At 48.4% G+C, this 283,412-nt stretch overlaps 7 protein-coding genes, 1 long non-coding RNA gene and 1 other non-coding gene across 19 annotated transcripts; 5 read left to right on the top strand and 4 right to left on the bottom strand.

Annotated features, from left to right (window-relative positions):
• The first annotated feature begins 3,717 nt into the window (after positions 1-3,717).
• Positions 3,718-78,608, top strand: Spats2 (spermatogenesis associated serine rich 2). Of its 2 annotated transcripts, none has more exons than XM_052161347.1 (13): positions 3,718-3,870; positions 27,559-27,868; positions 36,604-36,683; positions 40,408-40,516; positions 41,329-41,378; positions 45,506-45,764; positions 47,671-47,850; positions 53,075-53,210; positions 64,596-64,654; positions 71,375-71,484; positions 74,456-74,558; positions 76,717-76,934; positions 77,496-78,608. In XM_052161347.1, exons 2-13 carry the CDS (start codon positions 27,844-27,846, stop codon positions 77,805-77,807), a joined length of 1,641 nt encoding a protein of 546 aa, XP_052017307.1. In that variant the 5' UTR covers positions 3,718-3,870; positions 27,559-27,843; the 3' UTR covers positions 77,808-78,608. The 2 variants fall into 2 exon arrangements, with proteins under 2 accessions (XP_052017307.1, XP_052017306.1); XM_052161346.1 differs by lacking the exon at positions 3,718-3,870 and adding an exon at positions 4,263-4,389.
• A 12,723-nt stretch (positions 78,609-91,331) lies between these two features.
• Positions 91,332-110,687, top strand: Kcnh3 (potassium voltage-gated channel subfamily H member 3). Its single transcript, XM_052160523.1, has 15 exons — positions 91,332-91,810; positions 93,080-93,313; positions 93,672-93,806; positions 94,553-94,686; positions 95,100-95,343; positions 95,710-95,867; positions 95,956-96,163; positions 100,874-101,167; positions 101,398-101,597; positions 102,002-102,251; positions 105,984-106,201; positions 107,525-107,856; positions 108,775-108,881; positions 109,618-109,694; positions 109,788-110,687. Exons 1-15 carry the CDS (start codon positions 91,735-91,737, stop codon positions 110,388-110,390), a joined length of 3,270 nt encoding a protein of 1,089 aa, XP_052016483.1. The 5' UTR covers positions 91,332-91,734; the 3' UTR covers positions 110,391-110,687.
• On the bottom strand, positions 110,684-120,496 carry Mcrs1 (microspherule protein 1). Of its 3 annotated transcripts, none has more exons than XM_052160524.1 (15): positions 120,415-120,496; positions 118,438-118,557; positions 117,841-117,979; positions 117,350-117,488; positions 116,709-116,867; positions 116,450-116,559; positions 115,289-115,397; positions 114,873-115,011; positions 112,830-112,905; positions 112,532-112,560; positions 112,323-112,415; positions 111,801-111,883; positions 111,558-111,645; positions 111,189-111,316; positions 110,684-111,087 (listed from the first exon to the last, which is right to left on the bottom strand). In XM_052160524.1, the coding sequence occupies exons 2-15, from the start codon at positions 118,445-118,447 to the stop codon at positions 111,001-111,003; spliced, it is 1,389 nt and encodes a 462-aa protein (XP_052016484.1). In that variant the 5' UTR covers positions 118,448-118,557; positions 120,415-120,496; the 3' UTR covers positions 110,684-111,000. The 3 variants fall into 3 exon arrangements, with proteins under 3 accessions (XP_052016484.1, XP_052016485.1, XP_052016486.1); XM_052160525.1 differs by having other exon boundaries at positions 115,298-115,397; XM_052160526.1 differs by lacking the exon at positions 118,438-118,557 and having other exon boundaries at positions 120,415-120,483.
• On the top strand, positions 120,470-126,441 carry LOC127667495 (uncharacterized). Of its 3 annotated transcripts, none has more exons than XR_007973885.1 (4): positions 120,470-120,554; positions 120,846-123,285; positions 124,082-124,514; positions 124,947-126,441. It is a non-coding gene; the product is annotated as an uncharacterized LOC127667495 (long non-coding RNA). The 3 variants fall into 3 exon arrangements; XR_007973884.1 differs by lacking the exon at positions 120,470-120,554 and having other exon boundaries at positions 120,567-121,137; positions 123,205-123,285; XR_007973883.1 differs by lacking the exon at positions 120,470-120,554 and having other exon boundaries at positions 120,568-123,285.
• On the bottom strand, positions 123,019-123,151 carry LOC127668316 (small nucleolar RNA SNORA70). The gene has a single exon (XR_007974084.1). It is a non-coding gene; the product is annotated as a small nucleolar RNA SNORA70 (small nucleolar RNA).
• Positions 126,442-139,136: 12,695 nt separating the features above from the next.
• Positions 139,137-156,165, bottom strand: Fam186b (family with sequence similarity 186 member B). Its single transcript, XM_052161382.1, is given in 9 exon segments — positions 139,137-139,226; positions 139,229-139,329; positions 141,952-142,137; positions 142,942-143,111; positions 147,538-147,730; positions 148,199-149,819; positions 153,284-153,466; positions 154,805-155,030; positions 156,070-156,165. Coding segments are annotated over 9 exon segments (2,826 nt in total). The 3' UTR covers positions 139,137-139,176.
• Positions 156,166-162,581: 6,416 nt separating this feature from the next.
• Prpf40b (pre-mRNA processing factor 40 homolog B) lies at positions 162,582-184,450 on the top strand. Of its 6 annotated transcripts, none has more exons than XM_052161776.1 (26): positions 162,582-162,768; positions 170,718-170,798; positions 171,473-171,616; positions 171,867-171,932; positions 172,586-172,613; positions 172,828-172,853; positions 172,956-173,066; positions 173,360-173,480; positions 173,568-173,592; positions 173,786-173,989; positions 174,195-174,321; positions 174,403-174,467; positions 175,083-175,247; positions 175,348-175,456; positions 175,747-175,897; positions 176,657-176,790; positions 177,191-177,305; positions 177,450-177,541; positions 181,958-182,074; positions 182,227-182,364; positions 182,575-182,670; positions 182,864-182,950; positions 183,123-183,300; positions 183,525-183,586; positions 183,678-183,815; positions 183,897-184,450. In XM_052161776.1, exons 1-26 carry the CDS (start codon positions 162,766-162,768, stop codon positions 183,987-183,989), a joined length of 2,676 nt encoding a protein of 891 aa, XP_052017736.1. In that variant the 5' UTR covers positions 162,582-162,765; the 3' UTR covers positions 183,990-184,450. The 6 variants fall into 6 exon arrangements, with proteins under 6 accessions (XP_052017736.1, XP_052017734.1, XP_052017735.1 ...); XM_052161774.1 differs by having other exon boundaries at positions 182,864-182,962; XM_052161775.1 differs by having other exon boundaries at positions 182,861-182,950.
• A 193-nt stretch (positions 184,451-184,643) lies between these two features.
• Positions 184,644-238,533, bottom strand: Fmnl3 (formin like 3). The gene is given in 27 exon segments (XM_052161772.1): positions 184,644-185,726; positions 185,729-185,764; positions 186,558-186,681; positions 187,056-187,148; positions 187,479-187,580; positions 187,769-187,929; positions 188,440-188,569; positions 188,659-188,739; positions 188,836-188,904; positions 189,031-189,265; positions 189,669-189,871; positions 190,080-190,204; positions 190,290-190,358; positions 190,714-190,996; positions 192,110-192,211; positions 192,610-192,759; positions 193,242-193,352; positions 193,452-193,526; positions 195,495-195,588; positions 196,140-196,216; positions 196,355-196,463; positions 197,474-197,626; positions 200,053-200,136; positions 202,957-203,033; positions 203,807-203,887; positions 205,861-205,944; positions 238,234-238,533. Coding segments are annotated over 27 exon segments (3,318 nt in total). The 5' UTR covers positions 238,360-238,533; the 3' UTR covers positions 184,644-185,442.
• A 20,711-nt stretch (positions 238,534-259,244) lies between these two features.
• On the top strand, positions 259,245-275,653 carry Tmbim6 (transmembrane BAX inhibitor motif containing 6). Its single transcript, XM_052160393.1, has 10 exons — positions 259,245-259,322; positions 267,819-267,904; positions 268,288-268,396; positions 270,264-270,384; positions 271,331-271,379; positions 271,476-271,573; positions 271,743-271,822; positions 272,325-272,425; positions 272,979-273,054; positions 274,090-275,653. The coding sequence occupies exons 2-10, from the start codon at positions 267,849-267,851 to the stop codon at positions 274,111-274,113; spliced, it is 714 nt and encodes a 237-aa protein (XP_052016353.1). The 5' UTR covers positions 259,245-259,322; positions 267,819-267,848; the 3' UTR covers positions 274,114-275,653.
• The last annotated feature ends 7,759 nt before the right edge of the window (positions 275,654-283,412 follow it).

The following is a 283,412-nucleotide window of genomic DNA, read 5'->3' as shown; positions in this document are numbered from 1 at the left end:
TACCTACTGAGCGATCTCCACAATCCCAGCAGGTTAGTTTTAAAGAATGCGGACTCTATGGCATCTAATGAACTTGTATTTGGTTTGTAGTAGCAACAGCTTCATGAGTTTCCTGAATGGCTTTAGATAGTGAAGTCAGTGGACAAGGAACAGAAGCCTTACTGATAACGGAGACAATATTCTGTTCCTACTCTATGAGTAGCAGTGGAAAGTGTAGACAAATCACTATTCTTTGTGTTCCTATATTTTTCTGTACCTCTCTAATTCAAGACATTGTGTCATTATACTTATTTAGCGGCACTATCTTCCTTTATAACTGGACACTCTTCTTAGGGGCAGTGCTGTATTTGTTTTCAGTGATGCCTAGAGGATGTCTGTTGGGGTCTCACATTGGTTCAGTGAGAGAAAAGAGAACAAGGATTTGAATGGTTTGCTTCTGTTTTATATTTGTATATAGTTTCATTAATCAGCTGATGTTCAATTTAGTGTCTTAAGTAGGCAGAAGACCTAGCCTCTCTCCCTCTCTCTCTCTCTCTCTCTCTCTCTCTGTGTGAGTGTGTGTGTGTAGGCCAAAAAACTATTTACTTATTTACTTATTCAAGACGGGATCTCACTGTGTAGCTTGGCAGGCCTGCAACTCTCTGCGTAGCTCAGGAAGTGGGCTCCAGGCCATGGAGATTTGCTTCTTCTTCTTCTTGAGTGCTGGCATTAAGGGCAGGGCTGCCACACCTGGCTTTTTTTTTTTTTTTCTTTTTGAGACAAAACCTGGCCTTGAATATGTAAATTAGGCTGGTGGGCTGGTAGGCCTGAGGGACTCTCCCAGCTCCATCCCCCAGTAATTCCCCCAGGCTGAGATTGCAAGTGTAAACTGGTACTCCTGGTTTGGGTTTTCTCAAATGGGCTGCAGGGATTAATCTTGGTCCGTGTGTGTGTGTGTGTGTGTGTGTGTGTGTGTGTCCACTGTAGCTGTCTTCAGACACATAAGAGGGCATTGGATCCCATTGCAGATGGTTGTGAGCCACCATGTGGTTGCTGGAAATTGAACTCAGGACTTCTTGAGGAGCTGTCAGTGTTCTTAACTGCTGAGCTGTCTCTCCAACCCTCAGAGTTTATTTTAAAATTTCTTTCTTTCTTTCCTTTTTTTGGGGGGGCGGAATTCAAGACAGGGTTTCTCTGTATAGTCCTGGCTGTCCTGGAACTCACTTTGTAGACCAGGCTGGCCTGGAACTAAGAAATCTGCCTGCCTCTGCCTCCCAAGTGTTGGGATTAAAGGCATGCACTACCACTGCCCGAAAATTTATTTATTTCGAGACAGGGTTCCTTTGTCTAGCCCTGGTTGTCCTGGAACTCGCTCTGTAGGCCAGCCTGGCCTAGAACTCACAGAGATCTGCCTGCCTCTGCCTCTTGAACACTGGGACTACTATCATGCCCAGGTAAATTTAATTTTTAAAATGATTTGTATGTGTCTGTGTATGTATACAGGAGTGAGGGTGCCACAGAGGCCAGGGTGTTGGGTGCCCCTAGAACTAAAGTTTTTTGTTTTGTTTTATTTGGTTTTTTTGAGACAGGGTTTCTCTGTATAGCCCTGGCTGTCCTGGAACTCTCTCTGTAGACCAGGCTGGCCTCGAACTCAGAAATCTGTCTGCCTCTGCCTGCCTCTGCCTCCCAGAGTGCTGGGATTACAGGAGTGCACTACCACTGCCTGGCCCCCAGGAGCTAAAGTTACAGGTGGTTATCAGCAACCTGGTGTGGGTGCTGGGAACTGAACTCAGGTTCTCTGGGAGAATAGTGCATTTGCATGTAATCGCTGCGTCATTTCTTCAGCCTGTGCTTCAGAGTTTGAGAGTCTTGTTTTATCTCAGGCTAGTTAGAGCTCACTAGACAATTTCAGGCTGGTTTGAAACTTGAGCCTCTTCTACTCTCAGCCTTTTGAGTATTGGAAGTGCAGATGTGCATCACCTGGCATTCCCCTACCCTGGGGCATCGAGCCTTCTCAGGACCAACGGCCTCTCCTCCCTTGGATGTCCAACAAGGCCATCCTCTGCTACATATGCAGCTGGAGCCATGGGTCCCTCCATGTGTTCTCTTTGGTTGGTGGTTTAGTCCTTGTGAGCTCTGGGAGTACTGGGTGGTTCATACTGTAGTTCCTTCTATGGGCCTACAAGCTCCTTCAGCTTTTTTTGTTTGTTTGTTGCGAGACAGGGTTTCCCTGTGTAGCCCTGGCTGTCCTGGAACTCACCCTGTAGACCAGGCTGGCCTCGAACTCAGAAATCTGCCTGCCTCTGCCTCCCAAGTGCTGGGATTAAAGGGGTGCGCCACCACCGTCCGGCTCCTTCAGCTCTTTGGGTCCTTTCGCTAGTGCTTCTTTTTAAAAATAGTGTTTTTCTCTGCATCCCAGGATGGGTTAGAACTCACAATCCTTCTGCTCCAGGATCCTGAGTGCTGCAGTTACAGTGTGTGCCTCTGTACACAGCCCAGTACTTCTTATATTCTTATAGAAAGAACAGTGCCCTAGGAAGAGCAGTTCAGAGCACTTGCTCTTGCAGAGGACCTGAGATTGATTCCCAGCACCCACACTGTGGCTTCAGAACTTCAGGTCTGGCTCTGTTATCCTCTTCTAACTTCTGCAGGCACAGGGCCCTTGTGTGGTATGCATACATGCAGGCAAGACACACGAGTTCAATCAATCAAAAAAAATTAAAATTGCATGAAAATGCGCTGAGCATGTTTAAGGTCTGGGGGTGAAGGGCTGCAGTGCCCATCCAGCATGGTATAAATAAGCCTTCAATTCCCTACTGAGCAGGAGGCTGAGGCAGGAGGAGCCAGAGTTGGAAGTCAGCAGAGAGCTACATAGCCCGATCTTGTCACAATAAACAAAAATAAAAAAACAGTGCAAAGCAAAAAGAACAAACATCCGATGAAGACATAGGACTTTGCAGACACACACTGTACCACAGTCAACGGTATCATCTCAGACTGGAGTGGTAAAAACCGTATAAATAAACTGCTCTGCCTGTAGCGTGCATCTAAAAGCACGCACTTGAGGTAGTTCTGCCTGTACAAAGCCCCTTGACTTGGCTTCAAAGGAAGTGAATGAGAAGACGAGTAGATGGTAATTAATATTTTCAGTGGTCGAAATCTCAGCCTCTACCAGGCGTTTCCAAACTTTTGATACTGTGGCATGATTGTCTTCCACAAAGTTCACTATTCAGATTTTAAAAATAATCGCCAAAACAGGTTTTCTCATGTAAGTTCCTTGGCTTGAATGTGGGTCAGACGTGCCCTTCCTAACCTCTCTCTCTCGACCAGACAACCCGTAAGGCACTAACTCAAAAGACACATCAATACTAGAGATGATCTGGCCCTGGATAGGCTGGAGCTTTCGAGTACTGATACGAAGATGGGTATTTAACAGGAAGATTCGACAACAGGCGTTCCTAATCACTGCCACGTAGAGGGATGCAGAAAGTGTGAGGTCGTTCGCCCGCACGTCCTCTCTCCTGAACCTCTCCCACCAGGCTGGGTGGCCCGGTGGCTCTGAAATAACCTTTAGCAGCAGAAGGTGGGTCCGGAAGCGGGTAAAGTTAAAGGGAGTGAGCGGCTGAATTGTTCCCGGCTAGAGAGGACGGACTTGCCTGCAGTCCAGGAGGAAAAAGCTCTAGGTTCCCATTGGGAATCTTCGGCCACCTCCGGAGAGTTTCGGCTCTTTCCGTCAGTTCCCGCTCGGCTCTTCACTTAGGGGCACGGCAGGCGCCCACTCCTAGTCCGGACGCTTTAGGTCGCCTTTCCCGCACGCGGACGCGAGTACACGCTCCGCTCATCTCGCCGTTCCTTCCCGTTTGGCCCCTGACCCGCTCCTTCAACCCTTCGGTAATTCCCCGTCTCCCGCAACTCAGGCGCGCGAACCCGGCGCGAAGGGACAGCGCCCGAGAAGAGCGGTAACCCGGCCGCGCGGCCCCTCGGCTCGGGTCTCCCGCGTGCGGCGCATCGGGGTCGCGCCGCCGCGAGCACGCGCCCTGCGCTCCGGCTGGCGGGGGCGCACGCGCGCGCGCGCACGCGCGGGCTCCGAGGCGGGGCGAGGGGGCGAGCAGCGCGAGTGCGGGCGGGCGAGGGTCGCTGTGGATCCGCGGGCACTTCGGCCGCAGCCGCGCCAGCGAGTCTCTGCCCGCCGCCCGGCGGACGAGGGAAGCGGGGAAGGCGGCGGTGGGGGCGGGGCGGCGTCGGGCCTTGGGCGAGCTGGGGGAGGAGCGCGGCAGCGACGGCGGCGGCTCCTGAGGACGAGGGCGAGGGGGAGGCGGAGGCTCTTCTTTCCTCATCCCAGACCCGGGAGCGTCCGGAACGCAGAGCCCGGAACTGGGGGACGCGGCGGCTGCAGGGAGCCCGGGCTAGGTGAGGCTGGGGGTGTTGGGTGAAGTGGGTGGCGGGGGCGAGAGGGGCCGGAGGTGGAGGGAGGGCTCGAGGAAGGGAAAAGAGGGAAGGGGCAGTTGTTGGGGGTTGGGGTACCGAGAGGAGGGGGACCGGGAGCCCTTTGGGACCCGCAGTGGTGAGAGGGCCGCGGGTTTCTGGGGTTAAAGGGACGAGCGAAGCACACGGGTCCGAGTTGGGGAGTTTCCAGAGGATAGGCCGGAGAAACAATGGAGCGAGGGGGACTCTGGCGAGAGCGTGTGTGCGGTCCTAGCTTTAAGAAACTACATGCGGGATGGAAAAGAATGAAAGAATGGGTCGTTTGAAATGTGAAGTACGGCGAGATGGGCATGTGTAAAGTCTTCTGCATGGTGTCAGCGGTGCTTAGGACGCAAGTGCCATCATGGGACTTAAAGGGTAGAGGACGATTTCGGGATTTGAGGGGAAAACGGACTAGAAAAGGCAAAGAGAGGCAAAGAAATAAGAGTTTGGTCTTGAATTAAAGCAGAGCCTAGGATAGGTGCCCCAGAGGGTCTTCGTCTCCTAATTCATCCAAGATGATTGGATTTTTTTTTTTTTTAGAGAGTGTTAATCTTGGCCCCTTGCTAAGGCATGCAAGCCAGTCTCCCAGTAATTTTGTTATTATTATTTATAGTTCATTTTGTTGTAAGGCAAAAACTGTAATATTTATTTCCGACCAGTTCACCAGACTACTTACTGTACAGAATTTCTCCGTATTTATTGAAGCAGGAGAGAGCACATTACCAGCAGTACTTTACCATGAGCGAGGTCAGCGATACTGCGGAGTTCAAGGTGTTTGGACAGAAAAGTAATGAATAACTGGGATTTAAAAAAAAATTAAGTTGTCTGTTCTTTGTTAGGATTTTCATTTCCCACTGAGAAATGTTCCAGCTGAAAAGTGTTCATAAGCCATCTAATTCTGGTTTTGTGCTTGGGGAAGAGGGTTGGGGTTTTTGTTTTTAGAAACTGTTCCGGGAAGCTGAGCCCTGATGATCAAGCTGCCTCAATAGTCTTGCATTTGAGTTAAGATGGTTTGGGAACACTGTGAAAAAGTATTGGACTTTTTAAAGGTTATGGACTTTGTATCCCACCCCCCTCAGACCCCTCCCCTTATGTGGGGGAGGGTCTTAGTCTTTATTTGTAACCTAGGCTGGCTCATGACCTATTGTGTTACCCCAGTTGGCCTTGAAGTGGGGAAGTTCTTTTGCCTCAGACTCCCAGCTGCTGGGATTACAGGTGTGAGCCGCTACCATGGACTTGTATTTTCTTGGTAACGTTGATTTCCAGGCCAAATTTGATACAGCACTGACTAGAAGATCACTGATTCTGAAGCTATAATTATCATTATGTATTCATAGATGTGTGTGTTAAGCTTTTCATTTGTGAGACCTGACGTTTTGCTGACTCATCTAAACTAAAATTTCTGGGCAGTCATTGGTTTATACTTTTCAGCTATGTTTCTGATAGCAGGCAGCATTAGGCTGCCTTATCAATATCATAAATATCCAAAAATCATGATCTAAAATATACCTTTGAAAATTCTTACTTATAGCCTGATGGTGTCGGTGCATGCATGCCTTTAATCCCAGCACTCGGGAGGCAGAAGCAGGCAGATCTCTGTGAGTTCGAGGCTAGCCTGGCTTACAGAGTGATTTCCAGGAGAGCTAGGGCCATGCAGAGAAATCCTATCTTGAAAAACAAAACAGTAAAAATAAATGAAAAAAAAATTTTTAAAATTTGTATTTTTTAAATGATGTGTGTATCAGCGTATTTGTGCATTCGAGTGCAGCACCCCCAGAGACCAGGAGAGGGGCAGGATTCCCTGGAACTGGAGATGAGTCAGTTTTGAGCCTCCTGAGGTGGATACTGGGAATCGAATTCTGATCCTCTGCAAGAGCAGTATAGTGCTTAACTCCATCTCACCTCTGACTTCATATCAAAGCCAGGAGAGAGTACAGTGTCACTGGTGAAGTGTGGCTCTTGACCTTTTAGTGGGCTAGGCAAGTACTAAGATTGCTTTTTTCATGTATAATCTCAGTTAATTAATCATCACATTTAATATAATTCTCTTTATAAATTTAGAGATTAAAAAAAAATCCAGGCAGCATGGCATACCTCTTTAATCCCAGCACTCGGGAGGTAGAGACAAGCAGATCTTTGAGTTTGAGGCCAGCCTGATTTACAGAGTGACTTTTCAGGATAGCCAGGGCTACATAGAGAAATCTTGTTTAGAAAAACTAAAAACAACCAAAAAAAAAAACCTGAAATAAATAAAATTAGAGATTAAATAATTTGCTACGGTCACAGAATGAGTGAGTAGGGGTGCAGGATCCAGACCTCTCTCTGTTTGCACAACTTCTTTAATTATTGAGTCCTCCCGCTCCCACCTCCTGTGGACCAGGATTATGGGGATTGCAGACACACAGCATGTCCCGTTCATGTGCATGGTACCTAGGGCTTCATGCACTCTGCCACCTGGCTGAGACACGTGACCCTCTTCTCTTGTGTTTCCCCCTTTTCTTTTGAGGCAGTCTCATTATAGCCCTGGCTGACTAGGAGCTCTGTTAGGCAAGGCTGGCCTCAAACTCTGCCGTCCTCTCTTATTCTGACACAGGTCTTAGAGGTTTCATCTATAGCTCAGGTTCTCCCACCTCATCCTCCCAACTGTTGGTGTTGCAGGAATGAACTGGCGTATCCACCTTTTCAAAACAGTGTGTCTGTGTCCATATCTGTGTGTGTACGCAGTGTGTATGCTGGAGCTGGAGTTACAGGCTGCCACAAGCTTCCTGATGTGGGAACCAAACTCCTCTGGAAGAACTAACTGCCAAGCCATACTGCTGTAAAGCAGTATGAACCGGTTGAAACTTGAGTCGCTATAACAACAGTATTTTTTCCTTCTTGTCTCCCCTCCCCTCCTCTGTCCTGAAGATGGTCTTGTAATATAGCCTAGTCTCTCCTTAGTCTTTTTGTCTTAGCCTTCCAGATGTTGCTGTTACAGGTATGTGCACGTCTGTCTTGACAACAAGCAGTGCTTTAGCTTGTATTGGTTTGTAGAGTAATTCCATCTGTAGAATCTTTGAAAAGTTTGCCACTCCTGTGGTTGTGAAGGCTTCTAGGGTTCTGGCAACAGTGCTAAAACATCTCACTGAGATTTGTCCTGTGAGCACACTTTTTCTCTTTAGTTGATGAGTGAGCAGCTCATGGCACTCATACTTAGAGGGCTCAAGGCAGCCAGTTGCAGAGCCAGGACCAATTAACTTGGGAAAACAATTGAAAACTGCTCAGTGCTCAAGGGCTCTCCAAGCACCTGTTGATCCCACAGTTGATACTGGTATTATATCTAAATATAGACAGGAAACCCAGAATGGATAGAACAGAGAAACAGCTGGGGCCTGAGGGAGGAGCTGTAGGTTACTGGCCAAAACACCAGCATGATCCTTAGAGGCTGCGGGCTACAGATGCTAGTGAACAACAGAAGGGGAGGGGAGGGCATTTTCTTTTGTTGAGGTTTTATGTGTTCCAGGTGCTGAACAGTCACTCAACATTGGCTTGGGAAGACATTTCTATGTACTATTTTTTTTTAATTGCTACCTGTAGTTTCCCACTGTAGAACCAGTGTATTAAAGCTGGATAGACAAAGACACCATTCTTTTGGAGGACGCTACTTCTCTCTTAGAAGTACAGCTGCTTAGATCAGTCTTGCTGCCTTCACAGGAGACTGGTAGGAAAGGCTGTCTCAGGGAAGGTAGAGCCCCCTCATCACTCGATCAAAAGACCTCCTGTAGAGTAGGACTCAGCTTCCTACTCTAGGAGGATGCTGGTCCACTCCACAGGAGCCTGACTCTGGGTAAATCTGGGCTCTAGACAGCAGCATGCCTGCTCAGTCACCTTACCATTTTTTTAAATACATTTTTGCCACAAAGGGTTAACTATTCTTTCTTTCTTTCTTTGTTTATGTGGTAAAATATAAATCCAGCTCAGTCAGGTCTATGCAGGGAAACTCTGTCTCAAACAAACAAACAAGCAAATAAACCATACAAACTTTTACTAATTTATTAAAACAGAATTGGATTAGAGGACATCTCGACCATTTTAAATGTACAGACCGCATTAGTAGATACTCTCATGGCTGAACACCATCATCTATCTGAACTTTTTTCTTCCAAAATGGAAACGGGCCACTGCGTACTAAACAGCAACTCCTCACTTTCTGTCTCTGCTGAGCCTCTGTCATTCGTGATTCTACTGTTTCCCTCCTGCCCCAGTGAATGGACGTATTTTGTGTATTCTGTAGATTAGGGGGTCCTGTATTTTTCTCTAACTGTCTCTGTCTCTTTGTCTCTGTCTCTGTCTGTCTTTCTGTGTGTGTGTACATGCTTGTGTGCAATGGGGGTTGAATTTAGGGCCATATACACTAAGCCATTGAATTCCTGGGTTCCAATAAGCCTCTTGCCTCATCCTCTGAGTAGCTGAGCCCAGGTGCTCACCAGAGCATCCTGTAACCCTGTTAATTTGTTTCTCCATCCTCAGCGGACATCTAGGTTCCTTGGTGCCTTTGGGCTATTATGAATAATACCTAGAGTCCTTCCAGTTCTCAGTGATATTGCTGCATCAGGCAGGTGTGGTGGCTTGGGCCTGCAATTGAAAACTCCAGGGACTGAATCATGAGGCCTGCCTCTAGTTCAAGGGCAGCCTGGGCTATCACTCCGGACCGTCTCACAAAATACAACTGTAACAGTGAAGACCTACTGCCTACTGTGTGACCCAGCAATGTGGTTTTCCTTTGAGATCAGGTTGTCATGTAGACCAGACAGGCCTCAGACTTATGTACGCCTTAGATGATTTTGCATTCCCTATCCTCCTGCCTCTACTATGCAAGTGCTGGGATGCAGTCATGTGCCACTATGCCTGGCTTGTTTGTTTTTGAGACAAGCTCTCTCTGTAGCCCAAAGTAAAATGGAATTTAATATGTAGTCCAGGTTGGCTTTGTGTTCCTTTGGTCTGTTCTTAAACAGGGTCTCCGTGGAGCCCTGGCTGGCCTGGAACTCAATATGTAGGTAGACCAGGCTGACCTCAAACTCAGGTCTGCCTGTCTGGGATTAAAGGGGTGTGTCCCCATGTCAGGCTTCTAGGTTGGCCTTGATTTCAAGATAGCCCTTTTACCTTTCCCCTCCAGATATGTTCCACATGCCTGGCTCTCCACATCTAATGTTTTGAGAAAGTTTAGCTACTTTAAAGTGGTAATTTTATTACCTGCTTGGCTGCAGGTCACACTCAACCTGTGTAAGGCACCACTTGCTCACTGTCTGTACTGCAGGAAGGACCTGCAACAGAAATGAGTGCAAAGGAAATGTTTTGGTCAGTTTTTCTAACGGAGAAGGAACCATTTGTCCCATATAGATCTCTTCATCCACATATGCAAGTATGAGTGCTGTCCTCAGAGTGTTGTAGCTATAAAAATGTCAGCAGCGTAGAACATCTTCAGTACACTTGCCTGGGTATGCCCTTTTCTTCACTTACAGAGGGTTTGCCTGTATCAATTGCTGGTTACTGTTGATCTTTTATATTTAGTTCATTCACTGAAAATGATCTAACTGCCAGACATACACTCGATTTTTATTGTTGTTGTTTGTTTAGTTTTTGTTTTTAGACAGGGTCTTACCGTTTAGGCTGGTCTGGTCTCAAATTCCCTATGTAATCAAGACCGGCCTGGAAACTTGAGCCAGTCTAGACAATCCTCTGCCTCAGTATTCTGAGATTACTGACGTATGCTGCCACACCTAGCTACTTCAAATATTTGTGATAGCTCACTGGAATGCTTGAAAAGAACAGAAAGTTAAGTTGAAGTCATTTGATTCCATTTCTTTCTTTTCACGGGTCTGAGTTGTCACATAATACCAGATATAAAGGTTGAAATAGCTATAGCAAACTGTCCCTGAGGTTGGTCTCCCCTCCCGTTTTACTTTTTCTAAGTGTTCCAAGGAGGTTCATTATGCATCCGTCTTGCCTGTCAGTACTGGGTCTCGGAGTGGCTGGATTCACACGCTGTGTGCCTGGAGCTCTGTGGACACTTAGTGAGGCCGCACTTAGCTGTGGAGGGGCTGTGACGCTCAGGTCAACTGCTGGGTAGCCGAGTTGATCCTCAGCCCTTACACATTTGAGCTTTAGAACCCTTTGTTCTGAGTTTGCTCAACAGTGAGGCTGCGCCAGAGGCCAGCAGTTACTGTCCGGTGTTGACCTGCAGCTCGGTGGCTAGTCGAGTGGGTTTTGAAGCTGTTCACATTCTGTGGAAGCCCCAAACCTTTACAGCATTCTCAGAGTGAAGATGTAGCTTAGCTTAGTAGCCAGTGTCCTGTGACGAATTTGTGGTTAGGTACAAGTAGATTAGAAGTGTTGGCATTTTCGCCAGTTGCAGGAGGCCTTTTTACTGACCCAGCCCCTAAGTTAACATTGGATTGTTGGTAATATGGGGTTTTAAAAAACATTATTCAACCAGAAGAATGACATGATTATTGACAGTGGAGTGTATATATGTGTGTGCATTCTTTAGTTAGGCTAAAGAGTGTTGGGACTGAGGAGGAGATTTAGGGTAAGACCACTATATAATGTAGTTAAGTGGTGTGTGTGTGTGTGTGTGTGTGTATGTGTATGAAAGAATATTTTAAGCTTGAAAACACTGCTGATATCAGTTCCTTTGGTGTGGGTAGTAGTAAAAACATGTGTTTGTAAAACCTGCCTTGTCTTCTATGTTGACTGCATGGTTCTATTCAGTAGTAATTGGCTTGCTGCTGTTTTAAGCCTACTCTTAACCCTAGAGCACTGTTTCTCCTTGAATTAGCCACTTGGTCTGTGATTATAGCTTGTCACTGTGGTTAGCACACAGCTGGTTCTTGCTGGCCTACTGTTAGTCAGACTCTAAGTACGCATTGGTGTGTGGCTCAGGAGGCTTTCCTGCTTGCTCTGTTTGGTTATACCTGTCTACTAAGGTGCTTTGTAAGCCCCTACACATTCTGAGCAAGCCCTCTATGGAAGGGTCTCAGTGAGAAGGGCTCTGTTATATTTATATTTTAATTAATTAAGTTTAATTTTGTAACAGGATCTCACTATTAGTCCTTGTTGGCGTGGAACTTGCTTATGAGGCTGTGAACTCACAGAGCTCCACTTGCTTCTGTAGGAGCTGAGTTGAGTCCAGGTCCCTTACAAGAGCAACAAGAACTCCTAACTGCCAAGCCAGCCCTCCAGCCCTGAACATTTCCTTTTCATTTCATGTGTATAGGTGTATATGTGTACCGTCGAATACACGAGTGTGCACTGCTCTTGAAGGACAGAAGAGGGTGTCGCCCCTGGAACTGGAGCTGCAGATGCTTGTGGGCCATCACGTGGGTGCTGGGGACCTAACCTGTGGGCTCCACATGGGTGCTGGGGACCTAACCCAGCTTCTCTGAAAGATCAGCACGTGCTCTTAGCTGCAGGGCCATCTCTACAGCCACTACAGTTTTGATTGGACACTGAAACTGCTAACATAGAATTCTTATATATTCTGTTGGCCACTGTGAAATAGCTAACGTATGTTATTAACCGTTTTTATCTTTAATTTCTTAACAACTGAAATGTTTTGTTTAGTTTTTTTGTTTTTTGTGTTTTGTTTTTTTTGAGACAGGATCTTCCCATAGCCCTGGCTCACTTTGTAGATCAGGCTAGCCTTGAGCTAACAAGGCTTGAGTTTTTCTCTTGTTTTATGTTTTGTCTGCATGCAGTCTGTACACACTGTGCATGTCTGGTGTCCTTGGATGCCAGAAGAGGATATTAGAACTCCTGGCATTAGAGTTAGAGAAGGTTGTGAGCTGCCTTGTGAGTGGTGGGAACTGAACCTGGGCCCTCTGCAAGAGCAGCCAGTGCGCTTTAACTTCTGAGTCTCAGGATTACAATCCTACCTGACTTTTAAAAATTAATAATTTTTGTAATTTTTTGTTTGTTTGCTTTTTGGATTTGTTTTTTTTTTTTTTTTTTTTTTTTTTTTTTTTTTTGAGACAGGGTTTCTCTGTGTAGCCCTGGCTGTCCTGGAACTCACTCTGTTGACCAGGCTGGCCTCCAACTCAGAAATCCTCCTGCCTCTGCCTCCCAGAGTGCTGGGATTAAAGGTGTGCGCCACCACCCCCTGGCAATTTTTGTAATTTTTGAAGGAAGTGTACAGCGGAATGGGTTTCACCATGGCATTCTCATACGGAAGTGTCATTATATGTCCCTTTTTCCTTCTCCTGAGACAAAACTTCCGTATGTAACGAAGACTGCATTCAAACTTCTGGTCCTCCTGCCTTTGCTGAAGGTAACCAACCAGTTTGAAACCCAAAATGAAGATCTATTGAATGATGTTATAACCAAGCCAGTACTACTGATGATACCGTTCACAATATTTCTCGCAGAATCGTACCTGGTTTTGTGGCTAAATCCTAGTTTTTAAAATATGGAGGGCACATTTTGTTTATCCCTTTTGACAGTTGGTCATTTCTACCTTTGGCTCTTATGACAAGTGCTGCTGTGCCCAGGCATGGTGGTTCATTTAATCCCAACATGCTGAGGGGGAGACAGACCGATTGATCTCTGTGAGTTCTCAGGCCTGCCCTGGCTAGTGAGAGGTGCCTTACGGTGGTGCTGTGAGCACTCACGGTTTGTGTCATCTGAGGGCCTGCTCTCAGTCCTTTTGGATCTGCTTTGGAATGGAACTGATGGGTTGAGTAGGACTTTTGTACTGAGGTTTGGGGGGTAACCATGCTGGTTCCCAGAGAGGCAGCACTTCACGTTGCGATGGCATACATGCAGGTCTGGATTTTTCCAGATCCTTCCTAGCTCTCTGTCTCTCCCAATATTTGCTTGTTACTATAGACATCTTAGGTGTGAAGTTGTTATGTGGGTTTGGGGGGGGGGGTTGTTTTATTTTTGAGACGGGGTCTCATGTAGCTCTGGCTGGGTTCAGTTATTTTAGTTTGGGATCCAGTTGGAGATGACTGAGTTTCTGATCCTCCTGACTCCAACCAAGTGCTGGGACTATAGATGTGTGCTACATCCAGTTTATGTCACATTTGGGATCGAACTCACAGCTGCATGTATGTTAGCCAAGGACTCTACTAAACTCTACTTCCAGCCCTAGTTATGTATATGAGTGTTTATGTGCCTCATGTGCAGCAGTCTGTGGAGAACAGAAGAGGGTACCATGTCCCGTAGAACAGGAATTACCCACAGTTATGGGTTGCGATGTGGGTGCTGGGAATTGAACCAGGGGCCTCTGGAAGAGCAGTAAGTACTCTTCAGCACTCAGACATCTAATTTTTCAGCCCATAGTTGAGTATTTTAACATGTGTTGCTTGCCTTTTTGTTATCCCCTCTAGAGGAATGACTTTGAAGTCTTTTGTCCATTTTTTAGAATTAATTAAATCCATCAATTAATTTTGAGACAGGGTCTCTATGTAACCAAGGCTGGCCTGGTGCTAACTTTAGACTCGTAATCCCCCTGTTTCAGATTCCCTATGACTGTTGAACCTCAGTGGCTAGGAACACTTACCTCTGTTAATGTATGCGGTTTGCACTCAATAAATAGTAGCTGATACCACAGTGATCATTATATCTGCTGTCTGACCTCCATTGCAGACAATCTTGCTTACTGTTTGCACCTTAGGAGATGAGGCTACAACCATCAGTAAAGTTTTAACTGACAGTGTTGGTATCTTGCTTTTAATTAATGCCCTGATTCCTCAGTGTCTAACTCATCCATAGTGCCATTGTTACCAGTCAGCTGTCTAGGGTCCTAATGATCTACCCAGCTAGGATTGTGGGTAGGCAAAGGAAAGCTCTTTCTGTGCTGACAGTCCTTGAGCCTCTATGTGCCAGTTTAGTGGCTGATCTGGTGAATCCAGAGATTCGTAGCTCTAAGCCCTGAAACTGGGGTCTTTTGCTCTAAGCTTTAGAAGACCCCACAATACAGTTTTAGGCTGGCTAGGTGAGGCGTGTTGCTTTGGGCTTTAACCACCATTGGGTGGCAGCTAATCACAAGCCTCAGCTTCCAGCAGCAGTGTGGGGCAGCCCACCTCAGCAAGGAGCAACAGATGGCTCTTGGATAAGCCTCAGGTGCCAATCCTTGGCCCTAAGTGACAGCCTTAGGGCCCTTGGGTCCAGGATATCACGATCCTCAGCTCCTGACAGTGGTCAGTGTTACAGTCCTCTCACCTAGGGTATCTGAACTCCTTGGCTCTTTAGCGTTGGCGTCTCATTGGAAGTCTTGCATTGACCGGGTCCTGTAGTTTCTCTCTTCCTTTGTCCCTTGATGTCCCCTCGGCCTGCGCTCATTTGTCACTGCTTCCGCCTCTGCCACTGTCACTGCCCTCAGCCTGCTGCCACTTGGGCTGCTCCTGCTGTCCTTTCTTCCTGTTCTGAGCTCACCTGCTCAGCTGGTGACAGAAGACAAAAGTAGGCTAGACAGGGCTGGGCGCTGCGGTGTCTTTTGTCCCAGAACTCAGGGTACTGGTGGAGGATGTTCAAGGCCAGCGTTGGCCACGTAATGAATGTAAGGCCAGCTTGAGCCGTGTGAGACCCAGTCTAAAAAAACTATTTTATTTTGTGTTTGGACAAGAAGGGTAGTAATGTAGACGTAGCTCAGAGGTAGAGCACTTGCCTAGTGTGTTTGAGGGTCTGGGTTCTCTCTCCGGTACTAACAACCAAAAAGGAGTAGTAAGACTCCACTTGAGTTTTTTTTCTCCCCTCCATGTTTATGTTTATAAAAACTGACAGAAAGAACCTGTACAAGAAATATATCAAATCAGGGGCTAGAGAGACGCTCAGCAGTTAAGCACAGGTTGGCTCCTAGCACCATGTGGAGTGGCTCAGTTGCCTGCAACTCCAGCTCCAGAGGATCTATGCCTTCTGGCCTCTGTGGGCGTCATACACACATGGTAGATACACAGACATGAATTCACATAACAAAAACAACAGAAAAGCCACGTTGGGGCTGGATTGATAGCTTTGGGATTAAAAGCATTGACTGTTCTTGACTCCATCTGTAATTCCAGTTCCAGGGGATCTACTGTCCTCTTCTGTTCTACAGGATCTTGCATGCATGTTGGGTATATGAACCCACAATCACATAAACATAAAGCATAATTAATTAATAAAAAACTGTTTAAAAAACCAAATTGCTTATCATTTTGATACAGTAATCTTTAGAGACATTATCAATTAGGAGTTCCTCTTCCTCTGCCGTAGCCACATCTTCCTCTACCTCTGCCTCCATCTCTCCTGTGATAGCCTCCCTTTTCATAGATTTCACCTTTGAGTCACCAGCCACAGGCAGAGTATTCAGAGGCAAGCTGTCTGGAAGAGTAAATTACCCAGGCGCCGTTACCTTGAGTCCTTGGTGATTCTTGCTCTACCGGTTCTGTCCCCGCTTGAAGGCATGTGTCCATGCTGACTGACATCTCTTCAGGTGATCATCCGGCAGCCTGTGTTCCATCTTTCAATTCAGTGGGTATAGGTTCATTAGCACTTCTTCCTGTTGATGCTGTCTCTATTTTCCAGCTTTTGGGTCAGTCCTCCTGCCTCAGCCTTTAGAGTGCTGTGATCATAGGTGTGTGTCATCAGCAGCGGAGAGAAGCCTTTCATAGGGCCAAATGTAACATAACAGTAGGGGGCAGCACAGGAAACTGGTGGAAAAAGTTACCTGTAGAGCCAGAAAAGGTATGTGGGGGCGGGGCAAGGGTGCTTGCATCTATTATGGTAGACCTTCATGTAGATGAAGAACTCTGTACCAGTCGAGATGCAGTCCCTCATTCCACCAGTCATGAGCTGTCACAAATGAAAAGCTGTGTTTGCACCAGTCCCAGGCCTTCTGCCTCTTTTCTAGTGGGTGAAAATAGCCGCAGGGTCATTTAGATCAACTGAGACCCGTGAGGCAAGCAGATGTCCAACACGAGCTGCTAGAAGCTCTTGTGGCTGAGACAGTGCCTGTTGAGGCAGCCAGCAGCTGTGGCTGCTCTGCAGATTCCTGAAGGCAGGCACTGGCGTAGAGCAGCCAGTCTCACTGCTTGGTCGCTTGTCCTTCACTGAAGTCTGGTGGGGACAAGGGATGGACCTCACAGCTATCAGTTACAGAGCCACTTGCAAAGGAAGAGTAAACATTAAAGGTGCTTTGAATAAATTGAACAGAAACAGTGAGCTTGCAGCACAAGGCTCTAAGTGTTTAACTCCCCGAGAATCTCAGGAGATCATCTAGTCATCATCGGATCTGGTGATAGCTGATGTTTAGACAGCTTTGCCTTCATTTCTTCCTGTTCTGAGACAGTTGCTTGTAAATGACACAGAATGCCTTTGGGAAGTAGTTGGAGAATCCCGCTCTTCCCTGAAGCTGGGGAAGGTGGGAGGGAGGCGAGCATGTCCCCGCTGAGCTGAGCTGGGCGGCCAGCCCCGGATTACCATCACCTTTATGCTGCCATAATGAGGCCTTCTGAGCTGGTCGGAGGAGACAGAAGACAGGAGATCAAAGTTAGCATTAACTTAGACTTTTACCCTGTGAGGAGGATCTTTTGTTTGTTTGTTCAGCAAGGTCTTACTGTGTAGTCCAGTGTAGCCTCAAACCTAATCCTCCTGCCTCAGCCTGCTGAGTCGTGAGATCAGGGGAGTGAGTGCATCACTGTGCCACCTTGACTCGATGACTATTTTCTGACAGGGCTGTGGGCAGACTGCTCATTTCGTTATGCTGCGATTTGGAGTGGGATACTTGTCTTAAGCACAGTGTACAGAAAACTGAACACAAATCTAAACCTGAATATTTTCCTGGAATAAGTGGTTTCCTGTGTATTCAGTGACTAGGGGTTATTCAGACGCTGTTTGATGCCCTCTCTCCCTATGATACCCAACTTTGTCCTGAGCTCTCTTGTCTGTCACCAAGTCTCTGTACCCATTTCTGTGACTTGTGTCTGCAATACTATTGGGTTGAATGAGTTTTATTTTTATCTATCTAGGTATTTGTATTTATTTATTTTATTACAGGTCGTATATTTCCTTGTAAAATTATCTATTTCTTTTATTTATTGTGTATCTATCTATATCTGTATCCATCTATCATGCATGTGAGGTCAACTTTCTTTTGTCTTTTTTTAAAAAAAGATTTATTTATTCTATATATGTGAGTACATTGTTGCTGTCTTCAGACACACCAGAAGAGGGCATCAGAACCCATTACAGATGGTTGTGAGCCACCATGTGGTTTCTGGGATTTGAACGTAGGACCTTTGGAAGATCAGTCAGTGCTCTTAACCACTGAGCCATCTCTCCAGCCCAGAGGTCACCTTTCGAGACTTGTGCCACTTTCTGCCTTGTGGGGTCCAGGGATGAAACTTAGGTTTTCAGGGCTTGGTAGCAAGTGCCATCCCCTTAAGCCATCTCACACCCAACCCCTGATTTTTGTTTTGTTCTTTTGAGGCAGCGTCTTGCTGGACAGCCTTGCGCTGGCTGGTCTGCTTCTTGCTCTGTGGCTCAGGCTGGGCTCAGGCTTGAGACACTGCTCCCACCTCCTTTCCCCAGAGCTGGGGTCCCGGGTGGCACCACCCCTGTAGCCCCATTTCTCTGCTGAGTACCTTCGACTTGTTATTTCTTTCAACATCTGCAATGAGATGCCCTTCTGTCTGTACTGCCAGAAAGTAGAGCCAGGACGGCTGAGACAGCTGAGAAAGCATAAAAGTGTGAATGAAGCCAGGCATGCCGGTGCAAGCCTGTAGTCCTAGTGTGTGCAGCAGGCTGAGGCAGTAACATTGTGAGTTCCAGGCCAGTGTAGACTCCATAGCGAGATCCTGAGTCCAGAAAAAGGAAGGAAACAAGATAAACCAGCAGTGACCACACCGTCCAGAACTGTACAGAGCAGGGTGACTGGTGTCTCAGCCGAGGCCTGGTGGAGCCAGAGAGGAAACCCTTTGGGGGAATAGGAACTGGTTTCCAGTTTGAATTTATACATCCTGCAGGCTACCGAAATCTCAAATGGAGATTTTACATCAAAAGTTGTTTCAGTGGGGCTGAAGAGGTGGCTCAGCAGTTAATGGCACTGACTGTTCTTCCAGAGAACAGTGGTTCAGATCACTTGTCCACTTGGGATAGCCCAGTCATAGCTCCAACTTCAGGGGATCCTGTCTTAGTTACTGTTCTACTATGTGTAGAGACACCATGGTCAAGGCAACTTGTAAAAGAAAGCATTTGACTGGGGCTTGCTTACAGTTTCAAGAGGGTCAGTCCATGTCTGTCATGGCAGGAAGCATGGCTGCAGCCAGGCAGCATTGGCACTGGAGCAGTAGCTGAGAGCTCACACCTGATCCACAGGCACAAGGAAGGGAGAGACTGGGCCTGGTGTGAGGTTTTGAAACCTCAGAGCCCACCACAAACACCACACCTCCTCCAACAGAGCCTCGCCTCCTAATCCTTCTGCAAATAGTTCTACCAACTAGGGGCCAACCATTTGAATCTATAAGCCGGGTCATTCTCATCCAAACCGCCACAGATCCAGTGCATGCCTCTGCCTTTTGTGGGCACTAGGAGCACTGCATGGACACATGACACGCGAGCCAACAAATCACCCATACACATGAAACAAAAAACAAAACGCACAACAAGCTGTGTCAAGGTTAGGAATGTAGATGCTTACACAGCTTTCTAAAGCCCGTGGATTTGACCCACAAGAGTGCGTAAATCTGGAGTTGGGCGCCCCTGTCTGGGCTTTCCAGGGTAGAGGCTGGTGCTGAGGTCATTCTCTGATGGGTATTGAGTTCAAGGCTCTTTTAGGATATATGAGAGCCTGTCTTTAAACAGAAAGTTGTTGAAGAGTCCAGTACCCGCCTGGGGGCGGCACTCGCCTCTAACCCCAGCACTCTGACTGCCACCCAGAGCAGGGAGGTGTCTGAGAGCTAGTACCCTCGTTCCTAAGCATGTAATACATTTGCGTATTGATTTTCCTGTTTACCTTTTCTTTTTCCAGATTGGTAGATGCCCAGGAACTTGGAATATATACATAACACAATAAAAACTGCCCAATGTGTCTGATTTCCAGATATGTTTAAATATTGAAAGGGGACTGGAAAGATGGCTTAGAAGCTAAGAGCATGCAACTGCTCTTCCAGAGGACTTGAGTTTGTTTCCCAGCAGTCAAGTCAGGCAGCTCGCAGCCACCGGGACTCCAGCCCCAGGGGTTCAATGTCCTCTCCTGGCCTCCGTGGCCATGCATACCACACACAAATAAGTAGGGCTGGAGATAGGGCTCAGGGCTAAGAGCACTGGTCCCTCACTGGTCTCAAGCTGGAGTTCTCTTTCTCTGAGCCCCTTGAGTATTAGCCTTTTAGGCCTGTGCCATCCGGATGTGTCTCTGTCTTTGGCATCTTATGCTGGATATTATTAGGAGCAGTTATAGATTTTTCTTAAGAGTTTTCTTTAATGTGTATGAATATTTTGTGTACATGTAAATCTATGTACCACGAGTGTGCCTGGTGCCTGAAGAGGCTGCACAAGGCTTCAGGTTCTCTGGAATTGGAGTTAGGGATGGTTGTGAACCTCTATGGGTGCTGGGAACTGAACCTGGAGCAACCAGTGCTCTTAACTGTTGGCCCTCTCTCCAACCCCAGGAGTGGTTTTCCTGAGCCAGGCTCAGTTGAACTCAATCCCTGTCACCTGAGTGCTGGTGTTGTAGGTGTGCACCACCATCCTGACTCATACCTGCCATTTAATTTTATCAAGAGTCTAATTTGCTGAGGCTAGTGCTGATCTTCAGGCCTCTGCCTTTGCCTCCAGGGTGTTAAGATTATTGGCGTGTGTCGCTATGTGCCCCTAGCTGCTTCTGATTTTTTTTTCTTCAGTACTGAAGATCAAACTCAGACTTCTCTGCATTCTGGATAAGAACTCTACCACCAAACCACATCCCAGCCTTTTCATTTTTATTTAAATTTATTTTATATGTAGTAAGTGTTTTGCCCACATGTATATGTGTATACCTTGTATGTGCCTGGATCTCTGGGACTGGAGTTGAAGTTGGTTGTGAGTCACTATGTGGGTGTGTGCTGAGATCCAGACCTGGGTGCCCTGCAAGCCCGTAGCTCTGCAGCCCCAGGCCTCATGTTTCTTTCCCCTTCCCTTTCCTTCCCTTTCCTTCCCTTTCCTTCCCTTCCCTTCCCTTTCCTTCCCTTCCCTTTCCTTCCCTTTCCACCCTTCCCTTTCCTTCCCTTCCCTTCCCTTCCCTTTCCTTCCCTTTCCTTCCCTTTCCTTCCCTTCCCTTTGCTTCCCTTCCCTTTCCTCCCCTTCCCTTTCCTTCCCTTCCCTTCCCTTCCCTTCCCTTCCCTTTCCTTCCCTTCCCTTCCCTTTCCTTCCCTTCCCTTTCCACCCTTCCCTTCCCTTTCCTTCCCTTTCCTTTTTCCACCCTTCCCTTCCCTTTCCTTCCCTTCCCTTTCCACCCTTCCCTTCCCTTTCCTTCCCTTTCCTTTTTCCACCCTTCCCTTCCCTTTCCTTCCCTTTCCTTCCCTTCCCTTTCCTTCCCTTCCCTTTCTTTCCCTTCCCTTCCCTTCCCTTCCCTTCCCTTCCCTTTCCTTCCCTTTCCTTCCCTTTCCTTCCCTTCCCTTTCCTTCCCTTTCCTTCCCTTCCCTTTCCTTCCCTTTCCTTCCCTTTCCTTCCCTTTCCTTCCCTTTCCACCCTTTCCACCCTTCCCTTCCCTTTCCTTCCCTTTCCTTCCCTTTCCTTCCCTTTCCTTCCCTTCCCTTTCCTTCCCTTCCCTTTCCTTCCCTTTCCTTCCCTTCCCTTTCCTTCCCTTTCCTTCCCTTCCCTTTCCTTCCCTTCCCTTCCCTTCCCTTTCCTTCCCTTCCCTTTCCTTTCCTTCCCTTCCCTTTCCTTCCCTTCCCTTTCCTTCCCTTCCCTTTCCTTCCCTTTCCTTCCCTTTCCTTTTCTTTCCTTCCCTTCCCTTCCCTTTCCTTCCCTTCCCTTCCCTTTCCTTCCCTTTCCTTCCCTTTCCTTCCCTTTCCTTCCCTTTCCTTCCCTTTCCTTCCCTTTCCTTCCCTTTCCTTCCTTTCCCTTCCCTTCCCTTCCCTTTCCTTCCCTTCCCTTCCCTTCCCTTTCCTTCCCTTCCCTTTCCTTCCCTTTCCTTCCCTTTCCTTCCCTTTCCTTCCCTTCCCTTTCCTTCCCTTTCCTTCCCTTTCCTTCCCTTTCCTTCCCTTTCCTTCCCTTTCCTTCCCTTCCCTTTCCTTCCCTTCCCTTTCCTTCCCTTCCTTTCCTTCCCTTTCCTTCCCTTCCTTTCCTTCCCTTTCCTTCCCTTCCCTTTCCTTCCCTTCCCTTTCCTTCCCTTCCCTTTCCTTCCCTTTCCTTCCCTTTCCTTCCCTTTCCTTCCCTTTCCACCCTTTCCTTCCCTTCCCTTCCCTTCCCTTTCCACCCTTCCCTTCCCTTCCCTTCCCTTCCCTTCCCTTCCCTTCCCTTCCCTTTCCTTTCCTTTCCTTCCCTTCCCTTTCCTTCCCTTCCCTTTCCTTCCCTTCCCTTTCTTTCCCTTCCCTTTCCTTCCCTTTCCTTCCCTTCCCTTTCCTTCCCTTCCCTTTCCTTCCCTTCCCTTTGCTTCCCTTCCCTTCCCTTCCTGTGTGTGTGTGTGTGTGTGAGAGAGAGAGAGACAGAGAGAGAGAAGGACTCACTGTAGTCCTCTAGGTACTCAGATTACATGTGTGTACCACCATGCTCAGTAGTTTCTGACAGGTCTGAAGTTAGTTTTATTAAAATATTAGAACTTTTGAACAAAGCAAAGGTGACTGGGTAGTTGTGGGGGCTCATTGTGAAAGCAGCGCTTCCCACAGGCTAGCATAGCTGTGCTGTCCTGTAGCAGTGCTGGATCCAAGCAGGCAGGAAGATTGTGAGTTCCAGGCAATCATGGACAAGACAAAACTAAACCAACCAATCTTTTTTTTTTTTTTTAAATCATGGACAAGACAAAACTAAACCAAACCAATCTTTTTTTTTTTTTTTTTTTTTTTTTTTTTTTTAAGTAGGACCTAAATATTTGCCCCATGAGCAAAAGAGATCCCATCTCCCTTTGGATTGGAAGACTTTTCTTTGCTATTAGTCCCAAAGCCCTGACAAATATTTAAATCAGCCATATTTTGTGGTCGTAGTGGTACATGCCTTTTATCTCAGCACTGAGGAGACAGAAGCAGGCCAGTCTCTGAGACCCAGCTCATCCAGTGGCGTAGTGGTGACCTGCCTCAAACAGTAACAACAAGAGAAAAACAAACAAAACCCCAAGTACATTGTGGGCTAAATAGATGGCTTGGGGCTTTTTGAAACGATTCTGCTGTGTGTCTCAGGCTGGCCTTGGGCGCCCAGCAGTCTTCTCAGCCTCCAGGCGCTGGCATTGCTGCATGCCCCAACCTTTCTTGCCTTTCTCTGAACTATTCAGTATAGTGATGCAAAATCTCTTTAAATGGTTCAGCACATGGAATAGTTTTGGGTAGGGGCTGGAGAGATGATAGCTTAGGAGCTAAGAGCATTTGCTGGGGCTGGAGAGATGGCTCAGCGGTTAAGAGCTCCGACTGCTCTTGTAGAGGTTCTGAGTTCAATTCCCAGCAACCACATGGTGGCTCACAACTATCTGAAAAGGGATCTGAGGCCCTCTTCTGGGGTGTCTGAAGAGAACCACAGTGTGGGCACATACATAGAATAAATAAATCTTTAAAAAAAAAAAAAAGAGCATTTGCTGCTCTGCTCTTGTAAGGACCTGGGTCTCTCACTTCTCTAGAACACCAGTTCCAGGGCACCTGGCTGCTCTCTTCTGGACTCTGTGTGCCCTGCATGCATTGTATACATGTAGTGTATTTTACATGCTTTTGAAACAGTCATGCACATAATAAAATAAAGAAATCTCAAAAATAGTTTCAAATATCTGTATTCTTCACTATGTAAAGAATCATCATAAAACAGGATTTATATTTTATTCTTTTAGATGCCTTACTAAATTATGATTATATTTTTCTTGGTCTTTGCTAAAACAAATATTTAACTGTCTAGGAAAAAGTGAAGAAAGGTTAATTAAACTGCTGCTAAATAATTTAGGGTGTTTTAGTGATTTAGCCAGATGAAAGCTAGCACTTTCAAAATGTCTGTTTGGAAGTCCTCACACAATGGGGAAAGCAATTACTTCTCTGTAGGTACGGTTGCCTTGCCCCCTCTCCTGCTTTCTCTTATACTATGCCTTTTCCATTCTCTTGCAGCCAGTTAGTTTTTGTCTGAAGTGGTTTTAATTTTTCTGCAGGAGTTGTGTTTAATTGTAATTGCAAACTATACATTAAGAGTTTAAAAGCCAGGCAGTAGTGGTGCATGCTTTTAATCCCAGCACTTGGGAGGCAAAGGCAGGCAGATTTCTGAGTTTGAGGCCAGCCTGGTTTACAGAGTGAGTTCCAGGATAGCCAGGCCTACACAGAGAAACCCTGTCTTGAAAAAACAAACAAACAAACAAAATTTAAAAAAAATTTATGTTTATGGATGTTTTCCCTGCATGTATGTCTGGTAACCACTTGCATGCTGGTGTCTGGAGGCTAGAAGAAGGAAGGCATTGGGTGCCCTGGACCGAGTGTGAGCCCATATGGGTGCTGAGAATTAAACCTGAGTCTTCTGCAAGAGCAGCAATGTTCTTGTCTTAGTCAGGGTGTTTATTGCTGTGAAGAGACACCATGACAAAGGTCACTTTTTTTGGGGGGGGGGTTGGATTTGTTTTTTTTCAAGACAGGGTTTCTCTGTATAGCCTTGGTTGTCCTAGAACTCACTCTGTAGACCAGGCTGTCCTTGAACTCAGAAATCTGCCTCCCAAGTGCTGGGATTAAAGGCGTGTGCCACCTCGGCCGGCCAAAAGTTACTCTTACTCTTATAAAGGAGAACATTTGATTGGGGCTTACAGGTACAGAGGTTCAGTCCATCAAGGTGGGAATCATGGCAGGCTCTTGGAAGAGGGGCTGAGAGTTCTACATCTTGTTCTGGAGGAAACAGGAAAAGCCTGGAGTAACACACTTCCTCCAACAAGGCCACACCTCCTAATAATACCACTTCCTGGACCAAGCATATTCAAACCACCACATTCCACTCCTTGGCCTCCATAGGCTTGTTTTAAATATACGAGTCTATGAAGATCATATCTCGTTATGGTGTAATGCAAAATACATTTAGTCCAACTTCAAAAGTCCCTATAGTTTATAACAGTCTCAACAGTGTTAAAAGTCCAAGATGTACTTTGCCATTCCAAAGTGTCATGGTGAGGAAGTACTGGACCAGAGCAAGACCAGAAGCCAGCTGGGCAGACTACAAACGTCATGTCTATGTCAAAGTGCTCTTCTGATCTCCACCTCCTCTCATCCTTGTTGACTGCTGTTGGCAGGCCTGGCATTCAGCAGCATCGAACTTCCTTCTCTTGGGCTGCTTACAGCTTCTTCCAGTGTCTGGGATCCACACGTGATCTTCTGGGCTCCTCCAGCGGGCTTGGGTCAGTTCTCTGGCTCTGTTGTCTGTAGCCCTCTAGGCTCCAGTTGACTCCTCTCCATTGCTGCTGCTGTTCTACACAGTCCTGGCTGTTCTGGAACTTGCTGTGTAGACCAGGCTGGCCTCAAGCTCACAGAGACCTGCCTGCAAGGACTAAAGGCATGAGTTACCGCACTTAGCTTGTTATTATTTTTAAATTAAAAAAAAAAAAGTTTGGCGTACTAAAAAGACACCAATATGTGAGTGTGTGCTAGCTTAGTGGCCAATTAATGATTGGTTAAGGATTGTATTTCTACCCCCTGCCTGCGTGTGTGTTGGGAGTATCTTCAAAACTGAGACTCTTTCAAAGCATAGTTTAACTTATTTGTCATGAGACCTTCTAATGACTTTTCTGCACCTATGTGCAGGCTGGGGGTCAACCAGAGACATTTAAGAAATTTTGACTTAGGGCTGGAGAGATGGCTCAGTGGTTAAGAGCACTGACCAATCTTCTGAAGGTCCAGAGTTCAAATCCCACCAACCACATGGCAGCTCACAACTATCCATAATGAGATCGGAAGCCCTTTTCTGGCACGTCTGAAGACAGCCACAGTGTACTTAGATATAATAATCAATAAATCTTCAGAAAAAAGAAGTTTTGACTGTGACACCTTTATCTTGAATCTGTGGAACACTTCAAGGTTCCCTAGTTTTATTTCCAGATTTCCCTTTTAAATTTCTGTCTAATATCCGTGTCTGTTATTTGTGTCAACTATGACAGTAACTTTAGGCTGAATCCTTGCTTGTTACCAAGGATACCATTTATTACAGACATTAGGTGAGAGGACTCATAGGCCTCTGTAACCTTTGACACTGAAGCATGGTTTTGTCATTTGTGTATGAAGGATGCAAAGCTCTTTTAAAGGATACATAGTTCCCACAGGCAAGGGTGGTTCATGTGTGCTTATTTTATATGATGCAGTAAAGAAGTTCACAGGAGTGTGGGTCAGTGGCTCAGTGGTTAAGAGCACCGAGTAATCTTCCAGAGGATCGAAGTTCAGTTCCCAGCACCCAAAAGAAGGCTATAATCCTCTAGACCCAGGAGGGCTGACACCCTCTTCTGGACTTGGTACTGTATGCTCATGGGGTACAGACATGCAGCTAATCAATCACCTCTACATATTGAATGAATGAATGAATGAATGAATGAATGAAGCAATAAATGAAGTTCTCAGGAGTTACTTCCAAGGTTTTCTCTTGTTAGCAGACATGTCATGTTGTGTAGTATATTTTGAGCATTCTTGACAGACACCAGGCTATCCGTTGTATTCTTTATTTTATTTTATGAATGGGTGTTTTGTCTGCATGCATATGCATATTCCCTGGAACTAGCCTTACAGGCAGTCGTGAGCCACCATGTAGGCACTAGGAATTGAACCTGGGTCCTCTAGAGGAGCATCCAGTGCTTCCAACTGCTGAGCCACCTCTTTAGTCCCTTGATTTTATTTTTTCATAGAGTTATTTCTGATGAATTTGAAGAAATAAAAATCGACCCCCCACCACCTCTCTTTGGAGATGGGGGGGTTTCTCTGTGTAGCCCTGGCTGTCCTGGAACTTGATCAGTAGACGAGGCTGGTGATCCATTTCAACAATCCATCTGTCTCTGTCTCCTGAGTGCTGGGATTAACAGTGTGCACCACCACTACCCAGTGTAAATATATCTGAAAATAAAAATGAAAATGCACTTTTAAAATATATTAAAATATAATTATATCATTTCTTCCCCCTGTCTAACCTCTTCCATGTTCTGTCCCCCCTCCTGTCTCAAAGTCATGGCCTCTTTTTCCTTAATTATTATTTTTACATGTATGTATGCAATAAATATATGCATGCCATGTGCGGAGTCCTTTGGGTGCTGCTTGTCTGTGTGTGTTTTTCAGGGCTGAGCCTTGGCATTGGATAGCTGTTTGGAGGCTCATCCCTGGGGAGACTGATTCTTCCTCCCAGTAGTTACTGCCTGGGTTTCCTCATCTAAGGATGAGGCCTGGAGGGAGTCCCCTCACCCATGGCCTGCCAGCTGGTGTTGTCATTGTCAAGCCTTGTTTGGACAGCTGTATTTATAGTTGAGTATCATGGTGCAGCTTCCTTGTCATATCTAGACAGTCTTCTGGTCCTGTGTCCTGCAGGGCCCCCTTCCCTCCCCCTCCCCCTCTGTGTCCTTCTCAGTGTTCCCTAGCCTTAAGTATGGGGGCTGTGTTTAGATGCATGGGCACGGGCCCCAGGTGAGCGGTTCTCGGCATGAATGGCAGGGGGGGGGGGGCACGGGTGAGCAGGTCTCTCCATTTTGGTCACTTGTGGTTTCCTGTAATAATCTCTGTCTGCCTCAGAAAGATGCTTTGGTTAGGGATCAGCTCCATACTTAAAGTGCTGTGCCGTGTAGGCAGGCTAAGGTGCCTGAGTCCCAAAGAGAACAGCAGGCCAAGAGAAGAAGCAAACTTTCAGCTAACATGATCAGGTTCTAAGACTAGGTCTGCTTCAGAGAATGGTGCTCGTCACTAACCGAGACTAGTTCCTTAGAAATTCAGATCCCATGAACGATATGTGTCACTGTAATAGTAAATGTGTTTGTGTTTTTCCTTCTAGAGTCTCCCCGGGGAACGACATGACTGTCTGCAATGATACATCCTGACAAGAAGTTGATACCAGAGAAGGAAAAGAAATTGACAGCTTGTGAACAGAATCTTAAACAACCAGGATTTTGTATTTATTACTTCTAACTATAGACTTCTGTTGCCACTTTTAAATTAGCAGAACTTCCAGAACTTGGACAAAGATAATTTCTTCTGGTTTTTGTTTGTTTGTTTTCTCTTTTTCCTTTTTCTTTTCCTTTTTTTTTCTTTTTTTTAATTTGATCGTGAGAAAACTGCAATGTCTAGGAAACAAAGCCAGAAAGGTAAGATCACGTGTGTGCATAAATTGTTAAAAGAATAACTGTTGCTGTCTGGGGATGTGTAGTTAGTGCTGGATGCTTGCCTAGCACACACAGGGCCCTGGGTTTTCGTCTCAAGCATTAAGTAAATAAGCAAGCCGTGGAGCAGGGACTGAAGCTCAGGGCCTGCGGCACTCGGGAGGTGCAATCCTCGGAGTGTGTGCTTCGAACACGTCCTCAGCGACTCTGCAAGTGTTGTATTGGTGTTAGTTCTGCATAGAAGTTGGGAATTGATCTCCTTAGAAACTGCTTTCCTATTCAAGACAGATCAACTGTAATAACTTTGTTAGAGGGCGAGGTATGAGCTGCCGCCGCCTTTTGTACAGTGGCTGTCTGTTAGCGTTAGTAGCATGCTGGGAACTGCTTCCTGCCGCATGCCTCCTATTCCCGGGGAAGGAAATGGTGTGAGGGAGGGCTCCCAGGCTCCCAGGCTCCCAGGCTTCCAGGCTCCTTGTCTTCTTTAGCCTTCCTTCCAGGCTTGCCTCCCTGGCAAGATGGAAGACACAGGCAGGAAGTATGAAGAGGGGTTACGCTGAGGGAAGCAGAACAGGCAGCACTGGGCCCTTCTCTAGGGCACTGGAGAGGCCACGGGAGCTGAGGCCACCCCACAGGGCCGCTGTGCACCCATCTCAGGAGTGGCCATAGGTGTCTTAACTTTCTTGTGGATTTTAATTTTCAGTATAAAGTTCTTTAATTCAAAACACAACTCCATGGATTGAAGTCTTCACATATTAAATATGCTTTTAATTTTGATTTGACAGTTCAAAAACCTCATAAGAAAATCATGTGGCAGAGCTACTCATAGTTTTGAAAGCTATATTTTCTTCATATAACAGATTTTCATAAAGAAAACTTACAGTGTAAGGAAGGGGTTAGATTACTAAAAAAGTTCAAGTGGAATGACTTAGAAACTGGAAAAGAAATTTTCCTTTTAGTCAACAACATGATTGATGTCGCTCCAGTTATGCCTGAAGAGTCAACCTTTTGTTCCTTCCTGCAAGTGAGAGCCACAGTGAGGAAAGGGAACGCAGCGCCGGGAGCCAGTGATTTAATCTGACAAGGGGCCTTCCTGTTTGTGTGTTAGCACGTAGGCTTGCTTGTGTGTGTGTGCGCGCATGTGTGTGTCTGTGTGTGCGTGTGCGTGCACACACACATATGCATGTGTCCATGGAGGACAGAATTGCCTGTCAGAGTCCCCTGGAGCTGGAGTTACAGGTACTTGTGAGCCTCTGTGCGGATGCCGGGAACCGAACCTGCTCTTCTGTAAGATTCATTTCTTTCATATTTCAGATTATAATATAACTACATTACTTCCCCCTCCTTTTCCCCCTCCGAACCCTCTTATCTACCCCTCCTTGCTCTCTTTCAAACTGATGACCTCTTTTTCAGTGTAAGTATTTGCTTTAGAGAGGCTACCAGAGCATCCTGCAGTGGTGTTATTCAGAGTGAGTTAGAACTCATACCAAGTGGCATTTTGTCATCCAAATTTCCCATCTCTGATTTGCTTCCTTTTCAAACATGATTCTCCGTGTGTGTGTGTGTGTGTGTGTGTGTGTGTGTGTGTGCGCGCGTGCGCGCGTGCTTTGCATACAATACTAAGGACAACCACAGGTTTGTTCCTCCTTTGTTCCCCCATGGTGTTTGAAGCAAGCCTCTCTGTAGCTAGTTAGGCTAGGCTGGCTGGCCACCAGGTTTGCATCAGTCAGCCTGCCTCTCATTCCCAGTACCAGGGTTATAGGCACACGCAAAGGCCAGCTTTGGTTTTGGACGTTAAACCGGGGCTCATTCTTGTATAGCAAGAGTGTTCTGTATGGGTGAGCTATGTCCTCAACCCCATGTTTTCCTTGTTTTTCTAAATGTTCTTTCTTTTTCTTAATACAGTAGTCCTTTTCTTCATTATTAAGTATTATTAATAGAAAAAATGATTATTACTGATACTAAAATTGGTGGTATCTTCAGTTTTGAAACTTGAGAATACTCTAGGCATTAGTTAACAGTTCTGTGCCCCACCCACTCTTTCTTTCTCTCTCTCTTTCCACAAGCTCTCTCTGCACAGCCCCGGCCTGCCTCTGCCTCTGCCTCCCCAGTGGGACTAGAGCAGCACGCTGCACCCCTTGGTGCCAGCAGCTTCTTCCTCGCTCTCACAGTAGAGCCCGAGCTCCTACAGGTTCCAGTGGTTCATGTGAAGAAACAGCTCCATTTATAATTTTATAACAGTTTTCTAAGCTGGTATGAAAATGGCATGTCTAAGGCTCATTGAGGAAAGAGCTAAGATCCGGCCTTGCTTGACACTGTATTTATTTCTGGCAAGTTGGTGACCCATCTTCTATGACCTGCCATGTAGGTCACGTCTCTACTTTGCCCCTCGTCCATTCATAGTTGTTCCATGCATCTCTCCCTCTCCTTTTCCCTCCTTCCTTGTCTTCTTCCCTCCCTCCTTCTCTTCCTCCTTCCTTCCCCTTCCCTTCTTTTTTCCTTTCTACCCAAACTTCCTTCCTTCCTTCCTTCCTTTCCTTACTTCTCTATCCTCCCTCTCACCTTTTTTTAAAAAAGATTTAGTTATTTATGTTATTTATGTGAGTACACTGTAGCTGTCTTCAGACACACCAGAAGAGGGCATCAGATCCCATTACAGATGGTTGTGAGCCACCATGTGGTTGCTGGGCATTGAACTCAGGACCTTTGGAAGAGCAGTCAGTGCTCTTAACCGCTGAGCCATCTCTTCAGCCCTTCAGTTTACTTTTTAAAGAAGTTTTATGTCTGTTTGCTTCTTTATCTTGTGTGTGCATCTGTGTAGGACATGCATGGCTTTGTGTGTGTGTCTTTGTGATGCAGCTTCCATGTGCGACTCCAAGGAAACCTTGGAGGAGTCCGTTTTCTCCTCCTACCATCTGAGTGAGTCCCAGGGATCCAGCTCAGATCACCAGACTCAACGGGGAGACCTTTGCCTGCTGACTCATTGTGTGGGCTCTTGAGTTTACTTTTTAATTCTCTACGTAGCCTTGTGTCCTGGAACTCTTTCTCTAGACCAGGCTGGCCTAGAACTCACAGAGATCACCTGTCTCTGCCTCCTGAGTGCTGGGATTAAAGGAGTACACCACCGTGCCTGGCCTACTTTTTAATTTTTAAAAGAGAATTGAATAAAAGAAGAAAGATGGCTAATGATAGTCTGATAATCACACAGTGATAATCTGATAATCACACTTGCAGGTTATCTGGGCTTCCAGACTTCCTTATCTCTAATTTTATCTGCATTTACCTGCATTTAATTGGGTTTTACCTTCTCTTTCCTTTCTTTGGCCAAGGTAAATGTAAATCATACTGTTCCTCATCTCACTTTCTGTCTGTGTAAGGAATATCTCTGAATTAGTTATAGTGAGAACCTACAGGAAGCTCATCTGCCAGGGCGACACTGTTGGAGTGACAGAGATCTGTGGAGTGGTATCATGTGAACAACAGCGGCCATGCCGCATGACACGGAGATCTGACTCCAGGCTGCACCAGACTCCGTGTTCCTCTGGACAGGGATAGTACAGTAACTGATGTCCTCATTTCTTCATCAGTGAAAAATTGAGCGAGCCCCGGGCTAGGAGTATTACTCAGTGGTAGATCTTTTGCCTAGCATGGAGGAAGCCTTGGGTTTGATGCCCAGCACTGCAAAGTATGAGGAGGGATTCTCAGATTATAATCCCGTTTTTCACCGTACTTTATCAAAGGAGTACTTTCTCATTTATGTGGTGGAAAATGGTGTAATCAGTCTAAATTAAAGATACAAATTTAGTGGCTCCCTGAGAATCTCCACACCTGTGTCGAATCTTTTGTACACTTAAGTTTGCTATAAGCAGTCTAGAGTGGAGGGTGGACAGGTGCTCTGATGAAGAGAAGTCTGTTAATAAGTCTCTTCAGTCCTTCATGGAGCCTTGTGACCTTTGCACTCCTCAGGGCAGGGTCTAAGCTGGTGGCAGTTTTAGTAGTCTCTGTTCCAGAAGTGGTGTCCTGGGAGTCTAGTGCATGGATGATGATGATGGTAATGATGATGATGATTGTTATTAGTTTGTTTATTTGTTTATTATTTACATATTTTGAGACAGGGTCTCACTTTGTAACCCTGGCTGGGCTGGGACTTACTGTATGGACCAAACTGGCCTTGAACTCACAGATCCATCTCCCTCTGCCTCCTGAGTGCTGGGGATAGACATGTGTGCCCCCTCGCCTAGGCAGTGCATGTTTTCAACTGTGCAGTGTACTAAGGTAATACTTAGTTGCTTACATATTAAGATAGTATATTTTTATTGATCTGTTTTCAGTTCTTTTGTGTATAGATCCAGGAGTCGGGTTACTGAATCATAGAGTAGTTCTGTTTAATCCTTAGTGGAGCCACCATTTGGTTTATAGTGACAGCAGCCACGCACCAAGCTTACCCTTGCCCCAGCTCTATGCCTGGGGTTGTTTTGTGGTGTTTCTTTTGGCTTTATGTCATCATTAGGCCTAAGACAACTTTGCCTGATTTCTTTCTTTTCCTTCTCTCTCCTCCCCTCCTCTTTTCTGCTCTTTTCTCTTTTGTTTCCCTTCCCTCTTTCTCTTCTTCCCCTCTTCTCTCCTCTCCCTCCCTCTTCCTTTCCTCCTGCCTCAGTCTTCCAGGTGCTGAGGTGATAAGCTAGACGCCATTTCCTGACCCTCAAAACAATAATTAAAACTTAGTGTTTATATGCGGAATGGGTGGGTGGGGAGGTGGTACACACCTTTATTTCCGGCACTTGGAGGCAGAGGCAGTCAGATCTCTGAGTTCGAGGCCGGCCTGGTCTACAGAGTGAGTTCCACGACAGCCAGTGCTACACAGAGAAACACTATCAAAAAAAAAAACAAACACAAAAAGCATCAAAAAATTTGGTAGTAGTAATTTAAGTGACATAATGTTTTCTTAATGGTCTTACATGTATGTTAACTGAAAGAACTATAAGAATGTTAAGCTGATTCCTAATAGTCTGAAATGAGTGAAAATAAGAAAGTGTAATCAGGCATGGATGGGTGGGTAGCTTTTACCAAAGAGGCTGGGATTGAAGTTAGAGCATTCTTCATCCTGTTGGGATCTTGCCTAAGAATAATTTAACACATTTTCATTCTTTAAAAATGTATCTCTGAAGACTTACAAGTGGTCTGAGTGCAGGGTGTAAGGGACTTTTGAATGTTGAGCAGTAAAGGGATGTTTACATCATTTCCTCCAAAGCCCAAGGCATAGCTCGGAGGAAGGAGTGAAGTAGTGTGGACTTCTGGCTGCACCTGCCTGCTACACTTTTGACCTCATGACAGCTGTGACAACTTCCACAAAATGTACCCAAGATTGAGCCTGCTGTGCTGTCGTGGAAGACGGAGGGGCCCATGGGCCACCCCTTCTGAGGATGTGTGTAGTTAACAGCTGATGAGGGAAGAAGATGCTTTCTTTAGCGGTGTAGTCACGGTTAGCTTCCCATGCTCCTTAGTGGTCTGTTATAAAAGGGGTGTTGGCCGAGAGACAGCTCAGGGTTAAGAGCAGGGGCGGCTCTTGATCATCAGGTGGGAGGTAGCTCAGTTACTGCTTACAGTGCACACAAGAGGACTGGAATCCATTTTGAGCACAGGCATGCCCAGCACTTGAGAGGTAGAGGCAGGGGCACCACACCTTCCAAACAACAGGCATGCTCTTACCACAGCTAAATGGAAAACGAATTCCAACTTTGGTTCTGTTTGGGGTGCAGATGCCTGTGTGTTTACATGGTTGTGGACCCAGAGTCCAGGCATCATTCCTCAGGAGCTACCCACTGTGGGTTTTGAGATAGGGTCTTTCAACTGGCCTGGAGCTCACTGACCAGGCTAAGCTGGTTGGCCAGCCAGCTCCAGGGATCTGCTTGTCTGCCTCCCCTAGGCTGGGATTACAAACACAAACATGTCTGACTTTTTGAAAATGAAATCTGGGATTGGAGAGCTGGCTCGGTGGTTAGGTTAACAGGATTGGCTGCTTTTTCAGAGGACCCAGGTTCAATTGCCAGCACTCACATGGCAGTTCTTAACCATTCATAACTCTAGTTGCAGGGGATCCAACATACTTTTCTGGCTTCCACGAGCATTGAGCTGTCTCCCTAGGCCTAACTCTTTAGGCCTTGGGGTATGGATGGATTCTGCATTTATGAGCCAAGACATGGTGGTGTACTAGGACCTTCAAAAAACAGACCCTGTATTTAAGCTACCCTGATGATGTCCCCTGCGTCTTTCCCTTCTGCTCCCTCCCCATTCCCTTCCTTCACTCACCCATCTAGTTCTGCGATTACAGACATGCACCACTGCACCCGGTTCACTTGATATACTTGGTTTTCGTTAATTGGCATGCTGGATAAACTCAAATAGTGTGGGATCTGAGTGCAGAACTGCCATTTGATTCCTCTATATTTTTGGTTGTTGGTGTGTCCTTAGGAGAACCATTAACAAGCTAGTAAGAATCCTTTTCTAAAATAGGCTATACATTGATATTTTGCTCTAAGTGTGTCCCCCATGTCCTAAGAGATAGGTGGTTTGCATCTCTAATACTAACTACACAATTGGTATTTTAGTGTCATCCTGCTGATCATTGATAGGTCTTTGGTGCGAGGGTGGGGGTTGGGGGGCAGTGCACTATAGCCTTCAGATTACATCACTTGGCTGATCTGCAGTGAGTCTGAGGAGGTTCTAGGTGCCGGTGCTTTGGCTATATGGGGTCTTCCTCTTTCTACACTCCGTCTCTTTCATTTGGTAAAGATAATTGAGAATAACCAAGTTATGTAGTCATCTGGAAGTCTGGAGCCTGCATACGCTGAGTTTGTGTAAGTGCCCATGATTTTTTTTGTATTAACATTTTATCTAATGGATTCACGGTTTATTGGCAATGGCAAACATGATTTCTCTTAAAAACAACACAAGCTCTAGTCATGCTCTCTTTCACACTTGCGCTCAGATCTTACCAGAACTTAGAACTTGATCTACTTTAGCAGCTTGAAGGTTTTTGGAATGAAGATAGAGTTTAAGCTCTTTAACTAAAATACATACATTTGTAGTAATAGCAAAAGAATTTGAAATATACTATCACATTTCAATGTTTTTTATACTCCCTTTGTCAGAATTTCCCCTATAACTTGCTTTGCTGAGATTCTAATTCCCAAACTACTCCCAAGTGGGTTTCAGGAATCAGTAATGCTGAAGCCATCTGGGAGGGGTCTTCGGCCGTAGTCTAGACTGTTGAGGCACAGCCCACATTTTGGCGTAAGAGTCCTAAGAAGGTAACCATGCACATCAGAATTCGAGAAGCACTTTGACCTCTTCTGGGCCTTGCCTCTCAGAGTGGAAGCATTCAGAGCTGAGGTGTGGTGATGGCTGTAGTGGAGTACCAGAGCTCTTCCTCTCAGGTGTGAGTCAGTAGCCAGCATCTCGCACTCAGATACGCATATGCACACACATTGCTGTGGTAATTCACTGATTACGTAGTCACCGTGTAATAAAAAACTTGAAAGAAAAGATTAACTTGTTGGAGGTTTTGTTTTGTTTACCTTGCTGATTGAATTTCATTTGCTGGATACAAACTTGGGCATAATACTGGTAATACAAACTTGAATATAGTGTTGGTAACAGAAACTTGGACATAGTGTTGGTAACACAAACGTGGATATAGTGTTGGTAACACAAACTTGGACATAGTGTTGGTAACACAAACTTGGACATAGTGTTGGTAACACAAACTTGGACATAGTGTTGGTAACACAAACTTGGACATAGTGTTGGTAACACAAACTTGGATATAGTGTTGGTAACACAAACTTGGGCATAGTGTTGGTAACACAAACTTGGATATAGTGTTGGTAACACAAACTTGGACATAGTGTTGGTAACACAAACTTGGACACATTGCTTAGTCATGCCTCCCATCTGGGAACATCAGTCATTGAATGCATTCATGAAATTCAGAGTCTAAGAGTACATATGTGGCAGTCTAGGAGACAAATTACTTTTATTTATTGTGAATTAACTGTTATTAGAGATGCCCCCACATCTGTAACAACATCACAGGCAGTTCCTTGCTTATGACATTTTGGGGGGGCTTATAAATTAAGGTAGGATGACTAAGAGATAAAGGATTATAGAATACTCTTAATATGCTTGACATAATGCTACTTTCCTCAAAATATACTTTAAAATATAAACAGTTGAGAGCACTTGCTGCTCTTGCAAAGGACCCAGGTCTGGTTCCAGTACCTCCGTGGTGGTTGGCAACCATCTACAACTCCAGTTCTGGGGCATTCAATGTCCTTCTGTCTACTGCAGGATCCAGGCACACAAGGTGCATATACATACATGCAGGCAAACACTTATACACCGGTCTCACTATAAGCTCTGGTTATCCTGGAACTCACCATGTAGAACAGGCTAGCCTTGAACTTACAGAGATCTACCTGCTGCCTCTTATGTGCTAGGATTAAAGGTGTGCGCCACTACACCTGATAAAAATAAATAATTTTTTTTAAAAATGTCATTTTTTGAGTAACTCAGAGTATAGCTATATATGATCTATGTAGTAGAAATTTCTGAGTAGTTTCTAAATTATTAGTAATTATATGATGAAAAAGCAGTTAGTCTTAGATGAATAGAATATATAGATTATTCGGGGTTGAATATATTTTTCTTTTATATTCTTTCAGATTCATCAGGATTCATTTTTGATCTGCAGTCTAATACTGTACTGGCCCAGGGAGGAACCTTTGAGAACATGAAGGAAAAGGTAAGATAATTATTATGGATATTTGAATATTATAGGAGAATATATTAATATAAGCAGTGACTATCACAAAGCATTATGAAAACGAAATCTGCTGGGCATGGTGGCACACGCCTTTCTTTCCAGTACTTAGAGGCCGAGGCTGGTAGAGCTCTGAAACCAGCAGTCTGGTCTACATAGCAAGTTCCAGGCCAGCCTGGGCCACATTGTGAGACCTGATTTGAAAGAAAAGGGAGGGAGTCAGGGAGAAGAAAATGGAATCCTAGGAACAAAATAGAATGCTGCTGTAAATATAATCAGGATGACTACCGCGGGGTCTCTGAGGAAGCAGTTTGTCAAAATGAGCAAAAATGCTTTTCTTTAGACATCTCCATATATGTTTATTATAAATTCTTTGAAAACAGTCAGTATTAATGCTATTACTAGTATTTATATGACTAAGAATGTATCTCTTTTCTTCTTTGTCTCTTTATTTTTTGAGACAGGGTATCTCTGTGTAGCCCTGGCTGTTTTGGAACTTACTGTGTAGACCAGGCTGGCCCCCAACTTATAGAAATATAGACTGCATCTGCCTCCTGAGTGCTGGAACTAAAGGCATGTGCCAACACAAGTACCTGGCTCAGAGACCAAAATTTTAATGTTTTTTTTTTTAGTTAGCAGATATTAATTTTATATGATAATGGATTAATATAAAGGTTAAGAGAATAATCCATGTCTAAAATTCTGTGACAGTGTTGTATTTGAATTGAAGATGTCAGTGTGTGAGCTGCAGCCATTGGGAGGACGTAGGAGCTGGGACTTACTGGTGGCAGTGAACCCCTGTAGCTTCTGGCTCTCCACTTCTACCATTTTCTACCCAAACCACTCAACACTTCCTTAAGAAACAATTGATTAAACATTGTACAGTAAGACAAGTAAAACTGAAAAGGAAGAAAATACAATTATCTACATAGAAAAATCCATGAAAATAACATAGGATTAGGACAAACAAGAGTTTATCAAAAAAAAAAAATTGAAATTCCTAGCTATATAATAGATACATAATAAGAAAATATTTGGGGCTGGAGAGAGAGCTCAGTTCTTTTACTTTTTATGTATTTATTTTATGTATATGAATATTTTGCCTGAGTGGACACATGTGTATGCCTGACACAAGTCAAGTCAGAGGACATCATATACACAGAGAGCTGGACGTAGCACTGCGTGTTTGTAGTCCTAGCACCGACGGGGCACATAAGTGATCCTGAGGGCTTGCTGGCTGCCCAGCCCAGCCCAGAGCGGTCGGCCAGAGAGCCTGTCTCAGAACAGTGATGGACGCCTGAGTTTATCCTCTGCCCTCCACACGTGTATGTTCATGGGTGCTTCATACACATGGCCATTTGAATATTCAGTTGTTTATAAACTACTTTATGCTTTTGTTTACTCATTTATTGATTTAATGTGGATGGGTGTTTGCGCGCATGTATGTCAATGGAGCATGTGCTCGCAGTGTCTGCAGACGCCAGATCCCTTGGATCTAGAGTTACGGCCGGCGTTAGACACCACGTGGGCGCTGGGTTCTCTCCAAGAACAACCAGTGTTCTTAACCACTAAGCCATCTCTCCAACCACTATAAACTATATATATATTTTTTTCATTTCAAAAAATATAATGTCTAACAAAATTGCATATCTGCTAGGCATGATGACATATTCCTTTAGTCACAGCACTCAGGAGGCAGAGGCAAGCAACATCTCTAAGTTGAGGAGCGAGTTCTAGGCCAAAGCTATGTAGTGAGACCCAAACAAACATAAGCCAGTTGGGTATATCCATTTTATAGAGCAGTTTGGAGTTATCAGTAAGCACTGATAGTAGGCTCTGTGTTATTCAGAATTCTGATAGTTACACAGAAGCCCTGACTTGACGTTCCGGGCACTGAGGATTCAGCAACAAACATAACTACTCTAGGAGTGTACTCCAGAGGGAGCGCTGGTTTTGCATGAGCGAGAGTGAATGCATTAGAGTATTGTACACTAGGAGTGCCATGTACAGTGTAAACATGAGGAGCGGATGTGGGTTAACTGTGTGAATAACACATATAGTGTATGTTAAACTATATGAGGAACACATACATGCTAGCTATATGAATAATGTGCAAATCAGTATGAATAAATGCTCTGTGACAAAATTAAAAATAAGCATGCATGATGAATAATAATATTAATATAATATAAAATGTATATTGCCTATGGAGATACACATACATCATGAAAATGCAAATAAATTGAGATTAAATCAAATTCTGAGTAGAGATATCTGGAGAAAGAAATGGGATTTAATAGATGTTCATTGGGCTTCGTTTGAGTTGCTTTGTTTTATTAAGCTGGGTTATCCCCAGTTGTCCATTATGTCTTATGCACCTAAATTAGCTTATAGTGATTCAGATGCTTTCTGTAAGTTACCTCTGTAGAATTTTCACGCAGCTGAATGACACAGAGAAAGACAGACTTGAATAGTGCTGTGTAGGAATCTCAGCTGCTAGGCTGGAGAAAGCTCAGTGGGTAAGGGCAATCGCTGTGCACATGAGGACTTGACCACACAGACAGACCTGATAGACCTACGCCCCCCACCCCCCCACAGTGTGACAGGCAGAGAGACATGACGGGAACCGCTTGGCTGCCAGCCTCACTCTAGGTTCAGTGAGAGGCCCTGTCTCAAGGAAATAAAGTGGAGACTTACCGAGTAGAAGAGTCAGGAAGAGTCAGTGTCCTCTGGCTTCTGCAGTGTGCATGGGTGTTTATACCTACACACATGTATTCATATATACCTCACTCACACATTCATACCACAGACATTTAAAAAAATCTGAGCTGTTAGGGTTAATGGGTCATTACATTTCTACTTTCCCTGTAGTATAGTGATGAACCACTGATGCTAACTTAAGAGCTGGTACCTAAATTAAACTTTTTTCTTTCTCCCCCCCCCCACCCCCACCCCCGGGGATAGGTAGGGAGACTAGATTTCTCTGTAGCCCTGGCTGTCCTATAACTTGCTCCGTAGACCAGGCTGGCCTCACAGAGATCCACATGCCTCTGCCTCCTGTGCTGTGATTAAAGGACTGTGCTGCCATACCCAGCACTTTCTAACTTTAAAAATATAAAAATAGGGGCTGGAGAGATGGCTCAGTGGCTAAGAGCACTGACTGCTCTTCCAAAGGTTATGAGTTCAAATCTCAACAACCACATGGTGGCTCACAACCATCTGTACAGCTACAGTGTACTCATATACATAAAATAAATAAATAAATATTTTAAAAAATATATAAAAATAAAAATTATTTGTGTGTGTGTGCACGCGCTTACGTGTGTGTGTGTAAGAGAGAGAGGAGGGGGGAGAGAGAACGCAGATGAGTAGCTTGTGTGGAGGTCAGAGGACAACTTGGACAATCAGTTTTCTCCTTCACTATGGGCTCTGGAGATTGACCTCAGACTTCCCACGCTATTGTAGATACTTTTATTCACTGACCGTCTCTTGGTTGGTTCCTTTTATTTCTATAAATGCTCTGTGTTTTAAATTTCAACATTAAGTTTTCCTGTGGTGTTACTATTTTTCTACTTACTATTCCCGGCGTGACAGATGCATGTGCTCCTCCTGACATTAAGCAGTGGTCCTATTGCTGAACTGCACTGGCACCGCTGTTTGCCTGGTGCGCTTGCTGCCTGCTGACCTTCTCGCACGTCTTTTGCAGATAAACGCGGTGCGTGCGATCGTTCCCAATAAGAGCAACAACGAGATCATCCTGGTCTTGCAGCACTTTGACAACTGCGTGGACAAAACAGTGCAAGCGTTCATGGAAGGTAAGGAATGCCGGCCCAAGTGTAGGCTTTGGAGCCTGAGCCGCAGCACAGTTTGGTGATGGCACTGTGGTCTTTTGTTAACCTAGGGTACTCCTTTCATTCCCAAGCTATAGAGAGACTTCAAGAGACAAGCTCAGAAAACTCCTTTATTGTTAGATATGTTCTCCCCCTCCTTAGACCGAGAAACTATGCAGCTGATGGACTGTTGGATTTGAATGGAATTGGGTAAAGTAATTTAAGAGACCAGTACAAAGGAGGAAGTTGATGACCCAGGAACACGTGACCAATCATGACCCAGCATTTATCTCCAACTCCACAATGATTTACTGTGATTCTGGCAGAGGACTCAAATGTATTAGTTCAACTCCTTAGATTTATAGAGTTAATCAGTGTTTCTTAAAATTCTTTCCATATAACTTGTTTGATAAAACTGTACTTGAAGCTGTTTTGCCTTTGAACAGAGTGGGCGAAAATGCACCTTGATGCATTTTCCTGAATTCACAATTATTGAATGAACAGGTCCAAATGCTATCCTTTTTTTTCCCTGTCTTCATAATTTTAGGGTTTGAGTCTAATCTAGGGTGCAGCTTTTCCCAAACACCACAGTCCAGATGCTATACTTGGGTAAAGACTAGTCACCTTTATATTCAGATGTAGAGATAAAGATTCGCAATGCCCAAAGGAGATCTCAGTAGGCCAGTACAGCGGAAGCATGGCCTGCCTCAGCCCTGCGTGTAGCAATGATGTAATGCACTGGTTCCACCCTGTCCTGTGTGGCAGAAGAAGAAATCTCCATTTGATTTCTTTTTCAGGTAGTGCCAGTGAAGTACTCAAAGAATGGATAGTAACCGGCAAAAAAAAGGTAAAATTTAATTACATGTAAGAACATATATATATATATTTTTTTTTTTTTTTTTAATTAGACTTTAGGCAAGATGGCGTACTGGGTAAGATTAGCATACTGTTCTTCCAGAGGACCTGGGTCGCTCCCCAGCACCCACATGGCAGCTTGCCATCCTCCCAAGGGATCCAAGGGATCTGGACCTTTTTGACTTCCACAGACATTAGGTGTATGCATGGTGCACAGACATACGCACACGGGGGCAGCCCTTAGGTGTATACATGGTGCATAGACATACATACATGAGGACAGGCATCAGCTAACATACATGGTGCACAGACATACACGGGGACAGGCATCAGATGCATACATGGTGCACAGACATACACGGGAACAGGCATCAGATGCATACATGGTGCACAGACATACACGGGAACAGGCCTTAGGTGTATGCATGGTGCGCAGACATAATACACAGGGACAGGCATCAGATGCATACATGGTGCGCAGACATACACGGGAACAGGCCTTAGGTGTATACATGGTGCATAGACATACACACACAGGGACAGGCATCAGATAACATACATGGTGCACAGACATACATGAGGGCAGGCATTAGGTGTATGCATGGTGCACAGACATGCATACACGGGGACAGGCATCAGATGCATACATGGTACACAGACATACATGAGCGCAGGCCTTAGGTGTCTGCACGGTGCACAGACATACATATACAAGGACAGGCATCAGATGCATACATGGTGCACAGACATACATGAGGGCAGAGCACTTCACATAGTTTTTAAAACGAGAAAGGGCTTTAGAGACTATTTGCTACTATTCCTGCGTGTGTTTGGAGGCTCCAGCAGAGGAACGTAGGGACACATGGCAGTGAGGTGGAGTGGGCACCTGCCTAGCCAGCTGTGTCAGCCAGATCCGCCCTGTTGCTATGTCAGCCAGATCTGCCCTGTCGATGAGTGGGGGACATGCCACAGCTCTCTCGCCTGTACGTCCTGTAATATTTGAAAGAGAATGTTACATTTGTCTTCTGTTTTCCAACTCAAAAGTGCCAGTTTCGACATTGAGATTTCAGTGTTCCACAGTGAGTTCCCTGTGCCTGAAATCGGAGCAGTTAAGTTTGTTGGTGCAGTCGCTGCAGTGCTCTGGACAACCGTAGACACAGTGAGCACTGAAAAGTGAGAGAAAGCCGTTCCTCCAGGGAGGGTAGCTGGTTTTCAATAGGATTTGTTTCCTAGATTAGTGAGAACAGTTTAGACCCGCAGGCCAGGTAAGCTGGGTGTGGGTAGTCCCTACTCCACGACTGCGCACTAAAGCCGAAGGGCCGCGTTCCTTCTTAGGAACATGTCTCTGGTTAGTTACTGGTTGTTTGCATGCACACGCGCTCACAGTGAGGACAGCTCTGTGGCCTTGTCCTCTCTTCACCTGAGTGCTTTCTGGGGTGCCACGCTTGACTGGCACCTTGGCATGCTACCCATCTTCCTAGCCCAGCTTTTGCTCCGTGCTGTGTGCCCTCCAGAGACAGCTGCTACACGTTAAAGAGTAGAAGGCACGCGGGCTTCTGAGTTGGTCGGAGCTGGCCTCTGTCCTGTTCTGCTTTATCTGGTCTCGTGAGCTGTGGGTATTGTTTAACTTTAGTTTGCTCCTCTATAAAGTAGAAAGATACAGATGTAGTAGGTCATACCTGTGATCCTAGCACTCAGAAGGGGCATTGGAGGGTCAGGAGTTCAAGGCCATTGTGGGCTACATAGCACAACCCTGTCTGGGGAAAAAACAACAACAACAAAAGTAAAATAATATTAATAAATATGCATTCTTGTTACAATGCCTAAGTAGTAGTTCTTTTTGTTTTTTTGCTTTTGTTTTTAAATATTCATTACTCTCTGTCACCCCTCCTTTCCTTTCTCCCTCTTGCTCCGGCCCCCACTGGCTCTGGCCCAAAGGTTCTCTGTTTCTCCTTAAGGATGGCTGTGAGCCACCATGTGGTTGCTGGGATTTGAACTCATGACCTCTAGAAGAGCAGTTAGTGCTCTTAACTGCTGAGCCATCTCACCAGCCCTAAGATGTAGTTCTTAATCCCTCACCTATATCCATTGAAATTCGAAGTGCTTCCTCACTGGCTGGGTTTAGGGTTCTTCCCACAGCTCCACCCCAGATGTAGTTCTTTTAAGAAATCCCCAAGTGTGGGTTTTTAATTAAGTACTGACTCCATTAGGAGTATCCTTCCTGCATTAGGTTGGTGTTGTGATCTGAAATGCTTTCCTTTGTGTTTAACTGTTGTGTTTGTGTTGTGTGTGTGCGTTAGTGTGGGTGTGAGTGCCATGGTGCAGACAACAGCCTTTGGGAATTGGTTCTCTCCTTCCATGGCTTCCAGGGATTGAATTCAGGTTGTCAAGCTTGTGTGGCGAGGACTTTAACCACAAGAGGTCTTGCCAGCCCTGAAATGACTTCTCGACCAAGCCAGGCTTGGCTTTAGCAGCAACAGCAGCAGCAGCTGCAACTTTTGGTTTTTCAGGACAGGGTTTCTCCATGCAGTCCTGGCCGTCTTGGCTCAGGTTTGGCTTTATTAACCTTTGAGAACTTTTCCCCAGAGGAATACAGCACTCTTCAAGCGCTCATGTATAGTTCTATACCTGTTGCTTTTCAATTTAACTTTGCTGCACCCGCAAACACAGCTTTGAGTAGTCAAGAAAACACTATGTTGTAATTCGTTGACCTCAGAATATAAATTATTAACAACACATGATATGCACATGATATACACAAGTATGTGTGTGAGATAATATACACATTTCTTAAAATCTGGAGGAAGAAAAATAGATTTTGTTTGGTACTCTGCAGTGTGAAAACCTGTTATAGCTAACCGTTGGGATTAGTTCACTAAGAAGTGATTGTGGGCAAGAATGCCATCCGTGAGTTGATAATGTGAAGGCTTGGCCTGCTCACATGGGGGAAGCAGGAGAAGAGAGAAGCTGGAATACCAAGGGCAGGAGCCCTCCTGCTGGGCAGGGCCTCTGAGGCCTGGCCTGACTATGGATTGGTCCCCTCCTTCCAGCTTTACAGTTAAGATTTGCCAGGGGAGCCCTCTGTTATTAAAACAAAGACCTTTTCCCTTTATTCACGCAGTTCAGATTTCCATCCCACCTCCTTTCTCCAGATCCTGGCACTCCTATTTCTTCCCCAGATTTCTATTTACTAATTCATTCTTTTGTTTATTTGCTTGCTTGCTTGTTTCAGCGTTGGAGATTAAATGTAGAGTCTGGTGCATGCTAGGAAGTACTCTACCACTGAACCACAACCCCAGGCTCTTAAGAGTTTCTAAGTACCTTCTAAGATACTTCGTCCACATTAAACAATTAGGAATATATATGCTCTTTTTTGCACATTCTGTATAACAGATCCTGGGATGTGTAAGTCCCTACTGATCTACATTCACATGGCTCCTAGTCTTTATTAATATTAATATAATGGTGCTGCCGTGAATAATCTTGTATACATTTGTCATTCCTGGCCAGGATAAATGGCAAGTATTAGACATGCTACTGAAAGGTGTGTGCAATTTGTAACTTTCACAGGCATTACTAGATTTTTCACTCATGCTAGTGTCTGTGAAAATGCTTGGTGATTTCCAGAGCAGGCAAAGCCGTCTGTCAAGTGGAGCCAGTGACCTTCTGTATGCAACCCCCGACCTTTGCTAATCTGCTCGGTGAAAAGCTGCACTGCAGTGTTGGTTTCATTATTTGTTGATTATTGGACAGAGGCTATGCTTCATTCAGTTATTTATAGATTATATTCTTTTGTTTGAGTTATTGTGGTTATTTAGCATTCTGTCTCTATTTCACTTTAAAATATAGTTGCAATTTTTTTTCACGTTTTACAACTTCATTTTAAGAAAGGTTTTGTGATGAAAAATATCCTATGTTGATCTTGAGTTCATTCAAAATACAGTTTTACACAGAAGGTGTTATTTCTGACAGTAGATATAAACAAAATTATCTTCAGTTTCCAGAAGAATGTGTGCAGAATTCGTAACACTGACTTGTAGCTGACGTTGGTTACCTCTGTGAGCTGTATTGGAGGGTCTGCTTTTTCTTTTCTTTTTTTCAAATCTTTGGCAACCTTAGAACAAAAAGAAGAAAAGCAAGCCAAAACCTGCATCAGAAGCAAGTAGCAGTGCCCCAGACTCCAGTAAGTCAGCACCTGTTCAGGAGGAGCAGCCTGCATCTTCAGAGAAAGGCAGTATCAATGGTTACCATGTAAACGGTGCCATCAACGACGCTGAGTCTGCTGACTCACTGAGCGAAGGTCTGGAGACGCTGTCAGTAGATGCCAGAGAACTGGAAGATCCTGAGTTTGCCACAGCAGACACACTGGACAGAACTGGTGAGTCTGTTAACACATTTTGGAAAGTTAATTCACTCAAAAAATACTGGGGATCTCCTGCCTGAGACATTGACACTACATTAAGTATAACTGGTCTTTTGCTTTATAGTTCTATTACCAACTGCATGAAAGAGTTCATGTTGAGTAACTTACCAAAGAACTTAAAAAAATATAATTTTTATTCATTTGTCTCAGTTTTTTTCTAAAATACATAGTGCTAACACTTCTGATCTTGAGTACCAAGGGTGCCGTAGTATTAGAAATAAGAGAGTGTCTTTTCACGTATGATAGGATTACTGCAGAGACAGCAATGGTGATGGTGGTGCCCTTCTCAGGGACACTGGAAGAACGTTAGTCACAGACACAGACACTGATAAGTGTGACAGAGCACAGTGGGGGCAGAATTAGCCAAACAGGCTTCAGAACCTAAAGATAATAGGTAGAAATATTTTAGGAATATGTAATATTAACTGTAATCATCGCTTTATTGACAACTAGATTTTTGTGGGTCTTTTTAAAGATTTTTATAGTCCTATATTGTTGGGGGGCTTGTTGTTTTTCTGAAGATTGATTTCCTTTCTGTGTCTGAGTGTTTCACCTGCATGTATGTCTGCGTACCATGCGTGGGTTGAGAAGAGGGTGTCTGGTCCCCTGGACTGGAGTTACAGATGGTCATGGGCTGCCGGCTAAGTGCTGGGAGTGGAATACAGGCCTCTGTAAGAGCAGCTGGTGTACTCACTGGGCAGCTCTCTGGCTCCCCCTACATTCATTTTCCAATAAAGTTAAGATTAGTTAATACTTGGAAATTCATGTGGTTTATTTGAAAACCAGGCATAGTGGCGCATGCTTTTTGGGTTTTTTTTTGTTTTTTTTGTTTGTTTGTTTGTTTTTGTTTTTTTTGAGATTGGGTTTCTCTGTATAGCCCTGGCTGTCCTGGAACTCACTCTGTAGACCAGGCTGGCCTCAAACTCAGAAATCCGCCTGCCTCTGCCTCCCAAGTGCTGGGATTACAGGCGTGCGCCACCACCGTCTGGCATGGCACATACTTTTAATCCCACCATTTGGGAGGCAGAGGCAAAGGCAGGCAGGTCTCTGTGAGTTTGAAGCCAGTCTGGTCTACATAGGGAGTCCCTGCATAACCAGGCCTACTCAGGCAGACCCTGTACCTCAACAATAACACAAAAGGAAAGAAAAGCTACCTTCTCGGGCTGGGGCACTGCAGTGATGTCCAGGGGTCAGGAGCACTGGTTGGTCTTGCATGGGATCCAAGTTTGGTCCCCAGCATGCATACTGTGGTTCACAACATCTATAACTCCAGGACCAGGAAATCTAACACCTCTCTGGCCTCTGGGGGCACTGTTTGCAAGGGCTAAACAGATTCTTATGCAGGCAAAAAACTCATATCCAAATATATAACTTACTTAAAATTTTAAAAATTACTTTTTTATTCCTTCTGCTTTAGAATTCCTGGTTTTGTAAATATAATGCCAGTGTTGGAATTTTATTCTGCCTTTTAGCTGTTTTTTATTAGTTAATTCATACACATATACATTCACACACACACACACACACATATACACACACACACACACACACATACACACACAGTACTGTGCCCAACTGCAGACAGAACAAAGCAAAGATAGCCATTGGATCCTTATCACTGGGTGTGAGCGTCACAGTCTCCAGCTCTGCCCTTTCTCCTCTGTAAAGCTTTTAAATTCTTTGTTCCCTCTGAGCCATTATACATTTTTTTTCTTCATTGCAGCTTATGCAAGCTAACAGCTTTCTTAATAGGCGTGGTTTTGTCTAACGTATTTTTACCTGCTTTCTTTCTGTACTGAAGACGGCTCAGATAATTTACCCCACCCTGTGCTTATGTAAACCACTGTCCTCTCTTGGACAGGATCTGTGCTGGAGAATGGTGTCTCTGACTTTGAGCCCAAATCTTTGACTGCGCACTCTATCTCGAATGTCCAGCAATCCCGGAACTCTGCCAAATCTCTCTCCAGAGCCACCACAGGAACACAGGCTTCAAATCTGGGAATGGAGAATGTTCCTCTCTCTTCCACCAATAAAAAACTAGGTAAGTCTAAGGCCCACTTGGAAGAGAAAAAACAACTGTTTCTGTCCAGAGAGAGCATTACTCTGAAAGCCAGAGTTCCAAGAGCCCCCGGGGAAACCATTCTGCCACATGTTGTCACCCCTGCATGCTGCAGTGGGTGTGTATCTGAGAGGATTCAGATGCTGTGCAGTCTTGCCTCGGCAACAGGGCCCTTCCTTTTGTGAGTAGCAGCCAGTGCGCCTGTAGGATGACCTAGCTAACACTAACTGTTAGTTCCGTGAGCATTACTGCAGCTGTTCACACTGTGTTCTTCATGTCTGGTCTCCCAACAGGTGAACACCTCTGTCTGACAGGACATTTCAGAGGAAATGTCAGAGCTGCCCTTTGCAGCTTCCTGTCATTACAGAAGTCAGAAGGCAGACTGAGGTTTTCACAAGATCATGTCCCTTGAAATGCTTGGTATTGATTGGTGATAGCTCTTTACTTTCAAATATTTGACTATTATAATCATTTTGACAGAGAGTTGCAGTACTTAGAGCATGCCTGTAATCCCAGCACTCCGGAGCCTGAGGAAGACCACACCTTCCAGGCTAGCTTGGGCTAAGGTGGTTGATGTCACCTCGACAACAATAGATACTTGGCACCAACTAGTATTAAGTGTGTGTGTGTGTGTGTGTGTGTGTGTGTGTGTACGTGTCTCTTTCTCTGTGTGCGCATCTCTTTCTCTGTGTGTGCGTCTCTGTGTATGTATATGCATGCATGTCTGTGTGTGTTGTTTTGAGATAAGGTCTCACTGTGTAGTCTGGCTGGCCTGGAATTCTCTGTGTACACTAGGCTGGCCTCGAATTCACAGAAATCCACACACCTTTGCCTTCTGAGAGCTGGGATCAAAGGTATGGATCCCCACACCAAACAACTCTTTATTCTTCTATGTTATAATAATCATTTAAGTAAATAACTAGTTACTAAACAAAGAGACCCCCTCAGTCCTTCACATATCTAAGCATGGTGGTCCTCTGTGAGCAGTGAGATAAAATTGTGTGTGTATGTGTCTGTCTCTCTGCCTTCCTGCCTGCTCTATATATTTGTGTGTAGATGTCCAAGAAAAGGTCAGTTCTGTTTCTCCACTGTGGCATCTGGGGATCAAGCTCAGGTTGTCGGGTTTGGCGGCCAGGACCTTTGCCCTCTGATATTTTAATTAGCACTTCCTTTCAACTTGCTGCAAACGGCCAGACTGAGGATATCTAGTCAAGCAAAAATAAGGTTTGCACAGCGCTTAAAACTGTTTAGGTTCCAAAGAAGCTCAAATTGGATTGAGAGGAATTTATATTAAAAAATTAAGCTACTCCAGAGGCTGAAGCAGGAGGGTCCCTTAAACTGAGGAGTTTATGGTTGGCCTAGGCAGTATCCCAATAATCTCTTTAAAAAAATTGATGAAATTGAAAATGTAGGGGCTGGAGAGGTGGTCAGCAAAATGGCAGCTGCGCACGAGGACCAAAGTTTGGAGTCCGTAGCCATGTGGATAAGCTAGATGTGGCCCTGTGTGTGAAGAGCCCTGTACCATGGGGACAGAAGAGCCTCTGGCTTATAGGTTGGCCAGCCTTCCCTGTTGGTATGCCAAAGGTTCCAGTGAGAGGGCCTGTCTCAGAAACAAGGCAGAGCACTGGAAAGATGACTTAGCAGCTAGACGACTTGTTGCCGAGTACTAGGGTTTGGTTCCAGCTCCCACATAATCCCTCACAGTCGCAGTGGATCCGATGCCTGCTTTTGACCTAATGACACTGGCACACATGTGGCACATACTTTTTTTTTTTTTTTTTTTTTTTTTTTGCCTGCATGAATGTCTGTGTGAGGGTGCCAGGTACCCTGGAACTAGAGGGACAGTTGTGAGGAACGGTTAGTTGTGAGCCACCATGTGGGTGCTGGGAACTGAACGTGGGTCCTCTGGAAGAGCAGTCAGTACTCTTCACCACTGAATCATCTCTCCAGTCCAAAAAAGTAAATCTTAAAGAAAATAAAAATAAATGGGGTGGCTCCTGAGGGATGACCCCCATGGTTGACCTCTGGTGTACACCGCTGCATGCACACATGTGCAGACACATACAAAATTGAAAGTGTGGACTAGGTGTGGCAGTATATACCTATAATTTCAGCCCTTCCGGCTGCTAAGACAGGAGCACAAGGTTGAGAGCAAGCAGCCTAGGGCGTATGCAGGGAGGTCCTGTCTCAAAAATACAAACTGAGCTAGCATTTAGCTCAGTGTAGGACTTGAGAAACATGTACAGGGGACTTGATTCCCGGTCTTGCAGCTAGAAGGAGGAAGGAAGAAAATACTGCAGGAAGGTGTTTGTCCTGTGCTGGATGTGGTGGGAAGGAACGAAGGGAGGAAGAGACTATATAGTGAGTTCGAGGCCAGCTGGGAATATGCGAGGCCCTGTTTCAAAAATAAAACAAAAACATGACAGGGTTTCTCTGTGTAGCCCTGGCTGTCCTGGAACTCACTCTGTAGACCAGGCTGGCCTTGAACTCAGAAATCTGCCTGCACCACCACTGCCCAGCCCCTAAAGAGGTCTTAAGTGCTCGCCTGACTGAGCTGCCTTTTGATCTCTAACCCTGTGCCGTGGTGTGCATGCCCATACTTACACACATGTCGTCATACACACTAATTATTGGTGTCTAATTCCAGCCCTTGGAAGGCAGAGGCAGGAGGATGGCTTCAAGCCCAGGGCTGACCTGCACATGTGTATGAGTTTCAAACCCAGCCATGGTTACAAAGTGAGACCTGATCCCAAAAACCAGAGACTGAGAGACAGAGAAATAGAGAAAACAAGCAGAATGTGTATCATTGTACAACTATCAGCTCTTGTCGTGGTGATTCTAACCCATCGAGTAAGGTAGAAAGGTCAGGAGAGCTCCTAGAAACTCTTACAATATATTGTTTAGGTGATTATGCTTCCTCTTACTGTGCTGGTGATTCCCTGTGTATAATGCTTCAAGCTGCAGCGGAGAGGGCGAGCCTTCTAGTTTCCTCAGGTCTGCGCGGCAGGCGGATTACTGTCATTTGTGGAGCTTTGAAAATAGGGTTCCGCGGGGCATAGTGGCACACGCCTGTAGTACCAGCACTTGGGAGGCAGAGGCAGGTGGATTTCTGAGTTCGAGGCCAGCCTGGTCTACAGAATGAGTTCCAGGACAGCCAGGGCTACACAGAGAAACCCTGTCTCGAAAAAACCAAAAAAAAAAAAAAAAAAAGGAAAGAAAAGAAAGGAAGAAAGAAAGAAACAAACAAACAAACTAGGGTTCCTGTTCAGACAGTTTCTTTCTTGACTGTTTCATTTCACTTGAAATGGTTTGGTTTCTAAAGTTGCCATCTTCAGATCCGCTGCTCCTTTTTCCCTCTCTCGTATATTAAATACCGTCTTGATCTCCCCTCCCTCCTCCCAGTGCCTCCTCCACTCCCCCACTCCACTCCTCAGTTCTCTTCAGAGCAGTGCAGGTCTCACAGGGGTATCAGCTGAACATGGCTATTAAGCTGCAGTAAGACTATGTACCTCCTCATATTAAGGCTTGGGGAGGAGAAGAGTCCGAAGAGCCAGAGATGTCCCCCACACTGCCCCTGTTGGGAGTCCCGCAAGAACACTGAGCTAGAGTGTCACATGTATGCAGAAGGCTCACCAGAGATCTATACCGCCCTTTTTTCTATAACAGTTTAGTCTGTTATTATTTTCATCTCTAAAAGTTCAGGTGAAGAATTTGAAATGTCTTCTATATCTCTGCTAACATGTGTCTGTATGTGTCTGGTAGTAGCTCTCCCCAAAATACTTTGTTATAGTCCTGAGGATTAAGGCCAGTGCATGCCAGGCAAACACTCTACCACTGACCCAATAGCCCCACCGTCATTTGTTTATTTTGTGTATACCAGTGCTTTGCCTGCAAATGTGCCTGTGTACCATGTCTGTGCCCAGGCCCCATTGAAGCCAGAAACAGCATTGGACCCTTTGGAACTCGAGTTATGGGCAGTTATAAACTGCAAAGTGGGTGCTGGGAATCAAACCCAAGTCGTCTGGAAGAACAGCCCATCCTCTTAACCCCTGAGCCATCTCTCCAGCCCAGACCGTCAGCTTTGGATGTCCTTTCATACTTGATTCTAGCATGTGTCATTTCTGTATCTGTTTCTGTTGATATTTCTCTTCATAGTTAATTATGTTTATTTTTAAATAGTTTTTGTTCTTATATGCATGATGATTACTTTTAATAGAATCCAAATACTGTAAATTTTTCGTTGTTGATCACCAGATATTTGAATTCTTTCAATATATCGGTGGCTTGTTCTGGGACTCCATTATGTGAAAACATTCTGAGGCTGGCTTCTTTTTGCTTCTTGCTTCGTTAGATAAGAGCAACCTCAAAATGAGGGCTGATGCTGTCTCACCACTTTTCACCACTGGGGCAGCGTCCCGCCCCTCCCCCCAGCAGCTGCTGTGTGTATTGTGAGATCCTTAGGTTTGCACAAGTATGTGAACTGTCCCTGGCCTGGGTGAAGCCTGGCATTGTCCAGTTCTCTGCTGACTTGGTGATGTCCTTATATCTGGCACTGACTAATGGTGAGCCTCTAGGGCTCCGTCTACCCGCTGCTGTCCATCTTTGTGTAGCTTTCTGTGTGCTCGGTCTTGGGAATTCTAGCCTTGGCCTTGTCTCCTCAGTTCGAGGCGACTGCCAGGCCTAGGACTTCTTCTGTCTTTATTGCAGCTTAGAAACTGTCCGTAAGGTAAGTTGGGCAGTCAGAGCCCCTCTTCCCTTGTCTGCTTCTCAGGGGAAGTGCTGTTTGCTGTCCATTGCTAAGAGCCACTGCTCTATATAGTTCATCTGTGTTGTGTATTCACTGTTTTAGATGGGAGGATAAATCCAATTCTTGTTACTTCATTTTGATTAGGATACTTTAAAAAATAAATATGGCCGGGCAGTGGTGGCACATACCTGTACTCCCAGCACTCTGGGAGGCAGAGGCATAGGCAGGTGGATTTCTGAGTTCAAGGCCAGCCTGGTCTACAGAGTGAATTCCAGGACAGCCAGGACTACACAGAGAAACCCTGTTTTGAAAAAACCTAAATAAATGAATAACTTTTTTGTTGGAATGGATGGTCATTTCGTATACAGTCTTAGTCCATATGACATTTGACCTTAAACATTCAGATCCAACTTCTAATTTACATGTTCCTTTTTAAAATAATCTTTGTTTCCTGCCAAGGTTCTAATATTGAGAAATCGGTGAAAGACCTCCAGCGCTGCACTGTTTCTCTTGCGAGGTACCGAGTTGTCGTTAAAGAAGAGATGGATGCGTCCATTAAGAAAATGAAACAAGCTTTTGCTGAACTGCAGAGCTGGTAAGATTAAGTTGCCTTTCCTACGTCGTTAGCCCAGACCATTTGTAGGCATGGTCAGCCACTTGCCAGCGTCTTAACTACACAGTGGGGAACGCCGAGATGCCTGTGCTGTGTTTAACTTTCTGCTTTGTTCTGTTGCTCTTGGCCAGTATGGGACGGAGGGTCACAGAGAACTCAGTGCTCCAGAGAGGGCAAGGGATTCTAGAAAAGGGCCTGTCTGTCAGAGACCAACACTGGCACATGACACACTGCTACAACCAATCGGGACAGGAGAAAGTCAGCTGTTGGCTCACCCGGGAATCATAGCACTGGGGAAGCTGCGGCAGGGGGATCCGGGCCAGCCTGGCTATAAGCGAGCTCTTATTTTAAACAAACAAGCCAACACCTGTAAGGAGAGAATGCCTGCTCTTTAGTCTTTCACCTTCCTTGCTACTCACCCTATTGATTGCTGTTGATCGGGATTCACTTTTGATCTGTGTTCCCACTTGTCCTGTACTCGGTCCTTTTTTTTTTTTAAGATTTATTTATTGTTATATGTAAGTACACTGTAGCTATCTTCAGACACCCCAGAAGAGGACGTCAGATCTCATTACGGATGGTTGTGAGCTACCATGCGGTTTCTGGGATTTGAACTCAGGACTTACGGAAGGGCAGTCAGTGTTCTTAACCGCCGAGCCATCTCTCCAGCCCTCTGTACTTGGTCCTTAAAATGCACTAGTTTTGTATTCTGTGAGGATAAGAGAAGGTTTGGTAGAGAGGTTTGAAAATGTGTGTGTGCGTGTGCGTGTGTGTATGTGTGTGTGTATATGCGTGCTGCGTGCAGGTCAGAGGACAACCTCAGGCGTCAGGGTGGAACAGGCCTCCTGTTTGCCATACACCAAGCCAGCTGTCAGAAGCTTCCAGGAGTTCTCTCTGCCTCCCATGTTACCATAGGAACACTGGGGTTACACACAGATGCTACCACATGCCAAACTTGATATTGGTTCTGGGGATCCAAACGTAGGTCCTCACATTTGTCTTGTAAGGGCCTGACTCACTGAGTGCCAGGGTCCAGCCTTGACTCAGGATCCGGGTTCTCAACTAGAAACAGGAATAGCTAGAAGGCGCATAATAAATATCCTCAGGTAGATTCGGGGTACAAGTTGACAGGCAAGTTCCAAGGCTTGAAATTGCTCTCCCTCCCCCTCCCTCCCCCACCTCTCCCTCTCCTTCTCCTTCCCCCTCCCCCTCTCCTTCTCTCCCTCTCTTCTTCACTTGCTCCACAGCTTAAGGCTGATCGCACTCCGCACTAACTCTGCACACTCTCACACAGACACCTTACACACCTCACATAGACACCTCACACATATCACACACACCTCTCACACACTCCTCACACACACCTCACATGTACTCATCACACCTCACACACTTCTCACACACCTCATGCACACACCACACGTGCACACACCTCACACATACCTCACACACATACATACTCATCACACACATACTCACACACACCTCACACACTCATCACACACATACTCATCACACACACCTCACATATACACCTTCCACACACACACTCCTCACACACTCATCACACACTCATCACACACATATCATACACACTCTTCACACACACCTGTAATGAGAACTGACACGGGCAGAGCTGCCAGGCTGTGGCCAGAGGAGTCAGGTTAACCCTTAATTCGGCAACTCTGCTGGCTTCTGTGTCTGCGCGCTGCACACAGTGACTCTCCTAAGGGTCTAACATAGTTTACTAGTATATAACTTTATGTATTCTGTATTTTCTTATTCATACACTTCCAAAGGAGACCAGGAACCACTTTCGCAAGACTTATTTCATGGGGCTAGAGAGATGGCTCAACGGGTTAAAAGCACTGACTGCTCTTCCAGAGGTCCTGAGTTCAAATCCCAGCAACCACATGGTGGCTCACTGCCATCTGTAATGAGATCTGATGCCCTCTTCTGAGATGTCTGAAGACAGCTACAGTGTACTTAGATATAATAAATAAAAATAGGCCAGAGCAAGTGAGTGGGGCAGATCGGGCCAGGGAAAAAAACAAACAAAAACAACTATTTCATAATTTGAATAGCTTTTTCCTTTTTCACAGTCCCAATATTGGCTTTGCTTAATTATCGTAATTTCTTCAAACTTTGCAAGTCAAACATTAATCCGAAACTATCATTGTGCAGTTATTACATTGTTTCAATGATTAGAGCACACAGCATGCACCTGGGCCATTAGGACTGTGCTGTGCGGTGCTGTGTGCCTATGCCTCAAATTTTGATTGTTTAAGAGTCATTACATCAAGGAACATCTAGTTTCACAGAATTCACCAGAGCAGAAGGAGAAAGAAATAGGAAAGTCAGATATAATAGAATAATTACGCACACCAAGGCCAACTGAAAAGCAGTCATGCACAAATGAAATCTATACAGCCGTTGTCCAGGGCTAAGGTTAGGAGAAATGGGAACAATGTTTTTACAAAGAGATGTCTCCATCTAGACCTGCTGTGGGCACTCCCTTATTTCTGATGGCAGGTCTCCTGGAGGGGGCTGTCTTCTACTTCTCAGGGTCCCAGGCACCGTCTATGTCAGGATTTGCTGTCCCCAGCAACTGAGCTATGTGAATACTTTGTGTGTGCACTCGTGAGAATGCATGTGGAGGCCAGAGCAGGGCCTTCCTTGTCTTCCTGGGTCACTGGAGCAATGCCATAGGGCAGGGTCTCTGACTGTTCCACAGGTTTGCCTTTCTGCTAGGTGGTAGGCCAGCTAGCTCTCAGAGTCCACCCTTCTAGTGTGAGGATTCAAACTCAGGTCCCAGTGTCGCAGAGCAAATGCTTTTACTGACGCAGCCGTCGCCCCAGCCCTACTCGTCTGCATTGTGAATTAAAAGGGGAAACTGATGCTATGTTCTTTTTCTCAAATATATTTGATCATTGAATATTTCCTGGGGAGAAATTTATGCTGACACAGTAGAGCTATTTTAATTAGGGCGTTGTGTGTTTAAACAATAGCTCTTTTCTGGGGAATTGGTTTGTTTGTTTGTTTGTTTGTTTGTTTGGACCAAATTTTCAAAAAAGTCAGGAAAAGACAATGGCTGGCAAGATGGCTCAGCAGGTGCTTGACTCCAAGCCTAGCTGCCTGAGTCTGACCCCCAGGAAGGAATTCTCTCTCGAAAGTTGTTCTCTGACTCCACCCGTGTGCCATGACGTGCATCTCCTACCTCCCAACTCCATAAATGAATGAATGAATGAATGAATGAATAAATAAATAAATAAATAAATAAATAAATAAAATTTAAATTTAAAAAGGAGATGTGAGGAGGACAAGCCATTAGCCTGATTAAGGATTTGGACTCTGTTCTGCATATCTGTAAGAACTACTTCCTGGCTGTGGTAGCGCACGCCTTTAATCCCAGCACTTGGGAGGCAGAGGCAGGTGGATTTCTGAGTTCGAGACCAACCTGATCTACAGAGCAAGTTCCAGGACAGCCAGGGCTACACAGAGAAACCCTGCTTCAAAAAAAACCAAAACCAAGAAAGAAAGAAAGAAAGAAAGAAGAGAGAGAGAGAGAGAGAGAGAGAGAGAGAGAGAGAGAGAGAGAGAGAAAGAAAGAAAGAAAGAAAGAAAGAAAGAAAGAAAGAAAGAAAGAAAGAAAGAAAGAAAGAAAGAAAGAACTACTTACACTAACTGAGTGGCAGAGTGCCCTGCACCTCCCCACAGCTGGCCATCTGTGTCCTTACTGTGGACCATTAGGTCATACCTGACCATATCTCTTGGTTCACCGTGTGCCACAGGAGATGGAGGGAGCTGGCAAGGAGCACTGTGATTTTGTCCCTCAGTCTTTCTTGTCTCTGGGGCTGAACTAAGAGTGAGGTAATGAGCATGAAGTAACCAAAGAGTACTTACATGTTTGTGCAGAGAAGACTTTCCGTAAAGTCTAGGCTGACTTTAAGTCTGGGCCCTCGGGCCTAAGCCTCCGAAGCGTTGGATTTAAAGCATGTGCCACTTGCTCAGCTCCAAAACAGCGTTGTACAAGACAGCTGGTTCACCTTGTCGCCCAGCCTTGCTGTTCCCACCTTGCAGTTCTGTCTTCTTTCTCAGTGCACATCTCTGCTCCTGCCCCATTCCTCATTGTCTCCACACTCAGATTTCCTCTCATCTGCAAGGAGCCTACTTGCGGCACCTCTGGGACCCTGTGTTGACTGAGTTCAGCCAATCCCCACTCTTCTTGCTCTGACTTCTCATAAATTTACTAGGGAACAATGCGTCCTTGTTCTGAACATCTGAGAGGATGAATGAAGTGTCATGTTTCTTGTTTAGGTTTATTACCATATTATTGGCATATTTGGAAAAACAGAGATACGTATAGTTTATCACAACTTTGCTTTGATCCTCTTTATCCTCTAAGATCTTCCAGCTTCTTACTTCCTCAGCCACAGGACCTGATCAAACTCAGCAAACCCAAGCCAGAAACACACTTCTGTGAGAGAGACTTGTGAGTTCCTGCTGACTTGGAACCCAGCCAGAAGGAACCTCCTTCAAAAAGTGACAAATGAAATGCTTCCTCCCTGGGCACTGTGTATTTAGTGGTTAGGAGCAGGCATACCAACCAGGCCAGTCGAACTTGAGGAAAGAGATCACCTGCCCCTTCCTGCTGGTCCTTTCTCTCAGGTTGATTGAAAACAGTCCCTTCCTTCATGTACCTCGTAGTTGTTACTTTAAGACATAATTGTCAGGTGAGTTAACTTCATTTGGCATCAGCCAGCTTGGAATTTAATGTCAATTAGAGAGTCATGTGTGTTATAGTGTCAAAGGAAAGCAAAGGATTCTAGCAGATTTGCAGCAGTGCGATTACATTTCTTGTCAGGGCGCCTCGGAAATGTCTGGTGGTGACTTCTCATGTTAGCTAAGTAAAAGCAGACCCATCCCTGAAGGGGGCAGAAGCAGAGCTTTGCTGTCTAACTTAATCTGGCCTTCCTTAAGCAGATTTAGCCATCAGGTTTACTTTTCTTGTTAATTAGTAAAGTTTACTTTGCAAGAGTAGTTACATGGCTTAAGTTTAGACTATTAAGGAAGCAGGATGTAGAATAAATACATCCTGGAATGTTTGGTGTGTGGTGGAAGATTGCCAGTGTGCTGGCTAGGGGAAGCCAACAGAAGACATGCTAGGCTTCCTTTTTGAATAAAAATAAAGTTTTAGTTTTGTGAAAAACCAACATTAAAAAGGTGTCTTCATCATCTGTGAGAATTACCGTGAAGACTGTGGCTCGTTTCCTTTCTGTTGCTGTGATGAAACACTGATCAGCCCAACTTGGGCAAAAAGTCTTTGCTTTCTTAGCCCCAGTTGACAGTTCTTCTTGGAGAACAGTCGTGCAGGAACTGAAGGAGAAACCATGGAAGCAAACTGCTCACAGGCTTGCTAGGAGCTTGTTTTAGCCACCCTTCTTCTATACCACCTGCCCACTGCGCCCCGCCCACAGTGGGCCTGGGTCTCCATCAATTAGCAATCAAGAAAATGCCTTACAGACATGGCCACAGGCCAGTTTGATTGAGACATTTCTTCAGTCCAGATGCCCTGTTTGCAGGTATGAAGTTGGGTGTATCCTCCATCACTGTTCTGTGCATAACATAGGCGGAGTGTCGTGAGTCTGTAATCCGGGCATTTGGTGGGAGGAGGCAGGAGAGTCAGAGGTCTGAGGTCACCCTTGGGTACATAGCACCTTGAGATCCTGCCTCAAGGGGGGAACAGGAGAGATGACTCAGTCCTTAAAAGAGCACTTGTTGCTCCTGCCAAGACCAGGGTTCTGTTCCCAGCACTCACGAGTTCACAACTATTCATAACTCCAGTTCTAGGGGATCTGATTCCTTCTTCTGGCCTCTGCAGGCACCAGGCATGCACATGGTGCACACACATCCTTGCCATCAAAGCAGTCATACACACAGAGCAAACTGAATCAAACTAAAACACAAACAACTAACAAAGTTTCATTATGAGCCTGGTGGCATGACTTAGCAAACACAGGTGCTTGCTGGGCCTAGTGGTGTAGAGAGAATGAATGCCCATGAACCAACCTCTGACCTGCTATTCGTGCCACGGAGCATATCCACACACACACACACACACACACACATAAGCAAACTGCATAAAACCATGAAAATTTAAAGACTTTATTCTCTCGGTTATTTTTTTCTACATTGCCCATAAATTATAATTTTTTTAGAATAGAAATAAAAGTCTAAACAGATAACTTTTATTTTCTACAAAAGCTGAAAGTCATTCCTGGTATTAACACTTTCCCACTATACAATTCCTTGATTGATTGATTGATTGATTGATTGACTGACTGACTGATTCTATCTCCCCCCCACACACACACAGGGTTTCTCTGTATAGCCCTGGCTGTCCTGGAACTCACTCTGTAGACCAGGCTGGCCTCGAACTCAGAAATCCACCTGCCTCTGCCTCTTAAAGTGCTGAGATTATAGGCATGCACCACCACCGCCAGGCAAAAATGTGTAGCCCAGGCTGGCCTTGAACTCATGATCCTCCTGCCTCTGCCTCCTTCAGCAAATCCTACCTGTGTGCGCCACCACACCAGCTGATTCTGTCTTAACAAGTGTCCCTGTTTGCTTTATTCTGCGGTCTTTACCTTGCTGGTTTCCACATTCTTCTGTTTCTGGAGCCGTAGATGTGGATGTCGTCATTATATTAAAAAAAAAAAGTCGCACAAAAGCAAACGGTTTCAAACGGAAGCCCAGGCTGTTGCTCACATGTGTGCCTAGCGCTCCTCAGCCAAAGGCCTTGCTTCAGACGCGGCGCTGTGTGCTGCTTCTGTTCCCCGGCAGATTAAAGCACCATCGCTCTGTCGTGCAGTCTCGCTGTGTGTAGCTGTGGTCAGGCTAGCCTCAGTACCTTGAATACAGTGATTTCAGGTGTGGGCCGAAAAGAAAGTTCACACTTCTCAAAGGCTATTTTAGAGAACTGAAGTCCAGAATCAGCCCGCCACAGTGGCATGTGCTTGTGAGCTCGCAGCCATGAGCCTGAGACGGAAGGGCTGTTGAGGGGCATAGCACAACTGTCTGAACGGAGGAACAGAGGAGTGGGGGGAGGGCTCAGTGGTTAGGATACTTACTGTTGTGGAGGTCCTGGGTCAGTGCCCACGGCTACAGTGAAGGGTGCTTAGCTGCCTGTAACTCTGCCCCAGGGCACCCAGGGCCCTCCTCTGGCCTCCACAGGCACCCAGATGTGTGTACATTTCCATAAACATGCATGTAAGTAAAAAAAATTTCCTTAATAAAAAGCAAGCAGGAAAATAAAGAAAAATGGAATTCCTGTCCACATGTTCTGAAAAAAACTCCTTACAGAAAGAACCATCAGAATTGTCATAACAGGGTTAATATCTGTCAGCTCTTAGGTTCCTCTTCTCAGCCTACCTCACTCCTGAAGGCTTCGTTTCGTTTTGAGCTTGGGAGAATAAATGTACTCCAGTAAGGTTGGTGCTGGGGACATGGAGACCTAGAAACAGGGTGCATTCATTCTCTGCTAATAAAGACTAGGGGGGGGGGGCGCTGAAAGATGGTTCAGCAGTTAAGAGCATCGTTGCCTTCCCATATACAGAGGCTCACAATCATCTGGGACGCCAGTCCCCAGGAGATTTAAGCCTTCTGCTGGCTTCCAAGGGCACTCAGGTGGTCCACAGACATACATGCAGGCAAATCACTCATATCCTTAGGTTCACTCTTGATTAAATGACACCAAGGGAAATTCTTTGGTTTCTTTCCTTCATTATTGGTCACCAATGTGCCTAATCCATACAACTGACAACATGAGCCCTCTCTTATGTTATTTTTCATTTCCATACCAAAGACCAATAAAAACTTAGTAAAGGTTTGCCTTGCCTGCATCCAACTTACAGAACTCATGTAAATGCTGGGCCTGGTGACTCACACTTGTAAGTCCAGGGCTGGGGGGCAAACACCCGTAGGTGCTTAGCTGTCAGCTTTAGCTAGCCAGTCTAGCTTAATTGGTGAGTTCTGTGCCTGTGAGAGATCCTCCCCTGGAGGAGGTGGATAAAGTTGGGCTCGAACCTTTAATCCTAGCACTCCAGAGGCAGAGGCAAGCAGACCGCTGTGGGTTCAAGGCCAGCATGGTGTACACAGCAAGTGGCAGGCTAGCCGAGGATCCCTATTGAGACCCTATCTCAAAACAAAACACTGAAGCTCAAATCTGTGTATGTGTGCGCACACACGGACACACGGAGGGAGACGGGCTGGAGACATGTCTCAATGTGTAAGAGCACTGGCTGCTTTTTCAGAGGACCCAGGTTCAATCCCCAGCACACATACCAAGGCTCCCAACTGTTCAGGAGATCCGATACCCTCTTCTGATTGCTACAGCCACCAGACACATATGCAGGCAAAACATTAATACACTTAAAATAAATCTAATATTTGAAAGCATTTTAAAAAAGAGACAGAGTTTCTAAGGAGGGATCTTGAGGCTGCTCCCTCCACATGCTCACATGCACCCCCTCCCCCCAATGCACGCAAATGCATTTAAAAGACCAATAAAAAGTAGCAATTACTTCCTTTTGTTTGTCATGTTGCCGTGGCAACATCTACTGAAATATCTTGGTGTTGGCTCAGAGTTAACGGGAATGGAAAACAGAGCTTGAAGGAGCTTGCTCAGGATTTGTAACTTCCCATTAAAGATTTTACAACTCTTAAAGGTGTAAAAATAAACATTAAAGTTAGTAACAGCTCTCATTACAGGTACCTGACAAGATGGCTTCATGGTCGCAAAGAATGCCATCTTCTCGGGTTGTTCACCTAAGGACAGCACCTGGGACAGCTGTGGCACGCAGTCTCCAAACACTGCCAACACGCACAGAGGCGTATATACCACAGTTTTATCCCTTTATATTTTCGGTATTTTTCAAAGTTTTCATCATAAACAGTTGGAGAAATATGTTTCGCACAACATAAACAGAGAGGGTACAAAGTTAAAATCAAAACATCAGAAAGGTTAGGTGTCAGGTAAGAGGACTTTTTCTTTTTTTTACGAATTAGAATGGATAATTTATTGTAATTCAACTTTCTAAAACAGACATTTAACTAGAGTTTCCTATCTGTTGCTGAACTGATGTAATGGTGGCCAAGAGATTAGGAAAGGACTATGTTATGAAGTAACAGTTCCATGAGTGTGTACAGTATCTACAGTGGATACTCATTGTGAGATTGCTTTCTACCCTATATTTGTCATAAATACACGCACCACTCTACACATGCGTCACTCTAGGTCAGGTGCGTGAATTCGTAGTCTAAGTGATGCATCAGCTGAGGTTGTAAAAGTTGCTCAGTGGGAAGTCCAAGGCAAGTAAAGTTGGTTGTGACATTGTTCTCCTAAAGGAGGGTTAAATACACAGGCTTGGTGTACAATCAGATCTCAGTTTAAAGTGTCAGTGGCGAGTGGTGTATTACTAACTCTGGCTGTGTTCTAGCTCAGCTAGCACTCCAGTCTGGTAGAATGTAAGAGGTGTTTTCATAATATGCTTTGTCAAAGAATTTGTCATCTGGTAAGACACAGTATGTGCATCTTAAGGTGAGCTGGCACCAGGAGGGTGGCATCATGGCCCTGTAGGCCTGGCAGCTCCTGTCCCAGCTGTGGCTTCTGGGGATTCCAAAGCATTGCCAAGGTGGGAAGGTCTCACAGCAGGGTATGGGCTGCCTCACAGCCAGTTCTCAATTTGCAAGTCTGCTTATTAATGTGCACAGTTCTCAGACTGGATTTCTGGCACTTGTCTGTGAAGGATTTGCCTCTCTGAAATGACCCTGCTCTGTATGGTAATGTGTTTCTTATAGTATTAACCACTATGCTAACTACTTTGTGCTGGTCTAATTATTCAGTGAGCTAAATTGAATAGGTGTGTATGTGACTGCCTTTGCAAGTCTTGTTAAAAGGAGAAATTTCAGGTTGATGGAACGTCTCAGTGGGTGAAGGTGCCTGTCACATCGGCAACCTGAATTTTAGGTAGGACCCACATGGTCATAGGAGAGAGTGGACTCCTATACACTGATTCTGACAGTACATACATATGTACAGTACATATGTACGAGAAATCTAACTGGATGGAGTAGTGTATGCCTTTAATCCTGGCACCCAGGTAGCAGGTGGATCTCTGAGTTTGAGGCCAGCCTGGTCTATATTGTGAGTTTCAGGACAGCCACTGAAAAACAATTTAAAAAAAAACAACAACAAAATCTAAAGAAATAGAGGATCAGTAACTTCAGAATTAGTAACACATACCTGTAATCCAGCCTCAGGATGCTGACGCAGAATGATGAGTTCAAGGTCAGCCTAAACTGCAGAGCAAGCCTTTGTCTGGAGTGTAGCGCCAATGGTAGAGTGTTGGCATAGCACACAAGCCCTGTGATCCACCTCCAACTGCAAAGAGAAGAGCCAGAAGTAGGTGCTTGCCCACCTATACACAGCCCTTGGTCTGATCCCCACTCCTGAAAAAGGGAAAAAAACTATGAGAAAGTTTTAATTCCATCCTTTTTGATTACCACTAATTTTTTATCAGAAATCAGTTTGAACCATACTGTATCATAAGGGTTACACTGTATTATAAGGACCACACCATATCATAAGGGCTATATTCTTATCACATGGGATACACTGTATCAAAAGGACGATTCTGTATGCTAAGGGCTACACTGTATCCTAAGGGCTGTACTCTATTGTAAGAGCTGATGGTAAGTACTGTAGCACCCTGGGCTTGGCACAACAGTTTGCACACCTTGGTACATCGATCCTAACACTGGACCACTTCCCTATGCTCTTGCACACATACTGCCTTGTAAAACTAGACGCAGTATCGCTATTAAACCAAGCTCAGTACAGTGGTGCACACCTTAATCCCAGCTATTAAGATGCTGAGGCATGTAGATCTCTGTGAGTTCAAGGCTGGCCTGGTCGACATAGAGTTCCAGGACAGCTAAGATACACAATGAGACCATATCTTTTTTTTTTTTTAAAGATAAACCAAAAATTGTGGAAATAAGTAATTTCCAGAAGTACTTAAGTTAGCATAACTATGAAAGTTTTGTGGCTTGGTGCTGCCATCTGCTGGTTCTAAAACCCTGATTTCCAGTAGCTGGCCTGCTCTATTACAAGGAACAAAGGGAATCCTGCATTGAGAATCTTTTAAAATATTCTTTGTTGAGAATATGATACCAGACTATAATGCAGTTCATACATTATTTCTTAGCAGTATGCTTTTAGTGAAACAGTTGCTGTTTCTCCAGTATTACTTATATACTCTTTGGGTATTTGAGTCTAACCCCTTTTTCTTTCTCATTTCCCCCTAGTTTAATGGATCGAGAAGTGGCGCTGCTTGCTGAGATGGATAAAGTGAAAGCTGAAGCAAGTAAGATGATTGATGCTTAATTACAGCTGCGACAGAGCAGGGCGGGGTGCTGCAAGCCCTCAGTTCCAGCACTGGGAGGCAGAGGCCAGCCTGGTCTACATGGAGACTTAAAAACTATCAGCTGTACAAATGATAGGTTGCTGCCTCTCTGTCAAAGCTTAGTGTGAACATCTGCAGGAATAGTTTATGTACTAAACAATCAGTAAAACAAAAATGAGTTTATAAACTAATTAGTCAGTCTTAAGCAGTTGTACGGTTCTGACATATTAATTCTTCATAAGAGTCTTTTAAAAAAATTTTCCCCAATTTTTTAGCATTCTGAATGTAGGATTTAATTTATAAGAGATTGTATCACGGTGTCTGTATCGACATTAGGAAAAGGACGTACTCTGTAGGCACCCGAACCTTTTGTTTTGCTTTTCCTGGGTTTTTTATTGTTATTATTTTTATTTATTTTTATTTTTTGACAAGGCAGAATTACCAGGACAGTCCGAGAAGAGCTCCCCGGGCTCCTATGGTTGCGCATGTGCTCTTGTTGTCCCCGTCGTGGAGTCCCTTTGTCTTTCCACTTTCGGATGATCCTTATTCAGTGTCTGTAGTCAGAGAGTCAGGAGAAGGCAGTGAGCTGAGAAGTCGGATGCCATGAGCTTCCGCGGTCGGCCGGAGGGCCGCAGGCTAGCCTGGGTGATTGTGTGGCTTTCTGCAGGAGAGCAGACACTGACGGTCGGTTTGCGTGCGGGCGTGCCAGTCAGGGGAAAGCTTTGCGGAGCTGATTCTTTCCTTCCACCGGGGATTCAGGGACTGAACACAGGTCGTCAGGTCTGTGTGGTGGTGCTTCGCCCCTGTGAGCCATCTCCACGGTCCAGTGGCGGGTTTTCTCTTCATTAAGTTGAACTTACCCTCAAACTAATAAGAATAGGAATGCTTGGTTAGGTTGAGGTGGAAACTCACAGGTCATCATGCCTGTGACCACAGCCGTAGGGAGAGAGACCAGAGAGCACTGAGCACAGGGCATTTGCTCCATTCTAAGGGAGATGTTGAGAATACAGCAGAGATAGATTGCATGTGCACTAAATCTCTAGATTCCCCAGCTAGCACCTATTCTTGTCCTTTGGTTCTTTTATAGGATAAAGGTTCAGATAAACTTAAACTAGTAAAAAGGTGGAGTCCTTACTTTCAAGAAAAAGGTGCTTTTTAAAAATACATCTTTTAGGGGCTGGAGCAGAGGGTCAGAAGAGCCCTAACTGCTCCTTTGCAGGACCTGGGCTCTATTCCCAGCACCCACACTGCCACTAAGAACCTCCTGTAACTCCAGTTCCAAGTGATCTGATGCTCTCCTGTGACCTCCATGGGCACCAGGCATACACAGGGTAAACAGGCATACCTTCAGGCACAGCATTCTTTAAAAAAAAAAAAGAGATTTATTTATTATATCTAAGTACACTGTAGCTGTCTTCAGACACACCAGAAGAGGGCATCAGATCTCATTACAGATGGTTGTGAGCCACCATGTAGTTGCTGGGATTTGAACTCAGGACCTTCAGAAGAGCAGTCTGTGCTCTTCACCACTGAGCCATCTCTCCAACTCCCCAGGCACAGCATTCTTATACAAATACATAATATACACACAAAGAAGTGTGTATCTGTCTTGTAGGGAGCTGGGAAGATGGCTCAGCCAATGATGTTCTTGCTATTCTAGCATGAATATATGTGTTAGAAGCTGAGTATGCAGGCATATATCTGTAATCCAGCCCTGGAGAAGGGGAAATGAACACCTGACACTGAGGGGCAAGGCAAGTGGAAAGGGGGCAGAGAGATGACGTGGGATAAAACTGCTTGCTTCACAAACAGGAAACACTGAGTTCAAATTGCAGTACCCACATCAAAGCTGAGTGTAGCAGTTTGGGTGTGCAAACCTAGAGCTGGACACAGACAGGTAGGACCCAGGGCCCGCCATCCAGCCAGTCTAGCCAAAACATGACCTCTGGTTTGCCAAGAGACCCTTCCGTCCTGTGTGTTGGAGAACAGCTGAGGAGAACACCCAGAGTTCTCTGCATCTGCTCACATGCCGACGAGCATGGACACAGCAATGCCCTGTCACCCAGTTTGGACCAGTTTCACCCAGTTATTAAAGATTTATTTATTAAATGTAAGTACACTGTAGCTGTTTTTAGACACACCAGAAGAGTGCGTCACATCTCATTAGAGATGGTTATGAGCTACCATGTGGTTGCTGGGATTTGAACTCAGGACCTTCAGAAGAGCAGTCAGTGCTCTTAACGGTCTCTCCAGCCCCCAGTTATTAAATTAAAAGCTACAAAATTTTACCCAACTTCATCGGTTTTACATCTTTATCTTTGTTCACTCTTGAAATTGCCTTAAATTTTTAGTGATGAGATGTAATAACCCATTAGCAGTGCTGGCAAGAAAGCACATTGTAGCTTGTTACTGCTTTCTTTATTTGTACTATTTCATAGTTTCGAATTTCTTCTCATTACAGATGGTTGTGAGCCACCATGTGGTTGTTGGGTGTCTTAGTCAGGGTTTCTATTCCTGCACAAACATCATGACCAAGAAGCAAGCTGGGGAGGAAAGGGTTTATTGAGCTTACACTTCCACACTGCTGTTCATCATCAAAGGAAGTCAGGACTGGAACTCAAGCAGGTCAGGAAGCAGGAGCTGATGCAGAGGCCATGGAGGGATGTTTCTTACTGGCTTGCTTCCCCTGGCTTGCTCAGCCTGCTCTCTTATAGAATCCAAGAATACCAGCCCAGGGATGGCGCCACCTACAAGAGGCCCTCCCTCCTTGATCACTAATTGAGAAAATGCCCTACAGCTGGATCTCATGGCGGTACTTCCCAACTGAAGCTCCTTTCTCTGTGATAACTCCATCCTGTGTCAAGTTGATACACAAAACCAGCCAGTACACTGGGATTTGAACTCAGGACCTTCAGAAGAACAGTCAGTGCTCTTACCCACTGAACCATCTCTCCAACCCCCGAATTTCTTTATGCACATTCATATTTAGTCCTTGTTTTGATACTTTGAAATAGGTTTGTTTTCTTGTTTTATTTTTTATTTCTTCATGTGAAGAAACTTTTAGGGAAAATGTGACTTGTCCAGTATCATATCTGTTGATTTTTTTTTTTTCTCAAAAAAATGTTTTTGGTTTCTTGTTGTTTGTTTGTTTGAGATAGGATCTCACTGTGTAGTCCCTCTTAATAGACAAGGCTGGTCTCAAACTCATAGAGGATCCACGTGCCTTGCTTGCTTCCTGAGTGCTGGGACCCTCAGTCAGCCAAAATTTATTATTTCATATTATGCGCGTGGGCATTTTGTCTACATGTGTGTCTGTGCAGCATCATGCGTGTACCATGTGCCCAGAGAGGCCAGAAGAGAGCATGGAGTCCCTGGGCAGTTGTGAGCTGCCGTGGTGGGTGAGGGCACCCAGTCTGGATCCTCTGCTTGGGCCAGTGCTCAAACCACTACGCCATTTAACCACACAGCCCTAATTTGGTTTTCTGAGTCATGTGATGTATATAGAAGTCTTTATTGGGAGCTGGAAAGAGAGCTCAGTGGTTAAGAGCACTAGTTGCTCTTCCAGAGGACCCAGGTTCAATTCCTAGCACATACCTATGATGTCTCACAACCACCTGTAACTCTAGTTTCAGGAGATCCAGTGCCCCTTCTGAGCTCTGCATGTACTGCTTGTGTGTGGTGCATAGGTGTACTTGCAGGCAAAACACTCAGACATATAAAATTACATTTAAAAACTTTTAAATCCTTAAAACATATTTTCTCAATCTTGAAATTTGTAATTTTGCACTTAAAATCCCAGAATGCTGGAGGCTGAAAAGAACTGAGTTTGGTGTGATTGGCAGATGGGCTTTATCTTGGGAGTAGACCAGTAGATCTTTTATAGCTGGTGAGAAGGTGAGTGTTAGGCTAGAAAGCTGGCTCAGGACTTAAGAGCACTTGATCTTGACCAAAACTAGGGTTCAGCGTCCAGTACCTCCAGTGCCAGGGGGATGCCATAACCTCCTCTGATCTCTACAGGCACTCGGCACACATGTGGCCGACATACATACATGTGCACAAGCACTCATCCACATGAAAACAAATCTTTTTTTTTTGTTTGTTTTTGCTTTGTTTTTTGTTTTTTTGTTTTTTTTTGTTTTTTTGTTTTTTTTGAGACAGGGTTTCTCTGTGTCCTCAAACTCAGAAATCCTCCTGCCTCTGCAAAATAAATCTTTTTAAAAAGACAGACAGAATGAATGAAAGTCCAGTGTCGGTCATCAGAGACAGCTCAGTCAGTAAGAAGCACAAGGGAGAGCCCAGGCTGGGAGCCCACACTTAAACACTGTGGAGTGGGCCTGCGCCTGCAGTCCCAGCCTCGGGAACACAGGCAAGCCAGACCCGTCACTCGCTGGCAGCCAGTCTTGCCTCCTTGACTTTGAGGGAAAAAGTAATTGGCATCTGAGGGGAGACACCCATATCCATCCTCTGGCCTCCACGTGTGCACGCACTGCACCTGGCTTCCCTAGATGTGGAGGATTTAGTCTTACACGGAAAGCACGGCATTGCTGGCTGGCTCACGGCCCTGGTGTAAATCTGTGTGTGACAGTTAGGTGTGTATCTGACTGCACACAGTAGAGTGACCTGCGTAAATGCATTTCATACTCTCTTGTGAAGAAGCCCGAGGTACTTAATCCATAGTTAGCAGGGTGTTGCTGAGGTAACACTGGGGCCCAGGCTCTTCTCCTTTCTAGCCACCCTGACAGCATGCTCTGGTCAAAGATAACTCCTAAGGATTGGGTACGGGAGGGGTAAGCATCACATCTAAGTAGTCTTTAGACTACTGTAAGCTAGAGCTTCCTCTTAGGCCCACCCCGGGACCTGTGCTCACAGCAGTGCTGAATGCTGAGCGGGAGTCTTTCTGAGACCAGCCTAGCCTTGACAGCACAGTCCTGCCTCAACTATCCAGATGCTCAGATCATGGGCATGATACCCGTCTTACCATGGGGCTTCTGACAGGAAAAGAAGGAGAAGGCCTTATTCTTCTAACAGGCTTTGCCACAATCCTCTGCTTCAGCTGCCCAGTGACCCTCTGTATTGTAAAATAAATGAATCCCTTTAAAGGGGGCTAGAGAGATGGGTCAGCGATTAAGAGCACTGTTCTTGCAGAGGACCTGGCTCCAGTTCCCAGCATCCACATGGTGGCCCACAGCAGTCTGTTAATTCCAGTTTCAGGGAATCCAATGGCCTCTTCTGGCCTTTGAGAGCATACACACGGTGCACAGACATACGTGTAGCAAAACACCCAGTGTTTATATGTATAAAATAAGGTAAAAAAGTAAAGGTTATTTATTAAATAAATTGAATAAATACATCCCCAATTTCTTGTCAGTGACAACCCCTTCAAAGCATAATGGTTAGTCCCTTTGTCTGAAAGGTCACATCCTCTGAATAACTAGAGCTCTCATCAGGCTAGAGAAGGCGTCTTGGGGCTTGGGTCCATAAACTGAAGGAAGAGACCATGTCCCCTTCTTCTAGGTCACATCCATAGAAAAAGACAAAGAGAATTAGAGTAGGAATTCTCACTTAGAAAAATTGATCACCAGGGTGGAGGTGGGGGGCACACACCTTTAACCCCAGCATGCAGGAGGCAGAGGCAGGCAGATCTCTGAGTTCAAAGTCAGCCTGGTCTACAAAGTGATTTCCAGGACAGCTAGGGCTATGCAGAGAAACCCTGACTTGAAAAACCAAAATGAAAAAGAAAGAATGAAAGAGAAAACAGTGATGAACTCTTGCAGGACAGAGCTGGGCATAATGGCCTACATGTGTGATTCTAATCATGGAAGGCTGGGGCAGTACCGTGCCATCCTGTGCTAGAGTTCAGACAAGCTTGGACCACAGAACGAGATGCTGTCTCAACCTTCCTGGGTATTGGTTCCTAGTCTGGTGGTGAAATTTCTTGGGTCATTTGTCTGACAGACCTTAGCTCGACTTCTTAGGGAGGACTTTTTTTTTTTTAATCTGTTATTTACCATTATCTATAGAAACAGGTGCTTTTTTAAAAAGAAGAGTGTAAGAGCTTGAGTATATATCATCAGCAGATGGACTAATTGGGGTGTCTGTAGAGTGGACGGCCGGGTAAGATATGAGCAGCAGGTTAGCAGTGGCTCTGGTAGAGGGAAGATGGTGTGTCTTATAGACTGTCTGAGGGAGGGAGAGGTCTGTGCTCTACTTAAAGAGACAGTGTTTGGACTACGCAAAGGAAGTTGTTAGTGGTTCTCTGAGCAGAGGACCACAAAGTCAGAAGCGGGAAGGATGGGTAATCCTGCTTTGCACTTTGGACCTGTTTGTTCTTGGTGACACTTGTGTCAAATGCTGTGCATGTTTCTATCTTCATTTGCTTCTTGAGAACAAACTGGGAGGTGGGGTAGGAAGAGGAGAGAGAAATGGGGGGAGATTTTATATAAGTCCCGTGATTTAGATGTGTTTGTCTTTTAATTGCCTTAAGAGACCCCTCAACTGGAAACCGAGCCTTGGGACTCTTTATTTTCTGCATGTGTGGGCAGCTAGGCCCTTGGCTGTCCAGAGGCACACCGAGGCGGCTGCACACCGAGGCGGCTGCACACCGAGGCGGCTGCACACCGAGGCGGCTGCTCCGCACCCCTCTAAGTGCAGCATAAGCTTGATTGCCTTTTTCTTCCACAGTGGAAATCTTGCTCAGCCGGCAGAAGAAAGCAGAGCTTCTGAAGAAGATGACAGATGTGGCCGTTCGGATGTCAGAGGAGCAGTTGATTGAACTCAGGGCCGACATCAAGGTGAAACTTCCTCCTCCTTTCCTTGGCTCCCAGGACCAGCCAGCATGGCAAATGTCCAAGTCATGGCTTCCCCTGACATCCTAAACCCATGAGCTTCCCCTCTGAGCCTGGCCCTTTCCACACTTTGTTTTTCTTTAAAGGGTTGTGTCTTCTATCCAGGTGTCCTGGCAGGAAATCTTAGGAAACATTTGCATTTCTTGAATTAAGTCTGTCAGGAGACCTTGCCCATCCTTGCACTTGCTGCTGAATCTTGTTTCTCGTTTCTATCCCACCATAAAGATGAAGCGCCATCAGCTGTCGCTTAGCCTTCTGTGGTAGACTGGGTTGAATCTTTCCAGTTGTCCTGATCTTCCCACTCTGTGTCTGATTCTCACACTCTACAGCCTGCTTCAAACCTGCTCACACTTTAGGACAAGCACTGTAATCTTTACACAGACTGTGGGCTCTGTACACACTGACTCTGGCGCTACCCTCGTGCCACCCCAGGCTCCTTTTGTGTTCTTTCTCTAGTATTGTCAACAGGCTGTTTGCAGACACTCGCTGACCCTCCCGTTAGAAGTCCCGCGCCACCGTTGACCACCCTTCCTTCCTGACTCCTGTCATGTCCTCTGTACTGGGCTTTCATCGCACAGTTAGAGTTTTATGTGGTTAATCTGTCTGGCTCACCAGACTGGCGATCAATACTAACTAGTGCCTAGCACACTGCCTTAGAACATATGTTTTCAACAGTTTAGCCAATTCTGGTTTTATAGAGAAATGTTAACAATTTAAGACATTTATTGTATTTTCTCATAAACATTCCTGAAGTTTGGCATTCATACCTTTATTGTTAAGGCCTTTCTCGCTGGGTAGCCTGAACTGATGTCAAATTTCAGATGCTCCTGCCTGTGCCTCCTGAGTTTGAGGCTTACAGATGTGAATGAACACTGATTGCTCTTACAGCACCCGCGTGGTGGTTAGCAGTAATTCCAGCCTCAGAGTGACTGATGCTAGCTAGCTTCTGGCCTCACATTCTTCACGTACATACATGCAGGCAGAACACAAGTATATACAAAATAAGCATAAACCTTGGGGAGGGGGGGGTGTTTTAGGAGCCGAGGGTAAGGCTCTGTGGTTAAGGACACTTGCTGCTTTTGCTGAGGAGCTGGGTTCAATTCACAGCACTCACACAGAGGCTCACAACTGTCTATGGCCATAGACATCTGTAAGCCTCAAACTCCTTCGGCACCAGGTACATGTGAAGTTTACATGCATAGACACAAGCAAATACTTGTTACACATAAAGGAAAGTAAATGAATTGTTCAAAAAAATTGTATTTCTGAAAATAACTGTGTGCTCCCAAGAGAAGTTGGATTGTTTGTAGGTTCCCTTGGAAAGTGTGTTCTAAGTCATTGTTTATAAATAGAAAGCTTTTTGAGCAAGGAGTGGGGGTGGGGAGGGGTACATTCTAAACCTTTCTTCCTAAGCCTTTCTGAACATGGGCCTTGCTGCCGTGTTTGAGGACGGCTTCCTGTGCAGGCCCACAATGGCAGGTAGAAAGCGAAGACGTGGGGTAAGGCGACCTAGGACCTTCTGGAGATCAATACTCACGCAGACCTGCTGAGGTAAAGGAGCCAGAAAGTGCAAATGTGGATGACATTTCCTCCACAGTGACCATCCACTGGGACATTGATAGAGCTCTCCTCACACTGAGGCCAGTCAGTCTCAGTCACCTGTTTGGGAAACACCAGAAGCCCCTTTGTCACTAGATGAGAATTCTGGCTTCATCGGTTCTCTTCCTACGAAGCTAAAAGGTTTCTAGAAATACTCCTGTGGGCTGACTGAGAATCTAATCTGTTTCTTTCCACGTTTTAGCGCACTGAAGTGGGGGCTGTGCAATTTAAGTGTCTTATTTCCAGATGATTGTACTTCTGTCATTTCTATTATGTCTTTGGCTCAACAACCCTAGAATTTGTTTCAGAATTAATATGAGACAGATATTCTGTGTCTGAAGACGCCGTTACAGAGGTCTGTGTGCCTTCCTAAGCTGCAGTGTGCTCAGAATTTTTAGGATGTCAAATCTCAAGGGTAATTTTTCTCTTCTTTCCCTATTGGTATTTCTGGATACATTCCAAGAATTCGGATGTGTTTGATGTGGGAGTCGACTCCCCAGTCAGGAGGTCTGCTCCAGGCAGGAGTTTAGTTAGTGCACATTTTCTCTGACCTCTGAACTTTGCTTTTACACCTTCTCATGTGCTGTGTGGGTGGGTGGGTGGAGGAGTGATCCACCGAGACGTGGTTTATCTAGTAGGTCCCCGCAGGCTTTTCATTCTGACATGATCATATGTGTTCCGTAGTGGGTGAGCTTTTGACCCGTTGGCCGGTCAGGACAGCCTAATTTTACAAGGATGAAATCATGTGCAGCATCAATGTCTCGTATGCAGAGTGGCCTTTCCAGTGAATGATTTTCCATCTCAAGAAATTGCTCCTATTTCAAAGGCTCTAAAGTCCTATTTTACAAGGAGACAGACAATATGGCTTTTCTTAGAAGTTTCTACTAAAGGACAACACACCATCTACCTAACGGGGTCACTGTGGGAGCCATGATTACGGGCTGCTTCTGTTTCTGTGTGAAATGGACCCTGTGGAGAGCACTCCAGTAGGGAGAAGACTCTTTCTATAAATTCTTCTTCCTTCCTTCCTTCCTTCCTTCCTTCCTTCCTTCCTTCCTTCCTTCCTTCCTGTTATACCATTGGGTGTTGGCCATTTATAACATTTCATCAAACTATGAAGCTTGTCTTTGGGCCCTTGAGAAAATGAGTATATTTGTCTGATTACTCAGCATTGCTAATGAAATGGTCATTTAGCAAAATTTAAAGCAATAAAATGAGAAAATTAAAGTTAATTCTGTTCCACGTATGTATATGTTTATGTGTTTTCGATTCTGTATGCAATGCTTGTGTTACCCGTAACTGTCTCTCTTTTCTCCAGCACTTTGTTAGTGAGCGTAAATATGACGAAGATCTTGGAAGAGTAGCCCGGTTCACCTGTGATGTGGAGACTCTGAAACAGAGTATCGATTCATTTGGACAAGGTGAGAGAGAGGGTGAGAGATTCTGGACCATGGGTGCTAAGGAGACTGTCCTCAGGTGGTGAAGGCACCACGCTTGCTGACTGGCCTGTCCACTGCACACTCCTAGGTGCCTCTTGTCTTGGGTTTGTGAAAAGACCCTGGGGTACGGAGGAATCCCTTGGGCTCTAAGGACTAGTATTTGCCAGTCTTGAAGTATGAGATAGTTTTTGTTCCTTTAGAACTTAGCCTGGCTACAAACTTGCTGAGTCCCCAAGGCTGGACTTATATGCCACCCTCTCCTGCCACCATCTTTCAGCACCCAGCACCCAGCAGAGCGCTCTTTTTCATTGTTTCCTGCTGAGTTGAGAGACGTGTGATAGAATAGTGTGAGGAGCAGGCACCTGGAGGCAACCAGGGCAGACCTGCCTCAGCATTGATACCCTGGACCTAGGTTTATTCCTTCAAATAGAGACAACAGTTCTTGTCTTGCTAGGCACATAGAGTCTCTTAAGTGGTAGCATCACAAGTAGGGGTAGAACTGGGGCTGGAGAGACAGCTTGGGGGTTGAAAGGACTTGTTGCTCTTCCAAAGGACCAGAGTTCAGTTCCCAGGACCCACATTGGGTAGCTGTGAACCACCCATAACTCCGTCCCCAGGACTTCCTCTTCTGGCCTCTGTGGGCACTTGCACACACAGAGACGAACATACACGAACAAATAAAATCTTCATGGGGCTGGCGAGATGACTGGGCTATCAGAGTGTTACACCTCTAAAGGTTCCCAGCACCCTCGTAGTAGAGCACTACCATCCTTAACTCCTGTTCCAACAGGTTCAGAGTCTTCTTGTGACCTTCATGGGGACCAGGCACACACATGGTGCACATATTTACCTTCAGGCTAAACACTTAGACACACAACATAAAAACAATTCTTTTTGAAGTGGGAGACATTAGAGGACCTCAGGGTGAGAGTTTGTAGTCAGGCTCTGAACCTGCCCCTCCTCTTCTCAGTGTTGGTGCTGGGGCTGTAGCGTGTACTTGCTCCCCTGCCCCACAAAACAAGGGTGAAATGTTGGCTTCAGAGTGGCGACTGTTAACCCATCACAGACCAGGCTTCCAGCCAAGAGGACATCCGAGGAGGACTTTAAACCATTGGTGTCTGACAACATTTGAATTGAAAATAATAGTTTGCCGGGCGGTGGTGGCGCACGCCTGTAATCCCAGCACTCTGGGAGGCAGAGGCAGGTGGATTTCTGAGTTCGAGGCCAGCCTGGTCTACAGAGTGAGTTCCAGAACAGCCAGGGCTATACAGAGAAACCCTGTCTCGACAAAAAACCAAATCCAAAAAAAAAAAAAAAAAGAAAAGAAAAGAAAATAATAGTTTTTAGTTATAATGGTTTATTGAATTTGGGGCTATTTTAGCAGAAAGAAACTTGGAAAGACACAAGATGTTGCAAAGACAAGTTCTATTTATATAGCCATATAAATATATTTATATAGCCATATAAATATATTTATATAAATATAGTTCACCAGGCAGTGTGGCACACGCCTGTAATCCCAGCACTCTGGGAGGCAGAGGCAGGCGGATTTCTGAGTTCGAGGCCAGCCTGGTCTATAGAGTGAGTTCCAGGACAGCCAGGGCTACACAGAGAAACCCTATCTCGGAAAAAAACAAATCCAAAAAACCAAAATAAATAAGTAAATATAGTTCTATTTATATAACTGTTGTCACCTTCCATCACTACCATTCTTCACAAGTTCTAGTTCTACTTACCGTTCTGACTATTTTACCCTCATATCATTCCATTTAAAAAGGATTTAGCAGAGATTTGATCGTTTATATCTTTCTTTGTAAAGTCTGTCCTTCGGGACTATTCCATGGAACATAGGGCCCTTCCCATCATTCCCAGGGTTTAGGTAAACGATATGCTGAGAAGCCGTCAGTGCAGGGGGAGGGGTGGAATGGTTTGATCTGTGCTCGAAATCTCGTAGGGTTGGAGAACTTTGTGAAGGGGATGCTGTTTCCACTGTACATGGACTCTGGACATTGCAGGCTGCTGGTCAGGCTTGCGCAGGTGTTTCACCCACTGAGACATCCGTCAGACAGTCCCTTCCTTACATTACTCATCATGAAATGTATCATATGACCACAGCCTTGTCCTCGTGTTTCCACTTCAGTGTCTCATCCAAAGAACAGCTATTCAACCCGATCCCGCTGCAGCTTGCTGGCCCCTGGGTCCTTGGCCGGCCCAAGTGATGGGTCTGCTACCTCCCCGCCTGATGCCCCTGCTCCCAGCCTCCCAGGGGCTGACAAGAGGAACTGTGCCCCAAGAGAGGCTTCTGCAGCCGTGACGAACTCCAGCGACAGCAACCGGCCCTGCCAGGCTCACCGGGAGGTAAGCTGGCTTTACACTGAGTGCGCCCCGGAAGAGCGGAAGAGCGGCCCTGGTTGTTGGCGTTTAAGTGCTCGTAGCCAATGTGTCACCTTCCTCTCGGCTTTTCCCCACAGCTGTTTTTGCTTCCGTCCTGTCTCAGTTCCTAAGAAATAGTTTGAGATGGTGTTCTAAACCATCAGCAGACTGAGACTTCCTGTTGCTCTAGACTGCTGACTTTGGCTTGTTAGCAGTTTGTTGTGGGTTGTATTGTCTGGTAATTAGTCACACTGGGAGTTGTGCACCCATCTCAGGGTAGATGCAGTCCAAGTGGCAAGTTCACCACCATGCATCTGAGAGAGCTGCAGGACTTGAGAATCCCATGTGAGTAGATCAGGGAAAGAAAAAGTGAACCCAACAGGGTAAGAGAAAAGTCTAGAAAGCAGCAGAGAGTCCAGTCTCTCTTCCTTGGCAGTCTAAGGCATGATGGGTTTACTCTCAGAACACTGCTGTAAACCAAACTGAAACCAACCAGGCCCCCTCCCGACAGCGCCCTGAGCACCGTGCTGTTTCTTCTCACCCTAGGTATTTTCAGGCCACAGGAGAGGAGGACAAGGCCACAGGCCACAGAGCCAAGAGACCGCTGACCCCCCAAACCAAGGGCGCCGTGACAATGCGGGTCGGTACAAAAACAGCTCGTGGTATTCTTCTGGGCCCAGGTATCAGGGTGTTCCGCCTCAAGCCCCAGGAAACGCCGGGGAGTGGAGCCGCCATTACCCTGCAGGGAGCAATGGACCTGGAGCCAGCTCGGAGCCCAGCCCAGCCAAGCCTTCATTCAAAAAGGGGCTCCCACAGCGCAGACCAAGGGCCTCTCAGGCTGAAGCCTTGAACTCTTGAGGGGAATTCCAGTTGGCCTCTCTTCTTTCCCATCCAGTTCAACCTAATAACTGGACCTAAGGAAATGTATACTTAGATTTAATAACAAAAAGAAATTTATGCATATCTCTTTGGGCCATCCTAAATATTTTTGATTTCTTCTCTCCTTAATTTTTGAATGAAAGCTGTTTTCCCTTGGCCTCCCAGTGACGTGGACTCTGCTTGGTTGCTGCCACCAGGAGCCAGGGCAGCAAATGACAGTTTTCCCAAAGGTGAGCAGCCTTGTCCCCAGCACTCCTGGCCTTTGTCTGCCTACCACAGAGGCTCTCAGGAGGAAGAATGTCACCACTAGTCCCGTGTCCCGTCCATTCAAAGCAGATGCCACAGGTGCCTGCCAGGTTCCCACTAGTGGACAGTTTGAGTGGGGTAGGAATAAGGGATTTTATACAATCCTGGGTCAGCCAGAAAAGGGAAATGTGTGTTAGTTCGTGAGACAGAGAGAGCACGGGGAAGATCTGACGACAACCTGCCTCTGTCTGGAATGTGCCTGAGATCTGACACCTAAGTCAGGGTTTCCGTCCTATGCTTGGCACACTGTACCTTAACCTGCAGTTTCTTCCAAATGCCCACAGCCTTGTTTCCTCTTACCTTAGGCTGAAACCTGGTCTAAGGAAGTCTATTGGAAAGTAGCATTTTAAGTTTTTTAAAAGAAAAAATGTTTTTCTTTGTTTCAGTGTTTGGAGATTTTCTTTGTTGTTCTCCTTCCCTTTCCTGAATCCTGTTATGAACCAATTTTATATAATATAATTAGTGTTAATCTAAGGTGTTACTCGTCACCGTTGTTGCCGTCATCTTTATAAGTGAATAAATAAAAGCTAGTGCATCACGTGCCTCCTTAGCTCCTTCTCTGTAGTCTCATAGGTAGAAGTCACTCGGACAGCTTGTTCTGTGCTTAGTTAGATGATGGTGTCTGCTCTCCGACTCATTTGTCCATTGCTGCCTTGTTTTAGAACCAGATTAGACCGCGGAAGCCAGGCTGAGCGAGCGCAGCTGTTCCTTTGGGGTGGGGTGGGTCCTCAGCTAAGGACGAGGACTTCAGAGGAGCGCTCAGCACATCAGGAGCACTCAGCTGCCTACTTCTCCCCCAGGCGGCTGAAGGTCATAGTGTGCGGTCTCCCCAGTTCCCTGTCCTTGGACAGGGTAGTGAGTGTAACCGTGTCGTTGAGCTCTGGCATGTAGCAGGTGATGCTGGTTCCAGACACAGCCAGTGCCTGAGATTTAGGTGCTTCTTCCTTGCCCCAGTTCTGCTGCCTGAGGCAGCCTCCTGGCGCTAAGTGGGGCCTGCACTGCTGGCTGGAGAAGGAAAGGAGAAGTGGGGAGAGGAGAGGAAAAAGGAGACGCTGATACTGAGTTGGACCCAATAAGGCAGCAGTCACAGTAAGCAGAAGCCATTTTCCAAGGGGTTGAGCACCAAGGGCCTCTGGTAGGCGCTCAGGAGAAAGCCTGCCTTTCCTAATTGCCTTAACTTGACCGGAACCCAGACACTGAAGTGACCCTGAAGGGCTAAGAGAGCATCTCTCTTTTTTTGTCTCCCCCTTTTTCTTTTCTTTTCTTTTCTTTCTCTCTTTCTATTTATTTATTTATTTATTTATTTAGTATTTCAGACAGGGCTTCTCTGTGTAGCACTGGCTGTTCTGGAACTCACTTTGCAGACCAGGCTGGCCTCAAACTCAGAAATCCGCCTGTCTCTGCCTACCAGAGTGCTGGGATTACAGGCGTGCGCCACCACCACCCAGCTCCCTTTTTTCATAAAAAGAGATCGTGTTGTCTGTTTGGAGCCCTACTTTTTAGCCACGTTGAAATTTTACCATTCTGTTTTGTGTTTTAGCTTAGGAGTTAAATCCAAGGACCCACATGGGTAAACAAGTGTCTAGCATTGGAATATACCTTCAGCTACCTCTTAAATTTTCCGTTTGAGACAGAGTCTTCCTACACTGCCCTGGTAAACCTCGCGCCTGTGCTGTGCTTGCCTCAGCCTCCTGAGTTGCTGAGATTATAGATGCACCACTGTGCCTACTCATAACCTTTTGAAAAAAGTACGGAGAAATGGCTGTGGGCAGAGCTGCCCTGCAGGTGTGCCGGCGCAGGTTCGGATCCCCAGCAGGACATTGCAGTGCAGTGTCTGGAACCCCAGAGCCGGGGAGGCAGTGACAGATGGGCCCAGGGTTTTCCTGGCCCTGGGTTCTAGCTAGTCAGTGGGCCAGGTTCAGTGAGAGACCCTGTCTCAAAAAAACAAGGTGGAAGTGCCAGAGACATGACTCAGCGGGTAGGAGCGCTACATGACTCAGCGGGTAGGAGCGCTCGGAGCTTCAGGGCACGGTGGCTGAGTTACAACCACCTGCGACTCCAGCTCCAGAGAAACAGACACCCTCTTCTGGCTCCACAGGCACCTGCGCCCATGCGATGGAAACGGAAACTGATAAACAATCACATCTGACATGAACTTTTGACCTGTATGCACATATACCTGCATGTATCACACATGCTATACACATAGCACACACACATACTATATATATAGCACACACTATACACATACCACATTACACACTATACACATACCACATACATACACTGTACACATAGCACACACACTATACATATACCATATGTACTGTACACATACCACACACACTATACACATATACATACATACATAGTATATACATATACACACTACATATACTCTATGCATATATACAATATATACATATACACACTATGTATGTATATGCTGACTGGACATATGGTGAATGTTTATAATCCTTGCACTTGGGAGGCAGGTCACCAAAAGTTCAAGGCCAGCCTGGCTTGCATAGTGAGTTCTATGCCAGTTAGAACTAAGCAATGAGACCCTTCCTCAAAATTTTTAAAAGGGGGGCAGTGTTTTAGTCATAAGAATGTGACTCAATGGTAAGATACTGGCCTGTCATAAGCAAATCCCTGGGTTTAGACCCTAGCACCAAACCCCCTCCAAATCAAAAGGGTATGTGGTAAAAACAAACAAACAAACAAACCTTTGTATTTTAAATGAGGTTTTTAGGCTTCATATATTCGTGTGTGCTTGCAGTTGTTGTAGAAGACCAGCAGGGGGCACTGGATCTCACCCCACCTGCAGCTGGAATTGCAGTGTTGAGTTGCCCATTGTGAGTGCTGGAAAACACACTAGTCCTCTCCAAAAGCAGGGCTCTCCTGACCTCTGAGCCAGCTCTGCATCTTGTTGTCTTGAAAGAAGGTCTCCTCATTGGCCTGGGCTAGTCGGCTAGGCTAGGATCGCTGGCCAGCAAAGCCCAGGGAATCTGTCTGATTCTTCCCATCCCAGTGCTTGTATTTCAAGTGTGAGCCACCATGCCTGAATTTTTCACTTGAATTTTGGGAATCAAATGTAATGTTTGTACTTAATGATGGAGCTATCTTCTGAGACATTCTAGAACTTCTTAAAGAACAAACATGAAAATAACTATTTTTCTTCCTTTTGTGTAACTGGTTAATTATATTATGCATACGTTTACACAGCTTGTTTCTTTTCCTGATTATCTTTGCTTTTTAGCTACTGAATTTGATTTTAAGAAAAAGCATAGGCTGGGCGTGGTGGCGCACACCTATAATCCCAGCACTTGGGAGGCAGAGGCAGGCGAATTTCTGAGTTCAAGGCCAGCCTGGTCTACAGAGTGAGTTCCAGGACAGCCAGAGCTACACAGAGAAACCCTGACTCAAAAAACCAAAAGAAAAAAGAAAAGAAAAAGCATAAAATCAGGGTATGTTGGCATAGTCCTTTAATCCCAGAGGCAGAGGCAGCTGGATCCCGCATGAGTTCAAGGCCGTAGTGAGTTCCAAGACAGCCAGAGCAACTCTTGAGACCCTGTCTCAAAAAACCGAAACCAAAGAAAGACATAAAAATGCATTAAGTCAAGCTTGAGCCCATATCACTGTAATGTCAGCACTTAGGAGGCGCAGGAAGGAGGGCCAGAAGTTCTCTGTTGCCTCAGATACATAGCAATGTCCTGGGTCTAAGGCTACGGAAGACCTGATTGTAAATTTAGATTTTTATTAAAACCTACTTTAAGCCGGGCGGTGGTGGCGCACGCCTGTAATCCCAGCACTCTGGGAGGCAGAGGCAGGCAGATCTCTGAGTTCGAGGCCAGCCTGGTCTACAGAGCGAGTTCCAGGGCAGCCAGGGCTATACAGAGAAACCCTGTCTTGAAAAAACCAAATCCAAAAAACCAAAAAAAAAAAAAAAAATTTTAAAAAAACAACAACAACAAAAACCCCACCTACTTTATTTAGAACACTTCAACCTCCCTTCTAACTCACCCACAAGAAGTAGGAAGAAAAGCTTAATAGGAAAGGGGAGCTGGAGACCTGTTTAGATGCAGTATCAAGATACTCTTGACAGGGGACCAGCAGTCCAGTTCAATAGCCAACACCAAACATGAATCAGTAGCTGCTGTACGATCCAGCAGAAACAGCCAGGCTCTGCCAAAGCGGCACAAGTCAGCGGAAGCAGCCAGAAGCAGCCATCACACCATGAGAAGTTCTTTGTGCATTTCTCTCTATGAGGTAAAGACCAGCGAAGAAGCGAGGCACTGCACAGCATAGCAACTCTTGGTTTTTGGAGACAGGGTTTCTCTGTATAGCCCTGGCTGTCCTGGAACTCGCTCTGTAGACCAGGCTAGCCTCGAACTCAGAAATTCGCCTGCCTCTGCCTCTCAAGTGCTGGGATTACCGGCATGCGCCAATTCAAGAGCATCCTCCCAGTGCTTGTGGAGTCCCATTCCCATTTATGTTCTTTCTAAACATCACACGCCCAGGGTCTGCTTTCAACAATGCATCATACGCCCTCTCACAAGATAGCGTCCAGGAAAACATCATGTGACCCAGCTGAGTTGTTAAACCAGGAATTTCCACGGTACTTGATAGTTTCTGCCCACCCCAAGAAAGACCACCTCAAGACTAGCCTGGGCTCAATAGTGAGACCTGTCTCAAAAACAACAAACAAAATCTAAAATTAAAACATGTAGGTGTTTGTGGTTTGGGGGGTAGGAATTAGATTTGTGTGTTTGTTTTTATGTATACATACATGTAGAAGGCAGAGGGCATGGCAGCCTTAGGGGTTACACCTCAGTGGCATTCATCTTGGCTTTTGGCGCAATGTAACTGAACTCTGAATGGAACTCACTGTGTAAACCCTGGGTGGGTTTGAATTCACAGAGATCTGCCTGCCTTTGCCTCCTGAGTGTTGGGAATAAAACCATGAGCCTGCAGACTGCCTGCTTCAGTTGTCTTTGTCTCCTTAGCTTACAGCTCAGCCATTGTACAAGCACTCACACATTAGTGGTGAGTATGTACCTGTGCACACACAGTAGTGGTGAGGATGTACATGTGCACACACAGTAGTGGTGAGGGTGTACCTGTGCACAAATTAATGATGAGGGTGTACATGTGCACACACATTAGTGGTGAGGGTGTACATGTAAGCACACATTGGTGGTGAGTGTGTACATGTACACACACATTGGTGGTGAGGGTGTACATGTACACACACATTAGTGGTGAGGGTGTACATGTACACACACATTAGTGGTGAGGGTGTACATGTGAGCACACATTGGTGGTGAGGGTGTACATGTGAGCACACATTGGTGGTGAGGGTGTCCATGTGAGCACACATTAGTGGTGAGGTGTACATGTGCACACACATTAGTGGTGAGGGTGTACATGTGAGCACACATTGGTGGTGAAGGTGTCCATGTGAGCACACATTAGTGGTGAGGTGTACATGTGCGCACACATTGGTGGTGAGGGTGTACATGTGAGCACACATTGGTGGTGAGGGTGTACATGTGAGCACACATTAGTGGTGAGGGTGTACATGTGCGCACACATTGGTGGTGAGGGTGTACATGTGAGCACACATTGGTGGTGAGGGTGTACATGTGAGCACACATTAGTGGTGAGGGTGTACATGTGAGCACACATTGGTGGTGAGGGTGTACATGTGCACATACATTGGTGAGGGTGTACATGTGAGCACACATTGGTGGTGAGGGTGTACATGTGCGCACACATTAGTGGTGAGGGTGTACATGTGAGCACACATTAGTGGTGAGGGTGTACATGTGAGCACACATTGGTGGTGAGGGTGTACATGTACACACACATTGGTGGTGAGTGTGTACATGTGCACATACATTGGTGGTGAGGGTGTACATGTACACACACATTGGTGGTGAGGGTGTACATGTGCGCACACATTGGTGGTGAGGGTGTACATGTGCGCACACATTGGTGGTGAGGGTGTACATGTGAGCACACATTGGTGAGGGTGTACATGTGAGCACACATTGGTGGTGAGAGTGTACATGTGCACACACATTGGTGGTGAGGGTGTACATGTGCACACACATTGGTGGTGAGGGTGTACATGTGAGCACACATTGGTGGTGAGAGTGTACATGTGCACACACATTGGTGGTGAGGGTGTACATGTGCACACACATTGGTGGTGAGGGTGTACATGTGAGCACACATTGGTGGTGAGGGTGTACATGTGCGCACACATTGGTGGTGAGGGTGTACGTGTGCACACACATTGGTGGTGAGGGTGTACGTGTGCGCACACATTGGTGGTGAGGGTGTACGTGTGCGCACACATTGGTGGTGAGGGTGTACATGTGCGCACACATTGGTGGTGAGGGTGTACATGTGCGCACACATTGGTGGTGGGGGTGTACATGTGCGCACACATTGGTGGTGAGGGTGTACATGTGAGCACACATTGGTGGTGAGGGTGTACATGTGAGCACACATTGGTGGTAAGGGTGTACATGTGTGCACACATTGGTGGTGAGGGTGTACATGTGCGCACACATTAGTGGTGAGTATGTACATCTGGATCACTATCACCCATAGTGATATAAACTGGTCACAGTGGCACATGCCCTTAGTCCCAACACTTGGAAGGCTAAAGCAGGAGGGTTGCACGTTTGATGTCAGCCAGCATGGCCTACGCAGCAGTGAGTTGTCTCAAAAAAGAGGTCGATGAAGAAGCAGTGAATCCAGCAGTCCCACTCCTTGTCACTTGTCCTGCAGATGTCACTCACCAGTGGGAAGTGACTTCTGTATCATTCAGTGCATGTTCTAGCAGTGCTTATAATTAGAGAACAACCTGCACAAACATTGCAGTCCACCACCAGGAACCAGTTCACCTCATTACATCAAATTCATACTGTGGGATACTATGTATTGATAGGGAAGAGGAGATGTTTGAGCAGGCTCATAAGTACTGGTGTGGAGGGGTCCTGGGCTTGCATTCTTTTTATGGTGGTGGTGGGGGGGGTTTCTCTGTGTGGCCCTGGCTGTCCCAGAACTCACTCTGTAGACCAGGCTGGCCTTGAACTCAGAAATCCGCCTGCCTCTGCCTCCCAAGTGCTGGGGTTAAAGGCGTGTACCACCACCGCCGGATGCATTCTTAATCTTATTTATAGAGATGCCGAAGGCTATCCTAGAGACCAGAATGCCTCCTTAGGTGGGACCAACCACCCAGAGTAGCTTACTTTCCATCTTATTTCTGAATTGTTTGTTTAAGCTATTCTTTAACAAAACAAATGCTTGCCGAGGTGGGTGGTAGTTCAGTCAGTGAAATGCTTGCCTTGTAGGAATAAGGAACTGAGTGTCCTCCCCTGAACCCGTTGCCAGGTGGGATAGAGTTGAGGCAGACCCAGGCAGACCCTGGGGCTCACTGGGTGACCCGCCCAGCCTTCGTGATGAGTTCCGGGCTAGAGAGAAGCCTTGTCTTCAAAAAACCAAGGAGCCTGAGGAACCACACCTGAAGTCGACCTCTGGCCTCCACGCGTATGTGTACACTCTGTTTGGAAAACAACACACACAAAAACCCAGAGTCCCAAGTAGCTAATAAACCGATGGGTTCAGGGGCTGGCGTTGAGACTCTGGGGTAGAGAAGGATGGGAGACAGCCTTGACGCACAGATGTAATGCAGAACAACTGTTGGATGAAGGCCAGGTCATCGCTGTGACAGGTGAGAGAAAGCACTGGGCCTCGTCCAGGCTAGACCCACGGGTGTTCTTGCGTGAGGACATGGTCTTGAGAATATGTGTGGGGAACAGGGTAAACAATTTTAGGCTTAGACGTGGCCTAGAATATTCAAGATGCTCAGCCGTCAGAGCAGTGATTTGTGGAAACTCCTCTGACCCACAGAAGTGAGGGTTTGACTTGTGTGCTTTGCGGTGAGCAGCCCCTCCCTCGGTGCGGGTTGTGTCTGTGTGGCAGCCTGCTCCTTGAAAGGATCGGGTGTCTAAAGCTGGATAAAGCGGGCCTGGGGGGGGGCCACTGTTACCATTTACCCAGTGACTTGCAGGAGCTAATGATCATTTTACTGAAATTGGTTATTTTACAGCATCTGGCTGTAGCCACCTGGGCACGTGGATACCTGCACGTGGTATTTACGGGTCCTAGGCACCCCACTGAGATCAGAAGGCAAGGAAAATGGCTTCACCTTCTCCCCAACCAGCAAAACCCTGCCTGGCAGCAGGCAGACTCAAGTAGAGAGACTCCAGACTCATTGTTACTCTGTTTCATAGCTTGGTAGCTGCCCGCGAGCACTGAACCGTAATAAAACGTCTCTGAGCCAGTCCTGAAGTTGTTATGAGGACACAGTTGTGAGTGCTTTAGGCATACTGAGCCAGGTGCTGCCAACAGCACCCTGGGAGCCTCAGCTGGCCTGTAACAAGCTCAATGCCCACTTACTGACCTTCTGCTTCTGTTTCCCTTACAAAAAAAAAAAAGCCTGTGAGAGAGGGTTCCCTGCCTCTAACTCTTCAGACTCGCTTAATCCAAAAGAAGTCAGAAACATCGCTGTCCATTGTCTTCTACCAAGCATTCCTCCAGCAGGGTGGGCTCTGGCCTCCTTGCCAGGACAGCACCCCTGGCCCAGCCTCAGGGTTGTACGGGTGGGGCAGGCTGGAGGCAGAGCCCAGCTCAGGGACAGTCACCACAGGCTGCAGGAATGACTCTGAGGCCAGAACTCCTCATGGGAAAGTCAAAGAATGTTATTACGGCATGGATGGTGAGGGAATTTCACGGGTAAGGAGGAAAGCCTATCGGAAGAGGTTTCTGGATAAAGGAACCCACCCACCATCATAAGCACAGCGGGTCTGCCCACCCGCCCCTTCGCAGCCGTCAAAACAGCCAGAGCATACGCCACCCACTCCCAACTCCCTAAGCAAAGGTCTCCTTCTATGTCTCTTCAACTTAATCCAACTTAGGCCCCCTCTCACCAGATTTTAAACAGACCTTCTGCTGATGCCGAGCACAGAGCCTGGGGAGACGAGGCTCACTGGGGGCTTGGTGCTCCTCCCTAGGTTCCTGCCAGTCTGGGGGGCTGCGGCCAGGGCCGTCTTCCTGGGCACTCTATAAGCCAGCAGCAGACTACCCGTCAAGAATGAGCCTGTTTAGGCTGTTTGTGGAAGGACGTTCTCGGGGGCACACAGGAGCACACTGCTGTCAGCCCGGCCAACTCTCGGTGCCCATCTGGTTCCTCTGCTGAAGTCCTGTGCTCTGCATTGGGTTTCTCTATCTAAACCGTGTGCCTGCCAAGAGTCAGTGTGAACCGCTACCTGTACTGTATTTCCACCTTAGCTGGGACCTTCCATTGAAGAGGAGTGCTCTGAAATCAACCCAAGGGTGGCTAAGAGCTTCCCTGGTGGGGAGCCCTCCACCAGGGCTTACCCTGAGTTCGTGTTCTTGGTCTCACCACCAACTGTATCCCTGCACCTTATACCTTATACGGCACCACCTGTATGACTAGACTTTTTTTTTTTTTTTTTTGAGATGTGTAGCCCAGGATGCCCTCAAATTCTCTATGTATGGGAGGATGAAGTTGAGCTTTCTGATCCTCCTGCCTCCACAAGTGTTGGGATTATAGATCTGGTCCACCATATCCAGTGTATGTGATGCGGTCCTGAGGATGGACTCCAGCACTTCATGCACACAAGGCAAGTGCTTCACTGTCTTAGCCGCCTCCCCTGCCCCTACAACATCCTCACAAGGAGCATGACACAGAGACCCCGGCCACACGCCCCGGAGCAGCACTGGCTGAGAGCCAGGCTCCACTGAGCCACAGACCTCCTGAAACGTTCAGAGAGTGGGCAGAGGGGAGGAGCCCCTGGGCCGTTCCTCGACAGCCACCTGTGCCACCCCTTGCACACAGTGTCTGGCTCCGCCTGCGCTCTGGGGTTGGGAGGAGAGCTTTCTCCATCTTTTGTGTCTTGAGCAGTTTTTTCCTTGCTCTGATGTCTCTGCTCTCTCTCCATGTTCCTTTTTGTAGATAATACTCCCACGGGCCTCCTACAGCAGCTCCAAAATGCAGCCTCCTGAGTTTCTTCTTGTTGACAAAGGTTTTGCGCTGTTGCTGCGTAGGGCTCCCCCCTCAGCCTCCCCCGTCCCCAAACCTTACAAGGACGGCCCAGAAGGAGTCCAGGGTTGGGGAAAGAGAGATGATTTCAGGGAGGAAAGCAGCCCTGCAGCCTGATGCTCCTTTCCCTTTTCCACCCCACCCCCTCCTCACTGACTTCTACCACAGGTCCCCCACCCCACCCCACCCTGTCCCTTTGCACGTAAGTGTATCTTGGGGGAGGGTGGAAGGAGTGGGTAGGAAATTAAGCACTAAGAGTGAAGGAAACCTATATAAACAAGTACCAGACCCGAACAGATCTGAGAGGCTGGTACAGGCAGAAAGATGTCTGAATGGATCCTTTAAACAGAATGGCCACACCATCAGGAACGACCGGCTACCTTACGTAGATACGCTGAGGGGTTGAAGGAATGAAAGGCACATCAGACAACAATTTCATTCTGGGATATGAATGGCCTTAACAGGCTGCAGAGACGGCTCAGTGGTTAAGAGCGCTGTCTGCTCTTCCAGAGGTCCTGAGTTCAATTCCCAGCACCCACATGGTGGCTTATAACCATCTGTAATGGGATCTGATACCCTCTTCTGGTATGTCTGGAAGCAGCTACAGTGTACACATATAAATAAACGATCTTAAAAAAAAAAAAGAGCCGGGTGGTAGTGGCGCACGCCTGTAATCCCAGCACTCTGGGAGGCAGAGGCAGGCAAATTTCTGAGTTCAAGGCCAGCCTGGTCTACAGAGTGAGTTCCAGGACAGCCAGGACTCCACAGAGAAACCCTGTCTTGAAAAAACCAAATCCAAAAAACAAAAAACAACAACAACAACAACAAAAACCAACAAAAAAAAGAGTGGTCCTAACGGTGTGCGTGCTGGCACAAGCCTCTAATCCCAGCACTCCAGAGACAGAGTGAGTTTTAGACTGCCAAGGCTACACAGAGAAACCCTGTTTGGGAAGAAGAAGAAAAAAAAAATGAGTGGTCATAACACCAATACATAACCAGGCTTACCACAATAGTGACACAGAATGTGCCAGTACAACCAGTGCGTCGCAGACAAGGTCTGTAACCGCAGTGTTTCTCATCCATTCACTGGCAAATAGGAACTGCTTCTGTGTTAGATTAGCAGGGGAATCCACAGACAGTGGAATTTCTTCGGGACAGCACCCTTGCCTTGGTAAATTCGAGCCTCAGTAATTCCCACCCCAACAACCCTGCCCGCCTGCTTTAAACCCACCTGGCTTCCCTGACCTTCCCAAGCAGCCCAGGTCAATACAGGTCACTGACCTGGAAGCCCGACCGAGGGAATGGCTTGGACCGGTCAGCCCTGACCACCCCAGCTGACCAGTGCCCAATATGCACACAGAGCATCCGAGTGCCGGTGTGCTGGGAGCAGGGTCTGGACTTAGTGGGTGACTGTCGTGGATGGAGCCCTGACTTTGTCCTCTTCCTTCCCCGCCTCCCTCTCTCCTCTCTCTCTTCTCTTCCTTCTCCCTTTGTGAAATAACTACCTCGGGCGTTTCTCAGGATCTCTCTGAGACTCAAAATCAGACAATAAACACTTGCATGAAGCCAAGTGCCACACACTGTCCTAGGTATATATGCCCCCTAATTTCTTCCTCAACCCACAGAGGTAGTTATTGTTACGTCCATTTCACGGATGAAGAGAACTTGAAGCACAGAAATGTTAGTTAAGTTGTCTTAAAAGAAAAAAATATCTGGTGGACAGCAAGTTCAGAGCAGAGTTAAGCCCAGCTAGCCGATTTCCGCAGCAGGCTGGCGCTTGTTTTCAGCAACGGCCTCGCCGCGGCTTAAAGTGAGCTTTAAAATGTCGCTCCGATGAGCGGAGCGCTGTCTAACTCCTGCAACGAAAGAGGCGAGGACTGGAGAGGTTCCTCTATAGCCTGGCCCATCAGGAGTGGGGAAGAGATCTGCGGACTTTTCAGGCTCGCCTGGGAGCTGGATTCCGGGGTGCAGCAGATTGGGGGGAGGGGACATTTCCTCCCTTTCTTCCCAAAGCTCCTGCTCATTTGAATACAGGTGCCCTGACTTTGGGCTTTACTAGCTGCTGACAGGTAGTTGGAGCAGGGTATTCTCTTTCCAACGCTGGTGGCAGTGGGTGTGTCTCCTACAGGGGAGCAAGAGCTGAGCTCCAGCTTCACCCATTGGAGAGCAAATTGCAGTTTTGGCCCCTGCGGCTTCTCTGGGCGCGGGCGGCAACCGCACTCACTGGCAAATCGTAGGAGGGAGGAGGAGCGGCGCTGGCAGGAGAGGCCGCGGGGACGGTCGCGGCGCGCGGGGACAGCGACAGGAGACGGCCGTCCGCCCCTGCTTTCCGCCCCCTCGCTGGAGCTGCGGGCTCCGGGGAGAATCGAACTGGGCGACTAAAGCGGGGGCTAGCCAAGCACACACGGGGGCCCGGCCTAGACCAGTCTCTGACCCTCGGCGGCGACAGAAACTTAAGGAAATGCGAAGGGAGAGCGGAGGGCTTGGGGTTCGCCTTCCCAATGCTCCCTCTGCGCTCCGGGGTCTCGCACAAGGACTTCACTCCTTGGGCTCCCCACCCTCAGGTTTCCTCAGCTCCTGCTTGCACTTTTCAGGGGGTCGAGCTGCGTCGGGGAAAGGCTTGGCTAAACCCGGGGAAAACGGGCTCAGAAGCCCCCCTTTCAGAGAACTCTGCAGAGTCAGCGCTCCCCAGGGGCCCCAAACCTTCAACTACTGGACCTTCCCCCGCCTAGTCGCCAGTTCCCGTCCTCAGGAGATTATTCTCGTCCGAAACACATCTACAACACACTCGCACACGCGCACCCCCCACCCTCCTCTGGTCCCTCTGCAGGAGAGAGAAGCCCGAGGCTGTGCCCGAGGCTGTGCCCGAGGCTGTGAGGCTGAGACCACTGGGCCGTGGTTCTCGTCCCAGGGAGTCTGGCAGCGCTAGGGGGCGGCAGCCTTCCCTGCCCCCACCAAGGTCCCCAGGGGAGGGGGATCCCTCCGCAGGAGGCCTGTCTCTTTAAGGAGGCGGCCCTGACAGGGTGTGCCCCGTCTCCATGGTTACCCCGGTGCAGGCGGCGGTGCGGGAGGTAGGCTGCCGCTTCTCCCCGACAGACGGAGGGAGCTGCGGGAACCCGGCGCTGAGCCGAGCCCAGGCGGGAGCCACCCGCCAGCAGAAACAGAAGCCGCGGGCGGACGAAAGGTGCAGAGTGCGCGGTGGCCGCGGGGCCTGCAGCCCGGAATCCGTGGGCGGCGAGGGGTCGCGCGCGCGCCATGCGCCCAGCCCCGACGGCGCGGACGCCCCCTCGTGCGCCGGCAGCTGCTGGGGCCTGCGAGCCTGGGCCGGGCATAGCCCCCCGACGGCTACTCTAGGGGGCGCGGGGCCCGGCGGGGGGCGGCCGAGCTAGGCGCCCTCCCCGGGCGCTGAGTCCCCGCGCCCCGGAGGGATGGGGCGGGCGGCCCCCGCCGCCTAAGATGCCGGCCATGCGGGGGCTCCTGGCGCCGCAGAACACCTTCCTGGACACCATCGCCACCCGCTTCGACGGGACGCGTGAGTCAGGCCCTAGCTCCCTAGCTTCCGGGGAGTAATCCACTGTCCGAACTGCCACCTGCTGCTTGGTGCCCACCGGCCATCCCCTTCCTCACCCCTCTTGAAGCTAGGGTCATCCTCTCCTTCCAGTAAGTGAAGGTTTCCCGGAGGTTTTCAGGGTCAACACTGTAGATGCCCCTAGGTGCGGGGTCCGGGATGGGATGAGTCAATCTGATCCATCCCATCCTCAGACCTGGCGCGGTTGCAGAGGCTGAGCCGGGTGAAGCGCGGATCCAGTACTGGTGGACAGCGCAGAGGGCTCACAACCCAGATTTAGAAATAAGATTTGCAAAGGAAGGTAGAGTAGGCGGGATTCAGCAGAGAACTGTGTCTGCAAGCACATCGCACAGTCTAAACCCATCGCTTGGAATGCCCACCCAGCCCCATAGAAGCTCAGCTCGCTCGCTCGCTCGCTCGGGGACTCACATCCGGACTGGGGAACTTTGGAAAAGACAACTCGAGCTTCCAGATTCTGAGTTCCTCTGGCTCTGAACACAGGGAAGTCATGAAAACAGGGTCCCTCCCCCTCTCACTCGCAGTGGGGCTTCCCAGTTCTGACAAGCGTTCTCCCTCCTGTTGTAGACAGCCTGTAGGAACTCATCACAGAGCCCCCCCCCCCAGCCCCCAGGCTTCTCCATCTGCTTTGGGCTTGAAGCCTGCTGATTCAGCACCCCTCACTCCCCAGCCCATGCTTGGCTCCAGGCTCTGTTGTTCAACCACTATCCACACACCACCATTCTTGACTGCAGTTCAATAGTCCCTGAGCCAGGGCGTGCAGCGAGGGTGCAAACCCAGCATAGGAGGGACGAACGGCCTGCTTCCCAGACCAAGTGGGTCTCCGTGGGAGGAGTCACACAGCCAGCCTAGTTATTCAGTTAGGAGTGAAGCTGGCAGCAGCCTGAAGCGGCTCCAGAGCAGTCCTTGGGAACCCTCCAGCCCCACCCCTTAGCCACACTGCTCAGGACACTGTCCACAGCAGTGCCTACCCTGGACTGCACGCAACAGTTCTCACTGACATGAGCTGATCCTCAAACACATGCATTTAGCTGGGGATCTGCCCTCGAGGACGCTGGTGCACAGGTGGACAAGCTAAGTCTGTCTGTGAGCAGGTCTTGACCAGCACACACAGCATTCCCTGGGGATGGAAACCCACCCACCCTTCGGTGGGTTTTGCAGGTAGTTTGGAAAGTGGGGCTGGTAGGTGAAGGTGTCCTTCGCGTTCTCTTGCAGACAGTAACTTCGTGCTAGGCAACGCCCAGGTGGCGGGGCTCTTCCCTGTGGTCTACTGCTCCGATGGCTTCTGTGACCTCACGGGTTTCTCCAGAGCTGAGGTCATGCAACGGGGCTGCGCCTGCTCCTTCCTCTATGGGCCAGACACCAGTGAGCTGGTTCGCCAGCAGATCCGGAAGGCCCTGGATGAGCACAAAGAATTCAAGGCTGAACTGATCCTGTACCGGAAGAGCGGTAAGGAACTGTGGCACCCACCGGCTTACCTCACCTCAGGGTCACGGTGCTGGACAGGGCACCCCCACTCGCTGTCCCTCCTCCCATGCTGCTCTCGGCTGCCAGCCACTCGCTTCCAATCTTCAGTTTCTCAAATTCAGAAGGGGGAGGGGAGTCGCCCCATGTCAATGTGTCTGACAGTCACGTCTGCTCCCTTTGCACCTCCGCCCCCAAACCTTGTCCCCAGTGAACCCCACACTGCTGCCCCCTTCCCTGGAAGCTCTGTTTCTGCTAGCTTCCCAGGGACTGTCCGTCGTGTTGTTACCTTAGGCAGGGCAAGATAAGATTGGAAGGCAGCTAAGTCTATCTCTTCGCCTAGGGCTTCCCTTCTGGTGTCTCCTGGATGTGATACCTATAAAAAACGAAAAGGGGGAGGTGGCCCTCTTCCTGGTCTCTCACAAGGACATCAGTGAGACCAAGAACCGAGGAGGCCCTGACAACTGGAAGGAGAGAGGTGGGTGCTCTGCCGCCCTGATTTGGAAGCAGAGGCTTGGGTACGTACAGGCAGCTCAGGCTGGCCTGTGACTCTCAGCCCCACTTCTGGTGCTCACTGAGCTCTGCTCTGCTGCGCTGCTCTTTGTTTAGTCCCAGGATGGGAATCTTGTCCTAATAGGCTAGTTGAAACAAAGTTGCAGTTGTCAAATAAAGTCCACCTGTGCCAGGGACCCCCCTCCCCCACTAACTAATGAGGCAGAGGACACTCACCTGACTTCTCTCTGCATGGCATCCCTGATGGGCATGGAGGGGATCCCAGGGCAAAGCCCCCTCCAAGGACTGGGGCAAGCTCTCTAAGCCACAGAACTGTCATTAGACACTGGTCCAAAACCTTGTCACGGTCTGGAGATGCTGGAGTACAGTCCACGCCACAGCTCTGCCCTCCCTCAGCCCGGGGTTTGCTGGTGTCGGTCTTCAGTGTGGGCTCCTCTGGGCTTCCATGCCTTTGCTGGCTCTGCGTCTTGAGACCCTCTTAGGGATCTCCCGGGCCTTTCTCCACTGATGCCTCTTCTTGTGTGGCTGGACCCTAGGACTGCACAGCTCTGACGGACAAGTGACCCGGTGACACGAGGAATGCCTGACCCCTCACTCTGAAAAGACAAAAGGGTTGACAAGCCAGATCATTTTACAGAGTAGCAACTAGTGTCCTATGCCCAGGGCCCTACAGATTACTGTCACAGGACCCTCTTTTTTTCCCCCCCGCAGGTGGTGGCCGGCGCAGATATGGTCGGGCGGGATCCAAAGGCTTTAACGCCAACCGGAGGCGGAGCCGGGCCGTTCTCTACCACCTCTCTGGTCACCTGCAGAAGCAGCCCAAGGGCAAGCACAAGCTCAATAAGGTGGGCGAGCGAGCGAGCGCTGGTGTGTGCTTGGTAGGGCAGCAGGGTGCTATGGGCTGAGGAGACCCAGGAGGGGAGCTAATCCCACCTCAGAGAGACCGTCCAGAAGCCACTTGGTTCCCCCCCAGACCTTTGTGGGCGGGGCCTGATGAGGGAATAGGTCTTGTCTGACCAATCAGAGTGCTGGTCTTGGCTTTGGCGTCAGATGGGACTGGGTTCAATTCTGGCTCCACTCCCGAGCCGTCCTTTGTCCTTCTTTGGTTTCAGCCCATAAATAAGGTGCGTGTCAGGAGCACTTTGAGAGCGCAGGGAGCAGGGAGAGAAGGGAGGAGGATGCCCTTCTAGACACTGTCCTGATGTAGCCTCTGCCCGTATCCTCTCTTCTCTGCCTGGACCTGCCCCTCCTCACTCAGGGAGTGTTTGGAGAGAAGCCAAATTTGCCTGAATATAAAGTCGCTGCTATCCGGAAGTCACCCTTTATCCTGCTGCACTGTGGGGCTCTGAGAGCCACCTGGGATGGCTTCATCCTGCTTGCCACACTCTACGTGGCTGTCACTGTGCCATACAGTGTGTGTGTGAGCACAGCACGGGAGCCCAGCGCTGCCCGTGGCCCACCTAGTGTCTGTGACCTGGCTGTGGAGGTCCTCTTCATCTTAGGTATGTGAGGTGTGTGCCTGTGTTCCGCTCAGGGCCAGGCCCCTTGGGCTTTGTAAGGATGATTCTTTGCATGGTTCCTACTACCCCACAAGTGTCGCCCTTGTTCTTCCCCAGTTAGTCGCCCAGGAGTTTTCAAATCAAGCCTAGATCCCAAATGTGTCTCTGCCAATAGTATTCTAGAGCCCTGAGCTGAGACTGTCCTTGGCAGGCCTCGGTTTCTCCCTCTGTAAAATGGGTATAGCAGTGTGTGCATGCTAGAGTTACAGCCTGGCCACAGATGTGAAAGGCTTGGGGCAGGATCAAGCACTGGACAGACAGGTGTGGAGCTGTCGCCTCCCCTATTGCTGACTGCCTCTTTCCACACAGATATTGTGCTGAATTTTCGTACTACATTTGTGTCCAAGTCAGGCCAGGTGGTATTTGCCCCAAAGTCCATTTGCCTCCACTATGTCACCACCTGGTTCCTGCTGGATGTCATAGCAGCACTCCCCTTTGACCTACTACATGCCTTCAAGGTCAACGTGGTCAGTATGGCTGGGTTGGGTGGTGAGCTTGGGGCTGACACGGGCGGGGTTAGAGTTGGCCTGGGATAACCTCCCTTCCTGGTCTTAGTACGTTGGGGCTCACCTGCTGAAGACCGTGCGGCTGCTGCGCCTGCTGCGCCTGCTGCCCAGGCTGGACCGGTACTCCCAGTACAGCGCGGTCGTGCTCACCCTGCTCATGGCCGTGTTCGCCCTGCTCGCTCACTGGGTGGCCTGCGTTTGGTTCTACATCGGCCAGCAAGAGATTGAGAGCAGCGAGTCGGAGCTGCCTGAGATCGGTACCGAAGGCCGAGGGGGGCTGCGTGCGTGCCTGACGTGATGTCCGCATGTGGGAATGTCCGAGAGGGCGCCTCTGTGTGTGTGTGATGGCCGCCACCGTGTGGAGACAGCCGGTGACCACCTGGGGGAGTCTCAGTCACCCCTAGTGTCATTCTGGTGACCTTGGTCACCTTTCTCAAGCTCTTGCCCAGCTGTGAATGGCCAGGTGAGGACCTGCTGGCCTCATGGTTTCCTGTAAAGCCACCTTCCTTGATGCTTGTCCCCACAGGTTCTCCAGGCCTGCTGCTCCGCTTCCCACCGTGGCACCTGAATCCACATTCTCCCTGAACCTAAAGGCAGCCTTTTGCTCCCCGCACACACGCACACATGCACACACGCACGCACGCATGCACACATGCATGCACACACGCACACATGCACGCACACACACATGCACGCACACACACATGCACGTACACATGCACACATGCTCGCACGCACACATGCATGCACGCTCACATGCACGCATGCACACATGCTCACACACATGCACGCGCACACACACATGCACGCACGCACACATGCACGCACACATGCTCGCACACACACATGCATGCACGCACACATGCACGCATGCACACATGCTCACACGCATACATGCACGCACGCACACATGCACGCACGCACACATGCTCGCACGCACACATGCTCGTACGCACACATGCTCGCATGCACACATGCTCACACGCACACATGCACGCACGCACATATGCACGCACGCACACAAGCTCGCCTCCTCCTTCCCTCCTTTCTTCTCCTTTGTGTGGCTCCTCCTCCCACCCCACTCCCTGGGTCTTAACTCTCGCTGAGCTGAGTGTTTCCACCCTCACAGCTCCACACTACAGGCTGTGGTGATTCTCTGGGGCTGTAAGGCTGGAGCCGCTGACTCTGCCAGCCGCACTGGTGCTGAGCCCCTCTTCCCAGCCCCTCCAAGTCTCAGAGACTGCAGACAGGTTTCCTGTGTGTCCCCCTCCCTCCGCACAGCGGTTCCCATCACCAGCCCACTGACATCACCATAAAGACATCGCGACTTTCACCCTTCCCATTCCTCCAACCCACTGCAGCCATGTCTAAGTTCCAGTGCATCCCAAATGAGCGTGCCTTTCCTTCCACACCCCTAGCCCTCTGTCGGCTTCTCAGTGGCTGACGTTGGTTGAGTTCCTAGCTGCTTGGGTAGACTCTCCTGTCCAGTGACCTCGGTGGGGTCACCAGTCATTCTTAGAACCTGCTCTGATCAGCTCCCTAGAGATGACGAGGCACCTGTGAACCCTCTCCTTGCCGGGTGCATGGAGACAGGTGCTGCTCAGAGGACCCACCCGCTGCTCCCCTGGGCCCTCTAGTTGCCGAGCATGTGGAAACGGGGACACTCCAGTCGTGCCAGCTCCTTGGCACCTGCCCTTCCCAGGGGGAGTCTATAATGAGGCAGCTCTAAGGTCAGCTGCCACCCTAGCCCTGGCCCTGGCTCACCTCCAAGTGGCCCTGAAGCACCAAATCCACAGGTGCACCCCATTCTTTGCAACACATCCAGATACCCTTGGTCTCGAGTCCACACAAGATGGCTTACAGAGTTAAGGAGCTTACAGCCTGGCCTGGCTAACCTGAGCCTGCTCCCCAGGGCCCACATGGTAGACAGAGGACAGACTTCCACAGATTGTCCTCTGACCTTCACAAGCACACCAGTACATGTGTGCACACAAAAGGAAAGAAAAGGAAACAGGAAGGAAGGAAGGAAGGGAGGGAGGAAGGAAGGAAGGAAGGAAGGAAGGAAAGGAAGGAAGGAAGGAAGGAAGGAAGGAAGGAAGGAAGGAAGGAAGGAAGGAAGGAAGGGAGGAAGGAAGGATGGAAGGAAAGGAAGGAAGGAAGGAAGGAAAGATTATAAACATACCCTCCCTACCATTTAAGGTTAAGCACACGGATCTCCTTTTCCAGGGAGCTGTTGAGCTTCCGCTTTCTAATTCTTAGCTTTGACACCCCTCCCGGAGATGGAGATACTCTTCAGTTTAGCTCCTATTCTACAATATAACCTCTGCCCCCCTGCCCCCCTGCCCTCTGCCCCCCTGCCCTCTGCCCCTCTGGCCCTCTGCCCCTCTGCCCCCTGCCCCTCTGCCCCCTGCCCCTCTGCCCCCTGCCCCTCTAGCCCCTGCCCCTCTGCCCCTCTGCTCCTCTGCTCCTCTGACCCTCTGACCCTTGCCCCTCTGCCCCTCTGCCCCTCTGCCCCCCTGCCCTCCTGCCCCTCTGCCCCTCTGCTCCTCTGCTCCTCTGACCCTCTGACCCTTGCCCCTCTGCCCCTCTGCCCCTCTGCCCCCCTGCCCTCCTGCCCCTCTGCCCCTCTGCCCCTCTGTGGAGCCGGGCTACTGTGTGCATTCAGTTACTGAGGGAATGGATGAGGGAATGGATGACGGAATGGATGATGGAATGGATGAGGGAACGGATGAGGGAACGGATGATGGAATGGATGAGGGAACGGATGAGGGAATGGATGACGGAATGGATGAGGGAATGGATGAGGGAACGGATGAGGGAATGGATGAGGGAACGGATGAGGGAACGGATGAGGGAATGATGAGGGAATGGATGAGGGAATGGATGAGGGAATGGATGACGGAATGATGAGGGAATGGATGAGGGAACGGATGAGGGAACAGATGAGGGAATGGATGAGGGAACGGATGAGGGAGTGGATGACGGAATGGATGAGGGAATGGATGAGGGAATGATGAGGGAACGGATGAGGGAACGGATGAGGGAACGGATGAGGGAATGATGAGGGAATGGATGAGGGAATGGATGAGGGAATGGATGACGGAATGGATGAGGGAATGATGAGGGAATGGATGAGGGAATGGATGAGGGAATGGATGAGGGAATGATGAGGGAATGATGAGGGAATGGATGAGGGAACGGATGAGGGAATGGATGACAGAATGGATGAGGGAATGATGAGGGAATGGATGAGGGAATGGATGAGGGAATGGATGAGGGAACGGGTGAGGGAATGGATGAGGGAACGGATGAGGGAATGGATGAGGGAATGGATGAGGGAATGGATGAGGGAACGGATGAGGGAATGGATGTGGGAATGGATGAGGGAACGGATGAGGGAATGGATGTGGGAATGGATGAGGGAACGGATGAGGGAATGGATGAGGGAACGGATGAGGGAATGGATGACGGAATGGATGAGGGAATGATGAGGGAACGGATGAGGGAACGGATGAGAGAATGGATGATGGAATGGATGAGGGAATGGATGAGGGAATGGATGTGGGAATGGATGTGGGAATGGATGAGGGAACGGATGAGGGAATGGATGTGGGAATGGATGTGGGAATGGATGAGGGAACGGATGAGGGAACGGATGAGGGAATGGATGAGGGAACGGATGAGGGAACGGATGAGGGAATGGATGTGGGAATGGATGAGGGAACGGATGAGGGAATGGATGTGGGAATGGATGAGGGAATGGATGAGGGAATGGATGAGGGAATGGATGTGGGAATGGATGAGGGAATGGATGTGGGAATGGATGAGGGAATGGATGTGGGAATGGATGAGGGAATGGATGTGGGAATGGATGAGGGAATGGATGTGGGAATGGATGAGGGAATGGATGTGGGAATGGATGAGGGAATGGATGTGGGAATGGATGAGGGAATGGATGAGGGAATGGATGTAGGTTTCCCTCGAGGACTCTGAAGAAACACTGGGGAAGTGTGGCACAGGGTCATCTGTGTGTTGGGGAGTGTGACACGGTCTGTGTGTCACCCTGGGAAGTGGCCCTTCCTTCTCTTCCCCATTGTCCAGAGAAGACTGGGTAGGTTTGGCCATAGTCCAATAGTCCACCCTGGCCATGTGTATGCAAAGAAGTCTGTTTGTTTGGGAGGGTGCACGGGTGTGAGTGTGCATGTATAGATTCATCTGTGTGCCCGTGTGTCCCCACCTCTGCCTGTGTGTCAGTGTCCAGTCGCCTGTGGACATTAACCCTTCAAGCATGCACAGGCCTTTGCAGTGCAAGCGGCCGTGGTTGTGACTGGATTATCTGTAGAGAGTTTACATGTGTGTCCTTGCCTTCTCCTCTGTGTGGGGCATGTGTGGTACCTCGGTGGCATATGTGTACACATTCACATGGGTGTGTTGGTGGCAGCATATGTGAGACTGGGCGGTTTGTGATGTTGAGGGACGGGGCATGGTCAGGGGGCGGGGCTTTCAGTAGCAGATGGGCTTAGACACAGAAAAATAGTGTGAATGAATGGGACAGAGGATGCGGCCTCAGCCATCCAAACTTGAGGACCAGGCTGAGGCTATATGCAACGAGATGCCACCCTACCCAGCCTCTTTGCCTGGCCACCTACCTCCTCCTGCTGGATGCGTTCCATGCTATTGACCAGCATCCTTGGGGAGGGTGTGATTCTCCTTACTCTATCGGAGGCACCCATAGGACCAGGCTGTGATGCTTGACAGCCCTTCTCCTGTGCCATCTTGCTGAGAGGTGAACAGGTAGATGAAGATGTTCTAACACAGAAGAGAAAGGTTGGACAGAGGCCCCGGGGGCGGGGGGCTGCACATGCATGCACCCCACTTCAGGGGGTCCCAGCTCAAGCACCTGGACCCGCAGAGCGCAGAGCGGCAGAATGTGTCCTGCTCTCTCAGTGCCCCCTCCTGTTTTCCAGGCTGGCTGCAGGAGCTGGCACGCAGGCTGGAGACCCCCTACTACCTGGTGAGCCAGAGTCCAGATGGAGGGAACAGCTCTGGCCAGAGAGAAAACTGCAGCAGCGGCAGTGGCGGCGGCGGCAGCGAAGCCAATGGGACGGGGCTGGAACTGCTGGGTGGCCCGTCTCTGCGCAGCGCCTACATCACCTCCCTGTACTTCGCGCTCAGCAGTCTCACCAGCGTGGGCTTCGGCAACGTGTCCGCTAACACAGACACCGAGAAGATCTTCTCCATCTGCACCATGCTCATCGGAGGTGAGGCTGGGCCACGGCTTTCTGGGCCCCTCCACACCCACCTCTCTCCGGGTTCCCACATCCGGAGATCTAGAGTCTGCCTTTGGTGATCCAGCAGACCAGGGCAGGGAGCGATGCCCACACACCCTGCCTACGAACATGGGATAGGCAGGGAGAGGAAGACAGGTCTGCTATACCGTGTCAGGCCTGGCCAGGCCTGGGGGTGACATTTCCTCTTTACTCTTGACCAGCTCTGATGCATGCGGTGGTATTTGGGAATGTGACGGCAATCATCCAGCGCATGTATGCTCGCCGCTTTCTGTACCACAGCCGCACTCGTGACCTGCGGGACTACATCCGCATCCACCGCATCCCCAAGCCCCTGAAGCAGAGAATGCTCGAGTACTTCCAAGCCACCTGGGCCGTGAACAATGGCATCGATACCACTGAGGTGTGGCGGCCCCCTGGGCTGCTGCTAGACTTTTACCTCCTCAGGGGGTTTGTGCTTGGTCTCAGGGATAGGAAGTGGAGGTATGGGTGGGTAGGAAATGCAGAAATATGGCTTTCCTGGCTCTTTTACAGAGACAGTGCCCATATATGAGACAGAGCAGAACCCCAGCTGGGTCTGTGGCCTCTGTGCTCACTGATGTCAGAGTCTGAGGCCAGGAGGAGGAAGGGGCTAGGATGCGGCTGCAAAGAGCTCTCTTCCATTGACTGTACCCTCTGCACTCTGTGGGAGGCTTGGACCTCCTTCTGTTCCCCTCTTGCTTCTGAAGTTGGAAATGGTGGCCAGGGGCTGGCCGGAAGGGACCTCCTCTTCTGCCACCCCAACCCTCCCCCCCTGCCTGCTTGCAGCTGCTGCAGAGCCTCCCGGATGAGCTCCGTGCAGACATCGCCATGCACCTGCACAAGGAGGTCCTGCAGCTGCCTCTGTTCGAGGCTGCGAGCCGCGGCTGCCTGCGGGCGCTGTCCCTGGCCCTGAGGCCCGCCTTCTGCACACCGGGCGAGTACCTCATTCACCAGGGCGACGCTCTCCAGGCTCTGTACTTCGTGTGCTCGGGCTCCATGGAGGTCCTCAAAGGTGGCACCGTGCTCGCCATTCTAGGTTCGTGTGGTGGGAGAAAGGGTGCTTGGGGGCTCCTGGGTCTAGGGAATCCGTGGCCATTCCAAGGGAAAAATCAGAGAGTGAGTGCATCTGCAGCCATCCAGGGGAGAAACAGACAGGATGGAGCTGTGAACGGCCAGAGCCCTAGACAAAGCTCACAGATCAGCCAGTGATAACAATGTAGCAATACAGGAGGAGGCTGTTCCTAGGATGAGGCCAGTGGGGTAGGGGTGGGGTCCAGCTTTTAAGACGAGCCAGTGCATGATGGCGTAGAGAAGCCTTGGTGGTGGAAAGTCCGGAGGACAGTGCTCTAGTAAGGGAGAAAGAGGGCAGGTCTCACGGAGCAGGTCTTAAGCCCTGGTGATACACAGCAGAGCTCGGCCTCCACGTGACAGGGTAGCCTCTCAGATAAACAGCATATCCTTCCTTTGGCAAAAGGGAGAGGAGAAATAACGCATCAGTTTCCTAAATGAGGACAAGGGACCAGCACCGTAGAGGGGACAGCAGACTCTCAGAGGACTGTCTAGCCAGCCACTCCATTCAGAGACACTGAAGACTCACAGGAAGTGTTAACAGAAACCATCACGGTTCCCCAGCTGAGCCAGGCGCTGGCCTGTGTGTAGTGTAGCCAGGAGCCTTGGGAGGGTCATGACCTCAGAAGGGAAGCGTTTGAGGAGGGCCAGGTGAGCACACAAGCACCAGGCCAGCCTGTGCTCTGTGGAGCACCGGCCTGCACTGTGAGAAACCTGTATAGGGCTGCGCTATGCAGCCATGGGAGGCACTCACTGGTGACCCTGGAGGGCAAAGAACCGGGATAGCCTGGGGAATTCAGGTGAGGTCACAGACTAGGGGGAAGAGAGGGAATGACCAGGTCACAGACAAGTCCTTGCTGTGGGGACAGCTAGAGCCCCACGGTCACAATGAAGAAAGACTAGGACAGAAAAGAACACAGAGGGTGGCGGCGCGTTGCTGGGCACCCCAGCAGCTACTGAGGTCCATCCGCTGGCCTGGCATGAGGACGGGAGGGCCTCCCAACAGCTGAGACTGAAAGAGTCGCCAGGGGACTCCGAGCCTGAGCAAGGTGACAGACTGCTAAAGCATCTTTTGTAAGTGCAGCTTCTGAGCTTAGATACAACATATCTCAGAACCCGGAAGGTGGAGTTCTGGCGGTGTATCAGGGCTTATGCTTGGAGGTGGAACACTGAGGCGAGAGAATCGCTTGCTCGCTCAAGCAACCAAGGAGGAGTTCTAAGCCAGCCTAAGAAATATAGCAAGGCCATCTGAAAGAGAGGGGAGAGCAGGAGGGGCAAGGAGGGAGGGAGGGAGCGAGGAAGGCAGGCAGAGGGGCAAGGGCGTGGTTAGCTGGTGTAGTGCTTGCCTGGCAAGCACGAGGCCCTGGATTCAGCCCCCAGCATTCCATTAAACCAGGCATGGCGATGGCTCATGCTTGTAAACCCAGCCTTAGGAGGTGGATGGAGGCAGGAGGATCAGAAGTTTAAGGTCATCCTGGACTACATATGAGCTTGAGGCTGGACCAGGATAAATGTTTCAAAAAGCAGATGGAAAACAAAATAAATAAACAAGGAAGGAGGGAATATAGTGTTATATACAACACAAGTGTGGCTAGTGACCCTTGAGGAACCGAGAAGAGCTGTCGCAGGAAGAGTGGTCAGGGCACGACCGTCCAGCTGGTCACTCGGTAGCGCCCCACGCCCGCATAAGTGCCTGGCTTGGATCCTGCTCCTGAGCTGAGTGTTCTGTGTTTGCTGTGGAGCCCAGCCGGCCCTGAACCGGCCGTCTCCTATTTTAGCTGCTGATGGCTGGGAGCAAGTGTGCCCAGCTGTGACCTGGATTTCTTCCCTGTGTTCATCCCAGCATCTCACCTGCCTCCTCAGCTGGGCGTCCAGTGGCTCCCGGCAGGCTGAGTCTGGCCCTTTGGTCAACAGTAGCGATTCTGGCCCCAACCTGTTTGTAAACCGACTCAGCCAAGAGGTCCAAGAGCAAGAGGGTGCAACCGAGGAGCTGAACCTGAAAGCTACTGTCCGGGTGCCAGTGGCAGACAGAGCCCAAACCACTGGAGGCTCTGTCCTTAGTCTTGCTTCTCCTTTGTCTGCCTGTCTGTCTGTCTGTCTGTCTGTCTCTCTCTCTCTCTCTCTCTCTCTCTCTCTCTCTCTCGTTCCCTCCCCACCCACCCCAGACAGGGTTTCTCTGTGTAGCCCTGGCTGTCCTGGAACTCACTCTGTAGACCAGGCTGGCCTCGAACTCAGAAATCCACCTGCCTCTGCCTCCCAAGTGCTGGGACTAAAGGTGTGCGCCACCACGGCCCGGCTTCTGTGTGTCTCACTTCTAGGCTGAGGACAGACTCACATCTATTTTATTCCAGATCACACAAAACACAACTCCTTCCTTAGAACATCCCCCTTGTAACCCAAATGGCTCTCGGAGGATCCAGGACACTACAAAACAGTAACAGAAAACTTAAATGAGGCTCATTCTGCCCCTCAGTTTGAGCAAAACTCTGCAAACATATAGAGGCCTCTGTGTTGACCTGTCTTGGTCCTTTTTTTTTTTTTTTGTAGACTCTCATTATTGAGTTCTCTTTCTGTTTCCATCTTGGGAGTTTTTTATTTATTTTATGTATATGAGTACACTGTAGCTATACAGATGGTTGTGAGCCTTCATGTGGTTGCTAGGAATTGAATTTAGGACTCTGCTCTATCCTGTTGGTCCCACTTGCTCCAGTTAACCTTGCTGTCTAGGATAGTCGTGAACCACTGTGTGGTTGCTGAGATTTGAACTCAGGACCTTTGAAAGAGCAGTTACTGCTCTTAACTGCTGAGCCATCTCTCCAGCTTCCCTGTCTTGGTCGTAAGGGCCTTGACTGCCCTTTTAATCTTTCTAATGATGCCGCTTGGCCTGCTAGGAGCCAAACTGCCTTTGCCCATGCCCAGGTTGTCATCCCTGCTGGGGTTGAACAAGAGGGGAAGGGAAGACGAAGAGCAACCAAAGTCTCGGGTTGGCTCTGTCGGAGGCTCCATCAGCACTGGCTCGGACCCTCTCCATGGGCCACAGACTCACACCTCCCTTGTCCGGCATCCTTGAGGTTCCAACATCCTATTTTTGTTTTTGTTTGCTTTTGTTTTTTCTTGAGACAGGGCTTCACTGTGTAGCCCTGGCTGTCCTGTCTCTGTGAACAAGGCTGGTCTCGAACTCACAGAGATCTGCCTGCATTCATTTAATAGTTGCTGTCAGCCAAGTGGTATTCTCAGATAGCTTTGGAAAACCCTTTCTGGTGAGATTGAGGCTCCTCCCTCCACACCCCAGGGCAATGCCAGCATAGCCATGGCATTGACATTTCCAGCATGCCACACTGGGGCACTAAAATGCTGCTACCAAATTCTGGTCCCTGGACAAGCTATACTCAAATCACATGTGTGTCTTTAAGAAAATCAGATTGTAATGATAAGGGTTGGGCTGGGGCCTGGAAGTCTGATTGGTTTGATTTCCCCAGGGGAGTTTAATTAGCAGCCTGTCTGTCTGTGAGCCTACTTGGATGCAGAGGCTCCGGTTTGCCCTTGGAAGTGCTTGAGAGCCTGGGTCCCTCTGTTCTCTACCCCAAAGTGTGTGTGTGGCCCAGTGAGGACTAGGAACCACACCACGGCTCTGTCTGCTCAGTCTACAGCCCATTTCCCCTCCCCAAGTGGCTTGCTAACCTTGGTTTCCTCTCCCCAGGAAAGGGTGACCTGATCGGCTGCGAGCTGCCCCAGCGGGAGCAAGTGCTGAAGGCCAATGCAGACGTTAAGGGGCTGACGTACTGCGTCCTCCAGTGTCTGCAGCTGGCAGGGCTGCGCGAGAGCCTCGCGCTGTACCCTGAGTTTGCCCCACGCTTTAGCCGTGGCCTTCGAGGGGAGCTCAGCTACAACCTGGGAGCTGGGGGAGTCTCTGCGGAGGTGAGGGTGCAGGGCATGTGTGTGGAGGGGCTAGGGTTTCAGGGAACAGATGAGCTATACAATGCTGGGGGAACAGAGAGGGACCTATGGGCTTATGTGACAATCCCCCTGCCTCAGGGCAAGAGTCTACACTTAGCACTTTCATTTCACTGTGTTTTTCATTTTTAAATTTATTTGATGCGTATGTGTGCTGTGTAAGTTTGTGTGTACCACATGAGTGCAGGAGCCCTCAAGAAGCCAGAAGAGGGTATCTCATATCCTGGAACTCTAATTACAGGCGTCGCTGTGAGTCACCACATGAGTATTGGGGGTTGAACCCAGGTTCTCAGCAAGAGCAATTATGTGGTCTAAACCAACTCTGTGATTTAGAAGTCAGTCCAAGCCAGGGCATGGTGAGATACACCTTAAATTCAAGCACTCAAAAGGCAGAGGCACGTGACTCTCTGTGACATCAGTACTAGCCGGTCTATGCAGTGAGTTCTAGGACAGCCAGAGCTACCTGATAAAGAGACACTGTCTTTAAAAAAAAAAAAAAAGTCCAGCTTTGACTTACCTGACATACTGGCCCTGACCAAAACAAAATCTACTGTGACAGGAGCCCAGTACACTTGCTAACAGGCGAACCCTGTAGAGTCTACAGCACAGACTGCAGATGGAAGGTTGGCCAGAGACAGGTTTGTCAGAGACAGGTGCAGCCTTGGAGGCTGCTTCTGAATAAGGGCCCACTTGACCCTTCGTCATGAAATAGCAGACTCTGAGGGTACAGAGCTACTTTTCTATTAATAAAACATGGCCAGGGTAACCTGCAGGAGGAATGGTTTATCTGGCCCTGCATCCAGAGGGATGAATCTTTACGGGGGGGACACAAGGCAGCAGGTATGGTGGCAGGAGCAGGAAGCTGAGGGCTCATGACCTTTACCACAGTCAGGAAGTGACAGAGTGATGTGGAAGTGGCTGGCTGATTTTTCTTTCAACCCCCCCCCCACCTTTGGCCAGCAAAACCACACCTCCTAAACCTCACCAAAAGGTGCCATCAATTGGATACCAGCTGCTGCGATGTGCGAGACTGTGCTCATTTGAGCCCCAGTGGGGTCTTGGCATCATCACTAGTGCTCAGTGAAGAGGCCCATCATTCTGAAGGGCCGAGCAGAGGGCTGTTGTAGCCATCTTGGGGCAGATTTAGTGATTTCACTGTGGCAGCAGTGTAGCGGGTTACTCCCGCCAGGGTGGCTTCCTCTTCCTGGTGTTTTCGGTGCCTCAAGGAAGAGGAGAGGAACACGGCAGTGGCCATCCATGTTGAACCCCGTTCCCCTCTGTCCCCAGGTGGATACCAGCTCCTTAAGTGGTGACAACACCCTCATGTCCACGCTGGAGGAGAAGGAGACAGATGGGGAGCAGGGGCACACCGTCTCACCAGCTCCAGCCGATGAGCCCTCCAGTCCCCTGCTGTCACCTGGCTGTACCTCCTCCTCCTCTGCTGCCAAACTACTCTCCCCGCGGCGAACTGCACCCCGGCCGCGGCTGGGTGGCAGAGGGCGGCCAAGTAGGACAGGGGTTTTGAAGCCTGAGGCTGGTCCTTCTGCTCATCCACGGACACTTGGTGGACTGCAGCTGCCCCCCGTGCCATGGAATGTACCCCCCGACCTGAGCCCCAGGTGAGCAGGCCCTGGACTTCATGGCAAGACTGTGGTGGTTAGGACAGAGGCGCCAGCGAGGCACACCCTCATCCTAAATGTTGTCCATTTGGGTTTTTTGTGTGGATTTTTTTTTTTTTTGAGACTACGTCACCCAGGTTGGTTTCTGCTTTGTGATCCTCCCGATGCTGTCTCCTGAGTGCTGGGATTGCAGATGTGTGCCATTCCTCCTCGATTGATTTTATTTTTAATTGGTCAAAAGGCAGAGAACTGTGCACCTGAGTGCAGGTACCCACAGAGGCCAGAAGAGGGCACTGGGTGTCCTGGAACTGGAGTAATAGGTGTTGGTGAGCTGTTCTGTGCAAGTTCTCTGTGAGAAGGAAACAGGCCCCACCCCCACCCCGAGACAGAGTTTCTCGGTATAGCCGTGGCTGTCCTGGAACTCACTCTGTAGACCAGGCTGGCCTTGGCCGGAAACAGGCTTTTAACTGTTGCAGTTTTATGCTCCCCCCCCCCCCTTCGCTCCGGAAATACCAGCCTCCCCTCCCCCTGCTTCCCTTAAATCCTCGGTTAAAAAACACTGACAGTTTTCTAATTACAACTGGCCTTCTTGGCACAAATGCCAAGGCCCTATCCTCCAGGCCCTATCCTTCCGGCTGTCATGGTCCAGACCTGCCTGCCTTCCCCGACTCCTGCCATCCCACTCCTGGCTGGAGGTGGCTGGCTTTCATCGTGTTACTGCACTGTACTCCAGCTAAGCCGTAAGCTCCTAGGAAAGGGGGACTGTGTGCGCGCTTCTTAGGATACGCAGGTCCCCTGGCTAGCTCTGAACTTCTGCAGCCAATGCATGTGAACACTGGAATGTCCCACCCTGACACCGCAGTGGCTGCCTCCCTATCATCTGATTTGATGTCCTGCCTTGATTTCTTGGGCCCACAGGGTCGTAGATGGCATTGAAGATGGCTGCGGCTCTGACCAGCACAAGTTCTCTTTCAGAGTGGGTCAGTCTGGCCCAGAATGTAGCAGCAGCCCCTCCCCAGGACCAGGTATTGGATGTGGGGACAGAGAATGCTGATGGGCACCCCGTTTGCCTCATAGACCTCAAGTGGTGTGGTATCTGAGTCGGGCATTAAGAGGAACTGTGGGGCAGTCTGCCTGGAAGCCCCCCAGGCTGCCGGTGATGCTAGCCTGGAGGTTTGGGTAACTGCCCAGCCAACTCTCCAACAACGTAAGCTCAGCACCTTGGTCCTGATTCCGGACTATAGAATGGGTTGTTGCGCATGTTAAGTGAGAATGTACCTGACACTCTTGGCACGTGTCTGCCTTACTGGGAGACAGAGGGCTGGAAAGACTGAGTTGAACCTGGCACTGGGTGAGACTGGCAGCCTGGAAATAGCACATAAGCTAGGACAGGTTGAGGGACAGATGCAAAGAGCAGCTTGCGGCTAGACGGTGGTGTTCGCCTGTAATCCCAGCGCTAGGGAGGTGGAGGCAGACAGCGTGGGGCTCAATAGCCTTGACTGCTCAGCAGACTTGAGGGAGCATCATGTGTTATGAGACTACCTCATCCTGCCCCACGACAGGACAGCTTCCTGCAGGGAGGGCAGTAGACCTTGTTACTCAGGGGTGCTGGGAGGGTTCTCAAGCTGACAATTTAGGCAAAATTTAACAACTTGACTAAGCCCAGAAAGGAGCAGGTGAGCCAGATGGGTGCCGAGAGGCCAGGCCTGGACCTTAACAGCCGTTTAGAAGCTCTGGTTAATAATCCCATCCTTTCCACAGAGAGCGGCCTGCTCACCGTCCCCTTGGGGCCCAGTGAAACAAGAAACACAGACACACTGGACAAGCTACGGCAGGCGGTGGGTGGATGAGGTGGGAGCAGGGAGGGATGAGCCGGCCTGGCTGAGGCGGGTGGCCCACTGACCTGGTGACCTCTTACCCCCACACCCAAGGTGATGGAGCTGTCTGAACAGGTGCTGCAGATGCGGGAGGGCCTGCAGTCACTTCGCCAGGCTGTGCAGCTCATCCTGGTACCCCAAGGGGAGGGCCAGCGTGCCCAGGGGTCAGGAGAGGAGCCATGCCCAGCCACTGCCTCTGGGCTCCTACAACCCCTGCGAGTGGACACTGGGGCATCAGCCTACTGCCTACAGCCCCCAGCAGGTTCAGTCTTGACTGGGACCTGGCCTCACCCCCGTCCAGGGCACCCCCCTCCCCTCATGGCGCCCTGGCCCTGGGGCCCCCCAGCATCTCAGAGCTCCCCTTGGCCTCGAGCCACAGCTTTATGGACCTCCACCTCAGATTCGGAGCCCCCCGGCTCTGGAGATCTCTGCTCTGAGCCCAGCACACCAGCCTCACCCCCTCCTACTGAGGAAGGGGCCAGGACTGGGACCCCAGCACCTGTGAGCCAGGCTGAGGCCACCAGTACTGGAGAGCCCCCTCCAGGGTCAGGGGGCCGAGCCTTGCCCTGGGATCCCCACAGCCTAGAGATGGTGCTCATTGGCTGCCACGGCCCTGGCACAGTCCAGTGGACCCAGGAAGAAGGCACAGGGGTCTGACTACCGGCGAAGATGAGGACTACAAGCTCCTGCCGCCTGCTGCTCCACCCAGCCTCACGGGGCTGCCGCCAGCTCAGGGCAGGCGCCTGAGGAAGGAGGAGGGTGAGCTGGAGCCTCAGGCAAGCCCCAGGCTAGGGACCCACCAGTTCTGCTCCACTGCCCTGCTTGTCCACCCTCTGCCAGATGGGGGCCGGGGCCTGAGGACGAGGAGGGTCCTACCCGTCCTTGCATGTGCCCGTCTCCACTGTCCTCATGTTTTTTATATTAAAAAACATAAAAAAAAATAAAGAAACTACTTTGGAACTCAGTACTTTTTATTTACAAAAACAAAAACAAAACAGGAGTCTAAAGCTGATCCACTGGAGACACAGGAGTGACGTGGCAATGGTGGGGGCTCTGGCTCTGGGGAGGCTCAGGGGTCCCAGCCTCTCCTGGCTTCCCCATGGTGACCCCACCTTGCCTCAAAGGCTCAATCAATGGGCCAGCAGTCGGGCCTCCACTACCCACTCTGGGTACAAGGGTTTTCCAGGAGCCTGAGTTCCCAGCTCAAGGGAGCTGGAATGACAGGGGAAACTGAGGCCAGAGAAAGCCCTGGTTTCTGCTGCCCGCCTCACTGTGGTGTGATCTTGGCAGCCTCAGCCCGGATGAGGGCAATGAGGTCCTGGTTGATGAGGAAGACGAATCGCAGGCTGGCGATCTGGGCGGAGAGAAAGATGGCTGAGTCTAGAGGAGGACAGCCACATCCGTGGACCGTTTGTCAGGCACCAGGTGAGACACCCTCCTCCAGCCCCGGCTCACCTCCACCACAGAGTTGTTGCTAAGGCGCCACTTGGAGCCACACAGCACAGGCCGCCCATCAATATAGATGGGCCGCCGGCCCTCGTTGGCAATGAAGAAGTCACCATTGTTTTTCAGCTTGATGACACCTGTAGAGGCAGAAAGGAAAAGAAATGACAAGGCGGAGACAAACAGGAGAGAGCCAAGTGTCCCTCTGCTTCCTGGGTATGAAGACATGCAGGCGCTTGCGGCCCCAAGGTAGAGATCTCGAAGCACCAACTCCTTTGCCTTCCTAAGTCATAAGGCATCACGGCTTAGGGCTAGAAAAGCCAGTGAGAGGCTCAGAGGATATCCCCACCTGTTCCCTGTAGAATGGCAGGGCAGGCATACCTTGCTTTCGGGAGATCTTCCAGGCTGGACCTTCTAGAGACAAGTCCACGTCAATCTGGTTGTCCTTGGTTGCTCTGCCCAGGGTTATCTGGGAAAATGGTGGAGGTGAGGGCTGGGTCAAGGAATGAGAACAAGAAGGCCCGCACAGGCCAGGGAAAGACAAGAAATCAAGGACCAGGCAGAAAAAGGGACGAGAGAGAGAGGGTGCAAAGGCAGGACGAGGACAGTAACAGTCTGTCTCACCTCACGAGAGCGCATCAGGTACCGCACCATGCGGCCCCGCAACACGGCCAGGGTCTGGTTGTCGAAGTCTGGAGAGCTCATGCCTGAGAGAAGGGCAGGGTCAGCAAAGTAGGGGAGCCTACTACATACGGGGACGGGAGGACGGGGTGGACTAGTCACCAGCGTGCACAAAGTGGGGGAGCCTACTACATAAGGGGACGGGAGGACAGGGTGGACCTAGTCACCAGCGTGCACAAAGTTGGGGAGCCTACTACATACGGGGACGGGAGGACAGGGTGGACTAGTCACCAGCGTGCACAAAGTTGGGGAGCCTACTACATACGGGGACGGGAGGACGGGGTGGACCTAGTCACCAGCGTGCACAAAGTAGGGGAGCCTACTACATACGGGGACGGGAGGACGGGGTGGACTAGTCACCAGCGAGCACAGATAAGCCAGGGAGGGCTTAATGGACAATGGTGCCAGGGAGCACTCAGTCCCCTAGACAGGCCAGAGAAGGGCTCTGTCCCCTAGCCGCCTCACCTGTGATGCTGTCCACTAGCACCTGCCACTTGTGCAGTTCCTGCTCCAGCTGCCGGATCTCTCGTTTCTGGCGCCGGTCAGCCACTGTCAGCTCTGAGGTGAAGTGAAATGGAGAGAAGAGACTCTGATGCTACCAGCACTTTGAACTGGTCCCCTCTGTCCCAGTAAGAGCTTCTGTTCCCACACTGTCCCCAGCAGGGCAGACTTACCATGTTCCAGGACTTCATCTCGCATGTCCCTGAGTATTAAAAAGGACTTGTCACTCTCAGGCCCCTGCTACCTGGCCCGCCAAAGCACCCCAGGCTTCTTAGCCAAGGGGTTCAGAGAGCTGCTCAAGCCTTGGCCCAGCCCTGGGACTGAGGCGGGGAGAACGGGAAGGCAGTGAGCTGAAGCGGCCCCCACAGGAGAGGGTGCAGCAGGTGGCTAAGCCCAGCAGCTGCAACTGAAGCTGTTGCCGGGCAGCCTGTGTGCCTGACAAAGCGGAGTCAACCCTCTCCAGGAACTCACTTGAGCTTACTGTCGTCAATCAGGTCCTCTGCATCTGAGAAGTTTAGCACTTGGTCCCCCTTAGGCAGTGGCTGCACTGAATAGACAACAAAGGCGCGTAAACGTGGAGGCTCCCACTCCCGCCCCAGCTGCCAACAGCCAGGGGAGCCGAGCAGCCAAGGCACAAGAGCACAGCCCTGCCGGAGCCGGAGCCACAGAGGGATCACAGTCCCAAGCAGGTGACACTCTTGACTTCACACAATGTGTCCGGCCACTTAACTTGGGACACAGGCAGTTCTAGACAAGGAGACTGTGGCTGACCTACATGGCTTCTGCTGCACAGCAGGCCCACTTGTCAAGTCTCCAAGTAAGCAGGGGAGGGCTGCTCAGTCCCTTGTACATGTGAGGAAGGTAACGGAGGCAGATGAAACACTGACCCCAGTGAGGGCACAGCCAGGACCAAACTGCTCCCAGCCCTTGGCCAACCACTGGAGGGCACTGCCTGAGAGCTGCTTCCATCTGTGGAGAACGGCCTCCTGATGGGCCATGCAATTAGCTTTATTGTTTTCAAAGGATGAAACGGAGCAGGATAATTAATATCTGAACCCATCAAGTATGTTGTTTTGTGAAAGTTTTCAACTGTTTCTGGCTAGACTGGAAGAGAATGGGGTGTCCAGATTGTAAGAACTTGGGTGCCCAGCCAGCAGCGCCCCCTGCATTGCTGCTCTGCAGGGCAGCCAGCAGCTCCAGCTGAGGGTGGGGAGAAGAGTGCACAGGTGGCCCAGCAGTGCCCTGTGAGACTGTGGACAGAGGAGTGGGCCGTCCACTGCCACCAAGCCACCTTCCACCAGGTTTGCTTAAAAAATCCAGGTCTAAATGTGTACCTAACCTGCTAGCTAGGCCAAAAGAATGCCTGGTCCTGGGGACACCCAACTCTAACAACAAACAAGAAACCAAATCCCCACACTGGGAGATATATATGGCTTTCGGTGAATAGAACAATTTCCAAAATCATGACAAAAGAAGCAGGATCTGGTGGCGCAAACCTATAGTTCCAGTTCTTGGGAGATGGATGCAGGAGGTCAGCCTGGGCTGTAGAAAACCAAGACTCAAAAATCAAACAAAACAAAGCCAACCCCCCCCCCAAAACAATAACAAAAAGGGAACAAGCTGGCTTTAAAACAATAAAAATAAATGCTGCCTACCAACTGTCCCGAGGATTACGCGACGGGCAAGGCAGCCAGCCCCTGGAGCACTAACACCAGCGTACACACTTCCTCCAACCCTGCTGAGACCATCTTTCCGAGCCTGAGCTGCAGGAGCACGCTAGACAAGGGAGCCAGGCAACGGAGGGCGTTGCTTCCAGAGCAGCGGGAAGAGCTGCGGTGTGGTGCACAGTGGTGTGGTGCAGTGCAGCAGGCAGTGGACTCTGGCAAGAACCAGAAGCCGGGTCGCCAACCCCCCGCAGGCCTCCTGCAGTCCTGCCAGGTGGCTTCCCTAGCTCGGTGGTGAGACAGGTGGCAGAGGGCATCCCAGCCCCTAGGGAGGAGGATGGACAGGGCCTAGCTATGAAGTCCTGCTGGGCTTCAGGGGTGAACCACCTGACCGCAGACTCCCTGGTCCATGGGCAAAGCAATGGAAGGAGGATACAGGATGGAGCCAGGGACAGCCAGGATGAGAATTAGGGGAGCAGTGACCAGACACCACATGCCCAGTTTGCTCCAGTTTTCACACTACCCATAAATAATATACTAATGTACTGTTCAAGTAATGGCCAAATATGTCAAGAAGTAAAACAAATGAAAACAAGAAGTAGTAATGCTGCTATCTGACTCCTGACTCAGGATCCCAGGCAAGCTGGTCCCCTTTCCATGATGCCAAAGGTCCTGCCAGCTCTTCCAGGAAGCACGTTTTGTCACTGCTGTTTGGCAAACGGAGGTGAACAGGACATGGGCTGCTGAGAACTCTGACAGGACACTGGCAGGCAGCTGTACTCGCAGCACTTGGACTTGTTCTCGCACCTGACACCTGACTGCTCGCTGCAGCCCCCGGGCCATCTGTTACCTGTCTGATCCTCGAGTAGGTAATACTGTTTCATGAGCTGCCAGTGGGCCTGCAGAGCCTTGGCCGTGCGAGCCAGGTAGAAGGCATCGGGGTGTCTATGCAGCAAGTCCTGGAAGGTTTCCAAGGTGGGCTGGCTGGTCTGGAGATCAGAAATACTCTCTGTATGCCTGGGCTTTCTCATTCCTGCCCCTTCCCTGTCCCTAAGCCCTCCCAAGGAACTGGAAAACCAGTCACCAGGGGAGCCAGGCATCACCAAGGACCCTGCAGATGTGTGCGTCTGCAGTGTGTGTGCACTCCCTGTACTGAGGTCCCCCATCCGCCCACCGTACCCGCCCATGCAAATGTGTGTGTCTGTAGGCATGTGTGCACTCCCTGCACTGGGGTCCCCCATCAGCCCCCTGTACCCGCCCACTTACTGATCCTACTTTGCTCAGTAGCTGCTCCTCAGCCTTGCTGAACAGGGCCTTGCTCTGAATGGCCGCAATGGCTTCTGGGTGTAACTGCCTCATGGCCTGGCAAGCCAGCCTGCACATGGGAAGAGGGAAAGTCAGGGCAAAACTGAAAAGGAGGAGAAAAGTAATCTGGGGTTCTTACTGCCTCCAAACCTATGAGCCTTTGGAATGTAGAGATTCTGAGTCTACAGGTCTGTGGGAGAAAGAACCTGGCCCTAATACAGCACCAGGGCATGGTCCCTGAGGGAGCTCGGAACTAGGAACCATGCTGACTCCAGCCAAGGTTCAAGGCCAGTCTGGTCTACAGAGAAAGCGCTACATCAGCCAGCTACAGAGACCCCAGCTCAAAACAAGCAAACACAAGGCCACTTCCAAGACCGCCTGGGATAAGCCACAGCTCTCTTTCTAGCCCTTCCTCGTTAGCCGCCGCCCACTGCCTCCTTTCTCCAGGCTGAGGTTAAGCCATTTTCTGGTTTCTCTGGCGATGGCTACAGCTTGAGTAGGTGGCAGGGCTGTGGAGGAGGAGAGGATTGGTGTTGGGATTCAAACACACTTGGAGGACACAGAGTTAAGTGACTGAGGAGGAGCATGGTACGCATGTGCAGGAGCTCATTTGAAACTCTGCTAACACTAGAAGGGTCTTGAGGCTTTTATTTCAGTGTCCGTCTCTGTCTTCTCTCATTTGTTTTAGAGACACCATTTCTCTATGTAGTCCCGGCTGTCCTAGAAATTACTCTGTAGACCAGGCTAGCCTCCAACTCAGACAGCAAACTGCCTCTGCCTCTGCCTCCTGAGTACTGGGAGGTCAGTTCCCTCTTTGTATAAGAACAGTGGGTGGCCAGTGGGGACAAGTTCAGAGGTGACCCAAGGCACACACTGGTGGAACGGAGGCTCCTGGCATCTGCGGGCATTTCTCTCCTATGCCAGGACGCTTCTGACCTCTGCAGGACTAGAAGTTAGAGAAAGGGGTGCTCCAACAGGCCCCCAGGGAGCCCCGGAGCCTACAAGGCCCCAGGGTCCTGTCTCCCAAGACCCTCCTTTGGAACCTGGTGGAATCTGGCCCTCCTATACCTAGTTCCAAATTTGGGGGCCCAGGCCTCCCTCTCCTGAAGCCAGCCCACTCACTTGGAGATGACGGGGTCGTAGAGCAGGGCGTACCAGCGCTCCTGAACTTCCCGAAGGGTGAAGCGGCAGCTGAACTTCACACCCAGGTGGACAGATGTCAGGTCATTAGTCTGCAAGACCGCAGACTGGTTTGCTCCAGCCCCAGCACTGGGACGAATCCCTCCCTTAGAAGCCATAGCTAGGGTCCTGCTAAGCTAGTCTGGGGATAGGAAATTAGCGGGTGGCGGGGCGGGGGGATCCCCAGCCCCATGGCGGGCACCTGCAGCACAGCGTTGATGAGCAGGAGGTCATCTGCAGGCTTCCACCGGCCCAGGTCCTTGGTCACCTGCAGTGGCTGCTTGCTTTTCTTCACTCGCTTGGTAAGCCCGGGGGTTGGGGCGGGGCTGGGTGGGACAGGAGCGCTGGGAGCCTTGGATACCTGGGTACAGGACGGGACCACAAGGAACTCAAAGCTGGTATCAAGAAAGCTGGGGCTTCAGAGCTCCTGCTTCACATACTGTGACAGCTGCAGGCTCCTACAACACCAGGGAGCCAAGCGAGAGCTGAGCTGTCTAATACCCGCCCCCACCAAAGTACTTCTGCATCATTCTTGACCAGATGGGGTCTTCTCTCTGCTTGTGGTACCCTCAACCCCAGAAGGGAGGGTGGGTGGGGAGCATACCAGGAAACTACTCTTGCTGCTGCTCTGTCTAGGGCCAGAGCAATGCCACCTGGGGGTTATTTTTACACCCTGCAATGCTGGGAACAAGCTGTCTGCTCCCAGAATAGATACGCGCTCCCTGCCTCCCACACCGAATGCGATACAGGATGCACTGGCAAGCAAGGGATGCAGCAAGGAAGGGAGCAGGGAGACAGGAGGGAGGGTCGAGAACGAGGCTGGCCAGCCGCCCAGCACCTTACCTTCTTCTTCTCGCTAGAGGACGGCTCGCTCCCTGAGCAGCGGCCCGACTCCACGCCACCGGCCCCCTTCACCCGGGTAGAAGATTTGGCCAGGCTGCTCTCCACCAGTTCATCGTCGAATTTCTTCCTCTTGATGAACCTGAGGAAGGCCCTGCACTGTTAACTCCCGGCGCCACGCCCGGCTTCCACAGAGCAGGCTCCCCTTGAGAACTAATCGCCTCCACTTTCCAGCAGTGCCTGGCTCAGCGGACGTGGAAAGGCCAAGTGCTAGTCCTCTGAGGTGACAGGCGACTTCTCAACACAGACTGCAAACCTTGCGCCTGTCCTCAATGGCATCCCACAGGCCAGCAGGGAAAGGGAAGGAAGAGCTCAAGGCTCTGTGTGGACCCAAGGCAGGCTCAGAAGAGCTTCAAACAGAGCTAAGGCAGGCGTGCCTAGGCCTGAGCCTTCCCTCCTGAGCCTTCCCTCCCAGCCCTCTGAGCCCAGCCTACCTGGAGGAGCTCCTCCGTTTAGGGACAGTGCCCAGGGCCTGAGAGGAGGCTCGCTTCTGTCCTGCTAGTGACTCCTCATCCTCTGAGCGGCTGGCAGTGCCTGACGCCATCAGGGATGAATCTAGCAGCCCTTGAGAATCTAGAAAAGAGAAAGGGCGACCTCAGGATTCCCAGTGCCCTCCGTGCCCGGACCCTTGTTTCAGCCCCTCAGCCCTTGCCCGGCCTCCCTGAGGCTTCAGGTCTTTGAGGCGGGCATTCCTTGGCCATCCAGATCCCATCTGGGCCCAGACATGGCCCAGACCTTCTGCACTGGGCAGTTCTCCCGGTGCCACAGGTCATGGAGTGCAGCACCAGGTGCTCAGGTCAGACTGACGGGGCTGACACAATGGGCCCTGAACAGAACCGCTCCCTCTGCCATCAAAATGAAGCGTGCCCACAGCAGCAGCTCCACAGCAAGTCAGTCAGTGTGGCCCTGCCGAGAGGTACATGAGTGGTGCTGGCTCAGGGGGCGGTGGCAATGCCGGACCGAGGTGGAATCAGCGGCTGCTTTGAGCCTGCGAGCCTGGGGAACTGGGGAACCGGTCGGCCTCATACTACCTTTGTCCATCCTCTCACAGTCCCAAAGCCTCCGGCTCCAAACCACAGGGCTAGGAGGAGGGGTCCCACAGGCTCATCCAAGGGCTCTGACCAAGTGAGCTTGGATGCTGAGAAGAGAGTCTGCAAAGGAGAGATAAGGCTCCCTCAGGCTCAGGTTTCCAACAGGCCAAACCTACTTACCAACTCCTCATACTCGATGGTGCACCCCGTCTAAGGTGGGAGGACATAGGGAGTTCGAAGAGGCAAAAAGCTCGACTCTCAGTTGCACCCAATGATCAGTCACTACAGTCACTATTGCCTGGTCGGATGGCTCCTACCATTTTTTTTTTTTTTTTTGGTTTTTTGGATTTGCTTTTTTTTTGAGGCAGGGTTTCTCTGTGTAGCCCTGGCTGTCCTGGAACTCACTCTGTAGACCAGGCTGGCCTTGAACTTAGAAATCCACCTGCCTCTGCCTCCCAGAGTGCTGGGATTACAGGCGTGTGCCACCGCCGCCAGGCAGGCTCCTACCTTTAATCCCAGTATGTGGAGGCGGAGGCAGGAGGCAGGGGTATCTCTGTTGATTTTAAGGCCAGCCTTGTCTACAGAGCAAGCCAGGGCTATATAGTGAGTTCCTTCTCCAAACAATAAAAACAAAAGATATAAATAGCTATGTGAAAGTCACTGAGACCTTGAACATATGATAAAAGATGTAGAAAAAGACATTTTAGGCTCAGAGATCTCTCTTAATTTTTACCAGTGAGCCCTAAATTTTGTTTTGTTTTTTTGTTTTTTTTGAGACAGGGTTTCTCTGTATAGCCCTGGCTGTCCTGGAACTCACTCTGTAGACCAGGCTGGCCTTGAACTTAGAAATCCACCTGCCTCTGCCTCCCAAGTGCTGGGATTAAAGGCATGCACCACCACTGTCAGCCAGTGAACCCTAAATTGCGCATTTGGAATGTTAACTAGAAAGAGTCAAGGAATTCTTGGCTCATTTCCCCCCTTCATCTACCCACTCCAATCAGCAGCACCAACCGTCTCCCAGGCCACAGCCAGGGGAAGGTAGACAGAATTCCAGTGTCTCACTACCCTTTTGCTTTCCCTTCCATTTGCAGGGGTTTTTGTTTGTTTCTTTGTTTTTTGGTTTTTTGAAACAGGGTTTCTCTGTGTAGCCCTGGCTGTCCTGGAACTCACTCTGTAGACCAGGCTGGCCTCGAACTCAGAAATCCACCTGCCTCTGCCTCCCAGAGTGCTGGGATTACAGGCCTGCGCCACCACCGCTCGGCCCATTTGCAGCTTCTAAGTGGGTGATTCCTTCTGACGATTAAAAAGTGGTTTGGGAACTGTGTGAATACCCACCGCTTTGGTATCCCCGCTTCTAACCCACGAAAACCTAGGTACAGGATTTCCAGGGCTGTGAGCAGGCACGGGCCCCTCCTGACTCGGGTGTCTCTCAGAGCAAAGTTCTGGTTCTGCCCGAAAGGATGCTCCGCACCTGGCTCCGTAGGTTACGGCTGGGAAAACGTGGGTACCACAGAAGAGGGTGAAGGTGCCCAGTGCCACGAGCAACTAAGGCAAAGTTTTTGCCCTCCTCCTCGTCCCTCCGTCCCTCCTCCCGCCAGAGCACACCCAAAGTGAGGGATCAGTCCTGGTCTGTTTCAGGGACTCTGGGGAGGAGTGGTAATTTAGTCAGCTCTTCAACTCCTACTACTGCACCGATCTCCCGATCTGGCTTTGAGGCCCACAGGCCGGTTGTAGCGAACCAGGACCAACTCCTAGACAATTTTCATCCCACCTCAAGCATGCCACCTTTGCGCATGCGTAACGCCGCAGGCCAGGGTCTAGCCCGATCGGATATACGCATGCGCAGATTTTTCAGGGCGATACCGGGGCGGGGCCCCAAATCTTGTTTGGGGGGGTTATGCCCCGCGGCACATTAGGAAACTCCACTTCACCCCCAGGTCTACTCAGAACACTAGGAGACGAATCGCGGGGTCTCACCATTCCTAGGCTGCCAGCTCCAACAATTTCTCCGCGGCGACGGCAGGAGCCGCAGGGCCAAAGCCGGCTTCCGTGAGACACATCTACTTCCGGGTTGCGAACGAAGGGTTGGACGATCTTTTCCGGTTCGTCCTGGACGCGTAAGTGAAAGGGGCGTGGCTGTGCGCCCTAGTGGAAACCATTTTGCGGGGAGCCGGATATGCAACTTTCCGGGTTGGCAGAAACGCTTAGGGAGGCACTAGGCAGTGGTTAATTATAGGAACCGCGGAGGTTTCCCGGTTGGAAAATTCAGCGGGAGGGCGGGGCTTGTGGCGAGACAGCCCGGGCAACGCTGGGAGGGGCGGGGCCGCCGTACGAATTTGAGTTTCGTAATTAGCACTAAGCTTGGGTCTCCCAGGACCAGATCTTGTTTTATCTGCCAGTGTTTTTAGATAAGGTATTCCGTCAGTCCCTTTGCGAAGCAAACGACTGAAGAAAATGTTGGAGAACTTGCTCTAACTGGGGGCATGCGGCGTACAGTACGATCCCGAAGACTTGCGTCGACGGAGACGCTGGACGGTGGCCGCGTTCCCTAGGAAACACTACGCGAGAAGTAGCGGCGCCAGTCGGTTACGTCAGATGGACTCCATCTAGACTGCTGGGGGCAGTCTTGGGTAGCCAGGAAACCAACCCAATCCTTTTCGAGGACAGAGTTCCCCGAGGGAACTGTTTTGGAAGAAAGAGGTAGTTCCTGGGGAACAGGAAACGTCCGGATTTAGGGGCTGTGAGAGATGCCTGGGAAAGCTAGGGAGACCGGACTCTAGTAGTTGTTTGTTTCATGCCTTCTGTAAAGGGCACAAAAGTGTAGCAGCTCTGGCTGGAGTAGCGTTTGCCTAGCGTCTCTAACATCCTGAGTTTAAGTGTCAAATGGATGGCCGGGGCAGTGGTGGCGCACGCGCTTAATCCCAGCACTTGGGAGGCAGAGGCAGGTGGATTTCTGAGTTCGAGGCCAGCCTGGTCTACAGAGTGAGTTCCAGGACAACCAGGGTTACACAGAGTAACCCTGTCTCAGAGAAACAAACAAACAAACAAAAAACACGAAAGTTGTGAGATGAAATAGACCCTTTCCTTCCCAAGTTGCAGTGTTTTGATTTCAGCAATTAAGGGACACAGCAAACTAGGACACAGTCTGGTGGGCTGTGCTATAAATATAGTGTGGTTTAGTATCTGTCCTAGATGAGAATTTATCGGGCACTCTTCTCTAAAGAGGTAATTTTTTTTAAGTAGGAATAAAATACTTGGTGCGTGCCAGGTAGCTCTGTACCAGCAGCCCTAACATGGGATCAGTTTAGTTTGGTAAAGAGCTGGATTAGTATGGCTCAGTGTTTGTTAGATGTTTTTCTCCTGACAAAGGCAACTTAAGGAAGAAAGGGGTTATTTTAGGTCACAGGGGTTTTGGGGGTTCTAGGGGGTACAAACATCATGGCAGGAAAGACTTGATGGCAGGAGTGTGGGGTGATTTCTCGAGTGTGTCCAGAGCTTGGAAGTGCAGAGAGTGAAGAATTGGTGTTCTGCTTGCTCTCTCGTTCCTGCTCATCTATAGCCCTAGTCCAGGGTCACTGGAAATTAGGGTGTGTCTTACCTTCTCTGTTAAGCCTCTAGAGACAGCTTCACGGATACACATGGAGTTTTGTCTTGTCACAAACCCACCCTGACACCAGGAGTATCACCTTTATGGTCTCCATTAGCTGGTGGTAACACTGGAGTGCTATCAAAGATGTCACCGTTCTTTTTTAGTTTGGTTGGTTTGGGTTTTTGAGGCAGAGTTCCTCAAATGATGTCTTGGCTGCCCTGTAACTTGTTATGTAGGCCCTGAACTCACATAGATCCATTTCCCTCTTCCTCCCAAATGTAAGGATTAATGCCACCACATCCAGCTATTAGGCTTTAGAGACAGGGTCTCATGTAGTCAAGGCTGGTCTCCAACTCAAGGTATCAAGAGTGACCTTGAACTTCTCATCCTCCTGCTTCCACCTCCCTGGGGCTAGCATCATAGCCATGTGCCATCATCCCTGGTTTTGTATGGTGCTTTTCAGACAACCCCATGGCTTTGTGCATGCTGTATAAACACTGAGCTATATCCAACCCTGAAACATCACTTTTAAATCACAGCGTTCCCAAAGTCTCGGGTTAATTCTTTAGACTGGATGTGAGATTTCTTACTGAACATGATGCACTGGCATATAGGAGAGCAGAGTGGAAGCTCTCAGGACTACAGAGTCTGCCACTTTTCCCGGTACTATAACTGGGGATATATGTGCTCATAGCCATCAGGCATGAACTGGTTCTCAGTTACCATGTCTTTCATCCACATTAAACTTGGTAAAGCCCCACTTCTTTGAGGTGTGGCTCTTCTAGAGGCCAGGGAACTTGAGCTTAATCTCTTTGCAAGGCCTTAGCCGTGTTCCTCGTTGTGAAACTTGATGTGGATGGACGTGATGGCCTGGCCTCAGTGGATCCTGGCCGTTGTATCCTGGAGCTTCCCAAAAGCATCTTGCACTCATGCTTGTCTGAAGCCTGGGGTGGGGATAGTACTGAGATCAGAGACAGAAATCGCCCCTAGAAAATTGCCTCCAAGATCCCTTAGGGAACCCATATAGGTAGCAGGTTGAATGTGCTACCCAGCAGGCTGCTGTATGTAGCCATTACACACAGGCCTCCATGAAGAAGGGGGCCTGGCCAGCTCAGCTGGCTGCAGTCATGTTCATTTCTTTTTCTTTGTTTCTTTTGTTTATTTGCTTTTGGAAACAGGGTCTCTCCATGGCCCTGCTGTTCTAGATCTAGAACTCACTTGGTAGACAAGGCTAGCACTGAAGAGTGCTGGGATCAAAGGTGAGCACCACATGCCTGTCTTCATTTTCTTTTCTTTTCTTTCTTTCTTTCTTTCTTTCTTTCTTTCTTTCTTTCTTTCTTTCTTTCTTTCTTTCTTTCTTTCTTTCTTTCTTTCTTTTTTTTGGGGGTTTTTCGAGACAGGGTTTCTCTGTGTAGCCCTGGCTGTCCTAGAACTCACTCTGTAGACCAGGCTGGCCTCGAACTCAGAAATCTGCCTGCTTCTGCCTCCCAAGTGCTGGGATTACAGGCGTGCACCACCACCGCCCAGCCTGTCTTCATTTCTTAATGCAAAAGGCGGTCATTTCATCTTAAAAGACCCGTGGGGCAGTGGTGGCGCATGCCATTAATCCCAGCACTTGGGAGGCAGAAGCAGGTGGATTTCTGAGTTCGAGGCCAGCCTGGTCTACAGAGTGAGTTCCAGGACAGCCAGGGCTACACAGAGAAACCCTGTCTCGAGAGGAAAACAAACAAAAAAAAAAAAACCACAAAGTCGTTTTGGTTTGTCGAGACAGGGTTTCTCTGTGTGGCCCTGGCTGTCCTAGAATTCACTCTGTAGACAAGGCTGGCCTCAAACTTAGAGATCCAGGCGGCCTCTGCCTCTCAAGTGCTGGGATTAAAGGTGTGCACCACCACTGCCCGGTGACCCACAAAGTCTTAACACTTTCAAAAGTATTCAAAAATATAAGTGCAGAGTCTTCTCTAAGACTCAGGCAATCTCTTTACTGTGAATCTCTAAATTACAACTTACTTTCAATATACAATGGCACAGAGTAAATATTTCCTCTCCAAAATAAAGTGCAGGGCATGCAGGGAAGATGAGGCCCATGGCTGGAGACGTGACTCAGTCTGTAAAGAGTGCTGCAAAAGGCCAGGCCAAAGCAAGAGTGAAACCCAGCAAGGCCGCCACTCCATACCTGCAATCTGAACTCAAGATGGAATCTCTGGGTTCCAGCACTGCCAGCAGCCATGGCCACAGCTTGCCACCAGCAGCACGTGCAGCTTTTCCCTTGGGTCCGCTCCCTTCTCTGCCTGCAGCTCTCCTCAGCAGATGCCCCACAGCCCTAGAACCTCCAATATCCTCTGCAGTTAGGTATCACGTTGTCACCATCAGGCAATGGATTCCCAGGACCTTCATCTAGGGAACCTGACCCCGCCCTACCTTGCCTGGCCTTGAAGACTTCCTGGAACCTTGCTGTACGCTTCCGAAGTGCCTATACAACTAACACCACGTAGGTACCGCCAAGTTCCACTGTGGCTTCAAGTCTATCCCCTTTCTACTACAATTGCAGTGCCTTCTGTACACACTAGTGGCCCACCCGGAACACCTAGGGAACAGTATCTAGTCAGGTTCTGCTTTCAAACAGTGAACATTTCCAGTGGCATCCTCAATTTAGACTTTCAAGTTTGAATTTTCACAAATTGGTGGCTCAGTGGTTGGGGTATTGCCCTCGGGACACCTTTCTTATTGCCCTGCTTGCTGTAAAGCTGGGTAGATTAGTGAGCAGTGCCCATGAACACAGCCTAAATGCTGGGTTGTCATTGCCTCCACCTCAAAATCAGCCCATTACTGGTTAATTCAGCCCCAGTCAGGTTTGAAGTAGAAACTTCTTGTTCTTTGGAAAGTCAGCTATGTCAAATGATGGTTTGCTGGGGTCACACAGGTGAAAGGACGTCTTGCCAAAGTAAACCCGTGAAAGACTGTTTTCCTGAAGCAGACACAGGTGAAACGATGTTTGGATATAGCAAACACCTAAAAGGACGCTTGATGAAGGAGTATAGATATGGTCCCCCTGACAGCCGAGCGGAGCACTGAGCATTTGCCTGGTTTGTTCCACCTCGCTGTTTGCAAAAGACACACATGTGCTGGTTCGCCTTACATAGCGTTGTTGAGCTCAACTTGTGGAAACACCACCATTGAGAGAAACTCGCCCCCGAACTGCTCCTGAGGTTTCTGCAGAAGCTTGCCACCTGTGGGGCCTTGCCTCAGGCTGTTTGGCAAGTCTGGCGGTTTCTTCAGGATTGAACTACAGCTGCCTGGTGTCTGTTTGCTGAAAGCACTGGACTGTAGCTGTGTCTGCCTGCCTAGAGGACTGGCCTGCAGCTGCTGAATCATATTTGGTGTTTGCTATGGGACTGAACTGCTGCCTAAGAAGATCGAGCTCATCCCCAAGGAACTACAGCTGAACAGGTCCACTTCCCCATATCCTAATAACTTTTCCACTACCTCTGCTGGGTGGTCAGCTAGAGGAGAAGTTGAACCCTTATTAAAAGGTTGCAAAAAATTTATGCTTACACAAGTTCTCGGTGCATGAGCAGAATCCAGCCAGAGAGTAACAAGAATGGTGCTACCTGCATGCTTCCCTCGGAAATGAGCAGTGTTTACTGCCTATGATCAGGGCTCTGGTCCCCCTGACTTGCACCATGATGGCTTACAAAGGTCTGTTTAGAACATTCCAGGATTGTTCTTTGCCAAACTCTTCCGCTCCCAACCCAAAACCATTTGCAAAGGCCTAGGAGCTGTATGGCCACCTTTATCACACAGCAGTGCCCAGTCCTTAGAACCGTGTTTCTGTATTAGTTACTTTTATTGTAGTTCTCACAGAAGCAATTTATGGAAAGATTTGCTTCAGCCCAGTCTTACAGGCACATTGTATCCTGGTGGGGAAGCCATGACAGCAGCTGCTCTATGAGGCAGCTGGTCGCACTGCCCCCACAGGCAGTGAGCAGGGAGGAGATGCTGGTGCTCCCCACAGGCAGGGAGGAGAGGCTGGTGCTCCCCACAGGCAGGGAGGAGATGCTGGTGCTCCCCACAGGCAGGGAGGAGAGGCTGGTGCTCTGCACCTTTTCTTCTTTGGGAAGAAAAGTCCTTTTACTTTGGAGGCCCTTTTGGTGCACCTTTTACTTAGGGACCCCAGCTCCTAGAACAGTGCTACCCAGTTCAGGATGGGTCCTCACACCCCCCCTGCCCTGCAGTTAAACCTTTTTGGAACTGCCTTCCTAGAAATATCCAGAGGCACCAACCAGCTGCAAAGCCTTTAACCTACAATTTGTCCTGCCTGGCGGATGTGCCTGGTCAGTGGTGGCCCAGAACTTGTGGCAGTGGCTAAAATGGCTGAGCTATATAGGAATCAGGCTAGGGCAGGGAAGCCTAGCCAAGGAGAGTGAGGTGTTAGGGGTAAGGGGCAGGGTGAGGGGTGCTGGGAGGAGCCACAGGTACTGAAGGATGCTGGGGGGTCTGGCCAGTATCTTTGATATGTTAATGGGCACCTCAGTCACATGTCCCAGGGTTCTGAGACCTATCAATGACCACTTTGCAATCACGTCCGTGAAACACGTTCTGTGTTTTTTTGTGCTTATGTTCTGCTTCTGAACCCCTGCCTACTTTGCCAAATTTGGGAACCCGTACCCTATAAAATCCTTATGTGCTTATGTTCTGCTTCTGAACCCCTGCCTACTTTGCCAAATTTGGGAACCCCTACCCTATAAAATCCTTATCTTTGCCCCCATCCAAGGCTGAACCCACCTTAGGGGAGACAGCCCATGTATACACACAAAAAAAGTTTATTTTATCTAATTGCTCGCTTTAATTTGGCAGTGGCGATTTGGGTTGGTGGTCTTTCTCCTCACATCTTTGGGACTGACACAGAAAGGGGAAATAAAAAGACACAGACTCAGCCTAAGAAACTAGGTGGCTGCTGGGTGCTCTGGTCCACTTCTGAAATTGCAGCTACCTGGACAGCTGAAGCTGGGATCACATGTTTGAGGTCAGCCTGGGCTGTATAGCACAGTTCTGTTGAGAAAGAAAGAAACTGAATATACCCCCAACCTGAAAGCACCTTCCCGGTTTTCCCACCATTCCCTGCTCCTTGTCCCTAGGCTCCGCCCACCTCTACCCCCCACTGGCCTTCCAGCGTTGTGCCCCATTGAGCTTCCTCCCGTTTATCCGTTTATCCGCAGCACCCAGAGAGCTCCTCTTTAGATGATTCAAACTCTACGTATACCCTACTACTGTCGGAATCCCCCTCTTCTTGGAAGCAAACACCTCGCCTCCTACCCCATCGCCGCTGCCTTTTATTACCAGGCTTGGCCTTCTGGGACAAATGCTTCCGGGTTTTGGGCCACATGTCTAAAGAACTGAAAAGAAGGGCTCAAGCCGATTTGCAGATGAAACAAGATATTATCACTCAGAGCAAAGCAATAGTTCAGGTTATAGAGAACGTAATATTAAGACTGACCTCAGGCCACAAGAGAGGTGGTCACTGAAGGGCCCTAAGCTATGCCGGAGGTCTCTTCCTATTGGATCAAAAAGAAGGAAGGGGCAAGGTAGTGGTGGCACACACCTTTAATCCCTGCACTTGGGAGGCAGAGCCAGGCAGATTTCTGTGTTCGAGGCCAGCTTGGTCTACAGAGTGAGTTCCAGGACAGCCAGAGCTACACAGAGAAACCCTGTCTCCAAAAAAAGAAAAAACAAAAAAAAGAAGGAAAGGCTGCTTACTAAGGAGTATAGTTTGGGTGTTCCCTATTTTAATTGAGAGATTAAGTCATACATTAAAATTTTCTACTACACATGTCCTTTCCCATAAATGCTCTGATTTTAATCATATGCAACTTAATTACTCGTAAGCCTAAGATGGTAAATGGGATTCTCCCTAAATTTTACCAGGACACAATTTTGCCTTTGTTGCATGTGTTCCTAAGACCAGTTCATCTGGGTCAGCCTTCTACTCTTCGTCCCCCGAGGTGGGAATACAGGAGAGTAAGAACTATTTTAATTCCTGTTGCTGGGGAAGCTGAAGCTATCGTTCAAAGCTCTAGCCTGAGCCACACAGCACTGAAGGAGCGCTGAGGCTGCTAGGGTCACTGTTTGGAGAGGGGTATGCATGCATGATACATGCCAGGGGAGGAGCTTTGGTGCCACATGCATGAGTATACGCACATGCATGCACACTGGAGGACTTGTGTGTGTCATGAAAAGCTAACAGAGTTCCAGGAGAAACAGACCTGTACTAGTAATGTCATTCTTCATCAGTAGGGTCCTAAGAGGGAGGACCAGGGGATGAGAAGACGGAAAAGACAGGAGAGCTGGGGTCGGGATGTCCTGCACAAGCTGTGTCTTAGGCCACACAGAAAACTATCACAGAGTGTGACAAAGTCAGCAGAAGGCCACTCAAGCATTGTTGCATAAAGGGACACAGGGTATCTGAGAGACTCAGCTAGGAAGGATAACCTTTGCTCCTTAGGGGTTCTCAGGACCCACCAAGCCTTGCCAAGCATATTTCTGGTTTTGCACAAGGAACTACTGTTATCCTTCCAAACATCAGGGACTGGGGAAAGCCTCGGACAGCCTGGCTCTCACACTCAAGGATCACCCACTATGCTTTCACTTGCCCTTCTCAAAACTTTAAAGCCCACCCTCGTGCCTCTCCCCCCGCCCAGCTAGTTAGCTCTCAGGACAGGCTTTTTTCAGTACTACAGTACATGGTCGATATGTGTTGGCCATCTTGAATTGCTACAAAGGACTAGCCTGTGGGAGGCCCAGAGTTGTGTGAGAGCAGAAACAAAGAGCTCTGAATTAGACGGGCGCAGTGGTGGGCACCCGCGGGGCGCAGTGGTGGGCACCCGTGGGGCACCTTGGTGGGGGGTTTCCTTTAAGAGGCAGACGTCCTGGTTTCCTTAGGAAGGAAGCCTGGAGATACAGAAAGTCAGACGTGAACGCCCGGGGAGGAGAGAAGACATAGGCACAACGGAGAAGAGCCACGCGGTGCACGGGACCTCGACACCGCGATAAAGTGGAGATGTGGAACCCAGAAAGATACAGGATGTGGAGGCAAAGGGAAAGCTGGCAATGACCCCATCCACTCAGCTCAGTCAACCACGTGGTGGTGGAGAACAGTCTCATGGTCCAGCACTCTCCTTCCCTGGTGTGCTGTAGCTTACGTGGGAGCCACGCCTGCCCCGTGCTCCTGGACGATTAGAATGCAGTGCTTGGGAACACAGGATCTGGAGTCAAATTGCTTGGTTTTATTTTTTGTTTGTTTGTTTGTTTGTTTGTTTGTTGTTTTTTTAAGACAGGGTCTGTGTTGTCCTGCCAGGCTTGGAGCTCACTATGTGGATCAGGCGGGTCTTGAACTCACGAAGATATACCTTCCTCTGCCTCCCAAGTGCCCGAACCAAAGGCATGGGCTACCACCTGGCATTTGGTTTAATTTTGTAAAAGATTTGTTTTTTTTTAATTTTTTTCTCTGTTTCTCTGTCTTGCTCTGTCTTTGTCCGAGAGCACACGTGCACATACATTCGCACACATGCATGCCTGCCCATGCCCATGTATGCATGCCCAGCCACCATGTCATAGCATGTGTGGAGGTTAATTCTCCTTTCCTTCCATCCAGTGACTCCTGGGATTTGAACTCAAGATTGTCAGGGTTGACAGCACACACCCTTAGAGGCCAGCTTGTGAGAATTCTTGTTTTCCTCCAGATGGGTCTTGGGATTGAACTCCTATTGCCAGGCGTGGCAGCCCATGATTTTACACACTGAGCCATCTCACTGGCCCCAGAGTTAATTTTTTTAAACATGACTAAATTTACACATCTCAGTCCAAAGTTCATAATTACACTTTTTTGTTTTGTTTTGTTTTTTTCTGAGACAGGGTTCCTCTGTATAGCCCTGGCTGTCCTAGAACTCACTCTGTAGACCAGGCTGTCCTCGAACTCAGAAATCTATCTGCCTCTGCCTCCCAAGTGCTGGGATTAAAGGCGTGCACCACCACTGCCCAGCTCATAATTACACTTAAAAAAATAGACCACTCCCATTAAAGTGTGTGTGACAAAGTTTGCTCCTGTAGCTATTTTTATTTAAAGTACTTGCCTATATAATTATAGAAAAGAATAATATATTAAAAAAGATAAAGAATTAAAATATTTAGGATTTGAGCTTTCCCTTTTAGGTTTTTGACCACTTGACACAAGGTAGAGTTATTTGGGAAGAAGAAGCTCAACTGAGAAAATGCCTCCATTAGATTGGCCTGTAGCTTGGGAGGCAGAGGCAGGTGGATTCGAGGTGAGCTGAGTTCAAGGCCAGCCTGGTCTACAGAGTGAGTTCCAGGACAGCCAGGGCTACACAGAGAAACCCTGTCTCAGAAAAAAACAAAACAAACAAACAAAAAAGATTGGCCTGTAGGCAGGTCTATATTTTCTTAATCGATGATTGATATAGGAGGGCCCCGCCCACAGTGGGAAGGGCCATACCTCGGCCCCGGGTATATGAGAAAGCAGGCTAAGGAAGCCATGAAGAGCAAGCCAGGAAGCAGTATTCCTTCACAGCCCCTCCTTCAGTTTCTGCCTCCAGGTTCCTGCTTTGAGCTCCTGCCCGACTCTCCCTGAGGAGGAACCTGTAATCCAAATAAGTTATCCGCTCTGATGTGCTTTTGATCACCATCTTTATCATCACAATAGAAAGCAAACTAAGACAATAGTTCATTTGGAAAGTCCAAGAACGTCAACTGAGAAATTAATACAAATAAGACATGTTTTACGTTTATTTATTTATGTGTGTGTGTGTGTGTGTGTGTGTGCACATGCACATGGAATCCAATTCAGATCATCAGGCTTGATGCTTTAAGCATAACAGACATAATTTAATGCACACTTTAAAAGGCATAAAGGAAATAAAATATGTGATACTCAATTGAAATAACAAAGCAGACGAGATAGTAGCAATCTAGATATAAATATGTTAGACGTAGGTACTTAATATTAAAAAACGCTAGTGAGGACACCAGGAAGCTTGGGTAACTGAGAAGGCACAGTATATCTTGAAGTAGAAAGACTTGCTATCATAAAGATGTCAGCTCTCCATAAATTAATCTATAAATTTAATATGGCCTAATAAAAATACCAGTAGACTACATAACCTGAATATAAAGTTCACGTCTAAATTTATACCAATTTAAACAGCAGCAGCGGCAGCGGCAACAACAAACTAGCAGCGAGCATTTTGAAAGGGAAGGTTAATGAGGGGGTGGGAGCTCTCCCACACTGCAAGGCGAGCTCCAGAGAATGCCTGGGCATGCATAGACCTCCATCAAGAGAGCAGAGTGGTCCAGAAATAGATCCAAGACGTTAAAAAAATGTAGTATATTATAAAGATAGCGCTGTCTGTCATCAGGGAAAGGATAGATTATCCAGTAGGTACTATTGAGACAACTGTGTAGTCACCTGGAAAAAAATAATGTGGCATCTCTGCTTCAGTTCTTACACTAAATCACATCTGCAAGAATCAATGGCACTTAAATAAATACGAAAGAGTAAAATTACAAATTTACAATGTCAGAGAGGAGAAAGTATTTCTCACATGGTATGAGATTTCTCCAAGAATGGGAAAGACAAATTCTGTCAACAGAAAAATCTATAATTTCTGCAGAGCAAAAGCACACCATAAACAAAGACAAATGGAGAACAAAGGGGGTATTTGCGGCTCATATCACAGACAGAGGAGCTAATTTGCCTTATGTATATAAAATCTTTTCAAATCGATATGAAAAAGAGTAAAAATCCTATAAATGGTTTGTTGACAGAAAAGGAAAGATAAATGGCCCTTAGACACATTAAAAAAATACTTAAGTCCCTCATAAGAAAATTGAAATTACATTTAAATATGTTTCACCCATAAATTGGTAACAATTTTAAGCATTTGATGGCAGGTCAAAGGGGAACTGGCATTGCTTGTTGGAGTGACAGCACCATATAACTTTTGATCCCGCATACCTGAGTATATGGAACATAAAATATATAGAGAGAGCTAAAGCCTTGGTGGCAACAGTTTAGAAAACACAGACACTTCACACCGCAGGGCCAATCAACAGCACAGTATGCCCAAGTGTTGGAGTGCCACTCAGCCAGCTGAAGAGCCGACACAAAAGCTTTACAGAGTGAGTCAATGTTTTCTTAAGAAAAGAAAGAGTTATCAGTTTTTTAAGTGGAGGTGTTCTATGACATCTACAGTATAGATCTCGCCAGCCTAGCGTAGATCGTTTGCAATAGAATACAACGTAAGAGACACCAGCCTCCTGGAGACATGGCAGCTCTTCCGGAGGACGTGGGTTTGATTCCCAGTACCCACACAGCAGCTCACAATTGTTTGTAACTCTAGTTCCAGCAGATCCAATGTCCTCTTCTGGCTTCCGTGGATCCCAGGTACAGAAGTGGTGCACAGGTGTCTATGCAGGAAAAACATACATACACATCAAATAATCTTAAATAACTAAAACAAGACCGCAATCGGTGGCCTAAGTTAGGATACTCACCAAAGAAAAGATGCCTGAGGCGTCTGGCGGGGATGGACCGGATGTGGGAGGCAATGGTGAGGTGCTAGCTTTGGCAGAAGAACACTGGTGGTCTCCACCAAGAATAGCACTGGAGAGGGCAAGCTTTGGTTGAGGTGGAAACACAGGCTTGTTTTGGACAAACGGAGTGAAGGTTCCAGTGGCCAGCGTTTGAGATGTTTGGTTGTGGGTTCGATTTCTCGCACCCACGTGGTGGTTCACAACTATACATAACTCCATTTGCAGAGGATCCAGTGCCCTCCTCTGACCTTTGTGAGCACCAGGCATGCACATGGTCCACACACAAACATGCGTCGCGCACACACACAAAACACACAAAAGGTAAAACGAACAAATCTAATAAAATGTTTAAAAGAGGGGATGTTTGGTGGCATGTGTGCTGTGCAGCTCTGTGACTCAGAGCTGCAGGGACAGGGGTAGTCCCCTTCATCAGACTGCAGAGCACAGCGCCAGGCAAAGTCATCTTGGGTGAGTCCTAGCAGCGTCCCCCAGGAATGCAGGCAGAAGATGAGTGGAGATAAGCCAGGAGTGAGGGGAGGCTGCAGAGAGCGGGAAGGTTTATAGTCTGTCTCCCACTTGGCCGAACACCTTTGAGGATATAAAGGGGGTTTTATTATTTTTGATTTTTTTCCCCTGTCTGTCCACCCTTCACTTAGCATAAGGTCTGTCTGCCCACCATGATCCCTGTGGAAGATCTATCTTTCCCTCCTCGACACTGCTTGAAACCCCTCTGAGCCCTGAAGGCCTTTCCTGCGAGGCCTTGCCCCACACCTCTGGTTCACTGTGTTAAACTTCACCTTTACCAAGGGCCATTCTTCAGCTCTGCAGGCCCAACACGCCTTCCCGCCTGGAGCAGAGAGAGACACTGCATTTCAGTGTCATGATTAAGAAAATCATCTCATGGGGGCTGGAGAGATGGCTCAGTGGTTAAGAGCACCAACTGCTCTTTGAAGGTCCTGAGGTCAAATCCCAGCAACCACAAGGTGGCTCACAACCATCCATAATGAGATCTGATGCCCTCTTCTGGTGTGTCTGAAGGCAACTACAATGTACTTACATATAATAATACATCTTAAAAAAAAAAAAAAAAGACTGGGCGGTGGTGGTGCACGCCTGTAATCCCAGCACTCTGGGAGGCAGAGGCAGACGGATTTCTGAGTTCGAGGCCAGCCTGGTCTACAGAGTGAGCTCCAGGACAGCCAGGGCTACACAGAGAAACCCTGTCTCAAAAAAACCAAATCCAATAAAACCAAAAAAGAAAAAAAAAAAAAAAAGAAAAAAAAAGAAAGAAAATCGTCTCAGCACAGCCAGGAACCCATTGCTGAATGAGGGGTTGGACAGACAGATGGACAGAAGGATGGAAGGACGGAAGGATGGTGAGTTCTCGGGAGCCTGAGAGCCTAGTTTTGGTTTTGTGATGTTTCAGAACTTATAACCACAACCCTGGGGTTGTGATAAGGTCATTGGAAGTGTTTTGTTCACATTTATGTCCTCAGTGTGTGGTATAAAACATGACACAGTAGGTGTTCAGAAAGTAATTAAGTGATCAGCCTGTAGCTGGATGTGGTGATGCATCCCTTAATCCCAGCATTCAGGAGGCAGAGGCAGGTGGATCACTGAGTTTGAGGCAAGCCTGGTCTACACAGCATGTTCCAAGCCATCTAGGCCTACCTAGTGAGACCCTGTCTCAAAACAGTCAACCGAGCCGTAAATACAAAGTCATTTCATTGATCTGCTTTCCTCGCAGAAGCTCAGCAGAGGAAGACGGCAGATGTGGCTCGAGCGGTCCCATGGGTCCGTTTCTGCTGTGTGCTTGGTCCCCTGGGCAGGAGGATGCCTGGTGTTAGGTGCTGAAGGGATATGTGTTGAATGAATGCATGAATGAATAAATGAGGTGTGGCATGTGTTTGGTAGCCAGGTAAAGGGGAAGTGGCCCAAGGCTGTTGATCATCTGTAGGGTACAGAAGTTCTGGGGAAGGCCGGTCACCTTTGGGTCTTCACACTCCCTTTGCAGCCCAGCATCTTCCCAGATGGAACCCGAGGTACACCTTAGGCAGTTCCTAAGCTTCCTGTGATGTCACCCCTCCCCAGCCAGGCCCTTGAGCCTCGTAAACAAGGACTTTGCTGCCTCCTAGTGGCTTCTACAATAAAAGGCCTCTCTCAGGAGAGGACACCTGAATCTTCCTGACTTTCACACTCCCAAGTTATTACTGACTGCTCCCTCTCCCAGGAAGCAGCCATGACTATTCCCCAGCTGAGTCCTGGCTGCTGTGCCAGCTCTCCTCGGGGGTTCTAGGGTACTTAGCTTCAAGAGAGTCAAGCACTTGGAGTTCAATTCCAGTACTTGGAGGGAGAGGCAGAAGGATCAAGACCACCCTTGTGTACTTAGTGAGTCCTAGGCCAGCCAGGAATACACAGTGAGACCCTGTTTCAAAGGAAGGAAGGATAGATGGAAAGGTAAAGGAGGGAGGGGGAAGGGATGGATGGAGGGAGGGAGGGAGGAAGAGAGGGAGGGAGGACCTGAGCTAACAGGCCAGTCCTACCTGTGTTGAGGTAGTTAGTGACTAGCCTAGCATACCCAGTCTCCTCTTTGCCTTCTCCCACTGTAAGTGCTGTCTTTGTGGGTGGCAAGGAGGGCAGCCGGGTCCTCACAGCACGCAGCGTGACAGGAAGGCTGGCCCTGTGAAGAACTAGAGGGCCCGGCCTCTCGGAACACTAGCCACTGCTGTGTTCTCGACAATTGGCGTTGCACCTAACAGGGAATCTAAGCTAATAACTCCCAGGACTGCTTGGTGATCTTGTGTGCCCACAGGCAGGGAGCCAGCTGAGCTCAGGAACCAAAGTTTCTGCCGACGTTTGTAATAAGAAGGCTGCCTTCTTATTCTTCTATGGTGTGCACGCGTGCTTCTCCGTGTGCTTGTGTAGTTGACTCTCAAACCCAGGGCTTTGTACATACCAGGAAAGTACGTTAGGGTTGAGGTACACCCCAGGCATGTTGGTTGGTTTCTTTAATGGTTGCTTTTAAGATGTTCTCTTGGGGGTGGGAAAATGTCTTGGCAGTTAAGAGCTCTCGCTGCTCTTGCAGGGGACCTGGGTTTGAATCCCAGCACCCACATGGCAGCTCACAACCCTCTGTCACTCCAGTTCCAGGGGATCTGGTGCCCTCTTTGGGCCACACTGGGCACCAGGCATGCGCATCATGCAGAGATGCTGGCAAAGGACATATGTGCAAAGTTACAATAAACATTTAGTTTAAAAATGCCCTTCTGTCTTTGGCCCCAGTCTTCACTGTCGTATTAGGTGTGGTTTTCTTCGTATTTATCTGCTTATGTTCTCTGAACTTGAATTTCAAGTTTATTCTTCCATTATTTGGAAATTCTTGTTATCCCTTCAGACATTCCCCCTTCTCTTTCTGGGACTCCACTGTCATGTGATATTCTTCCAAGTGCCCTCAGTGCTTAGTTTGGGGGGGTTGGGTGTTAGTAGGTGCTACATCTGGTTGATTTCTGTCAGTCAGCCTCGAGTTCATGAATTTATCACCCCTATGTTTTTGTCTAGATTGCTAATAACCTTGTTGAAGGACTTCTTCATCTCTAATATTACCTTTTTGAAAAGACTTATAGTTATTTTTTTGTGTGCGTGCTAGGAATTGGACTTAGGGCCTTTCAGTGTGCAGGCAACCATTCTACCACCGAGCTATAGCCCCAACCCTGTCTTTATTTTTATGTGTATGTGTGTATGTGTATGGATGTCTGTACCTGTGTGACATGATGTGGACTTCAGGAGAAGCTGGAGTGACAGGCGTTTGTGACCCTCCTGACAAGGTGCTCAGGCCCTCCGCTAGAACATTGCCCACCCCTCACCACCAAGCATCCCTCTAGCCTCTAACTTTCTTTCCAGAATCCCCATCTTTCATTTCCCTTTCCAGAATTTCCTGCTCTTTATTCAGAGTCCCCATTTACTTATGTATCATGTCTACCTTGCTGATAGACCAGACCCTTCGGCACATTCGCTCCGGCTCCTCCCCGGCCCTGGCTGACGAGTGCAGTATCTCAGCCATACCCACCTCTCTTTTTGAGATGACTTATCAGGAATTCTGCCTTTCCTTAGCCTCCCACAGTGAGTGAGACAAGAAGATACATCTTTCTGTCCCTGGCTCTTTTTCTAGGTTATTTCCAAAAGATTCTTGTCCCCTTTTCTTCAAAGTCTCTGCAGCTGTGCTTGGGGCTAACACACATTTTTCCTTCAGGTTTTTTTCCACATTACTTTTGACTTCTCATCTTGAGTCTCCTGAGGCTGTGAGCCATGCAAAGTTATAGCCAATCCTAAATATAGTCCCTCCAGGCCTGCCGTGGCTCCCTCAGGCTGTGATTTTTGTTTTACAGATAATATCCTGTTTGATCAGATAGACCAGCTCTGTTCTGAAAACCAAAGGAGCCTTGTGTATCAACTCCATCTCTAAAAAACAGCACATACACACACACCCACACATGGGCACATGACAACTAAGGAAAAACAACACATACACACACGCACACACATGGGCACATGACAACTAAGGAAAAACAGCACATATGCACACGCGCACACACACACACACACACACACACACACGCGCGCGCGCGCGCGCGCGCGCGCATACACACACACACACACACACGCACATACATACACGCACATACATGGACACATGACAACTAAGAAGCCAAAGCCCTCCATCCTGGTGTTTAGGAACTTTAAACACCATGACAAGACTGTGAAAAAATGTATAAAACGTTTTAAAATGTTATCGAAAATGTAAAGAATATTTCAAGTGCTTATAAAATACCATATTGTCTTCACTCACTACTGATTTTAATATTCAGAATATTTTCATTGCATTAATAAAATTTGTTAGAGTTCATCTCTTTTCATAATGTGTGTAGAGATATCACAGTCAGTTACATAATACTTATAGCTACTTATAACTGATTAGCTTCCAAAGCAAGGTTATAAAATTCATTTCAAATATCTGAAACAATATAATTTAATGTTAAGACATTTATTTATTTATTTATTATTTTGAGACAGGGTTTCTCTGTGTAGTCCTGGCTGTCCTGGAACTTACTCTGTAGACCAGAGGTTGGCCTCGAACTCAGAGATCCGCCTACCTCTGCCTCTCAAGTGCTGGGACCAAAGGCGTGCGCCACCACTGCCCGGCCTACTTTGTTTTTTCAAGACAGGGTTTCTCTGTGCAGCCCTGGCTGTCCTACAGTTCTCTCTGTAGCCCATGCTGGCCTCGAACTCAGAGATTCATCTGCCTCTGACTCCTGATTGCTGGGATTAAAGATGTGCACCAATACCGCCTGTGTTCTTGAACTCACAGTGCTCCTGCCTGCACCTCCGTGTGCTATGATTCCAGCCAGAGACTGACTGTGGACAGATTTTAATGTTGGATGTGATTGCCATGAGACTGGAAACGGCCTTTTCCTGCCACAGCCTGCAAGTCTGCGAGGGCATCTGAATGCAGCTGTCTTCCCGACCAGGCATCCTTGCTGGCTTAGGCTATGGTTCAGAGCAAAACCTGATCCTCACAGTAGCCGCAGTGCGAGCTGGGCATCCCCATCATCTCCTTTTCTTTCCTGAGGTTTTGTTTTTGTTTTCGAGCAAGGGTCTCATTATGTAGCCCTGGCTATCCTGGAGCTCAGGCTGGCCCTCAACTCATAGCGACCTTCTTACCTCTGCTTCCTAGTGCTGGGGTTCAAGGGAGGTGCTGCCCTATCCAGCTCTTTCCTGGATTTTCACCTCAACTAGAACCAAAGATGGGCACTGTTCCTGAGGAGACCCTAGGTGTGGTTCACTTAGGATGCCCACTTCTTGCTGTGTCAGACCCTAGACCGTTTGTGACCGCGTAAACAGAGGAGGGCTGGCTGGACTGAGCAGGGGTGAGGCAGGTGGGGCAGGCTCAGGCAGGTATTTGGTATTAACCAAAGCAGGGCTCCCACTGACCAGATACATAGCTGCTGGTGACGGCCTTCTGAACCCCCACCATCTGGACCTAGAACCCCCATACCTGCATTGCTTCTGTTGCTGTAGCCAAGGATGACCACGAACTCCTGGTCCTCCTGTGTCTGCCTTCCAGGTGCTGGGAGCACAGGCTGAGCCACCACGCCTTCTGTTCTCTTCTGAGCTGTCATGCTAATCATTTGATCATCGGATACCTATTTGTAGCTGATTAATCGGATTCTCTGAGTGACTGTGTGCTGGGTACTGATGATACACTTTCTAGAGCCAGAGACAGCACCACCACACCACCTGGGCCGTTCTCTGATGTACCTAGTTCCAAAGGCAAGTTGGAGGTGTGTGGCCTTCAGAAATGAGACAGAAAACTCTAAACCAACCTTTATTACAAACTAATAGTTTGGGGACTGAAAAAAAGAAAACAGTTTCCCAAAGTTCTGGTGCAACTTTTCAACAACTGTCTGTGTTTAAGAGCACCGGCTGGGCTCCCGCGCTGGGCACAGGTCGCTGTGCAGTTGTCAGTAGCCCAGAAGCTTGAGCATCACTAACTAAGGGTCGGAGCGGGAACTGGAGCTACCCGATCCTTCTGGCTTTGTACGGATCCGGGGAGTGACTGGCTGGACATTTTGCGGACAAGCCCAGCTAGCTCCTCCGAGGGTTCCTGGCTTTCCTTTCTTTGGACCGATGATGCACTGAAAGAGCTAACACAGTTACAGGTTGGGTAGGAACTGAGACAAGGCCCCTGCTGTCCACCTGGAGCACGGGGGCAGACCCAGAGCTGGGCTCAGACTCGACCTGAATGTCCGGCTGCTTAGCCTGACATTTCTGCCAGGCTTCCTCGATGGCTTAGGCTGTGGCTCAAAGCAAAACCTTACTCCTGGCTGCCCCCTCAGAGCCAGCTGGGCATACCCAGCTCTCCTTCTCTTTCCTGAGTTTTTGCTTTTGAGGCGGGGTCTCATAATAGAGCCCTGGTCCTCGGCCTCAGGCCATCCCTGAACTCAGCCTCTTGCCTCTGCTCCCTCTCCTCTCCTCTCCCTTCTCCCCCTCCGTCCTCTCCTCTCCCTTCTCCTGTTTTCGTAAGACAGTTCCTATGTAGCCACTTAGCTCAGAACTCGCTCTCTAGACCATGCTGGCTTTGAACTTCTTGCAATCCTCCCTCTCTGCCTCTGTAATGCTACGATTACAGATGACACTTCCTTGAGACCCCATCTCACCCATCTCTCCAAAAGAGAAAAACAACACCGGGTGGCCCTCATGCCATAATGACAGGGCCTTGCAGCCACATAGGACCCCTCATAAAAACACCCAGGAGTCCAGCACACGGAGGTGACCCAGGCCAGCGCTCAGATGGAGACAGAAGCAGGGCTCTGCCTCTAAACTGGAACTGTGGATAAACTCCTGCAGAGTTGTAATTGTATTCATCTTACAAAGAGAAAGCTGTCTTTGCTGGGAACAATATTTTGATCTGTGCTTCAGCCTGCAGCTGAGATCCCAGCGGAGGCTTGGGGGTGGGTGGTGCAGCTCCGCTTGAGACCTGAAAGGGATCTCAGAATTCTGCGTGTTCTCTCTCAGAGTGTGAGGGGGAAAGGAAGGCAGGGAAGGAAGGAAGCCGCTGTGGGTGCTGTTCCCTGGGACTCTCTTTCCCCACCATCCTCTTCCTCTGTGTGTGTTAGGCACATGTACACACCGACATGCTCATGTGGGCATGTGAACGTGTGTGTGTGTGTGTGTGTGTGTGTGTGTATTACATGTGTGTGAGTTCATGGGGAGGTCAGAGGTAGACACTGGGTGTCTTCAGCTGCTCTCTGCTGTGTGTTTTGAGGCCGGTTCTCTCGGAACCCATAGCTCACCAATTTGACTAGGTTAGCTAAGCAAGGACCTACCTACTGCAGCTTCTGATGCTGGGACTACAGGTGCATGCGGCCTCGCCTGACGTTTTATGTAGGAGTGGGGATCTAAACTCGGGTCCTTATACTTGGGCAGCAGCAGTGTGCAGACTGAGTTGCCACCCCAGCCACCATGTCCTTTCATTTTGAGAATGATTCAGATGCCCTAAATGCCTAGAGTCACGTGTAGTGTGCACACTGGAGACATGCAAAGGCATTTATACATGGAAGGAGCAGAGACACGGGCTCAGGTTCCCCCGGAGTCCAAGCAAAGCCAGGGCAATGCGAGAGGTCCAGAAGGGGACACAGCAGGAGCTTGCTGTAGGGACACCACCAGAGGACCTCACTGAGCAGGAGCCCCAGGGACTTCTTTGTGTTACAGATCTTTCTTGGGATAGGGTCAGTCCCACTAGCAGCCAATGAGATTAACGTGAGGTCCCTTCAAAGAGCCTTGAGTCTTCATTAGTGACATCTTCAAGCCACCGAGGCAAAGGAGATAAGCCTGCCCTGACCAGAGAACCTTCGACTGATGCCCTAGGTCCTGAGTCCGGCTGCCTCCCCTCCCCTCTTGTCCCAGGGTGGCCTTAAACTGCAGAGCCTACTATCTTGGCCTCCAGAGTGCAGAGAGCTAGCCCTGTGCCCCCACACCTGCTCCTCAGCTGCTTTTCCCAGTGACAGTCCTTGAAGGCAGTCAGGAAAGAACCACAGACGGGGCCCAGGCACCCATCTTGGGTCTATCACACAGTTCCTGGTTTATCTCAGTCTCTTTTTTGTTTTGTTTTTTTTTTGTTGTTGTTGTTTTTGTTTGTTTTTGTTTTTTTGTTTTGTTTGGATTTTTTTTTTTTTTTTTTGAGACAGGGTTTCTCTGTATAGCCCTGGCTGTCCTGAACTCACTTTGTAGACCAGGCTGGCCTTGAACTCAGAAATGCACCTGCCTCTGCCTCCCAGAGTGCTGGGATTACAGGTGCGCGCCGCCTGGCTCTGTTTTTGTTTTTTTGAAACAGGGTTTCTCTGTGTAGCCCTGGTTGTCCTGGAACTCACTCTGTAGACCAGGCTGGCCCTGAACTCAGAAATCTGCCTGCCTCTGCCTCCCAAGTGCGCCACCACTGCCTAGCTCCTGTCTCATTGTCCTTTGACCTGTTTCTCTAGAACAACCCTATACTAAGGGCAAGCCAGGGCACCCAAGAAGGCCGGCAGTGTGAGACCCAGGATCCCCACACTGCAGGCTAAGCACTGTGGAAAGTGCTGTGGGAGACGGAAGCAGATGACAGAAGCGGCGAGTGGATGAGGCAAGCAGGGATTTGTTTCTGAGGAAGCGCAGTAACCGAGTCCAGGACTGGTGTCTGAGAGGGTGCCTGGGCCATCGAGTGGAACCAGGAAAGCCTTGCCGGACAGGTCTCCCTAAATCCAGCTTAAGCACCCGCCCTTCCTCCTTACCGAGCCTTGAAGGACATTGAGCTTCTGGGGTAGGAGAGGTGTTCCTCCACTGCCAGTAGCCGCGGGATATCGGGGTGCCCCCCTAGCTGTTCCCAGGACAGGCTTGTAGGGATCTTCTTTTCTATGGGGTGACTCGAAGAGGCCACGTCGGTCTTCCATATGGCTTCCATCTGGCTCCCTTGTTGGCTAGGAGTGGGAGAGCAGAGAATGTCAGGAGAAACAAAGAAACACAGAAGTAGGCCGAGGAGCCACAGGCTTTTCAGGGCCGTAAGGCCTAAGACACTGGGCCTTATTTTCTTTCCTCCTCCTCCTCCTCCTCCTCCTCCTTCTCTTCCTCCTCCTTTTTTGTTTGTATTTTGTTTTGTTTTGTTTTGTTTTGTTTGAGACAGGGTTTCTCTGTATACCCCTGGCTGTCCTAGAACTCACTCTGTAGACCAGGCTGGCCTTGAACTCAGAAATCTGCCTGCCTCTGCCTCCCAAGTGCTGGGATTACAGGCGTGTGCCACCACTGCCCAACTGTTTTCTTCCCTTCTTAAAGAGTTTGTTCCCACCCCTTGTCACTGTCACCTCCCCCCCATGGCTCTGGGCCTTAGCTCCTGAGGATTCCTTTCCAGGCACATGCACTGGGGCTGGAGCTCCAAATCAGGTCTCACTGGGGTAGGTGTTTAAGTGAATCACCTTGGCTGCCCAGAGGCTCCCCATGTCCGAGCCTGCAGCCCACATGGTAGGAAGGATAGGGCTTGTTGACATGGACAGATGAAGCTAGGAATGTAGGTTGTCCCCTGTATTTTCTCAGAGTCAGTCAGGCTACTCCCCCAGACCATACACATTACCACACACAGAGTGCTATGCGCATTCTGGTCCTGGCTCTGAGTACCAGAGCCAGTCAGGGTAGCTGAGGAGCAGGCCTTAAAGCCTTACTGGCCGAGTCTTCTCTTGCTACTGCCTCTCCTCTAATCCTACTGCCTGTCGCTACCTGCCAACACCTACCCAGTTATCCGCAGGGGCACGGATTCCCGGTGCTTGGGCTGAGGAGGCTGCTTGGAGGCAGAGCGGCTGGAGCGGACTCTCTGAAGTAAGACTGGAGATGACTTGCTTTTCGTCGGCTTTATAGAACTGAGCACAGGGGTGTTCAGGTGGATGTTCCACTCTTGCTGAAACTGGAGGGAGCAACAGAGGGCATGAGGAAGGTGTGCAGAGGGCATGAGGAAGGTGTGCAGAGGGCATGAGGAAGGTGTGCAGAGGGCATGAGGAAGGTGTGCAGAGGGCATGAGGAAAGTGTGCAGAGGGCATGAGGAAGGTGTGCAGAGGGCATGAGGAAGGTGTGCAGAGGGCAGAGGAAGGTGTGCAGAGGGCATGAGGAAGGTGTGCAGAGGGCATGAGGAAAGTGTGCAGAGGGCAGAGGAAGGTGTGCAGAGGGCAGAGGAAGGTGTGCAGAGGGCAGAGGAAGGTGTGCAGAGGGCATGAGGAAGGTGTGCAGAGGGCAGAGGAAGGTGTGCAGAGGGCAGAGGAAGGTGTGCAGAGGGCAGAGGAAGGTGTGCAGAGGGCATGAGGAAGGTGTGAGGAGGGCAGAGGAAGGTGTGCAGAGGGCATGAGGAAAGTGTGCAGAGGGCAGAGGAAGGTGTGCAGAGGGCAGAGGAAGGTGTGCAGAGGGCAGAGGAAGGTGTGCAGGGAGGCCTATCTAGGAGGGGTGGAGGTCTGGTCTGACCCTAGCTACCATAAGCTAGATACTCCCTGACAAACACAGAAAACCCACACAGCGCTCACGCAGGAGTTAAATTAACACTGGCTCTCATTTCTACTGCCGTATCTTGGGGCGTGTTTGTTGCTGGCCAGTTGTGGTCCTTAGCATAACCCAAGTGGTGAATCTATGGACCTTCTTTCTTAGCTAGATCCGTGAAGACAGAGCCATCTTCTTTCTTAGTATCCCATTCCTCAAGAAGATTAGGTGACAGGAAATGGCTTCCTTAGAGGGTACACTGGCTGGTTCTGTGTGTCAACTTGACACAGGCTGGAGTTATATCACAGGGAAAGGAGCTTCAGTTGGGGAAGCCTCCATGAGATTCAGCTGTAAGGTCTTTTCTCAATTAGTGATCAAGGGTGGGAGGGCCCCTTGTGGGTGGTGCCATCCCTGGGCTGGTAGTCCTGGGTTCTATAAGAAAGCAAGCTGAGCAAGCCAGGGGAAGCAAGCCAGTAAGAAACATCCCTCCATGGCCTCTGCATCAGCTCCTGCTTCCTGACCTGCTTGAGTTCCAGTCCTGACTTCCTTTAGTGATGAACAGCAATGTGGAAGTATAAGCTGAACAAACCCTTTCCTCCCCAACTTGCTTCTTGGTCATGATGTTTGTGCAGGAATAGAAACCCTGACTGAAGCCAGGCAGTGGTGGTGCATGCCTGTAACCCCAGCACTCTGGGAGGCAGAGGCAGAGGCAGAGGCAGAGGCAGAGGCAGAGGCAGAGGCAGAGGCAGAGGCAGAGGCAGAGGCAGAGGCAGAGGCAGGCAGATTTCTCAGTTCGAGGTCAGCCTGGTCTACAGAGTGAGTTCCAGGACAGCCAGGGCTACACAGAGAAACCCTGTCTTGAAAAATCAAAAAAAAAAAAAAAAAAAAAAAAAAGAAAAGAAAAGAAAGAAAGAAAGAAAAAAAAAAGAAACCCCGACTGAGACAGGGTCCAACTCTCATGACGTGCTTCCTCTGATCCCACTCCTAAAGGCTACCGGCCTTCAAGGGAGTGCCACAGACTGACAGACTGGACACTGAACATTCAAAGCCTGAGCCAGTGGAGACATTTTACACTTGATATTACCCAAAAGGCCAAGAAGCGATATGGAGATGTTTTAAATTCAACCATAACAACCCAGGAGGGAGAGGGCTGGGTCCTGTGGGGATTCCGTTTTCCAGTTTCTTTCAAAACTTCCACACTGTGTCATAATGGCTACAACCAAATCTCTGTCTTCATCAGCAGCGCTCAAAGGCTCTCTTTCACACACACCACTGATCTGTCTCTTACCTGTTTCCTCTATTGAACCCCATTTCTTCTCTTGTGTACCCTAGCCTTGCTACAAGGTACTCCTGTGATTTGCTACAACATACATGCTAAGTGAAATAACCCAGACTCAGAAAGAAGATATTGCATGGTCTCACATTAATGTGCGGAATCTAAAAGGAAAAATGTCAAATATATAGAAGTAAAAGATAAAACAGTAGTTATCAAAGTTGGGGTGTGGGCCAAGAAATGGGGAGGTGTACACCCAAGGACAGGGAAGAAGGCATGGGCAAATAACTCCAGTTGTAACGGTCCTTGTAGGTCCTTGTAGATGTTCTAAAGAGAGACACTCGTGCCCCACTTTTTATCAGATACTTGAAAAGTGGTGCCCAAGAGATTGGAGTTCTCCAGAGACATCATGCAAGGGGAAGGGTAAGCTAAGGCCCTGGTGCTAGAGGAGGAGGAGCCCGCCTCTCAGGAAGAGATTTCACACAGTACTGACAACCTGTAAGATACAGGATAGAGCAGAGCGCCCGTGGGTCAGTGGTGCGATGGCGCCACGTCTTGACTGTACTGCGAAGTCCCACAGACCTCGCACCCTCTGTTTAGGCCCACGCCTCATGACTGCACCCCAGATGAGTCCTGAGCACTAGACCTCTCCGTTTGGTCCTTCCCCCAGCATGGCCGCAGTGACCTTTCTCTGCTTCTCACCGTGACTTTCTCTTTAAGGGGCGTCTCCAGGATGAGCAGTTGAGGCCAGCTTGCCAGGGCCACCAGAGACCAGGCTTGTACCCTAAAGACTCCCGTGCCAGACAGGTAAGTAGAGCGTACCTAGTACCTAAGGACACTATGGGGCTATAGTTAACCGCTGTGGGTTGTATTTAGGATTTTGCCACCTGGATAGCTCATAGCTGCTTTTGCCACCAAGGGAAAACTCGAGCTGTTCCTGCTGAGGGGACAGAAAGACTCCACTCTGTCATCCTCAGCCGTCTGAAGAGTTACCTTCATTTCTTAGGGACTTTGACTTAGGCCAGAGGTGCCTTGGGGGTAGGGAGGACTGCGATGTGATAAGGTGAACCAGAAGTCTTGGTGAGACTCTAGAAGATTTCAGGTTTACAGCCTGGAGTGGACAGAGGCCTAAAGCAGATGTCAATTGCATTGGAATTCTTGAATGCCGGCTTCAGTTAGAGCCCAGGCCTGTGACCTCCTTTGTCCTTCCTTTGTCCCTATAACTGTCTCTTCCTTTCTGTCTTGCCACGGTGGATATATTAGCTTGTTCTACTGCGGTAACCATTTCACAACAGATAGGTGTCTTATTTCATCCTGTGTTCTATACCTTAAACATACACAATAAAATTCACTATAAACACAGTAATTTTTTTCTCACAAAGTCCCCAGAAAAGCGTAGACTCAACAGGCATGCGCGGCCTTTTCACACTGCGAATGATGATATTCATACCCTAGAGCTGCAGGAAACACTAGGCCCCTTAACATCTTAGCGTTAGAATTTGCGCTGGGCCTCATTTGTGGTCCTGCTGGGCGCATACAGGCCACAGGTTAGCGATGCCAGAATTCTCAGGGCCAGCAGATCACACCCAACTACTGTATAATTTAAGAAAATATGCTAGACCCAAAGGGCTTAAGTTTTTAAATAGAAATGGTTGATTATCTGCCCAATAAAGTCAACAAAAATAGGCCCACGCCAGGGGTATAGTCATGAAACAATGCTGACAGAGAGGGATTGTGTCAGCTGAGAGAAAGATGGTGAGTCAAGCCCAGAGATGCAGGTCACAGGATGATTTTAGGCTCTAAACAGCATCAAAACCAAAAAGGCCCTTAGTGGTGGCTATGACTGGGATGGCAGGGCCTACTTTGGCTTCCATGAGTAGACAACCTATCAACTAGAAGTCAGCAGGGCCCCAGGGGAAGACCCTCTCAGTGCCTGTGGGATGGCTCCCCTCAAGAACCTGCTGACCGGAGTTCCATCCCACCACCACGGAAGGGGACACACTTGCACAGCAAATAAAGGCCTTTTTAAAAAGAGACACTTCTAGGGGGCTGGAGAAAGGACCCTTCCAGAGCACCCAAGTTCAATCCCCAGCATTCCTATGGCAGCTCACACTTGTCTGTAAGTCAAGTTCCAGGGAATCTGAGACATCCTCATACAGACACGCATGCAGGCAAAACACTAACGCACATAAAATAGGAATAAATAACTAAGTTGAAAAGAGGCCTTTTTAGACCCGAGACTCCCATAGGTTGCCCTCCTCTGCATTCTTTGTTAGAAGTACCTGGAGGAAGGTCTCCAGGAAACCTAGGAAGTGGGTCAAGGAAGAATCAGAAGCAAGGGGGAAGAGGTAGCTGTGCCTCAAGCCAGAGCTGTGGGCAGAGAGAACCCCAGAGCCAAGGAGAGAGTGCAGGGCTCTTTTCTGTGGCTTTCTGAAGGCTCCTCCTCCCATGCCCGCCCTCCCTCCCTCCGTGTTTATCACAAACACGCACTGTCCAGTTGCCTTCCCTCACGCTCTAGCCCAGAGGTTTTTCCGGGCCCCCTCATTTCTCATCACCCAACAGCCCCCACTCTGTGGCGGAGCAGGGGACCCACCTTAGGAAACATGGCTACCATGGAGTGCAGGCACTCCTGGTGCCTCTCCTCCAGGTCCTTCTGCTTGTCTGTCCAGGCCTGCAGCCTGAGGCTCTGCTGGCGGTCGATGTTCTCCAGGAATATATAGAGGTTCTGGGCCTTATAGGTAACTCTCGTTTGTCGGATCACTCCTATGTGCTTGATGACTTCTTGTCTGGGAAGAGAGGAGAAACTTAGGAGATAGAGAGACTTCCTCCCTCCCCTCTCCCCCCAGGCAGTTGACTAGAGAGACACCTCCACTCTGTTAATTCTCGAGAGGAACTGATCTTTGAGAAGGAGCAGGAAGGTGGAATGGGGTGTGAGCGGAGGAACCTCAGGGCTGGAAAGGAACAGTCAGAGCAACTGGCAGGGGCCATGTGGACTGAATGGCGGGAGGGAACACGGGGTCTACACATGGGGAGAGTGAGTTTGCTGGGAAGGCCCACTAGAAGAAAGCAACACACAGATGCCATACCTCCCACACCTTCAAGGGTTGCCCAAGGCCTGGTACCCAGGAGACCTGGGGGATGCCCCTCATGGTTTCCTGCCCACATTTTATCTCTCTCCTGGGTTTTAACTCTCCCCTGATTTGCAGTGGGCATGGGTGGGTCCTGGGTGGGCGCCCGGCGGCTGGGTCACCTACCGGAGGCTCTGGAAGCGCCTGTAGTGGATGTACTTCTTGCATAAGTACTGCAGTCTGAGGGTGCTCAGCTCCATGGCGACGGCAGTGACCTCCAGAGCCTTGCTGCGCAGGTGCTGTGGCAGTGCCAGCTCTGATTCCGAGCCGCTCAGGATCTGCAGGTTCTTCAGCTGGGCCTCCATGTCTATATGGTAGACCTTGTCCTTAGGGGTCCCTGGGGCTTTCTGCAAAGAGGTCCGGCTCACCCTTCGGACAGGTGTCCCAGTGATGGGGAAGGAGGTACATTTCTTGGGCTTAGCAGAAACCTGGCGGCTCCGTGGCGTTTGCATAAACTCACACAGGGTCCTCTGGATCCCCTGCTGGCTGTGCGGGGAGGTGAGTATGTATGACCTACTTTGACGGGCAGACTGGGCCCGGCAGTGGGGAGTCACCGTTGCTGACTCTGACTTCTCCAAGTTCTTCCACCGACTGGTGGTTGTGAAGATCATCTTCTCCGAACTTGCCTTCTGCTCCCTCCTGGGGCTCTGCTTCTCCTCCTCGGGCTGGGCAAGCCTCTGCCACTGCTGCCTGGCGGCCGCCTCCGCCTCCCACTGCCGCACCTTCTCCTGGTGCTCCTGCTCTAGCAGGGCCCACTTCTTCTGCCGCTGGAGCCACATCTCCTCCTCCTGCTGCCACTGCTGCCTCCTTGTCTCCCAGCTGAGTTCTTCCTCCCAGTGCTCCATGTGGCTCTCAAAAAGCATCCTCCTGGTGCTCCCTGGGGACAGGGACTTCTCAGGATGGGGCTTGCTTTGGACTCCCTCCTTCTCTTGGATGTGGTCCCCCTGGTCTTTGCCTTCTTTGTCCCATCGTGTCGGAATCTGGGGGGCGTCTGAGTGCAGCAGCACCGGCTCCAGGGGCTCAGCGCGGTCCATGAACACGTCCCTCACCCTCGAATCTGTGGCCACGCCCGAGAGTGGCTTTCGGGCTGCAGGTGTAGTGCCACTGTCCCAGGCCTTGGTCAGGGGACTTGGGGAGAGAGCTGAAGACACCTGTCTTTCCTCCTTGGGCTCCTGCTTTTTCTCCTCTGGGGCTTTGCGCACCTCTGGAAGGGTCTCTTTTTCAGGGGGTTCCTGATCATGAATAAAGACCTTGACTGGTTCTTCTGGACCGCTGGTGGTCTGAGCCATCTTCAGCTGGAATTCCAGGGCGTGCTTTATCATGAGGAGGTTGTGGTATTTGTCCCCCAGAACCTTTACCTGTTTCAGCAGCGCGTCTCTCTTGCTCTCCAGGACTTGGATGGACTTTTGGAAGTGCAGCCTCTGGGTGCTGAGCTCCTTGTTCTTTTCCACCTGCAGGTATTTGTACTTGGTCTCCAGATTCTTGTTCTCCTTGTGCTGGAGGATCAAGGCCTTGTTGAGGTTCTCCACCACGGCGGACATGTACCTGATGGCTTTGACCTCCCCTTTGTTGAACATGGTGGAGTCGAGGAGCTCCTGCAGCATAGACCTCACCTCCGTGACGTTCGAGTGCGTGCTGCTCTTGTCCTGCAGCATCTGCTCGGGGCTCGGGGGCTCAGGGAGGACTCTCTGCTCCTTCTTCTGCGGGCTTTTCTCATGCCAGTTCTGCCAGAAGTTATGTTTGGACACTGGAAGAGATGGAGAGGAGAAAGGCTGCAAGCTCCCATGGAGAAGTGACAAGGCACGGGGAAAGGTGTGCTGACCCTTCAGACCCTGCAGAGCAGGGTGCGCAGTCACCCCTGTTTGGGATGGACGAGAGCAGCGAGCTGCACTGTGAGCCAGAGAGGGGTTATCAGGAGACACCTCTGCCGGGCCTGATTGCCCAGAGTGTAGCCTCAGGTCTGCCAGCAGCATAGCACCTGCGGAGCCCACGGGGGCCTGGCACGGTGTGTCAGGTCCTGCTCAGTTCAGCCTGCTTCCCAACAAGGACCTACTTTTCTAATCATGTCTGGCTCCTTAATGTCTACTCCCAAACCTGTTAGAAGTTCCCTTTCCTTGTCTGTTACCTCTGGGCCTGTGCCTATAGAGAATCTAGAACAACTGTTCATGTGCCATTACTGTTTTAATAGTTGCCTTTGCCCATATCAGGGGCTCACATTGGCCTGTCACCCCAAGAAAATGAACGAAGCAGAGACAGTTGCACTGTGTGTGTTGCAGTGTCAGATCCCAGCTCTTCCAGGGCTGCTCCGGGACGTAGGTCTTTGTGCCTACTCGGTGTGGGGCTGATGGGATGATCAGCTTGGAGCGTCCTCTCAAACATCACTGGCAAAGAGAACTGTGGGTATCTTTGATGGGAGGCAAGAGTGTGTGGGGTTTATGCAATACTGAGTCCAATCTAGATCTCACTATGTCAGAGGAGTCATATGACCCTGGGGTTCAGAAGTCCGAGACCAAGTCACTTGGATCCGAATCTAATTTGTACCATGTGCCTTGGGTACGTTTCCTAACTTCTTAGTGCCTTATTCTCCTTGTTAGGAAAATGGGAACAGGGCCTGGAGAGACAGCTCAGCGGTTAAGAGCATTGACTGCTCTTCTGAAGGTCCTGAGTTTAAATCCCAGCAACTACATGGTGGCTCACAACATTTGTAAAGAGATCTGATGCCCTCTTCTGGTGCGTCTGAAGGCAGCTACAGTGTACTTAGATATAATAATAAATAAGTCTTTAGGCGGAAGCGAGCAGGGCCAACTGGAGCGAGCCGGGTCGGGGTCAACCAGAGTGAGCAGAAGTCCTGAATTCAAATTTCCAGCAGGCACACGATGGCTCACAACCATCAGTACAGCTACAGTGTACTCATATACATAAAATAAATAAATAAATAAATAGATAAGTCTTGGGGGAAAAAAAGAAAACTGAGAACAGCCATAGATTCTAATGTAAGGCCATGGATAGCCCTACAGTGAGTGTGTAATGAAGAATCCCCACCAGCCAGGCAGTGCTGGCTTTAATCCCAGCATTCAGGAGGCAGAGGCAGGCAGATCTCTGTGAATTTGAGGCCAGCCTGGTCTACATAGCCAGCTCTAGGACAGCCAGGGCTACACAGAGAAACCCTGTCTTGAAAAACAAAACAAAACAAAACAAAACAAAAACAAAACATACTTTATACTCTGTGAGGCTGAAGAGATGGTCAGGTTTCAGTGAGGCACTTGCTGTGTAAGCATGTGGACCTAAGTGTAGACCCCAGCACCATGGGTATCCCTATAATCTCACTGTCCCATTACCAGAGACACAGAGGCAGGGGCATCCCTGGGCTTGCTGGTCAACCAGCCCAGCCCAACAGGAAGCTCTAGGGTCAGGGGAACATTGTCTGAGAAAACAAGGTGGAGAAAGATTGAGAAAGACGCCCAACGTTAATCTCTGGCCTACATAGGTGCACCACACACATTTACACTGGCAGGAAACTAAGCCCACAAATAACTGTATTTCAACATATAGAGGAGTAAAGATTGTGGGTCAGGTAATCTCTGTTTTCTATCTTCTTCCTCTTGTACCATTCAACCTATTTTTTAAAAAGATTTATTTATTATTATATGTAAGTACAGTGTAGCTGTCTTCAGACACACCAGAAGAGGGCATCAGATCTCATTACAGGTGGTTGTGAGCCACTATGTGTTTGCTGGGATTTGAACTCAGGACCTTCAGAAGAGCAGTCCATGCTCTTAACCAGTGAGCCATCTCTCCAGCCCCCCAACCTAATTTTTTTTTAAAAGAATTATTTATTATTCATACATTCCAGAAGAGGGCATCAGATCCCATTACAGATGATTGTAAGCCACCATGTGATTGCTGGGAATTGAACTCACAACCTCTGGAGGAGCAGTCAGTGCTCTTAAGCACTGAAACATCTCTACAGCCCCCCTATTTATTTATTTTTTCTTTTTTGAGACAGGGTCTCTCTACATATAATCCTGGCTGTCCTGGAACTCACTTTGTAAACCAACCAGGCTGGCTTCGAACTCAGAGCTCTCTCACTTCTACATGCAGAGTGCTGGGATTAAAGGTGTGGGCCACTATGCCCAGCTTCAACATCACTTAATTATCCAAGAGAATTCATGGAAATGCTAACCGTAGCTACTGTTTATGAAGCCCAGAACACTCCAGGCATGGTGTCAGACATCTCATGCACCCCTCCTCCTGACTCTGAAGTTAGATAATGTTCTCTGAAGAAACAGGCTTATAGAGATAAAATAAAGATACCCTAAGCCACGCACAGCCCCAAAGCGGCAGAGGTGGGATTCAAATGGAAATCTGCCTCACTCCACAGCGCAAGCTCTCGAGTGAGACCAACCAAAGTAGGGGACTGGCTTTCGTCACCGCTTGTGGCCCCCTCTGCTCTCTGAGCTTCAGGGCTCTCATCTACAAAATTTGGGAGTAATTTCCAGTCAATTATAGCGTGGACAGGAATACAATTTCAAGAGTTAGCCAGGCTGGTGACTGACCACCTTAGGAGAATCCAGAATTCTCTGGAAGGCTCTAGGGGCGCTTACCAAACCCTGGCTTGAGCTGGGAGGATTTTGAGTGAGAGCAGGGGTGCTCTTCAGCCTCTGCCTATAAACCGCAGCTTTCCTGGCGTTTAGGCCGCATCTCCTGAAACTCCCATGAGGCCACAGCTCAAGGAAGCATTGGAGAGTGCCTTTTCACTTCATTCCAACTATATCTTTTGTTCTTACTATATCTATATAGTTTTTGTTTGTTTGTTGTAGCCCTGGCTGTCCTGGAAGTCGCTTTATAAAACAAGCTAGCCTCGAACTCAGGAAGCTGCCTGCCAGGTGGTTTTGGTCTGTGTACCATGTGCATGCAGTGCCTGTGGAGGCCAGAAGAGGGTGTCAGGTCCCTCTGGAACTGGAGTTACCGATAGTTGTGTGCTGTCACGTGGGTGCTGGGAATTGAACCCAGGTCCCCTGGCAAGTCAGCCTGTGCAGTGAAGCTCAAAACAGCTCTGTGATTGGCGTGGTTCCGTTACTCCAGCTCTGCACCCTGGCTTCCCGCCCTGCTGTCTTTGGCATGTGCATTATGGAGGATGATCAGGAGCCCCTGAGGCGGCCCCCAGCCCACCCCGACCCCGCCTGTCTCCTGGAAGCTCCAGGAACCTACTTTCTGTCCTTTTCTTTTGGTCTTCTATGAGAGTCGAGCAAAGAGAGATGAGAGACTCGATGCCTCCTTTCGTGGCCATGAGGGAGAGAGGCAACACCTTCTCCATCACCTCGATCCATTCGTCTAGGGCTTCATCTTCCTCTGAACTCCTCCTGTTCTTTATCTCATAAGTCAGACTGTCACCTGGACGGGGTGGGGGTCAGGCTGAGAACAGTCTGCCCTCTAGGGACTCCCACATAGCCCTACAGCACAGGGGGGAGTGCAGCAGACCTGAGGGTGCAGTGGACATCAGTGTGTGGGGGGGGGTGCAGCAGACCTGAGGGTGCAGTGGACACCGGCTACCCACAGCTCACTTTCTTGAGCCTCATCCCCTTCCCTGCAGAAGGGTTGGGGGAGGATCGAATGCCAGACACAAGGCCTGCCTCACAGACATGCAGTAGACGTGAGACAGTGTTGCTAAAGTGTGAATGACCAACGCAAGGTCTGCCACCTGCAGGCATGCAGTAGACATGAAACAATGTTGCTAAAGTGTGAATGACAGACCCAAGGCCTGCCACTCAGACATGCAATAGGTATGAAACAATGTTGCTAAAGTGTGAGGCCAGCCATGTTAATTTATGCCAGCTGCATAATCTAACATCTGGGCCACTAAGAGGATTGAATCAACACAATTTTCTTTGTGTTTCTGTTTGTCTGCTTGCTTGAGATAGAGTCTCAGTGTGTAGCCTCAGCTGCTTTGTTTGCCTGAGTGGACGTGCGGGAGGTCCCGAGAGATCACAGTGGGCCTCCTCCTCTCACTTAACCTAGAATTTAACCTTTACAGCTCAAGTGCGGTGCTGAGGGTCTCGGCCGGCACTGAAGCTTTTATGTAGCTTCTAGGAGTCCGAACTTAAGTCCTCAAATTTGCATAGCAAGGACTTACCCACTGGGCTGCCTTCTCAGCCCCATGTGTGGTGATTAAGTTTGACTGCAGAGGCATTTCAGAGGTGATCACAGCGTGAGGTTCTGACCTAATCAGGGGATTAACCCACTGATAAATTCAAATTTAGGTGGACTGTTGGGAGATAACAGAAGTGTGGAAGGTAGGACAGTAGGGGAGTGTGGGTCATGGACAGGGGTAGAGTTGGCCATGTAAGGGGAGGTGCCTTAAATGGTCTGTCCTGCCCCGGCCTCTTCCTGTTCTCTGCTCTCAGGCTGCATGAGTGGAGCAGCCTTCTCTGACACAAGCCCTGGAATTTGCTGTCACCACAAGCTAAGTGATAGATAGGGTGGAGAGACCATCACTGATACCTCTGAAGTCACCCTTACCCTCCCTTTCTCTTGGTTACTTGTCAGAGCAACAAAAGACCACTGACACAGCCCTTCTGGGGAGTGAGGCTGTGTGCCAGTGACTCCTTCATTGGGGAAGAAGAGTTTCAATCTGTCTTCGATGTCTGCTGCCACCATCCCCACCCCCTCCTTGCATGTGCAGATTAGGTGGAGGCCCCGGCCCTCTGGATCACAGCAAGCCCACAGACTCACCCCATTCCCCCAGCCAGCGGAGGATCTCATACAGGTGTTTCTCCTTAGCTTTGGCATCTTTAGAGAAGGAGGCGATTTTCTCCAGAAGGATGAACCTCTTCTTGCCTTTCTGCTCCGGTTGGTGAGGCTTCGCCTTTTCCTTTAAATCGTATCCCAGTTCTTCCTGGAAGCGATTGATGGCACAGTTGACATTGTCCAAGATGTCTGAGAGCTGGGTGGAAATATCCTAGATGGGGCAGGGGCAGCAGATGGCAGAGGTTAGGAGTCTCCAGCTTGGAGGCCATTGCCCATGTTGTAGCAGTGTAACTCCGGGTCTCAGGGCTTTCTCACTGGTAAGGTAGACTCGTTGTAGTACTTCATGCCACGGGTTTTTATGAGAATGGCGTGGAATGATGTTGTAAAGGGTTTAAAACTGGGCCCAGAACACAGAAAGTGCATCCACTCATTACCATTTTAATTTTTTAAAAAGATTTATTCATTATATGTGAGTACACTGTTACTGTCTTCAGACACACCAGAAGAGGGCATCAGTTCCCATTACAGATGGTTGTGAGCCACCATGTGGTTCCTGGGAGTTGAACTCAGGACCTTCAGAAGAGCAGCCGGTGCTCTTAACCTCTGAGCCATCTGTCCAGCCCCACCATTTTAATTTTTAAGCCTTTAGAATTTCAGAACTTGCTGGAGACATCTGGAATTTTGTAAGGACTCAGAAGCAACATGGAGGGGGGGGGGTGGAGAAAAGGGAATCCCAAAGAAACACTGGATAAAAGATTCACGCAATGTGTCCTTTGCAGTCCCGTGTCCACACCCACTCCCCTTCTTGCAAGTGCTCCCGCAGGGGAAGATGGGAAAACACTGAACACAGCTGCACCAGAGTGATCTGAGCCTCTGAACATCTCCCTGAGTGTTCCCAGGGCAGAGCTTAGGGGATTCTAGCAGTCTGTCAACACAGAGTCTGAATTTTAAAAATCTACCCCTGCACAAAACCTTAGAGGATCCATCGCTAGGCGCTGTCCAGGAGCCTCCTGCCCACTTACCTAGGGGCTGTGACCCTGCCTTACAGAGGTGGTTGGTCTCAGCCTCCCCTGCAGAAGTCAGACACAGGATGGGGGCATTCCGAACTCACCTGTCTGCAAACCTGGCTTGTCAAGTCTCCCAGGACCCCCAAAGGCCCAAAGGCTGGAGTCTTGTGTAAACGAGAGATCAGTCCCCAGCCTCTACATCAGACCCTAATGGAAGGGTAGTTTCCTCGTCTCTGGGGTTACCTCCTGAGTCCGAATTAGCTGGGCAGTCTCAATCTTTGAGATAATAGCCTTCACTGATGTGGGAGTCACCAAGTGTGGGGGGTTGTCCTCCTCCATTCTAGATAACTCTCTCAGTCCGAAGATGCCCTGTGTCTCTTGTACACAGGCCTGAACGCACAGGATGAGCAGCTTTGGGAGCTAAGGGCCCAGGGAGGTTCCCGGGTACCCTCTGCCCAACCACAGCCCCTCTAGTAACTGCCAGACCCCAGGTTCCAACCGACTCCCTTTTCCCCAGTGACATCATCAGTTTGACTTAAAGAATTAGAAGATTAAACTTCCTGCCACCCAGCTGCGTGCCGCCCGTCGCCTGCTTTATCTTCACTTGACCTGTTTGTTTGTTTCGCTTCACCATTAAAAATCATGTTCCCGAACTAAATACCAATGGCGAAAACCAGGAAGAAAAGCAACTAGGAAAAATGACTTTCTGCTGCAGTTTTAGATCCCAGTTCCCCAAAGATCCGCACGTGGAAGGTTCTGGTCCCCAGTGTGGTGCCATGGGGAAGGGTGAGGAGAGGGCCTAAGACTCAAATTGCACATTACTCACCGGAGTTTTACATTTAAAAGGCACGCATTGCTGGACGTGGCGGTCTAGCTTGCAGTCCTAGTTCAGGAGGTAGAGGCAGAAGGATCAGGAATTCATGGTCATCCTTCGACCCATATTCTGTTCAAGGCTGGGCTTTGTGAGAGATGCTGTCTTTAAGAAAGGGAGTTGGGGCTTGGAGGCCTGGCTGGAGAGATGGCTTAGTGGTTAGGGGCACTGGCTGCTCTTCCAGAGGTCCTGAGTTCAATTCCCAGTGCTCACAACCATCTGTACTTGAATTTGATTCCCTCTCCTGATGTGAATAAAGACAGAGCACTCATTGTCTTAGTTTTCCACTTCTGGGAACAGACACCATAACTAAGCACCTCTTTTAAGGGACAATATTTAATTGGGGCTGGCTTGCAGGTTCAGAGGTTTCGTGTCCAGGCATGGCAGCATCCAGGCTGGCATGGCACTAAAGAAGGAGGTGAGAGTTGAGAGTTCTACATTCTTCATCCAAAGGAGGTCAGGAGCAGACTATCTCCCATGTGGCTAGGAGGGTCACATAAGGCCACCCCCACAGTGACATACTTCTTCCAATAACGCCACACCTACTCCAATAAGGCCATACTTCCTAATAGTGCCATTCCCTGGGCCAAGCATATTCAAACCACAGCACTCATATACATAAATAAATAAATCTTTAGCCGGATGGTGGTGTACATGCCTGTAATCCCAGCACTCTGGGAGGCAGAGGCAGGTGGATTTCTGAGTTCAAGCCCAGCCTGGTCTACAGAGTGAGTTCCAGGACAGCCAGGGCTACACAGAGAAACCCTGTCTCGAAAAAAAAAATTTTTTTTTTTTTTTGAAAAAAGAATGGGAATAGAGAGGGCTGGATCAATGACTCAGTGTGTGTGTGTGTGTGTGTGTGTGTGTGTTAAACATTTGTATAAAGGTTTGACATAGGGGCTGGAGAGATGGCTCAGTGGGTAAGAGCACTGACTGTTCTTCCAAAAGGTCATGAGTTCAAATCCTAGCACCCACATGGTGGCTTGCAACCATCCAAAAAGAGAAAAGACATCTGATGCTTTCTTCTGGTGTCTGAAGACAGTTACAGTGTACTCACATATAATAAATAAATAAATCTAAAAAAAAAAGGTTTGACATAGTGGAGAGATAATTTTTTTTTAATTTTATTTATTGTATGAGTGCACTACTGCATATACATCGTCAGGTCAGAAGAGGGCACCAGATCCCCTTATAGATGGCTGTGAGCCACCGTGTGGTTCTTGGAAATTGAACTCAGAACCTCTGGGAGAGCAGCCAGTGCTCTTAACTGCTGAGTCGTCTCTCTGGCCCCAAGATAAAAATATTTTAATTTGTTACCATTAAAGTTTCACAATGTTCTGCAGAAAGATTACCATTTAACATTTTTTACGTCATACCCACAACATACATACACAGTATACTACAACACACACACACACACACACACACACACACACACACACACACACGATGCAACATGTATGCTCAAGACTGTAGCAGGGCTCTGAGCAGATGGTACATATACCCAGAAGTTAGGTGAGCATTAGAGAGTGTAAGGGTTGATGATGATTCTTCCTCTCCAAAGCTGCCAGACTTATTTATATCCCTGTCCCTTTGGATGGGGACGTCTCCAGACATTAGTCCTTCCGAAGCCTGATCCCCAGGCCATACCGTCAGCACTGTTCAAAGGCCACTCTCAGGTGATCACTACACGTCTAGGAGAGACACTAACTTTAAAAAACCCACCTAGCATGGTTCAAAGTCTGTGCAGAGCTCCTCATCCAAAGCAAACACTGTTGTGTTGCTGGTCCTCAACTACAGTATAGGTTCAGCTTTATGACACTTGGTGCCATAGCATCGCCTCACTGTGAAGAAGCTGCCTCAGTGCAGCCAGACGTCTGCTATGTCGGACAGGTGTGTGTTCATACATGCACATGGAGGTCAGGATTGTACCTCAGACAGCCTTCCTCGGGACGGCCATCCATCTGGTTTTTGAGATAATGTGTCCAAGCAGTGGAACTGTTAGGGTGACCCGCCAAGCCTGGCTTTTTACATTACTTCTGGAGGTCAGTTGGGTCCTCATACTTGCAAGGCCAGTACTTTGCAGACTGAACCGTCTCCCTGTCCCAAGGTTTTTGTTTTCACTGCATAAATGGAAAACAAAAAACAAAAAAACAGGAGAATAAACACATCATTTTAAAACTTTATAGGTGGGACTGTGACTCAGTGGTAGAGGATTTGTGTAGCACGCACAAGGTTCTGGGTTTCAGTATAAAATACTTCTCTCTCTTTCTCTAAATGAATATAATAAAATTGGAGCAAACAGACTTTGGGGAGAGAATAATTAAATACAATCACTCAATACCAAATAGTTTTCAAGATAGGTTATTGCATCCTGAAACAACTAAGATGCTATAAAATGATATTCAGAACATACACGAAAACAATAAACTTAAAACACACACACACACACACACACACACACACACACACGAATGGCTGCTAAGCCAGCTGGGGTACCACATGCCTTTACTTACAGCACTTTTGAGGGAGAGGCAGGAGGATCTTTATAAGTTTGAGGTCAGCCTGGTGGTCTACAGAGTGTGTTCTAGGACAGCCAGGGCTACACAGAGAAACCCTGTCTGAGGGAAAAGAAAGGAAGAAAGAAGAAAACGAGGGTCACCACAATGGCTTAGCAATAAAGGCCCTTGCCACCAAGCCTGACGACTTGAGTCTGATCCCAGGACTCCACACACAGTGGGAGAAGAGAAAGGGTTCCACAGCTTGTCTGTGGAGCACATGCGCTAACATTCACACACAAACAAATTAACAAAATATTAGCAAATAGCAAAGTAAATTAGCAAAATAAAAAGCAGATAGTGATGAATCCCAGGAAATAATGAAAATCTGTTCAGAAAATGAGTGGATCAGCTTTTCACTACGATCAGCTCTGAACCACGGTGTGGCAAAAACTGATGATTAGACAAACAAAAATTATTGCAGAATGAATTTTGCAGATGGACATGATAAATGATGTATATAGCTTATGAGAAGGGAGGGTGAATGAGCTAAATCCTTACATCTGCCCCCATTATTTCTGGGGCTGAAGCAAGACTGAAAATCAATATCCATATACTAAATATTTCAACACTGTAAGCCAACAAACTGTGAAGTAAAATATATTCTAAAACTTAATTTCATAGAAACCGTACCTGGAATGCCAGGTTCTAAATTAGAGTTTTGGGATTCTCTAGAATTCTGCAGTAGAAAATGGCAGTGCCCAGCCCCTGGCCCTGACTGCTCCATTCTTTCCTTCCTGCGCCTGCCTTGAGAGAGCCTACATGGGGTCAGTGACCTTTGGTCTATGCTGAGCCTCTCTCTGCAAACAGCTGCCCTTGTTATTCCTCAGGCCGGGGACTCCCACATCATCTGCAAGGTCTCTCTGAAGAGGGATGAGGGAACCCAGCAACACTGGGAGGTGGTCCGGGAAACAAACTGGATAGCCAGTTCTCCCATCCCTTTGAGTAGCCATCAAAATATGATCAATAAGGGAACAGTTTTGGGTCAGGATATCTCCTTGGATTCCTTACCCAGTGAGAAGGAATGAAACTGAAAGAGGGACACAGCTACACTGAAAAAAACCCAAACAAAACAAAACAAATGTAAAACAACCGCAACAACTAGTGGTGACAAATGGCTGTCTCCAGGAGAAGATAAAGGAGGCAAGCCAGAGTCTGTTCTTTGTCTCCAAATGCGTTGTATATTCATTTGACCTTTAAAAACAGTTGCCTGGGCTGGGCGGTGGTGGCGCACGCTTGTAATCCCAGCACTCTGGGAGGCAGAGGCAGGTGGATTTCTAAGTTCGAGGCCAGCCTGGTCTACTGAGTGAGTTCCAAGACAGCCAGGGCTACACAGAGACCCTGTCTCAGGAAATAAAAAACAAACAAACAAACAAACAAACAAAAACAAACAAACAAACAAAAAACATTTGCCTGCCTGCTCATACTGTAATCCCGGCACTTGGAGGCAGAGGCAGAGGCAGGGGCAGGGGCAGGGGCAAGGGCAAGGAAAAGATCAGAGACAGGAATGTGAATTCAAGGCCAGCCTAGGCAACATGTTAAATTCCAGATCAATCTGGGCTACACAGTTAGACCCTATCTCAAAAAAACCAAAGCCCCTAAACCATATGGTAACAACAAAACAATGTTTTTGTATTCTCTCTCTCTCTCTCTCTTCCTCTCTCTCTCTCTCTCTCTCTCTCTCTCTCTCTCTCTCTCTCTCTCTCTCTCGTGTGTGTGTGTGTGTGTGTGTGTGTGTGTGTGTGTGTGTGTGTATGTTCCAGCACTGATACCAATAGCCCTAATTCTCTTCCCCTTTAAGTAGAACCACTCAGGTAAAGCCAGATGCTTAACTTTGCTGCAGGAAAAAAAAAAATCAGGACAAATGGGAGTGAAGTAAAAACTGAGTTTATTAAGATAAGAGAGAGGGTGCACAAGTTAAAGGCGATTGCTGCCAGGTCTCCCAAGAGCAGACCCTGGCAGCCTCCTTTATCTTCTCCCTGGAGACGGCCATTTTCTGATCTCCTGGACCAGCATGGTCAAAGGAAAGAACTGGTATTTCACATACTTGCAACAGCACAAGGCGCGCGCACACACACACACACACACACACACACACACAGAGGCTGGAGAGCTGGCTCAGTGGGTAAAGACAATTACCATCAAGTCGGATAACCTGATTTAATCCCCAAGACCCAAACTGTAGAGAGAACTGACCCCAGAAAGTTGTCCTCTGGCTTTCACATGGGGGTGGTGAGCACACCTGTGCCTCCCCAATAAATAAAATAAAAACAACAAAACTTAAGGAAAAAATATACTTTAGATTTTTTAAGCTTGGTTTTGGTTTATTCTAGTTTTGTTTTGTTTTGATACAGGGTTTCTCTGGCAACACTTGTTCCCCTGTGCATCCCTTGCTGTCCTCAAACTTGCTGTATACACCAAGTTGGCCTTGAACTCAGAGATCTGCCTACTTCTGCCTCCCAAATGCTAGAATTAAAGGTATACACCACCAACACCTGACATACATTAGATTTAAAGTGCATAGTTGATTTGTTATTTGAGATTGCTTCAAGAAAGACAATTAGATCTGGGGGTGGGGAGGGGAGAGGGGCTTCTTTCCCTCTTGTGGGCTTTTTCCCCTTGATGTCCTGAGACATCATTTTAAAGATCAGGTTCCTTACTAGTCAGAGAACTCAAAAAGTAGGCTAGACTGGCTAGCCACTGAGCTGCAGGGATCTGTCTGCCTCTACAGCTCAGTACTGGCCTGAAGAATGAATATAAGAACCTTTAATACGCCTTTTGTTGTTGTTGTTTTGTTTTCTTCAAGACAGGGTTTCTGGTTTCTCTGTGTAGCCCTGGCTGTCCTGGAGCTCACTCTGTAGACCAGGCTGGCCTCGAACTCAAATCAGCCTGCCTCTGCCTCCCAGGTGCTGCGCCTTTAATCCCAGCACTTGGGAGGCAGAGACAGGTGGATTTCTGAGTTCGAGGCCAGCCAGGTCTACAGAGTTCCAGGACAGCTAGGGCTATATAAACTGTCTTGCAAAAACAAACAAACAAAAAAAACAAAAAAACCTAAAGAAAATGCTCAGGGAAAAGAGCGGCTCTGTGAACCCCTGCAGTGCTCTATGCGGGAGAAATGAATGCCTCGGTCCCGTCTGTGTGAAGGCCGCGGAGATGGGGGCAGCGGGGCTGGGATACAGGAGATCCACGCCGCTCGGGCGTAGCCAGCGCGCGGTCACTCCCAGGCCTGCCCCAGGCTCGCCCCGCCCCGGGGGCGGGCCCAGGATTCTGCGCGTGGGGGCGGGCCCTGGCGCTAGGGGGCGGGGCCTGGCGCTCCGTGCCGGGGGCGGAGCCGGGCCGGGCACACCGGGCCGGTTGGGGGCTCCGCTCCTCGGTGAGAGCAACCGGAGCCCCGGCCACGAAGGGGTGCGACCCCCCTCTGGCCCCGCCCTCACGGCTGAAGCCCGGCCAATCAGAGCTGTTTTTACTGGCGAGTGGGCCGAGCCGGCCCAGCTGCTCTGAGGCTCTGGCATGGTAACGTCCCCGCGCGGGGGTGGAGAGGCCCGGGGCTGTCTCACAGCGCCCCCTGCGGCCCGGGCTCGGGCCGGGGAGGCGGGAGGGCCGCCGGGGTACCCGGGACCCTGAGGGAGGGCGAGGGGACCGAGGGGGGAGGGAACGAAGCCCCGTAGGTAGGTGGGGGCGGGGATTGAGGGTAGAAGGGGCGGGGAGGCCATTATGGAGCATGGCGCGGGGGCGGGGGTGGGGGTGCGACCCGGGGCCGAGGGGACGGAGAGCTGAGGAGGCGCTGTGTGAGGAAGGGGTGAAGTGAACGGTGGGTCTGAGAAGACGAGAGGGCGGGAGGTGGAAACCGGTTTCCAATCCTAGGCTATTTGGCGTGGCCCGCGCCCCTCCCCCGACCCGGGCTGGTCTCCCGTGGAAGCCCTGAGTGCCCCTTTGGACCTTAGGGGACCCCCTTCTCCACCCACCGCTTCACAAAACCCGGCTTCTGAGGTTAGGGGGCTTCTGAGAGGAAAGAGGCTCCTGGTGTTCACCTCAGAACTGGAGTAGTCCAAGAAATGGAGCAGAGGCCCCTTGGTCCTAACCCTGGCTCTGCATTCAAACAGACTGTCATAACTCTGTGTGACCTTGGGCGAGTCACTGCCTTTCTTTGGACCTCGGATTCCCCATTGACTTTTAAAAGGAAAATGGGCGAAGTGATAAACCAAATCTCCCATCAGTTGCACAAGGGGGCGCGATGTGAGGAGGGGATTTAGTCGAATGGGTTCTAGGGTGCAGGGAGTATGGAGTGGAGACCTTCAGCCAGACTGGGGAAAATTTCCCGGGATTTGTGGATAACAGATTTAAAGCTTGGAAGGCTGGGATCTGGTAGGCCTGGGCCTTGGGAATCCTGTTGGAGAAATGGGAGAACTCTGTAAATAGAGGAAGTTGAACCCTGGTGCAAAAAAGATGAAATCCAGAAGTAAACAACGTCTTATTCTTCGGAAGAGTGAAGAGGTGATGGATGATCAGAAGCAAAATGTTGTATTCTAGAAAGATCTTCAGGCTCTTTGTGGGGTGAAGAAGAAATGCTAGGGCCTACACACCAGAGTAGAGGCTAGGAACTGGGTTGGGGAGGGACTGGTCCTGTTGGGACTCCGCAGGTCAGTGCAGACAGCTGGGTGATTGGGCTCAGCTGTCCTTTGCAGCACTATATACATTGAACCCAGGGCCTTGTTAATGCCAGCAAGTGCTATAGTGCTGAACTACTCTGCCAACCCTGTTTCTTTTTGATGATGGCTGCCTCCTTTAGAGAAATATGCCTCCTAGCCTTCATTTTCTTATAGTTCCTTTGGTGAATAAGTCAGACTAGGCCTGGCTGTCTCAGAATCTCAGGATTGAGATTTAAAAAGATTTAAAAAAAAAAATGAGGCGAAGAAATGTCATCTGTGGCATCCTTCTTTCTGGGAGGCAGCTTTATGGGGTCAGACTGCTTGGATTTCAAACCTGCCTCTGCCATTTAATCTCTAAGAACCGTAGCCAAGAAGTAACGTGTCAGAGCCCCAGTTTCCAAAAAAAAAAAAAAAAAGAAAGAAAGAAAAAAACTTGGAAGGCAGAGGCAGGCGGATTTCTGAGTTCGAGGCCAGCCTGGTCTACAGAGTGAAGTGAGCTCCAGGACAGCCAGGGCTACACAGAGAAACCCTGTCTAGGAAAACAAACAAACAAACAACCCCAGCTCCTCCATGAAATGGGGATAATTTCTCAGAAAGTTGTGAGGATTAAATGGGCAGCTGGTATGACTCTGGCTCATAATATGCACCCAGCATAATGTTAAATTTAGCTGTGATTTCTGTTCTCTTCCCTGTTTCTGTATCCTTGTCTTTTTCTGTGTTCTTCTGAGATGCCCCTTAGATCTGAAGGCTGAGGATTGATTACATCTTGTATCAGGATGCTCCTCCCACTGCTCTCCCTGAATGTGTGATGACTAGATTGCCAAGGGTCTCAGCATTGACTCTCCCCTGCCCAGAATGTGTGCCCAGGGATGGCCGACAGGGAGGACCGACAGGTCGCTTGTCTTCAGCGTCCGTCCTTCCTTCTGTCCTTTTGCACTGGTCCCTTCAGAGTTCACTCAGAAGTGTTACTGTCGCAAAGTTGTATTGCTATTGCCTCAGGTGAGAGGGACAGAAAAGAAAGGACAGCACAGGGGAAGCCTCGGGAGAAGGGATGGAAGGCCCATGGTCATTTCCATTCATCCCACCCCCTGCCTTCCTTGGGTAACTGATTAAAATGGGCTGGGGTTTGAATTCTGCTCGGAAGTCTCCATACAGTTAGCTTTCTATCATGTAAATTTTCCCATATGAGTATTTGATACCTGCTGCCTTCCACCAAGGTAAAGAATATCTACCATTTCACAGGCTTCTATTAAAGACTATACTCAAGAGAATTTATACAAACAAACGAATGCAAACAGTGTTTTAGGTAGTATGCATAATCCAAGGTTAGGAATGAGACAGTGTCATCAAAGCACCTCAGGTGTAGGTAGGGCCTCCCTGTCTAGACAATCAGGGAATTTAAACCAAGAGAAAACTCAGGTTGTCAAAATGGCTTAGTGGTTTAAGTGCTTGCTGCGATGGCAGAAGGATTGAAGTTCAGATCCCCAGAACGTACAAAAATACTCAGCTCCCTGTAATTCTAGCCTTTGAGTGCAGAGACTGGATCACCAAAGCAAGATAGCCAGTGAGGCTGGCTCTGTCAGTGAGCTCTGACCCTGCTCTCCTCAAGGAACAGGGTAAAAGATTGATCAAGGATAATTCTTAACATCAGCTTTGGGCCTCTGCATGCTCATTCGCCTCACAAGGCCTCAAACATTATGAAATGGGGAAAGAAAGAAGAAAGAAAAGCTCACTTCCAAAATGCAGCATGCTGGAGTGGTGAGGTGGCACTCTCAGAAGCCCAGCAAATGCTCAGAAGTACAAGCAACTGCCAAGTGGTGCACGCAGTCTTAAACGGACAGAGTGAGGGTGTGTGGGAGTGTAAAAGTAAAATGGAGTGAACATTGGATTATCTTGAACAAAACAAGAGAAATCTAACAATTCCTGTACAGATAGTTAACTGGGGCCGGGCAGTGGTGGTATATGCCTTTAATCCTAGCACTTGGGAGGCAGAGGCCAGTGGATTTCTGAGTTCAAGGCCAACCTGGTCTACAGAGTGAGTTCCAGGACAGCCAGGGCTACACAGGGAAACCCTGTCTAGAAAACAAACAAACAAACAAACAAACAAACAAAAAAGTTAATTGGGAAGCCCTGGCCACAAGATGGGCCAGATGTGGGACTGGCTGTATTAAAAGGCTTTGGATGGTAGATGAAGGGGGAAAAAGTATTTAATTTTTATTTTTTTGAGACAGTGTTTCCTCTGTGTAGTCCTGGCTTTCTTGTAACTCACTCTAGATTCTGTGGCCTTGAACTCAGAAATTCACCTGCCTCTGCCTCTCAAGTTCTGGGACTAAAGGTGTATGCCACCATGCCCAATTTACTAATTTATGTATTTATTTTGAGACAGGGTCTCCCTCTGTAGCTTTGGCTGTTCTGGAACTTGATATGTAGACCAAGATAGCCTTGAACTTGCTGAGATCCACCTGCCTTTGCCTCCAAACTTAAAGGCATGTGCCAAATTAAGAATACCTGGCTCTAAGTTGAGGAATTTTATAGTGTAGGCAGTAGCCACCACTGTTTTTTTTTTTTTTTAAGATTTATTTATTATTATATGTAAGTACACTGTAGCTGTCTTCAGACACTCAAGAAGAGGGCGTCAGGTCTCATTACGGATAGTTGTGAGCTACCATGTGGTTGCTGGGATTTGAACTCAGGACCTTCGGAAGAGCAGTCAGTGCTCTTAACCACTGAGCCACCTCTCCAGCCCTCTTTTTTCTTCTTCTTCTTTTTTTTTTCTTCCTTTGTGTAGCCCTGGCTGTCCTGGAACTCACTCTGTAGACCAGGCTGGCCTCGAACTCAGAAATCTGCCTGCCTCTGCCTCCCAAGTGCTGGGACTAAAGGCCTGCACCACCACCGCCTGGCGCCAATGTTCATTCTTAAGATGAGGTTTGAATCTTGATGATTTAGTCACTTTCAGGGAAGGTTGGTATAAAAACACTGCTTTCTATGGTAGGCATTGCGCTTCTAGGGAGGACAGATGGGATTTAGTTGGCTCATCTGAAGCCAGCTGTGGGACTGACATACTGTTTAGCATTACTCTGAATGACCTTCTCACATGGTAAGAGAGGAGTACCAACAGTGTGGAATGGCATTCCTATAATTCTAGCACTTGGAGGTGGAGGCAAGAAGATCAGGAGTTCAAGACCAGCCCAAGCCACCCAAGACACTGTCTCATCCAACCTTGGCACATGGCTGTGATCCTCACACTTGGAAGGCTGAGGGAAGAGGATTGGTTGGTTGTAGGTTTGAGGCTAGAGTTAGAGTGGGGCATAGAGTGAGTCCCACCCAGCCAGCCTTATTTTAAAGTGATAACCTGTCTCGAAGGTTTTGGGAACATTTGGGGTGATATTCAGAGTCTCTTCCAGCTCTAAATTGTGTTTTCTTGATAAGGAGGCCTTATCAGAGGCCACCAAGTTTGGTGGGACTTGCCAAGACCAGCCAAGTCAATGAACTGCCCCACTTAAGTTTTTCTATAATTTCTATTACTCATTTGGATGACAGCACATGTGCTACAGAGCATGTGTGGAGGCAGATCTTCAGGCTTGAAGGCAAAGTCCTTAATCCACCAAGCCCTCTCACTAGCTCATTTACTGCTTATTTTTTGAGGCAGAGTCTCCACAGCCCACCCTGGCCTGGAACCTATTACACAGTCCACACTGAACTCCAACTCCTAATCCTCCTATATTCATCTTCCTAGGGCTGGCATTACAGTGTTGAGCTACTGTGCTGAGTTACCGTTACATTCTAGTGCAGTTGCTCTAAATGTTATAGTTCATTAAATCCAAAATGTGAGGATTCATGTTTTTGTTTTTTTCTATAAAATAATTTTTCTAAATAAATTATTTGTTATGTATATAATATTCTGTCTGCATGCTATAAGAGGGCATCAGATCCCAAAATAGGTGGCTGTGAGCCACCGAGTGGTTGCTGGGAATTGAATTCACGACCTCTGGAAGAAAAGCCAGTGCTCTTAACCTCTGAGCGATCTCTTCAACCTGAGGATCTATGTTTAATAGAGTATATGTTTTAATGCCCATGAGACAGTCTGTTTGGAATTATACTAATGACTGTAAACTTGTGATGGTGACTCCTGGCAGGAAGGTGTGTGGTGTTGAGCATATAAATGAGGCTCTGGCCAGTGCAGTGGATTGCTGAAATGTCTGTTGGTTGTGAAGTGTGTGTGGGACATAAGAGAGGTGCCGGATGCACAGCTGAGTGCCTGAGCTGGGAGAGCTAAGTGTGGCTGGAGCACAGAAGATGGTCTGGAAGAGGCTGGCAAGGTCGTTGGCCTTATAGACCTGGGCAGGATCTTGATCTTTGCTCTCAGAACAGTGGGAAACCAATGGAGAATCTGTACAGGTGCATATGGGTCTGATGTGTATTTTGGAGGGCATTATGGGTACAGATAGAAGTGGGTATGAGGATAACAGTTTAGGAGGCCACATAGTAGATCAAATCGGATCAGGCCATAGTAGATCAGTGGTTTGGGTATGATATGTGAGAAAAAAAGGAAAGAATACCTAGATGGAAGAACTCTTTTTTTTTTTTTTAATTTGGTTTTTTTCGGGACAGGGTTTCTCTGTATAGCCCTGGCTGTCCTGGAACTCACTCTGTAGACCAGGTTGGCCTCAAACTCAGAAATCTGCCTGCCTCTGCCTCCCAGAGTGCTGGGATTACAGGCGTGCACCACCACTGCCTGGCTTGGAAGAACTCTTTTGGAAGTAAAACTGAGAGCTGGGTGATGGATCATCAAGGAGGCTCTAGACAGTGACTCCAAGTCCGTCTTCAGCAGATGACTAGATAATGTGGTGGTGCTGGGCCTGATAAGACTGAACGATGATTACTTGGTAGGTTTAAGAGGCTGGATAAATGGCTCAGTGCTTAAGAGCACTGGCTGCTTCTTCCAGAGGACCCTGCTTCAATTCCCAGCACCCACATGGCAGCTTACATATATCTGTAACTTCAGTTTTAAGGCTTCTCATACCCTCACACAGACATACATGCAGGCAAAACACCAATGCACATTACATAATAATTGTGTGTGTGTGTGTGTGTCTGTTAAAGCAGCTTAAGGTGAAATAGTAGAGCATAAAGTTGATATCCTATGGCAAGTCATTTCTGACATTCCATACAGATATAATCTCCAGATAGGAATAGTGTGCGTAGTTGAAGGTAGAGGGTAGAGAATTTCAGTAGCTTTGGACATAGCTACTTAGGACAAGGGAAAGGATATTTCTAGAGATAAAAGACTACAAAGCAGTTTGAGCTCCCAGGCCTCCTCAGGAGAGGGGTAACAAACAGCTGTGAGGTAGCTCCTGCCCATCCAATCTTCCACCTCTTCCTGAAGCTCTGCTGCTGCTCCTCAGTTTCTGCTACATCTTCACCTTCTAAAAAGTGTTTGAGCCCAGCATGGGCAAACCTAACCCCAGTACCCAGGGGCAGAGGCAGGAGGATGTCTTGAGTTCCTAGCTAATCTGGTCTACAGAGTGAGTTTCAGGGTAGCCAAGGCACGTGATACCCTGTCTCAAAAACAAAACTAAACAACATAAGACCGTCTGTCTGTCTCTCTGTGTCTATGCCCAGAGACCAGATGAAGGCAACCAGTATTTTATTCATCCCTCACTGCCAAATTTTCTAGAGGTAGAGCCTCTCATTGAACTGGAGGTAAGCTGGCAGCCAGTTTTCATACACAATAAAGCGTCATTGCACCTTGCCTCCCCCAACTTATCAGTATATCTTTAGATGTGGGCATCGATCCATATCTTAGTAATGAGTTTCCTCATTCTTATGACTGTGCTCCATTTTATGTTTTTGTCTCATTAATGGATATTTAGGCTTATTCTCATTTCTGTTTATAAATATGTTAAAATGAAGATTTTTCTATATCTTATTTTATATATATATACACAATGATTTGTACATCATTCTCTGTGTGTGTGTGTATATATACACACAGAAAGAGAGAATGACATTTTAGAATTGGAAAGTTTTATAAAGAGATTTGCTTAATTTGCTTTAAATTCATTCGGTATTTATTGAGTACCTATTATGTGCCAGACCCTGAGGCAGGTACCAGGAATCCAGCTTTCAGCAAGTCTCGTGAGCCAAGCTTCTGTGGAATGGCATCACTCTCTAGTAGGGCAAAATATCAGAGGAAAAATTGAAGAAAGCTACTTTATCGTGTGGTCAGCCATTAGGGCAAGACAGGAACACTTGGACTGTGCTAGCCTATGCCTACGTTCAGGGTCTGTAGAGAAAAGGCACCATCAGAGGTGGGGATGATGGTTTGGGAATAAGACGTAGAGAATGGAGATGAGTGGGCACGAGTCTGGTTAGGGAGGAAGCTGGCTATAGAGAGACTAGGGCTGTAAAGGAACAGCAGCTCGGGATCAAATCTTCAGTCTAGTCAATTGAATGAGGAAAGATGTCAACCCCTAACTGGCTTGAGGGAGGGCCAAGATGACGGGTTGAAGTCATGGGGAGAACCAGATGCCTGTTGCACAGAACAGAGGCTTCTATGCCTCTGTTATGGCATTGGCAAAATGGGCACTCCTAAAGTAAAAATGATATGAAAGACTCCATCAGCTGGCTTCTGGGCTAGCACTAGAGCATAGAGTTCAGAAGGATTCAGACTTGGGATGGGCAGGAAATGGGGCTTGGAATCTCCCTCCTCAACTTGTGTTTCTCTTTCATCCTCACCCCTCCTGCTTCCCTTCTGCAAAAGCCCATCTCTGTGCCCATCCTGGGTCCTATGACTTTTCTCTCCCTCAACAGTCGGTTCCCGATTCTGGTCCCCGGCCCCCAGCAGCGCCTGCCCCCTTCCCACCGGGGCCCCCCATGATGCCACCACCCTTCGTAAGTTTTATGTGTTTCTCTGGGCTTGGCTTTTCCAGCCTGCACCCTCAGCCCCCACCCTACCACTGCCGTGTTGCCAGGACTTGTCACACACCCTTTTGCTGCCTTTGGAAGATGGGTTGTGTTGAGCACTGGGCTGGGGAGAGCTGCTCTTAAACTCCATTCCACAAAGTGGCAATTCTCCCTTTTTGTTTTGTCCTTGGGATACAAGGGGCTGGAGGTAGGAGAAATGGAAGGGAACGACTTCCAGTAGAGCGAGGCCTGGGAGGCTTCTTTCTTTTTCATTATTCCTTACTGTGATCCTTACAGAAGCCTCTGACTTTGGGCTGGAATAGCATTGGTGGTCATGAGTTAGAAGGGACGGGAGGCAAGCGACTAGGACCCTTGCCTTGCCCCTTCCCCCCGCAGGCTTCAGGGAGTGCAGCCTCCCTCGTCTGTCTGTTTCCTTGCCCTTTTCCTCTCCCTCTCTCACTTGTTAGGAAGCGGTGTGCTTGCCATTATGCCCGAGAACTCCTGGATTACCTGCCTTTCTCAGTAGTGAGGAGGGAGACAGTCTTATGTCTTTACTTCTCAATGGAAAGTCTTGGATCGAAGGCTGGGATGAGGGCTGGGTAGTTCCTGAGATAGGTGGTCTCTGCCATAATAAGAGTTTCTTTTTCTTTCCTCCTTTCTAGATGCCCCCTCCAGGGCTCCCACCTCCTTTTCCTCCAATGGGGCTCCCCCCTATGAGTCAGAGACCACCGGCTATTCCCCCCATGCCACCTGGCATACTGCCACCAATGCTTCCACCAATGGGGGCACCACCACCACTTACACAGGTAACTGTGCTTTCCACAGGGGTCTTTAGCTGGGAGAGAAGTGGGAGGGAAGGGAACTTTGGGCTAGACTCATGCCTGTTTGTCTGCTGAGTGACTAAAACAGCTCTTAGGCATGTGAACCTGAAGACGGTCAGAGTATGTGCCCATGGTGAGAGTCCGACCCTAAAGGGATCTCTTAGGGATCCCAGCTCAAAGAGACTATTTTGCCCTTTCTTACCCTAACATTGGCTACTGGTCTTTATATCCATAGATACCAGGAATGGTCCCTCCGATGATGCCGGGGATGCTGATGCCAGCGGTGCCTGTCACTGCAGCGGTAAGCACACGCTAGGGGTTAGCAGGAAGCAGGTTCTGTCTGACTCGGAATGCATGGATGTGAGCTCTGTTCTTTCCCTTCTTTCATATCTCCCGTGGTCTGGGGCTGCGTTCCTCATATTCAAATCCTCGACAGCCACACACTCAGCAGTTGTGGTTTCCCTCCCTGTCAAGTGGGACGAAGGCAACATGTTTTCTCTCCTTACTTCTCATGTCACCCAACACCCTTAAAGAACACACTCATCCAGATACTCTGCATCCTAGACATGCTAAGAAGGCTTCTTCATATCACATCCTGTTTCCTCTGGAAGGGGCAGTGGCACCCTGTGCTGCTGTTGCTCAGTGTAGTGAGTCTTGAGTTGGGTGTCGAATTTTGACATCTACTGTGAAGAGATGGATCTCAGGAGTTGACTCAACAAAATACTCTTGTGGAAAATGAAGAAAGGAGCTACTGTACGACTGACTCCCCCTGGGATCTGAGAGTCACAGCCTTGGTGGGGGTGGAGGGAATAGGACTGTTAGTCAGTCAGCAGAGATCCCTGGGAACAGGACACACAGATCCTGGCCTGGCCTGCTTCTCCATTCCCCCATGGCCTGGGTCCTGGGGGCCACTGGGCTTGGCCCCAACCCTTCCCCCTCCTCTTTCTTCGGCAGACGGCTCCGGGTGCGGACACCGCCAGCTGTGAGTCTTCTGGGGGCCTGCTCCCCCCAGGCTCGGAGGTTGGGGGGCACAGGGGAGAGGGGACCATGGACTGGAGCCCACGCTGGATCATGCCTGTTGGGATGTTGATGGGAACAGGGGGACATTTATGGGATGGAATAAGGGAGGACTAAGTGGGGAGAAGATGGGGATTTGGAGCAAGGGCTTAGCAGGCTTCCTTTGTCTTCTTTTCTAGCTGCTGTGACTGGGACAGGCCCTCCGGTGAGTGCTTCCAGTTTAGGTCTCTGGGTAGAAGGGAGACTGACGGCTAAGTCTTCGGGAAAGGAGCCTCATGACAATTCTGTGCTTCTCCCCCTCCCCCAGAGGGCCTTATGGAGTGAACACGTGGCCCCTGATGGGCGCATCTACTACTACAATGCTGATGATAAGCAATCCGTGTGGGAGAAGCCCAGCGTACTCAAGTCTAAGGCAGAGGTCCTGAGTGGGGCTTTCTTGTTCTTCCTTTCAGCTTCCCTGGTCCTTTCAAGTTCTTGGCCTCCTTTGAGTCTCCAGCCATTCTCATTGTGGTTCCTCTGACCCTAAGATCCCTAACCACCTTCACACTCCTTGTAATTGCCTCCCTAGGCTCTTAGGAGCCACTTTCCCCTTCAGGCAAGGCCAGATGGCAACTAAAGAGTACTGTCTTTACTGTCTTCTACTCCCCTTAGCTCCCTGCCAGGCTGGAGAGCTCTCCAGCTGCTGCTGACTTTTGACCCATCCCCTTACAGCTGCTACTGTCCCAGTGTCCCTGGAAAGAATATAAATCAGACACAGGGAAGCCTTACTACTACAACAACCAGAGTCAGGAGTCCCGGTGGACCCGGCCCAAGGACCTGGATGACCTTGAAGGTGAAGCATCCTGGAGGTAGGGGGGGAAGACTGGGCAAGGCCACTGGGAGTCCTTTGCTATCCCATGACTGCTTTTTTCCCTTACAGCCCTAGTCAAACAAGAGTCTGCAGGGTAAGTTCTTGACTATGTGTCCTTCCTTGGAGCACTTTGGGGAGAGTGAACTCGCTGTTATCCTTCCTTTGAGGGAAGAGGAGTCATTCCTTTATGGGTTCAGCTGCTGCTTAGACCTGGGTCAGAGAAATTGGCACACCCCTGCCTTCCTGTCTCTGCTTTAGTACACCATCACTCTTTGACTTGCCTGCAGAAAACAGCAGACCCAGCAACTACAGACACTACAGCCACAACCACCTCAGCCCCAGCCTGACCCTCCACCTATACCTCCGGGTCCCATGCCAGTGCCCATGGCCCTCCTGGAACCTGAACCAGGTCGAAGTGAAGACTGTGATGTGCTGGAGGCTGCGCAGCCCCTGGAGCAGGGCTTCCTGCAGCGGGAGGAGGGCCCCAGCAGGTATGGGCTGCCTGCCTTTCATTGCAGCCTCAAACTCTCCATCCTCATTCTCTTTAGAGCCTTGGGAGGGACATGTCAAGAGCCCAGCATGACCTCAGAAGGGCTTTCTGGGGAGCAAGAAAAGGACAATAAATTGCTGAGAGTGAAGGGCACTGAAAACTGTAAGGATTATGGGCACTGTGGCTGAGTCCCTTCTACTCTCCAGTTCTGCTGGACAGCATCGGCTACCACAGGAAGAGGAGGAGGCTAAGCCAGAGCCAGAGAGGTCTGGCCTCAGTTGGAGCAACCGGGAGAAAGCAAAGCAGGCATTCAAAGAACTGCTAAGGGACAAGGTGCTGGGGGTAGTGCTCCCAGGGAAGGCCTGGAGGGTTTGAAAGTTAGCAGATTCTAAGACCCATGCCTCTCTGTTCCAGGCTGTCCCTTCCAATGCTTCATGGGAACAGGCCATGAAGATGGTAGTCACTGACCCCCGTTACAGGTACGCTTGAGTAGGGGTGGATAGTCCTTATTGGTGAAAGCAACTGGGCCAGGAAGCTCCCTGAGACATCCCAATTTGAAATGACAGTCAACTGAGTTAACTCTCAATTGGGTGCCGACACTCAGGTCTAAGTGGCTGGGATTGGGTGCAAGAGAAGGAAGAGCTAGAGTAGCTCCAAGATGCAAGGGGAAATGGTACAGCCGTGAGATGCTCAGTGAGGGATTACGGGGAAACAGGACAGCTGTGAGATGCTCAGTGAGGGATTACGGGGGAAACAGTATAGCCGTGAGATGGTTAGGGAGGGATTACGGGGGAAACGATACAGCCATGAGATGCTCAGTGAGGGATTGCTGGTTTGAATTAAAATTAGGAGAGTAGGAGCCCTAAGGAGACAGACATCTGATGGTAACTTGAGAACACGGAAGCAAAAGGGTCCAGTATCTCTTACCCTCACTCCTCATCCCACCCATATTCTGGACACCCGTATGCTAAGTCCATGCATGGGTCCCCAATTTGGTGTTGTGGAGACCTTTCCCCCGTGTCTGTGACCCTGCTTCATGGACTGTCAGGGTAATTCACGCTGCATCCTCTCCTTTCCTCAACTGTCCACTCCAGTGCCTTGCCCAAACTAAGTGAGAAGAAACAGGCATTTAATGCTTACAAGGCTCAGCGGGAGAAAGAGGAGAAAGAGGAGGCCCGGCTGAGAGCCAAGGAGGCCAAGCAGACCCTGCAGCATTTCCTGGAGCAGCATGAACGCATGACCTCCACCACCCGCTACCGGTCAGGGAACTGTACTAGGCTGGGCTGTGGCTCAGGAACTCTGAGAACACACAGGTGCATGGTCTGTTCTCTACCTACTCACAGCCCATGTGCTCCACAGGCGGGCAGAACAGACTTTTGGGGACCTGGAGGTCTGGGCTGTGGTCCCTGAGAGAGATAGAAAAGAAGTTTATGATGATGTCCTCTTCTTCCTGGCCAAGAAGGAGAAGGTAATGGACAGTCACTGGCTGGATTCTCCTGCCCTCAATTTCTTGTGGACCTGGCCACTCATTTCTCTACTCAGTGTCCCTTCTGAATTGGAAGCTGGTGTGGAACTTTGCACTGAGCCAATAACCCTGGGTGAGGGAGGGCAAGGATGACACCGGTTTGTGACTTGGAATTCCTCTCCTTTCTGGGACACAAAGTCTTGAGTCTTGTCCTCCCAAGGTGTTCTACCTACCTCCTTTTCCAGGATCCTCCTTTTCCATCCCTGCCTCACTTTAATCCTGTGTCTTTCCAGGAACAAGCCAAGCAGCTCCGGCGTCGGAATATCCAGGCCCTGAAGAGCATCCTGGATGGGATGAGTAGTGTCAACTTCCAAACCACGTGGTCCCAGGCCCAGCAGTGCCTCATGGAGAACCCCAGCTTTGCTCAGGACCAGCAGCTGCAGAGTAGGCGTGGCTCTGTTCTTTCCTCCTCCGAGACCTGAGACCTCAGGGCCTGCCCTTGCCCCTTCCCTTGCCCTTGGGTTACTGCTCCTCTTGGGACTCTGAGATTTCCAGATGTTTGATGTTACCTCTCTGGTTGGCTTGTTTTGTGTGTGTGGTGCTAAAGACTAAACCCTGGCCCTTACGTACAGTAAGGTCAGCCTGTATCTTACTTTTTACTTTATTTTGCAATGGTAAGAATTGAACCTGGGGCCTCAGTTAGGCAAAGTACTCTACTACTGAGTTCAACCCCTAGTCCTGGGGTCCACTGTTTACATGAACATGTATGTCTTGCAGGAAGATCTCTGGGATAGAAATATGAAATCCTAGAGATGATGGTGATGGTATCTAGTTCATATGATATGGTCTATGTGGGCCTTCACTGTAGTTAGAATTGCTGTCTGTGCACACCATCTGAACCTACACTGAAGCCTGACTGCTTCCAGCCCCAGGGTGTGATGCCTCGGACTGTAGGATAGCTAGGACTACATGGTGGTTTCGAAGAACTGAATTCCTTAGAGTTGAATGCGTGCTAATTTTCTCCAGTACAATTAACACTTGCCCAAGAACTACCAGTACAGTGACTGCTCCCATGAAGCCCTGCTCCACATTTTTCTACCCCTTGGGAGTCCCCAGCACCTATATGGGAAGCATTCTTGGGACATGGGGTCTGAGGGACTGTCCTCCTGATATGGCACCTGCTAAACTTCTTCCCTGGTGTAGACATGGACAAAGAAGATGCACTTATCTGCTTTGAGGAGCATATCCGAGCTTTGGAGAGAGAGGAGGAGGAAGAGAGGGAACGGGCCCGACTCCGGGAGCGGCGACAGCAGCGGAAGAATCGGGAGGCCTTTCAGGTGTGTTCATACGCTTCATGATCAGTCTAGAGCACAGCCTCTTTGCAGTGGCCTGCCTCTGAGGTTGTCTGTTGACTGGCCTCCTTCAAGTTCCACCAAGCCACTCTGCAGTAGTGCTCCATCAGGGAGATAGGCTCTGTGTACCACATTCAGACATGAGTGGCAGCTAGACCAAGTCTCTCTTCCTTTGGGTGAGAGCCAGACAGTTCTTCCTCAGCTTAGGAGTAGTGATCGTGGGTTGACAAGGCTGGTCGTAGCAGGAAATTGTGCTCCGAGGTCTCTGATTTATCGCCTCCAGGCTGGCTTATTGGCTGTATATTCATATTTTCTCCTTCGACACCAGCCATGTTTCCCCAACTATCTCCTTCTCCTTCCTCTCTTCTGACTTTCCCCTGTTCAGACCTTCCTGGACGAGCTGCATGAGACAGGGCAGCTGCACTCCATGTCCACCTGGATGGAGCTGTACCCAGCCGTCAGCACGGATGTTCGCTTTGCCAACATGCTGGGCCAGCCGGGTAAGGCAGCCAGGCTTCCCCTTGTCTGCTCTGCTTTCCTACCCTGCCAGCCTCTCTGGACTTAACTCCCTGGTCCTGTCCTTGACCCTCCCCTGAGCCTTGGGAAGCTGCCGCCCGCCAGGCCCCATCTCTCCCTTTCTGCAGGCTCTACTCCTCTGGACTTGTTCAAGTTCTATGTGGAGGAGTTGAAGGCTCGATTCCATGATGAGAAGAAGATCATAAAGGATATTCTTAAGGTGAGGGAGACCTGGAGTTATGTATGGACAGGCTGGGTGTAAGCCACATTCCCTAGAACAGGACTCCCTAAGTCATGTTTTTCAGGAATGTGGCAGCTTGCACTGGGGATACAAATACACATTTTCTAGCCAGATATAGTGAGTGAAGCATATCAGTTTTCCTAGCACTTGAGAAACTGAGGCAGGAGGATTGCCACAAGTTAAAAGCCAGTGTGACTAAGAAAGTACCAACCAGGTTGAAACCCTGTGTCAGAAAAATAGAATAAAAAAGCAACAAATTGGGTTTTTCCCCCCTCTTACTTAAGAAGTATTAGCCAGGGACTAGTGTTACAACACAGACAGGAATCAGAAGAGGTATTGGTGACCCCACCCTCAGGATGAGTGGATGAAAGAGTGGGATGTTGTGACATAGGAGTACTATAGGGGAAAGGCAAGTGGGTGGGAAGGGCGTAGCCAGCCTGAGAAGCAAGCACAGCAGTTGTAAACTCACATTCCCACATGCTGAGCTCCTGCCTACCTGTAAGGTGGTTTACAATCTGGAAATTTCACATAAAAACCTGTTTTGTTTTGGTTTTTTGAGACAGGGTCTTATGTATTCCAGGCTGGCCTTGAACTCCTGATCCTTCTTCCACTTCCCACACACTGGGATTATAGGTGTGCACCACTCTGCCTGGCTTCACATAAAATCTTCAGTGTCTCTTGCCAGTTTGGATGATGTCAGCACTGGGCTTGTTCTGCAAGGCATGCCATGGGCACTGGCTGCGATGCCATTGTCTTCTTAGAGGAAGAGGGTGAGGTGCTCTTTCCCTCACTACACCTGCTGCTGGCAAGTGTCAGCTGCTGTTCACTAGCCCATGTGCCCTGTCATTTTCTCTACTGGAGAAATAGTTGTTCATGTTTGTCAAACTTACAAGTGTGAGTGAGTGAAGGGGTCATCCTATTCCAAAAGGAAAAAAATGTATTTCTTGACAGAAGTAAATACTATTTTATTATACATAACTCTATTAGTATCCTAATAGTAAACACTATTCTACTAAATACTATATGCATTAAGATACCATACAGTACAGCGACTAGAAGCAGGACCTAGGGTAAAGAGTCCAGATTAGGGGCTGGAGAGATGACTCAGAGGTTAAGAGCATCGACTGCTCTTCCAGAGGTCGAGTTCAATTCCCAGCAACCACATGGTGGCTCACAACCATCTGAAATGGTATCAGATGCCCTCTTCTGGTGTGTCTGAAGACAGCAATGGTGTGTTACATATAATAATAAATCTTTAAAAAGGGGGGGGAGAACCTCCAGATTAAGCTTTTAAGAACTTTTATGAGCATCAGTTTCTGTCTCAGAAGTGGTGAGTGTTCCACCAAGGAACCCCCAGTTACCGTATGGCAACTTTGTGTCTTAAGTTGAGAGGGACATGGTGCTGTCAGGCAGATTGCCTTACAAAGCCATGGATGTTGTAATACAGTCACCTGCTCAGTATGGACTTAATATGCCAAGCCGTGGCTCACACCTTTACTCCCAGAAGGTGAGGAAAAGGTGAGTTGCAGGTCAGCCAGGGCTGCACAACAGATCCTGTCTAAAAACCTGAATGAATTCCCCTAAGAAATGTTTCAAAGTTACTCTTCAATGAGATGCATGCATTGTCCTGGGCTTTTCTCCTGTTTCTCTGGGACCACATGCCCTCTAGAGCTACACAGGGCTTTGGATTGAGCTGTGCTTTTTAGCTCACCCTTGTCTCTGGACTCATCTCGGTACTCTTGTTATCAGTACTTTTTGATACAAAGGTTGGAGAACCACACCATGCCAGAGACTGGGTTAGAGGGATGTAAGAGGGTGAGGAGAAGACCAGTCAGCAGCGATTGCAGAATCTAGGTGGCAGACAAGAGCAAGACACTATAGGAACGCTGAGAAAAAACAGTGTCAAGGCCAAGTCTGGAGGTGGCTCTTCCCCTATTTTCTAATAGAAAAGCTTGTATCTCTTTTGTGCATTAGGATACCATATATGAGATTTTTATTAAAAAGATGGTTAAAGTTGGTTGGGCACAGTGGCAGATGCTTTTAATCCCATCACTTGGAAGGCAGGGGCAGGTGGATCTCTGAGTTAAAGGCCAGCCTGATCTAGAGTGAGCTCTAGGACAGCCAGGACTATACAGAGAAACTTTTGTATTTTAAGATTTATTCATTTTATGTATATGAGTACACTGTCGCTGTCTTCAGACACAAGAAGAGGGCATCAGATTCCATTGCAGATGGTTGTGAGCTACCATGTGGTTGCTGGGAATTGAACTCAGGTCCTCTGGAAGAGCAGTCAGTGCTCTTAACCATCTCTCCAGTCTGAGAAACTTTGTCTTAAAAAAAGATGAAAGTTGGGCTACTGAGATGGCTGAGTAGGTAAAGGGGTTCACCACTGACCTGAGGACCTTAGTTTGATCTCAGGGACCCACATTGGTAGGAGAGAACCAACTTTACATGTGCCAAGGCACATGGGTGCACACATACATACATACAAATGTTTAGACTTTGGGTAGAACCACTAAAATAAAATTGTCAGACTGTTTTGTGAAGTGAATGGCAATACTGTTAAGTGTTAAAGATTTTAAGGAGTGAGAGCCATAATTGGCTACAGAAGACAAGCATTCCACTTGGGAAGTGATCCTTTAAAGTAGCTTGGGCAGGAAGGAGTAAAGCAAACAAAGTATAGATGCCTTTCCTAAGATAGCTAGAGTAACTAGTGGCCTTCTGGGTTTTATCTACACCAACACAGTTATTTTGGATTTCTGTCCTTCATTTGGGCTCCTAGCCATGGAGGCCTGATGATCTGAGTCCCTGTGGCTATCCAGTTACGTGAACTGTAGGGCGTCTCTCATCTCCTAGGACAGTGCAGGAGCACTGTGAGCTCTAGGACCTGAACTTGGAGCAGACAGAAGTCTGGAGACTTGGGCTGGAAGGTTAAGGATGGGTACAGGAGAGCTGCATTAGATTAGCCAGTTTGGCATGGGTTGGGAACTGATAGGGAAGATGTAGATCAGGTAAAAAGTTAGTGTAAGGGCAATTCTCAGGAACACTCACACAAGGGAAGTGACAACAACAACAAAAGGCCCTGGAGAAGAGGGTACTGCATACATTTCACAATAATCTGCTCATTGGCCCAAAAACCTTTGCAAATTGGGGATAATCCATATATAAGAGATAAATAACATTTAGAATTTTATAATAATCTCTTATTCTTTTCCTTCTGCTGTGTCTAAGGAATTGAAACTGAGGAAAAGCAGCAGTTAGCTAGCTTGAGAACCTAAAAGCAAAATGGAGGGATTCTAAGTGAAGTGAGCTCCTCCTAGGGAGGAGAGTGAAGAGGATGTAGTCCAACAAGCCTTCCCTAAGGGACCAGGGAGACCAGGCCTGCCCTGCAAGCACAGGGCCTGTGCTTGCATCCTTAGCACCGGCATAGAATTTGGGTATGCTTGCAACCCAGCCTGATAGTTTAACCAAAATGGAGGGCTTCAGTTTCAGTGAGACTCAAGTCTCATGGGAAGGAGACAGCTGTATACCCAAAGTCCTCTGGTTGTGACCTCACTCATACAGAAAGGACATATTCAGGAAGGGCTGAACTTTGACTGAGAAAGGACCCCTGGGGATGGCAGTCTGTACTCCTGCCATCAGCAGGCAGGAAGACTGTGTGGAAGGACAGGAAAGCTGGCCTGTGACAATATTCCATTTACCTATGAGCTTGGCCAAGTGAGATTCCTCTCCCGCACCTTAATGTCACTAGCACATGGAGGTTTTTTGATGAGAAATATAGAACCTAGTTGTGTACTTAGAATGACCATGTTTTTAATATTGATGGAGAGCTATACACTTGATGGTCAACATCTTATTCTGGGCCTATGTAATCAGAGTAGGTGTGGTGCCTGAAAGCAGATTTGGGATTGGGATTTAGACCGGGGATATGTTAGAACAAGTGATTTCATTTTTCATGTCTGCATACAATTAGAAGACTGACTTAGTATGACAGGATTAGTGGAGAAACGTGTCAAGCACCCAGCAGAGACCCTATTACCCAGTAAGCACCCAGTACGAGAGGCTAAGGGTACAGATCAGATGTTAAGCATGCATGGCAGTCTCCATGACCAGCAGGAAGGCCCAGCTGTGGCCAGAGGAATAAAGACCTAATTGTAAAACCTCAGTCATCTATCAAGACAGAAGAGACTTCCTGACTCTTGGCTCCATAGGAATCGGAATGGGGCCTGTAAGGTGAAGACTTAGCATGGTTTCCAAGGTGTGTCACAAGTCTTACGGGTCCTATTGAGGGCAGAGGCCAGGCATGAACACCTTGCAGCCTGATCCTTTTTGCCCATTGGCCTTGGGCCTTGGGCCTGTGGTGCCCCTGGCCTTCACGCACTGCTGTGCCCACAGGACCGGGGCTTCTGTGTGGAGGTGAACACAGCATTTGAGGACTTCGCCCACGTCATAAGCTTTGACAAGAGGGCTGCTGCGCTGGACGCAGGCAACATCAAGCTGACCTTCAATAGTGTGAGGGGATGGGCAGGGCTGGGTGGTCTTCTCACTCGCTCACCCCAGTGTCTTGTTCCTCCTAACTGCCCTGCTGATTCTGTGGGGTTTGGGACACATCCTCCTACCTCTTACGGTACTCCTGACCCTGTTCTGTTCTCTTTTGCCTTCAGCTGCTGGAAAAAGCAGAGGCACGGGAGCGGGAACGGGAGAAGGAGGAGGCCCGAAGGATGCGGCGCAGAGAAGCTGCCTTTCGAAGCATGCTGAGGCAGGCCGTGCCTGCTCTGGAGCTGGGCACTGCCTGGGAAGAGGTCAGAAGCACAGCCTGGCCCCAATCACCCTCAGGCCTGAGGGCAGCGGAGCTTCTCCACCACTGAGGGCCCACCCCAGTCACAGCACAAGCCCTGGGCCAGCTCCAGTTCCCTTCCTTCCTCTGCCCCAGCCCTGCCCAGTTCTCGTGGCGGTGTCCAAGCTGGTCCAGGCAGGGCCTGGTCTGATCAGCAGTGCTCTCCCCGTTCAAGGTCCGTGAGCGCTTTGTGTGCGACTCAGCCTTTGAGCAGATCACCCTGGAGTCGGAGCGGATCCGGCTCTTCCGAGAGTTCCTGCAGGTGCTGGAGGTGAGGCACTTGGCCACCCTGATCTATGTCTTTGAACTCCTAGGCCTGTATGACTTTCAGTAGCTTGTCACCATGAAGGAAGGCTCTTACCTGCCCAGCCAAGGAAGGGAAGGACGGAGGGTGCCCTAGAGTAGACAGAAGGCCTCGCTGAAGAGGAGGGCACAGTCCTTACCTCTCCCTCTGCCTCTAGCAGACTGAATGCCAGCACCTCCACACCAAAGGCCGAAAGCATGGCAGAAAGGGCAAGAAACACCATCGCAAGCGTTCACACTCACCCTCAGTGAGTCGGCAGGTAGAGGGACATGGGTGAGGCTGGACTGTTTCATACAGATTAAACACCTCTCTCCCTATACATTACCTCCTTGGCTCTGGACTCCCTGTCCCCAGTTCCCAGATGAGGGCTTCTGGAAGACAGAATCTCTGGGCTGACCGGTATCTACTCATCTGCCCAGGGCTCTGAGTCAGATGAAGAGGAGCTGCCCCCACCATCCCTGCGGCCCCCCAAGCGGAGGCGGCGGAATCCCTCAGAATCTGGCTCTGAGCCCTCCTCCTCACTTGATTCAGTTGAAAGTGGGGGTGCTGCTCTCGGAGGACCAGGCTCCCCATCTTCCCACCTTCTTCTTGGGTCAGGTAAGCAGTTCCTAGGAGCATGGTAACTGCAGTGCTGGAGTAGAGGCACAGCAACTCCCAGACCCCTGAGGGCTGACCTGGATGGTAGGGCCTCGCAGTGGAGCAAGACTGCCCAGCCCTGTCCAGACCAGCATCTACAAGGAATGTACTAGACTGAGGGGAACCTCCTCCCAGTGGGACTCAGCACAGTTTTTTTTTTTTTTTTTTTTTTTAAAAACCTTTAGATCATGGTCTTCGGAAAACCAAGAAACCAAAAAAGAAAACTAAGAAAAGAAGACACAAGTCGGTGAGTGGAGGAGTCTCGAGGTTCTGCGGTCATTTCACCTGCCTCCCAGCTGTGCTGCTCAACTGCTGAGATGGGCTCTGAACTCTTACAGACCAGTCCTGACAGCGAGACGGACCCTGAAGACAAAGCTGGTAAGGAGAGTGAAGACAGAGGACAGGAACAGGATAGGGAGCCCCGGCAGGCAGAGCTCCCTAACCGATCCCCAGGCTTTGGAATCAAGAAGGAGAAGGTGAGTGGGAGGACTGGTTTCTGCCCCAGCCTGTGACACACTATCTAGGGGGCTCAGGTAAGTCACACCTTTGCTCAACAGACAGGCTGGGACACATCAGAAAGCGAGCTGAGTGAGGGGGAGCTGGAGAGACGAAGGCGGACACTCCTACAGCAGCTGGATGACCACCAATGACCCCATGAGCTACTTTCTGCCTTGGGACTTCGTGAGGCAGTGACTCCAGGGTTGCCTCAGCATCTGCCTCAGACTTCTTCGTCTGTCTGGTCTGTGTCCACTTTTCCTAAAGTAACCCATCCCCAACACACTACTGTTAGCACCTCTCAAGGTTGCTCTTGGTGTTCAAGGGTCCCCTAGTTCTCAGATAACTAGTGCAGTCCTTGCCCTCAGCCCCAGACCAGAGACGGGCAATCTATACCATGGGGTGGGTGATGCCAGTAGATAGTGTGAGAAGGGGTCTCCAGGAAGAGACGGGCTGGTTGGACACAGCCTGGGTGGCCGAGGGCAGGGTCCTCACCCTCTAGCATCAGTGCCTGCTCTTGCCTGACCTGGCCCTGGGGCTCCACCACTGCTTCCCCTCCTCCTGGGACCTGATGTATGTGTTCTGTTTTGTTTTTTAAATAATATTTATAACATGATCGACAATTACGTTGTCCTCTTCATATGCTATCCTTGGGCCCAGCAGAGGGCACTACTGTTGACAGCTCTCTCCTGCGGTAGTTAAAGCCCACCCAGTCAGGCTTCCCTGCCATCTAGGCTCATCACTCCTAAAATGGAGGAAAACACTTTCCACCCTAACTGACAAAGAGAAGACAGCTTGGTGCGCGAGACTTTGTTGAGAGGTCTGGGGTTTATGTACAAGAAAGGAAATGGTACATGTACAAAACAAAGTGCCCTGCATTCCCTTCCAGTCAGAGTCCAGTAGGGAATTGAGCAGACAGTCTGTGAAGATCCTCTGTTGCCTGTTCCTGGGCCAGGATCCACCTAGCTGAGGAAAGGTGAGACTGCCGGCACATCCTTCCTCTAGCAATCTTGGAGCTGGTACAGACAGTGCCTCTTCAGTCAGTGGGAAGACAGTAGCAGGGTGGGGTCCAGGCCCTTCCTTTCATTGTTTGGAGCAGGAAGTGCCCATCTAGAGGGTGGCCACCAGGGGTCAGCTGCTCCCACTGCCACCCACTCTCCATGTTAAGCGTTAGCCCTTCCCTTTGCACTGTTGAAAGCCAAGTCTCCCCCACAGCCTTTGGTTTTAAGGAAGTGGAGCAAGATACTCCTGCAAGAAGCAACTGGATGCCAGGGTGGGCGGGACCACGGGTCTAGGAGAGCAGAACAACAACAAAACCCAGGAGACTCGGCAGCACACGCAAGAAGGCCAGTGGGCCCAATGCTGCTCCTCTTCCCCTTTTACTAGGGCTCAGCAGAGTGGGCTTCACTCTGACACCATCCAATCCTGGCAGGGTCCAGGGATCCGTTAGTCTGGATACCCTCAAAACCAGAGCTGACTGTGGGACTGCAAAAGGGGGCAGGAAGGAATGAACCTGTATTTCTTCATGGATCCTCCTCCTTTTATCCCACTAGACCCTAGGAAGAGGGGCTGTGTACCCTCATGAGCTGAAGCTGGAAGTGGTTTTTCTCAGCCCTGAATTGACCCTTCAGGAAATGAAGTGGGGGCAAAGTGCACTATGGGGGTACTAGGGAAATGCCAGGCTCCTACAGACCTAGTGCCCACAGTGGCACAGGGACGAGCCAGCCTCAGAGCTGGAGCAACTGCAGTTGGAACAGCACAGCCTTCTGCTGAGCCCTGGGTCCACTGTCCAGATCTGCAGGACTCTTGAGTATTAAAGTACTTCTGCCTCCGGGAGGATCTCAATGGGGACCTGGAGCCCGAGGAGGGCCACTGGGTGGTATGGCACTCCTGGCTTGGCTGTGAACGACCATGGGTTGGTGATGGAAGCCTGTGGGGAAAACAAGCGCAAGAGCAGTGAACAGGCAGGGAGACTGAGCAGGACAGCACCTGAGGAAGTGGCCATGAGAGGCCAGGGAAGATTTGAGGGGTTTGAGGACCAGCTAGAAAAACTGCTGAAGCTGTTCTCAGAGGGTAGCATAGGAAACTAAAGGCCACCCAGGAAAAGACTATAAGCCAAACTAGATGTCAAGAAGCAGAGGTTAAGGGTCATCTATCCCTGAGTAGGAACTACTGCCAAGAGCTCTAAGGGGAGGCCAGGACACAAGTTACCTTGGGTCTATAAATGGAGCCTCACCATTACCTCACCTAATGGTAATCCAAACCATTAGATCTTGCCTGCTCTGGCATAGCTCCTAACCCTGGCCCAGAAACTCCTTAGCCCTTGGATCTTAGTAGTTAGGACAATATTAGTGGTGGGGGGGGGGACACATGCAGGGATAAGCTGTGATTCTTGGAGCATGAAACATGCAAAGTCTGTGTGTCTCCATCAGTGGGAGGCTGCTACTAGATGATCCCAAGGCATGCAGAGAGGGCAGCTACAGTGCCCAGTACCTGTCAGGGGCCCCAGCCTTGAGGGCTAACAGTTTGACTCATCATGGTGGGCTGCATCACAGAAGAAACGTGAGCCCCGCTTGGCAGTACGTGCCGTGAAAGGGACACTCTTCAACACTATGACCCAGGAGAGACAGCGATCAGGTTTTATAGGAAAATAGACTAGGAAGAAGGGCCAACAGGGGTGAGGCCAGGCTCTGGGAACTGGGCCCAATGGACAAATGTCCCACCTGTGATGATGTCCTCAATGGTACCATCCTTCCCCTCGTAAACAGGCCGGTGTTCCTTAGCTTGGCGCCGCCTCAGCTCTGCAATTAGCTCCTGCTGTTGCCATTTGTTCCGCTGGGATGGAGTCTAAGGCCAGATATTAGAAGGGGAAGGAAGTCATCACTAACCCAACAAGCAACTGGTTCCTGTCCCAAGATACAGGCTGAAGATGACCCTGCTGAGAGTAACCCTGTGTCCTGCCCATCTGTGCCTGCCCCTCCCTCTGGACTCTCCCTGTCAGCCACTCCAAGGGAGAAGGAAGGAGGGAGGGAGAGAGGGGAAGGGAGAGGGAGGGAGAGAGAGAGAGAGAGAGAGAGAGAGAGAGAGAGAGAGAGAGAGAGAGAGAGAGAGAGAGAGAGAGTGTGTGTGTGTGTGTGTTGGTTCCCCATGTCCCTGCTCCCTGCCCCCTGCATCCTCAGTTCCGTGTCCTGCCCTGCAGACCAGCTCTTGGTCCCACCCACCTTGGCATCCAGCTTCTTGGCTTCCTGAGCCAGCTGCTTCTCCCGCATCACCTCCTCTTGTTTCTTACGAGCTTCATTCTCTTGTTCTGCTTCCTTAGAGAGGATGGAGAGAGGGGGAGCTTGGGCTTTTCATAGGCTGGAAGGGAGGGGCTGACACTAAGCATGGAGAGTGGGTGGCAGTGGGACCATCTAACCCCAGGTGGCCACTCTCTGGAGGGGCACTTCCTGCCCCAAACAATGAAAGGAAGGACCTGGGCCTCCACCCTGCCCACCAGTCCACAGTTTAGAGGCCTGTCACCGCCAGCTTCCATGGTTCCTTCCCTAGACCTCAGGAACTAGAAAAGACTCAGACTTGAAGCCCAGGCTCGCTCTCGACTAATCATCTCCTACTGGCCAAACTCCTGAAACATTTCTTCAACTTACCTTGTAAGAACGAATGAATCGGACAAATACTGGGAAAAACACAGAAGGAGGTGTGGTCTTGGGACTCTCACCAAAGTAGCGCACAACTGCATTGTAGGCTTCCTGGGTAAAGGGCAGAGAGGGTCATCCCAGTGGGTAGAAGCCCAGTGCTCACATATGGACAGAAGGCCCACAGGATGTCTGCTGTCTTTAAAGTCCCTTGCTACCCACTGGCCTTCCCCATACCTCCCTGAAGTGGCCGTGTGCAGGCTCTAGGTGTCCGCTGCCGCCCTCTCCAATTCCTTGCTCACCTCAGCAGTCTTGGCATCACGCTGGAGCTTGTCCAGTTTGCCTTCATTGGTACTAAGGAAGTTCCGAAGAACGCTGTTGTCATGGATGCTGCATTCCCGCCGAATCAGCTCCATTCCCCGGCCCAGCTCTTTCACGTCTAGCAGCACGTTCTCCAGGGACACTATTTACCAAGAGCGTGGCTGAGGCTTACCCAGGACCGCAGCACATTTATCCCACCATGTCCCCTTGGCATAGACTTCAATGATGTAGAGAAGTCTGTGCCAAGCAGGCTGGCCTCTCTCAGGCAGAAGGAAGGAATGGAGGGTCAGAGTTCATGGACCCAAAGAACAAGGTCGCAAAGGAAGGAAAACCTTCAAACTGGAGCTGCCTGGGCCTGCTGTTGCTTTCTCATGGGCAGGACAGAGACAGTACTGTGTATCTGTCTGTAGGGGGCTGTACAGGTTTTCTAATCACATTGCATACATGATAGAGAAATGCAACCTCTGGGCCAGTCTAAGGGAAGCCTGATCCTACTTGAGCCCAGAGGAAGAAGGCTCGTTCTCTCTGGAGTTGCTCCTGCTCAGAGCTTTAGCAGAAAGCTTTAAAGTAGTAAGAAGATGACAAAAGCCAGAAATGGAACAGGTGTTTCTCCTCAGCTTCCTGGGACTATCCTGGAAGAGGGAGTCCGCACCTGCTGCAGCCTTCTCCACAAAGTGCAGCTCATGCCAGAAGTTAGCCAGTTCCGGGTATTTCTCCTTCACCGTCAAGGCAATGAAGTGCAGCAGTGTCATCTTCCGGTCAGTGGACTTGGTGTCCAGCAGCTGAAAGGGAGTGGTGGCAACAGCGCTAAGCACCCTGGCTCTGGCACTGGTGTCCAGCTGTCCTGCACATGCTGTCCCTGCCATCTTACCAGGTCCAGGCTCTGGAGCTTGAAGCCGTAGACAGCACCTCGCTTGCTGCTGTTCATATAGTTCCCCAATGCAAGTATGATCTGTTCATAAAATGCAAGGAAGGCCGGTCGCAACGCTTCCCAAGGCCCCACCCCAGGACTTGAGAACCACCAGAGCCAGTCACTCCCATTCCCAACCTCCAGCATCTGCTTCAGTTTCTGTGAGGACTTGACAGAGGCAGAGGCTGCAATGATGGCATTCAGTTGCTGAAAGACAAGAGGAACACTGTGATACCCAGGTTGGGAGGAGGATAGTTGAGGCATAGATCAGAAGGAGGGACAGTGGACGTGACTGGTGACAGCAGTAGAAAGTGATTCGGGAAGAGGGTGTACCGGTGTGAGCATCTGCAGATTGTCCTGAAAGTTGCCGAGAAAGGCCATGCCAGCCATCCGCTGGGTCAGCCGTTCCACCTTGCTGAAGAGCAACATGAAGCGGTCCTCAGCGGCCAGCTCCTCTAGCGGCTGCCGCTCACGCTCATACTGCCGCAGCAGTTTCACCTCTGCCTCTGTAGGCAGGAAGCGCATCAGGCACTCCACGAAGTCTACAGGTAGTGTCTGTAAGTCAAACCTGTGTAGGACCAACAACACAGCACTTCAGGTCTGACATCTGTCCATATTTTCCCCTCATCCTTAGAAAGACTGGAGAGCAATACACAGGACAGAGCTAGAGGCAAAAGCATTCCTTCATCTGTCCTAACAAACTGGCTTTCCTGTCTGTTCTCTGCTAACATGGCGGTTTCCCTGTTGATGCTATTCCAGATACACGCTTCCTTCTGCGCTGAGCATACAGCTTCTCTCATTGATCCTGAGACCCACAAAGGAGTCAGTATGCTCTGTTCTGGTTAGTGAGTAACTAAGAAATGTGAGCAAGTGCTGTCAGGAGGCCTGGAATCTAGGGAAACCCATCTGCTGTGGGGACAATTGGGACAACAGCTGTCTGAGGACCAAGGCCAAGTTGGTGGGAGCCTCACGTGTGGATGGCCCTGCAGATCTCCTCAGCTGAGCGCCCAGCCTTCCGAAGGGTGATAGCCAGGTTCTTGGCACGATTGGCTTCCAAAAGGGTCACCTTGCTGGCAGCCTTTTGTGCTGTCTTATTCTTGGAGCAGATGAGGTCAAGAGCAGGACCCTGGGCTTTTGTCTTAAATAACTCTTCAAACTTGTCCAGGTCTAAGTCCTGGCAGAAATAGTAAGAAGGGACAATGTTGAAGGCTCAAACAATGATAATACCCACTGATCTGCAAGGATCCAGTCATGACTGGATAATGGTGTCAGTTCTGCTCTGCCTAAAAGTTTTTCCAAGAACAGAAGATCGGGTTCTAAAGTCATCCCAGTCTTCAGGCCCCACCTTAGCCCCACCCTTCTGGACCCCAGATCCCTGTCACCTCCAAAATCTTCTCATCATCAAGTTCACTGAAGACAGTGCCATTGATCTGATTGGGTTTCAGTGCTGTCCAGTTGAAGACTGGCAGCCGGAACTTGGTCTTGATAGGTTTCTTGATGCGAATGGCTAAGTTTTAGATGGAGGACAGGTGTGAGGTAAGAATGAAGGGAAAAACTCCAATAGCATTGCCCAGAGCCCCGAGGACACTCACCTGACAGGCCCACTGTCAGCACCACAGAAGGAGCAGCACCAGGGAGAGGTGGGGCAGGGGGACACTTGTCTGGGAAGAATAAATGCCATCATTATCCACAGTCCTAAGACTCTAGGCTGCCCAAACTCTGCCTGCCTCTCTCTCCTGGACTTTCTCCTGTCAGTTTAACCCTCAGCTTGGCTGCTTTCAGAGGAATAATTCAGAGCAGCACCTTAGAGATTCTTGAAGCAGAATCTGCTTCCAGCATTCTCATCTATTTCCCATAAATACTGGTCCTCCCTTAGCCCTCTCTCTCATCCTGACTTGATATCTTTCTAGCCCTCAAATGATACTATTTCCCAGTTGTTTCCTAAGAAAGACACTTCTGACTACAGTCCTGGCCTCACAAAAAAAACTACCCTCCAAGCTTGGAAGTCCCAGTTACCTGGTAGTGGAGGAGGGGGCGGGGGCAAAGGTGGAGCTGGTGGAGAAGGCAGAGGAACAGTCTCCTCAGTAGGTGGGGCTGGAGCCAGCAGGTCCAGGTCAGAGGGTGGCATGCCTTCAGTCAACTCTGTAGGGCCTACCCGGGCTAGGGCTTCGCTACCACCCATGGATTCCAGGCCCCGGGCACTTGGCTCCAGGTGGCATCGGCGCTGAAAGGCCTCCTCCTTTTCCTTAATGAGCCTCCGAAGAGTATGCACCTGATTGCTTGTGTTCTCATAGGTCTCCTATCAGGCAGACAGTAACATCAAGGGAAGAATGGGCTGAAGGTTCTACAGTCAGTTACCCTGGGAGTCAGACTTCCTACCCAGCAGACTCTCAGGAAGGGTCATCTCAGTGTGCTCAAAATAGAAGAAATCCAGGTGAGGAATAGCAAAGCTGGAGTGTGGCAGAGCAGAGTAAGCTTGCTTCCACTGGTATTCTGATAGGTCCCTTTTCTCTGCTCACTCTGTTCTCACGGCATAGGCCCCTCAAGGCTGAAGGAAAGAGATGTTCCTTTGAAACTCACATTGGTCCCCTGCTCGATGGGTACTGCTGTTCTCTCCACAGACCTTAGGTCTTCATTATTGCTTTTATTTCATTGGCTGTGGATATCTGCTCAAATGGAAGCTTCATGGATAAGTCTTTGTGATCTCTTATCGTCCCTGGCTCCCTTTCTGGTGCTAGGCAGGGATAAGCAGATATACACTGAGCTGAGCTCAGTAGCCAACATAACCATTGAGACAAAGCGGTTGTGGGCCTGGCTTTATAACTAAGCTATAAAGTTAGGAGAAAGAACACAAGAGACTAAAATATGAGAAGCACTGGCTGCAGGACGGTAATAAACAGACGGGCTCCTCTAATCATGCTCAGCGAACAGGGCTGAGCAGCATAAGAAGAACAAGCCAGCAAATGGGCAGGAAGATGGTGGCCTGCCCTGGATTCTATGGGTCCAGGAGCACATCTGGGTCTGGCCAACTCCAGCTTCAAGATTCTTTCTCAGGATAAAATCACTGAGAAGAAGCTCACCTTTAGTCCCAGGATTTGGGAAGCAGAGGCAGAGGCAGGAGAGATCTCTGAGTTCGAGGGCAGCCTGGTTTACAGACTGAGTTCTAGAACAGCCAGGGCTACAAAGAGAAACCCTGTCTCAAGAAGAAGAAAAGGAAAAAGGAAGGAGAAGGAAGAAAGAGGGAGGAGGAGGGGAGAAAGAAGAAAAGAAAAACCCAGGAGGTAGGGTGGATCACCAGGTCACCTTTGGCTGAGTGCCTGAGCATAGACACGATTTGGGAAGAGAAGAAGCCCTGCGGAGCTGGGACCTGGGTCAGCGGAGGCCTCCCCACTGCCCCTCCCCTTACTGGCACCTTGATGTTCTCCAGCTCCTTTTCCCGCTGTAGCAGCTGCTTCTCCAGTTCTGCCACCCGCATCATATTCTCATTCTCCAGGTCCAGAAGCTTCTCTGTGAGCTACAAAATGGGGAAGGCATATTGAGAGCTGTGTTCAAGCCTACTCAGCATAACTTAAAGTCAATGCAGGACCTGAAAAGCTATGTCCAAAAGGCAGCCTTGTTCAGGTGGCTTCCCTACACTGACTCTTAGGGACCAGCAGTCCTGACACTATGAAATAGAAACAGATACAAGGCATAGTCCGTTCCAAGTTCAAGGCCAAACCCAACCATAGAGGTCAGCACATTGCAGTAACGCTCAGAAGCTTAGGCCAAAGTACGGTCTGAAGGGGCTTAGCGGTTCTCAAGGTTTCCTGTGGTGCACTCTGGAGGCAGGAAGTCAGTCCTGGGTTCCTGGAACCCAGCTGTGCCCATCCTTCCAGGCTCCCACAGTAGCTCTGGAAAGCAAAGGACACTCACATGGGACACATGCTCCTCCAGTTCTTCCACCTTTTCCAGGGCTACATTCTTGGTTTCCGCATCCTCCAACAAGCCTCCCACGTCAAACACATTGTCCAGATATGCTTGGATCTGCACCTGTAACTTCTCGCTCTCCGTGTGCCTTGATTTCTGTGGGAAAGTGGAGAACAGCGTGTATGGAGTCAGCACAGGCCTCCTGGAAACTCAGCGCTCCATCACTGCTTCACAGCTCCTCCGAGAGCATGTGACCAGTGTCTTCCAGACATTGGCAGAAGGGCCCCAGTCCCAGGCCAAAGACAGGGAGGTTCCAGATCCATGTAGGACTAGAACTTACTTGTTCTTAAATATTCTTATTAAAACAAAAATTAAAAAAAAAAAATCTCAGCTGTCGGTGGTGGCGCACACCTGTAATCCCAGCACTTGGGAGGCAGAGGCAGGTGGATTTCTGAGTTTGAGGCCAGCCTGGTCTACAAAGTTAAGTTCCAGGATAGCCAGGGCTACACAGAGAAACCCTGTCTTGAAAACCCCCCCAAAAAAACCAAAAAAACCAAAAAAACAAAAAACAATCTCTTTGTGTATGTGTCTAAGCTGACTGTCCTGAAACACTTCAGCTTTCCACGATCATAGCTTACCTGCAGGAATTCTTCCAGCCCCAACTTGGTAAACTCATACTGCAGGTGGACCCGGAAGTTCATGTCCTCTACCGAGTGCACCACAATGTTGATGAACTGCATGCAGGCCACCTGGGGAAAGAGGCAGCCTCTCAGAAGAGTGTGGCCCTGGCGTTAGCAGCAATGCTTCATTTGACATGGCATGCACCTGCCCCAGGCCCAGGGCCTCACCATGAAGTCAATGTTGCTGTCTTCATTCCGGAAATACTCCATTAGCTTCTCAAACCGATGCAGTTCTTTGCACACCTGAATGTATAAACAGTCTTAAAGGAAGACTCTCTACTATGCAGAACTGAAATCCCCAAACTCTGGTTCCCAGGAACATGATGGAGAAGACATGGTTCAGACCGAGTTTAGCCAAACTCAGTGGGGCATGGTGGCTAGCCTCCCCACTAGCCTTCAGGGGGCGAACATAGGAGGACTGCCATAGTTTGAGGCCAGCTTGTGATATTAAGGTAAAAGTGTGTCTTAGAAAACAACCAACCAGCCAAACAAAGCATATCAAAATAAATACATAAATAAAATAAAAGTAAAACAAAACCCAAATTAACTATAACTCTATCTAGAGACTGTGCCATTTTGGACACCAGAAGAAAACCCAGAACCTGGTCTCTGACCCTCACCATGGTGAAGGAATCTAGTGTAGCTTACGATTTAGGTGCCTCTAAAGTTAGGCCAGAAAGACAGCAGATCTGATGCTGTCGAGAGAGAGAGAGAGAGAGAGAGAGAGAGAGAGAGAGAGGGAGGAGAGAGAGGAGAGAGAGGAGAGAGGAGAGAGGAGAGAGGAGAGAGAGAGAGTGAGTCAAGCCATGACTGCAGCAGAGGGCTGGGCCCCACGGGGACACAGAGGAGCCAGTATGCAGGAAAGCCCTCTGCTAAGACGGGTCCAGGGGCTCCTGTGAGGTTCCCAACTTTAAAGAGGAAGAGCTGTTTCCTGAACCAAACAATGGATGCTAGGGAAGAGGTCCAGAGAGGAGGAAGGGGCGGGGCCCAGCTGTGGCTGGAAGCTGTTGAGGAAGCCCGAGTTCAAGCAAACTGGGGTTTCAGAGGCAGACCTAAGGATGGGAAAATCCCACACAGGAGTTCTCGCTCCCTCCCTAACAGCCTTCTTCCCTGAGAACATACCTGCTTTGGCAGCAGAGCACCTGAGGAGTCTCAGAAAGTGAAGATGCCCAGGCTCACTCCAGAGGGTGAGGAACAGAGCCTGTGCCAAAAAAGAGAAAGAAAAGAAAAGAAAAGAAAAGAATGAGGAAGAGAGAGAGAGAGAGAGAGAGAGAGAGAGAGAGAGAGAGAGACAAAGACAGAGACAGAGAGAGAGAGAGAGAGAGAGAGAGAGAGAGAGAGAGAGATGGCCAGGCGGCGGTGGTGCACACCTTTAATCCCAGCACTTGGGAGGCAGAGGCAGGCAGATTTCTGACTTTGAGGCCAGCCTGGTCTACAGAGTGAGCTCCAAGACAGCTATGGCTATACAGAGAAACCCTGCCTTTAAAAAAGAAAAGAAAGAAAGAAGAAGGAAGAAGGAGGAAGAAGAAAGGAGGAGGAAAGAAGAAGAAGAGAAGAAAAGGAAAAAATAAAGAAAAAGAAAAAAAGATCGCTGTGTGTTTTGCTGCTATAAATGTATATGAATGTATGTTCCTGTGGAGGCCAGTAGGGGGCACCAAAGCCTCTGAACTGGAACTACAAGCAGTTGTGAGCCACCATTTGGATACTGGAAACTTAAGCCAAGGCCTCTGTAAGCTGAGCAAGGGCTCTGCCGACTGAGCCATGTCTCCAGCCACAGTCTGCACTCTATCCAGAGCCTGGTTAACTGGACAATGGGGAGGTTCCCTAGAACAAGGTCTAAAGGACTTCAGTTTTGCTTTGGCTTTTGTTGTAGTCTCAGTCTGAAGCAGGCTGCTCAGCACTTAAAGTCACTAGAGATCTCAGGAAATTGGATCTACCCAATTCCCCACCTTCGCTCTTTTTTTTTTTTTTAAAAGATTTATTATTATATGTAAGTACACTGTTGCTGTCTTCAGACACCAGAAGAGGGCGTCAGATCTCATCACGGATGTTTGTGAGCCACCATGTGGATGCTGGGATTTGAACTCAAGACCTTTGGAAGAGCAGTCAGTGCTCTTAACCGCTGAGCCATCTCTCCAGCCCCATCTTTTCCTCTTTTACACACACACACACACACACACACACACACACGATCATGCAGAAGAGACCAACCTCTTTGAAATTGTCAAAGGCAGCAAGGATGATTTCATGACCTCCCCGCACCAAGCACACAGCGGCCAGCAGCTCCAAGACCAGGGCTTTGGTCCTAAGAGACAAAGGGAGTTACCACCCAAGCCCCACCCACGAAGGGAGTTACCACCCAAGCCCCACCTACAAAGGGAGTCACCACCCAAGCCCCACCCATGAAGGGAGTCACCACCCAAGCCCCACCCATGAAGGGAGTCACCATCCAAGCCCCACCCACGAAGGGAGTCATCACCCAAGCCCCACCCATGAAGGGAGTTACCACCCAAGCCTCACCCATAAAGGGAGTTACCACCAAGCCCCACCCACAAAGGGAGTTACCACCCAAGCCCCACCCACGAAGGGAGTTACCACCCAAGCCCCACCTACGAAGGGAGCACCACCCAAGCCCAACCATGAAAGGAGTTACCATCCAAGCCCACCCAAGCCACCACAGTCCCATCTCCTTTAGAAAGAAGATGGAAAAGGAACACTTGTTCCCTTTCTAGGCTGTGAAGATTAAAAGTGAAGACCAGACACTTCTCCAGCAGAGACCTTTCTGATGAAAGAACTTGTCTAAGATAAATGAGGATCTTTAGATGCCTGGGCATAATGAGGAGGGAATCAACACACCTTGGATTCTTGTTATTGAGGCTGAGTGCAATCTCATTGACAGCATGGGGGTGGGACATGACCAAGTTGAAGCCATACTGCAAAGGAAAGGACAGGAAGGGACCTTGATGGTAATAAAGGAGAAGCCAGCAGGGTCTCCACTAGCAAGCCCGGCTGTCACAGGCTGGTGCTCTGCTGTCTTGGTAGGAGAGATGAGGCAAAGCTCCAGGCCTTACCTGATAGTTCATGATGGCTCTGAGACAAAGGATGCACACATGGACATCATCCTTCTGGCTCACCAGGCGGGAGTTCTTTAGGGCCCTGCGGCCAGGGAGAGTACTGTACCTGGGGGACAGGGCCAAGTGATCAGGGAGGGTCAAGGCTGCTGGTGAAGGTTAGACCACCAGGCTGCCCTGTAGAAATAGCAGAAACGGAAGAAAGAAGACCTTGTACCAAATGCCAAGACAGCCAGGGTGCAGAAGGCAGTACAAGCCTTTGCTGGCAACTGCCCAGGACCCTAACTTTATACTCTGCCACACCATGCTAACGCCAAAGACCTCTGAAAAACAAAATCGCTGAGGAATTTGTAGTCCTTGGGGTAGGTCACAAAGACATGAATCTGAGATTCCCTCTTCCCTCGTTTAGTCACATCTCTGGCACATTCTCATGCCCCCCAAAGGCAGAGCAGACAATACAGGCCTTAGGAAGGTTCGGGGCTCTGCCTGGCTTTGTATCACTTCTCTACTACCTTAATGTTTTGTGAGGAGAGGAAACACATACAGAATCTGCTCCTGCAAGACCAGAATGGTGAGCAGTGTCCATGACACAAAATCCGCAAACAGAAGAAGAACCACGAGACAGACATAGCAAAGGAAAGGCTAGGATCTGCAAGGAGTGAAGAGATCCAGTCCACCACAGGACAGACAAAGGCAGGCACAACAACTTTGGAGAGAAAGGACTTGAAGGGGAAAGGGAAGGGAAGGAAGGAGCCAGCAGGTAGCTGGGCTGTTCTCTAAGAGCCGGCGGGAAGAGTGAGTGCTAAGGGGGAATGAACTGGCCAGTGAGGGCCAAGCCCTGCCCAAGGTCAGGAAGGACTGGCTAGGAGAGTGAGGATTAGGAAGGGGCGAGCTGGAGCATCAGGGGGGACAGAGGAGGACCATGTACTTACCCAGGACAGACCGCTGGGCAGAGTCAGGGAGAGAGAGGACAGATCAGAGACAGGCGAACAGGCAGAGGGCAAGAGAGCTGAGCCTGGAAGCAAGAGTGGAGGGAGGCGCATAAGCACTCACCGGGCCACCAAGACCTGGGCTGGGGCTGGGGTGGGAGGCAGGTGGGCAGAGTAAGCGCGCACATACCGGAGCACGGACTGGCGCGCAGAGCGAGCGAGGCTGTTGGTGAAGGGGGCCGACAGGGCGCTGGGTGGTTGCAGGTCCTCGATTGACCTGCTCCAGGACCGGAGCTTGTCAAATGCACCGTCATCACCACTCTCCAGACCCTCAAAGTCAAACCTAGAGCATGAGAGGACACACGTGCGCACACACAGGCACATATACAAGGGAAATTCTGTGCCAAGCCCCAGCAAGCCCACCTCCCTCTCTTCAGGCCTCTGTGGCAAACAAAAAGCAGGGGCAGCAAGAAGAAGAAACAGAATGAGGCATCGCAGACCTGATCCTGGGTGGAGCTACCAACGTAAGACAGGGCAGAGAAGGCTCAGGCAGCTCTAGGAGTGGGGACGCTGAAGTCTTCTCCACGGCCCAAGGGCTGTGGAGGGTGGCAGGTTTCCTGTGCTCCTAGCCTCAAACGGGACATGGGAATCTCAAATCACCATGACTACTTAAAACTCTGTACCAGACATAACGGAGGGAATGAGCCAACTGCGGGTCTTGCTCAGTAGCCAATGGCAGTAGCCAAAAGACTCAGCGCTCCCGAGAGGAGCCCAGGTCACCAAGAACTGGATAGGTCCAAAAGGAAAGCATTGGGGCCCTGAAAAGACAAAGCTGGTCCTTTAAGCTCACCCTACCAACTGGCCTCTGTGGGTTGGCTTGTTTAGCTTTTTCAGTGCTGAAGAGTGAACCAGGAGTCTCCTGCCAGGCCAGTATGCTAACAGGAGGTCTCCTAGTGAGCTGCAACCCTGGCCTAGCCCCTCTTAATGGTGGATGTTTTATGACTGAGGCTTCTATGTCTTTCTCCTCAGATTCAGCTTCCCTAGAACTGTGAGCTGAGCCTGAAAGAGGGAGGTATTCTAGCCCCTGAGGAAGTGAGTGTTGTTTTGGGTTACTTCCTGCAACAGGTCTGTTACCATAAACAGTTGTGTCCAGAGCAAAGAGGTCAGCTGAGACCACACAATACTGAGGGCCTTCTCTTACACCCCCAGCCCCCAGGGGGCACACCCTGAAAAGCAATCTCACCTGTCCCTCCTGCCTCTAAGAACTCATATCTCCCAAAGGCTTTTCCCCAAAGGACGTCATGAATGCCCGGTGTCAAAGGCTGGGGCTTTCAGAACAAGGGATACCCACAGAGGTGAGGCTGCAATGGTCAGGAAGAGTCCTGACATCAGGAGGCATTTAATAGCCTCACCCCTTTCCCCTCAAGGCCTTCCTTCCAAAACACTGTCTCTTGTTCCCTGAACTCTACTTTCAAGGGCACTGACTGCCCTGGACACCAAAGTGTAGTCTTGCTTTGGAGCAATGGGATTGTTTGCTTTTTCAAGAAGGATAGGCATATTTGGGGAAATGATCTACATCTTTTTACTATAAAAGTTCTAAACTAAAAATTCACTTAAGCAAAATATTCCCCATTTCTTTCTATAAAAAGATTATTTAAAGGGACAGGAGGATCATAAAGTAGGACTTGCACAGAGATGTGGCTGGGAAACGGTTTAAAGAGGGTGGCTTGGGAAGTGGAATGGGAAGCTAACCCTGGGAGACACTGCTGGGTGCCCTGGAGGAGATGCAGAGCCAAGAAGAGCCCTAAGAGCAGGGAGAGCGGGAAGCAGACGTCTAGGCCAGGGTCCACGGCTCACGACCCACATGTCTCAGACTAGGGACCTTCAGATCGGGAACCATGGGAAGCCGAGAACAAACTGGAACCTGTCCTCCTTAGGCCGACTAGTCTAAAGTGTAAGCCTGTGTGTGCTGCTATCTTCATTTACTATCAGGAAGCCTTCTTTCTCTAAGTCCAAAGATTATAAGGCAGGCTTATCACCTGGGTAATGACAGCACAGCAGCCACCAGGAGGCCTATGTCCCACATGCTAAGAGGGATACACATCTCCCATCTAATTTGTCTACTCAGGAGGACAAAGGTGCTTGAGGTTCCACAAAGAGTGCACAATGCAACTTTGACTCCAAAAGCTCACTCACTTCGCCCCGCCATGCTTGTTCTCCTGCGCTAAGCAACGGCTAACCCCCTCCACGTGAAAAGGATGTCTGGAAAAATGCTCCCAAATACTTCTTGGATCTGTTCAAGCCGAAGGCCACGTTCTCCGGCTTTCCTCGACCATAGGCCTGTAGTAACCCTCTCACATCTCAGGGCCCGTGCTACCTCACGAAGACTCAACGTTGTTGACATTATTAAACCCTGCCAAGCCATCTCCCGAGGAGCCAGGATATGTCCTTGGAGAGCCTGAGCTTAGACTCCAAGCTCCCTTTCCATACTGTTCTCCTCATGCACCAAGACATGTGTTCTGTTCCAGCTAACTTTTCAGTCCTTGCTGATGCCTGCTCACTTCTGTAGCAACCCTCGAGCTCCTCCCTCCTCTTCTGGGGATGCCCTTCCCACCTTCTCTGTTGGAGCCTCACTCTTCCTTACTCTTCCCCACCCCCATTTATCCCGTGCTGGAGACTGACCCCTCAGCCTCAGCACATGACAGGCAATGTTCTACAGGTCTGCAATCCCAGAGAGTCACCAACCTTAGTTAGCCCTGTGGTACTTACATGACAGAACACTGGGCAAATGACAGGTAGTCCACCAGCACGTCCAGGCCTTTGTTCTCTTCATTGAGAAACTCCCTCACCCACCTGCAGATACAGCAAACACTGGGGATGTAGGATGCAAACTGGCTTGCTCTAGTTTAGTGGAGAGCTCTAACCCAGCAACCTAGCCCTCAACAAATGTGCTACTGGAACCTACTGCCAGGCTGAGAAAATCCTGAAAGCCATAATCTATCACAGATCCATCTGTGATCGTGCTGCCAGCCTGGACTTCCTAGAAGCAGGAGAGCCAGGGATGACGAACACCTTCCAACGCCACTCAATCACAAGCAGGCTGCAGCCAGACGAGATGCCAGCCAGTCTCTCCTCATGGGCCAGGTTATAACCCCGTTAGGTCCTGTGTCCCTTTGGTCTGATACAATGCTAGGCATGAAGTCCTTTCCCACCATGTGCTGGAAGAACCAGGAAGGAAGGCATCCAGAGCACTCACCACTCACAGAGCTGTGCCTGAAAAGGCCTGCAAGGCCCTAATGCCACACATCTCAGTCCAAGAGTGCCTTACAGGGCCAAAGGGCTCTCTACTGAGTACAGTCTTGAGAATCAACGAGCAAAGATGGTCGTGAGAGTTCTGCGTTAACTGGAGTGGGTCTGGCAGGACCGAAAATGCTTGGGAACAGTTAGGAATTCAAACTCCAGTATGTCATGGCTCCCACAGTCAGAAGACAATGTGGGAAGGCAGGCAGGCAGGCGAGCAGACAGGAGGACAATGACCTAGCGCATTTTTACTTTCATTTTGTCTATGCTAATTCTGGAATAAAAGAGCAAATTCCCTTAGGTCAGGGGTTGTGACAGGCTTGTTCTAGTGCAGAGACATAAACCCCTCAGGATCTCAGGACAGAAGCCTTGCTCTCCTGAGTACTCTAGTTCCCCAGAAATGTCCATGGAAGTACATAAACCAGCTGTATCCAAACTGCCCTACAGAGCTGTGTTTACCCCCCAGCTGGAACGCCAGCTCCATCCTGGCTAGCCACACCCGCAGCGGAGAGGCTGGTGCTAGAGCACCAGGCTCGGCTGGTTTGCCAGCAAAGCTCCAGCTAAAGCTGACACTGGAGCTACCTCAAGTTAGCTTCCTCTCTGGGGGCCGACAGGCCTCCCATTTCCTGTCTGTCTGCTCTCCAGCTCCCCACCCCCTTCTCATTTCCTGTCTGAGTCTACACTGCTATTTTAGGGATCCTGACACTTTGAGGGAAGGTTAAAGGGCACTTTGACAAGGCAGAAAACCAATACAAACCACAAGAGCTACAGGGCCCTGGAATCCTACTTGGGCGGCCTCACCCCAGAGCAACAGACCCCATACACGGCGGCACTCGCTCCTGTAGGACATTGGGCTGTAAGCAAGGCAGGAGCCCCTTTTCGCTTTGTCCTGGCCTCCTTCCACCCCTGACCAGCCTGACAAGCTTCCTGAAGAGAAGGATCCTGTCTTCCTCATAGAACTGTCCAGATGAGATGGCATAAGCTTAGCTCTTCCCTGGGAACCAAGGGCTGGGTCTAGACCTCAAACTTGTGAGCCAGTGCCAAGAAGCCCTGGGGCCTGGGAACTATACTAACCACAGGGGGCTGTTTCTTTGTGGTCCTCTACTAAGGAGAGCAGACCCCCATCCTCTCTAAGTTAGCAGGACTTAGAGAAGACGGTGAGGCCTAAGAGAGGTCCCGTGGGGTACTCAGGACGGCCAGTGTCGCTCTTAGCTCACACACAGAGCCTAAGTGATCAACTCCACTAGTTTTCCTTTTGTGAGACTCTTAGGGGTGGGAGTGGGGACAAGAGGGTTTGGCCACACCTTTCTTTGTGGCGTTCCGAGGCTGGGTCACAGATGACTGTGGTGTGGAAGGCATGCTTTGGCTACCACAGCTCAGCTCCCAGCACCAGGAACTGTCCCTTTCCTGTCCTCTCCAGTGCTGCTTCCCTTTTGAGAGCTGTCGCAGCTGGCTACATACAGATATCCTCTCCCTCTAAAGGGTTCCGGGCACACAGGCCCGGGGGCAGACACGTAGGTTGCTGCCCTGACAGAAGAGGAAAAGCTGGTGATGTCAGTGGCTCTCTTTCCACCTTACTCTCAGGAAGCTCAGGGACACAGGCTGGCATCTCCCCAGAAACCCCACTCACCCTTCACTGCTCCCTCACTGAAACACCCCCACCTGAAGTGCTGCGGTCTTAGCTTGCTGTCCTTTCTGTGTGGTCACTCTTTCCAGCTGTTTCTTACTCTTACTGGAACAGCTTCATAGGACAGAGGCGCTGTGCTCTCCTGGTGCCTCATGCATCTGCCCTTAGCTTCCTCAGCAACCCCTGCGGCCCCGCACAGGCTGAAAGACTCACACAGACCCTGGGGCCCTCTCAACTCACTGGCAGCCATAGGATCTGTGAGCACAAGAGACATCCAACGCCTGATCCTCTGTCTTACATCTCCGGTGCTTTAGGAAGCCTCTTCTATTCATATACAAAGATTATTTTCTTTCAAATAAGTAATCTGTATACCAAAATATCTAACTAGTCACCAATTAGGAACTAATTTCATTGTTCGGTGTAATACATTCTCACATCCCAACCTTTGCTGGGCCTCTCTTGGCCCAGCACCAGACCACAGGCAGACTCTGGTCTCAGCTGCCATGGGAATGTCTTCCAGTCAAAGCCACAGGACCCTGAGAGGCCCCACGCTTGCCAGAAGTAACCGGTCAGCAGATGGCAGAATGGAAGGATAGAAAGGCCAGAAATGGCACGTCTGAAGCTCTGTAGAGCCAGATGCTATTCAAGGGACAGCCTTGCTTCATGGCAGGAAGGATAAACCAAAAAAGGGCACCCAACGGAGGCAATGTCTGGTGTGAGGGGAGCCGGCAGCAGGCCCAACTTACCCAATGTGATTGGTGCGAAGGGAGATCTCCAGCTCCCTGAGGACTTTGGTCGACTCCTGCACTCTCCTCCTGAACTTCTGTAAACAGGGGACACTCATGATGGGCATTCCCTGTCAACCATTTTTCTTTTCCTTTCTTTTTTTCCCAAGACAGGGTTTCTCTCTGTAGCCCTGGCACTCACTCTGTAGACCAGGTTGGCCTCAAACTCAGAGACCTCTCTGCCTCTGCCACCTGAGTGTTGGGATGCCATGAAAGCACCACCATGCCTGGCCTCCATCTCCCTCGCCCACCCCTCCCCCTTGATTTTATTTATTATATTTTTTGCATATGAGTGTTTTGCCTGCATGCACATCTATGGACCATGTGCATGCACTGCTAGAAGACAACGCTGGAGTCCCGGGAACTGCAGTTACAATTGGTAGGATATTGTGGATATTGGGAACTGAGGCTGGGTCCTCTGGGAAAAAAATCAGGGTCTTTTGACTGTTGAGTCTTCCTCTCTAACCTTCCTCCATCAATCCTGTCTGTTTATGTTGAAGAGGAGGTATGCAGCATCTTGCTATGTAGCCCAGGTTGGCCTGGAACCCACAGTTCTGTTGCCTCAGTCTTCTGAGTTTATCACAAGCATACAACACTACCAGACCCAGCTATCCAACTTTATACTATAAATAAAGGAGGCAGGAAAGAAAACACAGGGATGGCAATACAGACGTCCCTCTAGCACTGGACAGTCACTTTAGGCCTCAAAGCCCAGACATTCAGCTCCCATTACTCAAAAATCAATGTCAAAATACTTTGCCCCAAGGCAAAGGTCTGTGCCTAAGCAGGGACTTTCTGCCTTATGCTTTACCTTCCGTGTTACACTGGGGTCCAAGAAGCTCTGGAGTTTCTGGATGTAGGTGTGGGGAGGATTCTTCACTTGAAATCTTTCCTGAAAGGGAAAGGAAGCGCAGGCATATGCACACAGAAACACACTGTTGTGGAGGATGCTGAGGAAGGAGAGTGCCCCCAGTGTTCCAAGTGAGGGACCCGGCCCCCAGCTGTCCCCTTCCTTGATGATCCTTAGGCCTGTTCCACCTGCAGCCGTGGTCTGTCTCCTCTTCCGCTCACTGCTCCCTAACACCTAAAGTGCTCTATGTCAGAGGCTATTTTAAGAGTCTACCGCTTGCTAAGATACAGGACTACAGAGCTGTGATTAGTACCTAAGGCAAATACGTGATTGACTAACTGACAGGAAAGCCACAGGGAGGGGAGCTTTGCCTCCAAGAATCTAGTTTTTGTAGCTCTAACTTCTGCAGCTGGGGCTCAACTAATTTTGCTATGTTGCTGGCGCTCAGAGCAAGTACACTATCTGCTCTTTGCCCAGGAACTGGAGCCCAGCAGCCAATGAAGTTCTCAGCAGGGTTACCTCTCAACACCTTTCCACATAGAGCACTACTCAGGTCTACCCGCGAGGAAACTCAGCAAACCCCTCAGCATTCTGGGCCTATAAAGGCCTCCACAAAGCTCTCCAAAGAGCTCAGGGGAAGAAAAGCATGAAAAGGTCTAGGAGATGGAGTAATGCTAGGAAAGAGGACCTAAAAACAAAGGACTCCCAAGAAAAACTCAAATTATGTCACCTAAAAAAGACAGAACTTATCTAGAAAAGAACATTAGTGCCAAAGGGCTGCTGTTCTCCAAATTCAATGCTTAGCGCAGAGCCTAAGGAAATAGGCCTTTTCTGGTGAGAACTTGGACCTGAGGACCACGCTGCTGGCTCAGGGAAAGCATATGTCACGATAGAGGAAAATAGCTAATAAAGATCCGGCACCTGTTTGTCTTGGCCCAATCTGGCTGTGGGTTCTTTGAATGAAATCACCTTATACCTTACTCAGGGGTTTTGTGAGATTTAGTGAGATATTTCAGTATGTGTAGGGCTCCTAATGGGTAATCAGCTCCCCCCACATCAGCTATTATGGTTTTGCTCAGAGCCTGAAAAGAGCAGATTTGTTCATGGCAAAGCTCAGCAATAGAGCGCTTCATAAACACAAGGCCCATCCTCCATGCCAGGTCCTTCCAGACCTACCAAAACACACTGAGCTCTGCAGTCAGAGCCTCCTGTGACCTGTGACCTTCAAGCCTGTGCAGACGCAGGCAGTGAGTGTTATATCTTGGTTCTCAGTGAAGTAAGTTTTCTTCTTGCTCAAGTCCTAAACACCATTCACGCAGTCCTTGGCTATAGTGATATTTCAGAACCCAGTCAAGGGGACAAGGGCATCTCCTCCTAAACTTCTGTGGCTGATAGAAGAATCACCCCCACACACACTGACCCCTTGCTATTTATCATGTCTGGGTCAGCATAAGAGGGTCCTTCAGCATAGCCTACAGAGCCGGCCACAATCCTGAGCTGACAGACTTGTGGGCAAACTGCTCACCTTGCTCACAGCTAATCCTGCACAGACCACCATGACATCACCGTTCACTGGGCAGCCTCTCGTGGGCATAGAGGCTACCAGCTGTCTAGCCAGGCAGCCCCTAGGAGCCTACTCTGTGCCAAATCAAGGCTGGTTCCTGTCAGCATGGCGGTTAACTCTGTTTTGTCCAGGCACTTACAGACTGCAACCCCAATCTTGTCAAGCTCATGCCAAGCTCATACCTGGTCATACCAAGCTCATGCCAAGCTCATACCTGGTCATACCAGGCTCATGCCAAGCTCATTCCTGGTCATATTAAGCTCATGTCAAGCTCATACCTGGTCATACCAAGCTCATACCAAGCTCATACCTGGTCATACCAAGCTCATACCTGGTCATATCAGGCTCATGCCAAGCTCATACCAGGTTCATGCCAAGCTCATACCAGGTTCATGCCAAGCTCATACTAGGCTCATGCCAAGCTCATACCAGGTTCGTGCCAAGCTCATACCTGGTCACAGATCAGATCCCACTTCTTCTCGTTGTCATATTGTCGCAGCAGCCGGGCCTTGTCAGGAGGCAGGTTCATAGAGCTCTGAGGAAGAGAATCTGAGTTAACAAGATTAGTGCTCCCACCATACCCACACCTGGAGGGCAGTGGAGGCGTGAGCGCCCCTTCTCCCTTTACGCTGCTGCAAAGGCATCATGGAGGGGGACACTTTTCCTGCCTCCCCACCCTAATTGTCAAGTTTAGTTGAACAATATTTTTCAAACTAAAGGACATGGAATCAATCTAGTGAGTCGATTAACCTTATTTGAATTGTGATCTAGCTGTGAGATGGCTCACGAGTGAAGGTGCTCACTGCCCGCTCCCGAGTCTGTCCTGAGCTTACACCCCAGAGCAGAGAAGAACCAACTTCTGCACGCTGCCTCCAGACCTCCGAGGTCCCCACCCCAACATACACAAAATACTTACAAATGCAAACAAGATTTAAATAGAAGACACCAAGACACTTCCAGTAGGACGCATAAAGGTATTACGAAGCCTTCTTTAACATTGCACATATATGTCACACACATAAGTTATGCTGCAGAAGGTACTTCACAAGCCAGTGAAACCTAGCACTCAGGAGGCAGAAGCAGGCAGATCTGAGTTCAAGGCCAGTCTGGACTATAGAGCTACTTCCAGGACAGCCAGGGCTACACAGAGACACCCTGTCTTGAAAAACAAAACAAACAAAAAGGTTCTATATGTAATGTGAGACACATCAAACCAGGAAAAGTCAGACTATAAAAAACACTTTAAAAAACTTTTTTTTAACTATTTTTTTACTACTTTAAAGTGTGTGCGAGTGTGTGAACATGCTGGCTTCACTTCAGAGTTCAGGAGGGGGCATTGGGTCCTTTGGAGCTGCAGCTATAGGCGGCTCTTACGAGCTGCATGAGGTAGGTACTTGGGTTGTCTGCAAGAGCAGCACCCACTCCATTTCTCCAGCACCAAAAGTACTTCCTAGCATAAGACAGATCAAAAATTTGAAAACCACCTTCAGTTTGCTTTTCTGCCACAACCTGAGAAGCAGGTATCTGGAACAGGTGCAAGTGAATAAGGTGACTCATGCGAACAGAACCACTCACATACTTTTAGGAAAAATATCTATGAAACTTTGGAATTTTAAAAGGCAGTAGCAACTTACTTGCTACTAATTGCAAATTATTACCCTTCCATTTTACCAGACCCTCTGGCGCACCCTAATATACAATACTGAAGGCTAGACCCTGAATTGTCTTATTTTGCTCATTACTATGTACTGAATAGGCAGTATAGTGCAAGGAAGACCTAAGTCTGCCTATACAGGTACGTGCCCCTCCTGTGCCCCCTGCAGTCGTGCCTGCCCGCCTCCTGTGTCCCCTGCAGTTATGGCTGCCTTTGTTCTAGGTCACAACTTTGCTTGATAGAGTCTGACACTTTGATCAGATCGCAGCACCTGCACACCCCACTTGTGACTCCAACAAGATGCCCAGCTGAGGTGCCTGTGGAATGGCTTCCTCTCACCTCTACCTGCTACTCAGAGAAGCCAGCTTTCACTCCCTGGTAACCTAAACATAACCTCTGGTCTCACCTCCTGTCCAACCCATCGATCCTCAACCTTACACAAACACTGTATTCAGGATCTCGGAGGACAAAACAGTCCTGGAGACAGGAGTTCTATTTAAGGGACCAACAGGAAAATCCTTAAATATTATTTACTTCTGTCACAATCTAGTCGTCATGCACTTAGCACGCGCACACACACCATTATGCCCTTTGCACACTCATCTTACCCGGAGGATTCAGTCTATGTTCAGTCTCCTCCCCTCAACACATTTACAGACAGAAGTTAATGATGAGCTGATGGTTATCAGGCCCTGGGAGCTGTGGGCTCGTGTGCTGGCTGAAAAGAGCATCATTACAGTTCAGTTACAGGAAGCAGGTGAAGACTCCAGTTAGCATGCACAGAGAAAGAACTTAGGATGAGAGAGACAAGAATGGCCAGAGGAGGGAAGGACAGACAACCTCATCACAACTTTCCCACAGCTGGGCAAGTACACCCTTCCCTCTGGAGTTGTTGCTCTGCCTAGTTTTTCCTGTGGAAGAAAAATGCTAGTTGTGGTAGATTTGTTTGTTTGGTTGGTTTGGTTTTTTGAGACAGGGTTTCTCTGTATACTCCTGGCTGCCCTGGAACTCACTCTGTAGACCAGGCTGGCCTTGAACTCAAGAGATCTGCCTGCCTCTGCCTCCTGAGTGCTGGGATTGAAGGTGTGCATCGCTGCCTGCCTTGTTTTGCTTTTTTTTTTTTTTTTTTTAAAAAAAAAAAAACACAAGCTAGAGTCATTTGAGAAGAGAACCTACCTCTCTTGAGAAAATGTCTCCACTCAGACTGCCCTGCAAGCAAACCTGTGGGGCATTTTTCTTCATGACTGCTGCAGAGGGTCTATCCCCTCACCACCACCTTGGACAGTGGCCCTGGGTACACAATGAAGCAGGCGGCCCAAGGCCCAAGGCCCAAGCCCCAAGCCCAGGCAGTGCCTCTCCATGGCCTCCGCACCAGTTCCTATGAAAGCAGTTTTTATTCTTTTAACATATCTTTTATTTTCTTGACATAACTATTGTCTCTGAAGCTTGCTGCTTCTGTCTGCTAACCTAGTCCTGGAGCTAGCCTCAAGGCTACCTTCTACCCTAGAACATTTTCCAGCCTCTGAGACTTACTGTTCTTTCTAATCTCTGGCCGGCTGGCTCAGTTCAGCTGTTCTGGCTCTCACTCTTCTCCAGGCTGACTGACTCGATCTGGCTCTGCTTGGCCTCCAACTAACTCTAGCAATCTGTTCTGATCTTCTGACTCCTTCTGTCTTCACCTGTGTCTAGCTTGTCCTCTCTGTAGCCTGCCTCTGTACAGCACTCCCAGGAAATTGCCTCTCTCTTTCTCTGCACTGCCCCTCGAATAGCTTTCCTTTCCGCTCTCTTGAGAGTTGGCCATATCCTATTCTGTGATTTGTCACTTTTTCTGCCACTAGATTAGACATCACTTTCAAACATGGGTGTTTCCTTCTACAGACTAAGGTTACCTTCACTGTTTGGGATTAAAGGTGTGTGCTTTGGGCATGTCTGTATTCCAGACAGAGGGCTCCTGCCCTGGCTCCCTGTGATGACATACTGTGAAGTGAAATGAAATGAAAGTGAAATGGCCTCTCCTCTAGCTATGTTTTGGTCATGGTGTTTCATCACTGCGATAGAAACCTCAGACCTTGCCACAGAGCAGCAATAGTCTGCTGTTGCTGCGACAAACATCACATCCTGTCTACACTGACTTCCTCTTTTGACCAACCATGGGCTGCAACGGCTACATATATCTCCCTGCCAGGTGTGCCAGGTGTGCTGGTGAGGAAATCTTGGCTCTCTCCAGACTTCGAGACCCCACACACACACACACACCCTCTGGGACTCCTATCTTAAAAATAGATGATGCATCAAGGATCCTCAGAAAAGATGGACCCCTGCAGTGTGGAAATAGGTGGCAGAGCATGAAGCAGCCCTAACCCGAGGCCCACGTCCTATGTGGAGCTTCTGCAGCTTTTCTGGACACTGGCCCCACCTTTGTCCAGGCTGAAAAGTGTAATGGGAAAGAAATGGATAAAGAAAAACCTGCAACCTCCAGCACTGTCACGGAGCAAAGTCCTAACTGGCAGGCGGGAGGCACTGGTTAAGACACACAAGAGCATGGAGACTCTTGACTCCACTCTTCCTGCCACACAAGAGCACGGAGACTCTTGACTCCACCTGATAATGTGTATAAATCTGTCCAATGTCTACAGGAAGCTAACTTCCTGGCTCCCAGAGACACCCAGGGGTTAAACCAGGAGAGGCTCTAGACTCAGTCAGAAGCTTGATCACCAGTATTTCTCTTCAGTGGTTCCTTGGAGACCGGGTTCTCAGAGGCACGAGCTAAGTTCTTGCTTGCCGAGTCCCTGATCCAGGTGTTACTGAACCGAAAGGTGGCAGAGGACAGCAGCAGTGGGGCCAGAGTGCCCTAGACCCACTTGGGCATGTCAGAATTATCAAGTCCCACCGACCTCACTCACCAAGCTAATCTTATCACCTCACCAGGCTTTTTGAGCATTGAGTGAGGAGCAGTTTACACCTGAACACATCTGGAATGTGATGGGCCCTGGCAAAGCCCACTTTACTCCTAGCCTGTGTGGCATCTGGCATCCACACACCTGCCCACTTGCTTCTTTCTGGGTTGTCTGTCCCTGTTCTTCCTTCAGCAACTGCTTCTCAACACTGAATCTACAGCATAATCCTTTGAACCCCCTCTTAATCTCTCTCTGATTTCTGCTAAGATTAGGAATTTAAACATCACCTTTGGGGGAAGGGAGAGACATCCCCCACCCCAGGGAGGGAGGAAGATAAATCACAGCCAAGACAGTCACAACAGGAGATAAGAGGAGGGGAAGCTGAAACCAAACTGAAAGGGCCCTGGATACTAATCTCCAAGTCAGAGTAAGCAGCAGGATGCCTCACAGCAAAAGGCACAAGGAAGAAGCTGAGAGGCAGGACCTGAAGCTTCCCCAGCAAGGCTATCGGCTCTCTCCCTTCCCACCTAGGGGTCTATGTGAGTAAGTGGTCCTATTCCTCCATCAAGGTCTCCTTTCTCCACCCAACCTGATCCCTGTCTACCTGAGAAACGCTGGGAAGGAGGAGGGGGTTCTGCTGAAGTTCCCTTCCTGTCTGCCTTGCACCCCCAAACCCACTCAGCCCTCCCTCATTCTTTCCCACTGAAGAAAAGGGAAGTGCTGTGCTTGGAGTTTCCTTAAAAGCTGCATGCCCACTCTGGGGCGCACCATTACTGTGCCAGTCTTTGTGAGCTGAGGCTGGGGAAAACCCAGCATTCAGAAATAGGAAGCACCCATAATTCCCTGCTTCACTGCATCCCCTGGTCCCAGCAAATCATGACAAATCTAGGAACAGACACAAAAATGGTGTAGTTCCTAGAGATGCACTGGAAGCATCAGAAACCTCTCTTGGAAAAGGACTTTGGGGACAGCTACAAATGGTATTTACTCTTAGCAAAAGCAGAGTCAGTGGTCCTATTAATGTCTTCTCTGGCAGAACCACACAGTTTTCTAGGCTGGACACTCCAGGCCCTGTGCTTGGGCTTTGGGGTGGAGAGTCCTGGATAGCTGAGTCGAGCGTCCATGTAGGTACATGCAGTGCTTTCCTGGGTACCACATGCTGCTCTGCCCCTAGATTCAGGTGCCACCAAGGCCTCCCTGACATCTGTCCATGAACATGGTGGACAGATGAGCAGAGGTGGGACATGGTGAGAAGCCAAAGCTTGGACGCTGAGGAGGCCGTGCAGGAGGACTTGACACTGTTCCCGGCCTGTACACTTAATATGGTCCCCACCTCTCTAAGTTGTCCCTAATGCCAGTGACAGAGCTGGCAAAAGAAAGCACAAAGGCCCGTGACCAGGCATCAATAGGGCAGTGTTTGGAACAGCCTAACCAGCCTTCATCGGGGCCCCACTGGTAGGCAGTGGGCACAGCTGTGGCCAGCTGGGCAATGCTACCAAAGGATGAGCACTCAAAAGGTAGGAGGCATCAGCCCCTTGGCGGCCACAGAGCCCTGCTGCAGTAGCAGCTCCCAGACAATGAGAGCTATTTTCAGCCACTGCTTTAACACAAGCCAGCTGGCCAGTGTGCTGGGCAGGAGTCCTCCTCCACCCAGCCCGCCCAGACAGCGGGCTGCCTGGCCAGCCCCACCCGACCCATGCTGCTGCCACCTCTGCATTACTGTTTATCTCACTGTTTCAGCCCGGCCCCTCCCAACACCCCCAAACTGCAATCCTGTCAAAAGGAAACAAATCAGAGCCCAATCAAAGGTCCAGGAGCTAAGAGTAGAAAATCCAGACATAGGAAACACAGCAGCCCCTTCAGACACCCACACTTTTCCCCAAGCCCATGACTGGCTGCGGTGGGGCAGGGGTGGAGATGAAACCCATGGATAGGCAGGCTCTCTGGGGCTCTCACGGACCCAGAATGCAGTCTTCTCTGCCAACCCTGGGAAACAACACTCAGCACTGCCCCTTGCCCACTTTCTCTGCCCTTCCAAGGCAGGGCTTCAGAGAATGAGTTGGAGTCAGGGACAAAGATCCTGGAGAAGAGTTGTCCTACTCCAGAGAAAGCCACAGGAGGCTGTGGGCAGCACTCAAAGCACAGCCAGCCAGCTGTGACGGGTGTGATGGAGAGGGGCAAGCATCCAGCCAGCCCCCTGGCCAGCAGCATTCTAAATCAGGAAGCAGGGAGGGCAACAGCCACCTCCCTGGACCGCATGCTCTCTGACACAGTCTTCTCAGGCCTGAGCTACTATTAGACATAAAGGGAAGCTGCCGGAGCTCCTAATGGAATCCGAAAAGTGGGCGTGCTTCTCTGTGACTTAAAGTGTCTGCAGTGACTTAACTCTGCCTTTCTGGATTTGTTTTAATTGAAGTCATCATTTTGGGAATGAGCTGCCAGCACAGAGCTATGTCTGGAGAGCACACTCTCCTGGTCAGTGATGACTCTATAACCAGAAGTGACTTGCCGAGCAGTTATGGGCCAAGTCCCTAAGCAGCCTGGAGGAAAAAGAAATGCATTCGCCAGATGTCTCCAGCTGAGCTCTGCAATCCACACTAGGCAAATTAGAGGAAGAAAGGTCCTAGAAGGCCAGTGCCACTCAAACAAAGAGATGACTTTTTCCAACAATAATATCACACACACCCCACCCCAGGCCTCTTCGTCACCTTGGAGGATTCCCCTATTGGATGCTGAGAGGGCAAAGGAAAGTGACCATACCCTGTACCAAGAAAGCCCTGGGCTCTACTACGTCTATAACTAGCCTGTAGCCCATGGTTGGGGACATCCTTCTGCCTACCAGTTGAGGAATACCCAACTTCAGACAAAACCGCTGATGTCATTTTCCAACTGAGCCATTGGCCCAAGCTAAGAAACCACCACCACAGCAATCTGATCTACCCGCTGGCTCCTCAGCCCCTCCTCGTGGTTAGCCAGACCCACACACTCCCCAGTTACGAAGAATGGAAACTATTCCGATGGGGGTGACAGGTTTTCCAAAGCCAAGGAGTCTTGGGCACAGCTCGCCACTCTCCATTAGCTCACCGGGGTCCTCGTCTCTTTCCCGGGGACTCCCTGGAGCCAAAGAGGCAAGCACCACCCTCAGGCTTCATCCTTCCTGGGGTCACGTCCCTCTGTCTCCCACTCCACAGCTCTCACTGAGCTGCGGTGAGTCTTCTCTACAAGGCCTTTCACCTCTGGCTTCCCTTCCTGTCCTCACTCCACAGATACTTTCCTTCTCACCTGAGCCCTCAGGTGGCTCCGCTGCTTCTAACACTTCCCTTCCTCTTCCCAGGCACAGGCATGAAACTTTCAAATACCCGACACACAACATAAATCCTGATTTTTCTTGACTCAGAAATACTCCGTCTCCTTATTATTTACAAAACAGAAGGTCTTGGCCAGTTGCTCCTCAATCTTACTCTAGAAGATCACGAAAGCTAAGCTTGTCCCAGCATCTCTGAACAGCTTTCTCCTTGGGCTGTCAAGGAACACGACCTCTTGCTATTTCTTGGCCCCAGGATCTCTGTGACCAATACTCCCTTGGTCTTCTAAATCCCTCCTACCCATTATTACCTGTCTTAAAATTCAATTTAGTCACAAATCACACTCCTAAATAATTACATGTAAAAATGATCCAATAAAGGTCTCATTACTATCCCCCAACTTCTCAGCAATGTCTAGCTTCCTTTGTAATGAGTAACTTTTTTTCTTTCACTTAGGTTTGGCTACACAACCATGTGGAATAGAAACAGTAGTGTACAACAAAGGTTCTGAAAAGAAGCATTAAAGAGATGAAGCAGATACTCTTTTCTCTGTCCTGTTAAACACAAGACAGTAGCAGAACTCTGGAAGTTATTTTGAACCAAGAGAGAGGGCTTTGAGATTGAAGTCTATATAGTGAAACAAGAGAAAACTCCCTGGGGCCAGAGATGTGCTGCTGTGGTAGTGCTTGTCCAGCAGGCATGAGGTTTGAGGTACTCCACCAGGTCCCCCGAGGTTTCCTGTTCTGATCCTGTTCCATTTCCCTGGTTATTCAAGGACAGAACACATTCTGTTAACATCTCACCACTGTCCTTGAGGCTTCTGGACACTCACCTACACTCTGCCTTCTTGTTGTTACGGCTCAACTAACTTTCTGTTTAGGCTATTTTCCCCTCAGTAAGTTTCTGGGTCTCATTCAGAGTCTCCATTCAAGTCCTAACTAAGCCTATCCCCACCCCTTTCTTTCTCTTTAGCCAGAGTCACCGCTTTTATAGCCTGCTAGACCACAGGTCATCACCAACTCAATGGAGATTGAGCACATTTCAATTCTCCAAGGATTCTCCTCTTCCTCTTGCCACTATGTGTCCTTCTCCCAGGCACAGTGGCCTCACCCCTCCTCCACCACACAGCAGGCCAAATCCTGCCTTTTCTAGCCAATCTTCCCTGTTGAGAGGTTCCCCAAATTCTCCACACATTTTTAAATGTGGTCACAGCGTTGAGACTTACGACGTGACTTACGATGACTATTTCTTTTTTTTGCTTGTTTGTTTTTTGTTTTGGTTTTTTTTGGATTTGGTTTTTTCGAGACAGGTTTCTCTGTGTAGCCCTGGCTGTCCTAGAACTCACTCTGTAGACCAGGCTGGCCTCGAACTCAGAAATCCACCTGCCTCTGCCTCCCAGAGTGCTGAGATTACAGGCATGAGCCACCACCACTCAGCGCGACAGACTATTTCTTCATCCTTTCTTAGATGCTCTACAAACATCCTTAGGATGGGTCTCAGTGACATTCCAGGAAGCACAATGCTCCACTGCTTAGGACTTGTGTGTCCTTGGGGAAAGAATTCCAAGTCGATAAGATCAATCTCCTTCTGAGTAAAATGGAGACAGGAATAGTACCTACCTTGAAGAGTTGCTATGGGGACTGGGGAAGTTAAGTTAGCATATTTAAGCATCTAAAGGAGAACCTACATAGAAAACATTACACATAATTCGAATTTGGTTCAGGATTTTAATTCCAACATGTACCCATGACACTACACAGCCAAGCACTATGCTAGAATCTGGGAATAGTGGAATCATCAAGGAGTGATTATTATCTAAGGCAAGCCTATATCCTGAGGCAAGGTCGACCACAAAACTAGAGTGAGCTGTGGGTGGCTCAGATGAGGAAGAAGCAGATCTGGTCCAAGGCATCCCAGGGAGATAGTATCTAATTAGATAAAGAAGCAAGCAGGGATTACTGGAAGAAAAGTTTCAGGATTCCTAACTAAACATCAAGCAGGAGAGGGTTAGGCAGAGTATTAGAGATGGTCACACCCTAGGTCAGGTCTGTAGAAGTGAGGAAGAACAGTATACACTGTAACAAGGCCATGAGTCTACAAGTGGACCATGAACAACCCAGACCTCTGTATAATATTCCTCAGAGCTTCTGCAGGGTCTATTACTGGTTAGGAATTATGGTCAGAGATTTTTTTCTTAGTTTTCATTCATAATCATGAACTTTACAATCCATCTGCTTAGAGAGGATAAAGGAAAACATGGAGCCTAAAGAACTGAACTGGGGGGCTGGGGCTTGGGGTGCAAGTCTTTGCCATACCACTTGAGAGGCATACAGATATCAGTGAGTTCAAGGCTAGCCTGATCCACATAGCAAGTTCCCAGACAGACAGGGCTACAAAATATAAACTGTCTCAAAAGAAACCAAACAAACGGCCAGGCAGTGGTGGCACAAGCCTATAATCCCAGCACTTGGGAGGCAGAGGCAGGCGGATTTCTGAGTTCGAGGCCAGCATGGTCTACAGAGTGAGTTCCAGGACAGCTAGGGCTACACAGAGAAACCCTGTCTCTAAAAACCAAGGGGAAAAAACAAACAAACAAACAAACCAAAAACCCCAACCAAGCAAAGCAAAGCCACACACACACACACAACAAAGCATCAAGATATCTCAAGTAGGCAGCTGGAGGGCTTCTCTCCAGGCAATGGAAACAAATGCCTAGTCCAACACATGTCAAATGAGTCTAATGAATCAAATGAGCCGGAAATCATTAATTCTAGTTAAACCAATTACCAACTATTGCAGTAGTTGACATGTCAAATGTGTCAGAGCTGTCCAATGTTAGCAACTGTTGTCTTCCTGCTGTACATGGGACCCAAAGCATTGCATGAGCTTCGTGGCTTCCTTCCCCCTCTCAGAGACCACAGGTTTTGCCATTCAAACACTCAGTAAACGATTAGCATTGGTCCAACATTTCCCATGAGCGAGATGCCAGGGACTACGTGCTCCAGAATGACATTTTCAACCTCAGTTTCTCTCTGTAGATTGCAGCCAGTGCCACTAGAGTATGCGGTTACCACCCAGGCACATGAACCTGGGATCACTCTGTAAAAAGAGAGACCACTGTAATCAAGTCCTTGTATTCAGTACTCAGAACATAAAAGTTTTCTTGTCTTTGGAACTTTGGCTACAAACAGTTCAGAGGAGACACTGCCCAAAGACTTGTCATCTACAGTAACACCAAAGAACACCTTGGAGCTAAACACAAATGACAGCAGGAGGCTACAGGTGACAGCTCCTGTGCAGCCTCCATCTTCCCTTCAGCAGCCTAAGTGCCTTATACACCACACTGTGCAGGGTTGAACACAGGCTGTTACATTTTTATTGTGCATGAGTGTGCATGTGCGTGAGTGTGCATGTGCGTGAGTGTGCATGTGCGTGAGTGTGCATGTGCGTGAGTGTGTCAGAGGACATCTTTCTGGAGTCTGTTCTCTTCCTCTCCCATGTGTGTTCCAAGGATCAAATACGGGTCATCTACCCACAGAGCCATCTCACCAGCCCAGAAAATCTGTTTGCCTTGCACAAACTCTTGTGTATTTACAAAGAGAGGGGAAGCTGCAGTTTATAAACATCCACTCCGGGCCAGGCACCAGGCGCTTTGCTAATCCCTTTATAAGATTTCACAGAGAAGAAACTGTTTTCCTCAGTTATTCACTGCTCACCTCTTGCATGACTCCCTGAAGTAGACAGTACACTCCATGAGGGTGTGGACTTAGCATAGAAACACACTGTGTGGCGCATGCAGAAGAAAACTTCATAGAGTCTGTGGGCGGTCTGAGAAGGCAGGAGAGGCTGACGGGAGGGAGGCAGCACTCGCACCCAGTGCACTTGTCTTAGCCCAGCTCTGACTTTCCAGGAGTCTCATAATAAATGCAGGAGCTTATTATCCAACCATAAAACTTAATGAATCCCTTCCTACTTCTAAACACGTGTGGGAGGGCATGACTCCTAGTTTACAGAGGGTAAAAATGAGGCCCAGCCCAGGCCCATGTCTGTCACATGTCACAGGAGCTGGGAAGAAGCCCTCCAAGTCCTCTGTCTCTCCTTGCTATTTGAATGGCTCTTAAAAGAGGCGTGTCCACAGTGGTTCCGGCTTCTCTTTGGGAGGAGCTATAATGAACTCAGTCTACTCTTAACCTCTGAGCATTCTTCCAATGCTGTCATTCCTAGTGCCTTCAAGGCCACAGCTTGATGAGATCAGTCACCCACATCTCACTTTACTTTAGTTGTTCCAGTGTTTTTGAATTTCACTGGAATATCCAACTAGAAGAGAATACCTCCCTGTATTTGGCCTAATAATAGCTGCTTCCCTGAGCTACAGAGATGGCTCAGTGGGTAAGAGCACTGATTACTCTTCCAAGGGTCCTGAGTTCAATTCCCAGCAACCACATGGTGGCTCACAACCATCTGTAGTGGGATCTGGTGCCCTCTTCTGGTGTGTCAGAAGACAGCTACCTTGTACTCAAATAAAATAAATAAATCTTTAAGAAAAAAAAAAAAAGGAAAAAAGAGTTCCTTCTTGCAGGGCGGTGGTGGCGCACGCCTGTAATCCTAGCACTCTGGGAGGCAGAGGCAGGCAGGTTTCTGAGTTCAAGGCCAGCCTGGTCTACAGAGTGAGTTCCAGGACAGCCAAGGCTACACAGAGAAACCCTGTCTTGGAAAAAAAAATTAAAATAAAATAAAATAAAATAAAATAGCACTGGCTGCTCTACCAGAGGATACAGGTTCAAGTCCCAGCACTCATATAGAGACTTAGAAGCAGCTGTAACTCCAGTTTCAGACAATCTAATGCCCTCATTTGGCCTCTGCAGGTATCAGGCAAGCACACTGTGCACAGACACATAAACACTCATATATAAAAAAAAGTTTAAATGTAAATGTGACATCTTAAAAATTAAATAAGGAGACCCTGAGTAGCTTTTGGCTACACATGGTAATAGATCTCTAACCCTAGCACTAGGGAGTAGAGGTAAGTAGCTATGTCAAGTTTGAATAGATCTCTAACCCTAGCACTAGGGAGCAGAGGAGTAGCTATGTCAAGTTTGAGGCCTGGCATACACAGCAAGCCCCTGGCCCAGCAGGACTACACAGCGAGACCTCCTGGAAGTGTGAGGCACCACAGGAGGCATATCTACCCAGGGTCAGAGGTTAGAGGGATGTAGTACCAAGCACTTCATAACTAGCACTTGTCTCAGACTGTCTCAGCAACTGCCCTCAGCAACCCCTGCAGCAAATTCTTCTTCACCAGTAACCCAGTAAGAACTGGAGACCAACTGGCTCAAGGTCACATACAAAGTAATGGAACCAGCTGGGCGTAGTGGTGTGTGCCTTTAATTCCAGCATTCGGGAGATGGAGGCAGAGACAGGTGGATCTCTGTAAGTTGGAGGCCAGCCTGGTCAACAGAGACAGCCTCCATCACCACCACTATCCCCAAACAAAAGAAAAAACTAGAAGGGGGGGAGGGAAAGTACTAGAACCCAAATTCAAGCCCAGACACGTAGTTTCCAACATACAGGGTCTTCTGCCATGTCCTGCCATGAGCTTTGATGGAGGAGGATGGGGAACTCCATCTCTAACTCAGGAAGGTCCCATTAGATTGTCTGACAGCTCCGATTGCTAAACGATGCTGCCTTTGCCTAGCAAGAAGACTGGGTGAGAGCAGCAATGCAGCACCTGACCATCAACGCTTCTCAGGAAGTTACTCTGCAGAACGAGAGAAAGAGACTGTCCTGAGATACAGCATGGTCTTACAGCCAAGTAACATTTCAAGCCTTACAAAGCCCAGGTTGTGCTAATAAACAAGCTGGCACACACCCCTAATCCTAGCCCTCAGGAGGCAGAGGCAAGCAGATCTCTGTGAGCCAGGAACTGGCTGTGAGACCTTTGAGACCCTGCCTGAAAACAAAATAAAACAAAACAAAAACCAGCTCAGGCTTTGGGAGCAAGAGATAACTCAGATTGACTTCTGACTCACTTTGACTAGGATCATGAATCTGGGTCATTTGTTTTAAAATATTTGTCATGAGATACTAGGAAAGTTATCAGTTTTCTGTGCCTGTTTTCCCACCTGCAAAACACTAATATGAGGTAGCCCAACAGCTAATACAGGGGATGAGTCCAGTATCTCCTGCAAGCCAACCACTCCGCAGGGGAGAGCAGCTTCCTTCACACACGCTGTCAGGGTTTTACCAGACAGGCAGGACAGAAATGCTGAACAAGCTGCCGTACTAGCATAGCAGAACAGCCGGAAAATCTGGGATTCCACTCAACTTGTCAGGTCACAGTGTGGCTATCTGTAGAGATTAGGGACGATGTCGCCAGATTTCCAGCACTCCTGGTATACCTCAAATCCCTCACTTTCCTAGCTGTCCCTGACTTCCTCCGGTTCCACCTGTGGTCTGTAAACCTGAGGACCCATCTGTCAATCATTTTCCTCAGCCTCCTCTCTTCTCTTCTCATTTCTGCTTTGCTCCCTGGGACACTAAGTCCTCTGAGTTTCCCTCCCAGTTCCCTCAGGCCTGGGCTGTGGAAATATAAACCGATCTGGTTTTACTTGACCGGTACACTAGTGACCCTCAAATATACAGTTCTGTCCCCAGTATCTCTTTTGAGCTCCACTGGTAAATCTTCAGCTTCCCAGTGGCTATTATTCCCACATCTGGTTCTGAGCCTTCATGTCTCAGACAGACCTCACCACTTAGCATGTTCTGGTTGTTCTATGTTCCATCAACTGAAGGAACTTCCACTTAACTGATCCAGTGAGCTAGAAACCACAGGTGCCATCCTAAGTTTTCATGGTTTTGTCTCCACGCTCCCAGTGTCAAACTTAATCGGTCCTGAGGATTTAATCTGTCCTCTGGTCCCACTGCGCCTCCCACCATCACCATATAGTACTCAACTACTCCTCACTGCTAACTTCACCCCATGGGTCTGACCTACACACAACTCAAAATCTGCCTGTGACAGTGACACTCTCTTGGAAAAAGCATTAGGTACATACAGTTCCTTCCATGTGACATCCCAGGCTTCATCTCCAGAGCTCTCAGCCTACACTACACAGCAGCAGTGAGATAGATGCCCCGAGAAGATTCTCAGAGCACATCATGCTCTGGCCTGTGTCATGTCTAGGACCACGCTGCCCTCTCTCTGGAGTGCTTTCTCTGTCCTAGACTCTGTCCAAATCCTATTAGCCCATCGGTCAACAGAGATTTCCTCCTGCAGGCAATGTTCCCCCAGCGCTATACATGTTTCCAGCCAATATACACCAAAACCTCACCTAACTACATACTGTAATTACACGTTCCGTGAGTTTGGCTCCCCCTCAGCCTGAGCTCCTGGGGTAGACACTGTCTTAGTCATCTTTAGTCCTATGGCAATTAACACAATTCTAAGCCCTCAATAAATGCCTGCTGAGCCTTTGATGGCTGAAATGTCCCTGTCCCTGTGTCTAGGCAGACTAGATGGCATACTGGCATCTTTGGCTCACTGCCTAAGCGTCCCTGAAGGAAACTGAAGGGAATCTTCACAGCCTTGCTTCAAAAACAGGCGAGAAGAGTAGCAGTGGCGATGTGGCTCTGGCGTGGCCCTGACATCTCCCTGAGCATCCGGAGCAACAAGTACTGAGAGGCCGAATGCCCCCGATGCTCTTCAGCTGGCCCCGCTCACATCCAAAGGTTATGCTCACAATTTTAAGATGGATATTCCGGGGTGACAGGCAAATACTTTGGGAACATACCAGAACCTGCTGCTCTATAAATGTACAGAAGATTCTTAATTCCTTAGTCATCCACCATGCCAGCAGGAATTAAAAAGCCCAAAGGAAGCAATTAGGAGCTACTACTGATTATTAATCTAGAACTCATGCCAGATGCACCCAAATACAACCTGCATACAGATGTGAACACTTCTCAAAGAATAGCATTCACCAAGCCTGACCTGCCAAGGACCTGCGGATTATGAGTGTCGTGTGACGCTCATGCTCAGGAGAGGCAAGTAAAAACAAAACAACCATGACCACAAACAAGAAATCTGTCTAACGCAAAGGGTTCTTTCCTGGCTGTACATCTTCTGGTTTATCCATCCTAGGGTTCACCCCCAAGGCTTGCACTGAGGAGAAAGGGATGTATCTAGCCCACAGAATGAGTCCAGGAAACGAGTCAGAGTCCATTCAGAGCACAATCCTTGGCCTCAGCAGGTCTGTGTGTGATGACTGTCTGGCTTTGACAAAAGCCCCAGCACTCAGAATGTTCCTCAAATCAAACTCTTCCAGGCTGCACCAGAAACACCGTGCACTAAGGGGTGGGCTGAGAGGAATCAAGGGTTAAGTATCCCCTGGTCCCTGAAGTCTCTGAAGCCTGTGAATAAGCATGGCTAGTCTAACATCAGACAGCAAAGTGACAACTATGGTGTGCACTTCAGTGATTCTGTACTTTAGAGGTACAGAAAACACAATCTCTACCCATAAATAATAACTTACACTTGCTTTCTGTTTTGGAATGTTCTTGTGTGTATGAAGGCTTTGTCTGTGCATATGTATTGCAACCACATGTGCACCGAATGTCCACAGAGGTCAGAAGAGGGTAGCTGGAGCTGGAGTTACAGATGGTTGTGAGCTGCTATGTGAGAATTGGGAACTGAACCCAGGTCCTCTGCAAGAGCAAGAAATGCTCTTAACTGCTGAGGTCTTTCCCTTCCCCCATTAATTCATTTTCTTGAATAATTTCATTTGGCGACCTAATAGAACACTCTTGATTCAAAAGGTTAATGCCTCTACTATAGGCCTTCTAGGATTAGGGATTAGGGATGAGTTGGGTGGCAGAGTGCCTGCCTAGCATGCATGAGGACCTCCCTGCGTTCTATCCTCAGCACCGGATAAGCTGGGCTTGGTAGAGCGTGCCTGTGATCCCAGTACTCAAAAGATGGAAACAGGAAGATCAGAAACTCAGGTTCATCCTTGCCCGCTTCGGGAATTTAAGATCATCCAGGATATAGGAACGTTTAACTCAAAAAAAAAAAAAAAAAGCCTTCTTACTGAGCACCCCACTATATCAGACACTGCCCTGGATCTTTTACCCATGCCACGTAACCCTTAATAAAACCCCCAGAGGGCAAGAACTATTACCCTTATTATACAGCAAAAAAAGTTAAGGTTCAAGGGAGCTGAGAACTGGCCAAAGTTACAGAGCTAATAAACAGCAGCATTAAGATTCAAATCCAAGTAGAGCGATAGCGTTGCACACCTTTAATCCCAGCACTCAGGAGGCAGAAGCAGGTGGATCTCTGTGAGTTCCAGGACAGCCAGGGCTACAGAGAAACCCTGTCTTTGAAAACAAAACAAACAAAAGATTCAGATTCAAATCCCCTCAGCTCTTGGTAAAGTACACCCAGATACAGGCAGGAGGAGCTCACTGTCCCCTCTGCATCTGTTTCCCAGGACCATCTTTATATTTCTCCTCTGTCCAGAACACAGTCACTTCAGAAAACCCTGAGAATCAGACTTGAGAAATCCTGAGCAGGCCAGTGTCTATTTACAGCTAACCAGCACCCTGACAGCCCTGCAGACGGTTGACACTACACTTAGAGACAGGAAAAAACAACCATAAGCTCTGACTGGGGCCCACCTGGGACTAGGAGCCAGTTGGGCCTCAGAGGAAACACTGCCTCTGCTCGCCACCAAGGCTGCCCGCTGTCTCTGGCAGCCTCTTCCTCAGAGGCACCTTCAGGTGCTGGAGTCTAGAACCTAAGGAAGTAGATTTCACCATCTCCCCTATTTCTTTATTTCAATCACAGAAAACACGGAGCTTCTAAAACGCATCCCCATTACTCTCCATCTCTGTTTGTCTATGTGGCACTGACATTATTTTATATATTTATATTGTTCTCTACAACAACAATGTGAATTCTTACTCACTATGATATCACTAAAGTCCAAAATACAAAAAGCATTCAATATTGTTGAATGAATAGATGGATATTAATTCAAACAGCAGACACAAATGTTGAGAGAGGAGACTGAATGTTCACTTCCTAAGAAACCAAATCCAGCCTATTGCTGAGTCCCAAGAGCCCCTCCCAGTACCTCCTTGAAAGCCCCCACATCTCGCTGCTGTGCACAAGCCCCACAGCAGGGCTGGAGAAGGACCTGGAGCTATGCCTGGGGAGGAGACTTGCTTCTCCAGTAAGTACAGCCCAGGCAAATTAAAAGCTCCCTCTTCAGGGAATCCACTCAGCTTTAGTTATAGGTCGTACTTTTTATTTTTGTAACCAGCCAACCCACCAAATTATAGGCCCAGGCCCTGGATAGGCACGCCAAACTCTGGGGCCAGCCTAGCAGAGACACTGCCCTTTTTGGCCTGAGGGCAAGAACAGCAGTTAAGGGCTGAGCACCAGTCAAACCTGAAATGATAAAGAGGGCCATCCCTCTCTAGCAGAGCCTAAGAGGAACCTGGCCCTCAGGCAGGCTGCTGTCCTGGGCAGGACAGGCCCTGCAACTCTCCCAGCAGCCACAGTAAACCCAACGCTAGAAAGCTGTCCCCACACCTATTTTCAAATTCTTACTACAGCAGGCAAGATCCCGTGCGGTCTGGGATCATCTGAAGCACCTCAGATGGCTTCCAGACCTCTTTAGGATCCTTTTCAACCAATCTCCTTTCAGTTCCCTGAATGTGCAGTTGTTCCTGGAATTTCATTATTCCAAAAAAGCTACCCCCAACACACCTCAGATGTTAACATATGGCGGTGATGGTGGAGGGAGAACAGTTAGGTCCTGCAAGACTCAAGCAAGGAAAGCACCAGCTTCATTAAAACAGACCAAGCAGGAGCTAAAGGCCAACTGCAGTGGTGACAGGACAGATGGATGTGTGACTCCAGGTACTTAGCTGGGCCCATTAGCTAGGAAAGGGTTCACCCCTGGCTCCCACACAGCAGGTATACCACTCCAGCAGCCAGAGGGTAGCAGCATCATTGATGCGGTGAAATGCTTGTTGAGAATCTACCACATTCAAAGCATTTGTGTGTCCGCCTGTACCCGTGTGTGCCTATGTACACATGTGACCTTGACTGAGGAGGCCAGAGGCTGGCACTGGCTGTGTCCCTCAATCGCTCCCCATCTTACTCTTTCAGACACAGTCTCTCACTCAGTGACTCTGCAATACTGGCTTCACAGCGAGTCCCAGGGATCCTCTTGCACCCCAGCCCTGGACTGCCTGCACATGAATACCTTGCCCAGCTTTTTACATGGGTACTGTAGGTCAAACTCAGGCCCTACGCATCTCACCAACTGAGCCATCTCCCGACCCCAAGCACCGCTAATAACAACTTAGTTATTATTACAAGATGCCCTTCCACCTTTAAAGACAAGAAACAGAAAAAGAAAATGAGTTTAAAGTTTGGACAATAAACTGAAGCATCTACATACGGTTCAAGTGTAATGTGTGGGACTATTTCCAATCCAATTTCTCACATATTTCAACCATTTTTTTTTTTTTTTTGGAGACAGGGTTTCTCTGTGGAGCCCTGGCTGTCCTGGAACTCACTCTGTAGACCAGGCTGGCCTCAAACTTAGAAATCCGCCTGCCTCTGCCTCACAAGTGCTGGGATTAAAGGTGTGCGCCACCACCGCCCAGCCTCAACCATTCAACTTTTAATGAGCAAACTAATGAATGGTCAGGGACCACTTACCAACTAATCTCTAATCTCTATTCCCTGGTGAAAGATTGGGCAGCAGGGCCTCCTCGGAGCCTTTTCTAGCATCAGTAAATCTTCAGGCAGGACTCTGTGAACTAAAGCTACATCCTGATCATGCTCGTTTCTCTGTCACCAGGCTCCTCTACTCCAAAAAGCCAGCCTCCTGGCTGCTCTTCCCAACAGCCTGCCCACTCTTCCTCTTTAACTTCCTCCCGTCCTGCTGTCTGGAGCAGCCTTCTCACTTCTGGACTACCCTAGTCACTTTTAGGACAAGACTTAAAGCAGTGCCTGACTTCCTTCCTGTACCAGGCTGATCTTGCCCTCCTCTGATTCCTGTGTGGTTATAACTGACTGACTGACATCTCAGTACCCCCAGAGTTCCCTCTGAGTGGCTTTTTTGTTTTCTTTTTCTATGGAGACAAGATCTTGTATAGCCCAGGCTAGCCTGGAACTCATTATGTAGTGAAGATAACCCTGAACCTAGGATCCTCCTGCCTTAATCTCCAAAGTGTAGAGGTCACAGGAGTATACTACATGCTCATTTTATGGATCAAACACAGAGCCACACGCATGCTCAGTGAGTACTCTACCAACTGAGCTACATCCTGTCCTCAAGAGTGCTCTTTGTTTCTTACAAACATGTAATTGAGCAAGGCAAATCATATCCTCGTATGGATAAAGCCAATACAGAAGCTTCACAGACAACCTGAGAATTCATGCTTGGTTTGATGCTCCAGTCCAAAATACAGTTCTCAATGCTCATTTGACTCTCCCACTCAGGTAGCCTCATTTACATATTTGGCATGCTCAGTTGCTCAGGAGAGTGCAATGTATGCAGAGGGAATGACTGACCAGTGTAGACTTGAGCCTTACCAGTCTCAATGAGGTCTTTGCTTGGCTCTCAATCTATTCTTTGCTCCCAAAGATATAATCCTATTGTTTTTTGTTGGGTTTTGTGAGATAAGATTTTGCTGTATGCCAGCCTGACCCTAACAGGGATAACTTTGACCCGATCCTCCTGCCTCCAAGCCACCAAGGGCATGTGCCAGCACACTCAGTCTAGCTCCTATCTTGTAATTACATTTATTTTTTCCGGGGTGGGGACCAGCTGCTCATTATTCCAGGCTATCCTTGAGCATGCTCTATAGATGATGCTAACCCTGAACTACTGATTTTCCTGCCACCATCTCCCAAGCACTTGGATTACAATTGTGTGTCACCCAACTGTAAGCAAAAGGTCAACTCTGGAAAGAACACGTAGGAATGCAGGCTTTGGAGCCAGTGTGGTTTGCAGTTGTAATCCCAGCACTCAGGAGGATGAGGTACAAGTCAGACACCTGTGTGGGCCAGTGAGTTCCAGGCTAGTTTGGTGCTACAGTCTGAGATCACGTTTCAAAACAAAGGGAAATAGGACATGGCTTTGGAGTCAGGATTCAGATCCTGACTACTTACTAATTCTTTAATCCTGCATCATTTAACCTTCCTGAACCTCAGCTTTCCCATCTACAAAACAGAAATCACTGCTCAGGTCTGGGACTGTAGCTCAGTGGCAGGTCATATGCCTTGCATGCTCGAGACCTTGCATTCAGCTTCAGCATGCATAAAAATCTAAAAACAAACAAACCACCGCCAGTCCCCAACCGGCCCCCCACCATGAACCCTGCCTTACATGATGAAGAAATGAGACAGCCTGTCCAAGTGACTGCTTGGGGCTGGCATTCCATTACCGCCCAATAAATGTTATCAAAAAGATATTAGGAATATTCCTCTGGTGGAAGGTCACTAGATGTCATTTATCCCTCTTTCCAGAGTGGCTACATCCATTACATCTTCTTTTTCTGTGTTTCGTTATTTAAAAAAGCACCATTAATTATCCTTTTCCTAAGAGACAAGAATCTAGAGAACATTGTAGCTATAGGGTTCTGAGGAGCTCAGGCTCAGTGACGTCAGAGCTGGGGCTTACTGCCTGTGCTGACATCACTGCAGCTCTGCCAAGGAGAGATGTGCAAGTCTAGCTGGACCTGAAATGAAAGAGGCTAAAAATATACAACCTGCCTGGGTCTGAGGAACCAGGATGCCACTCAACACCTGCACTGCAGCCTTGGGCCAGAAGGGCATCTCTCTTCTGTGAGAACTAGTGCCCAGGTCCCCAGACACAGGTGACAGGCAGGAAGGACCTACCAATCCTACGGGTGTCCCCTCTCTCTCCTGTTCATCTTTTGACTGCATATAAAGCAAGAGAAACCTCTATTATTACCATTCAAAGTTCAGGTTCTCCCTCCAACTCTAAAATTAGTCTTCATTTTTCCTTAAAAGAGTAATACATAATATAAAATATATAATTATTTTTGAGAAATTCAATCTCCCCTGACGGTCAACACAATTTGGTTCTGATTCTCCTAGGCCTTTTCTCTACACATTTACATATAAGCACATACTCTATTATACAGCATTACAGTCTAAACCACCTCATTTTTTCCCCAGTGCTGGGCTTAAAGGTGTGCACCACCACTGCCGGGCCTGAACTACCTCTTTAGATTATTATTTTTGTATGTGCTCACACTCCTATCTTGGAGATCCTCATCAGCTACAGACAGTAACTGATGCTTGCCTACCAGGTATTTGGCTATACAATGATAAGCAAATGTAATGTCCCCACCCTCAGGGAGTCAGTAGGAAGAAGGATAAATAAGTAATTAAATACATAATTTCAAGATGAAAAATAACACAGAGGAATGAAAAGATTCTAAGATAGAATCGCTTCTCAGCCTTTTGGCTAAGATCAAGTGTAGGATTCTAAGGGAGACAATAATATAAGCAGGGCTGGGAAGAAGGTGCTGATTCCAAAGTGGAAGCCCCAAGTTATAAACTGAGTAACTTAAAGACTAGAGCAAAAGACACCCCAAGCAGATAGAGCTTGTACAAAGGCCCTAACATAAAAATGTTCTGAATGGGGCCAGGCGGTGGTGGCCCCAGCCTTTAATCCCAGCACTTGAGAGGCAGAGGCAGGTGGATTTCTGAGTTTGAGGCCAGCCTGGTCTACAAAGTGAGTTCCAGGACAGCCAGGGCTATACAGAGAAATCATGTCTCAAAAAAACAAAAGAAAGGAAAGAAAGATAGGTAGGTAGGTAGGTTGGTTCTAAATAAAAGATTAATATTTTAAATTTGGCTTCTTTCTGGAGAGAGGAAATGGCTGCCTAACTATAATACAAGCAAGACAGATCCCAGCATAGATGGAGACAGTGGCAGTAGAGAAAAATGGATGCATACTGTTAGAGATGAAACAATGAAAATTACATATGGATTGTGTATTGAGAAAGAAGAGAAAATTACAGAGTACTTATGGGACCTGCTTTGAGCAGCTAGGAAAATGGAAGAATTTCTGATTTAAAAAAAGAAAAGAAAAAACAGAAGAGAAAAGAAGAAAGCAGCATTATGCATCATCATGGAATACCCATGATGTGGACCTTTGTACACACGTGTAATCAGTTCTGAAGAAACACTTTCCAGAATAAAAATGGCTGAGGTAAAAGAAGTTCGCATTTCAAACTGACAGAGCCATAAAAAAGTGTCACCTAAGAGTAAGGCATAGTGGCTCACGCCTGTGGAACACAGAGGCAGGAAGATAACCCAGGGGTACAGGGACAGCCTAGCTTACACTCCTAGGTGGATGCACGTCTTCATAGCAAGCCCGTTTCAAAACGACCAGATAAAAACTCTCCAAACATCTGCACTAAATTTATCTTTAACAACAGCCATGGATATTATCCAGTTTTTTGTTTTCCCTAATATATATATATATATATATATATATATATATATATATGTTTATTTTGAGATAGGGTCTTACTCTGTACCCGACTTGCCTGAAAGCTTAAGCAATCCTCCTGCCTCAGCCTTCGAAATTCTGGGATGGTAGTGGGATGGTAGGTACAGACACCACCATACCTGGTATTTTATTTACATTTTTACCAAAAATTTTCTACAGTTGTGAAATCTATAAAGAAAACCAAAGATTAAACATCCATCGTTTGAAAGCTGTTTTTTGGGCTGGAGAGATGGCTCCCGTGGTCAAGAGCACTAACTGCTCTTCCAGAGGTCCTGAGTTCAATTCCCAGCAACCACATGGTGGCTCACAACCATCTGTAATGGGATCTGATACCCTCTTCTGGTGTGTCTGAAGAGAGCAATAGTGTATTCTTATACATAAAATGAATAAATAAATCTTTAAAAAACAAAGAAAAGCTGTTTTTCTAGTAGTCCTTTTAGCACTTAAAAAAAAAAAAAGTCTACCTAGGAGTGTCTTTCAGGAGGCTTTCCTGAGCCTCTCAATGGAGACCTTCTCTGGTTAAGCACTCTGAGCCCTGCCTTCATTTCCTGTAATACACACATAAACTAGCCTTACAAAGCTGTTGTCAAGGTAAATGAAATCACCCATGTAGCAGCCCTATGCCTGATAAATCAGAATGACTTCAGCAAGTTAAGTCCAGTGCACACAGCTGGTATTAAAAACAGCCGTTTCTGAAAGGAGATGCAGGGCCCCACACAGAAAGAAAAGTTAGCATTGTTTAGGAAAAAAAATTTTCTTTTAAAACATTCTTGTTATGTAGCCCTGGTTGTCCTGGAACTCCATAGGTAGACCAGGTTGGCCTCCAATTAAGAGATCCACCCACCTCTGCCTTCTGGGTGCTATTTTAATACGAAGCCCGCAGAAATGTAAAATTTTCTTTGAAGTGGGGCGGTGGTGGCGAACGCCTTTAATCCCAGCGCTTAGGAGTCAGAGGCAGGCGGATTTCTGAGTTCGAGGCCAGCCTGGTCTACAGAGTGAGTTCCAGGACACCCAGGGCTACACAGAGAAACCCTGTCTCAAAAACCAAAAACCAAAAAATCTTCTTTGAAAAATATTTTATGACTATTTTAAAATATTCTAAGCAGTCAAGAGGTACGGTCTGTTTTTGTCTTAAGTAGATAAGATTTCTAATCACAGGACACCACTTAAAATTTGTCCCCGAATATGAAAGCAGAGGCTACTGATTCCCCATGACTTCTCAAAACCCAGCCAGTTACTCCCACCTACATGTTCCCAGAATTTGAGGGCTAGACCCCTAACTCAAAAGTGTAGGCACCCCGCCAAATGATCCTTAATCAAGGTCAAATTAGTGTCAAGGGGGCTGAGTGCCCCTTCCGAATGGGGACCAGCCGGACTTCAGCAGGGTGCCTCGGCTGTCACCACTGCCAGAGCACGGGTTCATCTTCTCTGATTGACTAGGGTTCTCTCCTACCGTACACTCCATGGTATTAAGGTCCTCAGGTCTCCTCACCCTCTTCCTATAATCAAAGCCAGGACTTTCCTGGGAGATCCAAGAATAGGCCCAAAGTCCCTCAAAACATCACATATACATGACAGACATGCACATGAAGGAGACAGGGGAGTTGAATAGACTTTCAAACGGATCTGTTATCCACAAAATAAAGAAGCACTATCAAAGGTGCTTACAAATTCAGCTCGATATGACACTGCATGCCTGGAATCCTAGCATTTGCAAGGGAGAAGCCAGACGACCAGGAGTTCTAGGCTAGCCTGAGGTACAAAAAAGCCTGTCTTACCTCTATCCTAGCCATACAAAAATATTTCTTGATAACACATTCACAAATACAAGACTTTTATACACTGGTCTGATGGACTGATCAGAAGGGAGATATAGTATGCATATGCCAAATGTCTTTGCTAGACTTTAGGGTGGAGCCTACTGTATCAGAATAACCAGGCACTAGCCCGGTAGATAGGGATAGTAAAAAGGTCTACTCTTTCCTAAGGCATAAGTTCATTAAGATATGACTCTTTCATTCCATTAAAATTTTTAAAAATTTAAATACAAGGCCACTCTTTGTAGCCCTGCTGCCCCCACCCCCACCCCCAGTGTTGGGACCAGCAGTACGAAAATCATACCCAATCACTTTAACAACCCTGGACTTCTGTACCAAGCACAGCAGCACTTAGTGCAATAACCTAATTGCTCCCCCAAACTCCAACACAGGCCAACCCTTTCCTTCAGTTGAAAGCCATGTTAGCCTCCAGAAGCATCCTTAAAACACTGTGAAGGTGAAGTAAGTCTTGCTTTTACTTACATCATAAAGAACAAAAGAGGCTCAGAGGGGCTAGAGAGATGGCTGAGCGATTAAGAGCACTGACTGCTCTCCAGGAGGTCATGAGTTCAAATCCCACATGGTGGTTCACAACCATCCATAATGAGAAACTAGTAAAGAACCTATGGGCTGGAGCGAGCAGGGGTGCTGGAGGGAGCAGAGGCCAGAGAAAAGGAAAGGGGGGAAAAATAAAAACTAAAAAAAAAAAAAAAAGAAAAAAAAAAAAAGAAAAAAGTAATAAAACAAACAAACAAACAAAAAAAGAGGCTCAGAACAGTTACAGGATTGTGCTGGTGGACCTGACAACCAGAGTCCAATCCCTGGGACCTGCATGGTAGAAGGAAAGGAGGAGGAGAAGACAGACTCCCACAAGGCATCCATGGTCCTCCAGATCAACACTGTGGCACACATGTGTTCATGTACACTCAATAAATAAGTATAAATATAATTAACAATTTTAAGCTATAAGATTTGTTTCACAGTCTTTTTTTTTTAATGAAGAAATCATAAATATTTTATTCAGGGATTGTTTTTTGCATGGTCTTTCAGATGAAAAACAGACTACAAAAACTGGATCAGAACCTAAGCTTCTGATTATAAAACTAAGAGCCTTTAAGTCTGAGCTGGCAAATCTCAAACCAGCTAGTGGGGTGGGAGGACTTTTTTTAATGGTTTCATGGGAAATAGAAACGATGTAGGACTGTTCCCTGCAAAGAAATTGATATAAATAAATATTAAACAGCTAAATTCTGAAGTCTAAGTAGTTCTTAAAACAGAATAACTGTCTCTTAAAATAACCAAATCCCAGGCTCTTAGAAAAGGGCTGGGTAACTAAAGAATGTGAAGGTCTCCTCTCTAGACTGACCCAAAGATAGGAAGAGAAGTACACACCTAGCTGGGTGCTGGTGGACACACCTTTAATCCCAGCACCTGGTTGGGGGTGTTTGAGGGGTGCAGGTGGATCTCTGAGTTAGAGGCCAACCTGGTCTATAGGGCTACACAGAGAAACCCCATCTCCAAAAAAAAAAAAAAAAAAAAAAAAAAAAAAAAAGAAGAAGAAGAAGAAGGAGGAGGAGGAGGAGGAGGAGGAAAAAAAAAGAATCTTTCTTGTTACTGCATACTGGGGACTCCATGCCAAAACCAAGAGGAGAACTCTTAACCCTAGAGGAATATCAGAGGTGACTAAAGACAGAGGGGATGGGGACAGGAATTGAACTCCCACTGGTATAGGCCAGCCTAAACCCAGTCATGCAAAAGCTCAGCTAGTCTCTTTACAGTTCTTAAAGTTATTTATAATACTTTTCAGTGTCACAGAGAGCTTTACAAACTAAGCCTACGCAGATCACTGAAGCTCTCTCGGGATTTGAGAGAGACTGCACCATCACCCTTGGCTGCCACAGGGATTTTACTCTCCATCACTTCCGGCTACCCTCTAGCTGTTTTACCAGCCAGTGAGCACAGTAAAAGCAAACTTTTCTAGGTCCTTTCCTACCCACCATACAAATTCCCAAGCCACACCTTTACTGTAAGGTGTAAAGGTAAGAGAACCTTGGAGTGCAGCGAAAGGAGGGGAGAGCAGAATGAGGCAGGTGAGCTATGAAGACAGAGGTAGCCAGGAGTGTGGGAGGGGCACCAGGAGGATGAGGTCAGCAGGATGCCTCCACACCTCTCAGAGGACTCACTCTCTTGGGCGGAAGGAAAGCAGGGACAACTCAGGGATCCTAGCTACCCGGTTCAGGTTCACTCTACAATCCCCTGCCCACCCCACTTCCTCAGAGAGAGGACCTTAAAACGGTCTGTTTCATCTTACAGCAGTTCAAGTGAGAGTCCTAAAGTCTCATGCCCAGAGGGGACAAGAGACCTCCTGGGAGACTAAGTGACCACAGCACCTTCCCTATCTTCAAAGAAAATGGTCTTTCTCTTTTTCAAAAGTATTTCTAAACTGGAATGAGCCCCCAGCTTTTCCCTGTCCTTGTGGCAGCTCAGCTCAAATGCAAGAAATGTTTCCCCAAAATGGAGGCCAGGCGCCTAACAGAGCAAGGCAGAGCTTCAGGCAGACAGAGCTGGGTTCAGTCAGCTCTGGGGCAAATACCTCAGTCTTGACCTCAGGGAAGACCTTGACCCTGCCTTCCCAAGAAGCCTGGGGGAAGATCTGTGGTTTCATTTCCTCTCCACCTTGGCTTCTTTTTTCACTTCAATGAAGACTAGTTATTTCCACTGAGGCCTGTTCCTGTTCTCACCAACTGTGGTGGTTCTCTCAGGAGTGTGTGACTGCCACCTGGACTGCCCAGCTGTGGGCCGTGCAGACCCCACGAGCCCAGCACCAGAGGCTTCTCATCCACGAGCATAAGGGGCAGGAAGCAATTCCAGGAACTCCAGTGTTTTACCCTTACACAACAGTTAAGCTATTTATACTCTTTTATGTGTGAAAAAAAGATTTATAATAGCCGGGCGTGGTGGCGCATGCCTGTAATCCCAGCACTTGGGAGGTAGAGGCAGGCGGATTTCTGAGTTCGAGGCCAGCCTGGTCTACAGAGTGAGTTCCAGGACAGCAAGGGCTACACAGAAAAACCCTGTCTCGAAAAAAACAAACAAAACAAAAAAACAAAAAAATATTTATAATGCGAAACTGGAGAAAACCTATTTATTACATACACATAAACCCCCCAATAAAGAACAAAAGACAAAGGTAGCCAAAACACGTATGACAAAATATTCAGGAAAATGCAAAATCAAGCCAGATAGCATTTTGAATTAATCAAAGAGACAAAAGTTCTCAAAAAATCTAAACCATCCAGAAGTGGCTTATAAAGAAAAGGAAGACCAGACCTTGTGGCACTTTTAATCTCAGCACTCAGGACACAGAGGCAGGACACAAACTCAGGACACAGAGTTTGAATCCAGCTTTGTCTACGTGATGAGTTCCAGGACTGCCGGGGTTATGAAGAGAGCTCTTATCTCTGTCTCAGCAGATGGATGGATGGAAGGATGGATGGATGGATGGAAGGATGGATGGAAGGAAGGAAGGATGGATGGATGGATGGATGGATGGATGGATGGATGAATGGATGGAAGGATGGATGGGTGGAAGGATGGATGGATGGAGAAAAGAAGGGCCAGAGATGCAGGTAATGGGGAAAGCACTTGTCTAGAATGAAGGTTTGGGGTTAGATCTCAAACATTATGAAAGAGGAAGAGAAAAAACAGGAAGGAACATGATATACTAAGTTATTATAGTGGACAGGAAGTCATTGATACAATTTTAAGAGAGGGTATAGATAGGTCTGGGGATCAAGAGAGCTCAAGGGGGTTATGTTGCTTGCTTCAGAGTCAGAGATGGGAGTTCAATCCTGGAAGTGAAATAAGAAAACAACTCCTGAAAGAAAGTTACTCTCTGATCCCCACACATACATACCACAGCACAACACACACACACAAATAATTTTTTTAAATGGATAGGTCTCAGGGCTGGAGAGATGGCTCAGTGGTTAAGAGTGTTAAGACTGTTCTTCCAGAGGTCCTGAGTTCAATTCCCAGCAACCACATGGCAGCTCACAGCCATTTGTAATGGGATCCAATGTCTTCCTTCTGGTGTGTCTGAAGATAGCTTCAGTATACTCATATACATAAAATAAACCTTTTTTTAAAAATGGATAGGTCTCAATGGCCTTGAAAAAACATTTAACCTTTATCCCAACAATGCCACTTACAAAAATTTATCTAAGATAATAATCAGAGATGAAGACAAATATTTGTGCATAGAAAATTCACCACAAAATAGAGATAAAAGAAAAAGTACAAGATAACATAGAAATCAAAAATTCGACTATGGAGTACTATGTAGCCATAAAGTCATGATACTAAGAATGTTTTAAAAATTAGAAAATACTTAAGATTGTAAAGGAAAACTAAGCTGAGTGGTGGTCCACAGCCTTTAATTGAAGCACACAGAAAGCAAATCTCTGTGAGTTCAAGGCCAGCCTGGTCTACAAACCAAGTTCCAGTACAGCCAGGGCTACACAGAGAAACCCTGTCTCTAAAAACAAAACAAACAAAAAAGGGGGTGGGAGGCTAGAGATGGCTCAGCAGTTAAGAACTTTGGTGATTCTTCCAGAGGACCCAGGTTCAATTCCAACCACCCCACCCACATAGCAGCTTACAACTGTAACTCCAGTTCCAGGGGAACTCACACAGATATACATGCAGGCAAAACAATTAATACTTGTGAAATTAAAAAAAATTAATTAAAAAAAACACTCAGTTCATGACAGTCTGAAGGGTATTTTTTTTTCTTCTGAAACAGGGTTTCTCTGTGTAGCCCTGGCTGTCCTGGAACTCACTATGTAGACCAGGCTGGCCTTGAACTCAGAAATCTGCCTGCCTGCCTCTGCCTCTAGGTATTATCTTAATTGTTAAAAATATATTTAAGTGTGTCAAAATCTTACTAGAAAAAAAAAACTAGTCTATAGTACAGATGATTTTCTTCTATCTTTTAGTAATTTCCAAATGTGCTTAATCAATGTATATGTATATATATACACATATATATAACTTTATAATCAAGAGGAAAATCCTCTTTCCTCACTTAGAGAAGACTTTTTATTTTTTTATTTTTGGAGGATGAGATTTGGTTTTGAGACTGTTTTACTATGTAACTGAGGCAGGCCTTGAGTTTACAATTCTGAGATTACAGGCATGTGCTACCATACTGCATTATTGTTTTAAAAGTTAAACTTGGAAATATGTATTTAAGACCTTAAAAACAATTGATAAGGCTGGCAAGGTAGAAGCTCCTGCGGGGCAGGCCTGACAACCCAAGTTAAAGTCCTGAACCTGAGGAGGAAGGGGAGGACTCCCAAAAGTTGTTCTCTGATCTCTACACTCAGGCCACACATACAGGTGCATGCCTGTAGTCACAGACATGGTAATAATAACTGTTTTGAAAATAAAAAACAATGTATAACCTAGATCAGGTTCATTGTAAAGTTTCTATCCTAAGGAAATTACACAGTGAAGGGATATTCACCAGAGCATCGCTCACAGCTGTCATGGTAGGACTGTGAGAACTGACATGTGTACCTACATCGCTGGGTAGGTGCTCTCTGTAAGCCACAAGCTGCTTCTTTGTTACCTTTTCTTTCCCACTGTGTCAGTTCCAATGCAACTGACTGACTGAGGGAAAGGCTAGTGGGTGCAGGGTGCAGGGTGCTATCCCAGGACCTGGTTGAAGATATAGACTTGCAACTTTTCTTCAGCCTCTGGTCAGGTGGTTGTCACTAAGTTACTCTCCAATCCCCCCAGCCCCACTCTCCTCTACAAGGAGGGTAATAACACACCACACGGGGCTATGTTGCAGATTTAATGAAAGTGGAAGTCAAAGATTTAGCAGAGTCTGCTGTGCACTGTATGCTCAGTAAATGCTAACTGAAGTTTATCTCAACAGTGACTCAGATGTGAGATCACTTGTATTCCCCAAAAAGGAGTTTGAGGTGCAGAAATCTGAGGAAGACAGCTATCCTATGCTATAGACCTGGTCACAGGATATGCCTGCTCTTGTCAGACGAGGGTTTCCCAAACCCCACTTTATTTGTGGAGCTCCACTCCCCGCCACACACACACTCCAGAAAACACTCTGACTGGGAAAGTTGTATCAACGCTGAGTCAAGACCACAGACTCCTGGCTTTCTGGTACCGACACATGATCTGACCCACAAAGACCTAGGCAGAGGTTGGAGCTTGAGGTCATTTGCTCAGAACACGGTTCCTGCAGTCCTAACCCAGCCCTGTGCTGTAAACCAGGTATTCTATGGAGGTAGTGCAGATATGTAACAGGTGTGCAAGCATACTGATTTTTTTTTTTTTTGGCTTCTTCCCAGGGGCAGCTGAAAGTCATCTTGACTGATCCCCTCCAGGTGTGCCCTGATAGGAAGCAACTGCCAAGGGGACAATACTTCTTGCTTCCCGTGGAACACCTCTTTGGAACATCCTGGACTTATCTCTTGAGTCCAAGTTGGTGCCATTGAGCTGATGTCAGGCTCTCCACACTGCAGAGGCCAGGATCTCTAGACAGCTCCATGGCTGCCAACAGATCTAATCTCCCTCTTCCAAGGCAGATGAAATCCAATAAGGCTGCTAAGTCTACAACTTATCCCTCCTCACCGGCAGAGTCAGTCCTTCAGGCCACACCAACAATACGCCAGAATTATTACTAGCTCCTAAGAGTTCTTTGAGAACTGAAAGCTATTAACCCCAAGTTTTCAGATTGATCTGTTAGCCTATGTTCAAATGTCTGTTTCTGAAGCTTCATGTTGAGCACATGTTGAATATGGTCCAACTCCCTCTCAATGATACCTGCTACCTCTCTATCCAGAGCCACTTGCATCAACGTCCAAGCCCCAGAGCAAAGCAGAATTCCCAACGTCAGCTCTGAAAACATCCCTTTTGAAACCACAGAAGGACTACAAAGAACCGCAAGCAATAGAACACAAACCAGTCACCAAAGCTTAACATGAAACGAGAAAAAAAAAAGAAAAAAAAAATCAGGCGGGATGGTTTGTGTATTGTTTCAATTGGAAGAAAAAAAATTGCCTAGTCAAATGGCTTATCCACATGTTCAGCCAAGGCAAATCCACTATAACTTAGCAGGATGCCTGCAGGCGGTTCTGAAATAAGTAGAACGGCATCGCTCCTTATCCCACCCCCCACCCCCAAGGGCAGCCAGCCCCTTCTCCGATCCCCGCTTTCCTCTCCGAAACATCTGGTCTGAACGCGAGACCCGCTCTCCTAAGGGAGGAAAAATGCCTGATTTTGGCTGGGGACCCAGCAGCTTCCGAAAGCGTCCCACCAGCGAGGTCCGGGGAATGGAATTCCGGCAGCGGACCGGGAAGTCTGAGGGAAGTGGGGAGGGAGGAGTCTGGACCTCCGGCAGGTCCCCGGGCTTGGGGACCCCTCCTCCCCGACCCGCGACCCCCGAAGGGCCGCTCCGAGCTGCCGGCCGGGTCAGGCGTTGACGGGGCTGCGGGGGTGGGCGGGACCCGGCGGGGGCTGGGGGGCGGCGGGAAGGCAGCAGCGCCCGTCTCACCAACACTAGGGCGAATCTCTCTTCCAGCTCGCACGGCTCGGGCATCGGCGTCTTGCCGGGCGGCAGCAGCAGCGGGACGGAGGGCGGCTCGCCCGGGCCACCGTCGGTGCTCTCCAGGTTGCCCATCGCGGCGGGGCCTCCTCCGGGCCTCAGCCCTCCACCTCCTCGCCAGGGCCCTCCGCCGCTCCGACCTGGCTCCTCCCTCAGCGCCCGCTCCCCAGGCCCGATTCCTCCGCCCCTCAGGGGGCGCCTCGCAGTTCGGCGGGCGGCGGAGCGCTCGACGCGCTGAAGCGCGCCTTATTCATGCAGACCACGCCCACCGGCCCGCCCGCAGCTAACTGACAGTCGAGCCTCCCAATCACAGAGCCTCCCGCCCTCAGCGGCCTCGCGCCTGGCTGCGAGCGCACCCTGGTGGCCCTTGGTGGGCATCCAATCACTGTGCTTGCTGGACGAAGTAGCCATAGAGCGCGGACTGCAAACTGGGAGAAGTGGGAACCCTAAGAAGACCACCATCGGTGACTCACGTCTGTAATTCCAGCACTGGAGAGGCTGCGGCAGGAGGACTGCTTGATTTGAGACCAGCCGTAGCTATGTAGCAAGACTGTCTCAGAAAAAAAAGCTAGTCATCGTAGCCTTGTATGTAACCCTGGAGAAGTCACACCACCACCTTCTGATCTTTTGTCAACTGGAGGGGGAAATATGTGCTTGAAAGTATGATTAAATGATTCCAGTGGAAGCTGGAGATGGCTCAGCTGTTAAAAGTACTGACTGGCCTTCCGGGGGACCTGGGTTCAATTCCAAGAAACCACATGTCTGCTCACAACTATCTGTTAGCCCCGTTTCCAGAGAATCTGACACCTTCCCACAGATATGTGTGATATGTAGGCAAAACACCTAAAAATGCACGTTTTAAAAAAGATGATTACTGTGGCCTAATGTCTCTTCCGGGCCTGTCTCACAGAGGGTTTTATTATCCAAGGAGGGTATCTCTTTTCTGGAGCCTTACACAAACTTCTTCTCCAGGTCTCGCATTCCTGTACTAACAATAGAACGTACAAACCGCACAGCAGAGAATGGAGGTTAGACTGAGGAAGTAAATGGTTTGGTAAAAAGCGATTTGTTGGGTCCTTCCCCTGCTCACAGCCTTCCCGCTCTGCCGGAACTGGAGACTGCTGGCTCACACCTAAATTCTGCGGCTCTTCACACTGTCGTAATGCCCGCTTTCTGGAGAGGAGAGGAGATTCGATCTAGGACATGCATGCCCTCCTCTGGATTTGGCTTTTAGGAAGGATGGGATTCCATCCAAAAGAGACTCAGAGGGAGATATATTTGACACAGGCATCCAGGAGGAGGAAGACTTCTTGCAGACAGACAGAGGCAGGTGGGAGAGGCATTTAGAATAAGACCTTATCAACGAGCTGGTATGAAAATAGGAGGCCTCTGCTCGGCTTGTCACCACTGACTAGGTGATGGACTTCTGTCTTTTCTGTCAGTCTTTATCCCCCTTCTTCTAGTGGTAGAACCACATTTTCTTTTATTTTTTGAATTATTTATTTTATGCATATGAGTACACCATAACTGTTGTCAGACACACCAGAAGAGGTCATCAGATCCCATTACAGATGGCTGTGAGCCACCATGTGGTTGCTGGGAATTGAACTCAGAACCTCTGGAAGAGCAGTCAGTGTTCTTAACCACTAAGCCATCTCCCCAGCCCTGCATTTTCTTTTAGAGAACCACTAGATCCTGTTTGCAGCTGAAGTGCAGCTGGACTTTGCCCTTATCAAGGAAGGGGCAGGACTTGACCCAGGACTGTTAATTGACCTACGCCAAGCTGACAGTAGGACGAGTCAAAGCTTTAAAGGAAGAGTGAGGAAAGAGGCTCTGTCCTTGGGGCTTCCGAATTGTTAAACTGTAAACCAACAGCTATTCTTGCTTACCTTGATATCCATAGTCACCCCCAGCCTGCCCGAGAAGAAGCTGGTATCCGGAGAAGAACAGCTGGGGGTGGGGGTGAGAGGGTTATGCAGAATTCAGATGATTGGAAACCGGATCTAACTGCCCAAGTTATCACCCAAATGTCCTAGTCATTCATTCAACAAATGTTGTTCAAAGAGATTATTATATGTCAGATACTGTTCTGAGCACTGAAGATACATCTGTGAGCAAAAGGAGTGTACTCAGTTATCATGAATACTCAAGTAACATAGATTCGACAGGATGCCTAACTGCATCTCTTCTCCATCCCTGTGTGGTCCTGCTCTAAATCAGCCAAACTTACAGCTTCCACTTTTCCTTTTCCACTACCCTAAACATACACTACCCAGCTTCATTTTTTAAAAATATTATTTATTGCCAGGTGGTGGTGGCACACTCCTGTAATCCCAGCACTCTGGGAGGCAGAGGCAGGCAGATTTCTAAGTTCGAGGCCAGCATGGTCTACAGAGTGAGTTCCAGGACAGCCAGGGCTACACAGAGAAACCCTGTCTCGAAAAAAAAAAACAAATCCAAACCCACCCCAAAAAATTATGTATTTATTATTATGTATATACAAGTACACTGTCACTGTCTTCAGACACCCCAGAAGAGGGTGTCAGAGTCCATTAGGGATGGTTGTGAGCCACCATGTGGTTGCTGGGACTTGAACTCAGGACTTGTCAGAATAGCAGTCACTGTTCTTAACTGTTCCAACCCGGCCCAACTTTAAAAAAGAAATTTTGGGGCTGGAGAGGTGGCTCAGCGGGTAAGAGCACCGACTGCTCTTCCAAAGGTCCTGAGTTCAAATCCCAGCAACCACATGGTGGCTCACAACCATCCGTAATGAGATCTGACGCCCTCTTCTGGTGTGTCTGAGGACAGCTACAGTGTACTTACATATAATAAATAAATTTAAAAAAAAAAGGGGGGGGGCTGGAGAGATGGCTCAGCGGGTAAGAGCACCGACTGCTCTTCTAAAGGTCATGAGTTCAAATCCCAGCATCCACATGGTGGCTCACAACCATCCCAGCATCCACATGGTGGCTCACAACCATCCATAAGACATCTGACACCCTATTCTGGTGTCTGAAGACAGCTACAGTGTACTTACATATAAATAAATATTTTAAAAAAAAAGAAATTTTGTCTTTCTTTATGTTTGTATCTATGTGCACACAGATACCAGAGGAAACCAGGAGAATCTGTTAGATCCCATGGAGCTGGAGTTACAGGCGGTCATGAGCCACCGGATGTGGGTGTTCGGAACTGAACTCGAGTCCTCTGGACCAGCAGAGCCTCCAACCGCTGAGCCAGCCCCCTTCCTAATTTCTTCAACAGACACTTCCAGAGCAGAGACATAATGATAGAACTGTGGAGTCATACTAAACAAAAATCGATAACTCAAGAGGGGAAATAATTCACTATTTACTTATCATGGCTACTCATGTGACAGAAAGAGAAACGTGACAGGACGCCTGGCCACACGCCTCCGTCCCTGTGTGGTCTGTTAGTCACCAGCATTCTGCTTTTTGTTTGGCCACTCATGCTTAACTGTTAGACTTGCACAGTTGCACGCTCTCAGGATCTTCTGCAGCTCACCAGATGACCACGTCCACTGTAAACTCCAGCTTCCTCAGAGCCATGCTTTTCCTTGTGGCACAGAGCGATCCGCAGATAATACTCCGCAAACCTTAATGCCCCTTTGTTCCATGTTTCCTATCTCCCCTACCGCCAATCACTCAAATGAACCCCACGTTTCCTTTCTCCCCTACCGCCAATCACTCAAATGAACCCCTTTCTTCAGCCAGAACAGTCCATTTGTTCCAAACAGTAAAGAAGAGGCAGGGATATACAGGTGTCTTTTTTAAACAAATATTTATTTATTTTACGTATATAAGTAAACTGTAGCTGTACAGATGGCTGTGAGCTACAGATGTACAGTTGCTGGGAACTGAACTCAGGACCTCTGCTCGATCTGGCCCCATTTACTCCGGCTCAGCTTCCCACTCGCTCCTACCCAAAGATTTTTTTTATTGTTATATGTAAGTACACTGTAGTTGTCTTCAGACACACCAAAATAGGGCATCAAATCTCATTACTGATGGTTGTGAGCCACCATGTGTTTGCTTGGATTTGAACTCAGGGCCTTTGGAAGAACAGTCGGTTCTCTTAACCACTGAGCCGTCTCTCCAGCCCAACAGGAGTCTTTCATCCAGGTGTTCGTTGTTGGGAAGAAACCTAGTAGACTCCCAAACTAGTGTTTACGAAACAGTGTCGCTCTGGAATGTATACAGAGTGCTGAGAAGCTGAAGACAGCTTTAGGCTGGGAAGGGAAGAACCATGGATATGGAAGGAATGTTGATCAGGAAGGGGAAAGGCCTTGTGGGAGTGGAGGAAATGAACTAGCAAAGAATGTGGGGTGCGCTGGGCGGTGGTGGCGGATGCCTGTAATCCCAGCACTCTGGGCGGCAGAGGCAGGCGGATTTCTGAGTTTGAGGCCAGCCTGGTCTACAGAGTGAGTTCCAGGACAGCCAGGGCTACACAGAGAAACCCTGTCTCAAAAAAAAAAAAAAAAAAAAAAAAAGAATGTGGGAGGCTGAGCAGCAGTGAACAGTTGAGCGGGGATCTTGCACAGAGCTGAAGAACTCACACTTTGATCTGTAGATCATGCCAGGTTCAGGTTAGGGTAGCTTGTGTTTTTACGGCAGTCTCCCTACATGACCCAGGCTAGCCTTGAACTTATGATTCACCTGCCTTAGGTTCTCAAGTGCTGGGATTACAGGGGTTTGCCACCACACCCAGTTTCTGGACAGCTTTTAGGTACACTCTTTGGGAAGATTCCCATAAATGCATTTCAGAGTCTAGAGAGGTCTAGAGACAGAAAATGGAGGAGAATGGAGGAGAGCTGAATCCAGTCAGGGCAGGAAGATAAAACGGAAATCGAAAACCATCCTAACTAAACCAACCAGAATGGATGAACTATTTGATAAATAATAGTAAAAAATATTTTATAGTGTTTTATATGTTGACTGTTATAAGTGTGAATTTATTACTCTAGATAAAAAAAATGTAAAAAATGTGTGTCTGTGTCTGTGTGTGTGTGTGTGCACATGCTCTCACGTTTTGAAGTCAGAGGGCAGGGCGCTGGAGAGATGGCTCAGCGGTTAAGAGCACTGACTGTTCTTCTGAAGGTCCTGAGTTCAAATCCCAGCAACCACATGGTGGCTCACAACCATGAATAATGAGACCTGATGCCCTCTTCTGGGGTGTCTGAACAGCTACAGTGTACTTACATATAATAATAAATAAATCTTTGGGCCGGAGCAAGCAGAGGTCCTGAGTTTAGTTCCCAGCAACCACATGATGGCTCACAGCCATCTATACAGCTACAATGTACTCATATACATTAAATAAATAAATAAATAAATAAATAAACAACATCTTTAAAGTCAGAGTTCTCTCCTAACACATGAGTTCTGGAGACTGAGTCAACAGCCTTGACAGCAAACGCCTCTATGATATGACCACTGAGCTGTCTGTCTGTCTGGTGCATGTTTTATGATTCGAAATGATGTCTATCATCTGGCTTGGTCATAATAACATCATCAGAGGGAGATATTATTATCCTAATTTTGAAGGTGGGTAAGCAGACAAAAAGGCTGTCTAGCAGGGAATCAGTTAGCCTGGAACTGACCCTGGACTTTAATTTCAAATTTCCGTGTCAGTCTAATTTCCTCCTAAGGTGTGAGAGAATAATGAAGACTGAAGACTTGAGCCTGGTTTAAGAATATCCGACCCTTAGGCTCGTCGGAAGCCCAGACTCTACCCCATCTACCTCTCCCTCTTTCTCTTCAGTGTTTTTGAGACAGGGTCTCCTAGACTTGGTGTCCTAGAACTTGCTGTGGAACCAGAGTGGTATCTGATTCACAGAGATCTGCCTTAAAGGTATGCCCACTAAACCTGGCTTCTCTGTCTGTCTGTCTGTCTGTCTGTCTCTCTCTCTCTCTCTCCCCCCCCCTCTCTCTCTCTCTCCCTCTCTCTCCCTCTCTCTCTCTCTCTCTCTCTCTCTCTCTCTCTCTCTCTCTCTCTCTCTCCCTCTCTCCCTCTCTCTCTCTCTCTGTATCTTGCATGTCTGTGTTGATATGTATTCAAGACTACAGGTGTCCACAGAGGTCTGAGGTTTCAGATTCAGTGAAGATGGAGTTGTAGGCTGCCCAGAGTAAGATCTAGGATAGGAACTTAGGTCCTCTGCAAGAGCAGCTTATGGTCCTAACCACCAAGTCATCTCTTTGGTCCCTCAGATCTCTTTAAAGCCAACTGCTTGCACTTACTCTTGTTTTTTTTTCTCTATCTCACCCCATCCCTGCCTTTTATAGACACTACAACTACCACCCTTCACCCTACATCTAAAACGCCTCTATGATATACATATACTATATAGTAATACAGTCTATATTATTCCTAACTCTCTCCATGGGTATTTAGGAGCATCCCGTCTGCAAGGCCGGGTGGTGCACACCTTCCATTTCAGCACTTGAGAGGCAGAGGCAGATGGATCTCTGTGATTTTGAAGCAGTCTGGACTACATAATAAGCTCCAGGACAAAGAGGCAGGCAGACAGACAGACAGACAGTCCGACAGACAGACAGACAGAAAAAGACACTCCCCATTTTTTGTGTGTTTTTCATGGAAAAGTATGGATGGAAATGTGAACACATGTTCCAGTTTCTTTCTTAGCCAGGTTGGTGGTGCATGCCCACAATCCAAGGCAGAAGCAAGAAGATTGCTGCAGGTTTGATGTCAACCAGGTTCACATAATTAGATCAGCAAGGGCTGCATAATGAAATCCTGTCCCCTTGCTGTCCTTAAACTTGCCCTCTAGATCAAGCTGGTCTGAACTCAGAAATCCACCTACCTCTGGCTCCTGAGTTCTGGGGTTAAAGGCATATGCCATCAACACCCAACATTGGGACATATTTTTTAAAAAAGAATTTTTTCCTGGGTATGTTGGCACCTGGCTTTAATCCTAGCATTTGAGAGGCAGAGACAGGTGGCTCTCTAAGGACAAGGCCAACCTGGTCTACAGAGTGAGTTCCAGAACAGCCACAGCTACAAAGAGAAACCCTGTCTCAAACAGCAAAACAAAAACAAAACAAAACACAAAAGCCCTCAGATAGAATCCTCTCTCCTCCTGGTCTTCCTCCTGGATAATTTTTTTTTGTTGTTGTTGTTGTTTTGTCTTTTGAGACAGGGTTTCTCTGTATAGCCCTGGCTGTCCTGGAACTCACTCTGTAGACCAGGCTGGCCTCGAACACAGAAATCCGCCTGCCTCTGCCTCCCAAGTGCTGGGATTACAGACGTGCGCCACCACCGCCCGGCTACAATTTTTTCTTATGCATAAAAACCAAGTTTAAAGGTCACCTCTTTCAAGATTTCTCTACCAAAAATGGCTAGGGACATCCCTGTGGACATGTAGCATCCTGACATATCTCTTTCATCATACCATGACATCATGAGGTTACATAAGCTCCTCAGAGCAGGAAGGTATTTCCTTTTCTAACTAGACTGTCACTCGGTGTCTGTTGCATGTTCATAGTCAGTAACCCCTGCATTCACCTTCGTTCCACAGGATGGAGGGCTTTGTTTTTTGTCATCCTTACCACATACAACACAACTGCCATCTTGTATCATCCCATGATTAGCAGAGGAAACAGAACCCTTGCCAGTGTCTTAAGGACAGAAAGAAATACACTTTAAGATTCCTCCAGAAAGTCTGGAGAGAAAGGCTGATGAGATGGCTCAGTGGTTAAGAGCACTGACTGGTCTTCGAAAGGTCCTGAATTCAAATCCCAGCAACCACATGGTGGCTCATAACCACCCGTAATGAAATTTGACGCCCTCTTCTGGTGCGTCTGAAGACAGCTACAGTGTACTTATATAATTAGCCTGAGTGAGCGGGGACCCAACCAGAGCGAACAAGGTTGGCCAGAAGGACCTAAAGTTCAATTCCCAACAACCAGTATTCATAGACATAAATCTTCTAGAATTCAGGTGGTCTGGAGTATCTCTGCAATACAAGTTCTCTGCCAGAGAAACTACTCCTTCTGCCAGTCAGGGATGGAAAGGCCCCTGGGGGAGGCCTCCGCTGCTGGAGTAATATGGGACTGCAGATGCAATCAGGACATTCACTGCCACTGCTGATTCGGATTCTGATGTAATCAGTTCTCAATGTTTGCAAGGCTAAAGAGCAGGATGGCATCTTTTGTGTCCCTTCTGAATCTGATCCAAGTATGTACAAGCCAGACAGACTCGGTCTTAGCTCCCCAGCCCTACACTAGGTAAGATGGGTGAGTGAGAGGCGTTCACCACCGTAGGTGGGGCACAGCTTATCCTCAAGCCCACCCTCGTTCTATTATCTGAACTGGGTCTTTTCCTCTGTACCTACACCCTCACCCAGTGTTTGCACTGTGGCTGTTTGGCTGTCTAGTGCTGGACTGTAGGTCCAGTGTGTCCCTTTCTGTCTTCTAGATTTGGTAAGTTATTTTAGCTATGATTCTGAATGTGCAATCTATAAAAGAATAAATTCATACATTGGTATTCACCAGAATTAAAGACTAGCCAAGCATGGTGGCTCTTGCCTATAATCCTAGAAACCTCTGTAGCCAAGGCTACAAGTGGGATACTCTCACTCAAAAAAGAGGAGCAACAAAACCAAACGCAAAAGGCTTCTTCTCCCTCCGCGAACTCAGCACAGAGACATCAAGCATGCTAAGTGCAGAACCTTTTATGGCTCATGGTTTTTTATTATTAACTAATTAATTTAATTTATTTTTTTTGAGACAGAATTTCTCTGTGTAACACCCCTGGCTGTTTTGGAATTCGATCTGTGGACCAGGCTGGCCTCAAAATCTCAGCTATCTGCCTGCCTCTGCCTCCCAAGTGCTAGGATTAATGGCGTATGCCACCACTGCCCATCTTACATAGTTATTGAGACAAATTCTCACTACATCTGCCAGACTGGCTTTAAACCCCTGTCAATCTGCCTACCTCCAGGAGGCATGAGTCAGAACTCCTTACAAAATGAAAGCTATGTGTTATTTGTTTTGTGAGACAAGGTCTAGCCTGGGCTAGCCTGGGGCCTCACTCTGTAGCTGAAGCTGACCTTGAATTTATGGCGATCCACCTACCTCAACCTCATGAATGCAGAGATTACATTCATGAACTCAAGAGCTCTTCCAGAGGTCCTGAGTTCAATTCTCAGCAACCACATGGTGGCTCACAACCATCTGTACAGCTACAGTGTACTCATGTACATAAAATAAATAATATTTTTTTAAAAAGAGTTGGGAGCAGAGCTCAATGGTAGCACACACAAGGCTCTAGCTTAATTCCTACAAGGAAAGAAAGAAAGAACAAATAAGAAATCTAACATCATTAATCGTTATAAAAATACAAATTAAAATCATGATGAAAGGCAAGGCATGTAACTCAGTGGGGTTTTGAATCCTAGCACCATAAAAATCAAAGACCCATTTAGTTGATTTACAAAGAGCTAACACTAACATTACACAGCTAAAAATTGAAAGTCTGACTATGCTATTGGTGAATATAAAGAGAGAAATTAAACTTCTGGGACTTGCTTGTGTAAAATTGTAAAATGATACTCTGGGAAAGGAGCTAGGCAGTTGCTTAGAAGCTAAACCTATGAGGACAGAGAAATGGCTCTGAGGTTAAGAGCAGAAGTTCCAGCCTTCTGTTCTCAGGAAGCACAGTGGCTCAACAGTCTGTAACTCCAGTTTCGTGAGAGGTCTGTGCCCTCTTCTGGCCTCCATGGGTACTGCACACACACAGACACATATGTGTATATATACACATACATATATATATGCATATATAAATATACATACACATATCTTAAAATAAGTAGGGGCTGGAGGGATGTCCCAGAGGTTAAGAGCTACTCTTGCAGAGGACCCAGGTTCAGTCCCCAATACCCACACACTCTCTGCACTTGTTACTTTTCTCTTGCGGTAATAAAACACTGTGACCAAAGCAACTTACAGAAGGAGTTTATTTGGGATTAAGAGTCCATGATGGCAGAGCAGAGGCATGGTGGTTAGAAGGAAGTAAGAGCTTGTGTGTATTTAAAATCTCAAAGCTTACCTCCAGTGACATACCTCCTCTAGTAAGGCCACACATTCTATACCTGCCCCAAACAGCACCACTTACTGGGGATTATGTATTGAAACATCTGAGCCTATGTGGACATTCTTATTCAAACCACCACATTGGCTCAAAACCATCTGCACTCCAGTTCCAGAAGATCTGAACCCCTCTTCTGGCCTCCTCAAGCACTGCACACACACATGCAGGTGCGGCGCCCATATAAAAACATGAGAATAAATATCTTTAAAAGCTAAGCATACATCTTTCATATAATACATATGATCTTATATGATATGATCTTTACATATAATACATTCTTGTTCTGTTTGATATTTACCCAAAAGAAAACATACCGCTCCCCAGAGACTTGTAGTTGGACACAGAGGCTACAGATTTCTCAGCTTGATTTACACGGTCAGTTTCAGGTCAGCCACAACGTCACACCAAGACTCTATCTCAGAACAGACAAACAAAGCAACATCAAGGTATGACGTGCAAGTCTATCAATGGGCAAATAGATAGATATCTTATGGTAATCCGTATATTAGAATATATAAAAAGTAATGGACTGTTGTACCCTTGTATAGCCAAATCTTAAAATAGTCCTGCTAGGTCAAAGAGGCCAAGCGGAAAGGAGACAACAGGCTGAATGCTTGCATTTACATAAAATTCAAAGCAGTTCAATTACTCTATCGTGATAATTTGGAGTGGAGGAAGACAAAGGCAGAGGGGGGTTACATAAACAGGGAATTGGGGTGGGGTATGGGGGCTGTGGTCATGATCTCCTGCCAAAAGTCACAAAATCAAAGTTTACACATATTTTTACCACTTGTTATATGTTCATTATGCCTAAATAAAACTATTTTTAAAAGGAAGGCAGACAGAAGCTAGGCTTGGCACACATCATTAATCCCAGCACTTGGGAGGCAGAGGCCAGCCTGGTCTACAGAGCGAGTTCCAGGACAGCCCAGGCTACACAAAGAAGCCCTGTCCCAAAAAAGACCAAAAGAAAAAAAAAGGAAGCAGATATTTGGACTGGGGGGAAGTAGGCTTGATTTATTCACATATGTATGTGCTAGACACTTGTCTCCTCCTCTAAAGGAAAACTGCATAAGGTTTGGGACTCTGCCTGTTTGCACAAGGCCATGTCTAATATTTAATACATACGGCATTTGGTGTACAAGAGAAATATGGCAAATATTTGTTGAAGAAAGGAAAGAAGGAGAGAAAAGTTGGGAACAACTCCGGTGTGACCATGGAGAAAAGGGACAATGTGACGCTGTGGAGCCAATGCGGGAACAGGATGAAAGACAGGCAGTGTGGGAAGCCAGAGGAGGAGGGCCACAGAGAGAACGGTTGGTCTGAGAGGGCCACTAAAAACAATAAAATTAAAAATAAAAAGCCGGGTGTTGGTGGCGCACTCCTGTAATCCCAGCACTCTGGATTTCTGAGTTTGAGGCCAGCCTGGTCTACAGAGTGAGTTCCAGGACAGCCAGGGCTACACAGAGAAACCCTGTCTCAGGGAAAAAAAATCCAAAAAATCCAAAAAATAAAAATAAATAAGTGGGCAGTAGTGGTACACGCCTTTAAATCCCAGCACTCAGGAAGCAGAGGCAGAGACAGGAGGACCTCTGAGTTCAAGGCCAGCCTGGTCTACATAGGGTCTAGATAGCCAGGGCTATACAGAGAAACCCCAATTTGAAAACAAAAACAGCAAAGAAAGGAAGGCAGAGTGATGTTCATCACATTGCATGTGTGTTTGTGGGGTGGGTGAGTGTGTGTGTGTGTGTGTGTGTGTGGTATGTTTCCAGGGCTTTGTGCAATGGACTTCTGGGAAACACTGACAGACTGACCTGAAGAGCCCCTGAGACATGGAAAGAGCTACTTCCTCGTGAAAATGACAAATCTATGATCGCTTTTTTAAGGGAAACTCCCTAAATAACCAAGAATGATGCTGAACTCCCGATCCTCCCCTCCTGCCTTGACCTCCTCTTTTCTTTTTTTAATGTATATGAGTCCACTGCAGCTGTACAGATGGCTGTGAGCTTTCATGGTTGCTGGGAATTGAATTTATGGCCCTGCTGGCTCCAGTCAACTCTGCTAACCTTGCTCACTCAGGCCCAAAGATTGATTTATTATTATAAATAAGTACACTGTAGCTGTTTTCAGATGCACCAGAAAAGGGTGTCAAATCTCATTATGGATGACTGCAAGCCACCATGTGGTTGCTGGGATTTGAACTCAGGACCTTTGGAAGAGCAGTTGCGCTCTTAACCAATGAGACATCTCTCCAGCCCATGTCTTGACCTCTTAAGTGCGAGGATTACAGGCACACACCACTATATCTGCTAGACATACATTCTTCATACACGCTAGACAAGCATTTCACTGAGCTCAATTCCACAGCCTAAGTTATGTGAATTATGAAGTGCTTTATTTCTGAGGTAAGAATGGTGTCACAGGCCTATGACCCCAACCATTGAGAGGGGGAGGAATTAAAGGCCAGATTCACTGAATAAGAAGTTCGAGGCCAGTCTGTGCTATAGGAGACTGAGAAATACAAAGGAAAGAGGCAGAAAGTGGCAGGGTTCTGATAGCTCTGGGTACAACAAGGTCAGTTGGTTTGAGAGGAGTCAGAAAAAGAGCTACAGAGCAGCTGAAGGGTTGGACAGATGGCTCAATGGTTAAAACCACTTGTTCTTCTTCTTCTTTTTTTTTTTAAGATTTATTTATTGTTATATGTAAGTATACTGTAGCTGTTTTCAGACACACCAGAAGAGGAAGTCAGATCTCATTACAGATGGTTTTAGCCACTATGTGGTTGCTGGGACTTGAACTCAGAACCTTTGGAAGGGCAGTCAGTGCCCTTAACCGCTGAGCCACCTCTCCAGCCCAAAACCACTTGTTCTTGCAGAGGGCCTGGGTTCGAGTCCCAGCTGCATGATGGCTCACAGCCATCTATAATTCCAGTTCCAAGGGGTCCAAGATGTCCTCTTCCAACTTCCCTGGGTACCAGATACCCACATGATGTACAGACAAACACGCGAGTAAAACAGCCATAAAAGATAATGAAGCTTAAAAAAAAAATAAAGTAGATCAGGACAGGTCTAGGAAAAAGAAGAGACAGTAGAAGAGCTGAGTTGTTCTCAGTTGTTATAGGAGCTACGGTTCTTTCCTTAGGCTTAAAATTAGACTAGGATCCCTAAATTGTTCTCAAGGGGCCCTCACATTATCATTTCTATCCTGGAATTACGCTGAGGCTTCAAACTACTAGATAACTTCTGTTTACCACACCCTGATTCCTAACTTCAGAAATGCAGAACCTGGGGCTGGAGAGATGCCTCGGGGGTTAAGGGCACTGAGGGCTTGAGGCTCATTTTCCATCATGGCGACCCATACAGCTGTCTGCAGCTCCAGTTCCAGGGGGCCACACCCTTCCCTGACCTCTGTGAGCATCAGCATCACATTTGGCCTATATAATACATGCAGGCAAATGCTCATACCCATAAATTTAAAAAGAAATTTTAAGGGGGCTGAAGAGATGCCTCAGTGGCTAAGAGCACCGACTGCTCTTCCAGAGGTCCTGAGTTCAATTCCTAGCAACCACATGGTGGCTCACAACCATGTGTAATGAGATCTGATGTCCTCTTCTGGGGTGTCTGAAGGCAGACACAGTATACTTACATATAATAAATAAATCTTCGGGCTGGAGTAAGTGGAGAGCAGGGCTGGGGAGAGAGAAGACAAAGTGTTTTTAGACAGCTACAGTGTAGTTATATATACTTAATAAATAAATCTTAAGAAAAAAAAAAAGAGGGCATCAGATTTGGGACTGGAGTTACAGAGGGTTGTGACCTGCCACTGGATGCTGGGAATCAACACGGGCCTGTACAAAAGCAACAAGGGCACCATTTCTCCAGATCCACAACAAAATAAAAATTAAAATAGTAACCAATTGTCAGGTGTGGCAGCAGATACTTTGAAGAGGAAGAGTCAGGTGGATCTCTGTGAGTTCAAGGCCCGCTTAGTCTCCATAGCGAGTTCCACACCAGGCAAAGCTGGTCAAAGAAAAACTGGGGTACAGGGTCTGTGTATGCACAGGCTTGGTCTTGTAGATCCAAGTGACTCTCTGCCTCAGCGCCCTGAGTGGCTGGGACTGTGGACACAGAGCATCATTTCAGACTTAAGAGCAAATTCAAAGAACCTGTAACCACAAGGTCATAACTCTGCCCACTAATAGGAAACGGGGTCTCAAGTTACAAAGCTTAAGAGGCTTTCAAAAGCCTTTAAATTTTGCTTCCTGTAATTCAGGTCTGAGCTCTCTGAAATGATTAAAAAAAAAAAAAAAACTCAACAGATTTTCCTCCAAATTCATTTACGTGGGAGAAGCTCACCAGATTTCTCCTGTCCTCTCTTCCTGCCTGTCTCTCTCCATCCTGGGTTTAGGATGCACACTTGTTCTAGTTTGCCTGTCCCAATTCCAGCACTGGGTTTTCTCACTAACAGTCCCACGTCTGTCGCTGGGCTAGGTGGCAACCCCTAGCCCAGCCAAATGGATGACAGATGGTTGTGTATGTGTGGATCTACAAGTGAAGCCTAACTCTAGCCTGAGCATCTGCACATGAAGCATTTTCAGAGCAGTCTGGATGAGAGCATTCCCTGGACCCTTCTCCTATAGAGCCACAGTTTCCTTGGACCATTTCCTAACGATGTTTTTATGATTTCTGAAGAACAACTTCCAGGTACCTGTGAAGAGTGTCATATATAAATTTAGCTTGATATTAGCAGCTAGAGTAGGAGCCTAAAAATAGGCAATAGCATGGAAAAACAAAGAGGGAGATTCAGGCTGGAGAGATGGCTCAATGGTCGAGAGCACTGACCACTCTTCCAGAGGTCCTGAATTCAAATTTCAGCAACCACATGGTGGCTCACAACCATCTGTGACGGGATTTGATGCCCTCATCTGGTGTGTCTGAAGACAGCTATAGTGTACTCATATACATAAAATCATTGATTCTTTTTTTTTTTTTTTAAAAGGAGACTTAGGAGTCTTATGAGGTTTTTGTTTTCATTTTCTTTCTTTCTTTCTTTCTTTCTTTCTTTCTTTCTTTCTTTCTTTCTTTCTTTCTTTAGTGTGTGTGTGTGTGTGTTGCCTTTATGTGCCGTGGTGTGAGAGATGAGGCCAGAGGGCAGCCTGTAGGAATCACTTCTCCCCTTCCTCCATTTGTGTTCCAAGGACTAACCAAGCTTGTGTCGCTCACTCGCAAGCACCTTTTCCCACTGAGCTACCTAGATGACTTACCTTATGATTTTAAATCTCCTAAAATTTCTTAAGGCTCAACAACCAAACTGAAAGATCAAGGAAAACCCCACACTGGAATCTATTTTCTGTAAATAGTCTCTGTCTCCTGAGTGCTGGGATCAAAAGTGTGTGCCACCATGCCCAGCACATTTTTAATTAATCCTACTTAATTCCATGTCTCTGGTGGCCTGGGATCTCTTTCCTGAAGCTTTCTTAGAATCTATCATTAGTCTGTCACAATTTTCTGCAGTTGGGGCAAGAGTAAGTAAACAAACAGTACCTAGCGTAGATTTCCCAGGGGAAGTCTCATGAGAGCTAGCCACCCATCCTGACAAACATTGGCCTTGCTTTTTAGAAGTTTTATCTGTTTCTTCCTTAGGTACATATGACTGCATACACCTGTACATTCTTCCTTTCTTATCTCTAATTCTCCTGGACTCTTCATTGTAACATAATGTTCCTTTTAATTCCATTGTCTATTGTTACTGTAACACATGTGAGAAACATAGTTTTCATTAAGAGTCCTTCTCCTCCTTTCCCATAGAAGTCAAACTCCTGCCTCATGCATTGAGCCATTTTCTAGCATGAGTACCTGTCTTAGTTAGGGTTTCCATTGCTGTGAAGACACACCATGACTGAGGCCACTCTTTAAAAAAAAGTTTATTTTATGTATATGGGCACTTTGTTGCTCCCTTCAGACCTGCCAGAAGAGGGCGCCAGATCCCCTTACAGATGGCTCTGAGCCACCACGTGATTGCTGGGAATTGAACTCAGGACCTCTGGAAGAGCAGTCAGTGCTCTTAACCGCTGAGCCATCTCTCCAGCCACCAGGTAACTCTTATAAGGACAACATTTAATTGGGTTTGGCTTACAGGTTCATTATCATCAAGGCATGGCAGTGTTGAGGCAGACACAGCACAGGAGGAGCTGAGAGTTCTACATCTTAATCTGCAGGTTGATAGGAGAACACTGGCTTCCAGGCTGCTAGGAGGAGGATCTCAAAGCCTACCCCCTATAATGACACCCTTCCTCCAATAGGGCCACCCCTACTCCAACAAGGTCACACATTGTAACTGCGCCACTCCCTGGGCCAAGCATATTCAAACCACCATAGTACCCTCATGGCTCCTATTTCTAGGCATTGTTTTCTCCAAATGAATTTGCATTTCTATATCCTGGGGTTTTGTGTTGGGACAAGACACTTCTCTTATTGTCCCAATGCAAAGTCCATGTTTTCTGTTTACAGTGTTGATCTTGTTAATAAGCACAGTGCTCTGTCCACACCGCTGGTCTCAACAACTTGAAATTCAGTCAGGCTTTGTCCCTTACCCCAACACCCATTTTCTGTTTCTTTCTGTTCTCTCTCTTGAGTAAGAGTGGCAAGCGGTAACAGACCTGCAGTGTGGCTATCATGCGGTTTTGAAATTTCCTCCCCTCAACTTGGCCAGTTACTTTTAAGTTTAGCCTCATTTAAACTTTCAGGACACAGGCAGAATGTAGTCATGCTCTTTGCCAGAACACAATGTGAATGGCCTCTGTGACATTCCTGTTAGACTCTCGTTTCCTTCATACGGTTCAAGGTCCTGGCTGTCAAGGTGCACATTTCTTTTTGCATCCTGGTTTCCCAAACTCCCACCAGAGAGACCTGTTAATCTAGCATTACAGTATTTCTTGGTACCAATTCTCTATTTTTTGTATTTTTGTATTTGGTTTTTTTTGTTTTGTTTTTTTTTGTTTTGTTTTGTTTTTTTTTTTTTTTTTGAGACAGGGTTTCTTAGAGCCCTGGCTGTCCTGGAACTCACTCTGTAGACCAGGCTGTCCTGGAACTCAGAAATCCACCTGCCTCTGCCTCCCAGAGTGCTGCAATTACAGGAGTGTGCCACCACCGCCCGACTAATTCTCCATCTCTTACTCAACTTTATAATGGTTACATTTCTTGGTACCAATTCTTCATCTGTTACTTTTGTCATCCCTGTTGAGAGACTACCGGTCAAAAGCTATTTCAGAGAGAAAGAATCTTCCTTGTCTCACAGCTTTAGAGGATGTAGAGTATCCTGATGTGTACTGTGGGGTGGCCACCAGAGAAGACTCTTCAGACGTGGATTGAAGACAATAGGAAGACTTCATTAGCCAGCTGGTGACCACATTGGGTGTTTGGGATCCCAATAGCGCTTGAATCTTTCTTAGGATGAGTTTTTAAGCACAAAAAGAATATGTCCTGGGTTGACATACTTTAGTTAATGACAGTTAGCCTGAAGCAGAACTACAGAGGCCAAAAAGCAAGATTAGTACACTTAGAGACTTTCCCAGAACTGTGGACTTTGATGGGTTAGGCCTTTGTTTTCGTTTTGGCAGGTGGTGCTGTCTACGTGCTGATTATTGCCTGAATGGTACTTCCATCATGGAGTCGGTTAAGGTGTGGGGCCCTTTTATAATGGGGAAGGCATAGTGGCCTGGTGGCTCCACAGGGGTGGAAGTATGTGGTTAAGACTACTTACTTCCTCACAGTGTAGGGGAATAAGGACTCAGAGGAAGAGGGAGAGAGAGGAGAGGGAGAACTAGAAGTGGGGTCTGCTTACCACACTCATGACCCACCTTCCAGCAAACCACTTCCTTTATATAGGCTCCACTTCCTAAAAGTTCTACAGCTTACTAGAACAGCACATCAGCGTGGGACCAAGCATGTAAACACGAACCTTTGAGGAAGATTTTTCAGTAAAACCATAACACTTTCCTCTAAGTGTAAATAATGGAGTTATAATATGATCTATCACTTGTTCTTTTGATAGTCTTAGTATATAATCACTTTTTGTGATACTATAGCAAAATACTCAAGGACCAAGTATTTTGCTTTAAGGTATATAATATATACTTTGTAGTATATAGTATAAGGTTTATAAAGTATATATTTATAAGGAAAACATGTTTTTTTAGTGCACAGTTATTCACATCTGGTAATGGTTTTCTATAGAAGCATTGTTGAGAACAGTCAGGAAGAAGAAAGAACCCAAAGGTTGGTTAACCTTTAATCCTAGCAAAAAAAAAAAAAAATATGAATACACATATCAGTGATCTTCAACTGTTGTACTGGCTAGTTTTACGTCAACTTGACCCACATAGCAGGATGTTCCCTGTTGGGAAAAACTAATCAAAATGAACAAAAATATTTAAAATTAAGCAAGAAATAAAAACTAATAAAGCTGATTTTTCTAAGTCTATATAGCTCAGGCTAGCGAGTGACTCAGATTAGCTTTGAACTCAACCTATTTACTCTCACTTTTCATATATATAATATATATATTATGTGTACATAATATATATTCATTGTATATATTAAGATTTATTTATTATGTCTTCAGATGCAACAGAAGAGGGCGTCAGATCTCTTTACAGATGGTTGGGAACCACCATGTGGGTGCTGGGATTTGAACTCAGGACCTTCAGAAGAGCAGTCGGTGTTCTTATCTGCTGAGCCCTCTCTCCAGTCCCATACCCTCACTTTCCTACTGCTGGGATTTCAGACACACCAACAAACTCCAACCAATAACAAATAACAACCCATCCCACCATTCGGGGTCCTAGCATTTTTATATGCTCTGGAAAGTCCCCAGAATTTCAAATGTCACACAATTGTAAAAAACTCTCTGCAGCTGGCAAAATCGCCACCCTCGCTGGAGCCCGAGGCAAATCCTAGTTAGTTGCTATGGACAAGCTGAAGCGGCCCATGTCCCACACCGGGGACTAAAATAAAAACATTCTTATAACACATCTGTGATTTTTAAAAGAAACCGCGAAATTCCAAGATTATCACAACATGTGTGTCTGTGTGAGGGGTGTTGGATCCCCTGGAACTGGAGTTACAGACAGTTGTGAGCTACCAAGCAGGTGCTGGGAACTGAACCCAGGTCCTCTGGAAGAGCAACCAGTGCTTTCTTTCAACTGCTGAACCATCTCTCCAGCCCCCCCCTTTTTTGAGACAGAGTCTCACACCATACAGACCAAAAGGGCCTCATATTCAGAGATCTGCCCCCCCCCCTCCTGAATACAGGGTTTAAGGGCCTATGCCATCATACCTGGCAAGTTTTTTTTTAAACTTGCTAATTTTAATTTACGTAACTAATTTATATTTGGCAGGGAGTACCCTGATGAACAAAGGATGTACTGTGTTCAGGCTGTCCAGAAACTTCAGATCCTCCTACCCCCACCTCCAGATCCTAGCTTGCTTTGCTTCCTCCACATCTCCACCTCTCCCACATCTCCACCTCCACCACCACCATCCTCCTCTCTGTCTCTGTCTCAGGTCAGTCGTGCCCCTCCTCCCCTTTCTCCATGTTTTCTCTGTGTATTTCTGGCTGTTCTGCAACTCGCTCTGTAGACCAGGCTGGTCTCAGACCAGAGATCTGCCTGCCTCTGCGTCCTGAGTGTGTAGATAAAAGCTTGGCTCAGACCATGGTCTTTGCTGGGAGCAGAACTGAGAGGCTCAGATGGTCCTCCACCTTTCCTTCACACACTCCTCACGCTGTCTCCCTCTGGAGTCCTCCAGGGCTGGTTCAGCATGCAGGCCTTGACCACCCAGGCTCCAGTTAGAACCTATTCTATACTTGTGATTTCAGACGGTACTAATGAATTGTGAAATCGATTTTTAAAAGCGTAGACCGCAAAAAATAAAAATAAAATAAGGTTCCTGTTTTTTTTTTTTTTTAAGATTTATTTTTATGTACATGAGTACACTGTAGTTGTACAGAAGGTTGTGAGCCACCCTGTGGTTGCTGGGATTTGAACTCAGGACCTTCGGAGAAGCAGTCAGTGCTCTTAAATTAGCTTCATGGCTCCTTACTAGTTCTTGCACTGGTTGTGCTCCAACTAGCGAGCACGCCCTAAGAGGGGGAGGGTGGAAAGCCACCTGCTCTTTGACCGCCCTTGGCCAGGTCTCTAAAGAGCTGGTTAAGATTGCAAGACCAGGTCTTTGCTGCCTTGGTACACCTGACTTGCAGGGCCTGTAGTAACAACAAAGAACTACCCACTTCCATGCTGGTGGTTGTGATCTTTGTAGCCAGTTTGCTTGGGGTAATTTGTCAGTGGCGTACGTCGGAACAAAAACAACAACAAAAAAACAAACTCAAAAAACAAAACAACCTCCCCCCCTCTCGAAAAACAAACCAAAAAAGAGACCCCAGGGAGGGCTGCCTCGCTTTCCTTCTTTACCATTCCATTCCATGAGAAGCCTAAAACCAGCATCTTGGGACATTTTAATGTCAATGGGTGGTCTCACTCCTCAGCGATCTAAGCCTGACACGCCCCACTTCACTTTTCCTAGTCCCTGGGTCGACAGACCTACGACGTCCATCCTTCCTACGGGGAAGAAGGCGGAGGCCTATTACTAACGTGCCGGTTGGTGGCTACAGTGTTGATTGACAAAGGTATTAGCCAATAACTCTTACGAAAGCAGCTGCTGTTTATGAACGTGCAGCCAACGGACAGGCGGCAGTGCAGCCAGAGGCCAATGAGAACTTGCCTGGGCGGGTCTGAGGGCGGGGCTTCCCTGGGGGCGGGTGTGGGTAGACTTCCAGCGCCAACCCCCGGAGACTCAGAGCACATCCGGTTTCAGCAGAGCGGGGAGGCTCCGGAGAGGTGGGCTGAGAAGGTACGTGCGAAGCTAGGGTCCGGTAAACGCGGAGTGAGGGATATGGAGGGAGCAAGAGCGGGAGTGTGTAGTAGCTTCCGTTCTCGGGACAGATCAGCTCCTTAGGGAACCTGGTCTGTTCTGCGTCGAGATCGAAGGAAAAAAGAAAGCTGGGCGGGGAGGGACGCAGAGGAGCTAGTGCTGCGCATGCGCAGCAGCGCCGGCGGGGGGCGAGTCTGCGGGGGGTCCCCGGAGCAGTTGGGCCTGTCATGGTGGCGAAGGCTTCTTAGCGACCTCGCTTGCGTCCCTTTCCCCTCAGCCGAGTTCAGGGCTTGAATTCGGGACAGGCCCCCCACTCCTGACTTTGAGGAAAACGAAAGGGAAAGCTGTGTCGTTGTGGTCATTCCGCCCCACCCAGCGATCGCTGCTCCTTCTTGGGTTCCTCTGCCTCGCCTGGGGTTGGGGACTTGAGATAGGCCTGGTTAGGCAGACTGCCCTGTCACGGAGGGCCAGGTGATGTCACACTTCTCTATGACACGTGAGATTCCTTAGTTACTTAGAAGCCAACGGTAGAGGCCGAGGTGAGAAGCCCCGGGCTCGGCCTGGCTCCCCAGCCCCACGGAGTAGCCCCACTCCAATCTGATTGGTTGCCTCTGGACAGGTGAGGTGGCCTGGATTGCTTGATCCTGAACCCTGGGCGAGTCCCAAAGTCTGCCCCGGAAGGGCGGCGATGGGCAGGCACTGTTTTCCTTGGACTGACTTACGTCCAAGATCTCCTCTGATCTGATACGTGGGCTTTTGGCCTGCCTGCCTTCGTTTCTTTTTTCTTTTTTAAACAACAACAAAACCAAGTTGTCTGGTGCCAGGCCAGGTTGCTTTGCCTGTCCAGCCAGGCTTTCGTTGGCCAAACAACAAAACCACTTGGAACTTGAGACTCTCCAGTTACACAAACTACCTGTGAATGTGTAACACTTGAGACGAGCTGACTGCCAGAAACAGACAATTTTAAGACTGAAGGTCAATGGCAGACTTTGTAGTTATTTATTAATATTTATATGTAGTTTATCTTGCGGCTGTACGGGTAGCACGTTTTCATGCCTTCTGCGAACACACTTAAGTCTGTAATTGCTACATTTACTTTCTTTGGTGTTTTTTTTATTGTCTAAGTTGTTTTCTGATTTAACTTGGACAAGGAGACATTTAGATTTCCCTCCATTTTCTCCAGTCGAGAATGGCCGGAGTCCTTGAGAAACGCAGCCCGTAACTTAGATCCAGTTTTCCTCTTCTATTATTCACCATGAGGAAATCGGGTTCTGCACCCGAGTCCTGCTCTCCTGTCGATTTGAATGAAGCCTTGCTTTCCTGACTACTAGGAAAAGGAGACATTGATTTGGATACTTAGCATTTCCAGTTTTTCCTTCTGGTTACAGATAAAGTTCATGGTCTTGGTAGAAATGCATTGTGGGAGGAACCAACATATGTTCTAGGGAGTTAAGGAACTGACTTATTGAAAGTGTGTTTTTCTATTGTGTGCGCACTGGAAAGGTCAGGAGACCTGAAGCTGATTCTGATTCCCGCGGCTTAACTTTCTGATGTTGGTCAGATCAGTACTATTGTTGGGTTAGCACCCTGCAGTGAAGTCATCCACTTGTTTCTTACTGAGTCAGTAGAACTGATATTAATCATAAGTTAGTTAAAAGTGGGGAATGAGATTAAGTAAAACTATTTTCTCATGGTTTGTGGTAGAAAAGGCAGGACTTGAAACTCCAGATCTGGTTCTATCACTACTATTACACTGACATTAAGAAAAGCCGTTAATGTGTGACTCTTTCTTCTTGGACAAATGTGAAGCTAATGTTATTGTATCTTGGTGTATTTAACATCTAAACTAGCAAGTCAAACACTTAACACATTTAATTAAATAGTAGGCCATGAATTACCTGCCTCCCCCACCCCCACTTCTGTTTTGTTAATTCCACCATCTTGAACATCCAGAAGGGATCAAATTGATTCTTGTTATCATTGGAGATAATGTACTGACTTGAAGAGTTTCATTTTATTTCATAAACTACCCAGGGGCATTAATCTCCCTCGGGGGAACTCTCGATGTTCTCCCTTCTGTGTGCAGGTACTGTGACTTGGCCTGGGCTCTGGCACATAGGCCTTTTTGTTCCCAGAGACTTTCTGACCGAATTTTCATGGTAGCATACATTTCCAGAATATAGTTTTCAAGACTAGAGAGAAAGGATTGCCTCTGAGTCAGCTCTACTGGGCAAGCTGAGAATGGGTGACTTGGGTTTGGGGCTTGGGCTTGGCTCAGTGTCAAAGAGCACTGCTGCTCTTCCAGCACCGTGTGGCAGCTCACCACAGTCCCTAACTCCAGTTCCGGAGCATCTGGCCCGTCTCAGATGCAGGGGAAACACCAATGCACATAAAAGTAAATAAATGTTGAAGTTGCAGGTCTCCTTTGTTCCTGACTTATGCTTGTTCTTTTGCGGGGAGGGATAGCTGGTTTCTAATGGAAGAGTATGTATTTAGGACGTTGAAGCCCTATGCTTCACTTCTGCCACAGAGTTGCAGTTTTAGAGAAGGAACATCAGTTTTCAGAGTTGGTTCCAAATAATAAATTTGAGCCAGGTGAAGTGGCACACACCACTTTGATCCCGGAACTCTGGAAGCAGAGGTAAACTGATAAGCATGAGTTCAAGGCCAGCTTGCTCTATGAGTTATGGAATAGCCAGAACTATATATATAGAGAGAGACTCTGTCTCAAATTGCAAGTGGTAGGCATTTCTTCAGCAATGACTGTCTTGGTTCTGAGGCATTCCTCTCCAGAAATGAATAGTGGTAGCTTAACCCGGGGGGGGGGGGGAGGGGGGGTTGATTCAAGTAAGAGAGAGCTCTAGGACTTCAGGGCTCCGTGGGATAGCACCTTTCACCAGGGTCACCAAGCATATATCCTACATATCAGACATTTATGATTCACAACAGTAGCAAAATTACAGTTACGAACTAGCAACGGAAATGATTTTGTGGCTGGCAGTCACCACCACATGAGGAACTGTGCTAAAGGGTCACAGCATTAGGAGGGTTGAGAACCACTGTCTTAGGATATAGGCCCAGTCTTAGTTGAAACAGGATATACCTTGGATTGTCTTGAAATTGACTACTTCCTAGGATGGCAAGAAAAGTATTAAGCTAATAATGTACTTTAACAAAGTCCGCCACGGTGGCTTATCACTTAGAGGTTACTAAGCTGTCTCAGAGCTCCTAAGCCCTCTGGGGCAAGAGAAACTGTTAGGGGAAAGGCATGCCACTTAACCAAAGGGCGTTCTAACTAGCAGTGGGTTTTATCAAGTTACTTCAGCTTGTTTTCCCACACTTCCTCCTTATCTATTTAACTTCACTGACTCCGTAGAGAAGTATTGCCAAGCCTTCATAATAAAATTAGTTTTTTTCCAGTGGTGGGCCGGGCCTTTTGCATGCTTTGAAAGCACACTGTCATTGTCCAGTGCTGCAGGTTTTGTCTGTGCCTGTACACACTTGGAAGGCATGACCATTATTAGGTAATAGTCTTTTGTTTTAGGACAAGGGTAAGAAGGGTACCTGGACCGGAAATAAGGGATTTAACAAGACTGGAGAGGCTTTATCCCCCAAGCAAAAGGAGCTCACAGAAATACCTGGCTCTTCCTTGGTGCTGCTTTGCAGTAAACTTGGAAGTGTTTGTCGTGCATGCATGTGTCTGTGTGTGGTTGAGTACTGGTGGTTGAATGTAGGGCCGGCCTTGATCACATTAGGCAAGTGCTCTGTCACTGAGCCACGTCCTTAGGCTGGGGTGGTTGTGTGTATAATAAGTTTCAGCTATGAAGGACATTGCTGAACCTCCTATCCTATTTAGCTTTCCGGAATGCCAGGATTAATGGTCTGTTTCTCCCAGCTCTTGCTTTTTGTTGTATAATTTGGGGTGGCTTTGGCAGGAGGCTGGCCCTGGTAACCACAGTTTTGGTGACACTTCAGCAAAGCTGTAGCAATATGTTCATGTCAGAATTTGATAGATTCTGTTAATTCTGTTCCTGCTGCCTTAAAGATAGTGGTATAAAGCCGAGCCATTGTGGTGCACGCCTTTAATCCCAGCACTTGGGAGGCAGAGGCAGGCGGATGTCTTGAGTTCGAGGCCAGCCTGGTCTGTAGAGCCAGTTCCAGGACACCCAGGGCCACACAGAGAAGCCCTGTGTCTTGGGATCCGCCCCCCCCCCAAAAAAAAGATACATGTCTAAAATGAGGCATATAGTCAAAGGATTTTGGTTGTAACTAAAACACTTGAGCATTTCTTATACATTCAGTGTAAGCAAATTTCCCATGACCCCAGGAGGCACTGCCATTTAATTTTGTATAAATAATCTCATGCTATTTCAAGACTTGAGTTTTCCTAAAACTAAGGATCTGTTTCTAGGTTTCAGTATGAATTAGAGCTTATGATGAGATAGATCAGTGATTTTCTTTTTTAAGACGAAGCTTCACTATTTAGCCCAGGTTACCCCTCAAAGTTAAATTTATCCTGGCTTTGTCTTCCCAAGTTTTGATATTACAGAACTGTGCCAACATACCTGAGTTGGTTTTTGCAATAGTCTTAGTTGTACATCAGAAGTAATATAGTGAATTGTGGGGCAGTTTGGACTACACACACTGGGATAGTAAATATATATATATATATTTTTTTTTTTTATCTGGGATTGAGCCTAGGGCTTGGCTTGTGATAGGCAAGCGAGCTGTACTCCAGTCCAGTATTGTTGTAAATGTATATAGTCAGGGCCGGGCATGGCAGCATGCACCTTGAAGGCAAAAGCAATTGAATTTCTTAAGTACCAGGCCAGCCAAGGCTACATAGTGAAACTCTGTCTCAGAAACAGAACCTTGAGGGCCATTTTATCTCTGTTTATACAAGCAAAATTTTATTCCTTCTGACACCTGCTTTCCCCATTCTAACATTTCCAAAATGAAATGACACATACATTAAGTATGTATATTACTACTTTAAAAAAGTTTAGAAGTTTTATTACTGTGTGTATGTATGTGCTGTGTGTGACCATGGGTGTGTACATGACCTGGCATTTATGTGGAGGCCGGAAGAGGACTTTATTACTGTGTCTGTACGTGCTGTGTGTGACCCTGGGTGTGGGCATGACCCAGCATTTATGTGGAGGCCAGAGGAGGACTTGAGAGTTAGCACTCTTCATTTACTATGGGACCTGGGGTGGAACCCAGTCCGGCTGCAAAGCAAGTGCTTTTACCTGTGAGCCATCTCTCGGGCCTTCATCGCCCTCCCACGCTTCTGTAACAGTATTAAACTTGCTGTAGTTGACATACATATTTCACTTAAATTTTGACATAGGCTGGGTGTGGTGGTATATGCCTCTAATCCCAGCACTCAGTAGGCACAGGCAGGCAGGTGTGAGATTAGCCTGGTCCACAAAGCAAGTTCCAGGACAGCTAGAGACACAGAGAAATCCTGTTGTGGTTTTAAAAATTGAAATAGGTAGTGAAACCAAACAGTGCAAGTTTTACCCTGGTGTGACACTTGCAATCCCAGCACTTGGGACACTCAGGATGAAAGGTTTGGCTGCGTAGTGAGACTGCATTTCACAGCGATGCCTGAGGAGGAAGGGTGATGTGTATGACTTAGTGAGTCAAGTCAACTGAGTACTTGATAGCCTCATCCTTACCTACAGGTTTCTTCATACTTTGCTTTTTTAAACTGTGAGTATTTGTGTGCAAGCATGTCTGTGCAGCACGTGTGCCTGGTGCCCTTGGTCAGAAGAGGGCATGGCATCCCCTGGAACTGGCTTGTAGCTGGGGGCCGATGTGGGTGCGAGGCCGGTCCTGGGAGAGAGAGCATCCAGCAGTCTTCATAGCTGCTGAGTCCTCTCCAGCCCCTTTAATCAGCCAAAAGCCCCAGAGAGAGGCAGGCAGTACCTTCTGGAACATGTCAAAGAGCAAACTGGCAAAGAAGAGTTCTTTGTACTCTCTGTCAGTTTCCTCTCAGAGGGGTCTGATTACATGAGTATTGCCCCTTTCTGACGAACAGCCCCCTGGGTATATTTTAGGTCCCCTCCCCCGTTGATGCTTGAAATTGGAAGCAAGATGTGCGTTCGCACCAGGCTGGGAGAGCTGAGAAACTTGACTGTGGGTTGCAGGTTCTCCCTGGGGATGTCATTAGCAGTGTTAATGGACGCCTTACAGACACTTTCCAGTCGCTGGACTGTACGTCCTGTAAGCGTGCTCTCTGGAGAGTGAACTCATCGTGGTTGTGGAAGACTGCTTGGCCTCGCAACAGCCTGCAATAGTTGCACCATCTGGATCAAGAAGGCGCAGAGGCTGGTGACTTGGAGAGGAAAGCAGCAGCTGTAGTAGGTTTTGCAGCTTCTCCAGATCTGTTCTTAGAAACTGAATTAAGAGTCAAGGTAAGCAGGGTTGTGATGAGAAAGGAGGCAGTCTAAGGAAGCCAGCCAGGAACCTTTGTGATTGTTTCCTCTGAGGGAAGAGAGCCTTGGTGTGGTGACTTCCAGAACTGTAAGAATGCATCTTTCTGCTTAAGATTGTAACTTTGATTGCAAGTTAATGGTTTTTCCCCTTTCCCCTCCCCCCCTTTTTGGCAAATTAGGAATAGAATGGGCATTGTGTGTTTAGTAAGAACTAGAGGCAGGTGTATTTAGGAAAGATCAAAGCTCTTGATTAGATTTGATCCTGTAGAATGTTTGGGATTGCATGAGAGAGAGAAAGAGCAACACTTTTTTAATCTAGCTCTATAGTAGTGTTGTGATGTAACCTGGGTGTGGTTCGGTTGGATTTTGGTTTTTGCTTTTAAATTTCTGGGGTGGTGGGGGAGGTGGTTACACTGCCCACATTTTTGACTCCCCAAGGGTCACGGTGGGAAGGGAGTGGCGGATGCCCTGCTTTGATTCTGAAATGCTGTCTAATATTGGAACTGTTGGGAAAACTGGAATAAGGTCTGTACCCAGGGATAACACTGCATCATCATTTTCTGGTTTTGACGAGTTTTCAGAATATGTACACTTAAATATTAGAGCCATTGTGTATATCACTTAGGAAACATTTTAAGTCTTTATGTTAATATTGCTCTATATGAAGGAGGGGAAGTAGATAATTAACACTTAGGAACTCTAAGGGGAGAAAATCCGGTGGGCTGAAGAGGTGGCTCAGTGGCTAATGTGTCCCATGAAAATGGGAAGGCCCTAAATGTAAGTCCTCACGGTGTGAAGGCCAAGCACACCAAGCACGCCAAGCACGGTGGGGGAGATAACAAGACAGACAATGAAATATCTAGAAGCTCACAGGCCAGCTAGCCTGTCTCATAGTAGTGAGAACAAAATGACTGTCTCAAAGTGGAGGTGAGGACCGAGGCCACCGTCCTCTGACCTCAGCATGCACGCTACAGCAAGCACATGTCCACAGTCGCATACATACAAATACAAAGATTTGAAAAGAATATAAGGGAGTGTGTATATGATTACAGTCTTTCCTCCAAGGAGCCAAGCATAGTGGCCTTTAATCCCAGCCTTTAATCCCAGCTCTTGGGAGGCTGAGGCAGGTGGAGCTGAGTTCAAGGCCAGCCTGGTCTATACAGCACGATCCAGTCTAGTCAGTGCCTCTAGTAAGATCCTATCTCAGACAAACCAACAGAAAAGTTTGGAGGGAGCAGGAGAGGTGACTCAGCAGCTAAGAGCGCTTGCAGCTCTTGCAGAAGCTCTGTCTGGTTACCAGCACTCATATTAGGTGACTCATAACCTTCTATAGCTGTGGCTCCGTGTGATCACATACTGTGTTCTGGCCTCCTTGGGCACTATGTGCATGTGGTGCTCATACGCTCATGTGTGTGTGTGTACATATATATGCATACATACATGCATGTATTCATATGTATACGTGCACAAACACATACCCATAAAAATCAAACAATAACATTATTAGGCCAGCTAGGACTATATAGTGAGACTGTGTCTGAAATAAATGAGTAAGTGCCCTTGATCCTTGAGGCTCCTTGTCTGATCGCGTTCTCTAGTGTCTTGGAGCAATGGTGTAATTGTTCCAAGGCTGTGGAAGCCCTTAGCTATGTGAGCCTTGAGTTCAGCCCTTGACACCCAGTGCTGCCTGTGTGTGGCAGGTGAGAACTCACTCCCAGAAGTTGACCTCTCATCTCACACGACACTGTCACTCATGTGGACCCCCACACTCAAAGAATGAAAGCCAGAAACAACAAAACGAACACCCTGATGGTAGTAGGCTCCTTTAACTAGATTGCTAATTGAAAATTTCTCTTATAAACTGTCTTAATGATAGTGAAATACTTTTAGGGATAAGATGTTTCATGTCTTTTGAAGAGTGATGGGGGAACTCTTAATTTTTCAAAACTCGAATACTGTTTTTTGTTTAAATAAGAAAGGTACCTGTGCTCTTATGTGTCCTCGTGTCTATAAATGAACTTTTCTTTCTTCTCAGCGGAGGCTGTGCTGAACAGACTTTGGAGCCATGAATATATTTGATCGGAAGATCAACTTTGATGCCCTCTTAAAATTTTCCCACATGTAAGTGATGTGACCTTGCCATGGCCTTTGCATTTCTGGTCATACCTAGTGTCTTTTCTCTGCATCAGTAACAGGCTGGTCGAGAGAAGCCCAGGGTCAGGTCAGGGTCGGGTGCCGCGTAGTCTCTGGCAAGCCATCGCTCTGCTCTGGTTACTCAGTCCTCGTGTATTTTGGGTTTGGGCTCTTGAGGATTTAAATTTTCTGTTAACTTATTTTCCAAACATTCCTATTTTATTTTATTATCACATATGTTCTTCCCAAAGTATCTCCAACTGTTCATAATCTAACTCTCGCTTCCTCCTCTGGCAGAGGAGGGAGACATAACTGTAGCTTAGGTGAGTGCGCACCTCGAGACCTGATGGACTATGAACACTCTCTCCTAGAACTCCCTCGACACAGCAGCACCTGAAGAAGGTCTATGCCAGTTTTGCACTATGTATGTTTGTGGCGGCGGCGGGGGCCTATGTCCATGTGGTCACACGCTTCATCCAGGTATGTCTCTTACTCATTCATTCATTCTTTCATTCATTCAGTTTTTTCTCTGGGTACAAAACACAGATTATAATAGGGTAGCTATTCCTTTGCCCCTCTTTAATATCTGTATCAGTAGTTTGATTTCAGAACTCAGCCAGCCATAATTCAGGACATTATGAAACTTTTTGAGTTTATTGGTAACTGTCTCCCTCTAGCCACTCACTGACCACAGCAATCTCTTCCACTGGGCACTTGGCCCTGAAGTATATAGCTGATGTCGACTGACGTACAAGACCCCACCTCAGCGTGAGCTAGGTGCTGGCACTCCTTGGCATGGTGCTGTGTCCCACCTTTTCCTTTGTTGCCTTAGTGACTGTGCCACACTTGGAACCAGTTGTACAGTTAGTTATCAGAAGAGGCAAGATTGGGAATTGCACAAATTTGACCTGTTTAATTATCTTCATGCCTGGGGAAACCTTCAACCTCTTAACAGAGGAGCGTTTGGGTTTTCCCGGCAGAAGTAGAAGACACATTTTTTATTTTTAAAGAATAGCCAAGGAGGTTGAAGCTTGCCGGCGGCCAGGCTTTAGGGTGCCTGTTATAACCTAGGTACAGAGGGACACTTAACATCGGTGTCTGCCACTGTCACGGACCATCCTTTTGCTCCAGCGTCTCCTGCCAAGATTATATGAAAAACTGCTCTAGGAACCTTTGATCCTTGAGTTCAAAGCAAGTTCTAGGTCCGTTTGCTTTCTGGTTGTGTGCTGTGTGGAGTAATGTAAACTGCAGTCCGTTCTCAAGCAGACTGCCTTTGTAGTGAGGATTCCCATGTTCTGGGATCTCTGCTCAGCACCGTTTGCAAACTGTACAGTAGCGCCCAGCGGGCTCGGACTGTGCTCACTCACAGCTGCTCCTTCAGGCCTAGCGCCCCCTTGGTGCTTTTTCATGTGCTGGGGATTGAACCCAGGGCTTCATCCATGCTTCTTACACCAGCCTGATGTATTCATTTAGCTGCCTCTCATGTAGTCCTGGCTGGAAGTTCTACCTGCCTCAGCCTCCCAAGTTCTAGGATTAAAGGCGTGCACCACTACTGCCCCACCATGGTTTCCTTTAAAAAAAAAAATTATTTTTGTCAACAAAACTAGTGTTTACTGTAGGAAATTCAAAAGTAGCTGAGTGGTTTTTAAACCTAGAAGGCAGACAATAGTGTGTGTACCTGTGAGGCCAGCACCGGGGAGCAGAGGCAGCAGGACCCCAGGAACCCGTCTGCCTTCCATCATCCCAGCAGCCATGAGGATGTGTGCATGTGCACAGCCCTGTGTGGGCCTTGGAGCGAGTTTATTTAACTGCTGAGCCCTGGGGAATCAGGCAGCCCCGGTCCAGAGGTGATTGTGTTTCCTCTTTCCTTTTTTTTTTTTTTTTTTTTTTTTTGTTTTTTTTCGAGACAGGGTTTTTCTGTGTAGCCCTGGCTGTCCTGGAACTCACTCTGTAGACCAGGCTGGCCTCAAACTCAGAAATCCGCCTGCCTCTGCCTCCCAAATGCTGGGATTAAAGGTGTGCCACCGCACCCCCCCCCCCCCCCCGCCACCCCTCTTTCCTTTAAGTGGACACAAGGGGGTCATTTCTACTCGTGACAGATGCATGTCTGTCCAGCGCTCCGTGGCTTGGCTGGAGAAGTTCTGTGATTGATGGACCACGAAGCCTTTGGTGTCAGCTGTGCTCCTGGCATTCGCCTTCAAGGCTTCTGGTGACCCTGCCCACATCCACTCTGAGAACATCTACCTTTTCCTCTGCCTCTAAGTGAAGCAGATGTTAAAAGTGTCAGATGAGTATATAAACATACAAAGTGAGTCTTTAACTCCGTGTGTTTGACCGGCTTTGACAGGCTGGCCTCCTCTCTGCCCTGGGCTCCTTGGCCTTGATGATCTGGCTGATGGCAACACCTCACAGCCATGAGACCGAGCAGAAACGGTTGGGACTTCTCGCTGGCTTCGCCTTCCTTACAGGTATGTGGACAGGTGGTCTCAGGGCAGGAGGAGGTGCTAATGTTAACTCTGACTCACCCAATGGGCACATGGTTGTTTGTCTTTGTGCAAATCTTTCATAGCAGCTCATTTCCCCGCCTTCCATTTCATTGCTGTGACTTCTCCCTTCCGGGCTCCTGGCTTGGTGCTCACCAGTCAGAAGATTTGTGTTGGAGGTTGGTGGGGTGGTTGTTTTGTTTTGTACTGTTTTCTTTGATGTGGGCCTGCCTTACAAATATAGTTAAGCACCTTCTAGCCAGCAACTGTGACTTATTTTTATATATTAAAAAAATGCTTAAATGAAGGAGGTTCGTGACTTTTTTTTTTTTTTTTTTTTTTTTTTTTTTTTTTTTGGTTTTTTGGATTTGTTTTTTTCAAGACAAGGTTTCTCTGGGTAGCCCTGGCTGTCCTGGAACTCACTCTGTAGACCAGGCTGGCCTCGAACTCAGAAACCTGCCTGCCTCTGCCTCCCAGAGTACTGGGATTACAGGCGTGCGCCACCACAGCCCAGCTTGCCTTTTCGTTTCTAATTTCTAGTCTTCCAGAAGACATCCATGGCTTTGAGCTCAGAGGACAGATGTATCAGTTGATTTAGTTATATATTCTCTTAAAAGGAGGAAAGGAGGGCTGGAGAGATGGCTCTTCCAGAGGTCCTGAGTTCAAATCCCAGCAACCACATGGTGGATCACAACCATCTGTAATGAGATCTGACATCTAAAGACAGCTATAGTGTACTTACATATTATAATAATAAATAAACCTTTTTTTAAAAAAAAAAAAAAAAAAAGGAGGAAAGGAGGATAGAGTAAAAAGGCTTGTCCTGACTGCTGTGCTTGTTTCTGTAATGAGAGCGAATGCCTGTGGCCAGCCTGTGGATGGGGGTCCTCTTCAGGACTGATGGCGTTTGTGTTCTGGGGTTTGCTTCTAGGAGTTGGCCTGGGACCTGCTCTGGAGCTGTGCATTGCTGTCAACCCCAGGTAACTGTATTGTCTACTCTGTGCACCGTTGTGACGTGCCTTCTAAATACAGAGCACGTGACTGTAGCTCCCGACTCACGGCCTTGTCCTTCACAGCATCCTCCCCACGGCCTTCATGGGCACGGCCATGATCTTCACCTGCTTCAGCCTGAGCGCCCTCTATGCCAGGCGCCGGAGCTACCTGTTTTTGGGAGGTATGAACTGGAGACAGGCTGGGCTCTGCTCTACCAGGCAGTCACTAGGCCGTGCTTTCTTGCTTGCGTCTTTGGGGACTCGGGTGGAATTAAAAGCCTTGGTTTGGGCCTCAATGAACTGTGTGCCCTGCTTTGGCTTTCCCATGACAGCTCTCGCTGTGTCTTACAGGTGTCTTGATGTCAGCCATGAGCCTCATGTTCTTGTCCTCTCTGGGGAACCTTTTCTTTGGATCCATTTGGCTGTTCCAGGTGAGATTCTATCGAGAACTTTCCAACAGCTTTTTGCCTCGTGCACTCTTTTTTTAAAAGATGTATTGTTATATGTGAGTACACTGTAGCTGTCTTCAGACACCCTAGAAGAGGGCATCAAATCTCATTACGGATGGTTGTAAGCCACTGAGTGGTTGCTGGGATTTGAATTCGGTACTTTCAGGAAGAGCAGTGAGTGCTCTTAACTGCTGAGCCATCTCTCCAGCCCTCGTGCACTTTTCTTACCTAACTCTAAATCTAACAAGGTGAGGCTTATAGAACCTCACTGTCTTTGGGCAGTGCCCTTCAGACCTTCACAGCCTTTATGGACTGTAGCCTCTGCCTCAGCGGGAAGGCAGTGGTCAGCAGCTCAGGAGAACAGGCTTTACTCCGTTTATTTAGTGACCCCAGGACGGGAGGGCAGCGTTGTATTGGGAAGTGACATGGACTTGTGGGTAGTGTGTGGTCGGCCATGTCACTGTCTGTCCCTCGCTTTTGTCAGGCACACCTGTACATGGGGCTGCTGATCATGTGCGGCTTCGTGCTCTTCGATACTCAGCTCATTATTGAGAAGGCTGAGAGCGGAGATAAGGATTACATCTGGTAAGTGTGCTCTGCCTGGCGGGCACAGCGTGAGAGAGACACTGTTCCATCCCATAGCTGTACAGACTTGTGAACTCACTTTGTAGCTAAGGGTGACCTTGAACTTCTGATCCTCTACTTCCTGAGTGCTGGGTTTAAAAGCATGCACCAGCAGTCTATGCAGGCCTGGGGATTAGAAGCAGGGCCTGATGAGAATGCTAGGCAGGCATTCTCTGGACAAGCAGGATGCGACCTCACACTGGCCAGGCAGACTGCTACTAAGCTCCACCCCGCCTCCAGGCAGCCGGTAGTGTCTGCTTTCCCTGGTACTGAGAGGGTGCGCCTGGTTTGTCAAGTGGAGCTCCTTGCAGCCTCCTCATAGGTGGTGGTGGTGGGTAGTTCCAGGCAGACCTGGTCTCTGTTCAGAGCAGTCTCCTGATGCCTTGTGGGTTTATTGAGTTCAAAAGGATTCCCGACTGTTTGTCGGTGGGGTGTTGGAGCCCAGGTTGGGGGCTCCCTGTGTTCCTGCTGAAGGAGAGCGGGAGGTGAAAGTGGAGTGGTCCCTGTCTTTCAGGCACTGCGTTGACCTCTTCCTGGACTTCGTTACACTCTTCAGGAAGCTCATGCTGATCCTGGCCTTCAATGAGAAGGTGAGGCAGCCTGCAGCCTGCAGGAGGGCGGGGCTCCTGCTCAGCCTCTGTGGAGACAGCCTGCAGTTTGCGCAGGACAGAGGAGCTCCTGCTGGATGGGAGATCTTGGAAAGTGGGCTGTCCCCAATGTAGAACAGAAGTCTGTGGGAGGCAGGTCCCTCACGCTGAGGTACACCACAGGTCTGCGCTGAGGAAAAGACTTTGTTAAATCTTACCTGATCCCCAAGGGGAGTCTCAAATGGCAGACAGCTTTGGTGTCTGTGAAAGCAGTGTGTAGCACTGTATGCGGAACTGAAGGTTACAAAGATTGTCAGGACTCAGAGAATGGTGTCACAGAGGACGTGTAGTAACCTCTGTTATTTCTCTGTCCTGGAACTCACTCTGTAGACCAGGCTGTCCTCGAACTCAGAAATCCACCTGCCTCTGCCTCCCAGAGTGCTGGGATTACAGGCGTGCACCACTACCGCCCGGCAGCTTTTTTTTATTTTTATTTTTATTTTTTAATGAGCATGTCTGAGTGCCTGCACGTGTGCATGTGTACTGCATGCACTGGATTCCCTAGAACTGGAGTTACGCTTGTGAGCCGCAGCGTGGGTCTGCCCGAGTGCCGGTGCTCTTAACCGTTGCTTAGTTCCCTGGCCCCCTCCTGTTTCTTAATCTTATTTTTGTTGATCTTAATTCTTTCCCCCTGAAACTAGTTTAATAGTCCAACAGTAGAGGAACCTGTGAGCTTTCATTTATAAACCTGATTTAGGAATACCAGCCAGTGAGTGTGGTGCCGTAGAGGTGACAGGCTTGCTGGTTCTGTGTGGACTGTGCCACGGCTGGGCGGGACACAGAAATCTGGGTGCTGGTTGCCCCCGCTGCTGGACTTGGTGTCCTGTCTTGGCCCACGCCTAGGGTTGGAAGGGCTCTCATTCTGAGCGCTCCTCATCTCTCTGCCCACTGTCCACGATCCTCCACGCCCTTGGCAGCACTCACTCATGGGCTCGTTCGTCAGAGGGAGAACTAATTAGGTGATTGTCTTCATTGTAGGACAAGAAGAAAGAAAAGAAGTGAGCTGGCCGCCAGCCTTCCCCGCCTTCCCCGCCTTCTCTCCCTCCGCCCCATTTCTTTGCACACATCACAGGTGTCGTGTTCTATGATAATGAAAAGCATCAGGAAAGCTTTTGTACTTTGTGGTTTTCTCTACTTTGAATTTTTTGATCAAAAAACTGATTAGTGAATCTAGTTTGGAGTTTGGCTTCGTACCCTGGGGTTCTCCCCCTCTTCTGTCAGGCCCACCACAGCCGCTTGCTCTGCTCCGGCAGCCAGTGCACCAGGAGAAGTGAGAGCAGAAGTCTGCGCCCTGCCGCGCTTCCACACACGGACCCTGCACTGCTGACTGTACCCTCTTGGGCCTGTGGTTCTGTTCTCACAGTTCCAGGGGGACTGGGCAGCGTGTTTGCCCTGGGAAGGAGCTGCCAGGCCCGCCACAGAGTGGACTGTGGTGGGTGCGTCCTTCCTCTGCTGCGTAATTCCGTCTGGCACGTGCCCTTTTCTCCGCCTCGCCATGATGAAGGGACGTGGATTTGTGAGTGCTCTTTTCCACTCCTGAGCAGCCCTCCCTCAGGGAACCTACCTGCTTTCCATCTGTGGGGTGGGAAGGCTTGAGTACCAGGGAGGAACAGGAAGTGGTCTGAGTGTGTGGCAAGATGGAGACAATCCCAAGGTTCCCTAGTGTATTCTTCGTTGGTTTTTAAAATTATCAACCTTTGTTACTGACTGGTCTCCTAGGTGGCTGTGGTTAAGTCTTGGGGGAGGATGAGAAAGGAGACTGGCTGGGCCTCAGGGCTAATCGCACTGAGTCCTGCCAGAGAGCGCAGGTAAGGGCTGCCGCCCGGTGACCGTGCGTGTGTTGGGGCGGGGCTCTGTGAGGGGGCTCATGACTCAGAAGCTCCTCAGTGCGTTTTTTTTTCTGCCTTCCTGGACACGATCTGGGAGTCAGGACAGAGCTGTGAGGCAACAGGTAGCAGTTGCTAACAGATGCACTTTAGTTACTTGGTTTGTTCACCTGTTTCCAGAATTTTTTGGTCTTTTGGGCAGAAGCCTATTGACAAACTGTGGGCCACCACAGACTGTACAGAAAGGTGGCACCAGAGTGGCCGTGGCCATTACAGTAGGATGGCGGTTTGGGCTCTGCTCACAGCCAGTGCAGTCGACACAGTGGCTGCTGGTCGCTGCCCATGAAACTGCTCTGGATGGGGCACTAAGGGGCGGTGGCAGCTGCCCTGAATACACCACTGCGGGGCCTCAGGGCCTGACTGAGTTCCACCTCTTGAAGCCAGACTCCACCTCTTGTGCTTATTTGCTTGGGAAAAAGGAGTTTTTCTTTAGAAACAGTGCCAAGAATGATAAAGATATAAAACTACTTTTAAATAAGACGCCTCACAGGCTTTTAACACAGGTGTCCTCGCCATCTCCACTCTGTCCCTGTTCTTTGTTCCAGCTCAGGCTGCGTTCTCTAACTCATACTGTGAAGACAACTGTGTTTTTGATTAAAAAAAATATATCTACATAGTCTTAATTTGTAAAAAATAAAGAAAATTCCTTAACCTTTCCCGGTGTCTCGGTGTGTTAAGTCAGGGGCAGGCTGGATTAGGGTTGGCACACTTGTCGTCAGTGGGAACTGGGCTGACTGGACCCAGTGTGTGCTTTCCATTGACAGAAGCAGGGCGCTCACTTAGGCCCAGCATGCCACTAATGTTGAGATCTCTGTCCAGCCCAGGCCTCCTCCAGAACCCTCTCCTCAGCCTGGCCTTTGGGGTTGTCTGTGGTTGCGACAGCTACAGTTGGGATGTGCACAGCTTCAGGACCAGGGGTGTGGCTCACCCTCAAGTACTTGTGTTCACTTCCGGTGGCCAGGCTCCTCCCCAGGAGCACTAGTGAGTGGAAACCGTGCAAGTGTGCTCGTGAGATGACTTCAGTCTGCTCTGCTCACCCTGTTCAGCTGACACACAACATGGTTATATGTAGTGTACATTGTAGGAGCTTGTTGAGAGTGACCTAATTGGACCCATGAATCACCATCTGTGTTATTTTTGTGCTGAGGTAAAACACCATGATCAGAGTACCACGGAAGAGGGAGGGTACAGTTTCTGGATTTTTTTTTTTTTTTTTTTTTTTGAGACAGGGTTTTTCTGTGTAGCCCTGGCTGTCCTGGAACTCACTCTGTAGAACCAGGCTGGCCTCGAACTCAGAAATCCACCTGCCTCTGCCTCCTAAGTGCTGGGATTAAAGGCGTGCACCACCACCGCCCGGCTGTAAATGGTGAGAGTCTGTAACTCAGCCTGTCTCCGTGACAGGCCTCTCCAACATGGTCACACCTCCGATGGCCCCACCAACGAAGGGCCAAGTGCTCCAGTGTTCAAATACGCGCCCCCCCTCCCCAGCCCCACTGAAGACAGCTACTTTGCTCAACTGAAGAAAGGCACATTTATCCTTGTGTGGGAGGAAGGCACAGAATGAGTTCCTGGACCCAACTTTAGAAAAATGATGCTCTGTGAGAGAGTTCCTCTCAGAATTTACATCCCTGGAGCAGTTTTAACTGCTTGGTGTGGATGCTGGGAATTGAACTTGGGGCCCTCTACTGCAAATCATCAACCGGATTTGACTTGCTTACAAATGTCAGGCTCTCCAAAGTGGCTTGTAACTGCACCTGTGAGGCGGTTTTTTGTTTTTAAACACCGTTTCCTACATTCCATTCTAAGGTTGCTGGGGTGGTGGGGAAGGAGGAGGTCAGGATGACTGGAGCAGGCTCCCCACGTTTCTGTGGGTCTCCTTCACCCAGGGTGCGGCTCACCATTCCGTTTCATTAACCAGGGAAGTCAGGTGCATTTGCTACATGCGGCCAGTGACCTCCAGCAGCACACCAGGTGACACACTGATGCCTGCGAGGGTCCCTGGTCTTAGTGTGTGCAGGCAGTGCTGAGGACTGTCAGCCTCTCTGCCCTGGATTTATTGTTGCCCTTTGAATGAGAGGGAAAATTAAATCAATTTCAGCAAACTCTTCACCCCAAATCTCGGTAATCAGTACAAGCTGCAAGAGCAAACACCGGTTCTCCATCTCCCCCGCCCCCCCCCCCAGCAGTGTTCATCTGAGGACAGTAAATGGGAGAAGACACTCTGAAGCGATGGATGTTCCTGCACTGGAAAAAAGATCCTAACAGTGTTTGGACTAGGGCTGACTATTCTTCCAATGTGGAGATCCACTAAGGTGGGTCCCAATTGGGCCGTCATTGTCCAATAGCACAGGTAGCTGCATGCAAATATTGCATGTTTAGGAGGCTCAGTGTATCCGTGCTTGCAGTGCAAGCTGGCTGCACTTCAGGCCCTCAGAACTCTTGGAAAAGTAGAATTGGCATGGGCATCACCTGGGAGGCAAACATGGAATCCACAGACAGACAGACACACACACTCACACACACACACATACACACACACACACACACACACACACACACACACACACACACACACTGGGGTTGAGGTAGCAGTGGGAGACAGTCCTGCTGGTCTGGGATGCTCTTTGGAGATGAGTTAAGGCTGAATCCTGAAGGTTGAGTTAACGTGAGACAGTGAAGAGACGAAGGCATTGGAGCGGAGGCTGCCGCTAAGGAAATGATGTGAAGCAATGCGCATGCGCACACAGGACTCGGCGCTGGAAAGCACAGGTTTTGCAGGCTTTAGAACAGCTGGAAAAGGGAATTAGGGTTATAATTAGTAAGTAGGCCACCGTTTACCAAAGACTCCAGAGGGAGGCACTAAGGAGTACTTTCTTGCAGGCAACTGAGGGATCCAAAAACCAGACAAAGGCTAGGCTTGAATTTCTACCCTGAGGACTAGAGACTGGCAGGTGGCGTTTCCCGGCTCCCTGCCTGTTTCTAGGTGAATCAGACCCAAGAAGTCTGTGACAAGAGATGCAGGAAATGAGCCTGGGATTCTCCATCCGAAACAAGCTCGGGAGACTCCCCAACACACACACCTAGGAGAGTTAGGCGTCAGCCTAGGCTACGTAGTGAACTCTATCAAAGACAACTGGTACCAATCAAGAGGACTCCATGGCAAACCTATGGAAACGAGGCTAGCTCAACATGGAACAATTTAAGGATCAGTAAGAATTATAACGGAAAAACAACTAAAGGGAAAATTGTTGCGGGCAGTGGTGGTGTACACCTTTAATCCCAGCACTTGGGAGGCAGAGGCAGGCGGATTTCTGAGTTCGAGGCCAGCCTGGTCTACAAAATGAGTTCCAGGACAGCCAGGGCTACACAGAGAAACCCTGTCTTGGAAAAGAAAGAAAAAGAAAGAGGGAGAGTGAGAGAGAGGAAAGAAAGAAAATTGTTTTTTGTTTCTATTCGATTGTTTTGGGTTTTGAGACAGGAAGACCTCATTCCTGCTCTTTCCTCACAATGGGATGATGACATTCTGCTGTTGTGTTTTACTTCATTTTACATTTAGTTTATGTATATGAATATCTTGCCTATGTGTATGTGTGTATCTTTTTTTGTTTGTTTGTTTGTTTTTTTGTTTGTTTGTTTTTTTGTTTTGTTTTCCGAGACAGGGTTTCTCTGTGTGATCCTGGCTGTCCTGGAACTCACTCTGTAGACCAGGCTGGCCTCGAACTCAGAAGTCCACCTGCCTCTGCCTCCCAGAGTGCTGGGATTACAGGCGTGCGCCACCATGCCAGGCATACCTGGTGTCAATGGATGTCCCTAGAGAGCACGACCTGGATTTTCTTGCTCTAACTTGTTAAATAGCCGAGGGTGGCCTTGATCTTCTGACACCTCCTGAGCATTTGCCACCCGACATCCAGTTTTATTGGTGTTGAGGTTTGAACCTGGAGCTCTCTACTAACAGAACTACATCCTCAGCCACAGCATCGTGTGCGAGAACCATTTTCACTGTGTGTGTGTGTGTGTGTGCATTTTTGGTATGTCTGTCAATTTAAAAATAATAGTAGGTTTGGAGTGGCTCAGATGACCAACACTGGCCACGGCACAAGGGTCGGGGAGAGAGGACCAGCGATAAGGCGTCAGTGAGTGCACCCTCGGTTCTTGATCAGGCTTGGGAGCTATGTTCACTATATTCTTAAGATACTGACCACCTTTGGAGGAGCCTGGCAACCAGCCACTCTAAATACCCGGGAAGGGAACCGGCACTTTAGCTTCCTTTTCTATTCCAACTTTATAGTCTGGGAATATGGGTAAGTAATTCCCTGATAATTGAGGAATGAAGGAATTATCATATTAATGCATCCTTAATTTGGAAAGCTGTCTGAAGGCAGGTGGTGGTAGCAGTTACTAGTGTCATCTTTTTTTTTTTTTATTAATTTATTATGCTGTCTAAGAGGGCATCAGATCTCATTAAGGATGGTTATGAGCCACCACATGGTTGCTGGGATTTGAACTCAGGACCTTCAGGAGAGCAGTCAGTGCTCTTAACCACTCTCCAGCCCTGCTGGTGTCATGTTAAAAGAGACATTGTAACATTATGCACCTCCAGGCAGAAGCAGTTAACACAACAGGTAAAAGTTTGTTGTTGGGGAGGGCATGAGCAAAGCCCTACTCTCCAAAAGTAAGCCGTCCATGGAGAGAAGCTGTCAGTGAAGTTAAAATGGCAGACATGTCCACGCAGTGCTACAGAGCTTTGCTCCCCTTATGATTCCTGTGATTGGCGAGTGGGTGGGGACTGAACCAGTGGGCAACAGAGTAGCATCGGAATGTGGTCACACAGGGAACAGCACATCCCCTTAGAAGCCTTGGAAAGAGTCCAAACAATGGCTGCTCAGCAGATGTGCCCCTCCCCCCTCCCTAAAGGGTCTGTCTGACTGTGAATTGGGTCATGGGCATTTTCATATGAAACCTTTACTCAGGGGGGAAAAGTTTGTTGTTTTGTTTTGTCAGTAAGGAAGCTGAATCACGGGAAGTTCTAAAGTTTATTCTAATGTTTAAATATCATTTATAGAAAGGGGTTACAGGAATGTTCAGCCCCTCTTAATGTTCTACCTCATCTAGACGATGTAACAAAACCAGTAATGGGAGGGCTGTGGTGAGCCCAGCAGTTGCTAGCATTTCCTGCAGTCCAGAGGACCTGAGCTCCTAACACTGCTGTCCAGCACTCACAATATAGTTCCCATAGATCTGACGCCCCCTTCAGGTCTCTGTGGGAACTGCACTCATGTGCATATACCCACACACAAATATACATATATGTATAATTAAAAACAAGAAAATATGCAGGGCGGTGATGGCCCATGCCTTTACTCCCAGCACTTGGGAGGCAGAGGCAGGCAGATCTCTGAGTTCGAGGCCAGCCTGGTCTACAGAGTGAGTTCCAAGACAGCCAGGGCTATACAGAGAAACCCTGTCTCCAAAAAACCAAAAAAAAAAAAAAAAAAGGGCATTAAGGGCATTAAGAAAATATGCCGGGCAGTGGTGGAATTTAATCCCAGTACTCAGGAGTCAGGAGAATCTCTCTGAGTTCAAGGACAGCATGAGAAAGTTCCAGGTCAAAAATCCTGTCTCAAAATAAAAAATTAAAAATGTAAAGGTACTTAGTGAAACACGAAGAAAACTGGGGGTGTTAGGCCTGTGTCTGGCACAGCTCTGGCCCAGGATGCCCAGGGTGAGGCTGGAGGTTCGATCTCAATGTATTATGTGATATGATTTAGTTCTACAATGCACATACACATTATGTTATAATTTATCTGTCAATTAAAATTAATTTTAGGGTGTGGAATGGAGTTCAGCGGCACAACCCTTGCCTCGGCTGTGTGATACCCTGGATTCAATTTTGAACTGAAAAAAAAAATTAAAAAAAGGACAAAATTCTAGCTAGCTCTGGTTGCTTATGCCAATAATCAAAGCGCTGAGGGCCCCAAAGCACTGCCAGAGGCTGCTCGGGGCCATCCTGAGCTACACAGTAAGTTCTAGGCTAGGCTGAACCGTAAATCCAGCACTTGGGAGGTGGAGCGAGGCCAGAGATTAGGGTCAAGGCCAGTGCAGGTGCCACGGTAGATGATCTCATCAGACATTAGGGGGTGTCAATTAACGCAGGCATGAAATATGGCTAATACATATGTATATTATATGCATATATGTTACAAATGCATGTAAGTAATATATGTATAAAATGCATGTGTGTCTGCGTGTACATATATGTAGGTATTGATAACAATGAGTGTGGAGAGCACTCCTCACTGGCCACAGGGGGAAGGCACAGCTTCTGAAGCACTATTTGGTAGTTTCTTATAAACTCAAATTTAAATTAGACCTTGAACTCAGGACCTTTATGCTAGGACTGGGGCTGATTGGTGTATTGCCTGATGTGCTAAGAGGCCATGTATAGAAGTGGCTAGGAATTTGTATTGCTCTTGCAGAGGACCTGAGTTCTGTTCCCAGCACCCATGACACAGCTTAAAGCTGCCTGTAACATACCCAGCTCCGGGGGATTTTTTTTGGGAGGTGGACGGGGAACTTGCATTAACCATTCAGTCCAGCAATTGCAATGCTGGGTATCCCAGAGAAGAAACTATGTTATCACAAAAGCTATATACCACCCCTACACACACACACACACACACACACACCCTGGAGAGACCAAAGTGGTCAAATCCCTGTGGAGCTGGGGTTCTAGGCAATTGTGAGCTGCCAGGTTCGGGAACTGGAAATCAAACTCAGGTCCTGTGCAAGAGCAGTGTGTTCTTCTAATTGCTGTGTTATCCCTCCAGCGCCTTATTTTTATTTTGAGACAAAGTCTCAAATAGACCAGGCTAGCCTCAACCTCACTATGTAGCTAAGGATGACTTTGAACTTCTGATCTTCCTGCCTCCTCTGGCCAGTTCTGGAATTACAGGCACCTGTCACCTCATCCCCTTTTATGCAGGATTGGAAACTGAGCCCAGGTCAAGCTTTGTGTATTTTAGGGAAGTGAATTTAGTGAATGCAGCTCCAGTTTTAGTTCTAAGCCTAAAACTGGGAACAATTCAGTTACTCTTCCATCGTTGACTGAATAACCACACTGCACATCCTCAGGTGTGGAAATTAACCATGCCATACGCAACGACTCAGACGCGCCTGAAGTCATTTGTGTCGTGTGGTTTCCAGAAAGCTGAGGATGTGAGGGCACTTGGGAGGGGAACGCAGAAGGACAGAATCTCACCACTCTGAGCCCCTCCCCGCCCCCGCCCCCCGCGCTGGTCCGCAACGCGGCTCACATTCAGTGTCCCCCTGCAGGCTGCCCCGTGCTTCCCACCTACTGGGTGCCCTGTGAATGTCTGTTGCAAACTCAACAGGGATGAGGGACAGATATGGGCAGGTCACCTGCAGATGCTCAGAGTAGTTCAGCTGCCTTGACAGCGTCTACGTTAAGACTGGCGGTAGGAAATGTGTCTCCTGTGACGCAAGGCTGGTGGGGGGAACTGGCAGGATAGTTCGTCCGTCGTGTGAGATGGACAGGGTATTCATATTTTCTGGCTTCATCCAAAGCTTACCGAAACTGTCAAGAGGCGGAGGACACCCTGTATTTCTCTTTATAGCCACACGGGGGCAGTGCATCCAGTCAAACCGTGAAGCTGCCTCCCTTGCGCCGCCTACTGGCAACATTTTCTCAGTTGAAGAGAAAGGAATTTTTTATTTTGCTTAAAGAATGGACGGCTTGAGGGGCTGGAGAGATGGCTCAGCGGTTAAGAGCACTGACTGCCCTTCCAAAGGTCCTGAGTTCAAATCCCAGCAACCCCATGGTGTCGTGCAGCCATCCGTAATGAGATCTGATACCCTCTTCTGGTGTGTCTGAAGACAGCAACAGTGTATTTACATATAATAATAAATAAAAAAAATAATTAAAGAAAAAGAAAAGAATGGAAGGCTTGGTATGGTGACCCAGTACTTTCAGGCCTGGAGAGGCCACAATAGGGACAGGAAGATTGTCATCCACGGCTACATAGTGAGACCCTGTATCAAACCAAACCATCAAAAGATAAATTTAATTTTTTATTTTGAGACAGGGTTTCTCTATATAGCCCTGGCTGGCCTCAAAATCAGAAATCCACCTGCCTCTGCCTCCCAAGTGCTGGGATTAAAGCCACCACTGCCCGGTTTCCACCCTAAGACCCTAGCTGCCTTCTCTGGACCCACACAGTCGCCCCTCCCCCACACATCACTTCAAGACCCTTCCCTTCTTGGCTTCCTTTGACAACTCTTACCTACCTCTGCCTCATTTCTTTGGCGTGAGATGGGCGAGGCTCTCGCGCCTCATCTTTCTGGCTCACCACCGGGTCTCTCCTCACCTGCACTCTGCTTGCTGCGGGAGCCCAGCCC

The sequence above is a fragment of the Apodemus sylvaticus genome, chromosome 17 (assembly GCF_947179515.1).
Source record: "Apodemus sylvaticus chromosome 17, mApoSyl1.1, whole genome shotgun sequence".
NCBI lineage: Eukaryota > Metazoa > Chordata > Mammalia > Rodentia > Muridae > Apodemus > Apodemus sylvaticus.
This window is presented reverse-complemented; position numbering and strand designations above follow the sequence as displayed.

Excerpts from the sequence above, each read along its gene's own strand:
- Spats2 (XM_052161347.1), top strand. The coding sequence starts at position 27,844 with ATGTCTAGGAAACAAAGCCAGAAAG. Across the intron at positions 27,869-36,603 it reads TAGGAAACAAAGCCAGAAAG|ATTCATCAGGATTCATTTTT; the intron begins GTAAGATCACGT and ends ATATTCTTTCAG. Across the intron at positions 41,379-45,505 it reads TAGTAACCGGCAAAAAAAAG|AACAAAAAGAAGAAAAGCAA; the intron begins GTAAAATTTAAT and ends TGGCAACCTTAG.
- Kcnh3 (XM_052160523.1), top strand. The coding sequence starts at position 91,735 with ATGCCGGCCATGCGGGGGCTCCTGGCGCCGCAGAACACCTTCCTGGAC. Across the intron at positions 93,314-93,671 it reads GATCCTGTACCGGAAGAGCG|GGCTTCCCTTCTGGTGTCTC; the intron begins GTAAGGAACTGT and ends CTCTTCGCCTAG. Across the intron at positions 109,695-109,787 it reads TGGACAAGCTACGGCAGGCG|GTGATGGAGCTGTCTGAACA; the intron begins GTGGGTGGATGA and ends CCCACACCCAAG.
- Mcrs1 (XM_052160524.1), bottom strand. Across the intron at positions 112,561-112,829 it reads ATTGACGACAGTAAGCTCAA|GGACATGCGAGATGAAGTCC; the intron begins GTGAGTTCCTGG and ends TTTAATACTCAG. Across the intron at positions 111,884-112,322 it reads GCTAGTGGACAGCATCACAG|GCATGAGCTCTCCAGACTTC; the intron begins GTGAGGCGGCTA and ends CCCTTCTCTCAG.
- Prpf40b (XM_052161773.1), top strand. Across the intron at positions 175,248-175,347 it reads ACCTCCACCACCCGCTACCG|GCGGGCAGAACAGACTTTTG; the intron begins GTCAGGGAACTG and ends TGTGCTCCACAG. Across the intron at positions 175,898-176,656 it reads TCAGGACCAGCAGCTGCAGA|ACATGGACAAAGAAGATGCA; the intron begins GTAGGCGTGGCT and ends TCCCTGGTGTAG.
- Tmbim6 (XM_052160393.1), top strand. The coding sequence starts at position 267,849 with ATGAATATATTTGATCGGAAGATCAACTTTGATGCCCTCTTAAAATTT. Across the intron at positions 268,397-270,263 it reads TGGTCACACGCTTCATCCAG|GCTGGCCTCCTCTCTGCCCT; the intron begins GTATGTCTCTTA and ends CGGCTTTGACAG. Across the intron at positions 272,426-272,978 it reads GGAGATAAGGATTACATCTG|GCACTGCGTTGACCTCTTCC; the intron begins GTAAGTGTGCTC and ends CCTGTCTTTCAG.